The sequence below is a fragment of the Peromyscus leucopus genome, chromosome 11 (genome assembly GCF_004664715.2).
Source record: "Peromyscus leucopus breed LL Stock chromosome 11, UCI_PerLeu_2.1, whole genome shotgun sequence".
In the NCBI taxonomy this organism is placed as follows: Eukaryota; Metazoa; Chordata; class Mammalia; order Rodentia; family Cricetidae; genus Peromyscus; species Peromyscus leucopus.
Genome location: NC_051072.1, coordinates 29,316,798 through 29,553,761, shown reverse-complemented (window position 1 = coordinate 29,553,761; position 236,964 = coordinate 29,316,798). Strand labels below are relative to the sequence as shown.

The 236,964-nt window shown below is 43.9% G+C and overlaps 5 protein-coding genes, 1 long non-coding RNA gene and 1 pseudogene across 21 annotated transcripts; 4 read left to right on the top strand and 3 right to left on the bottom strand.

Moving 5' to 3' along the window:
• The first annotated feature begins 1,167 nt into the window (after positions 1-1,167).
• Positions 1,168-9,941, top strand: Tmem267 (transmembrane protein 267). Of its 2 annotated transcripts, none has more exons than XM_028885387.2 (3): positions 1,168-2,348; positions 6,542-6,925; positions 9,050-9,941. In XM_028885387.2, the coding sequence occupies exons 2-3, from the start codon at positions 6,596-6,598 to the stop codon at positions 9,383-9,385; spliced, it is 666 nt and encodes a 221-aa protein (XP_028741220.1). In that variant the 5' UTR covers positions 1,168-2,348; positions 6,542-6,595; the 3' UTR covers positions 9,386-9,941. The 2 variants fall into 2 exon arrangements, with proteins under 2 accessions (XP_028741220.1, XP_028741219.1); XM_028885386.2 differs by having other exon boundaries at positions 1,168-2,658.
• A 20,428-nt stretch (positions 9,942-30,369) lies between these two features.
• Positions 30,370-60,982, top strand: Ccl28 (C-C motif chemokine ligand 28). The gene is made up of 3 exons (XM_028885389.2): positions 30,370-30,498; positions 53,840-53,966; positions 59,746-60,982. Exons 1-3 carry the CDS (start codon positions 30,435-30,437, stop codon positions 59,933-59,935), a joined length of 381 nt encoding a protein of 126 aa, XP_028741222.2. The 5' UTR covers positions 30,370-30,434; the 3' UTR covers positions 59,936-60,982.
• On the bottom strand, positions 55,764-88,437 carry LOC119088714. The gene is made up of 3 exons (XR_005092410.1): positions 88,085-88,437; positions 57,647-57,848; positions 55,764-56,451 (listed from the first exon to the last, which is right to left on the bottom strand). It is a non-coding gene; the product is annotated as an uncharacterized LOC119088714 (long non-coding RNA).
• A 197-nt stretch (positions 88,438-88,634) lies between these two features.
• On the top strand, positions 88,635-109,094 carry Hmgcs1 (3-hydroxy-3-methylglutaryl-CoA synthase 1). 3 transcript variants are annotated; one of them, XM_028885390.2, is made up of 11 exons: positions 88,637-88,757; positions 94,248-94,306; positions 100,571-101,028; positions 101,503-101,628; positions 102,330-102,494; positions 103,723-103,888; positions 104,693-104,863; positions 105,442-105,548; positions 106,096-106,221; positions 106,394-106,557; positions 107,408-109,094. In XM_028885390.2, the coding sequence occupies exons 3-11, from the start codon at positions 100,581-100,583 to the stop codon at positions 107,495-107,497; spliced, it is 1,563 nt and encodes a 520-aa protein (XP_028741223.1). In that variant the 5' UTR covers positions 88,637-88,757; positions 94,248-94,306; positions 100,571-100,580; the 3' UTR covers positions 107,498-109,094. The 3 variants fall into 3 exon arrangements, with proteins under 3 accessions (XP_028741224.1, XP_028741223.1, XP_037065320.1); XM_037209425.1 differs by lacking the exon at positions 88,637-88,757 and adding an exon at positions 89,087-89,346; XM_028885391.2 differs by lacking the exon at positions 94,248-94,306 and having other exon boundaries at positions 88,635-88,757.
• A 4,726-nt stretch (positions 109,095-113,820) lies between these two features.
• Positions 113,821-170,038, bottom strand: Nim1k (NIM1 serine/threonine protein kinase). Its single transcript, XM_028885392.2, has 4 exons — positions 169,695-170,038; positions 134,538-135,487; positions 116,338-116,606; positions 113,821-114,709 (listed from the first exon to the last, which is right to left on the bottom strand). Exons 2-4 carry the CDS (start codon positions 134,830-134,832, stop codon positions 113,960-113,962), a joined length of 1,314 nt encoding a protein of 437 aa, XP_028741225.1. The 5' UTR covers positions 134,833-135,487; positions 169,695-170,038; the 3' UTR covers positions 113,821-113,959.
• LOC114704252 lies at positions 121,497-124,205 on the top strand (annotated as a pseudogene).
• A 9,631-nt stretch (positions 170,039-179,669) lies between the features above and the next one.
• Znf131 (zinc finger protein 131) lies at positions 179,670-214,979 on the bottom strand. Of its 13 annotated transcripts, XM_037209422.1 has the most exons (10): positions 214,321-214,403; positions 213,666-213,804; positions 211,932-212,033; positions 201,778-201,922; positions 193,108-193,195; positions 192,275-192,324; positions 190,733-191,090; positions 190,408-190,630; positions 183,381-183,511; positions 180,266-181,505 (listed from the first exon to the last, which is right to left on the bottom strand). In XM_037209422.1, the coding sequence occupies exons 2-10, from the start codon at positions 213,787-213,789 to the stop codon at positions 180,822-180,824; spliced, it is 1,905 nt and encodes a 634-aa protein (XP_037065317.1). In that variant the 5' UTR covers positions 213,790-213,804; positions 214,321-214,403; the 3' UTR covers positions 180,266-180,821. The 13 variants fall into 13 exon arrangements, with proteins under 13 accessions (XP_028741231.1, XP_028741232.1, XP_028741227.1 ...); XM_037209419.1 differs by lacking the exon at positions 214,321-214,403 and adding an exon at positions 214,809-214,979 and having other exon boundaries at positions 190,408-191,090; XM_037209421.1 differs by having other exon boundaries at positions 190,408-191,090; positions 214,362-214,404.
• Between the last annotated feature and the right edge of the window lie 21,985 nt (positions 214,980-236,964).

Sequence of the window (236,964 nt, the reverse complement as noted above, 5' to 3'; positions counted from 1 at the left end):
AGAGAAACACAGATGTTATTCCAAGGAGAGTGACAGCTAAGATTTGATAGGGAAACCTCTCAGCAGCCACAGGCTGCCATGCAAGAGCACGCGAGGGCTGAGGGCAAGCCTGCTGAGGAAGAACAGGAGCACGTTTGCAGAGTGGGCAATGGCCAGCAAAAGGCGGATGGATGCTGGGGAGGCTGTGGGGCTCAGAAGCGGGCTCTGATTGGCTGGGTGTGTAGTGAAATGGAGTAAGAAGGTAAGGCTCAATTAGGGAGAGCCTGCTGCCACACCCGAAAGAGTTCTCAGTTAAGCTGGTGGCCCCATCTCCCCCCCCCCCCCCCCCCCCCCCCCACCCCCCACTGTGAGAGCGGTGCTGAGGAAGCAGGCTGTCTGGAGGACCCACCCCACTGTTGTTACGTAAATGTATGGATATGTATATACACATGCATCCCTAAATAAACACAGCCTGCTCAGTCTGAACTTGCATGTGTGCTTCCAGGGCTGACATGGGTTTGGATAAACAGTTGGTGTGCTCATCCCCAGGGAAGACTTAGTTCTCCTGCTCTCAGCGTCCCTTAATTGCCTGTAATTCTTTATGTAGGGTTGAGACCCCTCAGGCTTTCCAGGAATTTGAAAGAGAGCAAGAAGGTATATAAGAGAGGGGCTTGGAAGGAGGAAAGGGAATGATGCATTATCTCAAAAAAAAAAAAAAAAAAAAAGTAACTTTGAAAAAAAAAACATATCCAGGGGGTTTTGAGCCTACTCTACCATTGGCTCGGCTTAAAACCAGGGATCACCCCCATCTCTATCAGAACTATTAAAAAAAAACAAACAAACTGCATTTTAAAAAAAGAAAACTGATCTAAGCAGTTCTGCTGCGACCTATTGATACAGTCTAGGGGTCTGGATCAGGTTTGTTCTCTCTGTTAAAAGACAGGGAAAATCTGAAGCTCAACCGGGAACAGCAGAGCAATCTCCATCACAGAATCGGCAGTTGAAGAACCGCATTTATGGAGGGTGAGGAAATGCGTGCAGCAGACCCTCTGAGGGGAAAAAAAAAAACCCTCTGCAAAGCAGAGAGGGCACACACAGAGCTGAAAATCCAGTCTCTTGAGGGCTGGGGCTGCTGGAGCCCCTGAGGAGTTCCCTTGCCTACTTAGGGTTGTTCAGTTTGGAGACAGATAGGATGCTAGATTGGTCCTAACTGGTGTTTTCCTCATCTGGCTTTGAACTTGAGCCAGTCCATCAGCAGAGGACCTGGCTGGTGGGAGACAGAGGCTGCCAGGAGATTAAGGAAGAAGCTGACCAACTTGGAAATTTGCCAGCCATGGCCCCTTTCCTTATCTGTCTGCCGCGCCCCCCCCTCCCAGGGAGTCTAACTCCTAATCTATGAGGCTCTTGACATTTAAGGCAGGAAACAAGAACAAAGGGATGGAGTGGCTTAGGAGTGATAACGTCAATTAGTTGAGTGGACAAACACCCTTTTATAGCCACACTCTGGGCTCCTTCACTTTTCTGGTCTCAGTAAAAGTTTCTGTCTGCAGTTCTCCCAACTACCTCACTAAAGTTAGTTGGTCTCTCCCAAATCAAATATATCACCCTGTTTATTTCCTTAACAGTATTTATCAGTGTCTATCCAGTGTAGTTCCTTGTGGTCCAGTAAATGAGCTCCGTGGTTAATCTGAAGCTATTCTGTAGCCTAGTACAACAAAAGTATTCAGTATGTGTTGTATGAATGAATGGCTGCCTTCAGCCAGTAGGCTTCCAGAAAGCCTAGACTGTATGGCACATAGACCAACCATACTGCCATAAGGGCCATATCCCTAATCCTAAAGCAGTACAAATATATTAGTTCAGGTTGACGAATTTTCAGGGTATGTGTGTGAGGTGACCCAGGAGTTCACTTGATATTGAAGATTCCAACTGACATGAATATTGCTAGCCTCGTCTTCCATCCTGACTTGTTTTGAGGAAGTGAGAAGAGGTAAAGAACGTCCCTCTTGGTATCTTTGGTCTGTTTCACGCCAGATGTTTCCTTGTGCTAAGAGAGCACCTGCCTCAGCAAGGCAGTAAGTATATATAGTCACAGTTTCAGAAGGGAGATTTGAATCCAGTTAGTATTGCTCTTTTGTTTGCAACAGGTTGGTAGTCATGATTGTTCTTGCCAGGACCCTGCTGTCCTAAGACCAGCCTCAGCCGCCACCAGTGTCTAGCAAAGACTTGAGACATCCCCAAGGGGGCGACGGAGCACTGCGGTGTGTCAGGCCTGAGATCATTGCCTCGCCAGCCCTGGGGCATCCCCTGAAGGAAGTTAGAAACTTCTGTCCCTTTGAGACCCAGACCCACTGCGCATCCTGCACCAGGTGAGGTGACTTCTCCGTCCTGGCTTGCCCGCCGTCACTTGGGTGCACCGAGGTGGGTGAGTCGACGCCCGCTAAGCCAAGACACCGACGGGACGTTTCCCACTTCTCTCCCGGGCTTTGGAGGCTGGTAGACCTCACGGCACCAACCAGATCCACCTGCGAGCGCCAGGAGCCGCTCCGAGAGGAGCCTGCATCCCGGCGTCCGCAGGGACTCGGAGGACCGGGCCGCTCGGGCCGGCGCCTGCGTCTCTATGGTGCGGCCGAGGGGCGGAGCGCCGCCGGCTCGCCCGCCGACTGCGAAGCGAGCAGGGTATGGCTGAGCTGCGGCGGGCCGGGCGGGGAGGGACGGGTGCAGCGCGCCGCGTTCAAAGGGAGGCTGGAGGGACGAAGCCCGGGCGGTCGGGGGTCGGGGCTGCGGGCTGGGAGGGCAGGCTCACTGTCGAGCCAGAGCTGCACACCTACCTCCTCCTCCTCCTCCCGCTCTCCGGGTCCCGGGATGCTGCTCGCTCTTCCCAGCCGGGAGCCGGCGGGGCGGGCGTCTGGGCAGAAGAGGTCACTGTCTCCCTAACTTGAGTAGCAGAGTCCTGAGCGCCCCGGAGTTAGCTAATCCTCCAAGTGCTAAGACTTCCTGCCCGCCCCGTTTAACATCCAAAAACTTACTAGATCACACGGACCTCAGAAAAGCAGGACTTGAGGAATTTGCTAGGGTTGGAAACTTGTTGAGAGGCATAACTGCATTTTATTTGTAGTCGTTTACAAGAGCTAAATACTTTACGTGCGGAGAGAGATCGGGATGGCCTCAGAGTCAGGGTGAACTGAACAAGATTTGTGTTTTTTTCCTTTATTAATCGCCAGCATTAGATTTGGCATCTGCTTTCGGTGTTTTAGCACTTAAGAATTCAAGTGTACTGACTTTTACAGCAACTATAGTTTGGTGAGGAGAACTTATTTGTAAAGCCTAATAAAGGCAGTTTGGGGCAGGCAGGGCATGTTTTTGTTTCGTTGTTTGTTGTGATGACTTTGTTTTGGTTGTTTTTGTTTTTTTTGTTTTTTTTTTTTTTTTTTTTTTTGAGACATGGTCTCACTGTGTCCTCCGTGTTGGTCTTGGAATCCCTGAACTGAAGTAGTCTTTCTGCTTCAGCCTCCTGAGTGCTGGGACTATAGACCTCTTGGTTTTGTGCTGCTTCTCCCCAAGGTTAGGGGGATGGAGGAACTGAAGAAGAAAATGACCTTGACATTGGAAATGTCTTACTTGTTTGTGTAGAAATGTGTGATTGGTAGAAAAAAAAAATCCTCATATTGTATAATTTAAAAGACCGGCTAATGTGAGAAATTACGGGAAGGGAGATGACCATATCGCTTGCTGGGAAGTCCCCATCGTTGGTGACATTTGCTATAAGGAGGATGTAATGAAACAAATTTAGACCATTAATTAAAAAAAAAAAGTGGCTTCTTGAAGCAGCAGAAAAATTAGATGATTGGCTCTTATGGTAGAGAAGTCATCCCAAATAACACCTCTATGAATGTTTAGCTTCTCAGCAGAGGACTGGTATTTAGCTTGGTAGGAGAGTGCTGCCAACATTTCTGAGGTCCTGGATTCAATCCCTTTTGGAATACACACCAATTAACATTAATAAAATGTTGTGTGGTATCAGAAATATAACTTTTAGTATAACAAAAATATTTTCCCCTTTTGTCAGGCAGTGGTGGCACACACCTTTAATCCCAGCACTCGGGAGGCACAGCCAGGCAAATCTCTGTGAGTTTCAAGGCCACCCTGGTCTACAGATCAAGCTCCAGGACAGGCACCAAAACTACACAGAGAAACCCTGTCTCAGGGAAAAAAAAAAAAAAAGCCCCTTTTTACGTGGATAATAGGGGTGGAACTTGGGTCTCCAGGCTTGTACAACAAATATATTTATCACTGGGCCATGCTACCAGTCTGTAGATTTTTTTTTTTCAAGACGGAGTCTTACTATGTAACCCTGTAGACCAGCTGGCCTCTAACTCATAGAGATTCACCTGCGTTGGCCTCCCGAGTGCTGGGATTAAAGACATGTGCCACCAACACACAGCTGAAATGTTTTTCCTTTTTGTCCCAATATGTCTTTGTCTCTTTAAGACAGAGCTCCTAAAATTCAGGATTGTTGCTGAGGTGCCGTAACTTAGCTGTGTTTTGAACTGTACAGCGGTGATCGTTTTCTCTCAGAATCTGTGTTACTCCACATTAACACTCTTAAAAGTGGAGGAGATGCCATTTCTCATTCTTTTGCAAATAACTTTATTATTGAGGCAGGATCTCTCTATGTAGCCATGGCTAGCCTGGACCTTTCCATGTAGATCAGGCTGGCCTTGAACTCACAAAGATCCACTGGCCTCTACCTCCCAAGTGCTGGTATTACAGGCTTGCACTACCACACTCATTAAATACCAATAAAGCACACTACACTAGCTTTATCTTACATCTTTGTTGGAATATAATTGACATGAAATTAAATCCAAATACTTAAAGTACACAATTGAACATATTTTGACATATCGATGAAACTATCACAAGGAGCTGAATATGGGAATCGTCCCAGAGCTTTCTTTGATTTTCAGCCCTCCCTACGTCCTCCATCCAATCAGCCACTGATCTGCTTTTTCTCAATATCAGTTAGGTTGTGTTTTCTGGAATTTTCCTAGACTCATTTCTAAGTGGAAATGTCAAACATACAGAAGAATTGAAATCAGTGTGAGGAACTATAGAGTCTACTTGTCCATACATCTGGCTGCTGCTCTTGCAGGGGACCCAGGTTCAATTCCCAGCACCTATATGGCAGCTCACACATCTGTGACTCCAGTCCCAAGGGAACCCACACCTTCGGACCTCGCAAATACTACATGCGGGTGGTACACATTCACAATGTAGGCAAATGCCCACACAAATAGAATAAAAAGTTTAAAAACCAGTTGTGACATAGCATTGAAACGTTTGACAGATTATTTCAGTAGCCTGTCCCAATTAGAGCTCAGCACAGAATTATGCCTGCCTTTTCATATAAGCTAAAGTTTCAGGGTTTGTTGTTATGATTCCAGGCAATAGAGAAAAGGAGTGGTTGTTGGGGAGATGTCAAAGAAGCTCTTAAAAGTGTGAACTGTAGAAACAGGGCGTCTTTGCAAACCTTGGACACTGGAGCCAAGGATTTGATATCTTCGTTATTAGCTTTTTGTCTTTGTGTCTGGGATATTTTTTAAGACAAAGTCTCTGTGTAGACCAAGCTGGCCCAGAACTCACAGGGATCCCCCTGTCCCTGCCTACAGAATGCTGTTTTGTGTCTTGGAGCCTGTGACTTCCAAGAGGACCATTCCACATCAGGTTTGCTTAGGAAAAGGAAGCTGGTGGGCTTAGTTTGGGTGACCCTTATCACTACATTAGAGGCAGGGAACTCTAATTGGACGTCTCTGGAGTTTAAGTACCATGGGGACAAGCAGTTTTCCTGAAGGAAAGAGACATGTGTTTAAAAGAAAAAAAATAGATTTAGGCCAGCACTCGGGAGAGAGAGGGATCTCTTGAGTCGAGGCAGTGGTACCAAGTATTCAGAAAAGGCAAATACACAGAGAAACCCTGTCTCGAAAAAAAAAAAAAAAAAAGATTTAGGTATTTACTTTACTTGTATATGTATGTGCCAAGTGTATGCATATGCACCATGTGCACACGGCTATCCGTAGAGGCCGGAAGAAAGTATCAGATGCCCTAGAGCAAGAGTTACAGGCAGTTGTGAGTACCCCATTGTGGGTGTTCCAGGTCCTCTGAAAGAGCAGCAAGAGCTGTTACACTCGGCCATCTCTCCAGCCCGGAAAGAAAACTTTTTTTTTTTTTTTTTTTTTTCAAAAATATAGAAGCAGTTGTTGTGTTTACAGCTACAATGAATGCCCACTGTCATTATCATACACATTCTGACAGAGCTATTTAAATGCCTAGCAGGAATAAATAAAATTCAATGGGCTTTCTGGAATTCTCCTTGGTGCCACATAAACTGGTTTTCCTGTAAAACTGACTTACTGTTTTGACCATACAGCATATTGCACACTATGTAAGGGATGTTAATTTCTCCACTTCGTTTTTATAATGATGGCTGATGTCGTTCGTGTAAATAGTATGTGGCAGTCTATGACCTTCACTGATCTTTTTCTTTTGGTTTCTATTGTAGGGTACTAAGGATGAAGACAAGAATAGCCAGTTGGCCCCTGATGGCTTTTACTATATGCTGACCCAGTTTATGATGGCCTCCAAAGTTGAAAAGACTCATGCTTTACAACAGTGTTTTAGCACAGAGTCTCTCGTTTCCAGCCTCGGTCTGGGGATCTTTTGCCTAGTAGCTGATAGACTTCTCCGGTTTTCCGTAATTCAACAAAATGATTGGCTTCGTGCCCTCTCAGATAACATAGTACATGGAGTGATTGGCATGTGGTCATGGGCAGTGGTCATTGGAATCAAGAAGAAGGCTGACTTTGGAGAAATTCTTTTAGCTGGATTTTTAGCCTCTGTTATTGATATTGACCATTTTTTTCTCGCTCGATCCCTATCTTTAAAGGTAAGACATCGCCGTAGTTATCTGGCTTTAATGTCTTTAGTCTCTCCAAGCCGGTCTTCTTAGCCATCATAGGCTAGAGAGAATGTCTTACTTTGAAACAGGAACGCTAATTCATTCAACTTTTTTGAGTAATTAGTTCCCTAAGGATGCACACAGACACGTAGCTAATCAAATTTGCTGTCACAAAGTCCCACATAGACATAAAGTAAGAACTCTTAACTGTGCTGAGAAGTTCTTGCTGGCTCACAGAGAATGCATTAGCAAACTGGTGCAAACGAGCAGGATTCACTCCTGGTGTGATCTTTCTTCAGGACCACACTACATTTCTCTTCATACTCTCTATATCTCATTGTGCATCTCCTGGGTGTGCCGTCACTGTTATCACTCCTGGGAAACACCCAAAGATTTGCCTGCCGAGTACCGAGATTAAAGGCAAGTGCCACCACCGCCCAGCTTGCCTGCTTTTTATATGCATATAAGTTACAAACATTTCAGAAAAGAAGTATGGATTCAAAGCAAGGACTTTGCCTTGTGGGCCACTGGCCTGGGAAGTGACCTGGCCCACCTAGTAGGTGCTCAGGAGATCTTTGCCCAGTGGAGGGGAAAGCATCCTTTCTTCCTGCTTGTCACAGACAAAGTGCCTCAGGGTTGCCTGACTCGGAAGCTCAGCCGGAAGGAGGAATGGTCGCTGGCTCAAGACAAACTTTAGCTTTTTTATTTCCTGTAAGCGAAGGTAACACAGGGCAAAATCCTATTCCCTCAGCTTCAGCATAGAGAAGGACAAAAATAATAACTTGAAGTAATCTTTTAATGCCAGTAGTAAATCCGGAAGTATTCATGGCTGTTATGAAACAGTTATGATACAGATGTCCTCCCTTTTCCCTGTGTTAATGAAGGAGTATCTTATTTGTTGTGCACGTACTCTTAGATGTCTCACAAAGCTCCTAATAAAGCACAAGTCATAGAATAGAAAGGGATGGAGCGAGGATGAGTTCCAGGGTGAGGTTGGACAGGAGGAAGAGCTACTAATGTCTCTACACTGTAGCTGACAATATCTGTGTCAGAGTAGCTGGTGAAGAGGAATTGTATTCTCAACACACACACATGATAGCTGATGAAGCCGTAGACACTCCACTTACTCTAATTCAACCATCACATTTTATATACACGTAGGGAATGTCACACTGAACTTCTTAAATTATATTTGCATATTATTTGTCAATTACAAACTTTAAAATAGGGCTGGAGGGATGGCTCAGTGGTCAAGAGCACTGCTTGCTCTTCCCAAGGACCTGGTTTCCAGCCCCGCTGTGGCAGCTCACAACTGCCTGTAACTCCAGCTCCAGGGCATCCAATGTCCTTTTTTTGGCCTCCAAGTCAACTGCATGCTTATACACATACCTACACACAGATACACATAAGTGAAATTAAAAAAGAAAAATCTCAGGAAGAAAACAACTTTCAAATATGGCTGATGAGATGGCTCGGCAAGGAAGTGTAAATACACATAAAAATATAGAAGTGTTTTTAGTTTTGAATGTTACTTAAACCCAGTTGTACAAATCCCATGCTTAGGATATAAATTATGTTTGTGACTTTTTAAGCAAATACTGGGAAACTTATAAAATTAATACAATATTCCTTTTTTTAAAAAAAATTTACTTATTTAGTTATTTATTATGTATACAGTGTTCTGTCTGCATGTATGCCTGCACACCTGAAGAGATCATCAGATCTTATTATAGATGGTTATAAGCTGCTATGTGGTTGCTGGGAATTGAACTCAGGACCTTTGGAATAGCAGCCAGTGATTTTAACCTCTGAGTCATCTCTCCAGCCCCAATACCATATTCCTAAGACCTCCATTTTATTGTTGGTGCAAAGGATATGGTGGCCATGCTTTTATTATCTCACATTTTAAGTTAAAAAGGTACTTTTACTATAGAGTACCATAGAGAGTGAAAAGAGAAACACTGACCTGCAAACCGTGTGTCCAGTGCATCTGCAGTGTTCTGTTTTTCTTGCATTTCCAGTTGACACTGGACATGTTAAAATATTCAGATGCAGCTGTGAGATTTTTTTTGCAAGGAAGGAAATGATGCTAGCTGCTGCCTCTCCCCTCAGGCTGCCTTGACTCTCCCGAGAAGACCTTTCCTCCACTGCTCCACGGTGATCCCTGTCGCAGTTGTGAGTGTGAAGCTCGCCATGCACCTCTTCAGGCTCAGAGACTCCTGGTGCTTCCTCCCGTGGATGCTATTTATTTCCTGGACTTCGCATCATATCCGAGATGGAATTCGTCACGGCCTGTGGATATGCCCATTTGGAAAAACTTCTCCTTTGCCCTTCTGGCTTTATGTAATAACCACGTTATCCTTACCTCATATGTGCTCATTCCTTATGTATCTAACAGGGACCAGACAAATGATGTCTTCAAAACATGGGATGCGTATTGATGTCTGAGATGACCGCGGCTGTAAGGAAAGGAATAGCTCAGAGGACGGTCATGAAAGACAGCCAACGTTCAAGTGAAATTTTGTTTTTGTGTTTGAGACAGGGTTTATCCGTGCAGCCCTGGCTGTCCTGGAACTCACTCTGTAGATCAGGCTGGCCTCAGACTCAGAAGAGTGCTGGGATTAAAGGCACGCACCACCACTGCCCGGCCTCAAGTGAGATCTTTAAAACACAGTTAGGTACTTTATTTAGTTTTTATCATTCTCAGGCCCTCTCGCTGGGGAGGCGTGCTCAGTCATTTCATTTCCCTCTTACACGTCCATCTAGTGCAGGATCGGGTTTGCCTGTATTTCATGCTACGTTATATTGCTGCTGCTTTATCGGACTTTCCTGGCTTTGTCAAGTTAATCTCTATTGTCTGGAAGTCTGTCCATTTCCTGATTAAAACGCTCAAAATCTGGGATGGCTAATTTATAGAAATGAAGCCTGATCCTAATTAGTCTTATCGGTAAAAACCAGGAGTCAGATATCGGGGTAATAACCTGCAAGATCAGAGAAGCAGAGGAGCAGCCACAGTGACTTCTTACCTCTACGAATCCTCAGACCAAATGGGTAGCCAAGACCCTGTCTCCACTCACCCCACATTCCTGTCTCCGCCGCCTACTGCTGGGATCAAAGGCACACACCTCCACTGCCACACTCTGTTTCTCCTTTAGACTGGATCGATCTTGTGTAGCCCAGAGTGGCCCTGAACTCCTGATCTTCCTGCTTCTTCCTCCCAAGTGCCGGGATTAAAGGTGTGTGCTGCCACCACTGCCTGACCTCTATGGTTGACCAGTGGCTGGCTCTGCCCTCTGATCTCCAGGCAAGCTCTTTTTGTCAAAACACAAACAAAATATCATACAACATAGAAAGCTCATATTATATTTGGATTCACATTTTCCTGAGACACAGAAACAGTGAAGTGGACAGAATAAATAGGATCATGATAAAAATGTATGTACTGAAGTGATAATTTTAAATGTTCTGTGGACGGTGATTATTGGCAGAAATCTATCTAAAATAATAGAATTAAAATCTAAATTACGATTTCAGAAATCAATTTAGGAAGTATTATTATCCCATGTTACCTATAATCACATTCACTGAAGTTTATGGGGGGTGGGGGGTAGTGTGGTTAGCCCAGGAATCTCGTGTTAGCATTTTCACTAATTTGAAAAACACAACTGAATGTTTAAAAATATTTATTAACAAAGAGCATTGACAAAATGATATCTGGATCATCACTGAACTTCTATAAAAACAGTTCTGGGCAATGTTGTCATTTGATGTGCAGATTTCTGACAGCCACTGACATCGCAATTGCTGTGGGATTGTCACAAACTAGTCTAAAAGATTGTATGAAATGATTTTTTTTAATCTTCTCCATACTGAGAACTGAAAGATTTTTCAAAATAAAGTAGTTTTTGGAAATCTTGCTTTTTCTTTTGGTGTTTCAGACTCGACTGTTAAGATGATTAACTTTTACTAGAGAAGGAAGTGCGTTACTGTAAATTTTACATCTGTAGTTTGATATTACCTTGGTCAATATCCTGCCCTGGGGGCTTCTCCCTTTCTTTGTGGCGTATATTCTTGTGGGCTGCAAGAATATATTACAGAGATTCAGCTGTGTATTAAAGCTGAACTTTGGCCAAGGGTCTGTCAAAAGGCAAAGCCATTTATTATGAATATTTGGTGTTACCCAGCCTTTAATATTTCAGCTGTCTTCTGCTATGAAATCCTAGCATGCCCAGACCAATTGGTAAACAGTTCAGCTCCCCTGACCTGCTGAACCTACTAAGTTACTAACTGCCCTGCTGAGCTTAGGAGACAAGCTGGCAGGAGACTCATAGCTTTGCTTCCTGTGCTAATGGAGCTCAGGTCATCCCCTCGCCTTGAGGAGGCCTAGTGATTCTCCAGAGCACTTTGACTTTTAACAAAAGGGGTTTTTACATATCAAGGTGAGAGAGAAAACAACAGTCCTGAGGAGACAGGGAACCACGTGCGCAGGGAAAGAAAGGGCAGGTATTTTCTGTAGGGAAGAACAGAACAGCTTGGCTAGAGAGAAGAGAAGATGAGGGTAAGCAGATCTGGAGTAGAGTTTTTGAGTGCCAGGAGTAGAGAGCAGCAGAGATGGAGAAAGAGGATACAGGGGATGAAGATGAGGCTGGAAGCATAGGAGTTAGTGTTAGCAGGACCGTGAGCTAGGGAACTGGACGGAACTGTAGTTATGGAGACAGGATTTCATCCCAGAGAAATAAAGTAGATGGATATAGACCTTGGTATATCTAGAGTTGTTCCTGCCTTGAATGCCTGGTGGAGCTATAGTTGAAATGATAGAATTTTGTCTTAGAGGAATAAAGTTAACAGACATAAGAATATAATATACGTAGATTTTTTTCCTCAGATCCCACACTGGACTTAGCTGAGCCCCTGGACCCTGGGCACTCCATAATATATGATTCCTGTTTTCTTCAGATTTTTTTTTTTAAACTGATGACTTGTAATGGTAGCAATTGTGTGCCTTATTCTCTGAGGAAAAGTGGATGACTCGGACCATGATGTCATATCCAAACCAGGCTCCGAGCTTTACAAAGAGTTCTGTACATTGTTAGGAAGATTCATGATCTTTGGGGATTTAAATTTCTTATTGCTAAGTTAAATTCTTTACAATCTGTTACTTTATATGGCCTACCCCTTACAACCTATTACCTTTCAAAAGCAACTGTCAATTTGGTCGGTATGATAGTAAATATTACATAAAGATTAAATTTATTTATTTATTTTTGGTTTTTTGAGTCAGGATTTCTCTGTGTAGCTTTGCACCTTTCCTGAAACTCACTCTGTAGCCCAGGCTGGCCTCGAACTCACAGAGATCCACCTGCCTCTGAGTGCTGGAATTAAAGGCGTGTGCCACCACTGCCCGGCTTAAAACCCTCTGGCTTAAATCCATGAAAATGAAGTCTATATCTTATGTAAATTTTTCTAAGTTGTGAAACCCTTTGTATCTTTTTCTCTCTTCATATTAAGCATAAGCACATAGTGAGCTCCAGGACAGCCAGGACGACACAGAGAGACCTTGCTTAAGGATGTCACCTTGCCACTTTGGCGATCATCTAACTTTTTACTGTTAGAATGAAAATTCACTTAGACCATCATTCCTTCCTTAAGTAATAACTAAAGGTTTGGGATGGTTTTCCAGTTCCTACCTCCACCCTCGAGCAATGTCCCTTCTTTACATGAATGTTGTGGCTATGACCTCTAGAACACTAACAACCAGCAGCCACCTCTCCCTCCGTACTACCACTCTGTTCTTGGTCCTACTGACCAAAGAAGTTTGTCAACACACCATTTCCCATTGGCCTGTGTCTCTTCTCCATCCTCTTCACATCTTCCGTTAGCTAGTTTGTCTCTCCTCACTGGTCCATCGTCCCAGGCTGCTCTTGATCTATATTAGTTGTTCAGCTTATTCCTGCTGGCTTCAGGAAAACACCACCACTGCACTAGAAACTCATCCCCTAGTCTTGCCAACTCCTTCCTTAATCAGATAATTTTCAGGGAGGACCTGGTGAAAACTCTACCCGATAGCATGACTAGCAGTGAGCAAGCGGCACAGGACACAGATGCCCAACTGTTCAAGGTTTGTATTCTCCAAACCCAAAGCCCAGGGTGTTTTCATCCAGGCCCATGTACATTTGTGAGGGGATATACTAGACACACACACATGTACACACACAAAGACACACACACACACACACACACACACACACACACAGATCTCGGAGACATAATCTCTCTATGTAGCCCAACCCAGACTGGACTGGAATAGCAGTTATTTCTACCTCAGCCTCTGAGTGCTGGAATAATAAGCTTGCAAAGCCATGCCTGGCTTGGACATACTTTTTATACTGGGAGTTTCAGTTGATAGACTTTGTCTCCTAAAGCTACAAAACGATGACTAAGGTCATTCACTCCTCTGCCCTCGCTCCAAATCAGACAAGCCGGTGATAATTGATCAGAATTTTATACAAGTTTAAAGAATAATCTTAGTACTTTATGCCTTTTATATCCTATTATAAATGAAGTAGCACTTTATTCCATATTATTCATATGTATAAAATCTGAATTACAAAGTCTGATTTATATAACAGAGCTGTAAGGTTCACTGGTACCTTGTATAATTTTATGGCAACTAGGCAAACACTGGGATGATAAAGTGATACTCAAACTTCTGGGTATGAAGTTCTGTAAAAGCCTTTAGATACGACTATGCTGTGTTTTAAGTGTGATGGCTTTTTAAGTGTGAATAATTATATATGTCGTGGTACAGAGTAAATCCTCCTTTAAAGGTAATTTTATCAGCCTACCAATATTTAATATAATTGTGTCCATAATCAGGTGATAAAATGTGAATACTATAAGCAGTCTGTTCACAAATTAGAAATCAGCCATCTTCCAACTTGGTGGTTGGTGCCAGAGTCTCTCATTGATGGCTGGTTTAAGGGCCTTGCTGTGGGTTCAGCTGGAGAGAAGTGGGCGAGTTTCTTCCCTGAAGGTACAGCAGGGTCTCACTGGAAATGCATAGAACCAAAAGCCATTCTGTGTGCTCCGTTGGCAAGCCCTGCCCATGACTTTGTGTAATTTGTGCCTTCTCTAATGTCAATGTGCATGAATGTAGGGCAGAGAGAATTTATTAACTAGTACTTCCCTAGCTAATAGTGTGTTTCATAATGGTGTCTTTCATAATGAAGCACATCTGAACTCAATTCTGATATTGGAGTCTACAAACGTGGGGAGAGGTGGATATGAATGTAGTTTTAAGATAAACTTAGAAACACTATGTGGCTGGGATATTTTTTATACCAGGAAGGGTTCTTAGTTACACCAGGAAGGGTTTATTTCAAGTATTGTATTATGTTACAGAAATAATCATTTAAGGGGAAATCCCAAGACATTCAATATAGTTAATTTAAAATGCAAAATTAAAAGGTAGTTTTTAAAATCCTTCCTAGTAGTTTTAAAAGATTAGCGATTCTCACTCTCGGTGGCAGGTGTAGACACCGCCGCATCATTGCCAGAGGAAACCTGCTACTATAATTAAGAGTACAAGCCACTTTCCCCAGAAGTTCCAATTCTAGGAAGAATGGCAGTTAGTGACTGAGGAGGCAAAAAACAAAGAGGAACCTGCCTAACAGTCTTTGACTAGATGATCACGGACCTAAACTAGTATGCAAACCCTGAAATAAAATGGCTACAGATTTAAATAGGTGAACCAGATCCATAGAATCTACGCAAAAATGCCTGCCTTGAGGATGTAAAGATTAAAACAATCAGTAGGACAGTATGCTATCATTTGTGTAAAGCTTACATGGTGTGGCGTGTGTGTGTGTGTGTGTGTGTGTGTGTGTGTGTGTGTGTGTGTGTGTATGTAAAAACAATAGTTGATGGTGATCATCTCGAGTTAGTAGGTCAGGTGGGCCATGAGGAATGTCGACTTATATCATGCTGTATAATAAACAAGTATGCTCCATATTCAGTAAGGGCCTTTCCATTTCCTTCCATAAGTACAATTGCAGAGTAAGGATGTTTGGGGTGACACCGTCACCGGACTCCTCAAACTCAGACACTGGTGCTATTTGTCCTAGTGAAAAGACAGCTTTGGTGAGCTGTTGTTCAGCCATTGGGATCAATGCCTCAGCCATGCACATCCATCTATCTCTATTATTTAATATACTATTTTATCAGACTCGAGCAATATGCCAATCAGGTAGCAATATACCACATCAGGAAGTTCATGGCAATTTCACTGATCTGAGAAATTCCTTTAATATCATTTATTTTCATATACAAAGTGATAAAACTTGAAGACTGGGCATGGTGGCATGTGCCCTTAATCCCAGCACGTGGTAGACAGAGGCTGATGGATCTCTGTGAGCTCAAGGCCAGGCTCATCAACATAGTTCCAGGTCAAATTTCAAGATACAACTTGAAATAGTTATAGGTTGTTGTAGCTAGAGTTTTCCTGCCTTGCCCACAGTCAGGACAAATCTTTGTCACCCGCCAGTCCCACAGCCACTCAGACCCAACCAAGTAAACACAGAGACTTATATTGCATACAAACTGTATGGCCGTGGCAGGCTTCTTGCTAACTGTTCTTATAGCTTAAATTAATCCATTTCCATAAATCTATACCTTGCCATGTGGTTGGTGGCTTACCGGCATCTTCACATGCTGCTGGTCATGGTGGCAGCTGGCAGTGTCTCTCTGCCTCAGCCTTCCACTTCCCAGAATTCTCCTCTCTCCTTGTCCCACCTACTTCCTGCCTGGCCACTGGCCAGTCAGTGTTTTATTTATTGACCTATCAGAGCAATTTGACATACAGACCATCCCACAGCAGGTTGTCACCCTATTCTGTTGGGGGGTGTGGCTGTTTCTTCACACAGAAGGAAAGACTACACGTGTATTTATTCGAGTGCCCAGCACAGAGTTCAGGGAGCAGACCCCCAACTTAGCAGATCTAATTTCAAACGACACTTGCTTGTAAAATCACAATGCTAGTGAATGAACTCTGACGGTATCCTTGGAAAGAGAGATTTCTTTTAATAATCAGCTTCCACAGTTAAATAGCACTTCAAATAATTCCAAGGCACTGTCATCAGTATCCCCTGGCATGTATTTCTTTGGTTCTTTGTTTGCTTGCTTGCTTGCTTTTGCTTTTTGATACAGGGTTTTCTCCGTGTAACAGTCCTGGCTGTCCAGAGCTTGCTCTGTAGACCAGGCTGGCCTCAAACTCACAGAGATCTGCCTGTCTCTGCCTCCTGAGTGCTAGGGTTAGAGGTGTGCGCCACCACCGCCCAGCTCCCTGTTATTTCTTTACTCCTCAGAAATAATGATAATGATGGAAAGGTCTATGAACCATGTTATGCTTCACTTTGTAAGACACTGTTTGAATCTGCCTCGAAGCACTGTTAGCAATACTGGCAGCCCAGTCTGTAACCCCAGTGTTGCCTGAACAGGAGGAGAAGGTCAGATGGAGCTCAGTATCACCATAGTGGGGGGTTGGAGGTGTCCTCCTCGGATCTCTGTAGAAGCTTTCAAAGAACGCCCACCTCTGAGGTCCCAGACCTTTACTCATGTTCATTTGACCTGATCTGAGCCTTCTTGTGTTCCCAAGTCAGAAATAGTGACATCATACACAGAGAGCAAAGGAAGTTCACTTGATTGACGCTCAATGAAGCCTAAAGAGCAGGATAGTTGTTATATAACAAACTCGTGTGTGTGTGTGTGTGTGTGTGTGTGTGTGTGTGTGTGTGTGTGTGTGTGTGTGTGTGTGTGTGTGTGTGTTGCAACATCCTTGATGACATTTGGAAAGTACTTGCTTGTGAGATACTATAAAAAGCCCCTTGTGTGTGCAGAGTCCTGTGTGAACACTCTGCCTGGATTTCACAGCTAACTGCCTGTTTTTTTGGCTTTCTGTTTTGTTTTCACAGTAGTCTAGGCCTTGAGCCCGGTTCCCCTACAAGCGGGGACTCTGGTGTTTCCCTGTCTTCTGACCTGGACAGGCACGGGTGACTCTTGTGCAATCCAGCCTCCACAGAAAGTGGCTTAGGCTGCAGGCCAGCTCTTCTGGAAAGAGCCCTGCCTTCCTAGGCTGGGGCACTCAGAGCATATCACTGGGCAAGCTCCCTGCTTCCTTCTCAACATGCCAGTTCCAGTGAGCTCGAGGAGAATTAACCCTGAGATCTTAGAAAGGTTTGACAACAGGGTGAGAAGAAAGTATGTTGAGTTGTTCTTCTAGGGGGTATGGCTGTGAGTGTGCGTGTTACTTTTCTTTGGTCTCTATAGTAACTACACACATAGCTGAGTATGGCGACTGCCTGAAATCCCATTACTCGAGAGACTGAGGCAGGAAGATTGCCACAAGCATGAGGCCGGCCTGAGCTACAACTGTAGACTTGAATGGTGGTTCTTAAAAAGACGAAAGTATTAGTTTATAGTTCTGTGTATTAGAAATCCATCACCATTCTCACTGGAAAATCAGCAGGAATATTCTTCCTTCTGGAGGCCCTAGGAGAGGTGTGAGTGTGTGTGTGTGTGTGTGTGTGTGTGTGTGTGTGTGTGTGTGTGTGTTTCAAGGATTACAAACACTCACCACTATGCTTGGCTCAGAAGTATTTTTAAGCCCTTATTATTCCCTAATTACCTGTCTACATGTAGAGCCGATTTTTCTTTTGAGTCATTCGCTTCTTTCATGTGGACATACAAGATGTCCGTCCGTACATACCTGCCCCCTTTTGTCTATTGTCTGAGGTTTTTCCCTTCATGGTACAGGAGTGGACAGTGCCATGGGCTTCCCTTGCTCATCATAGTCGAGACCAACACTCCATAGCAAGAGAGAGGTCAACAAGACAAACATGTCAATTGTCAGGCAGTTTCAGATGCAGAAGGACGTCCAACTGAAGACTCCGACACTGAGTAAAGGATTCATTCCTATGCCGAGCTTCAAAACAGCACAGTCACAAAGAACTACAATCTAATGCTAACTGTTCAGTGGAGAATCTGGCAAGGACAAGGCACAGATTCTTCTTGACGTCTGTGCGACTGAGAATGTGGGGCAGGACCCTTCTGACAGAGGCAAATGGAAAGTTGGGGAAGGGCAGGAGTTTCAAGTATGGTGGCTGGCTTTGGGGAAGGGTCTAGTCTCTGAGGCCTGCCTCAGAGCAGAGCAACTCTGGATTCCATGGCTTGTGTTACTGGAGAATGAGACGGACATCAGGGCAGCAGGAGCAGCTGTCGAGGTGGCTTGGAGGCCTTCCTTTACTTGGGGTAATGAAGCCCCAACAACGGGATTTGGTGTTTTTGAATAGTCAATGTTTAAAATTTGTTTTTCAATGTGTGTGAGTGTTTGCCTGCCTGTGTGTGCACCCATGTGCCTGGTGCCTCGGGAGGCAAGAAAGGGGAATTGAACCCCTTGTGCCTAGAATTACAGATGGTTGAGCATTGTCAGGTGGATTCTGGAACCCAAAACCCAGCTCCTCTGCAAGAGCAGCAGGTGCCCTTAACCACTGAGCCAACTCTCCAGCCCTCTGAATGGGTAAAACGTTTTATTTCCTTAATGGCTTCTGAATCTTGTTTCATGTGAAAAGAGTTTCCCTTTTTAAAAACGACTTAAAAAAGAAAAAAACACTTTTTTAAATATGTAATACATTAGAATTTAATACTTCAACTTTGTCCTTTTACATCCACACAGGCAACCAGCTGTTTCAAAGTCAGTCAATGAAGGATCCATCCAGTCTCTCCTGATGTCAAAACTAACTTGACTCCTGCGTACCCCAGGCTAACCGTGTTAAGTTCATACAAGGACTGCACATTCCAGATTGTGCACCAATCATTTACTGATTTTAGTTACAGCCGGCGAGATATTTTAACAACTGGTCACTTCTAATTTGCTTTTATTTCTGCTAGCCGTTAGTACCATTGTGCTATCTGCCTCCCAGCTTGTCGACGGACTTCATTCCAGTCCCCTGACTCCTGTACCTTATTTTATCGTAATAAAAGAGAGCCATGGTACCGTCGGGATGACTTCAGAGTAGTCAGGGACCTGGAAGGCGTGAATCTGAAAATAGCAACAGCGTAAGGCATTCCCGCCAGTCAGGGACCGACAGAGTTAACCAGGAATTTCTGCAGGAGGGAAATTCCCTTCTTACTGCTCAGGGCTCAAACTTTGTCCCTGTGATTAGTCCTGCCTGCTTCCCTGTTTGCTTTGGCATTTCATATGCCCATCCCTATCACACATTTCATAGACCATGAAACGCCTTAGCTGGAAAAGGCCCGGTATTGTTCCTAGAGAATACGGTTTTCTGAATCAGCACACAGTACCCCATCCTTGCCCCCTGCCCCTGGTTCGACCTCTAGACCCTTAGTCCTCCTCTAATTCATACGTTTTGTTTTTACTATAATACAGAAAATAATCCCTGCGGAGAAATGGATTTTATTATTATTATAGCAGTATAATTATAGTGAATGAATTCTATTATTATAATTACAGCATTATTACTAGTAAAATGGCAAGTGCTCAGAAGGTGCTAAGGGTATTGATTGAAAACGATTCAGACCCACTGGTGTGGTTTTCCCCACGCCCTGCAGACCTGCTCGTTTTAGTTGTCCAGTTTATTATCCATTCAACAATCATTAAGCATCCATTATTTGTTGCGCACCGGCTAGGCATTTGGTATAGTGTGGAGCATGTTCACACATCCTGCCCTTCCTGAGTTCAGCCTATGGGAGAAGAAAGGCTGAGCAGAGGTGTTTGCAGAACCGTGAGATAAGGTGGCAATTTATATTAAAAGTGGTTTGTATTAAAAGGGCATACACTTTCAGAATTTTGTTGTCTTTTTTAAAAATGTTTGTGTGTGTGTCCATGTTGTGTGTGTGTTCGTGTGTGTGTGTGTGTGTGTGTGTGTGTGTGTGTGTGTGTGTCTACAGATGTGAATGGAGTCAGAGAACTACCTCGGGTGTTAGTCTTACCCTTCCGAGTTGCTGAGACAGGGCTGTTGTTCACTCCTGGCTCCTCCTCCATTTTGCTGTGGAAGGGCTGAGATTCCAGACACGTGCTGCCAACTTCTGCCTGCACATGGGTTCTGAGATCCAAACTCAAGTCCTCACACGTGTGTGGAAAGCACCTTACCCCACTGACCTTTTTGGTTCTTTTAATGGGTTTTGGGTCTGGGATAATTTTCATTGTTTAGGGGGTTTGGTTACAAGTTGTTGTCAAGGGTTAGGAAAAAGGCTAAGCAAAGGAGATTAGATTTAAGGTTCTTGTTTAAAAAAAGAAAGAAAAAAAAAGAAAAGAAAAGAAAAGAAAAAGACAATTACTAGTTTTAAATACTTTACATTATTACCAACTATTAGGATATAAAGAAATGAAAGTTAGTAGTTAGACATTACAATAGAAATTGCAGTCATATTAGATATGTTTTAAAAATTGAGCAGATATATTTTAGACAGGTCATCTTCAAACCCTTCAGAGATCTACCGAATATGGCATTTAAAATGTTTTAATAACTTAGAAATTTTTCTTTTTTGAGACATGTCGGCTCCTGGCAGTACCAATCTACTTCAGAGAAAATATGGACATTGAAGAAACTGCATATGGAGTTAATTTTCATTGTGGCAAAAGTTAGCCACTGGACAACAAAGTATCCTCAAATCAACAGGACAAAATGGACAGACAGAACACAAAACAAAGGACTACCGATTCCTGCCAAAACAAGTGTGGTTATGGCTTTATCAGAAGGCATCTTCTGAGGCCAGGACAATATGGCACCATTCCTGAAGTGGCCTTCACAATCTGGAAAAGGTACAGTACCCTTTTCTTAGAAGGCAGCTGAACAGGCAGTGGGCCGATGGCTTCTGTTGTGCAATGGAACAGCAACTGAAAGCTCACGCCTCTCAATAGTAGACTGGCATTTAATAGAGGGATGTGGAGAAGAAGGGGATGCTGAGATGAAGCCATATATACACAGCCAAGAAGAATGGACAGCTGAATTCAAAAACCATCAACAATTTCCAGAATTTAAAATCCTGAATCATGACAGGACACTAGTGGAATTCAGGTGTTTCTGGTACATGGACTGCTCTCACCCAATGTGAGGTTGAACAACTTGACCTTGTGTACAACCTACTTCACAAATGAGTCTGTCAGATACGCTAAGCCTATAGGCTGAAGATGATGCCCCAACACTGCAGAGAAACCTCAGGTGACTGTCCAGGCAGCTGACTGTTTCTGTCAACTCACAAAATTTTTGGAAGTTGCTTTTGTGCACTTCCTGTTTTTATTTTTGTTAGCTAATATTATTTCCTTCTTGGGTCTCTGAGGGAGTTGAAGATTAGTTAGTTATAGTTGAAGATTAATTAGGATAGAAAGTACATTAGATACATTTTGGACTTACCAAAATAGGATAGATAAGGGAATTATTTTCTCTGATTTGTCAAATACAAATGGACGAGACATCGTTTAGGTATTTGTTACTTGTATATATTGTATATAGTTATTGTTCTTTTGTATATAGTTTTTCTTTTGTTGATTATAACCTTTTGCCTTTTTTCTTTTTATTAAAATAGAAAAGGGGAAATATGGTGATATTTTATTTGTACTGAAATGTGATTTTAATTTTATGTTAATAAATAAAGTTGCCCTGGGGTCAGAGCTATTAGAGCCATAGCAAGAGTGTGGTGGTTAGAAGAGCTAGGTAGATTTCTGTGTGTTCAGGGATACAGCCAGTATTGGAGACATACGCCTTTAAGACCTGGAGGGCGGTACTTACAGGCAGTGATGAGGCAGTCATGTGGTTGGGTTTACAACCAATGAGAAGACAGAACAGAAAGACTATTTAAAGACAGACAAACAGGAAGAAGCTCTCTCGGGGAAGTTAGGAGCACTGCAGGAGGTAAGATTTTATCTCTGAGCTCTGACCTCTCGGCTTTCTCTTTTACATTGGCTCTGTGTTTCTTATTTTAATAAGACGATTGGTTACATCTACAATTACTAGTAAAATGGCAAGTGCTCAGAAGGTGCCAAGGGTATTGATTGAAAACGATTCAGACCCACTGGTGTGGTTTTCCCCATGTCCTGCAGACCTGCTCATTTTAGTTGTCCAGTTTATTATCCATTCAACAAACATTAAGCATCCATTATTTGTTGCGCACCGGCTGGGCATTTGGTATAGTGTGGAGCATGTTCACACATCCTGCCCTTCCTGAGTTCAGCCTATGGGAGAAGAAAGGCTGAGCAGAGGTGTTTGCAGAACCGTGAGATAAGGTGGCAATTTATATTAAAAGTGGTTTGTATTAAAAGGGCATACACTTTCAGAATTTTGATGTCTTTTTAAAAAATGTGTGTGTGTCCATGTTGCGTGTGTTCGTGTGTGTGTGTGTGTGTGTGTGTGTGTGTGTGTGTGTGTGTGTCTACAGACGTGAATGGAGTCAGAGAACTACCTCGGGTGTTAGTCTTACCCTTCCGAGTTGCTGAGACAGGGCTGTTGTTCACTCCTGGCTCCTCCTCCATTTTGCTGTGGAAGGGCTGAGATTCCAGACACGCGCTGCCAACTTCTGCCTGCACATGGGTTCTGAGATCCAAACTCAAGTCCTCACTCAAGTGTGTGCAAAGCACCTTACCCCACTGACCCGTCTCCTAGCCCTAGAGAATTCCCATTTCTAAGAATTCATGTAGGAAAACAGTGAGGTGAGTGGAAACATTACCAGACTGACGACCGCCGCATTGCTATAATCGTAATATGCATTACTGGAGACACTTAGTAACGGAGCATTGCCTAGCATGCTCAAGGCCCTGAGCTTGATTCCCAGCAGCGAAAATACTTTTAGTAATAATACACACCAGAAAAAGAACACAACCAAGCTATCTGACTATACAGTTAAAATACCAAAGGAACACAGAAGCGCACATTTTGGTCAGTTGTGGTGCACACCTGTAACGCTTTGGAGATGAGTTGGGATGATCAGGAGTTTTGTTTTGTTTTGTTTTTTTGAGACAGGGCTTCTCTGTGTAGTTTTGGTGCCTGTCCTGCATCTCACTCTGTAGACCAGGCTGCCCTATGAACTCACAGAGATCCGCCTGGCTCTGCCTCCTGAGTGCTGGGACTAAAGGCTTGTGCCACCGCCGCCCAGCTGGGCTGGTCAGGAATTTAAGGTACTTAGCCAGTTCAAGACCAGCCTGGGTTACATGGGAGATGGCTCTGTGATTAAGAATATGCACTACTTTTTCCGGAAGCCTGGTGTTCCATTCCCAGGCACCTGCACACACCTGCATACATGCCACACACATTAAATTAAGTCTTTAAAGAACAAAAACAAAATCCTCGAAATACAAAACAACAAACAACCTGTGACTTAAAGTTATAAAACCACTGAAAGCTAATAACGTTTCAGAAAAGGCCATGCAGAGTTATTCCTGACCTGTTACCAGAAAGAAAAAAAAAAAAAAAAAAAACACAAACCAAGAGGCACTCTCTTTTTATAAAATTAAATATGTTTACAAACACACACACACAAATAGAATGATTTACAAGCAAGCACTAAAGAGAAGTTACAACTGACTGTTTATTAAAAATGCAATGGTATGCTGGACGTTGGGCGCACGGCTTTAGTCCCAGCACTCGGGAGGCCGAGCCAGGCGGATCTCTGTGAGTTGAGGCAGCTGGCTACCAGTGAGCTCCAGGAAGGCGCAAAGCTAACAGAGAAACCTGTCTCGAAAGCCAAAAAAAAAAAAAAAAGCAATGGTATTACATAAGTGGTTATATAATGATTTGGTATAAGTTGAGTGTCTGGTTACTGAACTTTTATATATCTTCCCAAAATATAAATGTTGATGTAAATACACATTCATTTGTTGTGAAGAATGTGTATTTTCAAATGAGAACAAGTTCTGAAAATATGACATGGAACTACCAAAACAGAGCTGCCGGTGAGGGAGGCAAAGCTAGCAAGGGCCTCCCTGTCCAAGGGCCTCTCCAAGGTCCCTGCTCCACTCTCCAAGGGCCGTCCCCTGCTCCCAAGGGTCCTCCCCTGCTCTCAAGGGATCTCCCCTGCTCCCAAGGGCCGTCCCCTGCTCCCAAGGGTCCTCCCCTGCTCCCAAGGGTCCTCTCCTGCTCCCAAGGATCCTCCCCTGCTCCCAAGGGTCCTCCCCTGCTCTCAAGGGTCCTCTCCTGCTCCCAAGGGTCCTCCCCTGCTCCCAAGGGTCCTCCCCTGCTCCCAAGGGTCCTCCCCTGCTCCCAAGGGCCATCCCCTGCTCCCAAGGGCCAACCTGGAAAGCCAGGAAAGCAGTCTTGCACAGCGGAGGGTGAGGAAGTGGGGAGACGCAGGCAGGCATCAGAGATGTGCCTAGAAGAATAAATGCTGCCGGGTGGTGGTAGCGCATGCCTTTAATCCCAGCATTCGGGAGGCAGAGGCAGGCAGATCTCTGGGAGTTCGAGGCCAGCCTGGTCTCCAAAGTGAGTTCCTGGAAAAAAGAATATATGGCTTTTCTAGATGGGATAGGAGAGACCGGGAAAATGGTCCAGATAACAGCAGCAAGAACAGAGTCATAACAAAACAGCAAGAGCGGGCCGCTGTGCGCTACTCCTCACAGAGGTTCCTATTTTGGGAAAAGTCTGGGTGGGAAAGAAGGATGTCTGGGTTTTGCTTGCCAAGTTGTACATCCCAGTTACATCTGCCCAAATGGACAGGTACTCTTCAGTCTCCCCCTTGTTATCAGCAGAGGAGTTTTTTGTTTTTGCAAATACCTTTCTGGTCCACTGTGTGTGTGTGTGTGTGTGTGTGTGTGTGTGTGTGTGTGTGTGTGTTGTGTGTGTGCACTTCTGTAAGTAGATGGAGGTCACAGGACAACCTCAAATGTCCATCTTCCCTTTTCACCTCCTTTGAAATCAGGATGTCTCTTTTGTCGTTTGCTACGGTCTAGAGCAGTCTAGCTGCCCCTCACTCAGGCTTCTGGGGATTCTCCTGTCCCCATCTTCTTCCATCTCACCATAGGAACACTGGGACACAGACAAACCGCAGTGCCCAGCTTTACATAGGTCCCAGGGATCTGAACGCAAATCTTCATGCTTTACCCACTGAGCCAACTCCCCAACCCTGGATGTCCACTCTTTGCAACCCCTGACCAAACAAATCCTTTTGACTTGGAAACAAGCAATTCTAACAGTGTCTACCGAGGATGGAAAAGGCCTGTTTTGTGCTCTGAGAATCCTATCAAAGCGTGTGATCTGATTTTCATAATAATCGCTATCGTTACAGGGTTCTGGGAAAATGGGCAGTGTGCCGAAGAAAAAGAATCGGACAAAATCTCCAGCGTGAGTCTGAATTTGCAGCCAGAAGCTTTGCAACTGCGCTTTTCAAAATCGATTCCAAAGAACAACACAAAGATTTGAATCAGTGAATCGTGGCAAACCTACAGTCTCAGTGTTCAACATTAAGAGCAGTTGTCTGGAAAACACACTAGCTCTGTTTTATGAAATGCTAACACTAGTCAGGCGTTAAGAATCATACCTGAGAGCTAACCGGTTCCCAGGCCAGGAGAAGTGCCTCTGGAAAGCATGCCCGAAGCTTATTTTGGCATCACCACACTTAACAAATGTGGCTTGCTGAGCTGCCTCCCTCTCTGCTGGCAGTGACTGCACCCCATTGCTCCCCATTTGTCAGGCACTTTGGATCACATGAAGACACCGGTGGCCGGCACACTGTCTCACATAGAGCGGATCATCCCTCAATATTTATTCCATAAAGAAATGACTAAATCTTCACAGAAAGAATGGAAGGATAGGTGCCAACAAATTGAGGATGCTTATTTGTAGATATTTAAGTTTTTGCTGTATACTTTTATACATGTTCCAAATTTTCTGCAGTGGGTACAACAAAATGCAACATGAAGATAATAACATACATACATACACACATACATATATATATATACACACATGTACACACATACACACACTCACACACACACATTGATTTTTTGAGACGGGGTTTCTCTGTGTAACAGTCCAGGCTATCCTGGAACTCGCTTTGTAAACCAGGCTGACCTCGAACTCACAGAGATCCACTACCTCTACCTCCTAAGTGCTGGGGTTAAAGGCATGCACCACCATGCCCAGAAACATACTTATATTTTATTAAGTAACTCAGTAGGCTACCATAAGTATTTGGAGCCTAGTTTTTAATATGAGACCCTGCTCTGTTTAAACAAGTCCATTAACATGAATTGGAACTCACAGGCTAAATGGTGATGATCCTTAATACAAAAGGAAGGGTGGGAGCATCTTGTTGGACAAGGACATTTGAATGTTGATAGGAGCCCTGAAATCACACATCTGTATACACATTTTCAAGACAAAGTGTTAAGGGAGTTTCACTGTCTTTTCTATTTTGTGAAGTGTGCTGTTTAGATTTAGAAACCTTTATAAGGCCATTTTCCCCAGAGCACAGATGGCAGTAGGCATTGTTTTTTGATTGAATGAAGTTTATACTTTACCCTCTCTCCTTATGTGTATGCGTGTATTTATTTAACTAAAGTGTACGTTGTTGGATACAGTGTGAGATCCCAATCCTCATGTGCAAAAGGTCAGATGCTAAGTAGCTGGCACCATCTCAGTGTTGACCGTTTCCTTGTGTTGGGAATATTCAAATCTTCTCCACTAGCTTTTTGGAAACAGACAGTTCACTTCTGTCGGTCCTGGTTACTCTTTGTGCTAAAGAACATTAAACGTTATTCCTCCTCTTCAGCTGCCCCCTTATGCCTGGTAACGGTCTCCTCCATCCTGATCCCAATCCTCCTCAGACTCTGGAGACCACCACCCTGCTGTGGATTTCCACACCCAACTTCCATATACAGGAACTCCTGGCATTTGCCTTTTGGTCCCTGACTTTCTTCGTAAAGCATTGTCCCACTCCTGGTCCATCCATGTCACCTCGCTTCTCTTTGAACTATTTGTTTCTTTCCTAGTAAAGAAATGAATCTGTACAAGTTTACAGCTGGGGCTTTCTAACCTAAAGGATGTTTCACAGCGGAAAGCACGAAGCCGCACATAATTTTATGTCCTCAATGTCCTCAAATGCTCTCTCTCTCTCATTCTCTGTCCTCCATCTTCATCCTAGGCCCTAAGGGCCATAATTCCTGATCTTCTCATCGGTAGCTCCATTTAAACAAGGAAAGCTCTTCTAAAGCCACTTGCTACGGTCTGAATCTGAGCATCCTTTCAAGGACTGTGATCAATGCCTTGGTCTCCAGGGGGATGCGGATGGGAGGTGATGGAGCCTTTGAGTAGTACTCTAAGGAGGGTACACCCTCACAAAGGATTGTGGGATGCCAGCCTCTTCCTATCTGGTTTCCTGCCGGATGTTGTAAGCCTCTTAGACCCACAGGGACACAGGCATCTCCATCGTGTTCTGATTCAGCTGAGCTCTAAGCTGCTGACACTCTGTTCTTGAACCTCCCAAGCTCTGAGCTAAATGAATAAGCCTTTTATCTTTATTATAAGTCAACCACGTTGGGTAACCACTGTTGTAACGAGCCCAGCTAATATACACCACCATTTTAGGGTCTTTCTGAGTTAATACTGGCCCATGTTCAGGGGCATCCAACCTTTTGCCATTTTGCAACTTGATGTTGTCATCTACAAATACACCGGGCCACATTCCTAGCTATCCTGGGCCACATGTGGCCTCCTGGACACAGACTGGACACTTACTGTATGCATACTCTCCTCACATACCATGTCATATCATCTCCTCACACAGAGTCTATAACCAGAGCTTACACCGCATTTTCTCTTGACAAAGCCTCATGATTCAGTTTTTCCCTCACCTTAACCAAAACCAGTCTATGCCAGGATTTCTCTCACCTGTGTCCTGATTCAGACAGCTGTGGCACCAGACCCTTCAGGGATCTATAGATTCCTGCTAGTGGACATCTGGTTTACTTCGTAACACAATGGTGATGTGAACCCTGTCCCAGGGCTGTGATTCTCATCATAGTCATTCCACTGGTGGATTTTCTTTTAAGTGTATAGGTGTTTTGCCATAGATGTCAGACCTCCTGGAATTGGAATTACAGACTGTTGTGAGCTGCCATGTGGGTGCTGGGAATTGAACCTGGGTCCTCTGGAAGAGTAGTCAGTGGTCTTAACCACTAAGCCATCTCTCCAGCCCCCCACTAGTGGATTTTAATCTTCTCAGTTCTGCATGCTGTGAAACCTGTCTTCTGGTGACCCTGCCCAACCATCATTTCATGCTAGGGCCCCAAGGAAGGACTGTGAGGGAGAGAGAATGTTAATAACTCAGGAAGCATCCTTGAGGTTTGCAGTCCTCAGAACCGGCCTCATGCCTGCTTCTGGTAGGGACACAGTGGCCTTTTCCAGCAGAAGCTCTGTGCACAATGGCAGAAACAAACGAGAGGCACAGGGCTCCATACCCAGCATCCATAACCTCCAGCTCATCAAAATCAGTTTCTTATCAGTGATCTATAGCATCTGTATAACTTTTATCCCAGTCAATTAACAGCCACTTACATTACCCAGCAGTCCCCGTCATCTGAGCAGAGTCTTTTCTAACACAGGAAGGGCACTCCCATTTAGGTGCCAGGCAGGCTGGTGAATGTTAGTTAGCACATATACTAGTCTGCAGATCCTCACACAATAGGTTCTGAACAGCTCCCTGACTCCTGCCTTCAGAGCCCAGGCTTTGGTCCAGAGAGACTGCAGTGGTCATGGCAGGTACACATAGCATCACAGAATTGCGACAGTCAACACAGCTTCTCCGCTCATCAAACAAAACATGTAAGCAAGGCGCTTGCCAAACCTCTAAAGGCTGGAATAGACACTTCGCCGGCTTCTCATTCAGGTGGTCACAGTTTTCGTTAGCCTGCTGCTCTCTGAAGCCCTTGCTGTTTATTTTATTATAAATCCAGCTCTTGGAGGCAAAACCATAGCTTGGCAACTGGGGACCATTTGGATTCAGAGCTCTGCACCCTCTATAGCAGCAAGGCTCACTGTGGATGCCTAATCTGCATGTGTACCTGGCACTACTCCGGGCAGGAATTATGTATCAATCCATTTCACTGCTATGGCAGAGTATCTGAGGCTGCATAGTTTGAAGGAGCAGAAATTTATTCTGTCATAGTTACAGAGTAAGGGTGTTGGCAAGCTAAGTCTCTGGCTCCAAGAGAGGCCCCATTTCTGCATCCTTCACATGGCAGAGAAGAGCATTGCCCACTTCCGAAGACCCTCTTTGTTGGGGCATTTTCCCACTTACGAGCATATCTAACCTCGTGGCCTAAGCACACACCATCAGTCTTCATCTCCTGTGCTGTGTTTGGAGATTGAGTGTCGACATGAATTTGGGAGGAGGTCGTAGGGGGACACCATTGAGGTAGAGGTCAGGTGTGGTGGCACACCTGTAATCCCAGCACTTGAGAGGGAGGCAGAGGCAGGGGGATCACAAATTCCAGGGTCTGGCCTACAGAAGACTCTGTCTCAGAACAGAAAACTAACCGAAGGGATGAATGAAAATCTTTTGAATGATACATTTTAAGTAAGCCATGGCATCTAATGAGACCTTTTAATTATCTGTCACTCTTTGGAATTTGGTATATCAGGAGTAGCCACACTGCAGGTGCTGAAGAGCCACCCAGCATGGTTCCTGCGTGGCTCTAGAGGGAGAAAGGCATGACGTTGGGAGGTATCATTATTTATAGAGAAGTCAGCTACAGTGTCTGAGGTTGCTCAGAGGGAGAGGCAGTTTTAGGATCCGGCCATCTTCAGTACCCCATGGATTCACTCAGGAAGCTGATTGGCAACAAGGCCAATCATCCTGTCCTGGGCTTTTCCAGAGTCAGGACCCTCAGTCTGCCTGGCCTCTCTCCCAAATAAACCCAAATCTGACTGCACACCAAGCCCAGGTGAATTTTCTCCCATCTTTCTATGCAGATCATTTTTTATGACTTATCACCCTGTCCCTAGAAACTCTGTTTCAAAACCCTAAAAAAATAAAAAAATAACAATTTCTTTTAGGCAACGATTCTCAACAGAAGTGTCCATCAGCATCATCCATGAAGCTTCTACGAAATTCAAATGATGCTCCTACCCTACAACTCTGGTGTGTAGCTGGAGGCTGACAGATGTATTTATGTAGACTGCTGTATGTTTAATGGCTTCCAAATGATTCTGATGAATACTGCCAACTGGTAAGAACCTTCTCATCAGCTGCCATATGGCCCCAGATGTTCTCCAGACACCCCACCACCACCACCACCACGTGAACACACATCAGGCTGGGAATTAACCTCCAGGCTGGAACCTGGTGTTAAGAAGGAAACGTGAGAGCCTCCCAGGGCGGGGCTACCTGGCCTACTTATGTTGTTTCTCGGCACCCAAGGACACCTTTAGACTCACTTCCTGATCCCACAGCCTCACCTGAGTCACCGCCAGACTCAGTGGGTCCGGCAGGAATGCAGCAGGCAGGACTTACCCTCGTGGCTGTGGCTGTCTGTGTGGCTTTTCGAACCTCAGAAGGTGAGTGGGGGGGGGCATGCACCAGTGCCCTGGGGCCCCAGGGGAAGGTGGGGATGCCTCCCAAATCGGTGCTGAAAGGAGTCTCTGTCTTCGGGTGAGACTTTTCCATTGCTCTCTGATCATCTGGAGAACAGCACAGGCTCGAGGTCAGGGATTCGGGGAGGAACTTATTTCCCCGGGAATATTAATCGGCTATCAGAGATGAGCCCTTCCTGCAGGAGCGACTTTCTGATGACAGAATACTAGCTTTTCCCAGCTAGAAGCTGGGGTAGAGCCACTGTTCTCCATCTAAATGCCTCAAACAGCTAGACTCTGAACAGGTGTGTGTGTGTGTGTGTGTGTGTGTGTGTGTGTGTGTGTGTGTGTGTACATGTACTCTGCATGCACATGTGTGTGCATCTGTGTCTCTGTGTGTTTGTGTATGCATTTACACCGCCCCCCCCGAGAAAAACCAGCATTGGCAGGTAAGCTCTGGTTTCCTGAGCAGTCAGCCCGTGGGTACCAAACTTCAATCTAAACTCTTAGAAAGGACACCAAGATCAAGGAGATGTAGCCATACAAAGTGCACTGAAGAGAGCCTAACCTCTGCATTTGTAGTGAACATGTAGAGATCACAAATGCATCTGGACTGAAAGCGACCTAGTCCAGTAGCATTCACAACTGCATTTAAGAAGCCCTCCTCTGCCGCTAAACTACACAGTCTCACGTGGCAGCCCTGGCTGGCCAAGAACATACTATGTCTCTCACACTAGCCTCAGATTCACGTCAATCCCTCTGCTTCAGCCTCCCAAATGCTTGGGTTATGGGCATGAGCCACCACACCCTGCTGGCAATCAATTAACGAATGGAACATGTAAGTGAATGAACTATGACACTAATATTGCCCATGGAAAGTTTAAGTAGAGTATCTTCCTGAAGATAGATGATAAATAGAGCATTAATTCCCCAAAGAATGAAAAAGAAAGAAACCCTCAACACATAGAAAGTTATGGGTGATAGGTTTCTTCCAGTTATCTTTTCTTAAGCTGCATCCTAAACAGAGCCTGAGTCCAGAGCAGAGGGTGGGCTATAAACTTTGTCTGGTCTGCTTTTTAAATGCACACGCCAACACTGCGAAACAAATTTCACAATCGCACCTTTGTGTACACACACACACACACACACACACACACACACACACACACAGGCAAACTGGATTTACAGCTTCTCTCAGAAGTGAGGCTGGGGGTGTGGCTCAGAGAGCTCTCCTCTCAGAGCGAGCATGCGGCCCTGGGTTCAAGCCCCTGCGTGGAAAAATCCTTAGACCTGGCGAGAGTGGGTTTTGCCCTGGCTGCTGCTGGTGGCTGTGGATGAGCTCCTGTCCCTCTCCTGGGGTGGTCTGCGTCCTGTGAACCGTGCCCTTCCTGTCAGCATTTGCTTGAGGACTTCAATGTTGCCCAGCAAGGTACTTGGCTTAAGTGAACCAGAAGAGGAAAAACTTGGCCCTCCTCCATTTCTATTAACAAGATAGAGAAGGAAGCTTTTCATTTATTTCACAATCGCTCTTCAGAGAAGTTAACCATTGTGTCTTCAGCACTTTCAGGGACTCTCAATTTACTGACTCAGATTTGACACCCAGTGTCTACAACAACTCTACTGTGGTGGCACTGTGTTCCCCAAAATAGTGTGCACCCTAATAAACTTATCTGGGGTCAGAGAACAGGACAGCCACTCGATACGAAGGCCAGAAAATGGTGGCACATGTACCTTTAATCCTAGCATTCCGAAGGCAGAGATCCATCTGGATCTCTGTGAGTTCAAAGCCACACTGGAAACAGCCAGGCATGGTGACTCACGCCTTTAATCCCAGGAAGTGATGGCAGGAAGCAGAAATGTATTTAAGGCGTGAGGACCAGGAACTAGGACTGGTTAAGCTTTTAGACTTTTGAGCAGCAGTTCAGCTGAGATTCATTCCAGATGAGGACTCAGAGGCTTCCAGTCTGAGGAAATGAAAGGACCAAGAAGATGCCATAACAGGCTGCTCAGTCTTGTCTCAGAGATCAGGCCTCAATTTCAGTTTCCTGAGACTGAGCAAGCAGTCTTTGGGAGGGCTTTTGTGAACAAAAGACATAGTCCTTGCAGTAGCTCCCTTTCTGCACGTACTCTGACGCTCAAAGTTCAGCCAGATGTTTACTGTCTGGGGCCCCTCACCAACTTAGAGTTATGTGCATGACGTGCTAGGCCAGTCAGCCCCCATGGCGGCTCAAGGACAAAGCCTGGGACTTGTGCTGGACAGCCCCCAAAGTGATAATTGTAACCACCAACCAGTAAATTCAAAGGTTACATACCCTCACCCAATTAAAAGAGAACAGAGATAAAAATAAACCAATCCGAGTTGCACCCGTGCAAACCCCCCTAACCCCCCTGAAGGGCTTGTGGTTTTTGTCTTTAAATAGCCAGCCACACAAAGAAAGAGGTACTCCTCCCTGCCTCACTGTGTTGGGTGTAGGAATGAGTCCCTGTCTAGACTTGTATCTGCAGAATAAACTTTGCTGTTGCATTCTGGACATCCAAGGTCTTCGGTGGTCTCTTTGGGGGGGGTCACAATCTGGGCATAACAGAAACAGGATCAGCTGGGGAACTTGTGGCTTGTTCTGCTTCTCTGATCTTCCAGCATTCACCCCAATACCTGGCTTCAGGTTTGTTTTTATTAATAAGACCTTCTAAGAGTCGTACTACACTCTACCAAATACGATTTTCAAGCAGTGCTTCCGGATCTGTTTTACAAACACACCCCCCCCTCCAGCAGCCCTCTTACAGGGGAAGGGAAGAGTAGAATGGAAGAGAATGAGGGAGGCTCTGCCTTGCAGCACCAAACCTCTCAGAGGCTAAATCCAGGTAGAGAGAAGGGTGAGAGGCAAACAGCTAAGGTGGCGGAAAAGCACATCTGGCGATGATAATCAGAGAGCGGAGATTCTCAGCGCGTGGTTCAGCCTTGGGCCCTTACTGGAGGCTGTTTGGAACAGGCAAACCACATTGTCCGACAAGTCCCAACTTCTGCCATTTAAAATAAGTGATGCTGTGTGTGTGGTGGAGTGGAGAGGTGGGTCTGTAGTTAAGAGCACTGGCCGCTCTTGCAGAGAACTGGGTTCCATTCCCAGTACCTGCATGGCAGCTCACAACTGTCTGTAACTCCAGGTCCAGGGTCTGATGCCCTCTTCTGGCCTCTTCGGGCACTGCAGGCACATGGGGCACAAACAACCAGATAGTGATTGTGAACGCCTTTAATCCCAGCTCTAAGGGTCAGAGGCAGGCGGATCTCTGTGAATTCGAGGCCAGCCTGGTCTACAGAGCCAGTTCCAGGACAGCCAGAGCTACACAAAGAAACCCAGTCTTGAGAAAAGATACTGAGTTAAAATTCACGGAGGTGGGCTGGGAACAGCTGTGGAATTAAGAAGGGCCCATGCCAATTCAGTAAATTTCCATTTGGGGGAGGGTGCCCTGTGGTAGTACTAAACGATTTTGGATCCGAAATGGGGGTGGAAAGCCAAATATGGAGGGGAGTGAGGAAGACATGCCGTGGAGAGAAGGGGACAGGTGGCCATGGCAATCGCAGCAGACTGGAAGAAGGGACAAGGAAGTGGCCTGTGCCAATCTGAGACTGGGAAACACATTTTGTTCTTTCAGGGACAATACTGTTCCATTATCTTAATGGTATCTTAAACTATTATCTCGATGTGATGCTTCAATAGCTGGCATTTCCAAAGTGTTCCAAATTAACCAGGAAGCAGGTGATGCTATCCATGACCAAAACCTTGAACTCCAACCAGAGGCAGAGCACACCCTGTTGATGTGGCTGCTGGTTCCAAAAACTCATTACCGAGTCCATGAGCATTGTCTGCCATCCAGTGGCCCTGAGCCAGATTATTTAACTCCAGGGTTAGCCTCACTTAACTGTATATATATATATATGTGTGTGTGTGTGTGTGTGTGTGTGTGTGTGTGTGTGTGTATTACATTTTAATCTGTGTTTAGCAGGGGCCACCATGGAACCATGTGGGGGTCAGAAGAAAGCTCGCAGGACTCAGTTCTCTCCCACCATATGAGCCCTGGGGCTCACACTCAGATCAACCGTGGCAGCAAGTGCCTTTACTCACTGAGCCGTCCCGCTGGTCCCACTGGCCTCAGGCTGTTCTAACCAGTACCTTGACTAAGGTTTCATTTGTATTCAAACGATGCAGGTTGTAAGATTTTGCTTCAACCACGGGTCCTAAGTTACCTGTGAGCGGCCTACTTTCTTACAGCCATCAGGATGGCTCCTGAATCACGTAGCTACTCACTATACACTTGATGCTAAAATAAATAATAATAATAATAATAACCTTACTAAATCATTTGTAGGAGGGATTGCCATTGTAGTTTGTGTCTGGAAAGTCGCTCTTCCAGGTGGGACTCTCTGTTTCACCAGCAGTGGCTCCTGACAGGTCTGACATACCGGGCCAGTTCCTCATCGGGTATGACCTGTAGTTAAAACATGTTGATGATGTCCCTCAATCCTAGATTATCAATTGAGTGTTATATTTTGGTTCCTAAGAGCAGCTGCATCTGTAATGTGGCTACAGCTGTTCCTTTTAAACATCCATTTTTTTTTTGTTGTTTTTTGTTTTTTTGTTTTGTGTTTTTTTGAGACAGTATTTCTCTGTGTAACCCTGGCTGTCCTGGAACTCACTCCCAGGCTGGTCTCGAACTCACAGAGATGCTCCTGCCTCTGCCTCCTGTGCACTGGGATTAAAGGCGCGTGCCACCATACCTGGCTCTTAAACATCTTTTTTCTATGTTAAGGAAACAGTATAATATAATAGCAGTCTGTTCCAATATGAGGAATGTCTGGGTTCCTTTGAAGGGAAGCACCCTCTTCATTCTGGACTTTTATCTTACTGTCACTTCGTGTATAAACAAAACCAAATATAACTGCGCAATTATAAATCACTTCTACTATTACAATGCCGAAATGTTCAAAACTTAAAAACACACCGACAAAGCTGAGATGGCTTCCGTATGTTGACATTAATTTAATAAAGTTTGGCTGGAAGTAAAGTCACTATTGTGAACAGTGCTATACCCTTGGCGGAGGTGGCACCAGTGTGGGTCTGATGCGCGTCCTGCCGTACCCGAGCGACAAGTGCTCACGCCTCACCCTTTTCTGTTTGAACCTCAGTGCTGTGACTTGGCCTTCCCTTAGTGTGAATGCATTGAGAAGTTCAACTGGTTCTTTTCTGATCGTCCTGGGACAATGCAGGTAATCCTGCACTCGCTAACCTCACTGACACTACCATGAAAAATCCAAATGTCCTCAAAGTGCTCTGCTGAGACGGCCTTCTGGGAGATCAAGGCATGTTGGCTAGAAGGCCATTGGCCTGATATATTGGCTCTCTGGAGAGTTCATGGATCCGGGAAATCATCTGTCGGGCTTTCCCAGAGGTCTATGAAACCCACTCTGAGAAACGATGACATCCAGGGATGTACGGGTTTGGGGTTACAAGATTAAGAGCTCTAACTCCATGGACTAGGGAAATTGCTTAGTCTCTCATAGCTCATTTCTTTTTCTTTTTCTTTCTTTTTTTTTTTTTTTTTTTTTTTTTTTTTTTTTTTTTGTTTTTTGTTTTGTTTTTCAAGACAGGGTTTCTCTGTGTAGCTTTGCGCCTTTCCTGGAACTCACTTGGTAGCCCAGGCAAGCCTTGAACTCACAGAGATCCGCCTGGCTCTGTTTCCCGAGTGCTGGGATTAAAGGCGTGCGCCACCAACGCCCGGCGCTCATTTCTTTTTCTATAAAACACTATTTCTCTTCGTTATCCCCATGGTCAAATGAAATCACGTACAAGGTGTTTGGCAGAGTAGGCGCTCAGGACTTGCTGGGTCCTCTCCTTCTCCTCCCCCAGGTTTTTCTTTTGCTTTTCTATTTTTAGAGTTTTAAAAATTATTCATTGGTGTGCTTGTATAGGGTGGGATGGGGGCAAACCTGCGCATGCGTGTGGTGGGGGGGGGAGAGGCAGGTCAGAGGACAAGCCTGCGGAGTAGATTCTTTTCCCTCCCATGTCTGTGTGGGGTCTGGGATTTAACTCGGGTTGTCAGTGTCTGTGCGGCGAGGGCTTCACTCACTGAACTATCCCACTGACCCCTCTTGCTGATTTTTAAAAATCAGCTGGAAAAAAGTGGACTTGAGATGCAACTCAGTGGACAGCATTTGGCACACAGGAGGCCCTGGGTTCTAACACCCAAAATAAATACAATAGCCAGTGACAAATGGACATTAGCGGACATGTAGAGACGTTCCGTGGACCAGCCCCTGCTCCTCACTAGCCTCCTGGTGTGTTTCCATTTACTGATTACTATTTGTCCACTGTCCTCTGGCTTCCTTCCTTCCTTTCTTCCTTCCTTCCTTCCTTTTTTTGTTTTTTTCAAATTTGTTTAACTTTATGTGCACTGTGAGGGTGTCAAGTCCCCTGGGACTAGAGTTACAGACAGTTGTGAGCTGCCATGTGGGTGCTGGGAATTGAACCTGGGTCCTCTGGAAGAGCAGTCAGTGCTCTTATCTGCTGAGCCATCTCTCCAGCACCTTGTCCAAGTTCTAAGCAGTTAGATGTACAAATGCATACGATCTTCACAACAGCTCTGGGAGGCAGGTGCTGTTGCCATTTCCATAGTATAGATAAAATAAAACAGAACGGAGTCAGTGAGTAACCCGCCCAGAGTCAGCTAGAAATCGACAGGCAGGATTTAAGCCTGATAGTCCCTTTCCACACGTTTAAGTACTGGGCTTATCCGGATGTCTCTAAGGCACAAATGACCCAAGCCCCTTCTACTCTCTGGAGTTTATTCTCTAAGTACTGCATCTTGACACTGGGTAAAGGAAACCTCCCACCCTCTCTATTCTTCTAAACATTCCATGGTTCCAAAAGAACATGGGAGTACTTCATTTGGGTGTGGCAACCTTCTGCATTACAGATTGGTTAATCTTTCTGCCTACTCGTGGGCAGTAATAGGCATCCAATGTGATATGGCTCCTCTACTATGAGGTCCGTTGGATGGACACAAATGTTTCTAACTATCCTAGTTTGATTCTGTTGGTGTGATAAAAAAAAAAAACACTCTGGCCAAAAGCATCTACCGAGGAAAGATTTTATTTCCTCTTATACTTCCAGGTCCCAGTCTACCATTAAAGGAAGTCAGGCAGGAACTCAAGGTAGGAATCTGGAAGCAGAAACCCTGGAGGAGCTCTGTTTACTGGATCACTCACTAGCTTGTGTTCAGCTAGTTTTCTTATGTAGCACAGGCCCACAAGCCTAGGGATGGTGTCACCCACAGTGGGCTGGGCCCTCTCCCATCATCATCATTCAAGACAATCTTTCACAGACATAGCCCCAGCTCAATCTGATCTAGGCAATCCCTCAATTAAGATTTCCTCATCCCAAATGATTGTAGGTCATGTCATGGTGATACTAAATACTAACCAGTACGACAATCACAGTCTAAACACTGTTTATTGCTCTTTTAAAACTGCTTCTTAGCCTTGGAACACTGAAGAAACTTGGCAGATCTTCCATATTCTTCATTGATCTTGTGAGTCTTTTTTCAGACAATAGCATGCATATTTTTAATTTTTTTTACTATTTTTATTATTTTTTAAATTTTACTGTTTATTTTTTTCATGATATGCTTTTCAAGCTACATTTTACTTTCTTTCCCCAATTCCCTGCTTTTTAGAGTCTCAAGCATACAGCCTAGCCTTGACTCACTAGGTAGCCAAGGATGACTTTGAATTCCGGATTCTCCTCTTGCTTCCACCTCCCAAGTGCTAGGATTACAAGTGTCCACCACTTTTATTTATTTATTTATTGAGCTAGAGTTTCATTGTGTACCCCAGGCTAGCCTTGAACTCACAATCTGTTTCAGCCTCCAGTGCTGAGATTACAGTTGTGTGGCACACACCCAGCTCACACTGCATTTTCCTTTTACAAAAAAAAAAAAAAAAAAAAACACTTTTATTTATAAGAAAGTTGAGATTATATTCAAATTTAAGCAGTTTCATTATATAGTTATTTGGTGATGTATTTCAGCATTTTAAGAGATGAAACCCCTCAAATCAGGATGATTCTATTTTATTTTGCTTTATTTCTTGAGAAGGTCTCTTGTAGCGCAAGGTAGCTTTAAACTCACTACTCAATTGAAGCTGGCTTTTTTTTTCTTTATTTTCTTTACTGAAAAAAAATTTTTTCATTCAATGTATTTTGATCATGGTTTTCCCAGCCTCCAATTCCTCCAAAATCCTCCCCACATCCTTACACAATTTTATGATTTTTCCTCTCAATCTTTAAAAAAACGACCAAAAAGGAACACAACGCATAGATAGATAGATAGATAGATAGATAGATAGATAGATAGATAGATAAAAGGAAGGCAAAACATACAAGCAAAGCAAAAGACCAAATAAAACAAAAAATGCCCAAAGCAAAATGAGACAAAAACATCTACAAAAATACCACTGAGTTTCATTTTGTGTTGGCCAACTACTCCTGGGCTGGGGCCTACCCTGAAGTGTGGTTAATAAACCAGTGAGACTTCATTGGAGAAAACTAATTTTTCCTTTGCCAGCGGGTATCAGCTGCAGATAGCCTCTTGGTTAGGGGTTGAAGCCTATGTCCACCTCACCCTCTCAGCCCTGGGACCTTATCTGGCTTTGAGCTGTGCAGGCAGACCTGCTTCCTGCTGCTGCCTGCAGTCTCTGGGAGTTCAAAAGTGCATCCACCGCTATTGTCTGGAAGATACTGTTTCCTTGGAGCAATCCATCCTCTTTGGCCCTCACAATCTTTCTACCTCCTCTTCCACATAGATCCCTGAGCCTTGATGGGTTTGATGAAGACGGTCCATTTAGGGCTGAGGGCTCTAAAGTCTCACTCTCTGCACACTGTCCAGCTGTGGGTCTCAGTGCTAGTTTCTACCTACTGCAAGAAAAAGGAAGCTGGCTTTTAACTCCAGATCCCCGTCTTTCCTCTCTGTTACTGCAGCTCCACTGACAACAAAGGAAGTGTATAAAACTTACCAATCCACCAGAAGGAAATATAAAAAGCAGAGAAGAGGGTGACTTAAAAATGTAAGACAAGGGGCTGGAGAGATGGCTCAGCGATTAAGAGCACTGGCTGTTCTTCCAGAGGACCTGGGTTCAATTCCCAGCACCCACATGGCAGCTCACAACTGTCTGTAACTCCAGATCTGGCATCCTCACACAGACATACATGCAGGCAAAACACCAGTGCACATAAAATAAAAATAAATTAATTAAGGAAATTTTTTTTTAAATGTAAGACAAGTGGGTGTAATGATGTACACCTTTAATCTCAGCAGTCAGGAGGCAGAGGCCAGTCCGGACTACATAGCGAGTCCTTGTCTCTGAAAAACTAAAAATAAAATTTAAGACAAAGGGCTGGGGTGTGGTCCCCAAGTACAATGTGCTTAGCATGGGTAGGTGGGTACTGCCACTCAATCCCCAGCACCCCTCACTTAAACGGAAGGAAGGTAAGATGAATGAAAAAATGAATTTAACAAATACTGAGCAAAAGAAGGTTAGTGCAGCAATGTTAATATTAAAAAAGATAAGACTTCAGCAAAAAGCTTTAATGGAGATAGGAATACAAAAATCTGAAATACTTTTTCATCAAAAGCCATGCACAGGGCACAGACCAGATGAGGCAAGTGATGAGTGCTGGAAGGCCAAGGTTAAAGTCTGTTTTTACTTCAGTGTGTATTTGATTAGGCACAGTCGTTTTTGTTTTTGTTTTTAAATCCGTTTTTTAAATGTACTTAAATAGGACTGTAGATAGTGTTTCCCTGGCAATCTGCAAACACTATACTCCTATACTGGTTTGTCTCAGAAGGGACGAGACTCCCCACCCCACACACACACACACCAACAGATCCACGATGGGGGAAGGCAGGGTGGGGGCTGGCCTGGGCCATCCGGGGAAGGTGTGGGGTGCGCACCGCCTCCACCCTCCAGACCCCGGGGTAGCTCGGGGGCCGCCCGGCGGGGGCTCCCTCTCTAGGGCGCACGAGCTGGGGCCAGGGGAGACCTCGAGAGAGCAGGGTGTCCCCGCAGTAGCACACTGAGCGACGCCGTTCCAAGTGGCTGAGTCCCGGCTCTGAGACCGGCTACCGCCCGAGCCACGCTCTCCGGCGACACCGCCCCCAGCGACACCGCCCCCAGCGACACCGCCCCCAGCGACACCGCCCCCAGCGACACCGCCCCCGGGGGGCCAGACGGGAGAGGCACGACTGAGCTGACACCAGCACGACAGCCAGCCGTCAAGCGCCGCCGCGTCGTACTTTCCGGTCTCCTGCGACTTTTTTCCCTCCCCAGGTGAATGAGACCTGTGGTTTTGTTCGCCTTGGGAATGTTTTAAATGTGAACACCGACGTCTAAACTTTAACGCTTGTCCTACCGGCGATAAGTGGTATTCTTTTTTACTCCTCTATTAGTATTTTGTGATTTGCACTTTAATCCATGAGTTTAAGGCAGCTTTTAATTTTTAAGCAAAATTAAGTTCACAAATGTTTATTATTTTGCATAGGGATCGCTCTTCAAACATAGTATGCAATCATAAAGCAACTTTTAAAATATTATATGGAAGGAAACCCCCAAACAGTGGGGTCTGCCTGTGGGTCCCTGGATTAGGCACAAATCACACCCAAATACCTGCTTTTACCGAGAGATTCTTTATTAAATGAGGAGGAAATGTTAAAAGTGGCTGCTTCCTGACTTGGGTAGAAAGCAGCAGCAGATGACCTTGCAGGTGTCGTTTTTTCAGGAGAGAATAAAAGGAAGGCGGTGTCAGAATGGGCTAGGATGCCGTGGTATATTTTGATTGGGCGTGTTAATTAGGTGAGCCAAAGGGGGCTTTTGATTGCTGGGCTTCAATACTGTGATAGCTGGATCTTGGTAGGCAGCCTCAGGAGGAGGAAGTGGCCAAATAAGGAAATAGATCTTGGTGGCTAGCTTTAGGAATGTCATCTAACGGTTTTCAGCATGGCAAGGGGAATGGGAGAGAAGGGCAAGGTTGCCAGAGCCACATGCTCGAGTGAACTAGTGTCCCATCTATCTATCTGTCTGTCTATCTATCTATCTATCTATCTATCTATCTATCTACTATCTATCTATCTATATCTCCTTTCATATATATTATTATAAGTACAAACACAGTAAGATGTCAATAATAAATTTTAAATAGTGGATAAGAAGCACAATTTCTTAGCAAATTGTTTTGGAAACAGTACTAGCGAATGAATCTAGGGCTTGCACACATAGCCAGACAAGTGATCTACCACTGAGCTACCTCAGCCCCAGCCCTTCCGTGAATAATTTAAAAATATAAGTATAATAATTATTTTATAATAATTATTATCCAATAATTATAAAATAAATCAAAGTTAAACATCTTTCCTTCAGACCCAAGCCCCCAACACCTGGAGATTTTATAAAATACTGAAGGAACAAATAGTCCTTATACAAAGTTTTTCAAAGAATTCAGAATGAAAAATCAGAGAAAGCTGTCCAGTGCATCACTGACATGATTATAACCTTAATACTCAAGTCTCCCAAAAATAATATCAGGCAATAAAGGTATAAACCAACTTATGAACACAGATGCCATTTTAAACAAACAAACAAACAAGCAAGCAAGCAAAAACAAAGAAAGGAGTAAATAAAATGAATAAATCATGACCAAGTATAATTATCCTGGTTGCATAAGGGAGAAAGAGAGGTTAATTCTCATTAACCTGAAGATTGGGTATTCGTCTAGGCACGGTTCTAGGCAGTTAGCAGAATAGCGGGTTAAAAAGGAAGTGTGTGTGTGTGTGTGTGTGTGTGTGTGTGTGTGTGTGTGTGTGACAGATAAGAGGGTAAAGGTTGGCTTTGGCCAATGGTTTCAGAAATTTCCTGACTATGGTTCCACTCTGTGTTGGGTTTGCCCGTTTGGGCAGTGGTCTAATGGAGTAACCAATGACAACAGTGCATGGTGGAAGAGGCTGTTCACGTCGTGGCCACTGTGAAGCAGAGACAGAAACAGAAGGTGACAGGCCCTTCTCCCTTTCAAAAACACTCCTCCCATGACCAAACTTCCTCCTGCTAGACCCAGTCTTCTAATCCGCCTTCTAACAGCACCACAGGCTAGAGTCCACGCATTCAAAGAGGCTGATGGGGGACATTAACATCCAAAGTATGTTACTTCCTGTATAGGAATTAAGAAGAGATGAAAAATTAGCTATTTATTTAATAAATCCAAGAGAATCTACCCCAGATTGTTAACAACTAAGAAAAGTTCAGGGGCCTCCTGAAAAATGACAGCCACCCACCCAAACTGTGTGTGTGTGTGTGTGTGTGTGTGTGTGTGTCTGTGTGTGTTTGTCTGTGTGTGTTGCTGCACAGTTCAGACTTGTCTTGAGCTTAATATCATTCTGTCTCTGGTTCCCTGTAGCTCAATATATTGCCTTCTTATATGTAAGGATAACTAATTTTCTATGGGTATATTTTCAAAGTCTGTTCAGGTAGAGATCATGGCACATGCCTATAATCCTAGAACTCAGGAGATTGATGCAAGAGAATTGAAAGTTAGAGATCAGCCTGGGCTACATAGGAAGACCCTATCTCTAAGGCGGGAGCATTCAGAACAGAATAAAACCTATTAGATACCTATAAATAAATCCAAGACAAGATGTGCCTAAAATTTATATGAAGAATAAAAGACCAAGGACAACAAAGCAGTGAAGGATGAACTCCATGGGTAGATTTACTGTATCTGGATCAAGATTTATTATAAAACATCTTAGTTGAGAATGTAGATTTGACATATGTCTTAGGGTTATTACTTCTATTGAAACATCATGATCAAAAGCAGCTTGGGGAGGAAAGGGTTTATTTCACTCACAGTTCCATATAACAGTTCATCATCAAAAGCAGTGAGGGCAGGAACTCAAGCAGGGCAGGAACCTGGAGGCAGGAGCTGCTGCAGAGGCCATGGAAGGGTGCTGCTTACTGGCTCGCTCCTCATGGCTTGCTCAGCCATCTCTCTTATTGAAGCCAGGACTGTAAGACCAGGGATGGAAACACCCACAATGGGCTGGGCTCTCCCCCATCAATCACAAATTAAGAAAATGCCTTACAGCCGGAACTTATAAAAGCATTTTTTCTCAATTAAGGTTCCCTCCTTTCAGATAACACTAGCTTGTGTCAAGTTGACATAAGACTGGCTAGCACAATGCACAGACAGGTAAACAGAGCACAGAATCAAAGAAAAAGTCGAAAAACAGACCCATGTATCCACAGAAACTTCAAGAATTGAGGGTTGTATGTCTTGTATCAGGAAGACATGGCAGTTCTGTTGGGGAAGCAGAAAAATTCTGCCAACAAAAGGCCCATCTTGTCAACTGGAAAGGTGGCGCATTATGTTATTGTCGTGAACAGATTACCAGGGTGTAGGGTAGTATGAATCGGACAGTGAATTTAGCGCAGAATGGTTCATAGCAGAGCAGGAGAAAGACTACATCCTCATCTCAGACGATTAAGAGTTGCACCTCGTGGTAGTCCCTACACATTTTGTGGGAGCTAGTTCTGAGAATATTTCATCATATTTTGAGTGGCAGTGGCAGTTCACGCCCATAACTTCAACACTCAAGAGGCCAAGGAAGTAGGGTCACAAAATTGAGGCCAATCTGGGCTACAGAATAAGGCCCTGCCTCAGTAAAAGAAAAGAAGACACATATTAGTATATCTGTTATTATATTGTTCTAAATGAAAATACACAAATTCACTCACTATGTCTGCAAGAAAATTCTCTTAGGAAAGGTAAAAATGGTTTCTTTGCACTTTGTAAATGGAGAGAAAAATTAATTCGCCCTGACAGTTCTAAGACAATAGATAGCCATATTTTAAAAAAGATTTCTGACTCATAATATACATACAATAAATGCTGGCTGTAAAAAGAAAAGCTATTTTTTAAACTATGACAGGATTTTAAAATAATACACAAATGGCAAGCAATAAAGCAAAACTTAAAAAGCTGTTTGGGGAAATATTTTTAATTGCTGACAAAAGATCAGTATCTGTCCTGGTTTGCTTTTCTGATACTGTGATAAATCACCCTGGTCAAAGGCAATTTTGGAAGAGGAACCAGTTTACATGGCTCACAGTTCCACGTTTCAGTCCATCACTGAGAGAAATCAAAGCAGGAACTCAAGGAAGAGCTGAAGCAAAACCCACAGAGGATGGATGCTCACTGCCTCCCTGAATTCTGCTCTTATATAACCCAGGACGGCCTGACTATGGGCGGCACAGTGCTCAGTGGCCTGGACCCTCCGACATCAGCTAACAGTCAAGGCAGTCCCCCACAGACATGCCAACAGGCCACTCTGATCAAGGTCATTGAAGTTCAAGTTAGCAATAACTAACCAGGAGAGTATCCAAAATAGTTCAAATTTTGTAAAATGAATTCTTTTTTTTTAATGAAAAAACTTGTCAAATTAGTGCTTGGCAATTCAAAGCACAAATTTGAATGCTTGGAACTCATCAATGAGGAAATACAAATTAAGTTATGCTGAGATATTTTTTAATTGCCATCATTTTCGTTTTGGTGCCAGGGACTGAACCCAGGGTCTCGTTCCTTCTAAGAATGTGCTTTACCATTGAGTTACACTCCAGTGCTAGCAAAGGTAACATTTCAAGGTAACATTATGAAATGTTGCAAGTGTTAAAAATGTAGCTCTCAATAGTCCATACATAAATGTAAGTAAACAGAATCACTGCAGAGCTATTTGCAGGGTCAAGTCTAGGCGAAGATGCTCACATCCTACATCCCAGCAGTTCCCCCGCATGTGTCTGTTCTGTGGCCCTCCAAGTGTATTTTGGGAACAGCAGTATTAGCTTCACCAGGAAAGCTGTTGGGGCCGCGCATGCTCAGGTGTCACCCCAACTTACTAGTCTGAAATGTGAGGTTGGGGGGCACTGACAGTTGCCTCTGGCTTAAAAATAACTCCAAATGATTCTGATGCAGCTACAATTTGAGAAATGGTGACCTGGGGGAAGTTCTCATGCCGCTTCAGGGAGACATGCAGAAGAGGAACTCAGGTACAGCCTGCAGGGCTTTCTAAACGGCTCGATGATCTGGATGCAAAGCCGAGACCACCTTTCCGGGTCCTTTGACTTAGGGAACATTATGTAACTTTTCTGCACATTAGTTGCGCATTTGCTAAATGGGGATGAACACAGACAGTTCCTTCTGCTTACAGTTGCCGCGAGGATTAATTAAACCAATGTTTCGTGCACAGTGAACAGTCAGTGCTCTCTTGTTCTCAGGCGGGCGTAAACTGCAGCCTTGCTTGCAGTAATGAAGTCATGGAAGCAGACTGCTTCAAAATAAGACTGGAAGTGGACATGGAAATGGGCTATAATTGATACAATTTGGCTGGTGGCCATGGGTGTGTGTGTCCATCCTTCTTCCCTTCTTTACATGTGATAGCATCAAGGTAGGGAAGTCTAAAAGAGGATTTAAGTTTCCCCCATCCACATCATGAGCTACTCTGCCTTTGGGGTAGCCTGCTGCGATTCTTTCCCAGCATTCACCCCAGACTTCTCTGTCCACACACTTCGTAGCTACTAGCACTAAGCTTCTGGTGACATTTGCTTCGGAAGTAGTCCACGTTTGATTTCTACCCCATCCAAGACAGTCTGCTCGGTTGGTAAATGAGTCACTTATGTCCCCGATTAACTGCCGCTTCCAGGACTGACTTCAGTATCTGCTTCTCTTGTCAGCAGGAAGAGGCACACATCAATCTCACAAATCGCTTTGAAAAGGACATTCTGATGTGGCTCTGTTATGCCATGTTCTTTCCAAAGCAGACTGACCCCTGGGAGACCCGCTGTGGGGAAGCTGGGTAAGGTCAGGCAGAGCCTGACTGTAGCTCACAGCCTCCAGCTAGTTTACATCTCAGTAGGATTTACTCTATGGGTGTGTGCTGCTGCACAAGCCCACCCTGCTGAAAATCTCTAGAATTTACATTTTTTCGTCTATGTCCCTTCAGTGGAACGCTAACTCCATCAGACAGATCTGCGTTTGTGTGATCTATGGCTGGAAAGAAAGCTTATGTCCTGTTATATTCCTGGACTCATGTGATGGTGGCATTAGGCAGTCTTTAGGGAAAGATTGAACCTCCTAATCTATTATCAGCTCCCTCCACAAATAACAGTGTCATCTAAGTAAAAACAATGCAGCCACAGAATAATTGACATGTAATTCTACCCTTTATTAGCATTTCATCACATTTTCATACGTGTGTATGTTGTACTTTCATTGAGTCAACCCCTCTATTACCATGTTTTGCTTTCACTTCCTCTCTTGCCCTTCCACATTCCTAGTGGACCCTTTTTACCTTGGTAAAAACCATTTTTTTTTTATCACATTTATATCTTTGTATGGCGGGATGGGCGTGTACACATGTGCCATTGGACAGGCATGTAGAGGTCAGAGAACAACTTTCAGGAGTTTGCTCTCTCCTTCCACCTTATGGTTCCCAGGGATCAGGCTCAGGGCATCAGGCTGGTCAGTCCCTTTGCCCACTGAGCGTCTCGGCAGGCCCCTTTGACGCCCATGTCATTTTCCTCCTGATCCACCCATCCACTGATGTGCGCTGTATTAGTTACCTGTTGTTGATGCGATAAAACACCATGACCAAGGGCAACTTACAGAAGAGTTTATTATTAACAGTTCCCGAGAGGGAGTTCATAATGGTAAGGAAACCATAGCAGCAGGGGGTCAGGGGGTCAGAGCAAGAAGCTGAGAGATCACACAGGGAGGAGAGAGAGAGAGAGAGAGAGAGAGAGAGAGAGAGAGAGAGAGAGAGAGAGAGAGAGCGCTAGCTCTCAAAGCCAGCCCTCAGGGATAACGCCTCCACTAGCAAGGCTCCACCTCTCCAAGGTTCTACAACCTTTTCCAAACAGTGCCACCCTCTGGGTACCAAGTAAATGAGTCTTTTTCTTGACCATGACCCTGCATTGCATAGTTCCACAATAAATACAGGTGTGTGACTATTTCTGTGGTATAATAACTTCAGTTCCTTTGGGCATGTCCCAAGGAATGGTATAGCTGGATCACACAGAGGTTCCATTTTTAATTTTTGAGAAATCTCCATGCACATATATTTACAGTGGCAGTGCTAATTTGCAATCTCAACATCATTGTATCAAGTCCCTTTCTTTGTATCTTTACCAGCATTCACTGGGTTTTTTTGTTTGTTTGTTTGTTTGTTTGGTTGGTTGGTTGGTTGTTTTTTGTTTTTGCTTTGGTTTGTTTTTTGGTTTTGGTTTTGGTTTTGATGACTATCACTTTGACTGCCATGAAAAGTAATCTCATTGTACGTTTAATTTCTATTTCCTCAGTAACTAAAGAAGCTGAAAATTGTTTGCACATATTTATGAATTGGTTTTAATTTTTTCACTTGAAAATTGTCTATTGAGTTCATTTGCCCATTTGTTAATAGGGTTACTTATTCTTTTGAAGGGCTTGGTTTCTTTCAGTTCTGTGTACATTCTGAATATTCAATGAATAGCTGGCAAAGAGTGGTTCCAGCTCTGAGATCTGTCTCTTCACTGTCTTTCTTTGGCTGTGCAGAAGCTTTTTAATTTGATGCAATCCCATCCATCAGTCCTTGCTGTTGTTCCTTGAGCTATGGGAGCAATATTCAGAAAGTCATTGCCTATACCTGTGTCTTGACGTTTTCCCTTCATGGTTTCCACTAACAGTTTCATAATTCTCTTCTTCAACCTACTTGATACCTCTAAATCTCTCTTATGTAAAATTCTGGAGTTGCCACTGAAGTCAAAGTAGTGGAGCGGGGTTTTTTTTGTTTTGTTTTTGTTTTTTAAGGGAAATGCTGACAGGACTTTGCACAGCAGAACCTCTAGGGGGCGATGTCATCCAACAGAATCTTAGCACTGCCCTCACCCAATCTACCCTGTTCGCGCATTTTTCACCATCCAACTCCCCGTGCACCTCTTCAAAGTTTTTTCTGGTATTTTGTATTTTGGACCATGTCAAGGCATCACTGGTCCTAACTACCAACATACACTAAATGCTTAGCTACTTAGGGCCCTTTAATTAGCTCATCTCACAGATGAGTCAAATAGTCTCCAGCTGAACTAATCCCACATTTTTATATGAGAAGTGCATCTCAGTTTTATGAAACACCTATGGGTTCTGGACGACTTTCTGATTTAAAGCTATTCCCTGAGTTGATATCAGCGCTTGGGTTACCTCACAGGTTTTCTTGTGACTCCCTTTTCCCACCATGCTTCTAAAAGGTACATTCCATAATTTAGAGTTGTTCGGAACACAATTGACATCAGTGTTCTGAAGTTAGCAGCCCCTCATGGTTCCACTCCAAGAGTTTTGTATAGCAATATAATCAGGTTTTTTCCCCCTGCTTGTGTGACAAATACTTGGGAAACACAACCTAAAAGGAGAAATTAGTCATTTTGTTTAACAGTTTCTGAAGTTTCTGTCTGTAGTTATTGACTCTGTTGATTCTGGGCCTGTGACAAGGTAGAACATGGCTGTAGTGGGACCATATAGCCAAGGCCACTCAACTCAGGGCAGACAGGAAGGAGAGAGGATGGGATGCCCTTAATAACTCACTTCCTCTAGTTAGGTCTCATCTCCCAAAATTCCATCATCTCCCAGGATAGTGCCATCATCCAGGGACCCAGTATTCAGTACATGAATCTGTGGGGGACACACCATAGTCAAAACCACAGCACATTTTATATATATAGTGAGACAGATAAATGTATGGATGAATCCATGGACAAACTCAATACTGTAATTTGTTTGGGATATTAAGAGTCTGACTTGGAAAGTAAGCAGTTAAAGGAACAAATGATTTTAGGAAATCAATGTATTAATAAACATAACTACAACTAGTGTTTACGCAGCAAAATTCACCATTTTAAAATGTAACTCAATGATTTTTTTTTTCATTTTTTTGAGACAGGGTTTCTCTGTGTAACAGCTCTGACTATTCTGGAACTCGTTTGTAGGTCAGGCTGGCCTCAAACTCACAGAGATCCACCTGCCTCTGCCTCCCCAGTGTTGGGATTAAAGGCGTGCGCCACCACCGCTCAGCATAACTCAATGATTTTTAATAGTCACATTCATAAAGGCTTCGTCACTCTAATTATATCATGTTTTTAATCACACCAAGGAAATTCCTGTTCCTGCTAGCAATCATTCCCATTCACTCCTCCCAGCCTCTGGCAACCATGGATCCACTTTTTATTTCTATAGATTTGCCTGTTCTGGGCATTCCATATAAATGGAGTCCTACAGTGTGTGGACTTTTTTTTTTTTTTTTTTTTTTTTTTTTTTTTTGGTTTTTCAAGACAGGGTTTCTCTGTGTAGCTTTGCGCCTTTCCTGGAACTCACTTGGTAGCCCAGGCTGGCCTCGAACTCACAGAGATCCGCCTGCTTCTGCCTCCCGAGAGCTGGGATTAAAGGCGTGCGCCACCACCGCCCGGCGTGTGTGGACTTTTGTGGATGAATTCATTCACCTGTGATCCCACAGCATTTTGAACATATCTCACTGAGCACTTACTTTGTTTGGTTTTGCTGGGGATGGAGCCCAGCGTCTCCTATATACTAGGCAAGCACTCTAGCAATGAGCTACACCCCCTGCCCAATACTTAGTTTGGTGGGCTGGAGTAATTCGTTCTTCTTACAGCCTCCCGTTGGAATGTTAGGCATCATAAGGTCAAATATTTTGCCTTGTTCATTTAGAAATTTCAAATTGAGAGTCTGTCACGTGGTGGCCACTCAAAAGATATTTTCTGGACAAATGACGTTTTTCTACTTCTAGGTCATCTAGCGGACTCTGTGCACACCCATATGCACGACAAAATGAAAACCTTTTACTAGATTACTGGCGAAAAGGAAGATCCTTGTTGCATGATGGTTTACTCAGGGAAATGTTTGTTTTTCCTCCTTGAAAAGCAGAGCTGAGCAGAAGTACAAATGCTTTATGTCACTTGTATAGTCACATTTCAAACACAGTTATTAACCAGAATGCATAGCTTAGAAGTCATTGAGGATTTTTGTGAATGGGCTCACATAGATACATAATTGACACATATTTGGGGAGTCTATGTATATCCTGTTTTCCTAGGATACAATACATTGGATTGAAGTTCATTTATTCTTTCCCCCAAAGTTTTTATTTGCATATATCATACACAGTGATGACTTTCATTATGACATCTTCATATTTCGAGTATATTCACCCCCATCACCTTCCACTTCTCCTTCCTCCAGCAGCCATGAACTGCCTATGGGCTCTCTGGGAGGGGTAGGGCCTATGGACCCTTCCCCTCTAAGGACAGGATGCTAATGGGCTTTCTTGGACAGGTCTTGTGCTTCTAAGTTATGGGCATTCATATCTGAGCATATCCATATCTAGTGCATCCTTTATTTAGATCGGATGTGCTACTGTTTATTTAGCTATTTGTGGGCATTCTGGGTAAGTTCTTGGAGGTTTTTCTTTTTTGCTGTAGCTGCTCATTGAAACAAACTTTCCTCTCAGCGATGTTTGGTGATATTCCACAAGTTAAGGTACGTGCTGTGTTTTTATTTTCTTTATCTCAAGATATTTCCTAGTTTCCATTATGATTCCTTCCTTAGCTCAAAAGATGTCCAAGTGTGTGTTGTGAAATTCCCTTGTCCTTACCACTTTTCCTTTGTCGTTGTGGTCATACCTAAAAGATATTCAGAATGATTTTAATCTCCCTCAATTTAAGATTTACTCTGTTACCTAGCATGGAATCTATTTTGGAGACTCCTCTGTGCAAGCAGAAGAATATGTGCTCTGCTGTGGTTGAGTAGAATGTTGTGTGTGGACCTGTTGGGTCCATGCGATCTGCTGTTGTTCAAGTCTCCTGCTTCCTTGTTGACTTCATATGTGGATGATCTGTCCACTTTCGAAAGTGGGGTCCTGAAATCTTCTGACACTCTTTTTATTATTATTATTATTTATTTTACAATACTATTCAGTTCTACATAATAGCCACAGACAGATTCCCTTGTTCTCTCCCTTCCTGCCCCCCTCCCCTTCCCCCAGCACACCTCCCATTCCCACCTCCTCCAGATCAAGGTTCTGACACTCTTGTATTGCTATTTGTTTCTCTCTTCTGTCATTATTTGATTTATATGTTTAAGTACTCTGATATTAAATGCGTATGTGATATATATACATACATATTCCTAATATATTAACCTTTTGCAAGTATGCATTGCTTCTTCATTGAAATGTTTTTTAGAGGTTTATTTTAGATGAACCTAAATTTTTGTCTTAGTGAATGACTGTGCACCTGTCCTTATAACTTGTATGACTCTCTTTGAAGGACAGAACTCCAGAAGTAGGGCCAGCAAGATGGCTCAGTTGCTTGGGAGTCTGGGAACCCGAGCTTGATCCCCAGAATCCATATGGGGGAAGGAGAGGACCATCTCTTAGAAGCATAATTACCTGGGCCAGTGGGATTGTATCCCAAGCATTTAGTTCCAAATTGGTTTTACTACAGCCTCTTGAGTATAGGGACATATGATTTCACTTATTTTCACATCTCCCATTGATGAAAATTATGTTGGAAACAGTCTAACTGCTGAAAACAAAAGCATTTTATTTAATGATTGGACAAGCGAGTAAACAAATTAACAGTACAGTTTGATTCCTACAAAGTGGTTACACATTTTAAACTCTATAGTCAGTTGCTTTTCTTCCCCCAAAGTTGCGGACAGACCTGGCACTTTCGTGGGTTAGGCAGCTGCTTCTCCTGAGTAGAGGTCTACATGTTCCAACCAATTGTTAATTCATTCAGAAGCTCACAGCTCTTTATGAGGCTACCACCTGCAAGCCACTGCTCAGGACGATTTCTAACCTCGTTTTGTGTTCACTATTCAGTTGGTAAAATGGAAAGCAGAGAGAATCCCCGTGTGTGCCGTGTAGGATTTTGCAGGTATTGTAACGTGAGGAATGTGGTTTCGTTTCTGGGCTGTCTTCAATACCTTACGTCTTGACAGCATAAGCTCATTTCAATGTCACCTCCTGCTTGTCACCTCCCACCACTTAATCCATCCCCACTATCACTACACAATGGATGTTTTCAATCTTTGTCAAACTGCTGTGGGATGGTCTGTATGTCAAATTGCTCTGATTGGTCAATAAATAAAACACTGATTGGCCAGTGGCCAGGCAGGAAGTAGGTGGGACAAGGAGAGAGGAGAATTCTGGGAAGCGGAAGGCTGAGGCAGAGAGACACTGCCAGCCGCCGCCATGACCAGCAGCATGTGAAGACGCCGGTAAGCCACCAGCCACGTGGCAAGGTATAGATTTATAAAAATGGGTTAATTTAAGGTAAAAGAACAGTTAGCAAGAAGCCTGCCATGGCCATACAGTTTATAAATAATATAAGCATCTGAGTGATTATTTTATACATGGATTGTGGGACTGCGGGGCATGGTGGAACCTGGAGAGAAGACCTCCAGCAACATCAAACAGTGATCCCCTTTTCACAAAAGCTAAGCCTTCTCAGACTGTCATTGAGGATTTAGTGATGTTGGTTCAGCTTTTCTGAATCTGCTAACACTGGCCCTCCTAGCTACTCAGTTCAGAAAAGGCACCCTAACCATGCCATGTGTTTTTGTCTCAGAATTTTTTTTTCATTTTGTTTTTGTTTCGTTCTGCTTTCTAAACAGAACCTCACTACGTAGCACAGGTTGGCCCAAACTAGTATAGTCTTCTTGCTCTGGTTCCCGAGTGCTAGGATCACAGGTGTGTGCCACCATGCTTCCTGTTGGTGGTGATGGTGCTGGAGACTGAGCCTGTGACCTCACGCACGCTCTGCAAGCCAAGCTGTTCTAATAGAAAACTTCAAACCTTCACCTGAGGCCCATGAGGCCTCTCTTTTTCGAAATGAACTGCACAAGACAACACTAACTATCTCTCCATCCTCCACGTGCTACCCTCGTAGCATCGCTGGCTGCCGCTTTTCACAGTTTTCATCCGTTACGTCACTTTGCCTAGATTTGCATTCTCTCTTTCGTGGTACAGCTTAAGTTCTAGAAGGCAGAGACACGTCCTGCCTTTGTCCGTACTCGGGAAGCCCCCAGGAAGTACTTGCTTGAGTAGATTTACCATCGGTGTCTCTGGCATCTTTAAGATGAGGTCAAGTCGGTATTCTGCAGACTGTAATGTGGTTTTCTTCCCTTTCTTGTAGCCATACTTCCCATAGCTTCCAGCTGTTGCACTGAAGTTTCCCATCATATTTCCAGGAGGCTTCTGGAAAGAGTGAATTCATGCAGCATCCAGAGAGCTGACGGGGACTGTGATTTGGCTGCAGTCATGTGAGTGCCCTGCAGCAAGGACTTGTAAAACTGAAGGCTGGTTATTCCCTTGGCTAACAAACACTAGCTCGAAGTGCTTTACCTGACACACAACCAACACACCATTCAAACAAAAGAGTAACTCTCCTGTCCCTTGAGTGCCAGGCCACCTGGAATAAACACACAATCTCTTTGTACAGGAGTGACCCAAGTCCTGCGCACACCCTTCAGCCTTTCCATAATGCTGTGCTGCGGTTAAATGTCCTCAGTCAGCAGAAAACATTAGTGACTTTACCAAACAAAACAAAGGAGATTCTGAATGAAAAAACAAACAAACAAACAAACAAAATAGCAGTCAGTGACGACAATATCATATGCCACGGCTTTAAACTGTGACTTTCCCCAGGCAGGAGATGGTTGCTGACATTCTCTCTGAATTCAACAGCAATTTATGATCTGAAAAGCAGACTGGCCATCTGCACTGCTCACAGTACTGCATGCAATCCACTTGCAAATGCTTTCATCTGCTTTTGATCCTGGAGTGTTGATTCCTGGTGGACCTCCAGACCTTCCACTGCACCTCAGGGTCAGTCCTGAAGGCCAACAGCAACAACTGGAGAGGAAGGCATAGTTTATTTCCCTGTCATGCAGAAGAAGCCAGTGGACGGGATTACGTCATTCACCTGATGTAGGGTTGCTAGCAAATGGCAGAAATGGGATTCTCACACAGCTCTCTTGCTTGAGAAGAGAGCACTACTTCTCTTCCAACGGCATTCAAAAGGAAGAGAGGGGCTCACCATAACTTGCTCTTCCAAGGTCAGGTACGGAGGCATATGCCTGTAATCCTAGCATTCAGGAGGGTGAGGCAGATGGATCATTAGTTCAAGGTTAGCCTGGGTCACAGAGTGATAGCTTATCTCAACAAAGAAAGAAAATTTCCTCTTAAATTCTAGTATCACAAGTGAGTTATCTCCCTGGCATGATGATTTAACACTACGCATGCATCTGGGTGATGCTAACGAGCCATTTGGTGTTCTTTCCTTGGACTATCAAAATAACACCATTGCCTATGCCCAAGCTCCTGAGAACCCTTGTTCTATTAACAAATGTGACACGTGTCTATTAGTCAGTGATTGTGTACCAAGAACTGTTCCATGAAGTGAGTGAGGATACGAGAGAGATCCAGTGTTCTCTGCCCTTGTGGAGTCTTCAGGAAACTTTTTACCCAGCTGGGTCCTATGGGGCATCCTATGATTTTCTTTAATCTGGTAGTGTGAATTACTTCTAGGATCTCTGTCTCTGTCTCTGTCACACACACACACACACACACACACACACACACACACACACTTTTCCAAGAGAAAGCTATCTTATTACTAGGAGAATGAGAAGATGAATGTTGAGGATTTCTCAGCATCTTTTCAGAGACACCCACTCACTATGGAAGCTGAGAAACCCTGATCCAAGACAAAGACTTCTAAAAATGGCAGAGAAAGGGTTCATAAACAACCCATTGACAAACAATCTTCAGATTGGGGGCTGTGAATTCCTTGACATTTTTACATGTAAACCCATAAACATATTCCTGGGGGGAAGTTCTGGTCCATTGGGTTTTATAACATTCTCAAAAGAGTCAGAGACTAATTCATTGAAAACTACACTTGAGGTCAGGTGCTGAGGAGCAAACAATTATTTGCCCAAGATTGGATAATCTTGGGCGACTCCAGAGGAAAACAGAGGGTAGAGAACTTTCAGCCTCAGTTTGCACTCCCCTGGCTCCATCAGCTTGGATGGTTTAATCATTGGGAACCGGTGCAATCTGCGGTCGTCCAGGGCACATACTGTAACGTGCCTCCTTCTAAGAGGCACTTCAGGTTCTTACCATTTGGAAAATCTCTGACCTGGGGTTTGAGTATAACCTGTCTCCCACAGGCTTATTACTTAAATGACTGCTCAGCGGCTGGTGACACTATGCTGGGAGGGTCGATAAACTCTAGAAGGTGGGGCCTGCTGGGGATCCAGCCTTGTGGGGTGGGAGGAAGTGGGTCACTAGGGTCTGACTTTGTCCCCCGTCCCTTCCTTCCCATCACTGGTGGATGTCCTGCGTCCTGTCCATCACAATGGGAAGAACCCCTCCCAGCACATATTCCCACAGACATGGTGTTCTCATCAAGTGCTTGGAGCCCATCAGTCATGGGCTGAACCCCCTGAAACCATGACTCTCCCTAAATCTATCCTTAAATAGCCCTCTAAGACTAATAAAGTATACTCGATTGAAATTCTACCAGTATTTTATCGAATTTTAATAAATGTCATTGGTAATTGTTGGAGAGTTGAAAAGTCGTAGATAGTCGATAGCAACTTGGGTCAGCTGGGTGTTTGCATCGCACCTACACTGCTGAACCAAACTGACCAAGCCTGGTTTAGATGCTCTGCTCTGGGAAACACCAACTGGTCTTCCCAAGTCCTTCCACATCACCGACATAGGCCTATCTGTCATTCCAACCTAGAATTAAAAAAAAAAAAAGAAAATGTTTCTGTGGGTATTTGAGAGACAGATTACAAGAGAACACCATCTGCAAGAGGATTTCGGTGTAGGTGGGGTTGACGGATGTCAGAGATCTTCAAGGCATAGGAAGAAAACCAGTGGAAACCCTCTGTGTTTGCTTCTTTTGCCTTCTCTGACCAAAATGCCCGACAGAAACAATGTGATTGAGGAAAGATTTATTTGGCTGATGGCTTGCAAGTGCTGGAGTCCACGGTGATAGTCAAGACATGGTGGAGTTCATGGTGGGAGGCTGCATGTGGCAGAGACTTGTCACGTCATGGTGGGCCCGAAAGCACAGTGAGGCCAGAATCAGGAGCTGGGCTATGACTCTCAGAGGCCAGTTCCTAGTGAACGGCTTCTACAAGCAAGGTCCCAGCTCCAAAGGTCCCACAGCTTTCTGAAACAGGAGAACAGTCAGGGAGCAGGCATTTGAAGCATTAGCCTGTGAGGAACATTTCAGATTCAAACCATGACATCCTCACTTTGAGGAGGAAAAATGTGATTGAAGAATTAACCTTTAGGTTTTAGAAGTACTAGATTGTTTTTTTCTTATTTTTTTTTTTTTATGTATGAGTGCTCTGTCTACATATACACATGCCCTCCATCAGATCCCATTATAGATGGTTATGAGCCACCGTGTTGTTGTTGAGAATTGAACTCAGGACCTCTGGAAGATCAGACAGTGCTCTTAACCACTGAGCCATCTCACCAGCCCTCAAAGTACTAATTTGTAATTAAAGGGAAATTATGAAACCAATCTTTGTTTTTAAACATTTAATTTATAAAAGTATCAATTTATAAATTGAACTCTGTGCTGATAAGCAAGTTGAAAAATACAGGGCAGTTGTGATTTGGTTTCAAAATTAGACTTTTGTATCTTTAAGTGATGTTATAGATCCTCTCTGTTATGTTTTCTAATACTCAACCTAAGAAGTCTTATTTTCAAATGATTTTACTACAGAAGCATGCCTGTTTTTGTCTAAAATGTAGTCGGTTAACCTTGATGGTATATAAAGGCTGTAAGATTTGAGACCAGTGTTTAAGATGCAGAAAGCATCGCTTGTATTACAAATGTAACTCCCAAGCATCGTATACTATAAACTACGATTGATTAATTAATTACAGAATAGAAATTAAATATCAGTGAACTCACGAGACTCTTCCCCTCCATTTTCTGCCTGGAAACAAGTCCTGTGTTTCTGATCTATAAATGATCAGTGTGCTTTCTCCAGGCTGAGGTAACAGCCGGCTTGTTGACACTCTTCCAGCGGAACTTAAGGAGCTTCCAGAAACAAACTGAAAAGCTGTTCTCCTTGGTGGAGGCGGAGGCTTCTTGCACTTCACAGAGACTGTCTCTTGGAGAGAAAAATCAGCTTGTTATTGTTGTCCACCCCCACCCTACCCCACCCTCCATCCCCCATGAAGTCATTCAGGAGGTTAGAATTTCTCAGTAGTAGTTTTGAAGGGCTGCTCTGAGGAAGGGGGTCAGACATGAACTTTAGTGAACAATCCCAGGTATAGTCTTCATGGGAGGACCACAGCTCACACTCATTGAAGTACTTTTTTTTTTTTTTTTTTTTGAGGCAGGTTCTCTCTATGTAGTCCTGGCTATCCAGGAACTCTGTAGATCAGACTGGCCTTGAACTCACAGAGTGCTGGGATTGAAGGTGTGCTCCACCATGCCATTGTCCTTTAGACTATTTGTTCTTACTCTCCTGGGTGAGGAATCAGGAGGTCTCCCTGGTTTCTGATCTAGAAATTCAGAATGGGGTGAGCCAATGCCTGTTAGGGATATGAAACTGGGGTGTCTGAGGGAGTGTGGAGTTCGCTACCCCCTTTCTCAATGTTGCCTCATCTTTTAATCCCGAGTGAAAGAGCAGTAGCATACAGCTGAGGTTCGCACGTTCTACGCCTGAAGATTCTAAACATCATCAGAGGATTGCACTCAACCGTGGGCCCTTACTGGGCCGGCCACGAAACAGGCTTGCTTCCATGTGGAGGTTGTTGCCTATTCCTTTAGCTCCCACACAGTTATGCCTCCTATGGTTTCTCCGCAGGAGTGTGTCTCTCTCCTTTGGGCAGGTAGGAAGGCGCTGCAACTAGGTTTTTTAGTTTTTCTAGCTCAGTGGTGCTGGAGGTTTTCTCCCCCAAGAACAAAGCTGCCGAGATGCGTGTTGATTCTGAAGCCACCTCAATGTAAGGCCCTTAGAGAATATACTGCCTTCTAATAGGATGTCCTCTCCTTTCAAATCGATTTTCCTCCACAGTCTGGCTTTACTAAAGCCCACCCCCACCTGCCCACATTCTCCTCCTCTGTGTTGATGCCACACATGATCTGATAATAGTTTCTCCTAAGAGAAATGGCAGCCTATTTCCCCCGCCCCTTCCTTCATCTCCCCGTAAATATCAAGCTTGCGGGGTTTCAGTTTATCAGGACTGTATTATACATGGAGATACAGCAGGATTTGCCGCGTTTCATCAGATCTACCTGGCACCTAAGGGAGAATTAAAAGTCACACGATTTTTATAACAGGAGACTCGTCTAGTTACCCCAAATTGTGAGGGCTATCCCATAGAAAAATGAAAACAAATTCTGAATTGTGATTTAGAACTACATTATATTAAATTTTATCAGACAGCCAAATATTTTAGTAGGTTTTTCTATTGGCCAAGTTTGACTTCATGTCTGTACGGAGTAACTGAGCTCCTACTGTAATGGGGCTTTTCAAAATTCTCTCTCGATTATCTCTCTATCAAGATGTAATGTTACTTCAGTAGGAGCAATAAAACAGGTACAACAGACGTGGGAAATTAAGTACCAACAGAGGCATGACCTGCATGGTGACTTGGAGGGAAGAAGCGGGGGGTCTCCAGCTGAGGGGGTCCACACAAGGATGTGCTAGAGATGGCAGTAAGGATGAACTGGTTTTATTGGATGAAGTTTCAAGAGGGAAGAGAATTATTTTCCCTGAGTTTGTTACAATGTTTTTTCTCTCTCTCCTCTCTCCTCTCTCCTCTCTCCTCCCTCTCTCTCTCTCTCTCTCTCTCTCTCTCTCTCTCGTTTTTTTGAAACAGGGTTTCTCTATGTAGCTTTGGTGCCTGTCCTGGATCTCGCTCTGTAGACCAGGCTGGCCTCGAACTCAAGAGATCCTCCTGCCTCTGCCTCCCAAGTGCTGGGATTAAAGATCTGCGCCGCCACCGCCTGGCTTATATTTGCAATTTTCCTGAAGATTTTTTTCCCTTTCTTGGCAGCCTCCATGTTAAACGCAGAAGGATCTGTGTCAGCCCGCACAACCGTACTCTGAAGCGTTGGATGAGAGCCTCAGAGGCGAAGAAGGAAGGCAAAGGAAATCCCTGCCATAAGAAGCGGCACAGCAGGAGGGCCCGAAAGAGTCACACCCGGAGAAAGCACAGAACCCAGGGCCACAAAGCTCCTCGTTAGAACAGATGCGTGACCCTACAGAGAGAACTCGAAAGTGAACCGGCCCGTAGTTGGTCCTAAATTTCTCACCCGAATCTTCTTCACGGACACCCAATGTTGTTTTGCTTTGTTTGAATAACTGCCGCTAAGGATGTAAGTTGAGTGGTGAAGCCCTTGTGCAGCATGTAAGTTCAATCCCTGACACCAAAAAGCAAAAAACAAACAAAAGTGTGCACAAGTAACCAATACTATACTTAACTGAATATGTAACATTCATCTTTATATATAAAACTTAGAGGGATAATATAGATAGAAGTGCTCTAACTTTTTAAGTTCTCCAGTCCTACAGGGAGCTGAAGGATGGTACAAGGATTATGTACTTACCTGCCACCTACACTAGTCACTGTTAGTATTCTCTCTCTCTTCCGTTTGTGTGTGTGTGCACAGTACATACATCTAAGAGCTTTTCCACTACACCATTTGAAAAGTGGCAAACGTGACTTTTGTCTAGTCCATTTCCTGTTACTGAAACAACATTTCTGATTCTGTAACTTCTAAAAAAATACAAGTTTATTTGGCCCAGGTTCCTGAGGTGGGAAAGTCCAATAACTTGGCACTGACATCTGGTTGGCATCTGGGAGGAACTTTTCAATGTACCTTAATGTGACAGAGGACCGCATGGGGCAAGGTAGCCCAGTGTACTAACTCGGATCCTTTCCTTTTCTTAGAACGCCACTAGCCACATCAGGGAGCCTGCACCCATGCAGCCTCGTTTAACCTCAGCCACACCCAAAGGCCCATCTCCAAATGCCAACAACATGTAGATTTAAGGATCGAGTTCCAACACATAAATACCTGCAGAACACACTCAAACCAGAGCAACGCTTCAGCCCTCATTGCCCTCTAGAATTATCACTTGGTATCACCTAAGAATAAACACATTTTCCTAAATAATTACACTAGCAGTTTTATACCCGGAAAGTTAGCAGTTTCCTATAGTCTATACTCAATTTTTTTTATTTCCAGATCACTTCATATAATTATTTTTTCTGTCCAGGTTCACATATCGCCATTCATTTTTATGTTGCTTTGGTATTTTCAATATAAAAAGAGTCTCTCAGGCATTTTCTTTCCCCATTTCTATTCTTCCATAGCATGGACTTTTAAAGAGCAAAGGTTAGAATGTGTTTCACCTTCCAGGTTTGTGTGATTGATCTTCGTGATCATCTCAAGTTTCCTCTATGGATTTGTATGCTTCTTGACTCCCTTGTGACTCTGCAGCATCATTTTCTAAGTAGGAAGGTGTAAGCCAAGTGGCGCTTAGAGGTTTGAATAGCTACGATTTTGTTGTAAATGCTAAAGCTGAAAAAGGAAACTGCCTCACTGCCCAGAAACTTCCCTCTTCTGTCATAGTTCTCAGAGTGGTAGCAGCCAGCATTATAAATACAGAGACCCGTCCTGGATTGGCAGGTAATTTTGTATTGTTCTTAACAAAGATTCTGCTCGATGTGTGTGCATGTGTATTGAGAAAACCACTGATGTAGCTCTGACTGGCCCAGAACTAGTCAAGTAGACCAGGCTGGGCTTGAACTTAGAGATCTGCCTGGCTCTGCCTCCCAAGTGCTGGGATCAAAGGTGTGCGCCACCACCGCCCAGCTGCCTTTTTTTTTAAAAAAAAAAAAAAAAAAAAAAAAACTCCTAATCCACCTCCTCCATGTGTTGTGAGCTGATTCACAATGGAGAAATTTAGACACATGGTAAACGCTCATTTGCCATGACAATCATTAGAACAGGGTCAGTTTGTCAGATGTCCGTGGTGTCTTGGGCAGTCCCGGGCAGCAGTATTACTAGGATTACTTGGAGGAACAAACGGGACACAAAGAAGTGCTGAACCTGATGCCAGTTAAAATATCACCAGGTAAACCTTTGCCCAGTGCCCCTCGTAGAAACTGATGTAGCCTGTGGTTTCTTTAGGCTCCCCAACAATCCTGCAGCTTTGTTTTGGTGGTTCTGCTTTATAGATGAGCAAAGTGGAGGTTCAGAGAGGTCAGATGGCTCACCCTACATTTTATAGTAAGAGGCAGAGACAAGCTGTGTCCAGATTCCTGGACCCTTACCAGTTCTCCTTGCAGCCCCAATGGTGGACTGAGATACATGGGCATGGAGGTGGGAGAGGAAATCTGTCACTCGTTCCCAAAGGGTGAGGGACACATCGGGTTTATAGCATGAAACCCTCTGCCACCAGCACTGTGGGTGATGATTGTTGACAAAAGCCACCTTCACAGACCAAAATGGGCCTCGACTCGATCTGATGCACTTTCACATGGTCCCAGAGCAGAGGGAACTACAAACTATTACAGTCTTTGGTTTGCAAGATCTTTTTCATCAGGTCTGTCTTTTGAATCTATCATCAGATTTTATCCAGAAGCATAGCATTCTTCAGTTCCGCTCTGGCGTGCCTTTGAAAGGCAATCCTGGGGGAAAAATGCCTCTGTGTTTCTCTTAAATCTTGTATCACCATCGTCATTCAGCATCATCAAGGTACAGGTCCAAAGGCCAAAGAAAGCAGCACTGAATTTAAAGTTGTAATAACATACAATGATACAAAGTCAGAACAAGGCACACGTTCTCAATTAGTCATAATGGGCAGGTTGAAAAGTTAAAATGAAAACCAAAACATTGATCTTGGAGCCTTTCAACTAATCATTTGAATCATATATTTTCATTTTATTTCTACTTGTAACCCACATCATCCAGGATTTGATACAATTTGCTGTCACTACAAATGACAGTATGTGAGATATATTATAAAAACTGGTTGCTGTGGTTTGGGTAAGTGTCCTCAAAGGCCTGTGTACGGAAGGCTTGTTCTTCAGCCTGGGGTGCTCCTGGGAAGCAGTGGAAAATCTGAAATGTGGAATCTAATGGACAAACTTAGGTCCCTGGGGGTGTGTTCTTGTCTTTGTTTCATATCACCAGGAACTAAGTAGCTTCTTTGATCACGTATTTCTACCATAATATTCTGTCTGCCACAGGCCCAGGGGCAATGGAGACCCAACTGATCCATTTCTAAAACTGTGAGCCAAAAGAAACCTTTCTGCTTTTAAGGTTGGTTTGTTACAGAAACAGGGTTAACACAAGGATTTCATTGTAATGTAAATAGTCAAGATTTGGTATCTGAAAGACAAAAATCTCTTAGACTACCATGTGTGCTTAGTAAAATACTATCATTCTTATACTATGTACAATATTGTGTTGTAAGTACTGTTACTATACCATGAGTTACTATGAGCAAGCCACCCAGGTTAACCTGTAGGCCTTCTTTTTTTAATGTATTCTTCTTATACTTTATTAAAAATTATGCATTTTATTATAATTTTTCCCATTTTTTTTTAAACAGAGGAGCAGCTCAATTTATTGTACTCTGTTCTTCTTATTCTGAGACTTAGTTCTTTGACTAATGTCTTTGAGGCTTTTTTGAAGTTTTAGTTCTTCTAGGGAGTTAGTTCCACAATTTCAAATGAAATACTTTGTCAATTGTTGGTGGATTTGAAGCACCATCTCTTGCCTCCTGCTGTCCCTGTCCCCCTTCCTCTCTCTCTTCTCATCTTAGTTTGTGGCAGTTTTATTGCTCTTATTGTAGCCCTTGACCGCCAAACCACCTCCGCCCGCTCGTTAGTGCATTGACCCTTCCTCCTCTTCTTCCTGCTCTCCTTTCCTATTCTGCCAGCTGTACTTGCACATTTATTCATATGTAGATTAGATCTACAGTTTTATAGCACAATAATAATTGTCTTCATGTGTTAAGACGGAGTTTCCCAACCCTGACAGTTCTGACAACTTGAGCTGGGTCATTCTTTGTTCAGGGAGTTCTCTTACAGATGCCTTCTGTTCTTGTTCTGATGAGTCACTCACTTGCAGAGAACTCCGTTTGTATGTGAGACGCTGTTCAGAGTTCTACGAGGGCAGCTAACTGAGTCCATGTCCACTGTAGGGAGGTCGCGTCCTTCCCTTTGAGCAGCACCTCTGGCCCCTGCAAACTAGGCGTCATTCAGATGTCTCCAGATGTTACCAGATGCCTCTTGGACAGAGGGAGCAAAATCATCCTTTCCCCAGTTGTAAACTTACTAGCCTTAACTCTAAAGTGGACTTTAAAATAGAAAGCCAGCTGAACTGAAGAATGTCTAAGATGACCCCAAGATTTAATACCCTGGTAGACGCACATTGACGAATGGAACAGATCAAGCATAATCCAGGTGTGGCAATGAAGATACTTTGTAGCAATAATTAAGGTCACAGATGAGTTGACATTAAGATGGGGAGATTATCTAGGCAGGAATGACTAAACCACTGGAGACCTTTAAATATAGGTCTTAAGGTCAGAATCAGGGAAAACAGAGAGATTCAAATCACAAGGTATTCAAAGATCTTGTGCTCATCACATTGCTTTTGAACAGGGTAAGAACAAATTCCCAGACAGCTCTGGAGACTCAGGATTCCCAGAGGATTTCTGTCTAACCCTTTGTTAGAACTCACACAGTAGTCATTATTGTGTACATTCTTTCTGCACCACCATCAGCCGGGCATGGTTGGTGTTCCAGGTGAAGCTGGCAACAGTTGGATTCTGAGGGTCCAAAACAGTGGTGTCCTCTAGAACGTACAATGAGTGTACAGTCAGTGTTGGCTGGAAACAGTCAACCTGTCCAGTGGCGTACTGGCATACTGCTGGTCCTGGTTAGAAGTCTTCTACATGGAAGGTTCTGGTCAGGGGTTCTCTCCCGGTGTAAGGTGTCTTCAGTCAAGGCATCTCTGTTGCAGCGTATTGGATACTGCTGCCAAAAGGCAGAGAAAACTTGCTCCTGGGAACCTGGTTGGAAGTTGTTCCTGGGAAGGTTGACCCAGGAAATGCTTCGCCATGGCCGTGGTGCAGTGTTTGAAATTCAAAGCACCGGAAGGATGGGGTATGAGCTCACAGCTCACTCACCACCACGAGAAAGGGGACAGCCAGCCCAGCATGTCTTTATGTCATCTGTTCTTTCTGTGTGCCAGTTTTTGTGTCCAGACTTCCCCTTTTCTATAGAGACACCAGACACCCACCATTCTGGATCAGGACACAGCGCAGCGATCTCATCTTACACCTGCAATGACCCCATTTCCAAATAAAGTCACACCTTAAGGAGTTGGGGATTTGAACTTCACCATGAGAATTTGGTGGGTGCAGAGACACAATGCAATCCATCATAGGGAGGCTGAGGAATGTGAGGATGGGAGAGGAATTTAACTGAAGTTCCTGATCGGGTGGTCCGATGTAGCACTACCCTTCATATGCTACTGGCTAGTAGTGAACTGCATCTTTCCACTTCAGAGATAAGGGCCGTGCACGGCTAGGCTTGTAGCTACTGCTCTTTCATTGTCGGAAGGGCAAATGAATGCTCAGGAAACTTACCATCTTCAGGCACATTGCAGTCTTTTCTCAATCACATGAACAGAAAAGTAACTACTTCTTCCAAAACTGTAGGAATTGTTCTTTTGTTTCGAACACCGTGAAACAAACTAGAAACATTAGAAGTGTTCTATTTGTCCTCAGAATGACCCCAAAAGTCATTTACCCTTAGGCAAAAACCAAGGATAGAGGGATTAAACAGGTCACTCAGAGGCAAACCTGTTAAGTGGTAGAGCCTGAGATCCAGCCGAGGATTTTGTCAGCACTACACCCTGACCCATTTCTCTGTGTATCATGTACACTGTCGAGTGGTTTCCAGAAGGTTTGTGGTCTTTCTGGTTAGAGGCTTGAGAAAGTATCTCTTCAGAGTAACTCCATTCCTGCCAGGATGGTTACGGCATTAAAAGTGAGACTTCTAAGACAAGCCCAGACTACAGAAGCTGCAGATTGTCGGGAGGTAAGAGCATCAGCTGCTCTTCCAGAGAATACAGATCGGATTCCCAGTACCTACATGGTGGCTCACATCCGTCTGTACCTCCAGTTCCCGGGGAGCTGACATCCTCTTCCGGCCTCTGCAGACACCAAGCACACACAGGGTGCACAGACTTACATGCAGGCAAAATAACCATACATATAAAATAAAGACAACACGAAGGGACTGGATAAACGCTTTTACAGAGGGAGTAGGTCAGTTACCCGGGGACTAGTCTAACAACAGTGACTCTGCCCTGACTCTTCTCCCTCACATGCACTTCCTTTAACATATGGCACCCTCTGCCACACAGCAGGCAAGGATGCCCCGGCCAGCTGTCCCCTTGAACTTTTGAGCCTCTATGACAGTAAGAAGTAAATCACTCTGCTCCATCAATTACCCAGTAAATTGTTAGTGTTGTCAACTTGACACAATCGCATTATAAATTTTACTTATCGATTTAATTATTTGTGTCGGGGGTAGGGGATGTGGCACACAGGTTTGCTTTTTGTTTGTACCATAGCATGTGGAGGCAGGAGGATGACTCTGAAGGGTCAGTTCTCTCCTGCCACCTTGTGGGATCCAGTTAGTAAACTCGGGTTATTAGACCTACATATAAGCACCTCTACCCACAGAACAATCTCACTGCTGCAGCTCTGATACAGTCTAAAAGCACCTGAGAAAAGAGTCTCGATGAAGGATATCTAGATTGGATTATCCTGTGGGCATGTATGTTGGGGATTATCTTTTTTTTTTTTTTTTTTTTTTTTTTTTTTAGACAGGGCCTTAACATTTGCCTTGGCTAGCGGCTTGTGACACGCTTTACACTAGAGAGCAGGGATCTCTTGAGTTCAGCAGCTGGGCTACAAGTGAGCTCAGAAACCAAAGCTACACAGAAAATGTCCGAAAAAAAAAAAAAAAAATTTGCCTTGGCTAACCTTGAATTCTCTAGGTAGATCCTCCTGCCTCTGCTTCCCAAGGCCTGGGATTAAAGATGTGCACCACCACACCAGGCTAAGGGGGATATCTTGGTTAAGTTAACTGAGGTGGTAAGATATGCCCATTGCAGGTGGTACCATTCCCTAGGCAGGGGATCCTGAACTATGTCAGAGTAGAGAAAGTGAGCTGAGTAAGCATGACTGCATTTTTTCAGTCTCTGCTCCCAACTGTGGACATGACTAGCTTCTCCAAGTCCCTGCTGCTTGACCTTCCCACAATAATGAACTACAACCTGAAATTGTGAGCCAAATAAAATATCTATCTTGTTGTTGTTGTTGTTGTTGCTTTTGTTGGGGTATTTTATCACAGCAAAAAGAAAGAAAACTAAAACAGCCAGTCACTCAGTCTCAGATATTATACTAGGGCAACTCAAAAGTGACTCAGACAATAACCTACACGATACACATACATACACACACATCACACATATACAGACATACACACACATCATACACACACATACATTCACAATACACACACACATACACACACATCATACACATACACATACATCATACACACATACATACATACACACACATACTACACATCATATACAGACATACACACAGAGAGACATACACAACACACACATCATACACACACATACATTCACATACACACACACACACACACACACACACACACACACACACACACTTTTGCTTTTATGGAACACTTTGTTAATTTCCCCTCTCTAAGAGTATTACTTTAAGGGCTGGAGAGATGGCTCAGAGGTTAAGAGCACTGACTGCTCTCTCAGAGGTCCTGAGTCCAATTCCCAGCAACCACATGGTGGCTCACAACCATCTATAATGAGATCTGGTGCCCTCTTCTGGTGTGCAGGCATACATACAAACAGAACACTGTATACAGAATAAATAAATAAATCTTAAAAAAAAGAGTATTACTTTACTGTTACTCTAGTTACAAAAAAATTGCAATGTTTATTAGAAAATAGTCTATAAGTAAGATGTTTCTGAAATTAGTTTTTAGTATGTTTTACTCTTGAGCTGAGACAGCGGAAGGATTACTTATTGTACACAAGGTACACTCGGTCACAAGTGAGGACTTGTGGCAGTGAACAAGTGAGAACTAGTCCAGAACGCCACAGGCCCAGGTCAGAGTGCCAGCAGGAACTGTTTGGGTTGTAAGCAAGGCAGTCCCACGGAGGTGTTCCCAGGGATCTGGTGGTAAAGTTCAGAGCCCTTGAGACTTAGGGCCAGCAGAAGCACACAGTCCAACAGCTTGCACCAGCACCCCGGCCTCCGGCACCCCGGCCTCCGGCACCCCGGCCTCCAGCATCTCTTATTTCTGCTTCTTGGGCCTCTATCGCTACACAGGCTAATGCACATGGCCCCGTCTGTCTTCTCATGCATTTCAGGCTGTGTGGTTGCTTCTTGCCCCATTCATTCTCATGTACAAGAGTTTCAAGGAAGATGGTGGCAACGCTGAGAACTGAGATTATTTTTTTAATCTCTTCTCTTCCAGAGACAATGACATAAAGTTCTTCTATCTGTGACCTGTCCTCCTCCTCCCCTCCCTTTCCTTCCTCTCTCCTTCCCTGTTGAGAAACAGAAGTACCTTACCTTGGCCTGAGCTCTTAAGCTATTCAGGCAGGGACACAGACTTTGACATACTCTCGTTCTTGTGAATTAAGGAAAATTTGCTTACAAAGGACGGACTGGAAAAAATAAAGAAATACAACTATATTTATACCCTACACAGTGAGAGCAAGTCTTCCTATTACATAAGGTATTATTTCAGGTATCCAAATCACATGGGTCACAGGTAACAAGTTTGAGGTTCTGGTTATCTGTAAGGACACGCTGGAGCAAGCCTTACATTAAATGAGTCACTTCAAACTTACATAAACAATCTTTGATGATAGAAATTGCTTCTCACTCCAAAATGGGCTCAAGTCAGCTTTCCGATATAAAGGGAGAAACAGCATTTCTCTTAACCAAGTCTCAAAATGAGGACATTGCTTCCATATTTCTGGCTGAGAAATCAGAGGTAGTAAAGATATAGTATATACATACAGTGCCTGTTAACTGAAGCCAAAATACTTATAATGACTTATGTAGAAATAAAATAAAATATTGGTGTGCTTGGGTTTAATGGAGTCAGCAATTATTTAAAACACACACAAATGAAAATATGTAGACTTGTTTTACATAAGTTAAAAATATGAACTATGGGGTAAATACTTTCCAGAATGTGCTTAAATAAAATAAGAAATGTAGTTAAATAATCTCCACCTTCCCCAAACTGGGGTTACACTTGCCTGGCTTTTACATGGGTTCTAGGGATCTGAACTCTGGCCCGTATGCTTGCCCATAAGCACTTTAAATCCTGGGCCATTTCCCCAGCACCGTGCATTAAATTAAAGATAATGCTGACATCTGACTTTTCATTTACGCTGCACAGTTAAGATGGAAAAAATACTGGGTTGTTGGGGTCAAACAGGTCCTTGACTGGAATTCCTGTAGTGACCTTTGGTTTGTTTATCTGCAAATAGTGGGGGAGGGGAGGACTGAACTAAAGAGTTGTCGTGGGGATTTCATACCTATTAAAAACAACAACCAGTGCTCCATGTAAGAAGTAACAAGTGACTTGACTTCCCAGCCCTTGAGTACCTGTTAATATTACAGCGTGGCCTCAGGGTCAGTTTGGAAAAATTGAGGACTGCACATTTTGTACTCCAAAATGAACGGCTATGAGAAGAGTCCTGAGGATGCCTGTGCCCATAAGAACAGCGATTTCTTGTAGCAAGACCCCAGAAACAGGCTTTGTCCCTGAGCACAACCGCAATAACACCCTAAGACCCAAGAGGTCACACTGAATAAAGATAACTTCTGACCACTAGGTTGGTGAGGTTAAGAAATACCTCAGTCATGCCGGGCGGTGGTGGCGCACGCCTTTAATCCCAGCACTCGGGAGGCAGAGGCAGGCGGATCTCTGTGAGTTCGAGGCCAGCCTGGGCTACCAAGTGAGTTCCAGGAAAGGCGCAAAGCTACACAGAGAAACCCTGTCTCGAAAAACCAAAAAAAAAAAAAAAAAAAAGAAGAAATACCTCAGTCGCCGGGCAGTGGTGGTGCGCCTTTAATCCCAGCACTCAGGAGGCAGGGGCAGGCAGATCTCTATGAGTTCAAGGCCAGCCTGGGCTACAGACTGAGTTCCAGGACAGGCTCCAAAACTACACAGAGAAACTCTGTTTTAAAAAAAACAAACAAACAAACAAACAAACAAAAGACAAAAGAAAAAAAGAAAAAGAAAGAAAGGAAGGAAGAAAGAAAGAAAGAAAGAAAGAAAGAAAGAAAGAAAGAAAGAAAGAAAGAAAGAAAGAAAGAAAGAAAGAAAAAGAAAGGAAAGAAAGACCTCAATCATGTGTCAGGATAATGCATTCTTCTCTTGCAGGCATGTATATTCTGTTCTACAGCGTGACATTAACTTTGTTTCACTGTTGGATTCAACTGTGATGAAGTTTGAGGAAATATTAAAACTTCCCTTCTCCTCTGTCCTCTCCACCCCCAGAAATAGCTTTCCACGGGAGTGAGCAAGGAGGAGACCATGAGAACAAAAGAGAAAGCACACTACAGCTATCGGAGCCAGGAAGAATTTGAGAACGGAATAAAGCCACTGCTTTGTTTTCCTCCCCTCTGTCCTGATGCCATCAAGCTACCTCCTGAATGCCGGGACCGAAGATGAATGAGAGTAACACTTAACTGCTTTCCTGGCTAGTACCCACATCCAAAGGGATGTCAGAGAAGTGTCCTCTGGGCTGACACTAGAGGGCATTCTGATTACCAGTAGTTCTCAGAGTTATTGACAGTAATTCTCTGTGCTTCCTGTGCATGAGGCTTTTAGGTCCTCCCATAAACAGTGTGCATCTCCCTGTCCCCTTGACGTTTAGACTTGACCATACGACTTACTTGCGGTGTTCACAGATGCACTACAAACAGGTCTACTGAGTGTGTTCAATGTGGCTTACTTAACCCCTTGCACTCTGTCACTGCTGACAGAAGGCTCTGCTCCAGAGGAACTGAGACCTTCCTTCGGGCAGCAGAGAGCTGAGCAGACCAGACCACAGCTTCAACAGTGCGGCTCCGCCCCAAACACACCACGACATTCACTTCAGAGGAAAACCGTTACTACCTGGGGAAAGGTACTGTGTTGATTGCTAAAAGCAACAGAGGCATGAGAAAAAAAAAAAAAACAAAACAAAAAAACAAAAAAACAAAAAAAAACAAACAAACAAACAAAAAAAAAAACAGCGTCTACTCCAGAGGTGTGTGGAAGACAGCACCAAGGTGGAATAACTATAATATGTGCAAGAGTGATACTCGCCCCAGTGAGGCAGAGGTGAGACATCCACTCAAGGGTATGAAAAGGGAATTCCTGGACAGGGTGTCATTTGCCGTTGGCTTTAAAGCAGGCATTGGGGCTGGAGAGCTGGTTCAGCAGTCATGAACATGTGCTGCTCTAAGAGAGGACCGAAGTTCAGTTCCCAGCACCCACATGGTGGCTCACAACAACCTGGAACTCCAGTCCCAGGGGATCTGATGTCCTCTTCTGGACTCTGTGGGCACCAGGCATGCCAGTGGTACATAGACATGCAGGCAGGCAGAAAACTCATATACATAAAATAAGTAAATATATAAAAACTTTACAAATTTTTTTTTAAAAAAGCGGGTGGTTTGGGTAGATAGAAATGGAGTATGGACACAATGTTTCTGACAAAAGAACACAAGACAAATAGAATGTAGGACTGTAGATTGCATGTGAAGAAGAATGCATCATTGGTTTTGACAAGTAATTTCTACCGAAAAAAGTAGTATACAATAATATAATAATATATAATATGATATAATAGCTATCATAATAGTACAGTAGATTTTGTGATTGTGGCTTTGGCATTTAGTTCTGTACATCCTGAAGAATTCCTGCTTCGTGTTACACACTGAGAGTGACATGTAAGACTTTGCCTGGCTTGCTTGTTTCCAGTGCAAGAAATAAGAAGGGCGGAGCCTTCCCTTACCCTAGACATGGAAGTAGAGAATAAGGTGGGTTGGAGGAAGACATGGAAAGAGGTGAGAACAGACTGGGAAATTCAGAATTGTCTACGGGAACGTGGAGGTAGAGTGGAACAATGCCATGGCCAAGAGAATTCATGGCCAAGAGAATCATGAAATATGTGAGGTGAGAAGAATGGGGCGGACCTCAGGTGAGGCCATAGTCATAGAACCTGTTGCCAGTCCAAGAACCAGAGAGGCCAAAAGGTGTCCCAGATACTCAATTATAGAGCAAGTAGAGGGTGAGGTGAGAGCTTCAGGAGTCTCTACAAGAGGCTCACCGGTTTCTCCTACCAAGAATCAAGGTGGCATACATGGAAATCAAATGAGTGAGGTAAATATAAGTTTCCAAGGTGAACCCTAGAGTTAAGATGCTTCCCATTTTCAAAGGGAGGGACTGTTTTCATCAATTCTAACAACACCCAAACCCTAAGAAGGGCGTAGTGGTCAATTTTATGTGTCACCTAGACTACATTACAGCTCCTGGTTACCCTGGTTATTCAGTCAAACACTAATGTAGGTGCTGCTGAGGTTTTTTATTTTATTTTTCTAAGACATAACTAAGGAGTTAGGCAACATTAAAGAAGATTATTAGATAAGATAACACATAAACCAATTCCAGTTCCTTGAAGTAAATCCCTTAATCTGTGCCTCTTGTTGGTTCTGCTTTTCTGGCTGAACCCTGAACTACTTGAGACAGGAGTGCTTCGGAGATAATTGGGTGAGGGGGATTTCTTTAGCAAGAGGCACACCGATTTCCTCCCCTCAGATGAGGCAGGGAGGGCTTCAAGAGGTCCAGTGGTGGTTGACATGCATTCCATGAAGACAGAGTTCTGAAGTCAGAGCTGGCCAGTGAGCACCTACAGCTGAAGGTAGATGCTGACCAGCAAGGACAGGCCCTCTTTGTGTCTGAAACTTCATTTTCATGAAAGACCTCGATGGGAACTTTGGGTAGCGTCTGCTCTTGTATCTATCTCCTTGTTCCTCTCTTTCAGGGAGCCACCACCCGATCCAAGCTGCATCTCCCATCTGGATTGAGCTCCAATAACAGCTTTGCTGGTTAGTCTCATTTATGCCATCTTTGGACCTGGGGACCTGGCCCCAGTAACATAATGGCATCTGTTCCTTTGTGAGAAGCAATTATAATGCTACTACATGTATTTTCTAAAAATGCACAAGTCTGTAAAGACAGAAAGCCTGAAACAGTAAAGCAAGGATGAAAACGTTTAAGGTGGTAAAAAACTAACAGATCATACCAGCATCATTTGATACACGACAAGCTAACTAAAAACTTCTCAGTGTTCCCGCGGGGAATATCAGAGAATGTAAAAAAAATTACCTCCAGATTTTCAGGAACCTTTAGGTAAAAACAGACATCCACTACTATCAGATTTAGAATTTTCAAAAGCAGTTGCTGGGCCAGAAAATACATTAAGCTGATATCCTCATCTAATACATTCGATTTGTTGCCTACAGTCTGGAAACCTTTTAAAGCCCCTTCCCGCTTTTGTGAGCTGTCCTTGAAAAATACACTCAAAACTCAGGATAAGACGGAATAGTTCGGCTAAGGAAGAGGATAACATTACATAAAGATGATTGTGTGCTTTGAATGTGATCTATGCCCCATGGGCTCATGTGTTTGAACAACTGGTCCCTCACTGGGGGTGCTGTTTCAGAAGACTGCAGAACCGTTAGGACATGGAGTCTGTGGGAAGAAGTGGGTCACTAAGTTTGAGCTTTCATAGCTTCAACTCACTTCCTGTCTGCTCTCCGCTTCCCGACTGCAGCTGCAATGTGACAAGCCACCTCACGTACCTGCTGCCACACTCTCCCTGTCGTCCTAGGGTGCAGCCTCTTGAACTGAAGCTGGATAATGGTTTCCTCCCCCAAGCTGATCCTTGTTAGGTGGTTTGCTCACGGCAACAAGAAAAGTGAGCCAGTGGTAAAGAACACATCTGATTCTTGTGGTGGTTGAGCTGAGTTCTGAACGCATCAGTCATCCGAAGCCCTGAGAGTTGTAGAAGAACAGCAAGAGCAAACCCCCGAGACAGGCATAAACCAGGACAAACCTGAGGGAAAGTGACTGAGCCTAAAGAACTAGAGTTAGCCAGACTTTGGGTTTAGTTAAACGCTGGAGTCAACCAGACTGCAAGAAGGCTGAGATATTAAAAATAACAGGCTCTACATTGGATCTCCAATACCAAAAAGCAACAATAAGTCACGAGAATGGGGAAAATGGAAAGCTGATGTGTAAAACTTGGCTCCTGCTAGATGTTTCCTCTGTTTCTAGTCTGGCAGTGGAAGCGAGTTCAGTGGAATGCCCGTCCTTCACTGGGACTCTAACTCAGCTAATCACTTGTCACCAACAATGGCAGCTACCGTCATTGAACACCCACTAATTTCTAGGCATTGCAATGGGCATCTTAGGCGCATGGTAGTACTCACATCCTCCAAATGGATTCCATTCTCTATTTACCACCGAAGAACTGAACCTCGAAAAATTCAAGTCATTTGCCCATATGAGTGACAGAGCTGAGATTCAAACACAGATCCTCCGTGCTTTTTCCACTATTCTGTCCCACCCTGTAAAGAACAAGGTTGGGTTCAGGGAAGGGGTGTGGTGGTAGATTCTGAAAGAGATGGATGAGTACCCGGTCCTGTGAAGCCTTGCTGAATAGACCTCGTTTTTCTGAGAAAGTGGCCATGGGTGAGGATTTGGTACTCTGCCTGAGGGCTTAGTGGCCAGCTTTTACTCAGAAGTAAATGCTCATCAGTCAAGTTTATGATCCGCATTATGATGCAATCAGAATGTTGGCTTCAAGTATGCTTGCCTAGGAAAGTACAGGCTAACAACATGAACTAAGAAAATGGGTCGTCGCAGGCGTCTGTCAATTTTTCCTTCTTAATATTTTCTGTATTTGTGTTTTATACATGATGATGAAATGATGGTTAGAATACAGAATATTAATGAACAAGGGAAGCACCAACAAGTGCTTATTGAAGATACCTGTGATACAAGCAAGTATGTTCTGTCAGGATTTAGATGTGCTACCCTAGTGGGGGAAAAAGATGGATATCCTACTTCCATGGCTCCAGCCTGACAAACCGAATGCTACTTTAAAATAGTAACTAATTTTATACTCCAGCATAACCCCAATCTAAAATGACAGTACCGAGTAGTAGCAAATGTCAAGATAAAGAATAGTTATGTTTTAATATGCTCAATTGGTTACCAATATTTAGTTTACAAAGTTGAAGACTTAAGAAAAAAGGGGGAAAAATGCAAGTTTGGTTGGCATTTTTCAATACTAGCCTGAGGCTCAGCATCTGAACTGAGAACATATTACAAATCACTGCATCTATATGCTAAATGGTTCTAGCTTTAGAAAGTAGTGAAATGTATGATATAGTAAGTGTGAGGACCTTAATATTTTTTGGTTTAAATTTTTTTTTTTGGCTTGGTTCATGTAGTTGGAATGAAACGAAAAAAATTGCTTTATTAACTTCTTGACAATTATTTCAATACAGAACTTGGCACCATCTTCCTGGTGATCATAAAGGCCCTACTGAATAAAGGCTTAGGCATGACTTATTTACTCATGAAACACTGGGTCATTTGCAGGAAAGCCAGAAATAGTTTGTAATTGTCCCTATTTCCTACATTTAGAGAATTTCCTGAGTCTGTTAGCATTTTTAAATCTCTCTCTCCTCTCTCTCTCTCTCTTCTCTCTCTCTCTCTCTCTCTCTCTCTCCTTCTCTCTCTCTCTCTCTCCTTCTCTCTCTCTCTCTCTCTCTCTCTCTCTCTCTCTCTGTGTATGTGCGTGTGCATATGCCTGTCTGTGTGTGAGAATCCAGGCACATGGCATGCATGTGGAGGTCACAGGACAACCTCACACCTTTACCTCCCACCTTCTTTGAGGCAGGGTCTCTCGTTACTCACTCACCACTGCATGTGCCAGGCTGTCAGACCTGCACCTTCCGGGGAGTCTCCTCTTTTGCCTCCCACCTCACAGTAGACAGCGCTGAGGTGATAGCAGCAGCTCCTGCTTCCTGCTCTTGCAGATTCCGAGGATCTGAATTCGGGTCGTCCCACTCATTTTACCCACAGTGGCTTTTGATGTCCTCTTTCCACGAGCAGAAGATCAGAAAGCAATTAATCTCTCTCTCAGATCACTCTATAGGCTGAGCAAAAGTATGTGACATGTGATGTGGCTTCAGTCCTTCAGTTGGAACACCTGAGCTTCCGTTGTAGGAAGCAAGGCCGGCTGGGAGCATCTTCTCTCAGTGACTGAAAGATCTAGATTGTATTCAGAACTGGTGATGCAAACCACACTCCCAGTGTCGTGGAGAGGCCACAGGGCCCTCTGCTGGCTGAGGATTAGGGTTACAGACATGCTTCCTTTCTACCACCCTCCCATTCTCTCCGGCCATTTCCAAATTGTCTGAGACACTCAGCATTTATTAAATTTACTTCAATAAATTCCCTTTCTGTTTAAACAGGCCAGAGTTAGAGTTGGCTACAGTGGCAACTCTCTCTGATTACATTGAGTGTGGTTTCTGTATTTAGTTCCAATGTTAAAACAGAAACAACCCCTGACATGGTTTCATCACACACATTGATACTGAGAGATTATGAACACGGGCTTTTAAATGACATGTGTTAGAATCCCACTATGAGCCAGGCATGGTGACACAATGTCTGTAATCTCAGCACTTGGGAGGCTGTGGCAGGAAAACTGTGAGTCTGAGGCCAATTATACATAGGATGTTATCCTACGGATCCTATGTACACATATGTACACAGACAATACACAGGATAGCCTGTCTTAGGGATGGGGAGATGACTCAGCTGGTAAGAATGCTTGCTACCCAAGCATGGGGACCTGAGTTCACATCCCCATCCCCTGGCATCATGGCCACTTCCTCCTGTGTCCCCAGCACTGAGGGAGTGGGAGACAGGCGGATCACTGGAGCTTGCAGCCTAGCTCCAGTTTCACTGAGAGACCCTGTCTCGAGAGAATAAGGTAAAGAGTGATAGCATGTTTATCTGCTCATATAACACATACACACACACACACACACAACAAATAAATAAATAATAAATAAAAACGCAAACTTCAAAAGGGTAGCCTATCTGTAAAACAAAACAAAATAGGAGCAGAGGGTAAAGGTATTTGCCAACAAGCCTGACGATCTAAGCTCGGTCCCCAGGTTCCACACACTAGAAGCTTTCTACTGACCTCCTTCACACACACATAGACACACACCCGCCCTAAATAAATAAATGTAATTTTGAATATTAAAACCAAAACAATTATGCATATATTTTGTTTTATTTGGTCCTTGTGAAATCCACAGAGGTAACATGAAAATGATGTGAACTTGGTCGAAGGGGAGCCATACAGAAGACATTGTTGTGGGATACCTGGCCATCCGACTCCATCCCTGTTAAATACCCAGAGGCTTCTCTCCCTGGGAAGAAGGACTGACTCATCTAATTCAAGGGATGAAAGAAGAACTCAGATAGGTAGGTGTGGCCGACAGCTGCCAACATCAATATCAGTGCTCCCCCCACACGCCCCCACACCCCGCCGGCCCTTCTGAAAGAAGCCTGATCTGGTCTACCTGCATCTGAGGGGTGAGTCTGTCATTCTGATGCTTGGCATCAGGAAGGGCACTGTTACTGTCCCCTTAGACTATGGCTTCTATCTCAACTATTGGCAGCAATAGAGGCAATAATTTAATCCCACTACAAGTTGTTTCGGAACTTGGCAGGATCTATTTAAGTCTTCGACTCTAATAGATTCATGAAAATTGTTTCATATATATTTTCAGAGAAATATTCTACAAGTTTAATATTTTTGTTTATTTAGTATTATTTCCTTCTTCTCTCTGTCTAGGCCAATAAAAACAGAAAAATCCATAGTAATTTAAACAGAAAAGTTCAGTATAAAGAATGAACTAAATAGAGGATTAACTAACTGAGGGGCCAGGTCAAGAAGTAAACAGAACTTTAAAGGATGTAGGAACAGCAAATATAAGGAGCAGCCGCTATCCCCGAGTGAGGCAGGCGACAGAAGAAAAGTCCTCTACCACAGCCTAGGCCAGGCTCAGACTGCAAGTGTGCACTCAGCTGGGCCCACTGGAAGACACAGAAGTCACTGTGGTGTCCTGCTCTCTGGAATGTGCTGGCAGCACATTGGCTAGGTTGCCAGGGAAAGTGGTTGGGACTCACTAGCCGCACAAGGATCTGAAGCTGCTGGAGGTTGGGAGCCAGTGTCAGGGAAGGCCGCACTGGCCTCAGGTGTCACCGTCTGCCTGCCTTCTGTCCCCCCCCCCCAGCACCAAGCCCTTGTAGAAGCCTTTTTCTCTTGCAATGTCTTCCTAACCCGCCATTACTGCCCTAACATTTAAAACTGTGATGCCTCTGAAAGAAAAATGCTTGTTAAGGCTCCAGAATTCTTTTCTGAGAGCTATCAATGTCACAGAGTAAATTTGGAGTCACGCTGCAACAAATCCATACTGCTAATATTCTCTTGATAGTACTGTGGCTGCCCGGAAACATTACAAATTGTGAATGAAATAATTCACATGTTTTGTTATATTTCCTTTTCTGATTCCTTCCCACCCACCAGAAACTAACTCCTATGGGAACAGGGATTTTGTCTTATTTTTAAGTACTGAGTGTGTATGGATGGTGGTTTTGAGCAAAGATGGACCCTCTCCTTAAGAAAAAAAAAAAATGTCACCACTGAGGGACACATTCTGGGAATGGGAGATAGTACACTAGTGTGGTTACATCTTAAGTGCCCTCCCAAGGACTTTGAGTTAAAGGTTTGGTTCCCAGCGAGGTGATGTGACTTTTGGGAGATTGGTGCCAGTGGAAGGCATTCAGGTGCATAGGGAAATATCCTCAAGGAATACAGTGGTACCCAAGACCCCTCTTCTTTCTCTCCTTCCTTTTCCAGCCAAAAGATGGTCAGTTTTGCTCCAGCACACTCTCCTGCTGTGATGTGTTGCATCACCACAGACCTAAAAACACCAGGGCTTGCCTATCATGTATGGGAACCTCACGATGGCTGCCAGGCCTAAGATCCTGAGTTCATTCCCTGGGACACACATGGTGCAAGGAGAGAGCTGACTCCGGAGGTTGTCCTCTCACTTCCCCACACACGCCATAGCATGTGTACCCACACACAAATAGATGAATGTTAAAAAAAAAAAAAATCAACCAGTGTCCAGCCAAAAGAGTACTGACCAGTGTGCCAGTAAATAGACTCGCCAAATCAAGTTAAACAGCAGCCAATTGGGCTTCCAGGGGGGCCAAAATAAAAGCCCATTCCTAGCAGACTCCTTTGATTGCTCAACCTCCATAGAGTCTCGAAGCATAGACTTCCACACACAGGAAGCAGGCTCCTAGAGTGAAACAGCAAGAGGAGTTACATTACTGGGGAACCCTCCACATTACAGTGTTGGTCACCCCTCAGCCATTATACCCTCTTCTTTGTGGCCAAAATCATGAGTGTTTTTAAGAAAAGCTGAAACGAATCATGACCCTTAAGGTGATATATTCCAGAAAGGGCACATGAGGCACTCTTGCCCAATGTGATGTCTGCAAAGTCAATGAGTTCCTTTGTTCTCCCAAAGAGACTTAGAAAAGGGTAACTGACCCTTCTTCTAGCCTTTGGGTGTGAGTGTTGACTCTTCGGTATATCGCAATCAGGAGTCATGTGAAAACACGGCTACACGCCACAGGTGGTGAAGCCAAACCACAGCGCCGGCTCCTCCACCTTCACATGACACCCATGGGAACCACTGGGGTCCTCCTTCATCCTTGTTTAATGTTGGAGTATTCTACTAGAGAGATCTCGGCTCTTCTTCCCAGGCATTAGAAGAATGTTTCACAGGATACATCTCTTTTCTTTTTTAACGAGTTTGGCTCTCAGAAAGCTGTAGACCTACAGTAGGAACAAATTTGTTTCTATGTGCTTTTCTGAGGCCTTCATGGATATATGTCAACAATACCTTCCTAAAACTGGCTTTTAAAAAAACAACATAATTTTTTATTAGTTCTTTGAGAATGTATACAGTGAGTTTTGATCATATTTGCCTTCTCTCCCCTAACTCTTCCCAGATCTACCTACTTCCTTTCTCCCTCAACTTTGTGTCCTTCCCCCTGCTCCTACGTAGGCCAGTTTGGGTTGCACAAATATTCTTGGATGTATGACCTTCCACTGGACCATGGTTGATTTATCGGGGGCTACACTCTTAGAGAAAACCCTTCATTCTCTGCAGCTAACAACTGCCAGCAGCTCCTCAGCCAGGGGTGAGATTGTGGTGCCCAACGTGCCCCTCTGTGCTGGGATTTGGTCTGGCTCGGGCTTGCGAAGATCTTCTTCATGCTGTCACAGCTGCTGTGAATTCATGTGTGCAAACATGTGGCTTTCAATGCCCTGCTGCTCCGGAGGCAACAGTGGGACTGTCTTATAGACCCTGCAGCTCAGCAGTCAGTCAGCGGGGAAGAGAAATGCCAGCCTCCCCTTAACACCCCAAACTCTGATTTGACCTGGTGAATAGAGAGGGAGATATCACTAGCTCCTTCCATAGAGCAGGAGAAATTACCCTTGCCTGGGCATACAGCGCTTCTTCCAGGGCCAGTGACTAAGTCAATGGTTGGTTGATTATAAAAAGGATTCCTTTACTAGTTCAAAAGTCTTCTGAAGGTGTTTTGGGAGGACACAGTGTACCAGAACTGGCTGCCAAAAGGGGACAGTGTAGAGAGACTGTAAGAAAACACAGACAAGGCCAATTATTTGTACTCTGAGGACAGCATCATCACAGGACACCAGTGTCCCCAGGCAAGGGGAATGTTTTAATCTCACTTTCAGATTTCTGGGAAGAGACACCATAATCAAGGCAACTTATTTTTTTTTTAAAAAGCACTTAATTGAGCTTGTTTACAGTTTCAGAGGGTGAGTTCATATCCATCATGGCTGGGAGCAAGGCACCAGGCATTTAGGCACAGTGCTAGAGCAGTAGCTGAGAGCTCATATCTGGTCCATAGGCAGAAGGCAGAGAGGGGAGAGAGGGAGAGGGAGAGAGAGGAGAGAGAGACAAGAAGGAGAGGGATAGAGAGATAGATATCTAGATAGATAGATAGATAGATAGATAGATAGATAGATAGATAGATAGATAGATAGATAGATTTGGCCTGCAATGGCCTTTTGAAATCACAAAGTCAACTCCCATTTGTAAGTCTCTTCCAACAAGGCCACACCTCCTAATCCTTCCTAAACAGTCTGCTAACTGGGGATGAAGCTTTCAAAAACGAGCCTATAGGAGCCATTCTCATTCAGATCATCATAGTCTATATGCTAAGATAGACCACGGTGGGTCATAGCTCCCTGTAATGTACCTTGGGATTTCTCAGAAACAATTGAAATATCAAATCTCAATTAAGAAATAGTCTGGGGCTTAGTAGTCAGTCAGCATTAAAGACGGTTGAGTATATGAATGGCTTTGTTTACCCTATAGGATTTGGAAAGAGTGTCAAAGGTCACGTGGTGGGTAAAATGGCTTTTATGAATGAGGTGGCTCTAGTTATGTCAGATGGATCTCTACAGAAAATACCTTGCTCCTCATTTGTTCTTTTAAGGTATTTAATGTCTTCTTTCTCAGCCTTTAGCCTCAACATTCATGCTTGTGTTCTGGACTGATGTGGGATGAACTCACGTGAAGCCACACTGTATGAGTAAAGCTGCTGGCTGCCGGCTGCTGTCCTAATAGACTCCTTCCGCAGATCACAAGTGAGGGGTGATACTGTGCTTTGAACACTTACTTAGTCCCAAGCTGAGTGCTGTTTCCGATGGTGTGGTGGTGGCTTTAGTAGGCAGAGCCTCACTGGAGGAAATGGGTCACTGCAGACGGGCTTTGAGCTTTTATAGGTTGGCCTCATGGTCTATCTCTGCTTCCTGACTACAGACAACAGTGTGACAGGCCACCTCGCCCTCCCCACCCTCATGGGCTTGTCACTTATTTAGATGTCACCACAAACAAAACCTTCCTTCTTTAAGTTGCTTTGGGAGGTACTTTGTCACGGCCACGAGGAAAAATATGACACAGGAAGCGAGAGCAGCGGATGTTTTTAGAACAGAAAACCCACAGTGAGGTGCCGCTGAAGGACTTGACAACCTGATCATCGTGAAGACTGGGTTGACACACAGTGGAGCAGAGCCAGGAGGAGTCACTTTGCAGAAGGCGAAAGTTACCCAGGCTTTAAGATTAGGCTTTGGCATGACATGATGATGATGATGAGAGATTTAGAGAGTTAGGTTAGCTATACAGATGGCTGGTCACAAATTGATTTTTTTTAAAAAACGAAGTCATAGCTATAAATGCTGACCATGGTGAGTTAAATATGGTCCACAGAAGAAAACTAGCAGTGAACTTCAAGTGTTCTGAATTCATTGTAAAGCTAGCCTTAGAGTGGCATTGGTAAAGTTGGTAGCTTTAGGGCCCTGATATAGCTCTACTTCATTGGGAAGATGAGTGTATTGAAAAACAAATGAATTTTGTTATCTCAACCCACCAGCTTAAATGAGCTCTAACTTCCTTTTCAATCTGATGTCCAACCATTATTTGGATAATTACTCAGCTTTGTAGATGAACCTAGAAAGTGAGTTGCGTAGATTTTGCTGGTTGTCCCTTTTTGACTCTAAACAGTGAGGTGGCATTCTGAATTTCATAAATCATTATCTTGACTAATATAGTGTATCCCTCAAAGATGGACATGTCTTTGACCAATGGTAAAGGAAGTCCTCAAGCCCAATCTACCTTTCTTCTTCTTTTTTTTTTTTTCCGAGACAGGGTTTCTCTGCATAGCTTTGCGCCTTTTCTGGAGCTCACTTGGTAGCCCAGGCTGGCCTCGAACTCACAGAGATCCGCCTGGCTCTGCCTCCCGAGTGCTGGGATTAAAGGCGTGGGCCACCCAATCTACCTTTCTACGTGATAAGATTCACCAGGATATGAAAAGCTCCTCTGAGGCCTCTCACTAGAAATTACCCACTGTTCCTTGTTCGGCACCTACTGTTCCCACCTAGACTCCCCTATCTTTGAGCACAATTGTGATTTTTTTGTTAAAAAAAAAAATAGTGGAAGGCACATGGGTTTGGGTATCATTGGGGGCAATGGGAGAACCAATTTATGGAAGGCACTTGTTATAAGCTCTGGGAAATCGTAGGCACTCAGCAAACACTTATTAATGCTGACAGAGTAGATTGCTGCCGGGACCACAGTGTGGGGAGGGCACAGTGCCGAACTCCCTCCTCCTCGAGGACATAGGGAAACATTGCATCCTGTCCCATCGACACTGCTTTTGCACAACAAATCCAACACAACAGCGCACTCCTCGTTATCCGCTTTACTGGTTTCAATTTCAGTTCCCACACCGTGCAGCTTATGGGTCCCTTTCTCTGAAATGATCACCCTCTCCTCCTCTTTGTCCTGTCCTCTACCCTTATCAACCATGTGCAAAACTTGTGAGCTTGTCAGAATGCAGTTCACACACGGGCCTAAGTTTGCTGTCCTCCAGACACGCCACACCTGTGCCTTTCTCAGGACCTCAGCCTCTGCTGAGCCGTCTCCTACCATGACTCTATCCCGACAGCTTTATAGACTGGCAGTTTCTCACCCCTCAAGACTCTGTTTAAGTGTCACAGTTTCAGAGAGACCGGTCCTAGCCACCTCCTGCGTGTCCTCACTTTACAGTCACATTTGTTTTATTGCTGTCTATTATTTTCTTCAGAGTACCACTGGAAGACAACTCGGCTCATTTCCTGTTTCTTACGCTATGTTCTGTCTTCATTCCGTTCTAACCTGGATAGAGTCAGAAACTCCATCTTTCCTGTTTACCACAGGAAACTCCTCAACTTGGCACACTAAGGTCTCCTCGGTAAAGATTTATAAATGTGATAAGGAATGAGTACCACCTGTTCCGGAAAGTCTTAACTACCCAGCTGGATTAAGTACTCTTCCTTGGAACTTCTATTATCCCGTGGGCATGCTTCTTTGTGCAGCATTTGAGCTATACGGTCATTGATAATTTGCACTATTTTAAAAGTATCTTTCAGCTGGGCGGTGGTGGCGCACACCTTTAATCCCAGCACTCGGGAGGCAGAGCCAGGCGGATTTCTGTGAGTTCGAGGCCAGCCTGGGCTACCAAGTGAGCTCCAGGAAAGGTGCAAAGCTACACAGAGAAACCCTGTCTTGAAAAACCAAAAAAAAAAAAAAAAAAAAAAAGAATTCTCCAAGGGCCTAGGGAAGAGAGATTATCTCCTCAGGCACCTTGAGCCTACTTTGGAGCTTAGCAATAGGCCAGAGCTATTGGGCCACTGAAAAGGACTAGAGCGCCCTCAGGTTGGATGACGTGAAAGGACTGACTCCAGAAGCTCCTTAGGAAACTCTGAGCTGAAATTCTACTTGGTGAGATTGAGGGGGGTTGATGTACAGGACACTGAGAACATGTGTGCCTGATCCCCGTGACATGCCTGATCCCCCGTGGTGGGGATGCTGGTAGGATTACTGGGTAGGGCAGCAAGCGATAGCTGTGGTGAGTCTTAGTATTCCACACATTAGGACGAAGAGCCAACACACAAACCCGTAAGTGAGACTGAGCCCCTCTGCAGATAAACAAACTTCAGCCAGGAAGCTCCATAAAACCTAGAAGCCACCTTACCAAGGAGAGGCTCAAGGAGAAAGAGACCTAACGTGGAGTTAAACATTTAACTGACTACATTTTTTTTTCCCCCTAAGACAGGGTTTCTCTGTGTAGCTTTGTGCCTTTCCTGGAACTCACAGAGATCCGCCTGGCTCATGCCTCCCGAGTGCTGGGATTAAAGGTGTACACCACCACCGCCCGGCTCCTGACTGCATTCTTAACCAAGGCTGTGTAAACCAGAGGAGACAAATAAGTGGTGAGCCTGAAGTTTCTTCCCGCTTTACTCTCTCTGCACTTTATCTGAGGCAGACAGTATAAAGCTCAGGCTTCTTACAAACAAGAGTTTACCTTTTGCCTTTGTGTTTATGAAAGCCAGCCCTTGCTCTGTTTTCTCTTTTCCCCCAACTTCCACCCTAGACTACGTACTTTTTTCCTGTTGTTTAGAACACCTGGGAGCCACAAATGGAAGCTGCCACTATAATTTTACAGTTTCTGGTAACCACGTTAAAAAGTTAAAAAGAAACAAAATTCATCAATAATATATTTATTTAACCCAAGGTGACCAAAATGTCATCATTACAATATATAACCAATTTTAAATGATCTATTTAAATATATTTAAATGATTTATTTAACCGTCACCCCTCACCGTGTGTGTGTGTGTGTGTGTGTGTGTGTGTGTGTGTGTGTGTGTGTGTACCAGATGTACCAGGTTTTCAAGATCTGGTTAGCATCTGGAATGGCTTTTACAGCACATCTCATGTAGTTAATGCTTGCCTTATTAACAGCATAGGTCTCTTGCAGTTCCTGCCACAGAACAAGAAAAAAGTAAATGTTTGCTCAATGGGTGACTTTTTAATACTGAACGCTATCATTCTATCTTCCGGCTCCTTAGCAAGCTTCATTTTCCTTCCAAGGTAGGGCACTGCAACAGATTGTACTTCCTTTGATGAATGGCATCTAAAGTGTTTGACTAACAATGTTTACCACCGAGTTTTAAAACATTTTAATAGAGCATACATGTTAACAAGTCTTAACCAGGATATTGACCAGACTGTGCTTTCTCAAAAATTGTGGCTCAGAAAACTTGAAGTCTTTTACATAATAAATATATGTATACCTTGCCATCACTTGTGGATATCACTTCATATATTTTTAGTCCAGTATAAGCTTACGATAATATTTCATAAAATCTTAGAGTGTGATTTTTTTTTTTAATTCAATGAAGATGCTACCCACCTAACCACTAAACTATTTTGTTGTCCATTGCTCAATTTTGTAATAATTACCATGTTTTTGTGTTGGTTTTGGTTTTTTTGAGACAGAGTTTCTCTGTGTAGCCCCGGCTGTCCTAGAACTCACTCTGTAGACCAGGCTGGCCTCGAACTCACAGAGATCCACCTGCCTCTGCCTCCCAAGAGCTGAGATAAAAGGTGTGCAGCACCACTGCCCTGTTAATCACTTAGTTAAATTGAAAACTAGTTCAATCAAAAAGGCAGTGTGTCCCTGGGAGGAATTTCACTTTGTGTGAGACGTTCGTCCTCATGAGTATCTGGCCAATCATTTCCGACTGTACACTCGGGGACTTGGAATTATTTGCAATCCCTTCTCAAGGACAAAGCTCTTCTATCTTGTGTTGATCCTTCCTGCCTTTCAAAACATTCCAATATGCCGGGAATTTAGCTCCCCACCCCCACCCAAAATGTTGTTTATCACAACCAAACAATGACTTTCTGTTTATCATCTAGTAACTTCACGCAGGTGTATCCCGGGATAAAATGGATAACAAGAGCAATATGATGGAGTCATAGCAGTTGTGGAATGGCCCTTGCTCTCCACGTAACTTATGCCACCGCTCCACAGTGGGTCCACATCCAACATATTTCGATACTTCACTGTTGAGTGTGTGTTACTATGTCATGGGAAATGGAGTTTCTTGAAAGAGCTACAGTTGAAGATCTTGTAGACTGGCTACTTAGAACGTTGTTGTTTATGGGGACTTGAAATGTTGCCAAAATGATCTTAAGCTAAATTTAGCCCCTTTTATAGCCACTCATCACCCACCTCTGTATCTCTGACCTGATGACTATCAGGTAAGGCAGCAGTGGTGCACCCCTTTAATCCCAGCACTCAGGAGGCAGAGCCAGGCAGATCTCTGTTGAGTTCGAGACCAGCCTGGTCTCTATAGAGCAAGATCCAGAACAGGCACCAAAACAACACAGTGAAACCCTGTCTCGAAAAACAAAAACAAACAACAACAAAAAAAACCTTCTGCATGGGGCAGGGCTGTGGTGGTGCAAGCCTTTAATTCCAGCACTTGGAAGGCAGAGACAAGTGGATCTGTCAGTTCAAGGCCAACCTGGTCTACAAAGTGAGTTCCAGGACAGCCAGGGCTACACAAAGAGACCCTGTCTAGAGAAAACAAAACAAACAAAAAAACCTTCAGCATGTATTAGCAAAGCAGGTAACTACTTTCCACCAACCCAAATGCAGAATGTCATCACACAGCACTTGAAGCCTTATAGCAGACTTTTTCCTGTTCTGCTGTAACCTGCCGTTCCCACCATGTATTTGGTGACTGCATTCACTGTTTTTGCTCAAAAGCTGTAACAGTTCATGTGGCTTCTTCTGTGATGGAACATGTCACTCAGGAAAACACAAACCCATGTTCCCAGCCACGGTTACTCATATTTAGCTCAAAACAAAACAAAAACAACCCACCTCTTATTCCCTTTGGAGCAAGAGCTGTTTTGCTTAGAGAGTGTGCATCTGGAGTGTACAATAAACTTCACATAGCATAGTAGTGGTATAAAACATGGCCCTTATCAACAGTTCTTGGGTGAGAAATGGAATTGAGATAGGAAGAATTACTAATACAATTACGAGCCTTCCTTATTCCTTATTCTTCACCAAAGCTAAGTATTACAGCTTCTCTATTTGAGTCGGAGACTAGAATCTACTCTTACGTTGTTTAAAAAAATATTTTATGGTGTATATTCATTGTACACAGTATTGGATTTCAGGTCGACAAGTTATTTCCAGTACGTCCTGTCTATTCCAAGGCAGTAATTGTCATCCTTCAGATTCTCTCAATGAGCATTCTTAGTATTTGAACTTCTCCTGTTCTCTGGGAGACTGAGTCAGTCCTTATCCTGCGATTCACCAAGCTGAGAATTATGATACCCCTTCCATCATTGGAAAAAAAAATGTTTCATTTGGTAGCTACCAGAGTTAGGTCAGAAGATACGGTGAGCGGTGGGCCAGGTGCCTGCCCTCTCCCTCTCCCCCTCAAAAAAAGTCACTCAACTAGATCTACTTCCCTTCTTGGCGAGACCCGCATCATCCTCACTGACGCCTGCTCCCTAAAATCTCGTAGTTAAGGTTTACGGAGGAAGAGCTGTCTCAACAGCAATGTCCTTTAAGAGTCAAGGTAGTTGTTTTAAACTGGATATTCAGAAATACTTACAAATTCAGAAAATCTGGGTGAAGGAGTGTGCAATAACTTGTGATGGAGGCGCACTTTGCTGCTCAGGAAGCTAGAAAACGTCAAGATTGAATTCAAATCAAGTATTTCAAACATTTTCCAGGTGAAGCCTTGGCTGTGGTTGCTAGGCAACCCGACAGCCTCCCAAGCAGGGACCAACTCGCCTCCCACACTTGACCATCTCTCCCCAGCGGTGGGACGCGGCGCCGCCATTGGCCCCTGTCTCCGCTCACTGACCGCCCATTGGCCAGAGAACCTCTCACTCCGCTCCCGTTGGCTCTCGCCGTCTCTCGCCGTCCCGCCATTGGCAGGCGCGTTCTCGGGCCACCCTACGTCACCCTCTCACCCCACTTCCCCGGTCCTCCGACTTTGTCCCCGCCCCTTCCCCCGCCCTCCCAGCCGCGAGGGAAAACCCCGGCGAGTCGCCGCCTCTCCTTTCCTTCCCATTGGCAGAAAGCGGGCCGAGGGGCGGGCGCTGCCGAGCGGCTCCGAGGGCCGGGATTGGCTGCCGCCGCCGCCGTCCCGCCCCCCTGCCGCCTCCCGGCGTTGCGGGAGTCGGGTGGGTCGGTGGCTATAAAGCTGCTGAGGGCGGGAGGCACCGTGCACTGTCCTCGGTGGGTTCTCCTGTCTGCGTCCAGGGTCCGGTCGCGTTGGGGTGAGTGTCCCGCGCGGGGCGGCACGGCCGGCGGCCGAGGTGCCGCCGCGGGCGGCGTATGCGGGGAGGAGGCGGTGTCCTTGACTAGGCCGGAAGGCACTGCGCTCCGGTCAGGGTGACGGCGTGGACCCGGTCCCGGAGGACGGGACGCCGGAGTGGGTTTGTGCGGGATCTCGGCGGGCTGGGGAGCCGGGGCCGCTGCGGGGCGGAGAAGGGGAGCCCGGACACCCCTCTGGGCAGGCGGGGCGCCGAGAAGGCAAAGGGCGTTGGAGGGCCCGGTGTTCTGATGACATAGTGAGAAGTCGGAGACGCCTCTGAGGTTGCTGTGACCACCCAAGTGGGGGTGTCAGCCGGGGATGAGAAGGGAGCCGGGCTTGTCAGAGCGTTCCTCCGGTTCATGGTGGACCCCCAAAGGGATGGGGAAGCTCAGGCTCAGATGGAAGCTAGTAGGTCGGCAGGGGGTGTGTCCGGCCTCCACATACAGCATTGATGAGAGGTAGTGGGGAGTGTTACTTTTCCCCAGTTCAGGGGCAAGAAATCACAACTGTGATTTAGACCTGGCCAAGGACTGATGCTCTGGACACCTTTGGTATGTGGCTGGCTTAAAATCATTAGTGATCTCGAGCTCCTATTCCCTCCCCTCCTCTCTCCTTCCTCCCCTTCTTCCTCTCCCCACCTGCTAATACCTCCAGGACCTACTGTTAACCACCAGCCTTAACTTGTGATGTCCCTACGCCCACAGAACCCTCACACATATAGACTGGGCTAAGTCAAGGAAATTTCAAAGCCAAGTGTATGGGAATCTTTGAAAACGTGACCTTCTTTGATCTCTGATAGAGAAAGAATTGCTTTGCAACACTCTGGAGGAAGGAATTGGGGAGTAGGTGGCGGAGGTTGCCCTACTTGCCAAGCTTGCCTCTGTGGCCTTGGCCTTGGGCCATCTCTGGCTGCCTTTAACTCCCCACCTATGCTGAAACCCCTCCCTCCTGCGGGTGATCTGGCTTACCCCGGAGTGAGATGGTTCTGCGTTCTGATGGCTGCTAACATTTGCTGTGTTCTAGGGATGATTCATGAGAAGCAGTGGCATGCTAATCAACATACTAGACTACTCATAGTTACAGGTTTTTCCTTACAAGCTGTGGTTTCAACCCCCCCCCCCGACAGGGTTTCTCCGTGTAGTTTTGGTGCCTGTCCTGGATCTCGCTCTGTAGACCAGGCTGGCCTCGAACTCACAAGAGATCCTCCTGGCTCTGCCTCCCACTCGGGATTAAAGGCGTGGGCCACCAACGCCCGGCTGTGGTTTCAATTTTTATTGTATTTTAGATTCCACCAGATTGGAGACAGACTGAAAGTCCTCCAAGGGTGTCCACAAGTGATTCTTTGCAGCTTGAGACTTCCAAACCGTTTAAGTTCTTTGATCAGACTTTTAAGTTTCAGCCATTTTTTTTTTGCATGGAGATGAAGAGCAAGAATAGCCTGTCTCATGACAAGAAGGAGAGAGACTGCTTTTTCTTTGTGTCTCACCTTTGTGGGTATTCCTCTCCTAAATTAGCAGATTTTCCTTTTAGTGCAGGTCTGGTGTCTTCAGAAATTCCAGTTCTCAGAAGGCTTGTCTGACACTGGGGAGGAGGGAGTATAAAGACTTACAGTTGAAGTCATTGAAGTGCATGTCATCTGGGCCTTCTGATTGATTATCATCTGATGGACTTATTTTTGAGGATTTTTTTTTTCAGACTGAGATTTCAGATACATTGTTTTCAGAAGCAATGCAAAACCCAAGACATTGATGGAACATGGGTTTTCTGGGTCTTCTAGAATGATTTACTACCTGGCTGGGCCTTCCCTTATCCACCCAAACTGGCAGTGTGGTTGAAGGAAATGATGAATCCTGTATCAGAATCTACATGGTTTTACATTTATGTAAGCGAAAGAGGTCAAACGTGATGATAGTTTCATTTAGAAAGAGAACATAACCTCAGCCCTTGATTTGGGTCTTAGAAAGCCATATAGTAGACAGCTGTGTCACTTTTAGATGAAAAAAGTTGAGAAACATGTTGCCTAATTAGTGGTTCATGCTAGCACTAGTCTTAATCTGTTTAGCCTAATGCTTGGCACTTGCTAATGTTCCCTTAATGTCTGTCAACTGAGCAAAAAAGAGAAAGTAACCTTTCAAAGCGCACTCTTTTTGCAGGGTTTGTGGGTATGTGTTGGTTGGTGTGATGATGATCAGAAGACTGGCAAATGTTCTTTTCTGGTTCTGTTTGGGCTCCTTACTTTATTCAGATTCAGATCTGGGAATGATTCAACCCACCCTTTGCTTTAAACAGTACTGGTAGAGAGCCAACTTCTTTAAACTCCTAGACATTTTTTGGCTCTATAAGCTTAGCGTATCTAAGAAGTGATAGCAAAAACTTACTGGTAATGGGTACTCAGGTACTTGAATCTTAAAAAAAAAAAAAAAAAAAAAAAAAAAAGGAGCTATTGTTAATAGCTCCAAAGTCAGCCAGTCTTTAAGTGCTCTTTACCCTAAAGTCTCTACCAACTGTCAAAAGAATCAAATAAGCTGGGCATGGTGCATACCTTTAATTTAATTTCAGTACTTGGTGAGGCAGATCCAAGAGAACTTGGATCTCTCCAAGTTCGAGGCCAGCCTAGTCGACATAGTGAGTTCCCGGACAGCTAGGCTACGTAGAGAGACCCTGTTTGAAACCAAACGAACAAAAAGAATCAAAGTATACTGTCCAGTGTGGATACAAAGACTCCTCATAGCTAATATTCCAGTAGAGTAGGCTATGCAGACTTGAGTGTGAACGATGCATCTGTATAGGAATACAGGTCCTTGATTAGACAGTTGTGTAACTTATTTAGGAAAGTTTTCTAGAAAAGATAGCTTAGAAGAGAGCCTTGAAGGATGAATAGAGCCTCCCAACCTCCACCCCATATGATATTTCAGCAAGTGGGGCACTTGCCACCAAGTCTTAATGACCTGAGTCACTCCCCAGGACATGGAGGTAGAAGGAAAGAAGCCATGATGGCAAGTTATCCTCTGACTCTCAAGTTGTCTGCGGACTCTCACACACGTCGTGGCACATTAACACACACACACACACAGAGTAAATAAATGTGAATAGAATCTCTAATTGGCAGACCAGTTCTGGGAGAGTCAGGGCTGTGTGTGTTTTACTCAGAGATCTAGGTACAAGTGTACAGATGAGGCTAAATACTTTTCTAACAATTTTTGCTTGTATGTTCCTAAAGAAAGATGAACGTTCTGAATAGCCTGGTTTTCTCTCCAGTAATAATGCCAGAGATCAGCAAATAGCTGCTTCCAGTTAGTCAGGTACCAGTGTGTACTAGATTAGTTTATCTGAGTGCTTGTGTAAATCAAGGCTGTGGAGGGAGCTAAAAGGAGAAACCTTGCTGAGTAAATGCAGCAAGTCTTATGAGTCCTGGCCAAATTCAGAATGCCTGTATTGTGGCTTGTGAGTCTCCAAGCCTTTGTTGTGGTATGTGTGGCTGCTTGCAGTTAGTTCTTTAACTCTCTCTTGATCCATGTTAACTCCTCGTATCATTTGCTCTGAAGGGATGTAATAGTCTGATAACTTTTTTTAGACTTTGGCACTACAGGCTGTGTGTCCTTTATCAGAAATGCTTGGGTCTGGAAGTAAGTGCTTCGTGTTTTGAAGCGTGTGTGTGTGTGTAAGGAAGGAAGGGAGAGATTCATTTTGTAGTTAAGACTGAAGTCTAAAGGTGAAAATAACATTTCACGTACACCTTACACACGAAATCTGAAGATACAGTAGTATCTTTGTAGTGTTGCGTACATTTTGACTGACACGACACGTGAGTTCAGGTGAGTTTTCTATATACAATATGGTGTCGGCATTCAAAAAAATTTGGACTTTGGTGCACTTGGGTTCCAAGTTTTTTAGATTAAAAGATGCGGAACTGCACCCTCCCAGCAACTGTAGAATAGACTGGAAAGCTAAGCCACTCTGATAGGTTTTTCTCCCAGGTGCCATCTCCCGCTCCCTTCTCTCTTTTGGAGATCATGTGGACTTTATGTCATCTGTAATAAGCACACAGCCCTCTATGTCTTCTTTGCGTTAAGGTGCTCAGGTTCTCTTTGTGTGTCTTTCTCCACCCTCCACTGTAGCTAGAGTTTCCTGCCTTGCCACAGTCAGGACAAATCTCTGTCACCCGCCAGTCCCACAGCTGCTCAGACCCAACCAAGTAAACACAGAGACTTATATTGCTTACAAACTGTATGGCCGTGGCAGGCTTCTTGCTAACTGTTCTTATATCTTAAATTAATCCATTTCCATAAATCTATACTTGCACATGGCTGTGCTTACTGGTGTTTCATGCTGCTGGTCATGGCGGCGGCTGCAGTGTCTTCTGCTCAGCTTCTGCTTCCACAATTCTCCTTCTCTTGTCCACTACTTCCTGCTGGCACTGGCCATTCAGTGTTTTATTTATTGACCATTCAGAGCAATTTGACATACAGACCATTCCACAGCACTCCACCTACTTTTTCTCCCCAGTTTAACCAAAATAGAAAGAGGACCGAGGGTGTGGCCCGTATTTGACTAGCACCAGTTTGATCCCAGCACTGCAAAAAATAAACAAGTAGAAAAGGTGTGTGGTAGCATTTCCGGGAAATACCTCTGATACAAATTACAGTCCTGGCTCCCAGAAGCTACTAAGTTGCTGTATCTCAACATGGGGAAGGAGTGGCGTTTCTACCCTACTGAGAAATGGGCTTGACGTGGACTGCTTAATTTACAGAAAACACAGTGTAATTTGAGACTATCAAGAATAAAAGATCAGCTATTTTCTGAAAGTGTATGTATAATGTTGTAATCAAACCTCTCCCTCCCCCCCCCCACCCCCCGCAATGTAGTAATGTCTTTTTTTAAAAATTCAAGGCTTATTTATTCTGGGGCTACAGATGTATCCTCCCATGGGGGAGTATTAGTGCCTGATCTTACCAAGCAGTTCCCACATTTCATCTCATCTCAACAGCCCTTCAGAGTGAGCTGGGAAGAGAGGCGGGCGTGGAACTTTATTTTACAAGTGAGGAAATTGGGATTCAAAGAGGCACAAATTATTGCTAAAACTCTTTTAGTGCAAAGTAAACTGGAAACTATAGGTCTCTTTATTCTAGAAGCTTACTAGCCCAGGAGCGTTTACTTGCGCTTCTTCATCCCAATTCTCGGTAACCCATGTTTAATGGGAAGACGTGACTCCCAGCATCATAGTTCACAGTCTGAATGGTGATGTGATGTTGGTTCCTCAGCAGAGCTGAACCTGTTGCCGTGATCAAGGGCAAGTTGTTCATAAACCTTCAGTGCCGTGTTTCTCTAAGCAGTGTTGCATTGTTTTTGCATAATATAATTAGATAAGGAAATCCGTGTTTTAACTCTTTGAAGTCATTGATTTGTGTAGTGCTTTATGACTTTAAAAGAAGTTCTCATTTGAAACTTCTAGTGCCTGAAGAAGGAAACAGTGACCGACCTGGAGACTGCAGTTCTCTGTCCTTCACACAGGTATGGCGCCAGTCATGTCTTAAGGAAGGTGTTTTCTCTAATGGGAGGGGTGTAATTTTGATCCTAGAGCTAATGACAGTTTGTGTGTGCCATATAATCTTTTCTTTCCCTCCCCACTCCTTTCTCTCTTATGTCACCTGGCTGGAACTTGCTATGTAGACCAGGCTGAAAACTCGAAGATCCGCCTGCTTCTCCCTCCCAAGTGCTGGGATTTAAGGCATGTGCCACCATGCCTCAAGCCATATATTCCTAACACTATTTTTAGAATTATATGTTATCTTTAAAAATTAGTTAATGTTATAAATTCTTCTGGAGACTTTCTAATTTTGTATTTAAAAGTTAGTGTCTACTTGTAACATGAAAAAATATAGGTAATAAAAAAATATAGCCATATAACTTAATTTAAAATAATCACAGATAGGCATGGCTGCCAACGTTGCTTCTATCTATCTATCTATCTATCTATCTATCTATCTATCATCTATTTATTTACCATTTGTTAGTTTGGGGCAGGATCTTATTTAGTAACTGACTCAGTTCTTCTTCCTTGGCCCCGCAAATGCTGAGATCTCAGTAGTTTGTTTGACTTTTTTTTTTTTTTTTTGTTTTTTCGAGACAGGGTTTCTCTGTGTAGCTTTGCGCCTTTCCTGGAGCTCACTTGGTAGCCCAGGCTGGCCTCGAACTCACAGAGATCCGCCTGGCTCTGCCTCCGAGTGCTGGGATTAAAGGCGTGCGCCATCACCACCGCCCGGCTAGTTTGTTTGACTTTACACCCTGCACCTATAATGCTTTTTAAATGACAGTTTCAAAAGATACCTCTCTGGGCTCTGGGTGAGTCCTTAAGGTTGTATGAGAATAGACAGCAGTTTCAGTGTTTAGACCAGCTACCCGATTATTTGCGGGTATTGTAGTGCCACACATTTGTATGAGAGAAAGATGCTGACCCTAATCAATACAGGGAAAGCTTGAGAATCTGCAGTAGCTAAACACTGTCAGGTGTATTTGCTGTAGGGCAGGGCAGGGAGTGGCCCTGGGGAGCTCAGCCAGGAGACTCATGATAGCCCAGGCACCAACGCTAATGCCTGTCCCTGAGAGCTTGAGGACTGGGTCAGGACTGCCTGGTCCGCGCCAGCATCCTGTGCTTTCCGCCTCTTCTTCCTCCTCCTCTCCCTCCTTCTTCTCTCCTTCACTATTTACAGAGGTTGGGAGTGAGCATCTTACGCCCTAGCAAAAGTTCTAGAAAGGGTTAACAAGATTTCTTGCCTGGCTTTGTTAGGAAGTGTAGCTTCTTTTGTCCTCCAGAGGGGTGTGGTCTCTTTAGAGAGCAGAAGACCATTTTCTGAAGGTGCTGGCTGTTGGAAGACTTTCAGTTTATTAGAGCTTGTGGTAGGCATGCACCTTTGACCTCCTTTCTAAATAATGTTAAGATTGAAAGGAAACATCTTTGTATCTTATTATAAATAATTGTTCTATTTAGTTTTTTTATTGCAAATTGAATACTGTGAAAGATAATTTACCTTATTACCCAAAATTTAAGCGATATGAGAGAATGTTTTTAACTGTTAGATTTTCAAAGTTCTATTTAGAAAAGCATGTTTTAGGAATAGTGAATTAACCAAAATATCTCATTCTCAGACAGGATAAGGAGCCAAAACACCATAATTCAAGTGTTTGTGACCTTTAGCTAGGTTTCGTTTGACTGGTTAGCCCTTCCCACCACCAGTTTATGTCTGGTCCATTACAGCATTTTCGAGGAGACCCAACAGTAGCATTCAGGCTGGAAGTTATAGCAGCTTTCTGTTCTTCTAAGTGCCATCAAGCAATGTCTTCATTTTCTTCTCATTAGCTGGGTGTTGTTTGGTTGCTTGGTTAGTCCCCTCCCCTCTCCTCACATCCCACCCCACCCCACCCCACCACCACCCCACCACCACAAGTTAGATCTGTTTTATTTCAAATTGGATATCGGTTTGCCAAGAACACATTGGAAATATCATAGCTAGTAGAAAGTCTCCAAGAATGAATAATATTGACCAAATTAGACAGCATTCACATGCACACACACACACAATATATATATATATACACATACATACATACATACATACATCATACATATAAAATCTGAGTCATGAACTTGATGCTTTGTGGGCTGTTTAAGCTAACCTACACTTTTGTGAAGGGTGATTTGGTATTTAGGAGCAACATATTCTCAAATCTTCTCTAAAAATGCTAGTGGGAAAGTGCATTGCAATGTTCAGAGAGTGTGTATTTGTTCATCTTACTACCAAAAGCACTGTAAGCCAGTGGGCAAAGGCAAGGGGAAGTCCAGCTGTCTTTACCAATGCTGCAAGCAGTTTGAAGAGCTGGAAGAACCTGAGGGGAAGAAGGCTGGTGAAGGGGTCCCTCCGACTGCCTCAGCTGTGGGACCCTCAGAAGGGAGTCTGGAGACTGGTCACCTACATGCTGCCGTAGTGTATGGTCCGGCTCCCTTCTCCGCTTATGTTTTTTTTTTTTTTTCCGAGGTTCTGGAGAGTGAATTCTGGGCCCTGCATGTTGGTCTTTTTGTCTTAACGCTAATTTTTGAACTTTTTGCTGTGGGTTATGCCAAGGACTTACTTTAGACTCTGTGCCTAGTAATGGGCAGGCAGTCCTTTATGTCTTCCTCTCAACCTCCGTGTGGTCACGTGGGTACCAACTTTAGGCAATCGTAGAACTGATAGAGAGCTGCTATAGTAGTGCCACGTGAAGACAGTAAGAGAGTAAGACAGTAAGAGAGTAAGACAGTAAGCGTGCAGAGAAGGAGCTGAAGATTTAAGAGCTAGGGAGGTAGGGGTTTCTTTATCCTGCTGTGCGGGGGTGGGGAGGTGGGGGTGCACACCTTTAATCCCAGCGCTCAGGAGGCAGAGGTAGACAGATCCCTATTAGTTCGAGGCTAGCCTGGTCTACAGAACAAGTTCCAGAACAGCCGGGGCTACACAGAGAAATCCTGTCTAAAAATTTTTTTAAAAAGGACTTCTTTCTTCTTTACCCTTTCTTACTGGGCTATCACTGGAATGAACCCCTTGTATTGTGATGTATGCTGCGGTGTCTAACTGTTGCTGATGATACTGTTTTTAATGTAATTAACACTGAACCAGCGTCAGTAATTTAGGGCTTAAGGGATATAATTGGCAAATTATTACATTTAGTTGTTGTTTTCCCATTGAATAGTATATATACTTTACTTGGTAAAATGGGGTATACAAAAGTCTAAGACATGAAGAAATTCAAATGCATTGGACTTAGTTGAGGTCACCCAGGTCTATTAATCTGCTTGGATACCATCACAAATTAGCACCATATCAAAATAGTACCATAATCTGGAGGGTTAAACAACTGAACTTTTTTTTTTTTGCAAAGTTTTGGAGCACAGCTCAAGGTACATGGTCACTTCTTTAAGGCTCTTCTGTGGATTGGAAATGGCTGCCTTCTTGTCATGGCAGATATAGAACGCATGAACGAGACTTGAACCAGCTCTCTGATGTCTTGTAAGGGTGCTAATTAATCTGAGCTGGAGAGGTGACTCAGCTGATAAAGGCTAGGCTCACAATCAGAAATACTAGGGTACTAATTCCTTCTTCATCCTCATGACCTCACCTCCCAAGGACCATCTCTTCAAATGCCATGCAAGTAAAAACAAACAAACAAACAAACAAATAAACAAACCAAATTGATTGTCAGTGTGCTCATAGTTAGAGCTTGACATTTTATTTATTTCTTTGGAAACAGGACCTCACTCTGTTACCCAAGCTGTTCTTTAACTCCTGGGTTCAGGTGATCCTCCTGCCTCAGCCTGCTAAGTGCTAGGTTCATATTGCTGTACAGTGTCTGACATTTCTGAGTTTTTTATATCAAGAGTTGTAATTTCCTGAGGAACCTCCTGTGTGCCACAAAGAATATTTATGATACAGCATCCTTTGAAGAACTATAAAAGAGTAAGAAGGCTTCAGTGTTATCCTTTTGGTTTTTATCATAACCCCTGAAATTATTATATCATAATTTTGGAATTCAGTTCCCCCAGACTGCGTGGTTGCCAGAGGTAAAGACTGTTCCAGCAAATTGTTTCTGAGAATGTTAAAAAAAAAAAAAAAAAATTAGCCGGGCGGTGGTGGCGCACGCCTTTAATCCTAGCACTCAGGAGGCAGAGGCAGGCGGATCTCTGTGAGTTCGAGGCCAGCCTGGACTACCAAGTGAGTCCCAGGAAAGGCACAAAGCTACACAGAGAAACCCTGTCTCGAAAAACCAAAAAAAAAAAAAAAAAAAAAAAAAAAATTGCTGGGCATGGTGTCACATGCCTTTGATCCCAGCACTTGGGAGGCAGAGGCAGCTGCAGATTGTTTTTTGAAGCCGACTTGGTTTGTATAGTGAGTTCCAGGCCAGCTAAGGCTGCACTTAGTGAGCCCCATTTCAACCTTACCCCCTAAAAAAAAGAAAGGAGAGAGAAAGAGTCTTGTGTCTAGAAGATTTGACTAGCATCCCTTAAAATCTTTAATCTGGAGCAAGGCATGGTTGCTATGCTTGCTGATAATCCTAGCACTTGAGAGATTGAAATGAAAAGATCACCTTGAATTTCAGACCAGTTTAGGCTATAGAGTAATATCCTATCAAAAAGGGAAAATTTTTAACTTGTTAGGAGCTCATTTATTACATTCTGGTTTGGTTTGGCTTGGTTTGGTTTTGGGAAACAACGTTTCTTCCTATAGCAGGCCTGGCTGTCCTGGAACTTGCTTTGTAGACCAGGCTGCCCTTGAACTCAGAGATCCACCTGCCTCTGCCTCCTAAGTACTGTTATTAAAGGTGTGCACCACCCACCATGCCTGGCTTTTATGTTTTAATATATCTACAACTTAATGACTTTTGTGCTATAAAGGTGTTTTGTGTTCTAAGGACCAAGCTTTTCTGCTTTAGATACGCCCCCGTGGTCTCCATAATTAATGCACCCTAGCAATTGTTAATATTAAAGCAGAGTTTTCAGAGTGGCAGAGGACAGGTGATATGGATTTGACTTTTCATTTTTAGTGTCAGCTTAGCAGTAGGTTGTCAAGTTCTGTAGAAGGTAGTTAGCTGGCAAACTACATGTTTAGATGGGTGGAGAACTAAAGCTCCATCTCTTGAGCAGCATTACCCAGTTATTACATACCCAACATGGGAACTGGCTTGTTGGAGTGTAGTCTCATATAGTTTGAAGAATGAATGGCTTTTGCCTTTTGTCCCTACAGCCCAGCCAGTAGGTTTATAACCACTTCCTTGTTATCAAGGCCCTCCACGCCCACCCTGTTGGAAGCATCCAGACTGATTTTTCATTTCTTGATGAATAAACCTTTTAAAGGCATTGAGGCTCCTAGGTTAAATGACCTGTCCCAGGGTAGACAACAGTGGTCTGAAGGGCTAGTTTTTTGTTGTTGTTGTTTTGGTAGGTAAATCTAGACAGTGGCTTAGTTGTTGATACTTCATGAGAGTGGTCAGAAATAAATATTCTCTTTGGCCATTCATATACTTTAAAAAAGATTTTGTTTGTTTGTTGTTGTGTGTGTCTCTTTGTGTTTATGTGCACCACTGGAGTGCAGGTCCCAGTGGAGGTCAGGAGGCCACAGGGCAGAGGTCCAGTGGAACTGGGGCTGCTGGAGGTTGTGAGCCACAAGATGTGGGTGCCAGGAGTGAAACCCAGGGCCTCTTCAAGAGCAGCAAGCACTCTTAACTGCTAAGCCATCTCTCCAGCCCCCGTCTCAGCCCTATTTTAAATCATCATTTTATTTCATAGCTATTTATTATAATAGAAAAATCTTACAGAAGGGTTGCTCACCGGTAATTGTGTGCGTGCGTGTGTGTGTGTGTGTGTGTGTGTGTGTGTGTGTGTGTGTGTGTGTGTATGTGTGTGTGTATGGTGCTAGGGGTTGAACCCAGAATCTTGACAGGTTAGGCAAGTGCTCTGCCACCAAGCTGTATCCCAGCCTCTAATCCATGTTTTAAGTCTTAAGATACCCAGTTTTGAGGAAGGCGGAAGCCTCTCTAAAAGGTTATAATTCAAGCTAACTAGTAGTATTCCGTTCATGAAGCTGCTGCTTACGTATTTCTAACTGACTGCCTCCAATACAATGTACTAGACTTAGAGAAACTGCAGTAATCCAGGTGAATTTTGAGTTCTCACCACCTGTTTTGCAGCCTTGAACTTGAAAAGCTGGTAACCTAACATCTAAAATCATATTTCTTTTTTTCTTTGTACAGCTCTTTCACCATGCCTGGGTCACTTCCGTTGAATGCAGAAGCTTGCTGGCCAAAAGATGTGGGAATTGTTGCCCTTGAGATCTACTTTCCTTCTCAATATGTTGATCAAGCTGAGTTGGAAAAATACGATGGTGTAGATGCTGGAAAGTATACCATCGGCCTGGGCCAGGCCAGGATGGGCTTCTGCACGGACCGAGAAGACATCAACTCTCTTTGCCTGACTGTGGTTCAGAATCTCATGGAGAGAAATAGTCTGTCCTATGATTGCATTGGGCGGCTAGAAGTTGGAACAGAGACAATCATCGACAAGTCAAAATCAGTGAAGTCTAATTTGATGCAACTGTTTGAGGAGTCTGGGAATACAGATATAGAAGGCATAGATACAACCAATGCGTGCTATGGAGGTACAGCCGCAGTCTTCAATGCTGTGAACTGGATTGAATCCAGCTCCTGGGATGGTATGTTTCACGTCTGCATTCTGAAACAAAACATAAGCAAACAGACAAGTAGCAAGCGTGTGTGTGCACGCGTGCGCGCGCGCGCGCGCACACACACACACACACACACACACACACACATAGCTCTTCTTGAGGATGTATAGACCTGCTACCTCTTCTGCTTGGTGCTCCAGATGGAACCCAGGGTCTCTAGCAATGAACAATATCCCCAGCCCACCAATAGTCAGTGCTGTGTGTTAACGAGTACTAGCTGTAATAGTCCAAACAATTCAGAAAGATGACTGACTTTAAGCTTATGTGAATTGTTTATTTTAGGAGCAATAATAGGAAAAATGATCTGTTCAAAATTTAGACAGAATGCTTTTTTTTTTTTTTTTAACCAATATGGGAAAAGCATATTCTGGGGAAGATATAAGACTTTTGAATTCACATGCATGATTTTGTAATTTTGATCACTTTGCTTTTATTTTTCAGGACGGTATGCTCTGGTAGTTGCAGGTGATATTGCTATATATGCCACAGGAAATGCCAGACCTACAGGTGGAGTTGGAGCTGTGGCTCTGCTGATTGGGCCAAATGCTCCTTTAATTTTCGACCGAGGTGAGTATTTGAGAAGACATTTCTCTTATTTCTTGTGGTGCTGGGCTTGAACCTTGGGTCTTGTGCGTGGTAGGCAAGCATTCTACATCTGAGCTTTATCCAAAGCCCTTTGTTTTTAAATTTCAAGATGTTCTTCAGGCTGGCCTGGAGCGCTCTCTCTGTAGCCTAGGTAGACCTGCAGCTTTGATCTCTCTTTTTGGCTTCTGAATACCTGGGATTACACAGGTATATAGACCTGCATACACAGGTCTGTGCTAGCAGGCCTAGCTCATTGATTTATATTTACTTGTCGTACGGACACAATGTTCTGAGAAATTTGAACATAGTAGTAGATGCTGCCGCTTGCTGACTGTTTATTGGCTGCCGAGTGTTTATGTGCATCCCTTTATCTTTGTGAGTTTTGTCCAGAAAGTAGAGTTGAGGAAATAACTTAGAGCAGTAATGTGCCCACGATCATTGCCAAGTTCATAGCAGCAGCATTTCCTAGTCGATTCACTTAGGAAACTTGCAGCAGCCGTGGGACTGCCTATGGTACTCTAGGTTTTATTTAATTATTTATGGCTTCACCTTGCACTTCTGTATTGAAATGCTGTGGGTTGATTGGTTGAGGAGAGCCCTTACACAGGGCAGTGTGCTGCTTACTAAAATACAGACATCATGAAGCCGGCATGTATCAACATCTTCTGTTTGGGTTCCAATAGGGCTCCGTGGGACACACATGCAGCACGCCTATGACTTTTACAAGCCTGACATGCTCTCTGAATACCCTGTAGTGGACGGGAAACTCTCCATACAGTGCTACCTCAGTGCATTGGACCGCTGCTACTCTGTCTACCGCAAAAAGATCCGCGCCCAGTGGCAGAAAGGTGGGCGTTCCTCCAACCCCTGTTCTCAGACTAGATTCTGGCATCCCCAGAGCAGTGCAAGAATGTGCTGGGTAACTGTAGTGAGAAACCTTGGTTAACAACCTTCATTAATATCTTTTACCGCTTCTTCGTGTACTAAATATAGGAATGTGTAATTTAGGTAAAGACGTAAGTATTTCTGCTGAGCTAGTCCAAAAATTTAAGTTGAATTATCAATTATATTACAAAAGAAATTTGAACTTTGTCAATTTTTTAAGAAAAGTATTTAAATAAGTTTTAGTTTTCAACTCTTTTTCAGAGGCAACTGTTTAAAAAGTTACTTTTCCTTATATTACAACTTGACTTGTTAGAGATGAGAGGGTTAAAAATAATATTCGCCGGGCCGTGGTGGCACACGCCTTTAATCCCAGCACTCGGGAGGCAGAGCCAGGCGGATCTCTGTGAGTTCCAGGAAAGGCGCAAAGCTACACAGAGAAACCCTGTCTCGAAAAACCATAAAATAATAATAATAATAATAATATTCAAAACAAATATTGAGGAATGTAGTAGCCATGAAAAGAAACATTATAGTGGTATATAAAATACACTGTTTAAGAGTTAAATATGGAACAGTGCATGCTGTTTGTACTGTACTTAAGAGTACATTTTCAATGTCATTATTCAACAGGAGTGTTTCATGAGGTTGAGTCTGGTTTTCTAGCCTGGACTGACCTCAACTCGTGATCCTCCTATTTCAGGTTTCTCAGGATGATATTTTAACTTTTTGATGAGAACCCACTGTGTGTGTGTGTGTGTGTGTGTGTGTGTGTTGTGTCTGTGTGTCTGTGTGTCTGTGCGCGCGCGCGCGCTGAACAGAAGTGCTGCAAGTTCATGTAGCTGGCCATTTTTGTCTATTACTTAAAACAGAAAGACATGCTGATCCAACTGATCTGCTCTTAGGTTATGACTCTTACATTTGAAAATCAGGGATACAGTCGTACATAGCTGAATGTCTTGTTTAAATACACATTCTAGACCATTGAGAGATTTCCTAAGACAGGATTTGGAGTTGCTATTTAAGGGTTGGGACAAGTAGCTCTTTACCATCCCCTCCTCTTGCTTGTGGTGTAGAACATAAACTTGTTTCAGTTCTTAAATGAGTACGTAAATAAAGATGGAAACACCCTACCCTGTCCTAAAGTCAAGCTGGCTTCTGTGGATCCCATCCTTTCCTTGTCTTCTATTTCAGAAGGAAACGATAAAGATTTTACCCTGAATGATTTTGGCTTCATGATCTTTCACTCACCGTATTGTAAACTGGTGCAGAAATCTCTAGCTCGGATGTTCCTGAATGACTTTCTTAATGATCAGAACAGAGATAAGAACAGTATTTACAGTGGCCTGGAAGCCTTTGGGTAAGAAAGCTGTTGTGCTCATTTTAAGTGTTTCTTTGTATAGACCTGAAAACTATAGTCAAAAAGATGTTAGAAGTATTCTATTCTAGCTGGGGGGTGGTGGCACACCCTTAATGCCAGCCATACAGCCAGGGTGTACAGAGAAATCCTGTCTTAACAACACAAAGCAGTATTCTATTCTAACATAGTCACCTTATCAGTGAACACCACCTCTAGAGCAGTGATAGCTGGCTTCCCCACACAAATACATTAGTTTTCTCTTAAGAGCTCCAGTCTCACAGACATGCCGGTGCTTACCATAGCTCCATTAACTCTTCCTCTGTAGTCCGCATACCCGGGGTCATCCTGCAGTCCGCCAGTGTTGATCTTCTCCTCACGTCTCAGACTGCTGGTGTGCTGTGCGTGGGAAATTCATTCTTGTTCACCACCCTTTCTCCATTTGAACTCCCACTTGACTTTTCAAGGCTTAATTCCTATGATATCATGACTTTTTAAACTACATTGATAGACATGGCTGTATTGAAAGACTTCTGTGTTTAGTGGCTCTAAATCTTTAGTGTGTCTGTTAGTCTTTCAGCCTGCCGGTATCAAGTTGTCTTTACTTGATGATAGCAACATTAGGCAAAGACTGTACAAGTGGCTAACATCATTTATACAGTTACGATGTTGCTCCCTGAGTTTTAATTAGTGACAAAACAAAATCCTATATTCGAAGATTTGAATATTAACTAGGACAACTACTAATAAAATAAAAGCATGGTGTTTAAATGCTATATAATTGTCTGTTCTAATATACTCTTTCAGGGACGTTAAATTAGAAGATACTTACTTTGACAGAGATGTGGAGAAGGCGTTTATGAAGGCTAGTTCTGAGCTATTTAACCAGAAAACAAAGGCATCTTTGCTTGTCTCAAATCAGAATGGAAATATGTACACATCTTCCGTATACGGTTCCCTTGCTTCTCTTCTGGCACAGTAAGTTTTTATGAGTTGTTGTTCCCTGACTGCGCTTTTCTGAATGCTACTTTATCTTCGGTCTGCTCTGCTGCCGTCTACTGATGTGAAGGACGTATGGGTTAAGGCTGCTGCTCTTCCCTGGGTATCTGTTAATCGTGTATTCTCCTGGCCTTGTTTCCATAGTTTTATTATTCTTCACCCGCAATTGAACCACAAGTCCTTAACGATGAGGATTTATGTGTGGTTCTTTAGTTTTACTAAGCCCAATTTCCTAGAAGATGTAAGCTTCTGTTCTGAGTGTGCGCTCTGATACTAAAACCTCAAGTCCGATTCCTTAGAGCAGTGTTAAATAAAACTCTTAGGTCTTCAGGAACATTAAACTCAGCAGGGGATGGCGGCACACACCTGTAACCCCAACACGCAGGAGGCTGAGGCAGGAAGATTGTCAGTGCCGGTCCAGCCTGTGTGGGCAGACCAAGTATCAAAGAGAACAAGAAAGCTCCAGTTAGCTCTTGTGTTTGGCTCTGGACTGCGCGTGTGGCTCCTGACAAGGTGGAGAGTGCATCTGTTAAGCTTGCCCTTTTTCCCTTCCGCAGGTACTCCCCTCAGCAGTTGGCAGGGAAGAGGATCGGAGTGTTCTCCTATGGGTCTGGCTTGGCTGCCACCCTGTACTCCCTTAAAGTCACACAAGATGCCACGCCAGGTCAGTGCTGGGTCTCAGCAAGAGCACATTGCCAGCCTGCTGTGGTGAGGTTGCCTCAGCAGCCTTCTCCAATGAGCACCTTAGCCAATCTGGTCAATCATCCCATTCTCAATTTCATACCTTCTTTCCACATAGATTATATTCTCCACCCTACCAGTCTGCCTTCAGAGCGGATAGACCAAATGGTTTCCCTGTGGTTTTGACTGTACTGAAGCAAATATTTGTACTTTCCTTGAGAAAGAAGGCACAAAAATATTGAGGGAAAACTTAGCATCATTGAAAATTATACTGAGGATTATTGGCTATAGAAAAGTTATTTATAGTTTCAAGCCCTGTGTTATTTAACTTGTGGACTAGCTGATACTAAATAATGTCTGGTCGGAGGTAGAAGGAAGCTGTATCAAGAAGATACCATCTGTATTTTAGCTGGACAATAGCCAGTAGTTTTTAAAAGAGACAAGTTATTTGCATTTGGCCACATTTTATTAAGTTTCTTTGAGACATGCTATTCTCTGTCATCTGATGTTAAACTTACTTGCTCTTCTAGGGTCTGCTCTTGACAAAATCACAGCAAGTTTATGTGATCTTAAATCAAGGCTCGACTCAAGAACTTGTGTGGCACCGGATGTCTTTGCTGAGAACATGAAGCTCAGAGAGGACACACATCACTTAGGTAAACTACTGTGTTGGAGACCTGCAATCATGTTAAACAGACAGTCTGTACGGCTTGGAGCAGTCCTAATGGGATGTCAGGAAAAATTGTAGAGAAACAGGAAAATTCTGTTGAGTTTGTTTCCAGATGGGTCCTATCGTGAGTAATGTTTGGTATCCTGCTTTTCTTTCAGCCAACTATATTCCCCAGTGTTCAATAGATTCGCTCTTTGAAGGAACGTGGTACCTAGTGAGAGTGGATGAGAAGCACAGACGGACTTACGCTCGGCGCCCCTCCTCTAACGGCCACAGTTTGGATGAAGGCGTGGGACTTGTGCATTCGAGCACAGCAACGGAGGTTGGTAAACCTCACTGGCTTGGTCCTCCTCATTGGCAGGATAGGCGACATTCTCATTCTGGGTTTCAGCACCCTAACAGATACAGCAACTTAAAGAAATGTCAGTAAAGCAGAGTGATTCTGAGCAAGGGCTCCAGGCTCAGAGGCCAGCTGTGCCATTTCCAGCTGTGGAGGCACATGATGAGTACTAGATTTATTAAGGACTAGGACTGATGGGAATTTTGGTGTGGAGAGAAGGCTCATTTGTGTCTTAAGGGCTGGTGAGCAATATGGAGGAGGAAGATGCTGAGCCCCTCATTTCTCTGAGACTTTCAGAAGTAACGGTGGGAGCTGTGATTTGAATTCCGGTTATGTGCTAGACACTTTACTTATATTTCCTTTTATAATCCTCACAAACCTTATACTAACCTCTTGGAGATTTACGAACGGTCCTAACTCTAAAGTGAGGCCCCAAGAAGTCTAAACACTCAGGATTATAGAAGTCAGTGGTAAAGCCAGGTTCAAACCAAGAACTTGAACTTTGGAATTATTAATTTCCCCCATTTGTTGCAGCTCTGGTGAGTGTATAATCTTGCTATTAAACCAAGTAGGTGGCACATCAAGTTAGTAGTATCTGAGTTCTAACAATTGAAGTTTTGGGGCCCTCTTCCTTCACTGTATGAATAATTACATGAACATCTCACTGTAAGGTCTAGACAGGGTATTCAGCTTTCTCCTTGGGAAGCTTTATAGACTGTGTCAGCCTCTCTGAATTTGTCCTTTACTAGGTTCTCTGTAGGTACTTTAATTCATCCTATGAGTCTTAGTGAAAAAACTGAAAAAGCCAACAACTGTTTTCTTTTCGTTTTAGCATATCCCAAGCCCTGCTAAGAAAGTGCCAAGACTCCCTGCAACAGCGACAGACCCGGAATCCGCCGTCATTACTAACGGGGAGCACTAAGAGCTCTGTGGGTGTAAGGCCTCACAGTGGCTTTGGGCTGGGCTGGGGAATGGGAACAGTTGGAGAACTGGATGTCTGGGGACAATTTTAAAGATTACATGTTGCTTAAAATGTCGTGTAACTGACACAGAGCCTAGAAAACTGTTGTGTTCTTGGAGAAGTCTTTGCTGAACTTGCTAACACGCTTCCTGTTGTGGTCTGGCCAGTGGTGAATGTACTGCAGTGATGTTAAAGGCTCTGTAAACTTTATACCTCTCTGGACGTTTATATGCATGCAGTTGAGTTTTCAAACACGGCATGAACTGAGTGCTTCTGTCGACGAGCGGAGGTACTAGTGTCCAATTTGAAAAATTGGGTGTGTTTTTTTTTTTGTTTTTTGTTTTTTTTTTTAATGTGTAAGAATTTTATACTTTAACAAATAAAAGTACCTGTAGCTTTTGAAAAACTTTTCTAGGTTGGGGATTGTGGAATTTAAATGTTACGCACAAACCCTGCTTGAAAAATGGCAAGGCAAATACTATCTTTTTCGAAGACTTGTAAATCCTGAAGGGAGACAAGTCCTAGGATCTGGAGGAAGCATAAATGAGAAAGGTTAGCCGTGATCACGTGAGCAGAAGGATGCTGGCTCTGAGCAGGTTCACCTGGGCGCTCTGGACATAGCTGGGGAACTGGTTCCAGCCGGTTCATAGTGACTGGTGTGAGGGAGCTTGCTGCAGTCCTAAGCCCCTCCTGGCAAGGACCAGAGGTAAAGTAGGAGGGTTGGGGCGGGGCATTATTAGGTCACAGTGTTCCAGGTCCAGTTGATAGGCTGACAGCTAAGTTCACCGGACACATTTTTTTCTGTGTGGTTTGTGTATTTCTGTGTTTTGTTTGTCTTTTTAATCTGTCCAATGAAAATAAGAAAATATAACCCACATTTTCACATAGTGAAAATTTCACATAGTCTGACCAGCCAAAAGGAATATTCTCTTCAAGATCTAGAAGTGGAACTCACAACATTTTTTTCCTTAACTTTCACTTTTAAGACAACAAAAAACTACCACAAGAGATGAATAAGAAAATTCATTAGAAAGTTCTCTGGGTGATTTTGGTGCTGAACAATGACATGAGCCTCATAGACTGTAAAATAGAGATAGTTGGAACTAATGTACAGAACTAAATTTTTTTTAACTTTATTTGCTGTTCAATTCTGTGAAGTTTCAGTTATCTAAGCACATAAATGTGTGATGTTTCAGATTGCAAAGTGATATGTAATGTAGCATTTGTAAAATATTCTTGTCAATATTAACCAGTAGGATTTTGATTTGTACAGTTTTAATTGGTTAAAATGATTTCATTTTAACATCCACTGCTATAGATGAATAATGTAAGTTCAGATTTAAAGAATGGTGGGGAAATGGTGCATGTAATTCTTTTGCAAGTATTGAGAGTTCTGAATGTTTGGAAAAGAGTAATTTAATGTTTGGGTGCCAAGAAGTGGGTTTTCTCAGAGTCCATTGCCGGCAATGGGCAAGCCTGGCAATTTTGGCACGGAGCATTAACCACACACCTTACTCATAGCGAGATGGATAACTTTGAAATAAAGTTTTAGACAATATTTCAGATATTTGTGTGTTCTTTCCTTCTTTGAACCAACAGTTTGGGCATGGAGTCAGCAAAAAGCTGTTTTTAAATGTGAGCCTTAAGTTCGTCGTCACTCATTTGCTTATTCTTCAAATAATTCCAAACCTGGTATAAGCAATGCACTCTGCGCATGCCAGAAACACAATGTATCCCATGTGTATTCTTATTGCCCTTTCTAAGACTCTCCAAATTAGGAAACACACTGATTATTTTATAGTACGGAACAGCCCATGTTACCAGTTTGGATCTAGATTCAGTATATATTAATAATCTGTTTTATTTTCTGGCCCAGTGTCCTAGCACTCTGCGTCAGTCCAGTGTTCTCAGGTCACTTTTCTTGCATAGTCTAGGGTCCTAAGAACTATACCTTTCCGTGTCCTGTGGGGAGTTTGCTTTCTTGTTTTGGGGGGGTTGTTTCTGGATTTTTAATTTTACAAACGCTCATGTTTGGGTTTCACACTAGATATAAAAAGTTACTTGTGATCCTCCTGTGACCTAACTGGAAGTCCATCTTTTGTCTGCTACTGCTACTGAGTCTTCTGAAAACAGAGACAGAAATTGGCGTAGCAAAGACAGTAGCAGGATCTTTCATTTTAAAGTTGTTGTTTTTTTTTCCTTTGAGACAGTGTCTCATGTAAGCTAGCTTTGAACTCCTGATTCGCCTGGCCCACCTCCTAAGTGCTGGGATTACAGGCATGTACCACTGTGCCAGCAGAAATCATTTGATCTTAATGTCAAAGTCAATTTGTTTCAGACTTTTGAAGGGCTTAAGTTTAAGGTTTAAGTCTTAAGTTTAAGGTTCCTCTGTTTTTCTGTTTTGTTTTGTCCTTAATTGATTGCAGGAAGCATTAGTTGACCTGAGATTCTTTGTGCATAATTATTTCTGTTAAGACATCAATTTGACGAAGAGGATTACAAATAAAATCATCAGGCTTTTTCCTAAAGCTGGGTGCTAGTTCTTTTATCAGGAACAAACACTCTTCACCAACATTGAGGCTTGTGGATTCCTTGTCCCCACATACTTTTCCGTGAGAAGTAAGAGGCTGGCTAGAATCTCCCAGGCAAAGGAATTGTTGAAACACTGAGGACATGAATGTGGTGGTGGCAAGCAGGGTTATGGAAACATATGACATGTAGGATCAACCCTCACTACTAAGACTTGTCATCTCTAGGTGGAGGAGGAGGACAAAGCATTGGATCCTGTGGTTACCTGAACAAGATGGGGGCCCAAGATAAACACTGAGTTTTGACCAGCTTTTACTACCTACTTAGGAAGCCTGGGAAACAACAAAATGATAGCCCCAAGTCAGTCACCCATCAATTAAAGGCATACTGAAAGTCGGACGTCTTTAAAAGCATGCATAAGGGGAACTACAACATCTGAGGGTTGGAGAATGCTAAGTTGTCAACGTTCTCCTTTATGAAAGTTAGGGTTTGAGAGGAAGGCAGAGGGACGGACGGATCTTCAAGTAAGGGGGGGGGGCGCAGTAGGTGAGGGTGGAGAGGTTGCAAAACTGGTTTCCTCTGGTGGGCAAGGACAGCTCCTTGTCCAGAGACACTGCCAGGACTTCTGAGACAGATGCCTGTGTAATGACACTTGGCTTCCAGATCCTGTCCTGATGTTTCCATTGTTTGCCAAAGCAAGAGCCAAGTGAAGTCAACGCAGCCAAAGTGGGGAAATACGACCCTTGTCTATGTGGGAGTGGTAGGACACTGGCGGGACTGCGGAAGCTGGCTAATAAATACTGCCAATTTGGGCAGATATGCAAGTGGATCTTAAGCGTGTCACAAAAGGTGGAGGGGGGACTATAAGATTGGCTATAGGAGAGTTTATCATGAGAATATTTACCTAGGACTTTCGGAGGGGGCATCTAAGCTGGTCTCAGTATTCTGCAACGTGGCTATGAGGTTCGGACTCTGACTGTGGCAAACGATAAATGACGTGGCCGTGGTGGAACCACCCCAGCACAGTATTGAAATTCTGAGAAACTCCAGGAGATATGAATGTTTGGATTCATTAATGCAAGACTGAACAAACATCCCAAGGATGATGCCTTCACGAAGGCCATCCAAAATGCACTGGGTGGCAAGCAAGCAGAGCCACCAGGTTGTGATCTGGACATTAGCCAGATCCATAGTCATCAACTCGAATGCGCATAGCAGCAATTCATCCTCATTGGAAATGATACCTACTCAGTCTATGGATATGCATTTCCTGCCCGCAGTGAGTCATCCAAACACTCATGCTAGATCCTAGAGCAGTGGTTCTCAACCTTCCTAATGCTGGGACCCTTTAATACAGTTCCTCATGCTGTGGGGGATCCCCAACCATAACATTATTTTTGTTACGACTTCATAATTGTAATTTTGCTACTGTTATGAATCATAATGTAAATATCTGTGTTTTCTGATGGTGCTAGGCAAGCAACCCACAAGTTGAGAACTGCTGTCCTGGAGTATGCTTGGGTCACTGTCATATCTGATAACACTGTGTCAAGGACCACAGAATCCCCTTGCACTGCCATAGCCCTCAATGCTGCAAACAGAACCTGAGTGGCCTAAGGCCCAGATCTATTAGTAACCTGCAGGGTTGGTGTACTGCTTTAATAATGGCTTGTATGTCCCTTGCTGTTCACATTCACAGCTGTGGGAACCAGAGGCTGGAAGGAAGAGACTCATTTCACAATCAGTGACTTGAAGGTTTTGTATTCCTTCCAACAACCTCGTCTGAAGGAGATGAGCAGTTTGGGTTCCCAGGGAGCAAGGAGGATGTTTTCACTAGGAACCCCAATAAGGTCATTTAGGCTACCCATGCCAGTGGGCAAGCAGGATAAAAGTGGAATTATTATATTGATGAGGATAATTGACTCTAATGTATTATAAGGATCTAAAGAAGGCATTGGGAGCCCAAAAGATGCAGGTGTGTGTTACTCTTAGAGCCATTGATGGTATTGTGAGCAGGCAATGACAGCTATTATGGTCTACCAAGGATAAGGCAAGTGAGGACTCGAATCCTTTCATGGCATAAACCAGTTGAAATGCTGGTCAAAGGTGAGAGAAAGTCAGGGTAGCTGATGGAAGGAGTTAAGGGTCCAGTTAGAGCCTCCAGACCGGATGCAGTAATGACTGTAGCTCAGGGAGCCTCAAAGCTTGGCCCCTAACTAACAGCATCAGCATCACCTGGAACGTCGTTCAGATCTCTCAACGCCGAGTCAAGGACTAACTACGGGCCATGCTAGTCATAGATTCTAATTCACAAGCGCCCTTACTGGGGCTCCTAGTGACAACATCCTCCTTGCCCTTGGCAACCTAAACCATTCATCTACTTCAGCCTAGGTTGTTGGAAAGAACACCAAACTTTCAAGTCACTGATTGTTTAAAGCTCTTTGCCCACCCCAGGATTCACTGACTCTAAAGGCCTGGTCTGGGAAAACAAAATAAGTAATCCTGCTGGCTGGAGTTGGAGAGCCATCGTTACAGCTCTAATAACCTGCTGTGTGGAGTCCTCCAGCTACCACCCACTCCAAGGACTATATTTAACAGAGGGATTCGTGGGAAGCAGGGCATCCAGATAGGCTGTGTTAGCGTCTGGGCACCACCTCAGGCCCTCCCTACCATGCCGCTTCCTCCAGCCACTGATGCAGTAACCATTTCCAGGCAAGATGAAAAGGTTCATACCGATCGTGTTTGGCAGTCCACTGCCTCACGCCAATGCCGTGACCTTTTCCTTCCTGCTCTAATGCTTCTGTGGTGCAAAGGCCTGAGACGTACAAAGAAACCCGCTTGGTACTCACACAGCATTATCTGGAAACGTGGAGGGCGGGTGACGCCACTGACCACCCTTGCCCAATGGTGGATGAGGGCTGATCCATCTTTCCCCTTCCATACCTTGGGCAGACTCTTGAGATATGATGCACACAATGCTGCTCAAGGTCCTTGGGACTGAACGGCAGTCACCTCTACCACTGGCCAACTTTGGTGACATCTTTGTGTTAGCTATTACTGCACCTCTGTCCCTCACGACTCTGCTGTCGGGTCACCTTCCAAATAAACTACATGAAAAAGCCTTTGTCAGCCGGGCAGTGGTGGTGCACGCCTTTAATCCCAGCACTCGGGAGGCAGAGCCAGGTGGATCTTTCTGTGAGTTCAAGGCCAGCCTGGGCTACCAAGTGAGTCCCAGGAAAGGCGCAAAGCTACACAGAGAAACCCTGTCTTGAAAAACCAAAAAAAAAAAAAAAAAAAAAAAAAGAAAAAAAGAAAGAAAAAAGAAAAAGCCTTTGTCATCGGTTCTGCTCAGAGGGATCTAATTTACATTCCTGGCGATTGGGCACAATATTTGCCCTTTTCAAGTCACTGCGGCTACTCCTTCAGCTCTCATGCTGTCTGTCATTCACTCAAAGTGGCCCTCCTTAAAGGTCTATCCCAAAGTGGCGTGCTTCTAAAATGAGACAGTCCTGTGAGGAGTCTGCATAGCATCTCCCACTCTTTGTCATTTTTCTCTTAAAAACAAAAATAGTTGCTAGCAAGTGTATATGTTGTATATTAGAATTTCCGACACGCAAGAGAAAGGGATTGGCTTGGCTGTTTCCTCCGTACCTGAAAGAGTGCTACTTACATGTGTTTCTCCGTTAAATAAATGAATGCTGAAGTCTGACAAGAAAACAAAACTCCCAAGCCAGAATCCAGGCGAAGAGACTTTAGTTGGGGACGGGGTGGTATGCATATCTCAAATTTAAATTTTATTTAAAAATTACAAAAATGTTTCCATCCAAGTTGTCTATGAGAAAAGTTAAAAGCAGAAACTTTGTTCGTGGTTAGTTACCAGCTGCCTGATATAATTTATAAAATCGAACAGAATTTAGATGTGTGTCTTATGCCTCGGTAGATACGGGACCCTTTCTTTAGGTCCCTTTCTTTAGGTTCTGGCAGTATCATTATTGGCACACTTTCCAAAGCCTTTTTCCTTTGCACTCGATGTAAAATGATTCTGTAGACCCCGGTGATGGAGCTTCGAGCATCTCTCCCTTGGTTATTCCGGATATGCTCCTCTGTAATCCCCAAATGTTCTAAAGTGCTCTTCACCTCATTTTCTTCTTCTTTGAGGGTGCTGGTTTCTGACAAATGTTTAGGATCCAGCTGGAAAGGCTCCAAAGGGGTGGGGTATGGCACTCCTCGCATCCACTCATTGTTCATGATGTAGCTGATCCCATACCTCTCTGTGGGGATGGGCTGAAGGACCCCTCGGATGAGCCTGTGGCAGGGCTCGGAGACATGCTGGGGTATGCTGTAGGTACCCTCAAGGATGCTCTTCTTTAGTTTGGCCACGGTTTCTGCTCGAAATGGCATTGTACCAGTCACCATGAAGTACAAAAGGACCCCCAAGGCCCAGATATCCACATAAACACCAACATAGTGTTCATCTCGGAAAAGTTCGGGTGCAGCGTAGGGCGGAGACCCGCAGAAGGTGTTCAGCATTTCGCCTTTTTTACTTACGGTGCTGAATCCAAAATCCCCCACCTTCACGCACGTGCTACTGGTATAAAATACATTTTCTGCTTTCAGATCTCTGTGAATAATTTGGTTTTCATGCTGTGGAGAAAACATGGGGGAGAGTCAATTTTAAGGCAAATGATAAAACAGAAAATAGAGCTGTCTCTGCAACAGAGAAGTGGGTGATGCTGGCGGTATAGCCACAGAAATTCAATACAAACAACTTAAATCACATTAGCAAACTCTACCACAGCCTTTAACCCAGTGCAATGCCTTCACCCCCATGAGTAGACCAAAGGTTTGCGTCTTCCATGGGGTGAGGATTGGAATTTGTGCCACACAGACTCTGGAATTCATGCCAGACAAGGACCCAGGTCTTGTGCAACTGCACAATTCTGAAACACAATCACATAACAAGCCTTACTTTTTGAGGTCTTACCTGGTTCTTCTGAGTTTTCCCTTGACCGAGACCAAGAGCAGGGAGTCTTGGGGACCTGCTCCAACCTCCTGGCCATACTCCTTTGGGTGGGCTCATGTAATTTAGCAAAAAGGAGGAGGTTGGATTTGGCAGGTTTCTTGCAACTGATTTCTTACTATGTGTTGTGAGTACATGCTCCTTCCTGCCCTGACCCTGCCCTCTAAATTTAGCCAATAGTCTTGGGAACTTTGACCTAGTTCATTTTAAAGGCTTGGGTAAAGGTTTAATGCCATTTGTCCCAGTGAGCCCTTGGGGTAACAACATAGGCTTTGTAAGATAGAGCTGGACAAATTAACAATCTCTTCTATCAGCGTGCAAAATGAACAGCACTCCTTCATAAACTAAGAAGCGGACACTTACCTCACAAGGCTGCTGTGAGAACTATGGACGACACTGTGTGGCAGTGCTCAGCGTGGTCCTTGCACACAAATAATTTCAGTGAAATCTATGACAACAGCTCAGCCTTTCTCTTTTCAGAGGCCAGACTGCAGGGAGAAATGGTAGGACCCGGGGCTTCTGTGGACCCACATCTGTACTCTGCTGCAGTGTCTGCTGCTCTCCTACTTGATATCTGGTAGTTAAGTGCACGTCAAGTTCCTTCTGTGTGCCCAGCATATGGCTGGCCCCAGCGAGCCCACAAAAGGACCGGTTCTTGGATGAGTTAAGCAGTGTGTGTGTTACAAAAACCCAGCTTTATAAAGAAATTGTTGGAGAGCTGAAGGATGACTTAACTGAGCGTTTCTACCTGAGACACAGAGGCAGTGAGAACTGGGCAGGGGGTAGAACAGGGTGGTGGTCAGTGAAGATGAGAAAGTTTGGTGTTCGCTGGGCCTGAGACTGAGGCAAATTTCAGAAAGGGAGAGGGGCACTGGGCTGGTCACCAAGTGTGGATAGGACTGAAATGTGAGGTATGAGATGAAGTGTAAAGGCAGTCAGCACAGGAAAGGAGGGCCAAGGAGAGGTAGAACATAGGTTTGGAGCAATCAGTGGGCAATAAATGAAGGACTTCCATCTGGCTTCTCTGATCGGCTCCCATCAACTCCTGGAGAAGCCACCGGTCTGCCGTGTGTGTACCAAGATCCTGGATGTTGCTTTGGAGGCAAGGACACTGGTCCCAGCCAAACTTCTGATGCTTACAAAAGGGACCAACTCTCTGCTATTGCAAAGCCAACCTTCTCTGCGATGTGTACGTGATAACAAACCAAAGTCCCATGTTCCCCAGGCCGGCGGAGCAGAAGCCCGTACTTACCATGTGCTTCACGGCGGACACGATCTGGGAGAAGATGAGCTTGCTTTCTGGTTCGGGAAGCTTCCCCTCGGTGCTAATTTTCCCAAAGAGCTCCCCACCTCCTGCATACTCCATCACCAGGTGGAGTTTGGACAGGGTCTCCACGACTTCGTAAAGGCGGATGATGTTGGGATGGTGCAGCTTTTCCATGCTGGAAATCTCTCTGGATAGCAGCCTTTGGGTTTTCTGGTCTAACTTGGTCTTGTCCAGAATCTTAATGGCTACCTTTTCTGGAAAGAAAAAAGGAAAAGAGTTAAAAGACTTTTTTGTTGTTAATTTGTTTTGTTTTAATGAGAAAATTGGTATTTAAAGCTGGAAGGGCTCTGGGTGGTCTCCTTTATCCTATCAGGCATAGAGGTTCAGGGCTTCCCAAATCAACAGAAATGAAAAAAAAAAAAAAAAGTCTCAATTCCAGTATCAGCATCTACACACAGGTTTGGATGCCAACTCCTGCCTCCCGAAGGAGTCTTCCCTTGTCATCTTCACCTGCTTTTCCAAGTAAAGTTAAAAGTCCTGGACTTAGCCCAGAGAGCACGTCTTGATGAGAGAGAACCGGCTTCCGCTTCAGTGCCAGTCTGTGTCTCCTGCCCAGCTTCCCCTCCAGCGTCTCCCTTCAGTCTGGTGTTTTTGAAACAACAAACACTCCTACGTGGGACCACTTATGAATGGTCCAGATCATTCTTTCGCTCTGTTCCTGCTTACTCAGTTCATCCCTGGTGACCCTGCAAAGCTACCCTTATAATTAACCTATCCCTGCAAGTCTCGCATGGCATCCACTTAAGATGACCATGACACTCTCAGGCTCTGGGTGTTCAAAGCACCCATGTACTGCAGTCTCAGCTCACCAGCCTATAATACTGTCTTCCCTATTATCCTCACTCTCCCTGCATGTTTTATTTTGCTTTATCTGTGCCTGACATATAAAGTCCAAGACACAGACATACCCTGTCTATGTTGGTGAAGGCATGAAGAAACTGGCCCATCCCTGTGTGTCTGGAGGGAGGGCTAGTTGGTGCAATAGTTCTGGAGAGCGGTTTAGTATAGTGTGTTGAAATCTTAGAGATGATTACATCTTTTAATCCGACCATTTCACTTTTAGCAGTTAATCTTAAAGAAAATAACCCGATAGGTGTACAAGGGTGTGCGTGTGTTACAGGGAATAGCAAGTGGCCAGCAAGAGATGGTTAAACTGTAGCTCATCTTTGTTTAGGACAATATGCCCCCAAATGATGTCAATCTGCACTTATTGATGTGAAAAGATGTTACATATGTAAAAGACATAAGAAAAATACAAATATTCACACCTATAGAAAAAATATGGTGAGACATTTTATTAAAATGTCTACTTTTTTTTTAAAAGAAAGGGTATCCCAAGATGGCCTTGAACTCACTATATAGTTAAAAATAACCTTGAATTTCCTACCTCTTGCCTCCATCTCCAGGTGCTAAGATTACAAAGCATGTCTACTAACACCTGCCTTTTTGTAGGGCTAGGAATGAAAGCCAGGGCTTTGTGTATACTGAGTGAGCACTTTGCCACCTGAACTACACCCCACCCCTAGAAGACTTACCCAAGGAGTCACAGATAGCTTTTCTATACTATTTTGTATTGATTACTAATACTTGTCATTTTTTTTTTACAGTAAATACAGAGCACATGACGAAAATGGGTACCCTAAAAATAAATGAATCTTGAGTTCACAGCACAGCATCATCTTGTTGTTTAAACTTGGCCAGACTATCCAGACAAGCAAGAAGAGACGGCGACAGACTGACCGACTGTTTGGTCTACTTGCAGCACACCTGCTTCGAAGAACTTTGGTACAGCGTTACTGGCATGAAAAAAAGATGCCACTGGCTCAGAGCAGAAGGGTTATCAGCATGGTAAAGGTCCACTCGGCTTTCCGAAATGGACAGGGGTCGTAATGCTGTCTAATGTGTGGGGTGCTTCTTCTGTGGGAAGCAATATTGAGCGTCGTGGAAAAAGCAAACCATGAGTAATTAAGTCCCAGTTTGGCTATTTCTACAGGCTGTCAGCCCAGCACATGGGCTTCCTCATCCATCCTCTGGACGTTCTTCTTCCTTGGTCACATCTTTTCTGCCTTTCAGTGGCTAGCACTGACTGCTTCTCGCTGTTTCCCTGAACCAACATTTTGTACAGTCTATTGAGTGAGTTGTTATTGCAAGAGCTAAAACTCCACCTTCCGGACTCGCAGTCTCTGCAGAAGGGATTTCTCCTGCTTCCTCCCCTCTCCCTGTCTTAGGCTCCCTTAACAGTACTGATCTCTGCGGCACTTACCTCCATGCACTATGAGTGTTCAGCAGTGGGGATCTTTTTTTTGGGGGGGGGGGGAGGGTTGACAGGGTTTCTCTGTGTAGCTTTGGAGTCTGTCCTGGAACTCACTCTGTAGCCCAGGCTGGCCTCGAACTCACAGAGATGCACCTGCCTCTGCCTCCCGAGTGCTGGGATTAAAGGCGTGCGCCACCACTGCCCAGTGCAGTGGGGATCTTAATCTCCCTTTTTCTAGAACCCTCCGGTTAAATTCAGGGCTTTAGCAAAGGCTTCCCTCCCCAGCCAGGACTACTGGGTGAGACAAGTGCTGCTGGAGTGAGTAACTCTTTCAGTTCTGCTCTCCTGGTGCCTTGACTGCCTTATCTCATGCTAAGTCACATGACAGCCGAGCTTTGCTTTATAACGCAAATGTAGAATCACATAAAACATTATTAAAGTCAGGTGTAGTGATGCACACCCTTAATCTCAGCACTTGGGAGGCAGAGTCAGACAGATATCTTGAGTTCAGGGCTAGCTTGATCTACAAAGCGAGTTCCAGATGGCCAGGACTACTTAGAGAGACCCTGTCTCAAAAAAAAAAAAAAAAATAAACAAACAAACAAATAAATAAAGCCCTAGTATTCCAAATTGTTGTTCGCTGGCTGAAATGTGGGTTCCCTAAAGAACTCAGTCTTCATATCCACTCACGCGTGTGCACAGACGTGGAGATGCATGAACACAATTCACAGGACAACCTTGAGTGTCTTTTCTCCTTAGGCACGGTTCACCTTTTATTTAAGATCAGGCCTCTCATTGTCTTGTACCTCTGCCAAGTAGGCCGAGCTGGCTGGCCAGTGTGTTCCAGGCGTCTTCCTTCTGAGGCTCTCCCTTTCTCTGCCTTCTGCCTCACCACCCTGGGCGGGTGTTTACGAAAGAACACTGAATGATGGCCAGCGTTTTAGGTGGGTTCTGGGAATCCAAACTCAGGTGCTCACACTGGTGAAGCAAGTACTTTACCAACTAAGCCAGTTCCCCAGCCCCATCTGCTCCTTAAACACATGTTCAGGGTGTGTGTGTGAATGTATGTGTGTGTGCATATATATATATATATCTTATGCACTGGGCCATGAGAAGACAGACACTGTTCTTACAATCCAGTGAGAGAGAAGGACTTTGAAAATGGCCCTTAGGATATGTATGGTTAGTATTAGGAAGGAATCCAAATTTGTTTTTAAACGGCATGGTCCCTCTGAGTGAGAACACTAAGTCGTGTCCAGGGGGTGAGGGAGAAGGCCGAGGATGGTGCATGTGCTAGCCTCCATGAGATGTAACATTTGTGCTAGAGAGGCTGAGGGGAGCCCTCTATGATGGAGACGTGGAGTGAGGGAAAGTGGTCCCCAGATTAGCCAGGAGTGCTAGCAGGGTGAGGTAACGCACCATCTTGGAGCCTGTTTCAGGGAAGGCAGCCTTGGGACACCCAGGGCTTTGTGGAGAATGTCATAATCTTGACTCCAGCTGTGGAAACAGCAGTCTGACTGCGGTGTGGGAAGTGCAGAGGAGGAGCTGACGTGTGGGCAGGACAGACCGTGGGGACAAGGAAGGATGATCAGTGGGGCTGCAGGGTCCTGAGGTGTGTCTGAGACGGGACAGCTGCTGTTATTCAGTGCCAGCGGCCATTGCTATTTTGATCACAGATCTCAAGTTGTCGGTTTCTCTGCTTTTTAGTTTTCAAGAGAATCCTAATACCTGCACATTTATGTGAGGGCTTCGAATCATTAAGTGTCCATAACGAATACCCCCCAAATTTCTTCCTTCTGCATCATCTCTTCCCCTGTAAGAGGAGGGGTTATTTTCTTAAAACGAATGGGCTTTCTTCGCACAGGATGACGTGAGTTAGTTCCTAGGCCCATCTGCTAGCTCTTCCTCAGCCTTACTCTACTTCCATGAGAGTTAGTATACTGAGTCAGTTAGCCAAATATTTGTCAAACATTTAACATTTATAATAAATGTGGGGGAGCTCCAGGTTATAATATGTCACAGTATCTGATGCCAAGTGACTTCCTCCCTCTGCTTCGTGTGTGGAGGCAGGGTCTCTTGCTAAGCCCAGAGCTCACAATTTCAGCTAGTCTAACTAGGCCTCCTTGCTCTGCAGATCCCTGTCTTGGCCTCTTGGGCACTGGGATCACAGCCTGGCCCACCTGCTTTGTAGGTGAGTCCTGAACATCGGAACTCTGAGCCACCCCACGGCCCCATGGTCAGCATTCTAAACCACTTATTGGAGAAATTATTTTGGCCACTCCATGTAGTTAAAAGGATATTTATTTAGTGGCGTAACTCACAAATTAAGTAATAGGTAGGTCGCAGGGTCTGGGGAAGGTGTAACGCAGTCCAGCGGTGTTGTTTGGAGCTCTGCTCAGTCCACCTTCACCGTTCAGCGTCCTGGGCACAGAGAGAGCGCACAGAGCGAGCGCTGGCCCGTCCAGCTCTCGGGTCTCCAGGCGCCTCCCCTCGCCCCGCCTCGTAGGCGTGACAGTTGCCAGAGTCTCAATGGGGGTTGGAACTTCCAGATCCAAGCTGGAATGGCTACCCACTACACCACTTTTCAATTGCACCCCTTCTCTCCATCCTCTTTGCCACTCCCTGAATTACAATGGACGTCATGACTCGCCCATCTGGATCATTAGACTGGCTTCATTTGCTCTTATGACTCTGCCTTCCGTTCACCTTGCTCACTGACATCGGATCACGGTAATTCCTTGTTTACAATCTTCGGTGGCTTTCTGATAACTACATGACAAAATTCAACCAAGCAAGAAGAGTCTTTGTGGGCAAGCCAAAGATTGCGTCAATGTCGCCTGCGCTTGCTCCTGCCGCTCGGTGGGTGCTGTCTGCCCCAGCTCTGTTAACTACTTTTAAATTTCCAAGTGTCCCCTCACTGGTTCCCACCTGTGGGTACATACTATCTCTCTTCCTGGAGCTTTTCCCACTGCGTCCTGTGCAGCAAAGCCTAGGACCCACTGCAAACCTTTCTAGTCAATAGACACTTTCCGGATTCTGCTGGCGCTCAGTGAACACACACTTGCTGCAAGCCGCAGGGAAATGTAATGGAATTCAGCTACTATCACAAAAGCTAAGACTCGGAAAAGTCAAGGGCTTGTCTGAAGGTCAAGCCATGGCTTAAGAAGGCTTGGTGATATTTTAGCTTTTGTGTATATATATTAGCTGGTTCCTACAGTGATTTTCTTGTAATGCTATGCATGCTTCCAAGAACTCCTAACAGTGTATTTATCTAAAATACCTATCAAGCATCCAAGGCCAAATGTGCAATTTAGGGTGAGACCCTCCTTTCCTATACAACCTTACTAATAGACCTCTAACTTCTTTTTTTTAAATAATTTTATTTGCATTGGTGTTTTGCTGCATGTATGTCTGTGTGAGGATGTCAGGTCTTGAGTTACAGACAGTTGTGAGCTGCCATGTAGGTGCTGGGACTTGAACCTAGGTCCTCTGGAAGAGCAATCAGTGCTCTTAACCACTGAGCCATCTTTCCAGCCCAACCTCTAACTTCTTACCTAGCCACTTCTAGGAATGTAGACTGAACACAAAGATCCCCTTCTTGATATACTAACTGATCATTAGCTCTCTATTGACCTCCTCCTTTACCACTCCCCTTTTGGGTTGTAAAAGAAAGCCTTGTAGTCACTGCTTGAGGGAAATTCTTACCTGCTTTTATGACCCTGTAGAATTCAAGCCTGGTGACCTTGCTCTGCTAGAGGATTGCTATTGCTTGGGTTTATAACTGGATTCCTGAGAGACTTAGAGAGAATAAGGAGATGGAGAGAAGGAGAAAGAGAGAGAAACAAAAAAGAGCGGAAGAACTAAATGGGTAAGAACTGGAAAGGAGAGGACTAGATGGGAAGAACTAGATTGAAGGGCTAGAAGAGAGTACTAAAGGAACAAGATGGAAGATGAGGAAGAGCCAGACAGGGAAGAACAAGATGAGAGAGAAGGAGATGAGAGAAAAGGAGATGGGAGAGGAGCTGATACGGAAAAGAACTAGATGGATGAGAACCTAGATGGGGCAGAACTCAGATGAAGGAATTAAGATAGAACCTAGAAGGGACCGCAGGTAAATGTAGAGACAAATCAGGCAAGGAAGGAGCTAGGCGTGAGAGCAGAATAGAAGCTGTGTAGAGAGAGAACTGACTCAGAATAATAAAGTGGGTGGGCGGCGGGGCGCTGGAGTGGTACTCGAGCCGTGGTGAGCACCGAGTACGTGGACCCGCAGTCGAATGTGGAGCATGTCCGAGAGCAGCCGCTTTGGCGATAGCTCGCCCTGGGAGGACAAGCAGGGTCTGGTGGGCGTCCCGCGCGCGGAGGGGGACGAGGAGGGCTGCGCGCCCGACACGTGCTTCGTGGCGCCCGGCAGCCTGGGCACCGCGCCCTGGGTGTCGCTGCATCGTCCAGGACAAGGTGCTGGCGGCGGCACGGAAGAACGCCTCGGCGGCGGTGGTGGTGTACAACCAGGACCGAGCCCATGTCGAACGCGGGGACAGGAAAGACAGTCGTCGTTATGATTAACTACCCAAAAGGACGAGAAATTTTTGATCTGGCGCAAAAAGGAATTCCAGTAAAAATGAGCATAGCAATTGGTACCCGTCATCGCAAGAATTCATCAGTGAATCATAGAAAGGAAACTAAGAAAGTTATTGGCCAGCTTCCACTACATATTGTAAAGCATGCAGAGAAGGGAATTGATACTGATGCCGAGAATTGTGCCATGTGTATTGAAGACTTTAAAGTAAAGGATGTTATCAGAATCCTGCCATGCAAGCATATTTTTCATAGAATATGCATTGACCCATGACTTTTGGATCACAGAACGTGTCCAATGTGTGAACGTGATGTCATCAAAGCCCTGGGATATTGGGGGGACCCCGAGGATGCACGGGAGTTACCCATTCCAGAAACTGTCCCGGGAAGTGTTTCTGTTGGGAATCGGAGTGTGACATCCCACAATGAGGACAGGAGTGATGAAAGCAACCTTCCATCATCTTCCTCAAGTGAGTCTGGGCCACACCGCCCCTGCTTTAAAGAAGATGCCGGGGGAGACACAGCATTACTAGGAGCCTGCAGGAATGACCCTCAGCATGAAGGAGCCGTCTGCTAGCACACAGCCTCCCCGACAGCCTCACCGACAGAGCCTTGGCTTGAGCTACAGGACATTTAATTTTTTACTCTAGGGCACGGTTTGTATACTTGAAAACAGTGGATATTATTTTACGTTACCTTTCAGATTCAGATTTGATACAAAGGGCTGCAATATTTTATTCCTAAGAGGACTTTTAGTTAGCCTTCATCTATTTATCTACTAAAGTATGATGTATATCATAAATTTTGTTGCGTCAGACTGTCACAGATGTGGGGGTGGTGATGTTTCTGAGTACTAGACTAGCTTCTGTGGTGCTGTTAAACAAAATTCTGTTTCTAAGTTAAAGTAGAATTGTGTAATATAATTCAGTAATTGATCAAATGGACATTTCTTGAAGCAGACTCTTTTTTTTTATTTTTTTTTTTTTTTGGTTTTTTTTTGAGACAGGATTTCTCTGTGTAGCTTTGCGCCTTTCCTGGAGCTCACTTGGTAGCCCAGGCTGGCCTCGAACTCACAGAGATCCGCCTGGCTCTGCCTCTCGAGTGCTGGGATTAAAGGCGTGCGCCACCACCGCCCGGCTGAAGCAGACTCTTTAGAACTGGAAAACTGAGAAATCTTGCCATGGGCAGTGCAGTGGCACACACCTGTAAACCCATCACTCAGGAGGCTGAGGCAAGAGGATTTTGAGTTCAAGCCAAAAAGAAGAAGGGGAAAGAGAAATCAACTAACTGTCTTGCACTATGTTGTCCATAGAGACTTCAACTAACTGTCTTGCACTATGTTGTCCATAGAGACTTCGAAGCCAAGCATACCCTTTTCTTGTTTGGAATTGTGATAACAACACTAGTTGATTTTATGATTTGCATTTTTATCTTTACTGTCTATTTTCTCTTGACACTTGGAAGGAGAAAAAAATTATCTGTGTTTTTACACACACACACACACACACACACACACACACACACAAATGGCAGGAATGCCATATTGCACATTAAAAGTATTAAAATATTGATTCATTAAGAAAATCAAAAAACTAAATAAAGTGTATGGACTAAGGAGTTTCATGTACATGGATTTGTTTCTTTTCATCAAAGATTAAACTATCAGCTGGTTGTAGATTCTTCCTGGACCCTGGAAGGGGACTATCGGGGGGCTGGACCCCCATGGTCCCCGTTACACACTCATAGCTTTACTCTGTGACACATTTTAACTGTTTTCCGTCAGTCTCCTCTGAACAGCTATGAGTACCTACAAGACGAGAGGCACATCTTATTCATCTCTGTAAAGTCCAGAACAAAGCACGCACTCAGGAGATGTGTACATTATAGTGATTGCTTGTTTCATGGTAACTGGGGAGACTGATCAGTGGGTAAAGCACTGGGTATGTGAGCATGAGGACTTGGGTTGGTATCCCCAGAACAAACTGTAAAAGCTACAGCTCCAGTGCGATGGGGAGCAGAGAGAGGTGGGTCCCCTGGGTCTCTGGTTAGCCAGTCTTGCCAAAACAGTGAGCTCCAAGTCTATTGACAAAAATGAATAATATAAAAATAAACGGTGGTCACATATGATCAGCAATAATTGGATCGGTGACTTATTAAAAAAAAGGAGGAGATGAAGTTAGAAAAGGGTTGGGGGAGGGGCCTGGGAAGAACTGAAGGAGAAATCAGTTTGGGGGAATTTTTTTTTCTTTTTTTTTTCTTTCTCTCTCTCTCTCTCTTTTTTTTTTTTTTTTTTTTTTTGAGACAGGGTTTCTCTGTGCAGCTTTGCGCCTTTCCTGAAGCTCACTCTGTAGACCAGGCTGGCCTCGAACTCACAGAGATCTGCCTGCCTCTGCCTCCCGAGTGCTGGGATTAAAGGCGTGTGCCACCACTGCCGGCCAGTTTGGGGGAATAGTATCTAAATATATTGTATTCCTGTATGACATTGCCAAAGAATAAATTTTAAAAAAATTTTAAAGGTGAAGAGAGATACGTTGTATTCATGTGTGAAATTACCAAAGAGTGAATTTTTAATTTTTTTAAAGGTGAGCTAGAGATAAAGGAAAAGATTCCAATGTCAGCCTCTAGCCGCCACACATGAATGTATGGGTGAGTCTACCCACCCACATGCATGTACACACACATATACATAACACACACAAATAATCAAATGACTAAATAAAGAAAAATAAGGGAGTAGAGCAAGGGATAAACAACCCGAAAGAGAAGAAGTGAAGATTCTTGAAACTTAAGCCGAGGAAAGAACAAGGCAGAGGTCAGAAAGGGCAGCCTCCAAGAAAAGCTCTGGTGCCTGCGGTTTCTTTTGTGTCTGCTGGGGACAACAGATGGGACATAAAACATTCAGAAGCTCGGTGCATCATTGCTTTGGAGAAGTTTCTAGTCAGCCTGAAAAGGGATTCACGATGGCTCTCAGCCTCCCTATCTCCCTGCAGATCCCAAGAGAATCTACACCGTCAGCTGTGAAAATAAGCTCCTGCCTGGAGAGAGGTGCATATCGTCATCTTACTCCTGGAGATCCAGAGCAGCTGGTGACATCGCTTTTATTATTATGTATCCTTAGCTACTGTCCTGGGAACTTCCCAGGCATTGAAATATTCTGTTTTCTGATACCCAGACTGTTCACGTTTCCTAGAAAACTTGGTGACAATTCTGGTCAAGCTGGCTTTGTACAGGGGCTACATTTTTGCAAACCTCTATCAACGTCCCTGCCCTCTGTCACACATGCCGTCCCATAACCAGGGGTGACACTGGACCTTTGCTAACAGGGTTAGGCTATGATGGTTAAGCACAAGAAGAGCACGCAAGCCTCACAAAGCACCATCCACACCGTAGGGAATTGGTGTTCTCTGAAACTCAGGCAGAGGGGTCTGAAGTTGACTTTATAATGTATCAGACACAAAGCCATTTGATTCACAAACACGGAGCATCATTTTTCTTCTCACCTAGCAGCCTGTCCACAAAACGGACATCGCTTTGCTCCTGCCTTGTGTCAGGCATTCTCCCAGCTTAGCTGGTTATTCTGTCCAGGGTGGATACACTTACACTTAGCAGCGTGCGGCCTTCTTTATTCACCTTAGAGACACTTCAGACCTTGTGCTCTGCTAAGAGAGTAGTGGGCATGTGGTCTTACAGACGTCAATGGCCTTCACTCTAAAGTAGCCGTCACAGCTGTCCAGCGAGCCAACATGTATATCGATATCAGGATTTGAACTGGAATAGAATGGGACTAATGGAATGGAGATGGGCAATAAAGTGGGGGTTATAGAGAACTTGAGCTGGCAACCACAATTCCTGGCCAAGGTACACCTTTGGATAATAAACACTGAGTGTCACTCTGTCCAGAGAGGAAGAGAGATATTTATCATGATGATAAACACCATGATAATAAAGATTAAATATTATCATGGGAAGCCATGAAATCCCATAAGGAGTTAAAGAGATGGATTATTGATATGATTGGGACCTTCCTGTGGGTCCCCAGAGTTCTCTACTTCATCTCTTTCCATGTGAGCTCATTTGAGCAGACCTATGCTCCTGGAACTGACTGATAAACGGCTCGGGCCTGAAGAATCCAGACTGCTTTGAAAGAAGACTAACGCTATCATTTGATGAATACTTCCTGTGTGCTCTGTCTAGCACATGCTATGGAGCGTATTCATTCTAGTCAGTTTCTTGTTAACACTACACAGGCTAGGGTCATCTGGAAAGACAGAACTCCATTGAGAAAATGCCCTCATCAAATTGTCCTATGGGCAAGCGTTTTCTCAATGAACGATTGATGTACGAGGGCCCAGCCCACTATGGGCATGCTGGTCTTGGGCTGGTGGTCCTGGGTGTATAAGAAAGCAGATTGAGCAAGCCATGGAGAGCAAGGCAGTGAGTGGCACCAGTTCCTGCCTTCGGATTTCTGCCTCGAACTGCTGCCTTGGCTTCTGTCAGTGATGGACTGTGATTGAGATGTGTAAACCAAAGAAATTCTTCCTCCCCAAGTTGCTTTTGGTCAGAATGTTTTACCACAACAACAGAAAGCAAACTGAAAAGATAGTATATGCTTTTTAGTCTGCTCCATCCAATAATCCTGTGCAGCTGATGCAAGCTAACCGTTGGCTTACTTTACACATGGGAAAACACACAGAACAGAGACACGGCTTTTGTGTACTCACCCAGAGACAAAGACAAAGAATCAATCACAAGTCCACACAAATCTGACTAACTCCAATGCTGTGGGACGGTCTATATGTCAAATTGCTCTGATTGGTCAATAAATAAAACACTGATTGGCCAGTGGCCAGGCAGGAAGTAGGTGGGACAAGGAGAGAGGAGAATTCTGGGAAGCGGAAGGCTGAGGAGAGAGACACTGCCAGCCGCAGCCATGACCAGCAGCATGTGAAGACACCAGTAAGCCACCAGCCACGTGGCAAGGTATAGATTTATGGAAATGGATTAATTTAAGCTATAAGAACAGTTAGCAAGAAGCCTGCCACCGCCATACAGTTTGTATGCAATATAAGTCTCTGTTTACTTGGTTGGGTCTGAGCGGCTGTGGGACTGGCGGGTGACAAGGATTTGTCCTGACTGTGGGCAAGGCAGGAAAACTAAAGCTACAAATGGCGCCCAATGAGTTGGCAAGAGTTTCCACCTAAAACCTGAGAAAAGATTCTAAAATGGAACTAAAAACAGCTTCCTCATTGTCTCTCTCAAATGAGCAGCAGCTGCCAGTTTGAGTTACTGGCGGGTTCCTGGCGTGTGCGCTTGACCTGCAGTATGGCGGGAATGGGCCTCTGCAAGTGGCACATTAAGCTGCATGGTGGATTTAGCCTTTGCTAGTACAAAACAAAAAGAGGTTTCTGGGCTACACGCTGCTTTGATAGAAGCATAGACCCACTATTTCTGAGAGTTGATGGCTCCCAGAGCTAGCGGAAAATGCACCACCGCCATGTTGGGAAGCTAAAGTGGGTGGAGCCAGCAGCCACAGCACAGTTTCAGGCTTAAAAGGCTGCAGTTTAAAGCAATAGGCTCAAGGTAATATAAAACATAAGCCACATAAAGATGGCTACCACACAGAGACTCTGGATTATGTTCTCTTTGATATTCTTAACTGAAGAGAAACATTTGATTGCAAAAGCTGTTGAGTTATGCCAAAATGTATATTTTAAAGGTACCTTGACTTCAAATTTTGGATGTAAGGATATGTTGCTTTGGAAAAGAGGCTCTGCTTTTGTTTCTACAGAAAGCCAGAGGCTATGGATTTGTTCCAGATTAAGATACATCAGGTTTGACCAGGCCAAGATCACCTGAAAGGTCTCAGATGACACCATGGCCCAGATGATCCAACATCCAGAATTGTTTCAAGGCAACTGGCTCAGACGATACAGCCTCACGGACTACTCCATGATCCTAAAATTTTCTTTGTGTCCCCATAAGATACAGCGCCCCCCTCCAGCAGGAAGTAGTAAGAGAAGCTACGCCCAAATTCCCAAATATACCAAGCTGACTTTGGAGATGTGTAAAAGTTAAAACCTTCCTTTTAAAAAAAAAGAAAGGGGAAGTGCTGTGGGACGGTCTATATGTCAAATTGCTCTGATTGGTCAATAAATAAAACACTGATTGGCCAGTGGCCAGGCAGGGAGTAGGTGGGACAAGGAGAGAGGAGAATTCTGGGAAGCGGAAGGCTGAGGAGAGAGACACTGCCAGCTGCAGCCATGACCAGCAGCATGTGAAGACGCCGGTAACCCACCAGCCACGTGGCAAGGTATAGATTTATGGAAATGGATTAATTTAAGCTAAAAGAACAGTTAGCAAGAAGCCTGCCACGGCCATACAGTTTGTATGCAATATAAGTCTCTGTGTTTACTTGGTTGGGTCTGAGCGGCTGTGGGACTGGCGGGTGACAAAGATTTGTCCTGACTGTGGGCAAGGCAGGAAAACTAAAGCTACACTCCAAAGTCCATGTGTTCCCTCAGGATTGCCCTACCCTTTCCCACAAAAGACATGATGGCTCCTGTCTACTGGACATTATCTGAATGGGGAGAAGGACAGGCAGGAAGTCAGCTGGAAGAAGGCTCCATGCCTCCTTTGTAAGATCTGGTTACTACTGTAGTTTGGCTATCAAGTACCCCGCAGAGTCCATGTGTCCTTGGTCCTTGGTCCATTGCTACCGGGAAGTGGCCGAAGCTTAAGAGTTGGGGCCTACAAGAATGATGTTAGACATTGAGGGTGTCCCCTGGAAGGGGATATTGGGACGCTGGTGCCTTCCCATGTCTCCCTTTCTACTTTCAAGCTGCATGAGGTGAACACCTCTTCTGCTACTTCTACTGAGCTCTGTTGCTTCACCACAGAACCAAAGGCAATGGCGTCAAACTTCTTAACACGTGAACAAAACGACGACGCTCCCTCCCCCCCCCAAAAGCGTGTTATCTCAGGTACTTTGTCTTAGTACTGCAAAGCTGACTCACAAAGGTGTCCATTAACAGATGAGTGCATAAAGCAAGTGCCACATATATGGACAATGGAATGTTACCCCCTGTACAAAACCTTGAGTAGAACTGGACGCTGTTATGCTGAGAAAATCGGATTTGCATAAAAAGACGAACACCACACATTCCCATTTCTATTTGAAATTGAAAAGTTGATATCAGAGAAATAGATGGTTTAATAGCAGCTGCCAGAGCCTGGGAACGACTTTCCATTGCCAGTGTGTGGGGGAAAGAGGTGTGGAGGAAGCGGGATGAGTAGGTACAGGGCTGCAATTGGATAAGAAGAAGCGTCCCCAGCATGTTAGGATAAGTATGGTTGACAGCAATTAGGTGTCGTTTGATGTTGAATGTTCCAAAGCATCTGGTCAAGACAATGTTGCACATGCCTAACCCAAAGAAATGGCAAGTACCTGCAGTGATAGACATACAAATCATCCCCATATGATCATACATAATACATATGTGTATTTAAATATTATTCTGTATCCCAAAAATATGTGCACTTACTGTGTGACAATTAAAACATATTTTCAAAGGAAAAGAAAAAGTCCAGAGAGCTGGCTCCGAGCACTGGCTGCTCTTCCAGAGGACCTAGGTTGGTTTCCCAGCACTTACACGGCAGCACACACCAGTCTGTAACTCCAGTTCCGAGGGATCCAACTCCCTCTTCTGGCCTCATGTGGTGCACAGACATACATGCAAGCAAAACACGGATACACATAAATAATAATAATAATAATTTTTGAGACAGGTTTCTCTGTGTAGTCCTGGATGTCCTGGAACTCATTCTGTAAAACAGATTGCTCAAACTCAGAGATCTGCCTGTCTCTGCCTCAAGTGTTGGGACTAAAGGCGTGTGCCACCACCACTCCTAGCTAAAAGTGAATCTTTTAAAAAATTAAAATAAGAAAAGTCATGCCGGACGGTGGTGGCGCACGCCTTTAATCCCAGCACTCGGGAGGCAGAGGCAGGCGGATCTTTGTGAGTTCAAGGCCAGCCTGGTCTACAGAGCAAGATCCAGGAAAGGCGCAAAGCTACACAGAGAAACCCTGTCTCGGAAAAAAAAAAAAAAAGTCATGGTGTTCACAGAGAAAGAGTAAATATATTTAAAACCACTCCAGGGGCTGAGGTGTAGCTCGGTGGTAGAATGCTCAGTTACAATGTATGGATGATGGGTTCGATTCTCAGCACCACATACACACACATGCAAACCACTCTGTCTAGATGTGATTCTGTGTACTTGGAATGTTAACTATGTTGGACCTCCTGGCACAGGCCTGTAACCCCATCTACTCAAGAGGCGAGGGCCAGAGGATAATGAGTTCATGGTATGCCTGGGCTACAGTATGAGTTCAATGCTAGCCTGGGCAACTTAAGGAGACCTTGGTTCAAAATAAAAGAGGAGGATAGCGTGTAGTTCAGGGTAGAGCATCAGTTGGCATATGTGAGGACCCAGGCTCAATCCCCAGCATCAAAAAAAAAAAAAGAAAAGAAAAAAGTGGGTGCAACCCAGCCACCACTTGGGTGTAAGATGTTAGTTAGATACTGCTCCTCTCTGCTGTCCCTCTCAGTGACTGCCACTGACTTCTGTAATCACTGCAATGCAAACCCTGCTCTGATCTCATGCCATGTCCCTACCCAGGGGACGGTTTCTTCTGGACATCAGCTTGTTTGCTTGTTTTCCATCCCACCTGCACTCATTCTTTTAATATTGCCTTATGTATACAAACCACTCTTTGTTTGGTTCACATAGACAAGGAAGCCAAGTTCACTACCCTCTGCCATCTCCCGTCCCCAGCTCTACATCCACATAGTAACCAACTGTGAAAGCTAATTCTGTCAACTTAACTAGCCGTGGGGTGCCTGGGAATGTGGTCAAACATTTATTCTGATGCATCTGTAAGAGTGGACAATTTGTATCAGTAGACTGAATAAAGCAAGTGATAAAGCAAGTGGTTCACCAAAATGTAGGTGGGCTTTGCCCAGTCTGAATTTTAAAATGCCCTCTCTTTAATTGTCTTATCCTGGGACACTGAGTTTTTTCCTAGCTTCCAGATTCAACCATTCAACCAGTAGAACATTGGCTCTTGGCCCATGGGCCCATTGGCTTTCAAACAGCTCTCCCCCTGTCTCTGCTGGGGCTCCAGTTCACCTACTGCAGATCATGGAACTTCTCAGTCTTCATAATCACATGACCTCAACCTTACAATAAATCCTACCCCCTGGTTTTCAGTAGTCTGTTCTGGAGAACCCTGACCAATAGCAGTCCTTTCTTCATCAAGGGGAGGACTGACCCCGTTCAGTTGTTCTCTGGCCTCTTGTGCAACATTTCCAAGCTGGAAGACTTAAACCCACAACTTGGCTCATGTATTTCTCAAATTCTGTATTGTCCTTGTTTGCATATGTCTTCTCTTGCCTTATACCTGAGGGTGTCGACTACTACTTCTCTTTATATCCCCTAGAGCCTAATGCAATACCTCTGTTGTTGAGTAGGTGAATATTACCTCAAGCTAAACAAGACTGAACATTGAAAGACTATGAAAGTCTGACATAATACTATATAATTGAATTTGAAGACAAATAATATCTAGATGATCTATTTGTGACAAAACCCAGAAAATTACTCCTTTAGAGGATATCTACAGTATGTGCAAGATGCTTAGGTGGTGTTTCTATTACCTGGAGAGTTTTAAAATAGCTCTCATGCCAAATCTCCCCCCAGAACAATTTAATAAAAAGCTCTGGAGTGGTTTGTAGGCAGTATTGTTTTTAACCTTCCAAAATAATTCTTATAGGCAGTCAGAGTTGGAAGTCACAATCCACAGGGAATGCAGGTGAACTGATTTCGGTTTCTATGAGGGATGAACTTCTGTTGAAAAGGAGACTTATGACTGGAGAGATGGCTCAGCTGTTAAGAGCACTGGCTGCTCTTGCTGGAGGACCCAGGTTCGGTTCCCAGCATCTACATGGTGGTTCACAACTGTCTAGAACTCCAGTTCCAGAGCACATGTGTACATTCACACAAACACACATACACAGAAAATAGAAATAAACAAACAAACAAACAAATAAGACTTCAATTTGTCTTTGGTGTCAGAAAGGGAAGACAGATGTGACTGAAAAATTTCATCAGTAACTATTTACTGATCACGTACTCATTCCTTCTGACACCCATAGAAGTAAGTAGTGTTTGTTACTGGGCACATTTTGCAAATGGAGACTAGGAAACGGGAAAAGCACTTGTATTTACAGAGATAACTAAGTAAGGTAGCTGAGACAGGGAAATGTGAACCCGAATACCCAGGAGGCTTCAGAGTGGGTGGGAAATTTGGTGCTTCTGTGACCAATGTACTGTGTGTTGTGGGTGTCCACACAGGCATGCACATGTATGATGCTTTTTTCTTAGCTGTGCTGGTGACTGAACTCAGGACCTTGTGTATTAGTCAAGTTCCATACCACTGTGTTAGGTCTCCAGCCCTGGAGCGTTTTCAGTAGAAGTAAAATGGATTAGAGGGGCGTGGGACTGGGGCTGGACTCTTATAGAAGAAAAAGCAGCCGGGCGGTGGTGGTGCACGCCTATAATCCCAGCACTTGGGAGGCAGAGGCAAGCGGATCTCCGTGAATTCGAGACCATCCTGGTCTACAAAACGAGTTCCAGGACAGCCATGGTGTGGTGACACAGAGAAACCCTGTCTTGAGAAAAAAAAAAAAAGGAAAAAAAGAAAGAAGAGAAGAGAAAAGAAGAGAAAAGAAAGAAAAAGCAGGACCTTGGGGCATGGTAACAGGGTAGGCCAAGGAGACAACATCAGGAAGGGTCTCTAAGGAGAGGATATGGGCTTCAGATGGTGGTTTCAGCAAGCTGACTTGCCAATGTTCTCTCTTAGGCCAGTTACCAGCTTTAGCTAAGTTGGGGTAACCCTGAGAAAGGGCCCAATGAGGGTAGAATACCAAAGTCCACAGTCCTCCCTTAAGCCAAAGTGGTGAGCATCGTTCATGCAGAGTAACTGGAACGTGTGAAGAGCCACGTGACACGAACTCAGAAGACTAAGGCAGGAAAGGCCCAAGGACCAAAGAGCAGGAGCAGTTTGTCTGGCTAGAGGGGACCCTGGAGCCTACTATCCGGAGACTCGGAGGTCTCCTATAGCATTCCAGGCGGTTGTTAGTGACACATCAATACAAACATGGACTTAAGTAGCCCTCTAGCCCCACCCTCAATTAGAGCCCAATACCTCACAGGAGATCTTTGGGAAGTCCGGCCCTACCTTTGGTTAGGGAGTGAATCCCCAGCTTGACCTGGGAAAAGTTCCCGCTTCCGATCTCTCCTCGGATTCGATAGAAGCCAATGCGTTTCCCCAGCGTGATCTCCCTCACCACCTTCTCGTCTTGGCACATGTCCTGAGTCAGTTTCTCGAAGGGGGTCAGCTGGCGCGGCTGGTCCTCCTCGCCTTCCTGGCCGCACTCGGTCTGGCCGCCGCTGCTTTCCGCGCTGTCCCTCCGGTCCCACCGGTCACAGTGTGTGTTCACCAGGCCGCCTCCATTCACAAACACTGCAGTCATCGTCCATGCGGGCTCACGTCTCCATCTCAGCCCAGGGCCACTGTCAGGGCGGCTTGGAGGACGACGGGCAGAGGCCACAAGGGAGGCAGATGTGTGCTGAGGTCTCCAGGAGCAGTGTTCCTGAGAGTGCTGAGAACAGAGCAAAAAGAAGTCCTTGGGAGAGAGAGACTCGGTGGCTGGATAGAGCTTGCACAGCCCAGCGGGGCCTCACTCCAGGCCCTTTCTGACCTCGGGTTTCCAAGTGCTCGCTGCACAGCCAGACGCACATCCAGTTACCATAACTCCTCCTGAGGCGGAATCTGATGCCCTGTGTGGTAGGTGGCCGCGATGGGAGACAAAGGCTCCTCTTTATTTCCCTGTGTAATCAGGCAGTCTTGCACTCCAGAGTGTAAAAGCCCCTGGGAGGCCCCCGAGTCCCTGCAGCGGGTACTCATCGCTGACCTTCATTTTGTGTTTCCGCTTGCTGTCAAGTCGCAGGACCCTGGGGACTTAATAATCTGAACTCCAGAAAGGAAAGAGTCTTGCAAAGCAGCCTTTGGTCGCACCGGCAGCCGGGGGATTAAATCTGCACAATGTCACTTTAGCCGGCCTTTATTTAGATGAGCCCTCTTCTAAGCCCTGAGCTGTCCTGAAAATTTGGCGATGACGGCTCACCCTAAGGACAGAGAGTAAAATAGTTAGCCCATTCTAACGCGCTGCCCAGGAGAATACGAGACAATTCATGAGCATTTTTCTAAAAGCACTCTAGGAATGTATGAGTCATGTTACCAGTAGATGCTACATTACATACCGTTTAACAAAAAGGAAAGTCAACATGTATACATGTTTCAATGCACATTTTAGGAAACCATTACAGTCCATGAGTTTCAAGCAAGGCCTATTTGTATTAGCTGTATTAGTTCAGCTCAAAAAACAGATTTTTTTTTTTTAGAATAGGAAACCACAATAATGACAGTTTACCACTTTTCAAACTGCCTTGCATTTTTTTGGAATGTGTTTTATCTCCTCTAACGCCTTCGTACTCCAGCCCAGCATCCCCTTCACTGGTTGCTTGCTGTGGATATCACTCTATATAAATAAAACACTGATGGTCAGTGACCAGGCAGGAAGTATAGGCGGGACAAGGAGAGAGGAGAATTGGGGAAACAGGAAGAAGGGGAGAGAGACACTGCAGCCACCGCCAGGACAAGCAGCATGGAAAGACTCTGGTAAGCCACCAGCCATGTGGCAAGGTATAGATTTATAAAAATGGGTTAATTTAAGATAAAAGAACAGTTAGCAAGAAGCTTGCCACGGCCATACAGTTTATAAGTGATATAAGCGTCTGAGTGATTATTTTATAAGTGGATTGTGGGACTGCGGGGCTTGGGGAACCTGGAGAGAAGCCCTCCAGGAACAGTTGCTTTCATTCTTTCTGTTTCTCCAAAGACAAAGACCACTTCTCTCCATTGCTTATTTTTTTTTCCTTATATTTCCGCTGGGCTGCCAGTCTGCAGGCCCAGCCCTTTATGTGACAGACAGACATGGAGGCCAGCGTGGCCAGAGGTGTGAAGGCTGCCCTGTGGACCGCATTCCAGACTGCGCCCGCACTCTCTAGCCAGTCAGCTGTCCTAGGCTCACGGAGGCCTTTGAGATGGTCACAAAACAGCACTAAGCAGCGTCTTCCCTCGGAGTCCCCTTGGCGTTCTGATTACTTTCTGAAATGTCCCTTCTCCTCGAAGGCAGAAAGCACAGTCCGCCCCTACTTCCCGTCCCACAGCATGGAGTGAGTGCTGGGCTCTGGGTGTTGAGAGTGTTCACTAAATGTGTATGGAGCTTGACTTTTGAACTTGAGCATTTTCTGAACAACAACAAAACATAACCAAACAACTAAACAAACAAACAAACAAAAAACCCAACCTAACAGATTGCCTTGGAAATGCAATTTCTAGTCTGCTTGAAGATATTGTTATTGTTATGAGTAGCACTGCCTATATTGTTGTTACAGGTTAAGTATGGGGTTGCTATAAGAAAGGGTAGAGGGTTCGTGCCCAGTACTCCTCCTATTTTTGGATATGGGGACACGAAGGTGGAAGAAATTTGCAGGGTTATAAAGGGCCACACAGCAATAACTAACACAGCTCTAAGGCAGAGTGATTCAGATGTTAAAAAAACAAAACAAACAAACAAAAAACAGACAAACAAACCATGGAGGCCAAAGTTCCTTTACTGGATTAAGGAAATTTAAGACACTAATTATAATTTTCCTGGACTCGCAGACTCCTTTGAGACACTAACAAAATCTATGACCAGGAAAAAGCACAGCCACACAATTTGCATGTAGCGTTAGAGCGTTCACAGACACTCTGAAACCTACCCCTGGATGTCTGGCTGAGCAAAGGTCAAGTGACACCCGACGCTCACAGATTTGCAATACAGAGCTCATGAGAGACGGGAGTAGCATCAGCCGTAATTCTGAAAGAAACTTTAGCTTAACCTATGCAAAGGAGAGGGGCCAGTCCAGGTGCCGTGAGTCCTTTCCAGTGCAGCGGCCGCTGTGAAGAACTCTTGGGTCTGGAGGTGTTCTCTTGGAGTGCCTCCTCACCGGGCCGCGGTTGTCAATGGCCTATTTTACCACAGCCAAATAAATAAAGTGTGTCTCCGGGCTCTGCACAGTGTCTGGCACTCATCTGATAAGTTTATTAAAGAAGAAACGAACTAAATGCCAAGTTACCCAAGGTTAGGTTTTAGTTTGGTCTAGTAGAGGTAAATACCTTTGTATTTATGAACTAATAACACTAGCCCAGCATTTACTTTTAATTATCCCAGAAAACTTACTTCAGCACATTCTTTCCAGAGCCTGGGCTACGCTGCACCAGCCATTAGGATTCTCGACCCCACCTTCCTGTCTGGATGAAACTCTTAACTGCAAGTCTACCACCTGACTGGGACGTGTTGTAGGACTCCTTACACATACATCTCCTTGTCCTTGCTCCTTCCAAGAGGTCCACTCTTCCCAAGCCCTCAGGACTCCAGGCACCAGCTTTCCTCACCCCCACACAATTGCTGGCCCAGGGCTTGCCCTCTGCTTTCCTGGTTCCCCAACGCTCTCAATGTGGGCTCTGTATCTTGAGCTCCACCGGGGCCCTGGGATTACACAGTGTTTTAACCTCACTAACCCAATTGACCTTTTGGTGCCTCCTAGAACAAGTCCCCCTTCTTGCTCCACTCAGGGAAAGAGGTCAGATATGATTGCTGCCAGTGGTCAAGGTGTTTAGTGATTTATGAGTTATATGTCCTCAAGTTAGATTTCTTGCAACATTGTCTTAAACCAACTCTCTTTTCTCAAAAGCCAGGAAAACGGCTACTCTTCTATTTAAATCAGATGAAGACGCTTTTACAAATTTGCAAGAATTAGGTTTGTATTGAAGATGAATTGAAACTTGTTGATAATGCCAATAATCCAATTAGGGGTAAATGAACCCTTTATATTCCAAAATAAATCACATAAATATATACAAACAAAAGATTCCAACACCGGGGTGGGTGTGAGGGGAGTGTCTCAGTGGTTAGAAGGCTGAAGATTGCAGAGCCAAAATCATGGTGACTATTTGAGCGTGGAAGAGAGCAAGCTCCATGCTTGTATGTACGTTCCAGAAGGCTGGACGCTCTCTGCCTCCTATCCCTGCCCAGCTCAGGAAGACCCCTGGGCACAGGAGAGAGTGTTAGGTAAAACTGGCTTATGGAATCCTCTTTCCTTCATCTTTCTGCACTTGCGGTTTCTGGAAAAGAGGGGACTAACCATCTAAACCTCCAGGCAGGGATCCTCTTTGGCCGGACTAGCTCTGGAGGAAAGCCCCCCCCCCCAAAAAAAAACCCTACATTTGGAGACTGTGCAATACAAAAGCTCTCTGACTTCCCACTGTACAATCCCTGGGTGCCAGTGCTCTCTCCCCCCCCCCCACATACACCAGGGGGAGAGAGAGAGACAGAGACAGAGACAGAGAAACAGAAAGAGATAGAGAGACAGATTTCTAATCCAGTCTTAGTTTCTGCCTAGTAGAGTGAATGGCCACTCCAGAGGCTCCAAAGCGAAAGAAACCACACCCACCCAAACCACCACGACAACCAAAAGGACCTTAAAGGAAATAGAACAAGAAGGAAGCCGAAAATGTCCATAAAACCAAAACAAAGCACTAAAAATTAAAAGACCATTCAGACAAGAGCGAGATCTCTTGAGAATTAAATTATTTCCCTGAAGAATCTTTTTTCTTTTGATCTAGAAGAGATGAATAATAGAAAAGAAAAGAAAAAAAAATCCAGTCAATCAAATCAGAAATCCCAACATACTGATTATCAGGATTCCCAGTCACAGGGCAATGTTCTCAATAATGACAAACATTTAAAAAAAAAAAAAAAAAAGCTGGGCAGTGGTGGCACACGTCTTTAATCCCAGCATCCAGAAGGCAGAGACAGGTGGATCTCTGTGAGTTCAAGGCTAGTCTGGTCTATAGAGAGGTCCAGGACAGTCAGGGCTACAAATAGAAATCCTATCTTGAAAAAAGTAATAATAATAATCATGACAAACATATATCCTGTCGCACTTGAATTGCCGATAAAGCGTGGACTTTACTAAAACAGTTATAAATGAGGAGAAACCCCCCACACACTCACATTCCATTAGTATGAAAATCTGAATAAAAGGATGAGCAGAAATGGTAAATCTGTACCACTTGCGTATGTCCATGAGGGAATGCACGTCCATTTTGCAAAGCTTTATTTTCCCCCTGAAGACTTACATTAGGTCTCTGTCAATAGAAATCCCGCTTAGTTTAAAGGGCTGCTACCAACAGTGCATAGTTTGACTGCTTTTTCATATGATCCCCAGACCTCAAGCTAGATCATGTTGAAAATTAAACAAATAATGGAAGATATGCATGATTTCAGGAGAAATCTCCCATTTCCCAGACGCAGGTAGTTCCCACTGTTGTTTTTACCTTTTGCCCCTTTGATTTTGACCAGTTTGTTTTTAATGGACCCTAATAAGAACTTAGAAACTCAATCAGACAAACATATGGAGTCATGTCATCATAGATCAAAGTATCCGGAGGAGGCAGACTAGCCCTTAATTATTAGGTTACTGCTGCCGCACACCAATGCGTTACGTAAGATGAAAGAAAACAGGGCTTACTTGGTAATTTATTTTCTTGACTTGCAACCCACTGTGAAAATAATAGCAAAGGAAGCTGTGGTGATATCTTGTTGTACTCTAATAAACTTTGCCTGAAGATCAGAGGACAGAGCCAGCCACTAGATTAAACATAGAGGTCAGGCAGTGGTGGCACACACCTTTAACCCTAGCACTCAGGAATCAGAGATCCTCTCTGTGAGTTCAAGGCCACACTGGGCTACATGAGATTGATCCAGTCTAGGAGAGAAACAGAGCCGGGCAGTGGTGGCACACACGCCATCAATCCTAGCACTAGGAAGGTTGAGACAGGAAGTGAAATGGCTGGGCAGAGAAAGGAATATAAGGCATGAGGAGACAGGAACTAGGAACCCTTTCGGCTGAGGACTCAGAGGCATTCAGTCTGAGGATTCATGGAGACGGGATCAGCTGAGGAGCTGGTGAGGTGAGACATGGCTGTGGCTTGTTTCCTCTGATCTTTCAGCATTTACCCCAATATCTGGCTCTGGGTTTTTATTATAAGACCATTTAGGATTCATGCAACAGGACGACATCTTGCCTTTGTTCTCTTTATCTCGGTTTCAAAACGTCTGGGCCAGACTTTCAGATAATCTCTTTGTTGGTTGGCAGGGCCAGGCTCGCTTAGAGGAAAATCTGGGCTTTTTTTTTTTTTTTTTTTTTTTTCTGTATGTGGCAACAAGATTCAGTGATAATAAGGCTGTGGTTTTAATCCTTCTCAGACACATTACACCCTCCCACAGAGATCGTTAGCAAACACAGTGCATTTGAAAGTTTATTGTAGAGTTTAGAAATAATTTGCGCCATCTTTCCGTCTGGCCTTAGCTCTTCTTTCTCAATGTGCATACCCAGATCCCCATGGGGAGTGGAGAAGACATTTTGAAGCAAATGCAAAATCCTTCTGAACGGGTTCTGTGTAACACAGCTGCTTCCCAACTTGTTATCACAGGCTGCTTTCCTCAGTTGCTCATCCCAGGTCTTCCCGAGGCCACCCGCACTCACCATCCACGCCCAGTCCACTCAGCCTAATGGGCCTACATCCGCTCTCTTCCTATGCGGAGTGCTACCACACTAGAGAGTCCCACGACCACTGAGATCACAGACTGAAATGCCTGTGGGGAGGGTGCAGATGTTCTATATGGCCGACCCCTCACAATACCCTTAGCATGCTAAGCCAGACTTCGCTGGGCTGCAGCTGGGTGGCCATGCTGGAATGCAGGTTTACATTTGTCAACACTTGTAATTCCCCCAAAGAAACTGGCAATGGAGGGGTTTTTTGATAATCTAAGTATGTGATTTTATATATTTTAATTTTAATAGGGATTAAATATTTTTTAAACAGAGGTAACTGAAGCTGAACGGTTGGAGCGGAGTTGTGTGGTGTGGTATGTTTATGTGGATACACGTACTCAGGTGTGTGCATGTGGAGGCCATTCAGCAGGTTGTTGTCTGGTGTAGAACACCTAGCACTGAAAACCACAAATAGTCTCTGATGGAAGCATGGTTTAGCGAGTGTTTAAAAATTACATTGTGGGCTGGAGAGATGGTTCCAGAGGCTACAAACACTGGCTGTTCTTCCAGAGGACCTGAATTCAATTCCCAGCACCCATATGGTGGCTCACAACCATCTGTAATGAGATCTGGCTCCCTCTTCTGGCCTTCAGGGACACATGCAAACAGAACACTGTACACATAAATAAATAAATAAATAAATAAATAAATAAATAAATAAATAAATAAATCTTTTTTTAAAAAATTGCATTGTGCCAGGCAGTGGTGGGCACACGCCATTAATCCCAGCATTTGGGAGGCAGAGGCAGGCAGATCTCTGTGAGTTCGAGGCCAGCTTGGGCTACAGAGTGAGTTCCAGGAAAGGTGCAAAGCTACACAGAGAAACCCTGTCTCGCAAAAACCAAAAACCAAAACCAAAACAGAAAAAAACAATAAAAATTACATTGTATAGGAACAGAGGGGATGACTCCACGGGTTAAAGGTTTCTTATTTAAGCATGAGGACATGAGTTTGGACCACCAGTCCCTATGCAAAAGTGGGCTGCAGGTGTGAGGATCTATCCCCCCAGCACTGGGGACTCAGAGGACGATAGGCCCTAGGGGCCTACTGGACAGCTAGTCTAAGCAAAACAGAGCGCTTCAAGTTTGGTGAGAGACCCTGTCTTGGAAAGAAAAAATGAGATGGAGAGTGATGGAGGGAGACCCCTCACATCAACCTGTGACACATCCCCCGTGAATGAATGCCCTGGCGACACTGAGAAGTGAGCTGTCCCCAGCGCCCTTTCACAGGTTAAATCCAGAAAATCTAAGGGCAGAAGTTAACAACGTTGCCTCTGATTTTTCAACTGTTGGCTTCTTGAGGGTGAGAACCGAGTGTTTAGGTCACCTGCCAATCTATCAACGACACGTTTCAAAAAAAATGAGGAAGAGAACAAGCCATGATTCAATAGAAAGATTTCAGGCTCCTGGACGCTAAAGAGAAACTCAAATCTCATTTATAATTCATGTTTGGGAACACAAATCTTGCTATCATCTTTAAAAGACGATACTTGCCTTCAAACAAGTGGAGAATGGTGGAGATGGTGTGCCAGGCACTGAACCACAAGCAGGTAGCTCTGAGCAGAAAAACAAACACGTTCTCCATGTCCCCAGAAATAGCTAATTTAGGAAGCAGTGTGGGAACACTCATACTTATTTGCAACTCTCAAGTTTATTTTTAGGGGATTAAAATGTTTTCACATCAAAGCCCAAACTGCTCTTTCACTGCTTGGTGATGTCACTTAGTTCTAGAGGAATATATTCCGGAAGACATGGAGAAGGACACATGAGTGATGGGATCAGGGAATTTAAGAAAACCTTTTTATTTGAGCCAAGCTAAGGAAAGGCTGTCGTTCACAAGCAGTTCCTGCTGTGGTGAGGGGAGCGTGCTGCTGAGCAAACACTTCTACTAATTAAAAAGTTCCAGTGCATTTGAAACCTTTATTGAATCTCCCCTCTCTGATCCCTGCACACGGCAGCCCACTGTTCAGATCAGTGCTGAAGATCAAGTCCAAGGCCTCATGTGTCCCAGGCAAGTCTTCTGCCTGAGCTATTCTGCCAGCCTTTGTTTTTTAGGGTTCCCGGGATCCGGCATACAGCCATTTTTGAAAGTCGCTATTTCACAACATAAGAACTTCAGGCAGGCATGCCGCTGTCCGACTGAAGACTGCATTTTTCCATTTCTTCTGCAGTTGGGTGTCGCTGTATGTCTGCGTTTTAGTCATGGACTATGAGCAGAAGTAGTAAAGAGAGTTGTTAGGTTCTTGCCTTAAAAGGAGAGAGGCATACCCAATCCTCTTGCTACTTTCCATCTTTTGGCTGGCTGGAATGTGGACACAGTAGTGTAATAGAAATAACCATTGAGACCAGGATGGGAACCAAATACAGAGACTGGCAGAGCCACAGAGAGAGGTTTGGATGCCCAAAACAACATGGACAATGAACTGAAATTCTTGAAACTATGAACCAAAATAATGTTTCCTCCTATTAAGTTTTTTTTACATTTTAAAATTTTTTTTATTATTTATTCTTTTTTAAGATTCATTTATTTATTTTGTATGCAGCATGTATGACTACAGGTCAGAAGAGGGCACCAGATCTCATTACGGATGGTTGTGAGCCACCATGTGGTTGCTGGGAATTGAACTCAGGACCTCTGGAAGAGCAGTCAGTGCTCTTAACCTCTGAGCCATCTCTCCAGCCCTTTACTACATTTTTTTTTTTTGTTGTTAGTTTTTTGAGACAGAGTTCCTTTGCGTAGCCTTGGCTGTCCTAGAACTAGCTCTGTAGACCAGGCTGGCCTCGAACTCACAGAGATCCACCTGCTTCTACCTCTTAAGTGCTGGGACTAAAGGTGTGAGCCACCACTGCCTGTGTTTAGCACAAATATTTTATCACAGCAAGAGAAAGCCAACTGGTGAGGCTTGGTGGTGCACACCTGCAATTCCAGCACCCAAGGGGCTGAGGCAGGGGCATTGTAAGTTTGACAGTTGTAAGACAGTCTGGTCTACATATCAAGCCTCTATCTCAAAAAAAAAAAAAATGTACATATATAAAAACAAACAAACAAACCAGGGAAAAGTTGACTAATCCAGATTCTGTCTTCTTTAAGCAAGCTGATGGTTGTTCAAGGAGATGCCTTGACTTCTTCCATCAAATTCCATACTGTCTGAACATTTTACAACACTGATAACTACTCCTGTAATTAAAATTTTAGATCTGTCTACATCTATCTATCTGTTTATATATAGAGACAGATTTGGAGGCTGGATAGAGACAGACAATAGATAGAGAAAGACTAGTGAGCCAAGGACAGAAAATAAATTACAGAAACTTCAGGTTTTAGTTTTCTGATACTGCAGAATACTTCAAACATCCATACCTTTGTGCAATCTAATTCACAAATCTTAATTATATGTTATCCTGTGGAAGAAAGAACAGTGATTCCAAAAGGTATGGCACCGTAACTTCTGAGTAAAAAGCTAGTTTCAACAAACAATATCATCAATTGATTTATTTAAATGTTGTTATGAAAATTTTATTTATCACAGACTGTGTATGTGTGGGCATGTGTGGAGGGCAGATTGCTTTATAGTATACAAGCTTTAGGGGAAAGGAATGTAAAGCTTTGTATTTTTCCATTTTTTCAGTCTCTTTAATACAAAGTTGTTTCTATTCACTTATAAAATACAGTAGGTCTTAAGCAGAAGGCTGTAAATGTGTTCTTTTCATTAAACACTGTCAATAGATGATCTGAGCTGAGGAACTCTACTTTGAAGGCATTTCTTCCAAATCAAACCACCAAAGAAAGTCATGTGATTGTTGGCTTAAGGTCAGAATTAGGGTAGGCCTTGGCTTCTCAGTGAATGTGTTCTGGACCTGGACACTTTCTCTCTCAGTGTTTTTGCCGGCCAGTGAGAAGACTGAACCCGGGATGTCTTTGGCTCACTCTGCCCCAGACCTTCTGTGATTCTGGATTTAGCAATGTTAGATAAAATCCAAACCACCAGTGAAACAGGTCCGAAGTCCTAATGTCACATTGCCCCCTTCTGGACCTTTGAAGTATCCACATGGATCAAATTGTTAAAAACGCAGAAACCACACTGGGCATGTTGGAATACTATAACCCAGTCCTCTTTTTCTGCCACAAAGAGCTCAGAAGGCCTGGAAGCATTCTGACAGAAGTGTTGGGAGACAATTCAGGAAAAGCTCTCGAGGTGTGAGAAACAGCGATTCTCACTTCATAATAAGAGTGCCGAAACTCAGAAAGCAGAGTGACCTTGCAAAGTTGAGTTGTCAACCTAGAGAAAAGGCAAGCAAGCACACACACACACACACACACACACACACACACACACACACGCACACGCACACACACACTAGCTGGCATGCTGGTTTGGCACAAAACATCAGTTTTTCTACCCCTAGTCACATTTCTTCTGCCTCTTGAATCCTTCACTGCTCCCTCTCCAAATTCCCCATTTTATTGATTCGGGATTCAAAGTCTTATCTAACGTATATCCTGAGGTTTGAGATTCCCTCCTTTTCTGGTTCATAGCAGATTGCCCGTAACTTGTCAACCCTAGGATGAACTGAGAGAGCCTCGACGCACTGACAGCTGGGGAGCACAGGGAGGAGTCCAGTGCCTCCTGCTTAACCGTGACTGTCTAATGGACTCTAATGGCTGTTCACCCTATAAATGACGTCTTACGAATGGAGTGAGTATTGAGCTGGTGAGGTGACTCCATCAGTAAAGGCGCTTGCCCCCAAGTCTGGCGACCTGAGTTCAATCCCTGAGACCATTTGGTAGGAGAGACCCAACTTACACAACGCTCCTCCAACCTCCACACCTGCACCATGGCATGTAAGCACTTGCTCCCACACACAGTCAATAAATTAAAAAAAAATTTTAAATGATGCCGGGCAGTGGTGCACGCCTTTAATCCCAGCACTGAGTTCCAGGCCAGCCTGGGCTACAGAGCGAGCTCCAGGAAAGGCGCAAAGCTACACAGAGAAACCCTGTCTTGAAAAACCAAAAAAAAAAAGTCATTAAAATTTTTTCTTAAAGGAGCAGGTGCTAACACAGAAAGTGATGCTAGAGCCAGGCGGTGGTGGGGCACGTCTTTAATCCCAGCACTCAAGAGGCAGAGCCAGGCGGATCTCTGTGAGTTCGAGGCCAGACTGGTCTAGAGAGCGAGATCCAGGAAAGGCACCAAAACTACACAGAGAAACCCTGTCTCTAAAAACCAAAAAAAGAAAGAAAGAAAGAAAGAAAGAAAGAAAGAAGGAAGGAAGGAAGGAAGGAAAGAAGAAGGAAGGAAGGAAGGAAGGAAGGAAGGAAGGAAGGAAAGAAGGAAGGAAGGAAGGAAAGTGACACTAGGCTCTAGAGAGTTTGCAATTTTATCTCCACCTGTTTGACCAAAATAAGAAAGATCATCAGCTGGCTTTTAGCAAACACGTGGTGTGTGCTGGGAACACTACCTCCCCCTACCTACCCCCACCTGGTACCAATTCTCCTCCCTTACTTTTTCCTTTGTATTTCTTTTTAAGTCACCTCAACAAGTCTTCAGCCACATGTGGAATTACCCATGTCCTCAGTGGCTCCTTCTGCCCCTCTTAAGCCTCCCTGATCCTGTGTGATGGCTCCTGCCTCATTTCCTCCACTCCAGCCCATGCGCGTGTTTCCCTCTGCTACTAGCTGATGGCACTTGAGATCTGTGTACCGGTATGTGGTCTCTCTGCCCGTGTATTTCTCGCTGTCACCTGAGAGGGTCAAGCTCCCTCCCAGGTTGTCCTTGAGAGAAAAGCCACTCACTGAGTGACAGTCCGTCCATCCCCACAGTGCTGCTTCCAGCTCTCGTCTGGAGAACATCGCCCTGACGACTCACATGCTGCTCCACCTTTACCCACATCATACCCACACTAGGTGTTCCACAGGAGAACTTGCCTGGTTGTCAGGGAGCAAGATCTTTATCTAGATTAAAGTAGGAGAATAAAACTCCTGGCTTTTTTTTCCTTCAGACTTGTCCCTCTCACGGCTTTCCCCATTTGGTAAATGGCAGAACGTCCTTCTACTGAAGTCATAGACATTAACTCCTCTATTCTCTCACATTTCTTCTTTAGTCTCTCAGCCAATCCTGCTGGCCTTCGGTCGGAGAATTCCCAGAGCACAACCACTTGCCACCAAGACCAAGCCACCAACAGCTTTTGGTTGATTATCTTTTACTCACTGGTGAGGTGGCTCAGTGGCTAAAGGCACCAGTCACCAGACGTGACAGTTCTCACACACACATACACACAAAGTAAGTTATTGTAAATGTAAAAGTTGTACAGAAACACAGTTGTTTTTGTCCCTGAATGCCCATGACAAATGGGGCCTTCTCAAACCAAGTACCCAGAAAGCTCCTTTTAGAACATACCAGACTAGGTCATGTCTTAAAACCCTTGGAGGGAGGGTGGTGGTGGCTTATGCCTGGATCCCCACACTCCAGAAGCAGAGGCAGGTGGATCTCTAAGTTCGAGGTCAGCCTGGTCTACAGAATGAGTTTGAGGACAGACAGGTCCACACAGAGAAACCCTGTCCTGAGGGGGGAAAAAAATTCAAAAGAACGACAACAAAACCCTTTGATAACTTTCCATTTTGTTCACAGTAAAAGCTTAATGTCCTCCCCGACTCTTCCCAGTGTGGTCCCTTTGCTCTCGGAGGTGGCCGCCCCCGATAGCCCCTCGACTCACCCGCACTCCAGCACCTGCTCTCCTCACTCTTGAACACAGCAAGCATGCTGTCACCGCCGCCAGCACCTGCTGACTCTGTGAGTCTGATTTCACTCACCACAGCCACACGGAGCTCTCTTTTGTACTTCCAACACCTAAAACAGTGTGGTTTCCTTCACTGCTTTATAAAGTCATGACTCACCACGTCAGGCTGTCTCTCCCGTCAGATTGCACACTTCTCAAGGGCAGTGACCCTGTCTGACCTATTTAGACTCCCTCCACAAGAACTACAGTAATGTAGACAGTGTGTCTTAGTTGGGTTCCTGTTGATGTGATGAAAGACCATGACGGACAGCAACTTGGGGAAGAAAGGGTTTATTGGATCGTAGAGCTTAGAGTCCATTATCCAGGGAAGTCAGAGCAGAAACTGAGTGAGGGCGAACTGGAGGCAGGAACTGAAGCAGAGGCCATGGTGGAATGGTCTTTCCTGGCTTACTTCTCCTGCCCTGTTCAGCCTGACTCCTTATACCACCCAGGGGTGACACCTCCTCTTATGGATGGACCCACCCATATCAATCATTAACCCAGAGAATGCCCATAGGCCCATCTGGCGGGGGCATTTTCTAAATGGAGGTTCCCTTTTCTCAAATGACTCTTAGCCCGTGTCAAGTCGACATAAAAGCTAGTCAGCGTGCAGTTTTAAGGATAGACGAGGAGATAAATGTATCAACATAGAATTCGGAAGCTGACACACACATTGATTTTTCTATCAATGTACCAGGACAATTTTATGAAGAAAGATTAGTCTTTTAAAATACCCTTTATGGGCTGATTGGTGGTGGTGCATGCCTGTAATTCCAGCAATCAGGAGGCAGAAGCAGGTGGATCTCTATGAGTTCAAGGCTGGCTTGGTCTATAAAGTGAGTTCCATGACATCCAGGGCTACACAGAGAAACCCTGTCTCAAAAACCAAGCAAGCAAGCAAAGAAATAAACAAACAACAAGGGCAAACCATTAGTGATGGAAGAGTGAGGAAATGCACTTGTCAATGCTGACCAGCAAATAAAGGCCAAGCTAAAGGAGATCAATCTAGGTTTTTTTTTTTTTTTTTTTTTTTGGTTTTGCGAGACAGGGTTTCTCTGTGTAGCTTTGCGCCTTTCCTGGAGCTCACTTGGTAGGATTAAAGGCGTGCGCACAAGGGCCAATCTAGATTTTAAAGGGACAAAGGCAGTTTTTCTCTTTGGTTAGTGCCAGGGCCCAAACTCAATACCCAGCAAACAGGAGTCACATACTCTACCAACTCCATCCCCATCCCAGGGAGGAGTGCCTATCACATTCAAAGGATGAGGTCAGAAAGAGGAAATGTTTACTTCATCAGAAGGGTTAAGTTGATCCTGTGCCCTTGAAACTGCTTCTGGGTGTGGCATATACCCATCCAGTTTGCCTCCCAGAGAACTCCCAGGAGGATCCCATCAATAGTGTCACCTCCTCTTTTATGCTCAGAAGTATCCTTGCCTGGGAGCTATAAGATGGGATCACCTTCCTTACCTTGGTTACTGCCCTCTCTTATTCTGGAGTCAGTGAGGATAAGCAGTGGTGTGGTTGTGGATCCCCTCTTACTTTGCTTTGTTTGGAGAAAGAGTCCCATTACACACACACACACACACACACACACACACACACACACACACACACACACACACACAGCCCTGGCTGGCCTAGAACTCACAGAGCTCCACCTGCCTGGCTTTCCGAATGCTGGGATTAAAGACACACACCATCATACCTCCTGTTTGGAGTAGTCATGATAACCGGTGGTATTATTGTGCATCCCTGTGTCGTTAGTTTTTCTTGCCAGCATCATTCCCTGGAAGGACCCTTGGGCCACGTAAAATAGAGCAGTCATCCATCCAGACAGAAGGACTTCTTTCAGATCTTGTTGGCAATGGGCAATTGCACACCCCGGCGCTCCTTCCTACAGCTAGGTGATCTGGCAGTGGATGTAAAACAGTGAGTCTTCAGGGTCATTACTTTGAATTGCTGCTTTTATTTATTTTTTAATCTCTAGAGACTTCCATAAGTTCATTTATATCTCCTCCAGAGTCAGAAACTGAGGTATAGAATAAACCCAGTTAAATAACCTGTCTGGGATCATTCAGGTTCAAGAAGCTAGGAATTCTTACTAATGATCAACTTATTGTCAGTTTATTTTCAGTTCTCTATAAGCACTATCATTTATTCAGTTGACAAACACTTATTAAATGTCTATCATGGGCCATTGATTCCCTCTTCCAAGGATGAGTAACCTTGAGAACCCAATGTCCTAAACATCTACTGTGTAGCTTAACATAGGCAATCAGTCCACTCACTATTGAGGTGAGAACATCGGGTACCAATGCTAATGTGTGAAATGCAACCTGTGTCTCTAGTGTGGAAATTGGCTAGACCTCAGGTTCTGCATTAAGACAGGTAAACAATACAAATGCATTGTGTTTCAAGGAGGTCAGGTAAGGTAAATAGGCCAGGAGACACGTGTGTGTTTTCTTTGGATAAACGTCTATTTGTATCCTTTGTGTGTTTTTTAAATTGGTTATTTGGAGGCTGGAGAAATGGTTTAGCAGTTAAGCACTTGCTGCTCTTTCAGCGGACCCAAGCTCAGTTCCCAGCACCCATGCTGGGTGGGTCACAACCACAACCACCAGTAACTCCAGCTCCAGCTCTTCTGGCCTGTGAAGACACCTTTACTCATGTACACACACACACACACACACACACACACACACACACACACACACATTAAAATTAAAGCAAATATTTTTTAAACTTAAAAGTAGATCATTCATTTTTAATTATTACACTTCTTATTTATGGATTCTAGATATAAAGTCCTTATGCCCCAGTAAGATTTACTGAAGGAGGCAGCGGCAGGAAGATCACAAATTCCTTATTGGATACATCATTTACAAAACATTTTTACCATTCTGTGGGTTCACTTTCTTGATGCTGACCTTTGAAAAGCACAAATTTTTATTTATTTCTTCAAAAAAAGTATACATTTTGATGATGCTCCATTTACCTGTTTTTATCTTTTATTACGTAATTGACTCTTGGTATCATATTTAAGAAACTATCAGGAAAATCATATTTAGTCCAAGGTCAGAAAAATGTACACTTGTTTTCTTCTAGAGTTTTGTTATTTTAACTCTAATATTTGGTACATCTTGAATTAAGCTCACTTGTGGTGTGAGGTAAGGGCTTAGTGTCATTCTTTTGTATGGTGGCTAGCTCTTTATATTTTAGCTATAGTTCATTAGGGTTTTTTGTTCTTATTTGTTTTTAGTGTTGCTCAAGCATTTACAATGCACACTGTAACTTAATAAAAGTTGCTGTAAATTTCTTGTAACTGTAGTGATACCTGTAAATTTTCCCTGCTTTGTAGCGCCATCTATTTATCTGTTATTATATGTGTTATGTCTATGTGTTCAAATATAACAAATCATTGTTTCAATTATTTATCTATATTTTTGTGTGTTTCGTTCTTGTTAGACAGGGTCTCACGTATCCATGATGGCCTGGAACTTGTCGTGAGGCTGAGACTGACCTTGAAATTCTGACCCTTTCTCCTGTACCTCCTTAGAGGGCACTACAGTGCTCAGTCTGTCGTGCTGGGCACCGAGTTAGGGCCTCAAGTGTGTTAAGAAAACACTCTGCCAACTGAGCTACGTCCCCAGCAATTGTGTGTCTTTTAAAGAAGCTGAACCTAGGTTTATTGGTGCGGTCCTATAATCCCCAGATACTCAGGAGGCTGAGGCAGGAGGAACAGGAGTTCAAGAACTGACTGGGCAACTTAGTAAGGCCTTGTCAAAAGAAAGGAGAGAAAAAAGAAAGGAAAGGAAAAGAAAAGGACAGATGGTAACAGTTAGCAAGTGTAGACTTGGGTACCATGACAAGCCCTGAGCCTGAAGAAACGCTGTCTGCGTTGTTCTTCGTACAGCTCAATTGCGATGTATATAAACGAGTGAGTAGTGATCTCCATTCAGACATGAACAAAGGAACCCAGGAAGTCCCAGTTAGATACAGACCCATGTGAGATGAAGTGAGCTGTGATATAGGGGGTGTGGTGACAGGCAGAGTGAGAAGAGAGAGTCCTTCCAAGTGGAGAGCTCCTATGGGAAAGGGACTTCGTCTTTGTGTATCCTGTGTGCTCAATAAAAGTTCATCCATGAATGACACATCCTGTGGTTGGCTTAGATCTTGGAGGATGAAGCAAGAGATTTTCAGTCTTTGAAATCCCTGTGCTTCCCACACAAATGCGACTTCCGCCTCTTCTTGATGTGCCTAGCTCGATTTCCACTTAGGAAAGCCACAAGCAAACAGAGGGTTAACCCCTCTCCCCCGTTTCCATATAGGACATTCTCTCACCTCACCTCACAGAAAAATATTCCTGACATCTACAGGGGGTGGGAAAAAGCGTTTTGCTCATATTGACCAAAGAATCTTTATACTTTAAAAACACTGTTCAACTAGGAAAATGAAAAAGAATATTCATATTTCTTCATAGGTTTACACCCATGAGTATACCAGGATCAAAAGTATATGGCGCTTTTTAACAATTTTCATCAGAAACAGAAAAACTTCTGAGGATGCAGGACACCCAGAACTCACAAAGGTATAAGCAGGCAATCATGCTGGACTTCACACAAAGAGAAAGTATGTCAAAACTAAGCTGGCCTTACAACTTCAAGAAGGCAGTAGATGACGCAAATCCACTAAAGAACATGAATCATGGCGTCAGGGAGCGTAAATGATCCTGCTACCTACTCCTCCCAAGTGCTACCACGCCTAATTGATGTGGTCAGCGCTGGAGACTGAACTCTGGGCTTCATGCACATTAGACTTTAGGCAGGTGTCTACATTCCTAGCCCAGACATACTTGAGTTGCAAAAAGCAAAATAAACTTGTCTTTGAAAGGATTCTAGAGGGGCTGGAGAGAGAGTTCACTGGTTAAGAGTCCTTGCTACTCTTGCAGAGGACCGGAGTTGAGATCCTAGGACTCATGTCGGGTGGTTCATAACAGCCTGTAACTCCAGCCCCAAAGGATCTGACACCATCTTCTAAGGCACTTCTAGGCTTCTTTGGGCGCGCGCGCGCGTGCGCACACACACACACACACACACACACACACACGAAAGAGAGACAGAGACAGAGACAGAGACAGAGACAGATTTTTTTTTTAAATCAAAAATCGGTGGCGCATGCCTTTAATCCCAGCACTCGAGAAGCAGAGCCAGGCTCATCTGTAGGAGTTCGAGGCCAGCCTGGTCTACAAAGTGAGATCCAGGACAGGCACCAAAACTACACAGAGAAACCCTGTCTCGAACCCTCCCCCCAAAAAAAAATCATTTAAAAGAAAAAAGCCCTGGCCCTTGGAAGTCTGAGGCAGGTTCCAGGGCAGCCAGTGGGGTGTGTTGGGGGAAGGGCTGGGTCTGGCTGGCTATTCCTTTATTTCTCCAACTCCTGGACATAGGCCTTAGTGCCAGTAAGAAAAAGACAGCAGAATTAGAGGAGCTTCGCTCCCCAGAGTGGTCCCTGCCCTGCGTTGACTGAAGTCCTTGATGTTGGAGAGGCAGATGCAGAGCAGCCTATCAGAGAGGCGGCAGGCTTCCCAGCCAGTTCTTAGAACCACATTGTTCCATGGAGCTTGTTTAATTGACCTGTATTTCTGACTGAAAAAAAAATTTCCCCAAGGAGGCAAATGAAAGTAGATAATGAGGATCTCTCATCTCACGGGGCAGTGCGGGAGCAGAGCTCAGAGCTCTGGAGACTGATCATTATTTAAATGCAAAAGCATTTCGAAAAGATCCCGGTAAGTCTCAGGCGAGCTGGCACTGGGTTTCTGGCGCGAGCCAAGGCTCACTGCCTTCAGCCTGCACCCCATGTCGGTCAGCTTGACTTTTCTGGTTTAGAACTGTGAAGCTAAGGCCTGTGCAGCGAAAACTATGCAGAAACAGGCAGTTTCTAAGAGCTTTACGATAGTAGCAGTTACTCATCTGCATGCAGATCTGTGCATTCACAAGGAAAGCCACCGTGCCGTGCCCACGGAGTGCAGGAAACCTTCAGCCTGAGTGACTAAGGACCTGTTGTCAGGATGGAGGGAAAGGAGACCTGGGTGGAAGTGAGATCCAGCTGTTTTCACATCCCTCCCCCCCCATATGGACTGCTTCTGTTATTGTTTTTGTTTGGATTATAATTAGCCCCTGACCTAAGGGCTAAAAAAAATAAATGTTTATCTCTACTGCTATCTGAGAATGTCTCTTGTCTCTGAAGACCATGTTTGTAAAGTAACTTAGATCTAGTGTAATAAACTGTCCCAGTGCCTGGAATGATGGAATCCAACACTCAAAAAAAAAAAAAAAGAAAGTATTGATTCTATAAATAGATGACCAAGAAAAGGATAGCAATCACAACGTAAGTCAAGTGGCATAATTACAAATTGTAACAATTAATAGTAATTAATATTACCCTAAGTAGGGGTGTATTCTAAATACTCAAATATTGATGGTAAAAGAAAGAAAGAAATGAAGCTCATGCCTCTAATCCCAGCACACAGGAGGCAGAGGAAGGTGAACCTCTATGATTTTTGAGTCCAGCCTGGTCTACATAGTGAGTTCCAGGACAGCCAGAGCTACACAGCGACACAAACTGTGTCTTGATAAATAAATAAGTCAATAAATATTAGAAAGAAATAAATGGCATTTGTTGGTTCCTGTGCGGGAGCGATGAAGGTGAGCCGAAACTATAATTAGGAATACATCTGGTAGGCTTTCTAGATTTGCTTTCTCCTGAAGTTAGGGCTTGGAGAACCTGGCACAAATACAATGGACACTAGACTCATGATCATGACGGCACGCTCACACAAATTCTGGGTGTTCCAGAATATTGGGGAGCAAACTCAGAGCTGTGCTTAGCCTCTGCCTGGAGACTGTTCCCAGATGTTAGGATGGAGGGTAGGGAGTGGCTTGATTACATTTATCGGTGGGGTCAAGCTGTGCCTCCATCAGACTGTCGCCTCTCCTTTTGGTCTGACTCATCATCCCAGGATAAGGTGACCATGCTACTTTTGCATAGGGAAGGAGGGAAAAAGACAGGGAAATAAAACGGGGCCCTGCTGACCCTTCCGTTCCGAATCAAGTTCGATTGAAGAGCCTTTGGGTACAGAGGTGCAGACATGACTGGGTGACTGTTGTACCGCAGGATGAGCGTGAGAGTTTTAAATGCTGTGGGGGATTTCTTCTGGGCTCTGAGGTAGGGGCATTTTGAAACACAAAGATGGGGAGTTCACCGAGCTGGGGTCGGAGGTTGCCAGGCGGCCTGCCCGGGAGGAGTTTCTGCCACAGGTCAAGAATAATGAGTGGAAGACACTGGAGAGACCCCCCACACACACATACTGGCCTGGCCTTGTCTTTTCCCCTCACCCAGTCCTGCAGATCCCCAAACTTCATCGTTACCCACCCCACCCCCCATCCTGTTACGAGCCCATCCCCTAGCCGCCCTCCATGGGGCAGGACTGGATTCCACAACAGGCGGACACTGGTGGACACTCGGTAGACCCCGGGGACATCGAACCGACAGGAGAGTCTTAAGATATTCTGACACTTGATGGATATTTTCGATGCTTCTAAATAATTATAATAGAAATCTCACAACTGGTATTTCCTAGGTTTGATTTATGGCTAGTAAGGTGGTTTGTGGTGCGCCTCCAAAGAGGATCGCAAAAACTTGACCCCTTTCTCCTCCTCATTTGTTTCCTGGTCAAAAGTATGTGGTTTTGTCCCACTAAGCTCTTCTCACTGGTGACGTGACGTGCTCCTCACTGCTGAACCCCAAATCCCTGGGGCCAATAGACCCTGAGCGTGAGAACCCCCACAACGGTGAGCCGCAGCAAACCTCCATCTCGTGGCTGGATTGGCTCGCTCTCTGTTACAGTAGCGGGGAGCAGCGTAACGTGTTTAGTCGTGCTTGGATTTTTAATTGCGTGTGAGGCGGGGCAAGGACTGACCGCATCTGTAGGCTTTTTGTCTTTTTTGTGAGGTACCAGGGATTGAGAGGCTCCGCAGCTTCATGCACAGTCAACATACATTCTCCCACTGAACTGTTTCCCCAGAGAAGAACATGCAAGCCTGTCAGGCTTACACCTATCTACCTACCCTGCATCCGGTTGGTTAAAACAGTCTACTAACAGGCCTCCCTCCTTAAATCTCGCTCACTTTAACTTTACTCCCCAGAAAACTACCTAAATGATCATTCTAAAATATAGATTTTTTTAAAAAATTCTTTTTAAAAAATATTTATTCATTTATCATGTATGCGGTGTTCTGACGGTATGCATGCTTGCAGGCCAGAAGAGGGCACCAGATCTCTTATCGATGCTTGTGAGCCACCATGTGGTTGCTGAGAATTAAACTCAGGACCTCTGGAAGAGCAGCCAGTGCTCTTAACCTCTAGGGCCACTGGCTGGTGGTGGCGCAGGCCTTTAATCCTAGCATTTGGGAGGCAGAGGCAGAGAGAGGCCAGCCTGGTCTACAGAGCGAGTTCTAGAATAGGCTCCAAAGCTACACAGGGGAACCCTGTCTTAGGAAAAAAAATCTTTTAATATTTATTTATTCACTGGGTGTGGTGGGGGTGGGGTGGGGATGCACATATGCCACTGTGCGCGTGTGGAGGTCGGAAGGCAACATGTAGGACTCGGAGTGAACTTGGGTCTTCAGGCTTGGCGGCAAGTGTCCTTACCACTGAACCACGCCACCAGCCCCCAAGTGCAGATTTGTATATTATTGCCCCACTTCCTGGGCTCTTGTAAACCTGTGGTATTCCCAAAGTGATCGGTGTGCCCCTTGGTAATCGTCTGTGGGGTGATTTCTGTACCCATTTCTACACTGATCCAGACGATGAGGGGATGTGAGCAGAAATGACATGTCATTGTTTATCTAGACAGTCCTGGCCTAGCAGAGGGGCTTGAAACATGTTCCTGGAAAGGATAGACGATTAAGTGACTTATTACATTTTTAGTTTGATGCTAAGCACCAAATTTCTTGTCAGTTCTAGCTTTGCGAGACTCATTTCCTTGATTTTCTCTCTTAACCATTTAGTGGGTTGACCTTCTAGTGTTGACATTAATGTCAATGTTCTTCCTTTTTTCCTTCCCACTCTTTCTTTCCTGCACCTTTTCTGGTTTCTCCAAGCGGAAGTCATCCCCGGGTCTGCAGTCTCCAAGATGCTCCCTGCTTCCTCTCCTCGGCTCCACCTGGTGTTTGGGTCACTGTGCACGCACTCAGCCGGTCCATTCTCACAAGGGGTTCTGTCCAGCTGGCCCTCAGTCTTCGCTCCTTCAGAGTTCTGAGCACCCAGGGTCCAGGAAAGGTCCCTAGATTCTGACTGAATTGATTTGAGTGGATGGATGTTTTAAAAGGTGGAATGACCCACACACACCCCCAGCCAGAAGGTAGGAAAATAGATATTTCTCTCATAAGAATATTTTTATTATCTGAAAAATTAAACACCATAAACAGCCTTTCATGAGAATTTTTTTTTTGTTTTTTGTTTTTTGTTTTTTGTTTTGTTTTTTCGAGACAGGGTTTCTCTGTATAGCTTTGTGCCTTTCCTGGGTCTCGCTCTGTAGCCCAGGCTGACCTCAAACTCACAGAGATCCACCTGCCTCTGCCTCCGAGTGCTGGGATTAAAGGCGTGCGCCACCGCCGCCCGGCGAGAAAAAAATTTTTTTAAAGTAAAATGAATTTTAAAACAACCAAATATTTTAAAAAGGCTTTTTATGCTTTTCTCTGAATCAAGGGCAGGTTGGCTAGCGGTGCCCCCTGGGCAGCTCGTGTCTGGTGGAAACTTTTTGAAACACTGTGGGTTCACAGGTCCCTCTGCTCTCCTATTACGGGCTTTGGTTCCCTGGGAAGCACACCACATGCGGGGAGACATTCCTAAGGAGGCATTTGAATTGAGAGCATCAGAGTGTTTGCAAACCAGCATTTGTGCCAGCCCCTAAACAATGACAACAAGCTGTGTGTGGAAGGCTGCTGAGGCTGACAGGACCACACTAAATGGGGAAAAGTCTCAATTCTTCCTGGGTTTTATTTTTAGGATGTGCTATGTTAGTCTCTTCCAGCAGATTTAACTTAATTTTTAAAGCACACACACACACACACAAAATAATCTCCACTCTGTTTTTAAGACCTTTTCTGCATGTCTTGGCTTCTCCAAACAACTCTGCAAATATACACACCCATGCACTTGCCTGGGCCCTTCTTTCTGCTCCTTAGCTTCTCCAAGTTTATGCTTCCCGATGGAGCCAAAGGCAACACAAATCAGTAGTAAAATAAATCCCACCTCTCAGGCACTAGCAGCTCGGTATCTGCCTGGGATCCCAAGGAATCCCCAGTCTCTTTCCCCCAAAGACCAAGGATTTACAATTAAATACCTAGTCTGAAAGAATGGTCTGGGGGATGCTTCAATTATGCAAATTATTCCTAAAGATTTCGTGCTAGGGGCCAGTTACAAATCCAGTTTCCCTAACTGGAACACACTTGCTTTTTTTACTTGGCCTTTAAGTCAATCAATCTCTCTCTCTCTCTCTCTCTCTCTCTCTCTCTCTCTCTCTCTCTCTCTCTCTCTCTCTCTCACCACCACTGAGGCCAATTTGCCAATTTGTGTTGACTAAATACTCTTGGGTGTGGAGTGTGGCTGACCTAGTAGAGGCTATCCTCTTAAAGGACTCTAGCTGACTCTCCCAGCAGCTTTCAAATGTCAATTGCTCTCCAGCAAGGGGTGGGACTTTGTACCCACCTCCCCACCTCCCCACCTCCCCACTTCCTTGCTGGGATTTTGTCTGGCTTGAGCTTGCACAAGTCTTGTGCATGCCGTCACAACCACTGTGAGTTCCACAACTGCCCTGCTGTGTCCAGGAAACACTGTTCCATCACCAGCTCTTATCTTTTTACAACCTCTTCCACGAAGTTCCCTGAGCCTCGGGGGGAGGGATGTGGTATAGACATCACTTTCAGAAGTGAGCAGTCCACAGTCTCTTATTCTCTGCATGGAACTCAGGGGGGGGCTCATCTACTGCAAGAAGGAGCTTCTGTGATGAGAGCTGAAGGGTGCACTAATTAAGGGGCATAGCAATAAATTGTTATTGTTAATTGTTTAGTACTATGTTCATTTAGCAGAATAATAATATTGACTTTTCCTCCCGGGACCTATGAGCTATATCTAGCCACAGATTCTTGGCCCTGATAACAGTGCCAGGTATGGGTTCAGTCTCATGGCGTGGGCCTTAAATGCCATCAGATATTCACGCTGGGGTTGCCCTAATGGGTATATCTTGCCAGGACAGTTGTTACTGTAGGCTCCTAATGTTTGCAGTTGGGTAAGACTGCAAACGTTATGAGCAAGATTACTATGCAACTGTTATGGGTAAGATGATTTTCCTCCTCTGGTAGTGTTCATAGCACAATCCAGCACTGTGAAAGAAAGCTCGCCAGTAAGGATGAAGCTTCCAGGTCAGTACTCATTTGTCCTCCATGTTTTATGACTCAAGTGTGTGGTATCTTCAGCAATAAGGTCTTACCTACACGTTCTGGAGAGTAACCAAAAGCAGTGGGGATCATTGTAATGTTTGGGTGTCTTGGGACCCCACTGGGTAACAACTCAAAAAGAGATAACTCGTTCCTACCACTGGAGTTTTCATTCCTGGGCTACTGTGACTCAAGCAGCAATGAACATGGATGAGCAATTATCTCTGTGGTAGGATGTAGAGTCCGAGAATGAAGTAGTTGAATCTTGTGGTCGATCTGTTTCTAGTTCTTTGAGGAACCTCCACACTGATTTCCACAGTGGCTGTACCAGTTTGCACTCCCACAAGCAGTGAATAAATATTCCCATTTCCCCACATCCACACTAGCATTTGTTATTGTTTGTTTTATTGATCTTAGCCCTTCTGATTGGGGGAAAGGTGAAATCTCAAAGTGTTTTTAATTTGCATTTCCCTGATGACTTAGGAAGCTAGCAATTTTTTTAAATGTTAACATTGAAAAGAAAATGTTTCGCAGCCATTTTTAATTCATCTTTTGAGAACTTTGTTTATTTTCATGACTTATTTGTAATTGGATTGTTTACTTTGTGTTTAGTTTTTTTTTTTAGTTCTTTATATATTCTAGATACTAGCCCTCTGTCAGATGTTTAGTTGACAAAGACTTTTTTTCTCATTCTGTAGGTTACCTCTTCACTTGAATGAAGTATCCTTTGCTATACAGAAGCTTTCTAGGATAACGTGGTCCTGTTTGACAATTACTGGTCTTAATGCCTGTGATATTGGTCTCAATATGTAAATTCAAGTGTATTCCCTGCTGCGGGATGGCTTTCTATATGCTGTGAATATGTGTTGCTATGATTGGTTAATAAAGAAGCTGCTCTGGCCTATGGTAGGTCAGGTTATAGACAGGCAGGAAATCCAAGACAGAGATAGGGAGAAGAAAGGAGAGTAGGGGAGAGATGCCAGCCTGCTGCCCAAGGAACAACATGCCAGCAAACCAGTAAAGCCATGGAACACATGGCAAAACATAGATTAATAGAAACGGGTTAATTTAAGATATAAGAGCTAGCTAGCAAGAGGCCTACCATAGGCCATACAGTTTGTAAATAATACTAAGCCTCTGAATGATTATTTTATAAAAGGCTGGGGACCAAGGGGGCCAGGTGAGACCAGAGAAAACTTTTGACTGCAATTCCCTGCTTCTTCCTCTGTTAGATTCAGAATATCAGCTTTTATAGTGAGGTTCTTGATCCATTTGTAGTTGAGTTTTGTGCAGGGTGAGAGACAAGGACCTAGTTTCAATCTTCTACACACAGCTATCCAGTTTGACCAGCATGATTTGTTGAAGGTAATGTCTTTTCTCCAGTGTGTGTTTTTGACATTTGTCAAAAATCAGGTATTGGGGCTGAAGAGATGGCTCAGTGGTTAAGAGCACTGGCTGCTCTTCCAGAGGACCTCAGTTCAATTCCCAGCATCCACATGGCAGCTCATAACTCTGTAACTTCAGTTCTAGGGGACCCAACACCCTCACACAGACATACATGTAGGCAAAATACCAATGCACATAAAATAAAAATAAATATTTTTAAAAATCAAGAATCAATAGGCTCTTAGACTTATATCTAGGTCTTCAGTTCTAGTCCATGAATCAATGTGTCTGTTTCTTACTACTAGAGCTTTATAATATAACTTAAACTCAAAAACAGTGATTTCTCTATCAGTTCTTTTATTGTTCAGAATTGTTTGAGCATCCTGGGTATTCTGTGTTTCCAAAGGAACTGCAAGACCATGTTTTTCATTTCTGCGTTGAAATTTGGCATTGTAGTGAATTTATACACTTTTTGGCGGGGTGGCTGTTTTTACAATAGTAATCCCAGCAACCCATGAGCGTGGAAGGTCCATCCGTCTTCTGGTATCATCTTCTATTTCTTTCTTCAGTATCTCTGAAAGTTTTTTAAACTATACCAGTCTTTTACTTCCTTGGCTAGATTTATTCCAAAAATTTTGAGGCTGTTGTGAACAGGATTGCTTTCCTGATTTCTTTCTCAGTGTGTTTGTGGCTGTATATAAGAAGGCTACTAATTTTTGTGTATTAATTTTGCATGCCGCTACTTGTTGAATGTGTTTATCAAATGTAGGAATTTTTCTAGTAGAGTCTTTGGGATCTTTTAATAAAGGTTGATTCTTTGAGAAGATTAACAAAACTGATGGGTTTTTAGCTAAATTAACCAAAAGAAAGAGAGAGAGCACCCAAATGAATAAAATCTGAAACGAAGAGGGAAACATTACAACAGACACTGAGGAAATTGAGAGAACTGTATTCCATCAAGGAGCTGGATAGATGGCTCAGCTGGTAAGAGCACTGGCTGCTCTTCCAGAGGGCCCGGGTTCGAATCCCAGCACCCACATGGCAGCTCACAGCTGTCTATAACCCCATCTTAGGGGACTAACACCCATAGTCACTGCACATATGTGTGGTGTACACAGACATACATACAGGAAAAAACAAACCGACACGTAAAAATAATAAATACATAGCATTTTAAAACCTAGATTTCACTAAACTGGAAAACTGAAAGAGATGGATGAGTTTCTAGATATACATGGCCTACCAAAATTAAATTAAAATGAAGAAAATAAATTTAAATAGATTCATAACAACCACTGAGATAGAATCAGTAATTTAAAATCCCCATCTAAAAAAAGCCCAGGACAGATGGATATAGCACAGAATTCTACCAGACCATCAAAAAAAAAAAAAAAAAAAAAAAAAAGAAAAAAAAAGAAAAAAAAAAGAAAGAAAGAAAAAAGAAAAGAAAAAACCCTTAGCATCAATACTCCTCAACTATGCCTTAAAACAGAAAAGGAAGGAACATTTCCAAAGTATTTTTATGAGGCCAGCATTACTCTGCTACAGAAAACAGACAAAGCTACAACAACAAAAAGCAAAAAGAAAATTAACATACATAATGTCATGCATGCCAAAATTCCCAATAAGATGCTTGCAAACCAAATTCAAGAGCACATCAAAAAGATTACTCACCATGACCAAGTCAGTTTCATCCCTGAGTTGCAGAGATGGTTCAATGTATGTAAATTATGTAAATTAGTAATTGTACTCCACCAGATACAGAAACCACATCACCATCTTGTTAGATGCAAAAAGAAAGAAAGAAAGAAAAAAGAAAAAAAGAAAAGGCCTCTTCACACAATTCAACATCCATCCCTTCACAATAAAAGTCCGTAGAGACCAGACATGTGGAGACATAGCTCAATGTAATAAAGGCAATTTACAAGAAGCCAACATCATGCTAAATGTAGAGAAACCAAAAGCATTTCTGCTAACATTAGGAACAAGACAAAGATTCCTCTCTCCATATCTGTTCAGTATAGTGCTTGAAGTCTTAGATGGAGCAAGAAGACGGATGAAGGGAATCAAGGGATATAAACAGCGAAGAAAGACGTCAAACTGTCTTTATTGGCAGGTAGACATGATGAGAGGCATTAAAAACTATTCAGAACTCTCAGGAGAAGCGCTTTCGTGTTATTTTCTCCCCTCTACTTACTTGATGTTAATTGCTAAGTTATCTGCATGCCCATTGAACACATTCGCATACAAATTATGTTCAGCCTGTATAAAACTAGCCTTCTTCATATCTTCAGTACATCCAGGCATCTAATGAAAAAGGACATAGTAGGTGCCATGTGAATACCAGTAAAAACTAACAAAAAATAAAGAATAATATATGAGGTTCTAGAAAGGAATATATATTACTAGTTTCTTTGGACAGTTATTTAAATGTAGTTATTCCTTTGGCTGGGGTTAAGTTGGTATTTTATTCATTATAACATGAAGGATATTGAAATCTACTTTTATTAACCAGCTCTTGGCTCTCTGGAGTTTGCTGCTCTGATCTTTAGACCAGATAAGCCATTAGGGTCATTGAACACAGCCAAAGAACTCAGAATCTGCAGTAATGTCTTTTTTAATTTTGCCCAGGCTGACCTTGAACTCCTGGGTTCTTGTATGTTAGCCTCCTGAGTAGCTAGAATCATAGACAACTGTCACTGCCACAGCTAAAATAAATCACTGTTTCTTCCTTGTCAGTCTTCCCTCACAGCTGAGGTTTGGGTTTTGTTTTGGGGGGGATGTGTTTTTTTTTTTTTTTTTTTGTGTGTGTGTGTGTGTGTGTGTGTGTGTGAGAGAGAGAGAGAGAGAGAGAGAGAGAGAGAGAGAGAGAGAGAGACCCTAGCCATGTTCTTCACACTGAGCTTCCTTCCTCAGCACTGAGGAAATGTCTTCCCTCAGCAGAAAGCATATGGCAATTTGCTAAGTTGAACTAAAGGCACTTTATGATCCCCTCACATTTTTTCTCTCTCTGAAGTATTCTTTGTTTTGTTTTGTTTTGTTGTTTGTTTGTTTTTTTCGAGACAGAGTTTCTCTGTGTAACAGCCCTGGCTGTCCTGGAACTTGCTCTGTAGACCAGGCTGGCCTCAAATTCACAGAGGTCCACCTGCCTCTGTCTCCTGAATGCTGGGACTAAAGGCATGTGCTACCACTGCCTGGCTTCTCTGAAGTATTCTTAATTTCTCTACATAAAATTAATCTGAAATTTAAGCTGAATAATGGTTTCTTATAACCCAAGCATGTGCCTGGACTTTTAGACGCTGAAACCAGTATAATTTAATCTGTTCACTTTGTATTTGAGTAGACAGATTTTTTCAAAAAAAAAAAAAAAAAAAAAGAGAGAAAGAAAGCAAAGATTTGAGAATGTTAATGAAAGGAGAAGAAGAGAACTTGAGATTTATTGAGAAAAAAAAAAAAAAAAAAAAAAAAAGAAATCTTGAGGAAGAAGAGAGGAGGAAGAAGAAAGAAGAAAGAGGAAGAGAAAGAAGATGGAGAAGAAGAAAAGAAGGAGAAGAAGCCACCAACAGAATGTGGAGAGATGACTCAGAATTAAGAATACTAGCTGCTCTTGTGAGGACCTGGGTTTGATTCCCAGAACCCACATAGTGACTCTGAATGTCTGTGACTCCATTTTCAGGGGATCGACACCCTCTTCTGACCTCCACATGCTCCAGGCATGAACATAGTACAGAAAACACATTCAGGAAAACACTCATACACATAAACATTTTTTTTCCTCAGGTTTTTGTTTGTTTGTTTGTTTGTTTTTCTGAGACAGTGTTTCTCTGTGTAACGCTGGCTGTCCTGGAACTCACTCTGTAGACCAGACTAGTCTCTGCCTCCCCCTGGAATTAAAGGCTGAGATTAAAGGTGTGGCCACCACTGCTCAGCTTAAAAAAAAAAATTAAGCTACTAAAACAAGTGCTTCATAAAAGGAGGCAGTAAACTAAGAATGGAAAAAACAAACGAGAGAACGAGGAATCGCTCAGAACACAAACATGCACGGCAACTGGTAAGGAACTTGTTGGGACTGGAGAACTGATAGCCTTGTGTTTCGAGAGGAGGTCAGGAGAGGACCACTGCTTTCCAGATGCATTTGAATGTGAGGAACATACTAAGAATAGGTGTTTCCACAGCCATTAGAATATTTGGCAAGAAGTGGCAATGGGTTCCTAAAAATTAAGGCAACAAAAATAAATAAATAATAAATGTTTTCTCCAAAAATCATATAAAACAGAGGGAGGAAAAGGCTGAGAGAAATCCAATCATGGTTTACAACTTGGATGGGCAGTGAACAGTAGTGCACAGCCGTAGCCGTGGAGGTTCAATGTGGATCTAGCTTAATTGTGATATGATATAATGGAGATGTTGGAGGACAGAATTCTCCACTATGGTCCAGGCAAGACCTCTGCTCCCTGCAACTATTCCTACTGTTGTAGAACATGACTTTAGCCCATAACTCTTTCTCCCCTTCCCACTGCATAAAGTCCAGGTAACCCAAACAATGGCTGATAACCTTTGCAAACAATTCCTCTGTTTTCTTTTTTAGAGTATTTTTAAAGATGTATTTATTTATTATGTATACAGTGTTCAGCCAGAAGAGGGCACCAGATCTCGTAACAGATGGTTGTGAGCCACCATGTGATTGCTGGGAATTGAACCTAGGGCTTTCTGGGAATTCTCCAGTCTCTGCCTTTCACATCCTTCCACGGGGTTATAAACACATGCACCACCAGTTCTGGCTTTACGTGGCTTCTGGGGATTGGAACTCAAGTCTCCAGGCTTACAGGTCAAGTGTTTTTGCCCACTGAGCCATGTCCTTGGTCCCAATGTCTGTCATTATCAGATAAAGGTTTTACTAATGAGGATGTAGTTGAGTTTCATCTACAAACTATATCACAAAAAATGGAGGAAGTGAGTTGGAAGGTGTAGAGCAAGAGAATTAAATCCTTACCTATAATAAGAGTAACTCAGTAGACTATGTCTAAAACTATTAAAATCAAAACCCAGCAACATAAGAAGATTTTTGGAGCCGGGTGGTGGTGGCGGCGGCGGGGCGGCGGCGGCGGCGGGGCGGCGGCGGCGGCGGCGGCGCACGCCTTTAATCCCAGTACTAGGGAGGCAGAGCTAGGCGGATCTCTGTGAGTTCGAGGACAGCCTGGACTACCAAGTGAGTCCCAGGAAAAGGCACAAAGCTACACAGAGAAACCCCGTCTCGAAAACCAAAAAAAAAAAAGAATTATTTGGATATAGGAAGGTAAATGATCAAACTGCTAAAAACTACAGTGATTATATTTGGGGAGTATGAGTGTTATTATTACAATCTTTTAATGTGGTTTAAGTGATTAGAATTAAATGAACTTATTATTTGATGACAAATTAAACACTATTTCGAAAGTTAAAAAAAGAATCTGCAATCGCATATTGAAAGTGTGTCTATAAATTCTCTCAACAAAATGATTCTAACTAATAGTAAGTAGAAAATTTCCTGGTGTCTAAAGATTGATTCAGCAGGCATCTAGCCCAACAGACCCAGAGGAAAGAGAGCGGCAGCCTTGAACATCACTGAAACAGGGAGCAAAATGCACTGCCCTTCCCTGGGCACTCTAGATCCCCAGGGATTCTCTGAGTAGGTCACAGGACTTCTTTTTGCTAAATAGGATACCTAGCCCTTGCTTAGAAAGTGTCAGTAGTAGGAGCTGGAGACATGGCTCAGCGGTTAAGAGCAAACATAATACTGCTCCTCCAGAGGACCTGAGTTCAGTTCCTAGTACCCACATCAGGAGGCTCACAACAACTCTAGGGCAACTGACCCTTCGGGCACCTGCACTCACATGCACACACCCTCAACACAAACAGACGTGTAATTAAAAATAAAATAAATTTTTAGTGTCAATGCTCTAGTCCAGAACAAAGAGCAGAATGCTTTTTAGATTCTGGTTATGTAACATGGCTTCCCTTCTGTGTGATCCTCTTTATCCTCAATGTTCTCTTCCACTCACTTTGCCCTGATCTGCTTTCTCCTCACTTAAGACTTTCCTTACAGCTTTTCTCTTTCCTCTGCCCTGAACTTCTCCACCACCCCTCCATCTCCCTCTCACCCGAATTTTCTTGACTGATACCCATCTTAAGCCTGCCAAGTGACTTACATTTTTGTTTCATTTTCCCAGGTGGCTAGCTGAAATCATTTTGTCTTTTGACTGCAGATTGCCCCCCTGGACAACTGGTCAATATTCCGTCTTGCAGTGGCTGAGCTAACCTTGAAGCTATTCAAGGCAATTTAAGAACTAAACTGGACTTCATTCCGGCTGTTGACTATTATCATAAGTGACTTGAACGTTTTCTTCTGAGATTTATAACCAATTCTAGAAAAATCAGACAATTCATGAAGGTTCTTTAACCCTAGAGAAGTACAGGTTGAAGTTGAATTTAAGTATTTGTGTGTGTGTGTGTGTGTGTGTATACACTTGGGGGGGGGTTGAGACAGGGTTTCTCTATGTAGCTTTGCGCCTTTCCTGGAAATCACTCTGTAGCTCTTGCTGGCCTCAAACTCACAGAGATCTGCCTGCCTCTGCCTCCCCAGTGCTGGGATTAAAGGCCTGTGCCACCACTGCCCAGCTTTAAATCTATATTTTTCAGATCCCCCAAATGGCACTCTGTATGTGGCTGGAAACGTGACTTTACTCAGACATAATCTCTGTATTTTCCCTTTTAATACGGTAAGTCTAGAAGCTTTCAAAATTTCCATTCATATACTACCGATGTGTGAGATCGGTGCCTAGAAATCAAAGAAATCGTAGCTGTTGAAGAATTATATTATATTAATATATATTAATATATAATTATATATTATATTAATTATATTATATCTTGAACGGCACTGACATTTGCTGATGAAAGTGTTAAGTGAGGTACCACTGTTTGTCCCAAATTAATCTTTCTGAACTAAAACCCTAAGGCTAAATGAGATCGTAGAGAGTTCTATAACCTATTTGTAATCGTGACTGGGAAATTTAGGTTCATACAAACCTGTCTTTATTTTAAATGCAGCTTAAATAAGGAACAGCACACACTGGAGCCCAAAACCCCAGCCACATTTCTCCCTAACAGAAAAAGGCCTTTCTTGAAAGTTTTTCCAAGCTTACCACTTAATAGTGGTCAGTCCAAAAATAAATGCAGGAGAGCTTTACTAAGCACATTCGACAGCTCACCAAATACCAATCTGTGGAAAGCAGGGCTCCGCTTTTCCCCCAGTAGCCTCTGCCAGGCCCCCCACCTACATTCTCCGGCTACTAATTAGAAAGCTAATTAGAATTCCAAATTTAACTGCTAAATACAGAGGCCGGCCTGAACCCAGGCCAGGACTCCTTGAGCATCAAACAGCTCCTCTGTCTTCTGTTAGTGTGGGAAGAGAACCGGACCCTCGGGAGTGATGGCCATTTGACTTGCTGGAGGGCAGTGTTTACTCTTTATTGTCTGTGAGGGAAAGGTCTGAAGCACAGACTGAAATTTGAAGGAAAAAAAAAAGCCAAAAACAAAAACAAAAAACCTTAAACCGCACAAAAAACATGGCGTGAAGTTTTACTCCAAGTAAAAGAAACGTATCTTTTTATGAATTCGGTTATTGCCGTGGCGACCCGAGGGGACATGTTCCCTTTAGGAACAGTTCCTGGTTCCAGCCAGGCAGCCTCTCTCTAAGTGCAGGGCGCCTTCTCTAGTTACCATGGCAACCAAAATTAGAAGGGCTTTTGCAACACTAACAGAAACCATCTCCTGAAGTGCTTCTGTGAATCACACCGAATGCTGATGATGCAAACTGTGCATACGGATTTTCAAACATTTTTTTAAAAAAAAATTCCTTTTACGATAAACAAATACCCGTTTTTACATTCCCGTTTGAAATCGTAACTTGGAACAAATTTTTGTTCGTCTGGTTTTGTTTGTTTCCCTTTGGATGCCCCAGGCCCCATAGTGCAAACGCGATTTGTTTAATTTCCAAACTTGTCTGAATTACACGATGAGCATTTAGAATGTGATTCATTCGCCCTTATTTTGAGATGGGGTGGGGGAGGGTGGGTTTAACATAGAGCCCTCTTGTCTACACTCCGGAGCGGGGGAAACTGGAAAAGGGAGAGAAAGGGTGAGGAAGAGGGAAGAGAGGAGGAGGAGGAGGAGGAGGAGGAGGAGGAGGAGGAGGAGGAGGAGGAGGAGAGGAAAGGGAGGGAAATCGATCTCTTGGCTTCTCCATCGGACTCTGTTGAGATCCCTTCCCGACTGAACCTCCAAGTCCTCTACCTCCATTGTGACAATCCCGGAGAGATACCCGGGAAGAGCAAGGAAGTTCCTCCTGACTTAGTTGGATCTTCCCAAAGCATCCATTCTCTAGAGGAGGATTCTGGTGCGTGGTGTCCTTGAGGATTCGTGCCTCCTCCTTCCCCGGGCCACACCCGTGAGAAGTTGGGTCCACTGCTAATCCAGGTCACACAGGTGCTCAGTTCAGCCCTAGTCACAAACTTACAGATTTGGGCTGGCGCCTGCGGGCCAGAGAACCGGTGTGTGCACACGGGAGGCGCTCGGCTGCCCTCTGGCTCACGTGTGGGCACGCACGCAGACACGGGTGACCGCACCGTACCCACAGAGCGGTGCACACGAGCGCCCAGACCAGGGCCCTGCACACAGGGGTGGGATCCCGCGCCCTGGTGCCAATGTCCCCATCTCCAGCTTGCTGATTGACCCGGTGGACGTCCCCAGGAGCGCTTAACCTTCTCCCTAACCCCACGCGGATCAGAACTTGTGTCTCCCTTTCTCCCTTGCGGTCCTGGAGAAGTGCCTCTTTCTAACCATGCACATCTGCAGCCTGGGGGTGGCGAGGCTGCGGCGACCCGGGCGCTGGCTCCGAGCCCCGCTTACCTCAGTCGGGAGGCCGCCTGGGGAGCTCGCTGTGCGGCCGGCGGGGCTAGGCGCGCAGAGTGGCAGGCGCTGGAGCAGGCTCGTGGGTGTCCCCGGGCGCAGACGTCTGGGTCTCTCTCTCTCTCTCCTAAGGCTCTGCGAGCCGTGATGAGCAGCAGATCTGACCCACAGGGCCGTGGCAAACCCCGCTGCCTGTCGGCTCCAGGCTCCGCCACCAGAGCCCAGTGCCCCTCGGCGTCCAGAACAGGACCAATCCCGAGCCGGGGGCTGGCTCTGGGGAGCCGGGAAAAGGAGACTGGATGGCCACCGCCGCGCGACGCGGGCCTGGACCTGGCAGGCTGGTTTCTATGGCAGCCAAGAGGGAGGAGCGGAAGGGAGGGGAGTGTGTAGTTGTGTGGCGGGAGGGGGTGGGGTGGGGTGGGGGGGACACCCACTGCAGACTCTCCGGGAGGGGGTTCGGGCCTGCTGCCCAGTGGATCCCTCCTAGAGCAGGGGATGGGAAGCGGAGACGCAGCAGACAGCGAGTCAACGGGAACACCTTGCCGAAACAGCTCCTGCGCGCTCCCGGCCCAGCCTTCCCATCCCTTGCCTCTAAATGACCGCGCCACAACCCTGTAATCCTTCCCAGCAGAGCAGGGGTTTCCAGCAAAGCACCGCGCGCGACAGACAGCTCCTCCGGGTGAGTCTGGCAGGGCTTAAGCTCTGCAGAAAGAGAAGCGCTCCGCTCCTGTCACCCTCTGCCTGGATCCCTTGTACACCGCAGGCCTAGTTCTCATGGTGCGGCTACGTCCGGGCCCCCCTGTCGCCTGTCGTCTCCCGGCTGTGATATGCTAGCTGGTGGTGGGTGCCACATACTATTTCTCTAGTTTATAAACAAGGACGCCAAGCGACCGGATTGAGTGCAGAGCTGGGAATTTGACTCCGGGGCCACAGAACGTAGACGACAACTCCTGGAGTTAAAGTGCTTGCTTTAAAAGAGGAGGAAACCGAGTTCAGAAAAATCAGTCAACTTAGCAGGAGTCTCACTCACGGTTTAATGGCCAAGCCAGACCTGGGAGTCTTAAGTTCAGTTCTGTGAGCAATTTGTCCAAGTGCTCTTGCTGCCCACCCCAAGTATTCCTGAATGCCAGGGCAAAATTACAAGAATCAAAAGAATCTACAGCTAAAATCCTGATGAGGCAGAAATTGGGGGACCGGAAGTTTTTTGTTTTTTTCTCTTTGCCAGACACTGTATTAAATAATTTTACAGTTGAGCACCTCACACCAATCTGAGTTAGGTTCTGGTATGACCATCCTGTTTTAGCAGAAAAAGAAACTGAAGCAAAGACAGACATAGGACCCACGTGACAGACAGACATAGGACTCACTCGACAGACAGACATAGGACTCACTCGACGTCGCGAAGCTGCACGATGCTGGGGCCGGCTGGGACTCCAGATTTAGTCGAGGCCTTTCCTTCCTGCCTCCGCCTCCTGTGTGCTCCCCTTAAAGAGGTCAGTAACAGTATGGCCAAGACAGAAAAACCTTGGACAGCTCCATGCACTGGCCACGCGCAGGGAAGCCAGGACCCCGGAAGGACGGCTTCCACAACTCTCTCCTCTGCTGGTGCAGGATAAGGGTTCTCTGTCTACAAAACTAGGACTCTTAAAGTACTGCATGCCGCCACCAGCCTAATTTCTTTTTAAAACAATAAAATGAAAGATAAGTATCACATTAAAAAAAAAAAAAGATTTGAAGGGCCCCCTTGAGTCTCGAAACATGCCAGTACATGGGATAACATTTTTTATGGGAAAATTATATAGAAAACCTAGACCCTCAAATCCCAGGCCAGACATACAGGCACAGTGGCAAAACCCTCACGCCATGCTCCCACAGAGCAAGGAAAATGTAGAATCTGTCAGAAACTGCTTCTCAGTTGTGCTTGCCAGACCCTTGCATTCTCAATGTTCTTTGAGCTGTCATGCCAAAGTCTCCTCTTTCCAAATCAGACCCGTCTCTTCCCTTGGCATTCTGGGATTCCTTGGCCTCAGAAGAGGGGGACACATTTGATTCCCTTAACTTGAAAAAAAAAATGTTTTCTCCTACAAAGTCTGTTCAGTAGTAGGGTGATTATACTACAATATGCAGAGCTCTGACTTTTTCTTTTCTTTTCTGTTTTTTTAGCTGAGAATCGAACCCAGGGCCTTGCGCTTAAGCGCTCTACCACTGAGCTAAATCCCCAACCCTCTTTTTTTTTTTTTTTTTTTTTTTTTTTAAAGATAGCATCTTGGTGTGTAAGACAGACTGGACTTGAACTCAAGGAAATCCTCCATCCTCGGCCTCCCAAAGATTTGGGATTACAGGCATGTGCCACCACACCCAGCCTTTAGGAAGTTCAGGAAACATTTTGTACATAATGAGTGAGTGAGAAGTTTGAAAGAGAAAAGACAAGTCTTTGATGTGTGTCTGGAAATGCACCTCGATGCTGGGAATTGCCAGTGACCTGAAAGTTCTTCTTAACTAATCCCAGGATTCTTTTTATCTTTTTCTGCAATGGGCATATCCTTTATAAAAGTATTTGCTAGAAAAATAGTTTTCAAAAGATTTTGTGAAACTAAGCCCCTATTGTCAATGTAGGCAGGTCCATGATTCTTGGGAAGCTCAGTGAAATGTAGTTTCTAGGGGCTGGAGAGATGGCTCAGTGGTTAAGAGCGCTGGCTGCCCTTCCAGAGGACCTGGGTTCAATTCCCAGCACCCACGTGGCAGCTCACACCTATCCATAACCCCATCTCTAGGGTTTCTGACATCCCCACACAGAATACACGTAGGCAAAACACCAATGCACATAATATAAAAATAACTTACACATTTTAAAAAAAAGAAATGTGGTTTGTGACCATTTCTTCCCTGTGTCAGCTTGAAGTACAAGAGAACTGGGCTTTGCTTTAAGAAATACTGATGATGGCCGGGCGGCGGGGGCGCACACTTTTAATCCCAGCACTTGGGAGGCAGAGCCAGGCAGATCTCTGTGAGTTGGAGGCCAGCCTGGTCTACAGAGCAGGATTCAGGGCAGGCACCAAAACTACACAGAGAAACCCTGTCTTGAAAAACAAAACAAAACAAAACAAAACAAAACAAAAACAAAAAAAGGGAAAAAAGAAATACTGATGATGGCTAAAAGGTCAGCCTTTGGGGTCATAAAACTGTCTTGTCATCTAGCTCTACTCTACTAATTGGTGACACCTTTGATGTCAAGCTTCAGCTCCTGTCTGTAATCTCAGAACTGGAAGAATTGGTGAGATAACATCCCTAGCAACAGTGAACTACGTTTTATTAATCTGGTCAGGAAGCTTGGGAAGTTGGGGGATGGGGGTCAGTGGCTAAGTGGGCCACTTTCACCAGTGTCTAAGGAGTTGGGATCCAGGTGTGTTCAGAATTCTCTCTACTTGTTTGTGCGCTTGTTATTCAAGGAGAAATAGGGCCACTCTACTCTCATTTCCCAGTTATTAAGGCACCCAGGACACCACAGCCATACTGAATTTGAACCCCGCCATTTTGGGGGGGCACCCCATCTCTAGCTTTCCTTCCTCCTTCCCTATTTGTTGACACTTGACAGATCTTAGAAGAGAATGTGGACTTCTCCTTCAAGACTGTAAACTGTAATTACATAGTGAAATCTGCAGCTCAAAATGGTGCGGCCTGTCTGGGGAAATCTTGTTTCAGATCCAGGTACAACCCAAATCTGAGAAATTGCAAAATTCAACAGTATCTTTGAATGGAAACGACATTGTTTTAGTTTGGGCTGTATAATCAATTGCCTTAGACTGTTCTTATCAATAGCTCTGCAGTTAGATGTCTGGGCTAAGGGTGCCAACATGATCAAGTTCTGGAAATGGCAGTTTAATGGGCTGCAGACTACCGGCTTCTCATTGAATCCTCAGAGGCGGATCAGAGTCTCTTGTTTAACTTTATTCTTGTCTACAAGGTTAGCTCTACACTAATGACCTAATTATCTCCCAGAGGCCCTCCTCCTAATACCAGCAAATGAGGTACTGTGATTTCAATGCATGGACTGGGGTGTTTTTTTTTTCCCTCTCAGAATCTCCCAGTGGACATTAGATGTACCAGATCCTCTCCTTCTGTCGTGTCTTCTGTGGCCTTTTGTCTTTGTGTGACATTCTAGGTAACTGCTTCATATGCATCTTCTCTTTCTCTAATTATCACTTGAGTCATAGCTAGTCAGCCGCCCAGCCTGGCAGCCTTTGGTACTTGGAGAATGGAAACAGAGCTAAGCCCAGGAGGGAAGTGTTCAAGAACCTACTTCTGCATTTTCTCAGAAGGGAGACAACTGAAGCGTAGAACTGAATCACTTTTTCATAAGAATTGGTATTTATGAATGCTGTTTGTTCTTTAACTTTACAAGAAGAGCCTTTTAAGAATAGTGGGCCAGGCATGATGGTGCATTACTTTCATCTCAGCACTCCAGAGGCAGGGGCAGGCTGATCTCTGTGAGTTCAAGACCAGCCTAGTCTACAGAGCAAGTTCCAGGCCAGCCAAAGCGACAAGGAGAGGCCCTATCTTGAAAACAAAACAACAAAATCCTAGCATTGCTGTAGTAATGAGGCATTTATCTGAAGTGTACCATAATTTCGTTTCTTTAAAAATTTAATTAATTTTGCTTATTTGGGGAGTAGCAGTTCTGTGTTCCATGGTGCGCACATGGAAGTTCAAGGGTAGCTTGTAGGAGTCAGTTCTCTTCATCAATAGGCTAGGTGGTTCCTGAAGATTGAACTCAGGTGACCAGGCTGAGCCATCCTGCCAGCCCTGCTTTTCATTTTGTGATAGTCAAGTCCAAGCAAAATTCAACTGAAAGAATTCAAACAATTGCAGTAATGTAATCCTATTTCTACAAAGTTCTCCCCCTTTCTCTTCCCTCCTTCCTCCTTCTCCCAGAGATATCTGGAATGATTTTCACCTAATGTTAACGAATTATTCCCCCCCCCCTTTTTTTTTCAATACAAGGTTTCTCTGTGCAGCCCTGGCTGTCCTGGAACTCTCTCTGTAGACCAGGCTGACCTTAAACTTAGTGATCCACTTGTCTCTGCCTCCCCAGTGCTGGGATTAAAGGCTTGCACCACCACCACCTGACAACAAATTATTTCTGATCGATGGCTTTGGGTCGGTTTTAATTTTTTTTTTTTCTCATTCTAAACCATGTGACTTTTACTTTAGCAAACATAGTTCAACAACCACAAAAAGAAACAATTGAGGGCATCAGTGACTAAGAGGCCACTAACTCTTTGTCAGCTTTAATTTTACTGATATTCTAGGAATTCTCTTTTTTTTTTTTTTTTTTTTTTTGGTTTTTCGAGACAGGGTTTCTCTTGTGTAGCTTTGCGCCTTTCCTGGAACTCACTTGGTAGCCCAGGCTGGTCTCGAACTCACAGAGATCCGCCTGGCTCTGCCTCCCGAGTGCTGGGATTAAAGGCATGCGTCACCACTGCCCAGCCTCTAGGAATTCTTTTATTTTAAAAATGTTTTGTGAGGGGTGGTGTATGTAAATGAAGAGGCCAGAGATCAGTGTTGGGTATTCTCAATCACACTCCACCTTATTGAGACAGCGTTTCCCATTTACTCTGGAGCTCCAGTTCCACTGGAATGGCAAGGCACACCCCTGGGATGCTCCTGCCTCCGTCTCACAACTGGGATGACGGGACATGCTGCCATGCCTGGCTTTTTACATGGATGGTGGGAATCTAAGCTCAGGTATTTGAGCAGTAAGCACACTCTACCTTGATCTCCCCAAGCCTGGGCATTTACTTTGGCTTCCCCGACTTCTAGTTTTAATTCACTCCTTAATGGTTAACACTGAAATTTCTTCCTAAAATTAAAATACAAGTTAAAAAAAAAAACAGAGAAAAAAACCCTGATACTGAGAAAGGGCATGCTAATTACTACAAAATTTGGGTTGTTTCCACCCTCCCAGTTGTAGTAACTATACTTCAAACTTCTCTTTATTTCTGTACTGGGGGATTTGAACTCAGGACCTTTCAGCATACTAGGCAAGCACTCTTATCATGGAGTTGTAACCCCAAGCTCTCAAACTTCAACATGAAGCCAAGTATGCTGATCAGTGTTGCAGGGAAACCAAGCTTCCCTTTTGAGTTCTTAGTCCTGCTAAATAGCTTAAAGAGACAATTTTATTGGAGTCTGTAAATCTCAGCAGCTGCCAGGACAAAGGGAGATGGAAAAGAGAGAAGAGGCTGTGTCCTTTGAGTTTAGGTGTGAGAAATCTGGCATGCTTAGCAATGGAAGCTGGCAAGCAGCTCCACTGTAGAGAGGACTTGAGCAAGAGAGAGAAAGCCCAGAATGCCAAGAGAACATACTTTGGCTTTGGGTCAATATCCAAAAGAAAGATGAAAAGCTACACTTTTCAGGGTTAGAACCCTAAACTGGAGGCTTAGCAGCGCCACCATGAGGTAAGCCGTGTGAGCGGCTGCACCAAGGGTCGGCTGGGAAGGGGAAATGGGCTAACTATTCCTCCCATCTCTAGTGAGATTCCAGGTGAATCAGATTTCCTTGAGGTGGATTTCTGAAAAGTGACTGCCAGGCTCACCTGGAGGTAATAGCAATGCTCTCCTCTTTAGAGCAGATCAGGCCATGTTTCCTAACAGAGCCAGTGGTATTCCCCTTTCTAGGAAACCGAGGAAGGGGCAATCATGTTTCCTTCCTAATGTTGGCAGGGGAATGGGAAGTGGGGTCTCAAGTGCTGACTGTGAGGAAGGGGTCGGCTCTCAAAGGCTTCCAAGGCCACTAATCCCTATCTAGCTACCTGACATTCCCTCAAGGGCTGAGACCTTAACATCCCCTCAAGGACAGGCAGAAACTGGGAAATAGCATAACCCATTCCCACCATGAAAACCCAGAGACCCAGTTCCAAAGCTGCTCCCCAGCAGGGTTCAGTGTCTGGACTAGAGTTTCAGTCACATACTCACGCATGGCTTCCAGGCAGAAGTGCTCATTTAAGAAAGCAGGGTAACAAGAAACCAGAAATCCTCCCTGTATTCCTGGCCACTGGTCAGGACAGAACCAAGAACATTTCTAGCTTCTGGCCAACAACAAGAATTAGGACAGTTAGCTTTTGGGATCCCTGTGCCTAAACCTGCCCAATTCATTTTATATCATTTTGTGATACTTTCTTATAAATGACATTGGATATTATTTAAATTCTGGCTATAAGAGAGCCATCTCTTATGGTTTTAGAGCAACACACTTCTAGGCTTCCCACAAAAGGATTTCATTAATTGCTGGCGAGCAGGTTTAGTCTGGCACCAATTCTCACTTGAGTCCTTTATGACAAGTTTTGTTAAGAGCTACAGCACAGTTGAGCACATTACACATGACATACATTTTACCTAGGTCGCTTATCCAAATCTAACACAATGTTAGCGTTAATGACTTCAAAGGCTAACCTTTCATTTCCCACCCAAATCAGTTAGAAGTCTACTAAAGACAACTCACGTTAAACTGCAGATATAAATTAAAATCTACTGTACAAATGTCTTCTGAACTTAGAATAACCCTTTAGCCTTACCTGCCTGAACTGACTACTGGCAGGGGACCATGCTGGAGTCAGAGGAACCGATCATAACAGCAGCCTATCAGCCTCACGCAGAACCCCTGAGGAAGCAGAGGGGCTACAGATAGATTTGAGTTCAGAGACTAAAGATGGATAACCGTATCAGGCCAAGTTCTGGAAGCTTCAGATGAGGGAGCTCAGAGGTTGGTGAAGCTATCAGTATGCTGGAGGAGGCAAACAGAACACAAAACTCCTTATCTAATTATTCATCTCTTCTGTTCCTGAGCTGCATCCTTTCCCATACTGAAAATGTTTCTTGACTCCCGGGGTGTTTTAGGGCACTATTGAACTTTGGGGTGGGGTTCACGGAAACACCCAATTCGCAGTTGGCTGAGCATGAACGTTTATAGCCAGGTGGCTCTATTTGTGTCTGTGTGAAGGGAGGGCAGTGTGACTATTTTCATTTGAACACATTGTCAACTTCAGACAACTCACATTAGTCTGAAGACGTAAATTAAATGTAAAGCGTTTAATTTGGAGGGTTCTGCTCTGAGCCTGCGTAATCAAAACTGAATCCTGGACACCTACTTAGTTGGTGTCTGAGAACTGTTGTTCAATGAGTAGGGGAGACCTAAGCTCTATAATGCAAAACACGGATCTGCTACCACACTCAAGACCTAAGCTTAAGGCTGACTCAGTGGGAATTGAGTGGAAAAACACTCTAGGAATAAGTACCCAATTTACTACTTGGAGCAATATATATATTTATATTCTGGTTTTTCGAGATAGGGTTTCTTTGTGTAGTTTTGGTGCCTGTCCTGGATCTCGTTCTGTAGCCCAGGCTGGCCTCAAACTCACAGAGATCCGCCTGCCTCTGCCTCCTGAATGCTGGGATTAAAAGCGTGCACCATCACCACCTAGCTACATTTGTTTTTAAGAGCTTGTTACATGCAAAATATTCTGCAAACTACAAAGCATTATTCATCCAACAGTTCAGTCCTAGTGAGCTGTCCTCAATGTTTCCAGTCAGATCCAGCTGCATCCTGAACATGCCAGCCTTTTGGGAAAAGTAATGTGAGTTCTAGCTGCCCCTCTCATGTGCCAAATATGGAAGCTCAAGGGATACTTTTAACACTTTGAAACGCCTTTGCCTCAGATCTCTTATTTTGTGATCAGAACTCTTCAAAGAGGACTGTGCTTACTTTCATACCTTGGCTCACTGCTTACAACACTCAAAATTCACTAGACACTTCTTTGGTAATTTACATGTTTGAGGTCATGATCTGCCAGGGTTAAAACGTATACCTACACCCACAGGTCATCCTAAAACACAGGTTGTTATAACTTCTCAAGATTTTCTAACTTCAAGGAAAATATGAAATTTGTAGTAGGTACTAACTGCCAAACACAGCAAACATACTTAAGTCCTTACTACTTGTTTCGAGCTTAATATAAACAAACAACTTTCATATTCCTATCTTAATCTGTCAACTTGAGTGATATAGAACACCTCTTCAATATGCTTTGTGATGTGTTACCATTTAATGCCATGATTAACAAAATGTTATTTGAACTGATCCCTTAAACTTACACTTAAGCCGGGCGGTAGTGGCTCACACCTTTAATCCCAGCACTCGGGAGCCAGAGGCAGGCAGATTTCTGAGTTCGAGGCCAGCCTGGGCTACAGAGTGAGTTCCAGGAAAGGCTCCAAAGCTACAGAGAAACCCTATCTCAAAAAAACAAAACAAAAAAAACCCAATAATAATAGTAATAATAAAATAAAAACCTTACACTTAAAAGTGGAGAAAATTGTTTAAAATACGCACCACTAAAAAAAAATACCACTTCTTGTTGTGCTACAAGTTAAGAACTACAAATAACTTGTGTCTTTGCCTTTTTAGCTAGGGTTAGGAAGTATGTACTAACAATCTTATATCTTAATTCATCGATGAGCCATGTTACTACAGTCATAAAAATACACAAAGTATCTCCAACCAAATTGGCCATTAAAAAGATCAGAGGGAGCCGGGCGGTGATGGCGCACGCCTTTAATCCCAGCACTCGGGAGGCAGAGCCAGGCGGATCTCTGTGAGTTCGAGGCCAGCCTGGCCTACCAAGTGAGCTCCAGGAAAGGCGCAAAGCTACACAGAGAAACCCTGTCTCGAAAAACAAAAACAAACAAAAAAAAAGATCAGAGGGATGGCTCAGTGGTTAAAAATGCTGGCTGTTCTTCCAGGGGACCCAGGTTTGATTCCCAGTACCCATGTGGCAGCTCACAACCATCTCTAACTCCAGTTCCACGAATCTTCTGGCTTCTGGAAGTACCAGGCATGCACTTGGTGCACATACATACAGCAAAGCACCCGCACACATAAAATAATAACGAAATAATTAAAAAGAAAAAAGAGTCACAAACACATAATTTTAAAGTTTACTTTAAAATGTAAATATCTCCCAGTATTTAACAGGTAAAGAAAATAGCATATTGATTTTGTGGTTGTTATATTTTTATTTTCCAAGTAATACTGATTAAAAATATTTACACACCTACTTTTAAGTCCACAGTTTAGCACTCTTATTTGTATGGCTTTAAAAGTTATAGACAAAATCTTTACATTAAGGATTGGGGAAAAAGATTCCATTCAAAACAAAGCCTGATATATTATATACATACTTTTCCTCTGTACTTTATTTTAAATACATTAATTTTAAAATGATGCTCATCTAACTGTTTTTTTCATCTGGTGGTAAAATATTAGTGCAACTTCTCATCAAAATAAAGTTTACCACAGATGTAAATGAATTTTTCCAATTGAAAATGGCCCTTCAGCTGCCGTTAAATGAAAAATTTTCAATGTAACTTAAAGGAAAAAGAATTGGTAGTTGTCCTTAAGCAGAAACACCAAGTACCAGAGCAGTTTACACTGCTCCTTAGAACACACGTTCAGAGAAGCAGAGGTGTTTTACCGAAGAAGTTTTGTTGGTTTTGGAAAAGGCACAAGGGTGATTTTTTTTTTCTTTTTTTTTTTTAAACATTCTAGGAATTCTGCCACTACCATTTGTTTTTGGAGACAGCATTTGCAACCACTGGACAGACAAAGTTGTTCAAAATAAAGCCAGCCAGACCCCAACGTTAACTGCACAGTAACAATGCACGTCCCTCATGCAGCCTGTGTTGCCTACATTACATACTCGATTTCCTAACATGCATTAGAATACAAAGAGACGTATCCTAATGGTTTTATAAGATGCAAAGAATTTAAGGAAGGACATGACCTGGGGAAGAGAATACGGAGACCCTTACCACAATGAAAATAGATGCATTCGTACCCAACTATATAATAAGAATATAATTCATTTAAGTTACCAGAAATATACTTCTCAAAGCTCTCACTCATTATGAGAAATATTCCCACTCTGTGGCATTAACTGGAAGGAAGGACATCAGTCTGTTTCCATAGAAACAGTTCAGCACAACAGGAAATAGTATAACTTTGGTCCACTTATCTGATAGCTTAAGGTCACATTGCCCATCAGTTTACCCCACTGTAAATTTAAAAATTGTTCTTTCATTCTAAAACTGGCACAGACGTCCTGTCATCCTCTGCTTCTCCAGCTTGGGAACACTCTCCTGGGGTGGTCTCTAGCCCCGCAGCATCTTCGGGATCCTCCATGGCAGCCTCAGCAGCATCTGCATGGCTAGGCTCGCTCTCCTCTTGGCTCATGATTTCGGGGGTCATGTGATCCAAGTCAGCTTCTAGCAGCTCAGTCTGTACTTCCACTGGCATCTGGTTTACCCGCTCCACGTGCAGCTCCTCCACGTGCACTTCCGTGCCCTCTTCAGTCTGAATCCGACCCACTTCCAGGTAACTCACTTGGACCTGCTCTGGAAGCTCGCTCATGTGTGAATCGTGCACTTGGCCGTCCTGGAGCAGATCTGGATGGACCTGTTCCACAGTTACTTGTGCTGAATCCACCTGGACTTGAAGCAGTGGTAATACATGCACCTTCCCAACTTGTTCTATAATAGTCATTGACGTCACTGGTTCAGTCTGTACATGTGTTTCCACTGAAAGAACCTCTTCAGTCACTATACGTTCTGAAATATTGTGAGCGTCACTAAGATGCCTTCTTAATTCATTTCCTTGCATAAACCACAAGTCACACAGAGTACAATGGTTGGGTTTATCTCCAGTGTGTATTACCAAGTGATCTTTGAACTGGTCCCAGCTGTTAAATACACTGTTACAGACCTGAAATCACCAAATAGAGGATGTTAATAACACATATCAAACTGAAGTAAATGTGAATACATTATCCTCCATCAAATATACTAAGGCGTTGAAGTTAGCTAAGTGAAGAACCTGCCAAACACAAACAAGGCACTACATCCGCTCTAATCCTGAGCACCGATAAACATGACCCAAAAGAAAAAAACCCACAAAGAATATACTACATGGGCTGACTGTATAGCTTAGTAGTAAGAGTATTTCCCTAACATACGGGATGCCCTGGGTTTAATCCGCAGTACGGAAAAACAAACAAAAAAACCCCACAAAACACTATCACCCATCCTGGTAAAGTGAGTGTTACAAAAATATTTTGAATATAGTTTCCAGTATACCTAGTGCAAAGCTATTTCACACACTTGGTTTCATTTGCTCTCTCAGCCCATACAACTAACAATTTACTAGATTCTGGAAACATTTTAGCATTGCTCCCATTAAGTATCAAATATAAAGTAATAATATCATCGTTTCTCCCACAGCTTCAAGATTTAGACCCACTACATTATTTGGGACAAAAATATACTAATCATGGAGACACAGCTGTATCTTGTCTGCCTTCTCTGTCCTCCCAGATGCTAATGGTTGTTCCTATGGTTAAGAATAATAACTAACTGTGGACAGGTGAGACTGCGCATGGTAAAGGCGTTTGCCACCAAGTCTGGGCACCTGAGTTTAACGTCTGGAACCCACAGGATGCACAGAGGATAAACTCCTGCAAATTGTCCTCTGACCTTCATGCACTGCAGCATGTGTGCCCACTGCCATAAGTAAATAAATAGAAACACCCAAACCAATTATTCGAAAAAAACAGATGTGGTGGCACACACCTGAGCATGAGAAGATTGTAATTCAAGGTCATCCTTGCTACATAGTGAGTTTGAGGCCAGCCTGGGCTATGACAGACTGTCTTTAAACCTGGACATCCATAAGCACTACTGTAGTTTCAGACTGCTATTTAGGACAATTGTTATTAACACTGATCATCTAGGGTTTAATAAAAACAAACAACAAAAATATTCTAATAACCTGTCAGGCGGTGATGGCACACGCCTTTGATCCCAGCACTGGGAGGCAGTGGCAGGCAGATCTCAGAGAGTTCAAGGCCAGTCTGATCTACAGTTACAGGACAGCCAGTGCTACAAAGAGAAACCCTGTCTCAAAAAAAAAAAAAAAAAAAAAAAAAAAAAAAAAAAAAAAAAAAAAAAGAAAGCATGCCCCCCACCCACCCAAATTCTAATAACCCATACAAAGTAAGTAGCTTTTTCTTTATTTATTCCCAAGTCTTTCTGAGGTTTTATGTGCTGATGACACTCAGAGTTGCACAGTGATTCACCACTGCGCTGTTGTATCAAAAGTGCACTTACTGCACCTAACCCACCAGACACTAGAGTAGCACAAACAGGCATGTCCAACCCTTTGACACCAACATCTACGAAGTTCACATTCAGGAGCTGGGCAAGTTAAAAACCAAACAAAAACCCTTCGTGTTGAATTTTACAGTTTTGTTTTTGTCCAAATTCATAGCTGTTCTGAAGCCACATACTGGACTCAGCCACGAGAGTATCCGTTTTGTTTACTACCGTAAGTGCACGGTTAACGGGAAGCCGAGGCTTGCTGCTGCCCAGTGTCCTAAGAGAACGTTCTACCGGGTATCACTGATTCAGGAAAAGGTCAGATTTCAAAATTCCAAGCAAGAGGGGTTTGAACACATACTGCTCTCTGCACTACTGTCAAGTCAAGAACTTCTACGTCAACCTTGTGAGTCAAGGACTGTTTACTCTGCACCTCTAAGGACTGCCCATTAGTTCCCTGTGTGAGAACAACACACCCCCCACATACCTGGCATTCGTACAGCTTCTTCCTTCCCTTTTTTGCCCCTACTCCAGTTTGGCACGCAGTGAGGTGACATTTCAGAGTGCTGTTTCTAGCAAACCGCTCATGACAATTTGAACATTCAAAAGGTTTTTCACCTATTGTAAGAAATAAAAAGACATTGATAAATTGAGAATATCAGCAAACCCAAGTACAAGAGTTCATCATTTTGGTTATTAATTTTTTTCTTTTTTCTTTTGCAGTGCTGGGGACTGAATCACAGGTTTCATGCATGCCAGAAAAATGACCTACCACTGAGGCACACCTGTGGCTAACTTGAAGGTCCTAGTCATCATGGTCTTCTTTGAAACAGGGTCTCTCTATTACGTATCTCTGGCTGTCCTGGAACTCGCTCTGTAGACCTTGCTGACCTCCAATTCAGAGATCCACCTGCCTCTGCTCCCAAGTGCTGGGATTAAAGGTGTGTAGTGTGTACCCCTATACCCAGCTCATCTTCATCTTCCTGAGTGTGCGTGTGTGTGCGCGCATGCATGCGTGCGTGTGCGTGCGTGTGCGTGTGTGTAGGGTGAAGGGCAAGATTTGCCATGTATACCAGCTGACCTCAAACTCATAGTCATTCTTCTGAGTGTGCCTCCACCTCTCCAGTGCTGAGATTGTAGGCAGGAGCCACCATACATGGGTTTCCTTTCCCCTTTTCTTTTTTTAAATAGTCTCACTGTGCTCCCCATGCTGGAATTAAACTTAAAATCTTCCCCCTCAGCTTCGAGTGCTACAACTATAGGCATGATAGACATGTCTGACTTAATTAACACATCCTTAAGAAGGGGAACACAATTTATAACTTGTGCTTTGGCACACTTGAAATTATTTTTCCCTTAGACAAAAATCATGATCAATCTCTGCTTTATGGAAATATAGAATTATCTTTTCCCTAAAAATCTTTTTCTTTTTTGCACTTACCATGTACCAGATCACACTTTAGGTGATGACAATAAAAAAAAATAAAGACATAAATGTGCAGATCCATAGTCTCAGTACTTAGGAGAGGCTGAGGCACAAGATTCTGAGTTTGAGACAAATTTAGGCAAATTTGGGCAACAGGCACTGAAGCATGTTGGTGACTGCCTTTAATCCTGGCACCAGGAGGCTGAGATGGTAAGTTCTGGGCCAATAAGGGCTATATAGTGAGACTGTCTCTAACCAAACTAAAAACAAACAAAATAAGCGGCTGTTTTGAGCTTTTTCATGAGAATAAATTCAAAGCACTACAGACTTACTAAAAAAGGGTGCTGAGGGATAATGCAACAGGGCAATGCTGCAGCAGGGTAAAGCAGGGTAAAGCTGCAGCAGGGTAAAGCGGGGCAATGCTGCAGCAGGGTAAAGCAAGGTAAAGCTGCAGCAGGGTAAAGCGGGGCAATGCTGCAGCAGGGCAATGCTGCAGCAGGGTAAAGCAGGGCAATGCTGCCTGGAGCGGAAGGAGCCGAGGAAGTCTACTTTCAGAGCACCCAGCACAGCACCGCAGAGCAGAGTAACTAACTACGAGTCTCAGGCTCAGCACGCCACCTGGAATGAAGAACCAAGGGTGCAGGAGTGCACATGAAGTCTGCAGTGGGGCTGCAGGAAAGGACCATGAATTCAGTTTGTTTGCAGAGTAGCACAAAGCCCTGGGTTTAATCCTCAGCACCATAAACTGGGTGTGGTGAAGCACACCTGTAATCTCAGTACTTGGGAGGTGGGGCAGTTATATCTGAAGTACGAGGTCATCCTGGACAATACATTTATTGAATTCAAGGCCACATGAAACCAAGAGAGGCTAGAGATGGCTCAGCAGCTGCTCTTCCAGAGGATCCAAACTTGGTTCCCAGCACACACATAGCAGCTCACAAACATTTACTGACTCCAGTTCCAGATCTGATGCCTTCTAGTCTGTGTGCAGACATATGCAGGCAAAACTTCCACACATATTTAAAAGAGTGAGGTTAAGAAATCGAATTTTAAGCTGGGCGGTGGTGGCGCACGCCTTTAATCCCAGCACTTGGGAGTCAGAGGCAGGCGGATCTTTGTGAGTTCGAGGCCAGAACAGTCTACAGAGCTAGTCCAGGACAGGCTCCAAAGCTACAGAGAAACCGTCTTGAAAAACCAAAAAAAAAAAAAAAAAAAAAAAAAAAAAATGAAATTTTAAAAGGCACTCAAAACAGAGATTCCCAAGAGGTAGTTGTATAGACAATTCTGAAGCCAGATACAGAATGATATATAGATAAAGGGATCATTTTCAGTGGCAACGAATACTTCCAAGATGGATCAAAATTCTCAGTGTGTTATATAACTACACAATCCCTCTACGGAAACCGCAAGTTAAGACAGCAGGTAGATGAGCTAACAGTGGAAACGGAACTCCCAAATGATACCAGGGAAACTTAAGAGTAGCCGGCGTACAGTGTGACCAGGGGCCAGGCTTAGCCAGAATGGAGGGGTTAATGAGAAGCAGCACAGTAAGAACAGTACAGAGTTCTTTCAAGAAAGCCTACAAGTAGGGCTGAGGATGAGGCTTAGTGGCAGAGTGCTTGTTTAGCATGCACAAGGCCCTGGGTTCCATCTCCAGAAACATACATACACATACTCACTCTTTAAAAGGGGGGGGGGGTGAGAGAGGACTGGAAGAGATTTCTAATCAACAAGAAATCACCGCCTGTTGACTTTCTGTGGGAGAAGGCAGGGCAAGGGGAAAGAAGGGTTGGAATAAAGATGGACATGGTTCAAATTGTAAGATTCAGCACTGGTCTTTAAAGAAAAAACAAGGTGTTGGAGGCATGGGTAAAAACGCAAAAGTGAAGAGGAGGGTCTTGAACGGGTCCAGCAGGAATGTGGAGAAGCAATGAGAAAAAGACAAGACACTGCCTCACTTAAGGTCTGAGAGGCATTTTCTCCAGCACTTCTCGCTCACAGGGACAGAACAGCTGCAATGACTCCACTCGGAGGCTGTTTGTAAATACAAGTAGAATCCTTCCATGCAGGAAAAGATAGGACATGGTTCACGCTAGGACGGAAGTCAGAGAAACATAAGCTGGAGGGGAAGGAGAGCTGAAAGGTTGGAAGTGGAGGGACAAGAACTGTGGAGAGGACAGGGATTCAAAGACAGCACGGTGTTTACAGAGAACAGAACCAGGACATCCAAGGCTTCGCTACCCCAGCAAGACCTTCTGGATATGACCAAAAATACTCAAGTTGACTGACACAAGTTACCAAGTCACATGTTCTTCTCCCAATAGAAAATACTAGGTAACACCTAATTATCTAGAATTAATGTTAATACAGGAACTCTTTTTAATTCAAGAAACATTGAGAAATATGCTCAACAGAATGATTATATTTCATTAGTGTATAATTTTTCAATACCAATGCAATCTATAAGCATACAATGTAATGGCCTTTTAGAAAGACAATGTGAAGGGCTCAGGAAGATGGCTCAGTACAGTGTCAGCAGTGCGAGCTGGAAGCCCTGAGTTTGGAGTCCCAGCACTGACCTAAAAACCCAGCTGTGGGAGAGCACAGCTGTAACTCCAGCCCTGGAGGTGATATGGCAGCAGGTGGACACAGGTAGCTCCACGGAGCAGCCAGCGAGTGGGGGAGCTTCAGGGTCAGTGAGAGACTCTGTCTCAAAATTAAGGTAGATAAAGACACCTGAAGTTGATCTCTGGCTTCCACAGCACATTAACACAGAAGTGCACTTACTCACATGTATGTGACATCCAAAAACCCATGCAGACATATGCTAAACACACACACACACACACACACACACACACACAGAGTACACTTGTATGCAGAGAGGGAAAGAGGGAGGGATGGAGGGAGAAAAAAAAAATCAATCTGATGTTTGCCAAGACTTCTTTAGCCTGGCAATTCTGTTCTTAAAAATTAAATTGCATAGGCCAGCAAGACGGCTCAGCACTTGCTGCTAAGACTGCTAAACTTGAGTTCAATCCCTGGAACCCACACAGCAGAAGGAACTGACTCCCAAAGGTTGTTCTTTCATCCCACACTCACGTGGTGGCGAGGGCATACATACAATACATGCAATAAAAAGCCTTTAAAAGTACATCACATGAACATGTGTATAAAGACAAATGTACAAGGATGTTTGCAATGTCACATTTGGTAAACTCTAGCAAAAACCTGTGTTTACTCAGAGCTACAGTGACATGTACTAAAATAGCATGTAGTCACAGTAAAAAAAAAAAACCCAACTAAATCCTTCTAAGTGTTTCATTTGCAATCCCAGAACTTGGGAGGCTGAGGCAAAAGGATCAGCTGGGCTACTTAATGAGAACTTGCTTTAAAAAAAAAGAAAAGAAAAAGGGAGCATGAGTCTAAATGAAAGGTATGAACTGCTGCTTGCTCTTTTTTCCCAGAAGTATGTGCTTACAGTCACTTGATAATGCAAGGGATATGCCTGAAGGTTAGAGGCAAACACTCTCCACCACTGACCTACTGACCCTGCCCTGGCCCAATGGTAGTGCTAGGTGCTTTGTATGTATGACCAAGCAATGCTCTCCAGCTAAGTTATCCCTCTAAGCCAGTAGCTACTTTTTAAGAGATCTATCCTAAGTAGGAATGAATCACTTTCCACTGCATGCCACTTGAGCTGTTTCTATTAAATAATTAGTTTAATAAGCCTGGTGAAATCTAGAAATAGCCAGATGACTTTTTTTTGGGGGGGAGGGGGATTGAGACAAGGTTTCTCTGTGTAGCCCAGGCTGTCCTGAAACTGGGTTCTGTACACCAGGCTGGCCTTGAATTCACGGAGATCCACCTGCCTCTGCCTCCCAAGTGCTGGGATTAAATGCGTGTGCCACCACTGCATGGCTTTTTTAAAAAGACATGTAGACTATTAGTCTTCAGAGTGCTTCCACCCTCCTCTATCTGTCAGGTCTGTGGGAAGTGTACCATTATCCTTAGTGAAAACAAAGGGCCTCAATATAAAGTGAGTCACCGTGTTCATCAGACTGGTAACTGCCATTTTTGTTTTCTGATTGATTCTCCTTGGAAAGTAGGGAACAACTACTTAACAATATGCTGAAGTCACCTCAAGGTTCCTTTCCAAATGTATCTGTCACAAGGATCTGGTATTGTCCTCAGCCCTCGCTGGCTCATGTCAGTCACACCAACACAAAGTTAGAGATCACTGTCTTTCACCAAATCCTGCCGACCCTGGCAGTTTCCCATTCTTTAGATACTCCAAAAGATTTCCTCATCAGAGCCAGCAGGCTTTATTTCACATCCATCTACTTTGCCAATCACTGCTCGAAACCAGAAATCTGACCCTTCTGCTTCCACATTTACGCCTACAAGGCAAAGCTCAGTTTGCTTCTGTACTAAACAGACCCTACGGTGAGCATGTGGCTCTAGAATTTAACTAGTAAAGCTAATTAAGTTACTTGTTATCTCACATCCTTTCTTTCGAGAGACAGGGAACCTAAGTTCTTAGCCCTCTATCCACAGATGGAAAGTCCCTTCTCAGTGCCCACTCACGGCGCCAGGGGCCCAGCAATCTCTGGACCCCCCTTTACTTTGACCCAACTCCAGTCACAACTGGCGTTACTGCTTTCCTCAGGACTGTGTCTTCTTTTACTTGAAAACCCTTTCCACACTACTTTTTCTGTGAGTCATCATCATTGGGGCTGGACCTTGAAGAACAACCCGTTTTCTGAACCCTGATTCCTCAACTTCAATTAGTGTACTACAAGTGACTTTGCGCAGTGAGATACAGCTATTTTAAAAAAAGAAGAAAGAAATCAACACTAGTAGCTGTGCAAATCCTAGTACCAAAGATTCTGAATGGTATGTGTACCTATGTTCTGTTTCTGTATCAACACTCCATGCCTTCCTTACTACATGTAACAAGACTTGGGCACAACTGCTTAGAATATATGGGGTTTAGAGTATCACTGGTAGGAGGTCCCGTGCTTGACTAAGGAAATCTAGCAAGGAATGCTTGCGGAGTTAAAACAAGGACAAGGAATCCAGTGGAGGGGGGGAAATGAATGGAGAAATGACACACAAAGAGAGGCTTCCTGGGACCTCTTCTAGAGTGGCACAGCTCTCAGAACAGAGGACGCCCCACCTCCCCTGGCTGTCTACTAGTCCTGACGTATTTGCCATTTAGGGAGGTGGAGGGTGACAGACACAGGACTATCTTTTTCTGGCTCAAGAATATATTATTACTACTGGAAGTAAAGTGCCTACTGCACAGATGTGTGTGTGTACCCCCGACACCATGTACAAAGTCAGGAATGGCAGTGTGGGTACGAAACCCCAGCATCTGGCTAGGGGTGAGGAGTGAGGGTAGATCCCTGAAGCTTTGCTGACTTGATTAACCTCAGGTGCAGTGAGACTGCTTCCAAAAATAAAGTTGAAAAGCAATATTGAGGAAAGACTCATCCAGCTCTGGCTTCTACACACGCAGGTGCACACCAGCCATGCCCCACATGCCCACAAAACACCTGCAGAATGCAGCACACACTCCCAAGACAACTAAATGTGCCCCCCAAAAGGAAAAATATAAATGTTAAGATTGCTTATAAATGTCTATCTATGTAACATATTAACATGGGAAACAAAAATAGAATAAAGTCATGTTATAGTTAGGATTTAATAATTCATGGTACTTAGCAAATAAACTTTTATGTTTTTCGGGGCAGGGTTTCTCTGTGTAGCTTTGCACCTTTCCTGGATCTCGCTCTGTAAACCAGGTTGTTCTCGAACTCACAAAGATCCACCTGCCTCTGCCTCCTGAGTGCTGGGGGGATTAAAGGTGTGCGCCACCACCGCCCAGCACTTTTTTACATATTTCTTTAAAGAATATAAAAAAGGGCAAGACATACAAGAGTGACAATCATCTTCAAGGTTGGCACTGATTTGCATGGAAAGCATCAAATATTTCAAGAAATGGGCATGTACGTACCCTGCTCATCAGAAAACACAGGGAAAACCAGGATTCAGACGTCAAGTATTTCAAGTATTTGCTAATTACCTGTATGTTTCCGAAGGTGCTCTTTAAAGTGTCCAAAGTGGTCAAACTGTTTGTCACAGTACTGGCATATGTGGATTTTTTTCCCAGTTCTCTGCTTCTTACTCACCCCACCTTCTTCAAGGTGGTAACAGCTGAGGTGCTGTTTCCACGCACTTTCTCGGAGATACCTTTTATTGCATATTTCACACTTGAAACTCTCAGTGGAGTGTGATTTCATGTGTTCCTTAAAATGGTAAAACAATTTAAACGAACGGTTACATTTCTCACAATGGAACAAGTCCTTCACATGTGACAGCTGAAGTTCCACAATTTCAATACCTTCTACCTGTTTGCTTATGGGGTCAGATGCACACTCGTCCTCACTAATCTGTCCTTTGCTGTCACCTTGGCGGTACTTGCTGGTAATGTCCGCCAACAGTGCTAGAGCGGACTCATCCGAGGAACCTGTGCTCTGTATGTACTTTATAGACTGCTTAGCAGAAGCCACCTCCTCCAGAGTCTCCACGCTTTCGTCTTCTACTTCAATTGTGCCTTCCGCAATCTCCACCTCAATTTCCACAGGTTCTGATTCTGCAGATGGCAACGATTCAGTGATAACATTTGAAGTTTCTGCAATCTTTCTTTTTTTTGCCTCATTTTTTCCTGTGGTATTTTCCTCTAATGGAGCTGAGTTTTCTTTGTTCCTGAAATACATAAAGTAAGGGCTTTAAAAAAAAAAAAAAGAAAAACTATGAAAATAAAAATTTAAAAAACTATATAAAATCATAGAAGACTTCTTTGAAAAAAAATTAAATTTATATGGAAGGTAGAAAACAAAATTGGGCAGCCTATACTGGTCAATTTCAAGATTTCCTAAAAGCTGTATTAAGTCAATGATACTGGTCAAAGTATAGATATGCAATGGTTAACAGAACAGAACAAAGTCCAAAAACAGACAAATAACTATGAAATTAACTTCTGGAAAAAAAATTGTTCAGAGTGACTCAATAATGAAAGACACTCTTCTAAAGTGGTGGTGTTGGAATATCTGGTGTATATATTAGAAAATAAGCATCAACTTTTAAACTCATACCATTTATAAACAATAACTCTAAATGGATCACAGGTTAAAATGTAAGAACTAAAGTTACTGAATTTCTAGAAAACAACGTAAAAAGTCTTAGCCACAGGCCCACCAACTCTGCCTCCCCACTGCCAATCTCTATGTTAAAATATACGAAAGCCTGAGATACAGTATTGTGACAACAGGACATCAAATGTCCAGGGTGTGCTCTTTAAAAAGAAATCACTGCAAATCAAACCTGAAACAAGCCAGAAGGCATCAACCTGTTATCCTAATCTAGAATGTTTTTGGGAGCCCCCAAACCCGAAACATGATTTCAGGAGTGACTGAGGTGTTTACATGGGCTGAAAAACACCAATGGCTGGGCAAGAAACATGCAGCTTCCAGGATGCTTGAAACCAGATGAAAATGTGCCTTAGCTTATGGCAGTCTGTCACCGTCCCTGTCTCTACCTTCTCTCTTCCCCTCTATCCTGATTTCAGTTGCTTTAAGGAAAAACAAAATTCAAGGTGGAGCAAAAATCTCTTTACACACGTGGAGACTAAGTTGGAAGGCACTCGGGCAAAGGGAGGCGGTCTCCAGTCAAAGATTTGCTGTTTTAGACTTAAGCCCCTCGTCACAGCTACAAGAAAAGAAGAAATTAGCATGCTGCTGGTCACGTTAGGAAAGTGATACCCAACCTGTGGAAAGCTGAAGTCCTCCAGTCTGAAAGCCTCATTTCGAATTGACTCAACCAGACTTTGTGACTGATATGGTAAGAAGTGTCCAACAAGTATCTTTGGTCAGTCAAGAAGAAATGCTTACTTTGACAAAGCAGTTGGCTTTCTGCTGCAGGTGCTCAGCCTCAACGGCATCTATGAAAGCCAAAATAGACAGAGCGGCGGTACTTGGTAGGCTGTCCCATAGCTCTGGCAGACATTCCTCAGGACTTATCTTGCTATATTTTTACTGACACACAGGCTGTTGCCAGTGACTTAACTATCTGGTGAGCTAACTTAAAAGGAACGGCACACCGAAGACACCTACTTCCAAAGCTGCAATCACAGCTCATTTAGAGTTCCACAACAATGGCTGTCCTCTAATAAGACTAACTGCCATCAGTTGGTGGAAGCAGCCTGTTACACAAGCAAGCCCTCTTTGCCCAGAATGCCATTGTTACACAAGAGCCAACACTCTGAATGTGTTAATACATTCATCGTCACAAACTGGTCTTCGTAAAAGACGCTCTTTCTGATGTAGACTTCATGCCTGACTTCTGCCACCTCCTAAGAGGCTGTCATACTGTGAAGATGTCTCACAACTGCTACACAGATCACTGATCTGGGAGCTGTGTGGTGGCTTCACCCTAATGACCTTTTCGGGTTATTCATTCTTCTGCTGCTCCAGTCTGATCAGCTGCTTCAAGGCCTCAGGACTGTGGTCCATGAACACCATGTCTGGTTTCCTGGACTCGCTACAGGCTGAAAATGCTACATCAATTTTTTTTTTTTTTTTTTGATAACAAAAGCACGACAGTAACTGGATAATGGGAAGGTATTGGTCTCATGCTTCCTATGCCACAGACACTGATACGCAAACTGTTACAACAACCTCCTCAAACACTGATTCAAAAGGATGCCCCACTCTACTGCCCTCACCTCCTCCTTGTCCAAATATCTGAGTAAGGCAGGCTGGTCATCAAGGTCAGCTGTCCCCACAAAGGGGTCACCTCTTCTCAGCTGCTTCCTGAGTAATGAGGACGACAAAAAGGATGGGAAGCTTATGTAAACCTAATTAGAAAATTTAGGATTCTGCCCTGAATATTTTTTGACATCATTTTTTTCCCCAATAGCAACTCTGGAACAAAGTAGGTATCTCTTTCAGGAGGTAGTCAAATATGGGCTTCAAGGATTAAAACCTAATCTAGTTTAGTCATCTGGATTCTCTTATTAGAATGACACCATCATCTTCGTCATAATAAAAACCACTGGACCAAGCAGCTCATTTGTAATGGCACGCGTGAGGCCAAGTGGGACACATAACGGATCTCTAAATTTTTATCTAAATAAAAATGCTCTTGAAACATTTCCTGTGCAAATTCTGGGTAGGAGCAGATTACTAAAGAATAGAAAAGAATAAGTTAGAGCTGCTATACTAGAACATTAATTTTGGGGGTGGAGGGAAAGCAGGAATCCCAGGGCCTGGAGACAGTATTTTACATCCCAGGAGTTATGCGGGAGGTAGGACCATTAAATCTTTTAGAACCTGGGACCGAGACATGGACAACTGCCATTCAGTTGTTATTCAGGTGTCTGTGATAAATAAGAATGACTAAACTGACTGATCGCCTTTCAGACAGCCTTCCAAAAACTACAGCAAGAGTCAAACACTCACCGGGCGGTGGTGGCGCACGCCTTTAATCCCAGCACTCGGGAGGCAGAGCCAGGCGGATCTCTGTGAGTTCGAGGCCAGCCTGGCCTACCAAGTGAGTCCCAGGAAAGGCGCAAAGCTACACAGAGAAACCCTGTCTCGAAAAAATCGAAAAAAAAAAAAAAAAAAAAAGAAAAAAAATAGAGTCAAACACTCTTTCTGAACTGCAGGCAATGTCAACCTGTGTCCCTAATGAAGGTGGCCTTCAATCTGTTAAGTACAAGGTAGGCAGATGATGTTTACTCAAATTCTGTTAATAGTAGTCTTAAATAAGCCTAACATGAGAAAAACTGAATGGATTAGGTAGGTCAATGTCCCTACTGGTAGATTATCAGAGTGACTAATGATAAAGAGTAATTATGAGAAAAATTACCAGAAGCCAAGATAATACAGAAACAAGAATATTATTTTGAAATAACTTTTCATGGATCTCTCTATAAACAAAGACATGGACAACTCTATTTTGGATCTGTTTAAAAGGTTGTTTATATACACAACAGTTTGAAAACAAAGTCTGTCCTGTTTCAGAGTGTAGTGTAGATAAAGATAATGTTTAACCACAGTATCAATGAATTTCAAAACTAATGAAATTAGGTAAGTGTGTACCTACCATATATGTATATAAAATTCTAGAAAATGTTAATGAGCTATGGTAACAGTAGATTGGTATGGTCATTGAGATTGGGAAAGGAGGACTGGACTACAAATTGAAGACACGACAGAGTGTGCCATATTCATTAACTTGAAAGTGATCATGGTTTTGAATATGTTAAAACTGCATACTTTATTTACTTACGGGGCTAGAGAGAAGATGACTCAGTGGTTAAGAGCACTGACTGCTTTCCCAGAGGACCCATGTTCAATTCCCAGCACCTACATGACAGCTTACAACTGTCTGTAACTAATTCCAGGGGATCCAACACCCTCACATAGACATACATGCAGGCAAAAACACTAACACACATAAAAATAAAAAAATTAAAAAACAACAAAAATTTACTTACAGTTTTTATTACACGTATTCATTTCATTTTATGTAATATTTTGCCTACATGTATGTATGTATACCATATGCATGCACAGTGTTTGCAGAGGTCAGAGGGAGAAAAAGATCTCCTGAAATGTTGTTCCTGGAATGAAAGGGATGGTTGTGAACCACCACGTGGGTGCTGGGCACTGAACCCAGATGCTCCGCAAGAGCAGCAAGTGCTCTTAATCACTGAGACATTTCCTCAGCCCCTAAATCTTTCCTTTTTATATTTTATGTGTTGTCTACATTTATGTCTATGTGCCACACATGCCTGCCTTGTGTCCACAGAAGCCAGAAGAGGGCATCAGACTCCCTGGAACTAGAGTTACAAATGAGTGTGAGTCACCATGTAGGTGCTAGGAATCAAACCTGGGTCCTCTGGAAAAACTCAGTGCTCTTGACCTTCAGCCACCTCTCCAGTACCTTCAAACTACATACTTTAAATAAGGTTTAATATTTAAAGGAGGAGCAACACTTCGAAACCAGGGCTAATGAGATGGCCCAACTGGTTAAGGGATGCTTGCTGCCAAGCCTGACGACCTGAGTTTCACCCCCAGGACCCACACAAGCCAAGAAACAGCCAACTACTCCATACCCACATACCCACAACAGAATTAATAAATGTGGTAACTACAAAGTTCTAAAAACATTCAAACCACAAGACTTATACACATTCATGCTCTTTCAGAGGCGTTAGCAAGCTCTGACCTAAGTACAAATTACGAAAGCAAAGCTTTATTAAAATAGCCACTTGGTTCATTTACATACTGCATGCATAACACAGTATAAGAGATCACTGCTCTCTAAAAATGTTTGTCGGAAGCAGGGCAGTGGTGGCGCACGCCTTTAATCCCAGCACTCGGGAGCCAGAGCCACGCGGATCTCTGTGAGTTCGAGGCCAGCCTGGGCTACAGAGCGAGATCCAAGAAAGGCGCAAAGCTACACAGAGAAACCCTGTCTCAGGGAAGAAAAAAAAAGTTTGCCGGGCTGGCAAGATGGCTTAGTGGATAAAGGCACTTGCTGGGCAAGCCTGAGGACCTCAGTTTGATCCCCAGAACCCCCATGTAAAGGTGGAGAGAGAGAATCAGCTCCACAACATTGTCCTCTGACCTGTCAGAGCCTCGGAGGGTTAAGAGAATTTGCCATCAAACCTGACCACCTGAGCCTGATCCTGGGAATGCGTATGGTAAAAGGAGAGAACAGACTCCTGCAAGCTGCCCTCTAACTTGCAAACGTATGTACCCCATCATACACAGACAAAATATAGGGGCCAGAGAGATGGATCGGTGGTTAGAGGTACCTGCTAACAAGCTACATGACTTACATTTGATTCTGGGAACCATGTGGTGGTAAGTATGCCTCCCAATAACGAAGAAATATTTTAAAATGTTCACAAAGTTTTTAAGTAATCCTTAACAATTCTCAGTGTACTGGTAAGGACGCAACAGAACTGCAGTTCCTTGTGTACCAGGAGAGCTGCTGTTTCCAAAGGTGAGAGCACACACACTAAACTTCAAGTGTGGATGAGGTGCCAGGGTGGTGGTGGTGCACGCCTTTAATCCCAGCACTTAGGAGGTAGAGGGAGATAGATCTCTGTGAGATTGAGGCCAGCCTGGGCTACACAAAGAAATCTTGTCTTGAAAAGCAAAAAGACAAAAATATTTACTGAGAAACATTATCATGCCCAGCACCATTGCTCTAACACTGGAAAAATAATCCAAATGTCATGCTATCATTTCCTCTATGAACTCCTATTAGGCAATGAAAATGAATGCAAAAACATCACAACATAGACAAACCTCTGAAATGCAATACTAAATGAAAATGAGCAAACAAAGACTAAATGCTGCAGAAGCCCATTCACATGGCATGAATAAAGTAGTAACTCAAGCAATGACTATCAGACTAGTGGGTGTCTGGAGGTAAGAATCGAGATCGACTATAGTCATTAAGCCTGATGATAGAGATGCTTCTTAATCTTGCTGTGACAATGGCTACATCACTACACATAACTGCTAAAATCCAAACTCTCTGGCCAGGTATGAGAGATACACCTTTAATCCCAGCATTCAAAGGCAAACGATCTCTTATGAGTTTGAAGCTAGTCTAGTCTACACAGTGATCTCTAGGACAGCCAGAGGCACAAAAAAAAAAAAAAGACTGTCTCAAAAACAACACACACAACACACACACACACACAGAGAGAGAGAGAGAGAGAGAGAGAGAGAGAGAGAGAGAGAGAGAGAGAGAGAGAGAGAGAGAGAAAACAAACCAATCCAACTCTGATCAAGATGAGCAAATGGGTACTATATGTAAATTACACATCAAGAGGAAGAATGATAAAATCCATAGCAACTGCACTTCCCTATTGAGTTTTAATAAATAGCAATGATGGTATTCCAACAATGTAAAATACGGCCTTAGTTTCTAGTTCTCAGTATCAAAATTTACACTATATTCCAAAAATAGTTCCTTTCCTGTAAATGTTAAAAGGAGAACTATATATACCTCTGTCTGTAAAACAAAAACAAAAACACCCATCAATTGTTCTAAGAAGTAAATTTAACCAAAATTAAACTTTAATTCTTAAACTGTCTAGCACATTAAACTTACATATTTAATGTTCTGTTTTTGTAGCACTGAGGACTTGCCTGCCAAATCTGTCATCCATGAAGTATGTACTTAGCTACTAATTTATACTTCTCTTCCAGGTGACAAACACTTGTTCCATTAATACAATTTTTACAGACCACTCTAACAGGCTTTAACTGTATAACAACGATTTCATTTAACGATCAACTCATTGTAATTATTTCAATTTTTTCCTCCCCGGAGCTGAGGACCGAACCCAGGTCCTTGCGCTTGCTAGGCAAGCACTCTATCACTGAGCTAAGTTCCCAACCCCCATATCAGATTTTTAAAAAATAATTTAACTTTATTTTATGTGCACTGGTGTGAAGGTGTCAGATCTCTTGGAACCGGAGTTACAGACAGTTGTGAACTGCCATGTGGGTGCTGGGAATTGAACTCGAGTCCTCCCTCTGGAAGAACAGCCAGTATTCCTAACCCCTGAGCCATCTCTCCAGCCCCATTTCAGATATTTTAAGTAACAAATTGAAGTTGTATGGTATCAATTTTACTTAAACTAAGTTATTATACTGTCAAGTCATTCATTTAAGAGCATCTCTATTATAAAAGATATCAAAACCATTTAACTAAAAAGGAACACACTAAGTACTGTTATAAGTGTTTGAGGTCAACCACAAATTACTCTGAACTAGCCTCCTAATGCTCCATTATGCGTATGACCAGGTAAACCCAGATCCCTGAGACACAACAAAAAGAGCTTTGAGATGGCTTTGCACTTAAGAGCTCTTGCTGTTCTTCTAGAAGGACCCAAGTTGGGGTCCTAGCACCCATGGCAGGCATCTCACAACTGCCTGTATCTCTAGCAGTGTGGGTACCTCACACCTTCTTCAGGTCTCTGCTGCCACCTCCGTGACACACACTCACATACACAAAACTAAACAAACCTTTAGGTTACAAGTTACACGGCAGTAACATTACCACTCTGTGTCTTATGGCGTTACTTTAGGATGCTCCTTTTGAGATGATGACGCAGGAACCACAACAGTAACAACACTTAGCTGTTTGCTGAGATTGGGTTTACCTTTGGGGAAAAATGAAGCATGCTTGATGTCTCCATAATTTCGTTCAGATGAGTACAGAATTCACAAAGCTTCTGTTACAGCCACATATCATACCTCCATTACTGCCTCTTAAGTAACTATATGGAGACATAATTTCAATTTTGGGAAACTTTAGCTGTGTTGTCTACTTTAGAAGACAGTATCCCAGCTTACTGTGCTGAGCTGGCCTTATAGAGAAATTGTGAGGCCACAATGGTCTATAAACATTGAATTTAATTTTTCCACTAATTATATATAAGGTCTTATCTTCATGGGTTTGATTACAGAAACTAATAAAGCAGTCTCTAAATAACGGGGGCAAAGTGCTTCTTTCGGGATTTTATTAATTGGACTTACATTCACAGTTGAATGGCAAAGCAAGACATTTCTGAGTCTGTTAGACAAAGGAAGTAGTCTTGCTATTGGGTACCCAGAAAACATCTTGTAGCTTTTCAAACTTACCAAATGCCTGAAAAATGTATAATCCCTACCCCAACGAAGTTGACGTCTAATGCAAAAAATGTGGTAACGATAGAATGATTATGGTTTAAATGGAAAACAAAGAATGAAAGTACAGAAGCACCCAAGTTGACCTGTTTAGAGAGCTGTCAGGTGAGGCTTTAGAGAACAAATTGCTGGTTGGGAACCAAGGCTAAAAAGACCTGTAAAGAGTCTATCAATGAATGAAGTACTCCCAGCAAAGGACAGAGCATATACATAACATGACCACATGACAGACTTACAAATGCTGATTCACAGATCTATCTACAACATAACAATGCTGGAGATCCACTGTGTGCGTATTTATGGGGGTGGAAGATACACCCCATGGCACACCTGGCAGAGGTCAGAACCCTGGCAGTGTCAAGGACTGACCTCAGCTCATGACCTCAGGTGTTGGTGGCAAGCACCTTTATTCTTTGAGTCGCCTCACTGACCCTTAAAACTTACTCTGGAATGCTCAACTACAAGGCATTTATTTAACAATCTGTAATAATCACATCAATGTAAGTACTTAAGAATACCAACTGTGGCTAAGAAGCTGACTTAAAGAACAAAAAGAAACTGGAAACGGCGTTATCTACAGGAGATGCTGAAAGGTCTGAAGTAGTCTAGGAAATTTAGGTCACACTCATGCAGAGTACTACCAAGAATGACTCGGGTCCAGGACCCAAAGAGTCACGTGTATGCTGTGCCTCTTTAATCCCAGCACCCCTACTATGGGGAGATGAGGGACAGAAACAGGAACCCTGTGCACTTACAGGCCAGGGGGACTCAAATACAAAGAGCAACGGAGAAGAGATGTCTGAAGGGGCAAGTATCTGAGTAGCTTCCTTAAACTAGCTGCTGATTTTTTTTTTCTGTGAGTTAACTGGAATAAAGCGATTTTCTTTTAAAAACCTAAGTATAAATTTAAAAAGGAGAAAGTGAGAACCAACCACAAGAGCTGTGCTGACCTCCACAGCTACACCAGGAAACAAGTGCACACTCACTCACAGACCTGTGGTCCACTTTTGGTTGTTTAGTATCCAGATGCCACTCCTGACTAGGAACAGCAAAAGCACCCACACAACACTTCTTTCAGAAGGTTCTCAAAAAATTAAAGCACCAATCCGAAACCGTGCCATCTACGACACGCCTCAGCACACACCTTATTTAATCAATCTCACGCAACTGCCAGAGAGAACTATACTGGTTTAGACCGGCATCCACCCCCAGACACCTATGTGCTATGTACCGGGTGTTAGGCATAAGAATGGATATACACTAAGTTATTTTCAGAAGAATTTAATTGTGAACTGTCAAATTAACCAAAAGAAATGTTACTAGGGTCTGGAGAGGTGGCTCAGAAGTGAAGAGCACTAGATGCTCTTTCAGAGGACCTGGGTTTGATTCCTAGCACTGCCAAGGCAGCTCACAATCATTTATAACTCCATTCCTCTTCTGGCCTCCGGAAGCACCTCATGAACACGGTACACAGACGTACATGCAAGCAAAACACTCATACACATAAAATAATAATAAAGATTAAAATATTTTTTAAAATGTTACTTATAGACAATTAATTATAGTTCAAGTTTTTCCGAATTTATCTTTTGACTAAACCATACTAATGAGTTAATTAAATCATTCTGTTCCTGCAGGAAAACAGCTCATGAAACTGTGTTTGTTGACATGCTAATGGCCTATACTAAAAACAGGTATTTTCTTTAATTAATCATTTTAAAAAACAACACCAGCAGGAGGGAGAAAGCCAAGCAGTACCAGAGAAGTAAGAGTCCACACATTAGAATATTACATGACAGACACCATTATATGCATTTTACAGGCATTTAACCTCAAACAATTCTGTGTAGAAAGTCGCGCTATTACACCATCTGATGGGGCTGAGCAACTTCATTAAGGCCACAGCGATAGAGCTAGGGTAGCTGAGAGCATTGCCAGAGCCCTCAGCTCATCCTTTACATTGCTCTGAAATGAAGGCGCTGAATGACCTGTTCGTTATATCCTGTAGTAGTTTCTGAATGCCTCCTAGAAGAAATTCTGTGTTTTAGTTTCAAGTGGTAACTCTTCAGCAATGGATTTTTTCTCATGCCACAATACCACTGAATACTATTTCTTTCCCCCAGAAGTCAGATGGAGAGTTAAATGACCTAGAGTACATAACAAGTTTATATAAATACACTTAGATTATACTAGTTCTAAGTTGGCCATTGTGGTGGTTTTAATAGAATTGGCCCCCACAGGCTCATAGATTTCCCACCAGGCTGATAATGGACTAAACCTCTGAATGTAAGTCAGCCCCAATTAAATGTTTTCCTTTTATAAGAGTTGCCATGGTCATGGTGTCTCCTCACAGTACTAGAACCTTGACTAAGACAGCTGTTCATTGGTAAGCCATTACTTAACCTCATGTGGCCTACTGATTTTTTTTTTAACATTCTCAGTATTAATATCACTTAAGTCTAGCTAAAGAATGTATGAGGGCTCAGAGACCCCCCTGAAGAGCTGCCTAGACTCCTAGTAAATACCAGACATGCTACTTTAATCTCAGCAGTTTGGACTTGAGAAACAAATCAATATCCACAATTCTTAGTTTCAGAATGTCACTACTTAACGATACAACACACACCACAGTCTTGACTATCATTTAGCACTCCTGAAGAAGTAACAATTACCGGACTTCAAGGGCTTTAATAGCCTCCAGCATTTGTAGAAACTCTGCTGCCTTCCACACGTCATTGGCTTCTTCTTCTCCCTGTATCATTAGTTTTGCTGTGTACGTGAACTCAATTAAGTGACGAAAAGCCATTTTACTAACACCTGGAAAAAAGATGCACATTATCATTAGTTCACATCAAGTCTAGGGATTTGATACTTCTCATCTTTGAAATTTTCCACAATCATCATCATCACAATCAATATCTTAGTCACATTCCGGTACTATGTACCATGGTTAAGATCTCATATTCCCCTTTCCAATTCTGAGATGCCCAGTCCAGGCGCGCGCACGCACACACACACGCGCGCACACACACACACACACACACAAACCTTTTAAGGTTTATTTTACTTTAAATTCTGTGTATGTGTGTCTATGAAAGTCAGAAACAATGGATCCCCTGAAGCTAGAGTAACAAGTGGTTGTAAGCCACATGATGCAGGAGCTGGTAATCGAACTCAGATCCTCTGGAAAAGCAATGTAACTCTTAACTGCTGAGCCTCCTCTCCAATCCCTGTCCCTTAACTATGAATTTGACCATTTCAGATAGTTATATAAGTCAATATTTTATCATTTATCATTCTTTAACTGGCTTAATTTAACATGTTTTCAAGGTTCATACATGTTACACACAGAATTTTTAAAGGCTGACCAATATTCTATTTTGTGCATGTATAAGTTTCCTTTATTCATTAGAACATTCAGTGTTCTGCTGATGAACATTTAGGTCATCTCCACATGTTGGCTACTATGATTGGTACTAAAAAGAATGGAGACATAATTAATGAAATTTAAATATTATTGTGTGTGTGTGCATGATGTATGGACATACGTGCCACAGTGTGCCTGTGGAGAGGTCCAAGGTGGGTTCCAAGAACTGAACTTGAGTTGTCAGGCTTGCATACTAATTGCTGTTCCCTGGGCTATCTTGCTGGCCAAGGGGCACAAATTCCTGAAGATGCTGATGCCAATTCTTTTGCATGGATGTTCAGATGTGGAATTACTGGGTTATGTGTGTTATGGCTTAAAGATGAAATACCCTCCCAAAGGCTCACGTGTTAACAGCTTGGCCCCCAGCTGGTGGCATGTTCCTCAGACTGGATCCTGAGAATGCCTACTCAAAGCTAATGAACTACTAAGAGACGGGGCCTCAGTTAGTCTGCCCTGCAGACTTTGTGTAGCTTTTTTTTTTTTTTTTTTTTGGTTTTTCGAGACAGGGTTTCTCTGTGTAGCTTTGCGCCTTTCCTGGGACTCACTTGGTAGCCCAGGCTGGCCTCGAACTCACAGAGATCCGCCTGGCTCTGCCTCCCGAGTGCTGGGATTAAAGGCATGCGCCACCACCACCCGGCGACTTTGTGTAGCTTTAACTGTCCTGTTTCCACTGGACAATGCTCTTCATGCCGTGCTTCTAGAAAAACATTTTAAACTCATATGGACAGGGGCATTTATATGCCAACAAAAATTTAGCTACCTCACATAGGAAGGGCTCAATAAATGTATGTAGAATGGGTTTTAAAGAAGGGCTGCTTAGAGGAGGGTCTTTCTTGCTTACAAACGGCCATGAGGTGAGTAGCTGTTCTGCTGCAGGCCTCTGCTTCGGCACCTGCTCTGTGTCAAGGTGCTCCGCCTTACCACAACCTCTGGAACTCTGAGCCAAAGTAACTCTCCTCCTTTGGAAAGCTGTTCAGTACATATGGTGTTTCTAGTTTAAACTGTTGGAATGCTTCCCATTTTCCACAGTGGCCACACTCCTCTCCAACTTTTCTCACCACCCCGTCTTCTGCTTCCTTGACACCCTCTTCACAATGTATGGTGATTCTTGCTAAATCTGACTTGTCTGATGAGTGAGGATGCAGATGGAACATTCTTTTTTCATATACTTAATGGTTATTTCTTGGAGAAATTTCTACCTAATTCTTACTATTTTTAAATAACGTAGTTCTAAACTTTAAGTTGTCCGAGTCTCTTTCAGATAGTTACGTGGTTTGCGAGTGTTTTCTCCCACCCCACTAGTCTGCTGTCTCCTTTATTATGTCTGCTTTTCTGCTGTCTATGATCTTAATGTCATACTCATGAAACCCTTTGCCTAAGTCTTACTCTATTAAGAGGGTATATATAATTAGTCAATATGGTGTGCCACCCGCCACACTGATTTTTGCACAGAACTATCCTTGTATCACTTGGTCAAGGTCAATCATCTTTAATTACTATGGTGCTGGATTTAGGTTCCCAGTCTGTGTGTTTATGTGCCCACAGAGTGAGAGTCTACAGTTCAGAACCCAGGACAGTTTTTGAGGCTTTTCTCCTTCCACCTTGTTTTGAAGCAGATACTCCTTTGTTTCTGCTGCTGTGCTGGGAACCCCAGGCTGCTGGCTCGTTCTCTAGCTTCAGCCCGTTCTCCATCACCCCAGGGGAGCACTGAAGTCACAGATGCTTGCTACTGCCCCTGGTAGGTTCCAAGGATCAAATTCAGAGTTCCAGGCTTTCCTTACAAGTCGTTTTCACTTGCTGAGCCACTCCTCTGGGAGTGTCCCACTTATAGCTAGCCTTGAACCTGACAACCCTCCTGCTTCAACATCCAAGTAACGGACCGACAGGTGCCAGCCACAGTGCTCGGCTAGTTTCCTAATAGTCTACTGACAATTTTTACATCTATAGTCATCATAATGGATACTGGTCTACAGTTTTAAGTTATTTGTTTATCTTGCTATGGTATCAGAGTCATGCTGGTCTCAAGTAAATCTGGAAGTGCTTGCTGGGCAGTGGTGGCACATGACTTTCTAGCACTCAGGAAGCAGAGGCAGGTGGATTGCCGAGAAACACTATCTCGAAAAACAAAACAAAATTGGAAGTGTTCAATTGTTTTTAAACATTGATTCTTATTCATGTGTCTATATGTGTATACACACATAGGTGTGTGCAGAGACCTAGGGAGAGCATCAGGTCCCCCTGGAACTGGAGGTACACACAGTTATGAGCCATCTGACATGGGTACTGGGAATAAAACTCAGATTCTGTGAAAGAGCAGTTATGTGCTCGGAACTGCTGAACTATCTCTCTAGCCCTTTATTTAGTTTTTTTGAGTCTCAAGATGGCATGAATTCTTTAAATGCTTGACAGAGTTCACTAGTGAAGCCATCTGATCCTAGGCTTTTCTTTGTTCAGAGGTATTTTGATAACTAATTCAATCTCCACAGGAGGTCCTTTATACTGTTCCCTCATGATTTAGTAACAAAACCTTCAGTATTTCCCACAGGCTCAATTCGGCAACTACTCTGGTCATTTAGTTTATAGAACTCTCTTCACTGTAACCTACTTGAGAGAAATAATTTCTGATCTGTACATTCACCTCAGAGCATCTAACAAAACTTTCCAAAATACAGGCACTTACAAGAAAAAGTAAATGCTAGAGTGACTTTTGAAATAAGTGACTAGTTCAAGTGTGTTGGCACACACCTTCAATTCTAGCACCCAGGAGGCAGGAGGATCTATGGAAGTTAGAGGCCAATCTTGTCTAACAAAGTAAGCTCCAAGCCAGAAAGGACTACAGAGTGACATAATGAGACCCTGTCTCAAAACAAAACAAAAACTGTGTTTCTACAAATCCTATTTTTCTTTTCAAGTTTTGTGCTTAAATTTAATAAGAAAATGACACTATTTCTGTATGCCCTTACTGCTGGGTATTATTGTTTCAGTCTAGCTAAAGCAAGAAACAATTTAAGAAGGTTATTTAAGCTGTGTGTGGTGGCTCTCGCCTTTAATCCTAGCACTCTGGAAGCAGAGATGGGCAGATCAAGGCCAGCCAGGTCTACAGAGTGAGATTCAGGACAGCTAGGGATGTTATACAGAGAAAACTCTGCCTTGAAAAACAAAAAAATTGAGTGTAAGAAGGCTATTTAGCTGGTGGTGGAGTCAGAGGCAGGTGGATCTCTGTGAGTTCGAGGGCAGCATGGTCTACAGAGTGAGTTCCAGGACAGGCACCAAAGCTACAGAGAAACTCTATGGGGGGGGGGGCTATTTAAAAACCTTTTTATGTTTGTTCCAGTTACTTTACACATCTAAATGTGGCCATAAGTATTCTATTCAGTAAAGTATTCTATTCAGTAATCTTTACATAAAGAAGGGTATTGGGGCTGGAAAACTGGCTCAGCAGTTGAGTGTATGGCTCTTGCAGAGGACTGAGTTGCGTTCCTAGAACCCATATCAGCAGCTCACAACTACTTGTTGCTCCAGCTCAAGGGATTCAATATCTTTGGATACACACATACACACACACAGAGCACATAATTTTAAAACAAAAGTAAATCATTTTAGAAATGGGAGGAAATAATTTTACACCTTAGTCCCAGCTCTTCCAGAAACTGCTTTGGGGCAAGACAGAACTTTAGAACTCATTCTGACTCATCTTCAAAATTGTCTCAAAGCAACTTGAATAGAGAAATACTAAAACATAGTGCACACCAAGTTATGTGATACTAAGTAAGCAAACTAAAAGTAAAATGTTTTTAGTTTAGTAAAAAGACACTGTTTTTTATTCAGACAATACAGATAATATTTACCATACACCAGGCACAGTATTATACTTACTGAATCTTCATGTCTATGAACTATTGATTAAATGTTTAAAAACTAGGAGCAAACCTAAATAGAACTCCTACGTCTATGAAAAAGGACTTAGCAATTTTTCCTTGGTGCCTGGAAGTCTGAAAATCCCTGGTTTACAGGGATACATTATCATATTCATAAATCAACATCCTCCATGTTACTTTCAAAAGTAGGATAAGTGAATCACTGATTCCCCCAATTTAAATTTTTTTTTCCAGAGAGGTTTCACTGAACCCTTGTAGGTGCTGACATATTAGGTATTTGCACTATTTCAAGTACAAAAATTGAACACAGTAAGAGTCTAAAACAAACTGGGCCTGGTGGTGAACATATGTAATCCTAGCACTCAAGTGTTAGGCCAGCCTAGTAAGACTCCATGAAACGAGAGAAAGAGAATGAGAGAGAGAGAGACTGCACCAACTCTATTAAAATCATAAATTATTCTCCTGGTGCTGAACAGGGCTGGCCATCTGTTTGTAGAAAACTCCACATGGTATATGCTGTCTAAAGCTGCCAAGAAGGGGTTGGGCGGTGGTGGCACACGCCTTTAATCCCAGCCTTGGGAGGCAGAGGCATGAGGATCTCTGTGAGTTCAAGGCCAGCCTCCTCTAAACAGCGAGTCCCAGGACTGGCTCTAAAGCTACAAAGAGAAACCCTGTCTCAAAGATTAAAAAAAAAAAAAAAGCTGCCAAGAGGGATGGAGGGATGGTTCAGTTGTTAGAGCACCACCTGCTCTTCCAGAGCACCTGACTCAATTTCCAGCACCCGCATGGCAGCTCACAACTGCCGGAAGCTATCAAGCCTGGCAGTAGTGGCACACGCCTTTAATCCCAGTACTCGGGAAGCAGAGGTAGGCAGGTCGGTGTGAGCTTGAGGCAAGCTTGGTCTACAAAGGAGTTCCAGGACTGTTACACAGAGAAACCCTGTCTCGAAAGAAAAGGAAGCTATCAAGAGCCACAATATAACTTCGAACACTGCCCTCTTGAAAACCGGCCTCTAGACATTTTTCTCACATTATCAACACAATTAACAAAAAAAAAAAAAAAAAAAAAAAAAACAAAGTTTGATCAAAGTTAGGAAAAACTGTTGAAGGGAAACGTGAGAGAGAAGGCTGGAATGCTGACTGTTTCTAGAGCTTTGTATTTTCTTACTCTTGCTGAGCCCTTCCTTCTCTGTGGAGCCTGTTCTCTTTGCTTTACCATCAGGTCCGCATAGAGAGGCTGATTAGGACCACGGGCCTGAGTGCAGGTGTCTGAGATGGTCTGCACTTGGCTGTGCTGGGGGAGGAGGTCTTTTGCTCCACTCCTTGGAGTCTCTATAAAAACCCTGGGGCAGAGACAGTCGGCCATTGGAAAAGGTTCCAGGCCCTCTGGAGGCTATCCTTTATTTTTCTGTTTATCTCCGCAATATAAATCCTACTATTTCCTGCTGCTCGCACTCAAGAAAACTCTGGGGAGCTGTGGAGTTGGTGGGTAAATGCCCCACATTTCTCCAGCCCTGTTCCAAATCTGGATTAATCAGAATCATCAGTCCTAAGGGCTCTAAGTATGGTTCTCTGTACTTTTGACTCAAACCTAGGAATGTTATTTATTTAGCTTAATATGAGCACTTCAGAGTTTGTTGATGTAACCAGCCCAGGACTCTCCTAGGAACACACCAATGACTTTATTAATTAGCTAGTATAAATCAAGCTGGCAATACCCGCCCACATAAGTGAAGAGGCGGCAGATAGTAGGTTTGTAAAAATATAATTTGGTATTTTAAGGCTAAAATATTTCTTTTTTTTTTTTTCTTTTTTTGGCTTTTCGAGACAGGGTTTCTCTGTGTAACAATCCTGGCTGTACTGGAACTCACTTTGTAGACCAGGTTGGCCTTGAACTCAGAGATCCGCCTGCCTCTGCCTCCTGAGTGCTGGGGATTAAAGGTGTGTGCCATCACTGTCCAGCAGGGCTAAAACAATTATCAATCCCTTATTCCTCTCATAGTGGAAATATTCAGGAAAAAAAATTTTTTTCCCAAGAGAATGTTATCTGAGGAAAATGTTAAAGAACACTTTAAACCTCAGTCTTCTCATTGGAGCAATATTCTGACATTTCCCTAGTCTAGATTAAAAAAAAAAAAGAAAAGAAACCCTGTCTTGAAAACCAAAAACAAAACAAAATCATACTCAGAACTTTTGGCCTGGTGTGGTGGCACATGCTTTTAATCCTAACAATTATGAGGCCAGCCTGGTCTATATAGTGAGTTCAGAACAGCAGGGGCTATATCAGAGATCCTGTCTTTAAAACAAAAAACAAAACTATGATTTTTAATGTTTAATAGGTCCTTAGCTGTCTTGTCCTTGACATTAGGGATGAAATTTTCTGGACACAAGAGAATTGCCAGAGAAGAAATCAAATGATTTTAGATCTGTAGATTCAGAAGCAGAAAAAGGATAAATTTAGGGACTAGATGTCTCCGGAGATGACATATGCCTAAAGTCCAAGTAACAAAGCTGAGTATGTAACTGGCTTCAGGGGCAACAATTTTTTTCAAAGCCATTGGAGGTGATTGGGGGGGTGGGGTGGGCAGGACATGACAGCTGTATTTCTAGTCAAAGGTACTTCATTGTTCACATTTTACAGATGGGGATTCTGGTTCAGCTGAAACAGAGAAAGCACAAGCACACCCCATCCCATCTTTCCACAAAACTAAAGCCCTGGAGAGAATACACAGGATTCTGCAAAGAGCTGCCTAGACAGTGAAATCAAACAGCACTGAATTTTAAGATTTTTATTTTTCCTCCCAAATATCCTGGCTTAGACTTAAGGAAAGCCCAAATCCCAAAGGAAAAAAAAAGCTCCCAGAGAAATTTCTAGAAAAGCAAGCAAGATGATAAAGGGGGTGTATGTATGGAGGGATGAGGTTAACTTGTTTTTTCTCCTCTCTGCAACATGCAAAATAAGCTGCAATTCTAAGTCAGGTACTCTTGACAGCAGTACAAAGATGTCCATGTGTTTGAGATCTTGCTATAGCTCATGCTGACCTCAAATTTCCAATCTTCTTGCCTGTCTCCCTAGAGATGGGATTACAACTGGGATTAGCACCTTGCCAGGACTATGAAGAATTTGAAACTGAATTCAAATTGGATGCATAGCCTAAAGGGTGTCTGGACCCAGACAGGCTGGCTGCATGCTCAAGTAAATACCACCAAAAGCATTCTCTAAAGGAACAGCACCTACTCTTACGCCAAATGTCCATGACATAATCCAAACTACTTTATCTATTTTATAGTCTGAAAAAAGGAAGCTACATCATTCAAGATCATATAACAAACAGTGAAACCAAGACCAAAACTCATGTGCTCAGGGCTTTCTTTACAGCCAGGTGACCTTGGGAGAAAGTAGAGCAATCTCAGAGTTAAGGGTTAAAATGATAATAAAACTCATATTTTAAAACCCTAAACGTGGCCAAATAACAAAACAAGTACCTTCCATTTTATCTTGTTTGCAACTTAAGTACTTAAGGTTTATCTGTACCACACTATAATAGATATAGATAGGTCAGCGGTACTGAGAGAGAGAAAACTGCACAACAGTTTTTAGAAGGGAAAATCCTTTCTCCAGTGCTGCTTTCTCAGTTAGCACAAGTATGCTAACCTGGGCCAGGGTCTAGGCTGTTAGGTGTGAGGGAGGCTCACTGATGAAAGTACTTGTGCACGCAGGAGGACTGGAGTCCAGCTCCCCAGGACCCCTGCAACAACCTGAGGTTGCTGCGGCGGATCTGCTTTTCATCAGAGCACTGGGAGGATGCAGAGAGGCAGGGTTAGCTAGACTAGCCACCTCTGAGTTCAAGGGTGAGACCCTGCCTCAAGGAATAAGGTGGACAGCCATCAATGAATACCAGATGTTGGCCACAGACCTGGACTGTGTACAGGCACAGGAGTTACACACACACACACACACACACACACACACACACACACACACACACACAAAATTTTTTTGATAACCTTTGCCTAGTATAGTCCACTCCTCTCTGAAATTATAATCATTCCTAACATAGACTAAAGCAATACCACCCATATTAACAGTCTCTGTAATACATTTGCATGCCTCCTTTTAAACTGTTGCTATTACATTTTCAAGCTCTTCAAGGAATGCTGTATTCATAAATTCTTCAGCTCTTGGGTCTAGCACACTACGATGAACAAGTCCACCTACTAAGCTTTGGCAGTACACAAAATACAGTGACAGGTCTCCTTCCTGATTATTCCAACTAATCATTGCAAGCCTACTAACCCGCTTTCAGATGAGGAGACAGACACGAAACTGAGATGAAGTAACCTGGTTAGCTACTTAACAAGCCAAGCTGATGGACTTGGCTTGTAGCAAAAACAGTACTATCTAGGCAGCTAGATTCTCCCTAGCAATTGCTGTATACGACCAGCACGCCCATGCTTGGTCTATCATATGTAATAAGAAAATAACTTACCTGCTGATATATTAACTAAAATATACCAAAACTAAAGAATAGTTGTAACTCTTCTTTACTCCCCTAGGTATCAATTTTTTCACCAAAAGAAAAGTTTCTAAGCAACCCACTCATAAAGAATATGTACAAAGTAAAAAAAGACACAAAACTAGAAACTCCGAAAGAAGTTAAGATTCTGTATTTACATAGGCAAATGTACTTATCTCCGACTGCTCTAGAGTTTGATGGGATATGGGGTTAGCAATGTAGCAAAAATAAAAGCATGAAAATAAATAGTACAAACTCAATCTCTTGCTAGCCAGGCAACCTTGGGCAAGCAAACTTTGGAGCCTGGTTCTCACGTGCAAAATGGAAATACCACCACCTGCTTTTCAAAAGATTATACGATACAGAAATGTCACTTGGCCTGCTAAAATTTGGGAGAAAATGTCAATCATGCCAGGCGGTGGTGGTGCACGCCTTTAATCCCAGCACTCAGGAGGCAGAGCCAGGTGGATCTCCCTGAGTTTGAGGCAGGCCTGGTCTAGAGAGAGAGATCCAGGACAGGCACCAAAACTACAGAGAAGCCCTGTCTTGACAAGAAAAAAAAAAGTCGATCATTTTGTTTCAAAGTAATACCTATCTGAGGATACCTTCTCTCCTAAACATTATACCACCAAATCTCAGCTGCATGTTACTTTATGAGTTCATCTTTTCATCATTTCTTCTAGTAGAGGTCTCTCCTGTAACTTAAAATATCTCTACCATAATCTAATAATATCCCTAAAGCATAAGGTCACTAAAACAGAGATGATAGTTCCTATTTATGCACACTCTGAAAACAATGAACCCTGGTTTCAGCAACGGGTCAGGGGTCAGACTCATTTGGAACCAGCATCTACCACTTATTCCAAATGCTTTACTGAAAGACTTAAGTAATAAAGAACAATTATACCTAGTTGCCTACCAGCAACTATTGGTATTTATTTCCCAGGATGTCTTCCTAATCAACCAATTATTGTTGCTAAGTACTGTGTAGGAAGTGCCACTTACCTTCAATCTCAACCAAAGGTTCCTGAGTAAACTCCTGAAAGAATTTGTAGAAGAACTTACTGCAGGCAGCCAAAACAGCCTTGTGGGCCTTAAAATGGTGTCCTAAGGAAGGGGGGTTGGGTGGAGGGAGAAAAAGAAATCATACACTGGCACCAAAATCAAAGTTACTACTACAAAATGTATAAAGGAGACCTTTCTTCATAACATAAAGACATACTACATATATTATTAGAGAAAAGCCAAATTACTGTCAGATATCTAGGGATTTTTTTTTTTTCGAGACAGGGTTTCTCTGTGTAGCTTTGGAGCCTGTCCTGGAACTACTCTGTAGACCAGGCTGGCCTCGAACTCAGAGATGCGCCTGCCTCTGCCTCCCGAGTGCTGGGATTAAAGGCGTGCGCCACCCTTGTCCAGCGGGAATTTTTAATTTTAATTAGACACGAAGCTAAATTTTTAGCTTCAAAGACTTAAGCCAGTTTATAACGAATGTCTTCTAGCACTGTTCCATTCAATTAAGTAACAAGGTGTATTTAACCCTGCGGAAGCTGTTAAATATGGGCTGGAGAAATGGCTCTTCCAGAAGACCCAGGTTCAATCAATTCCCAGCACCCACGTGGCAGCTCACAACTGTTTGCAATTCCAGTTCCAAGAGAACTGACATACTCCTCTGAGCTCCTTGAACACCAGTCAAGCATGTGGTGTGTGTGTATATATACATACATATGATACACATACATACACACACACATGTGCACACACACACCTGTAGTCGAAACACTCATACACATAAAATAAGTTGCTAAATACGATAACAAGCCAACAGTTCATGCATCATTTAGAAAAAGGTATTATAAAAACAACAAAGTACAGGCCCAGTGGTGGCGGTACAGGCTTTTAATCCCAGCACTCTGGACGCAGGCAGAGGCAGATGGATCTCTGTGAGTTTGAAGCCAATCTGGTCTACAGAGTGAGCCCCAGGACAGCCAGAGCTGTTACACAGAGAAACCCTGTCTTGAAACACCCTCCACACCCCAAAAGTACAAAGCTAGATGTGTCTGGTATGGGAAATGTTTCAATATGCCTAACCTATTTGTAGGCACAACACACCTACAAACTCATGTAATAAGGAACAGCTTGTCTTGAAAGCCCGGTTTTCACTAAATAGAAAAGAATCTCAACCTGGATTTGCCTTTACAAGGAAGGCTGGTAAAGACCCCAATTTATTTTGGAGTCGCCCAAATGTGGGGTAGGTATGAGTGTAGCCAAGGTCTCTCTTCCATTCTCCTTCCCACACCATTTTGGAAAACTAGAATAAAAATTTCCCAAATAATTCCTGTGCTGGACAGGATCCTCAAAGCTGCTTGCTAAGAGGAAACTTATTAACAAAACGTTAGGACAGCCTCTCTGTCTTCTTATCAACATTTTCAGGTATTTTCTCTCCTCGAGGCCCTAATCTTACGCTTGAGAGTGCAATGAGAAAACTTGAACAGGTTGCAAGAAGTTAAAATGCGATGCACATCAGACTAGATTAAAATTAAGACTGGCCAACCAGCTCTCTGCAGCATGGTCTACGTGAGCAACACTGACAAGCGCCCTCCCGGTTCCGATGCAAACCCTCCACAGACTTTTGGAAGAGAGCCCGGGAGAGGGTGGGTAAAAAAAAAAAAAAAAAGGCGGGCAGTGAGAGGGAACTAAAGCTCCAATTTTTCTCCTCTGCCCACGACCCCTACCCACCGTCGACAATCAGCGTGATGTCTGTAAACCGGTCCTGCTCCCGCTGTTCATTCAATCGGTCCAAGATCATTTTATGATGTTCAGGAAACTCCTGAAGGCATTCCATCGTTTCTTCAGCCTCCATGGCCGTCGGGGTGCTCTACAAAAGAGGAGCATGATAATGTACACCCATGAGCTCGGGCTGACACACACACCAAAAAAACCCTACAGCAGAAAACAAAACAAAACAAAAACAAAACAAAAAAACCAGGAACGGGGCGGGTGGGGGGGGGAGAGGAAAAGAGGGGGAGGGGGAGGCCGAGAGCAAGGCTGGGGAAGAAGAAAGGCGAGCCGAGCGGCCGCCGCGCGTCGCGGGCCGGAGCCGCGGCCGCGGGACTCCCGAGCCTGACCTAATTGGAGTCTGGAGACGCGAGCTGGAGCGGGGTGGGCACGGTGCCGGAGGCTCCGGGCGCCCGGGAGCGCCAAGTCCGGCCCGGGGAGGGCACCGAACAGCCTCGGCGACCTCCCAACGGCCCGCCGAGACTTCCGCCCGGCCCGGGCTCCCGCAGCCCCAGCCCCGGTCCGGCCCGCGGCCCACAACGACTCCCCGGGTCGCCTCTCCCTCCGGCGCCCTCCCTCCTCTTTTCCCCCCCGCCCCGACCCGGCCGGCACTCACTCAGGGAAGGAGGAGCGGCCCGGGGCCTGCGCGTCACTTACGTCGACGTGCTGCGTCACCGCGCCCGACGCGGACGTACCGGGAGCTCCAATCCCCCACACACACACCCCACCCCCGCAACGCCCGGCCACGCCCCTGCCGCCCTGTCGGGAGGGAGGAAGGAAAGGGAGGCCCCCGGGGAGGATTCGGTGCAGCCGCGTGCCCGGGGCTCCGTGGGTTGCTTCGTGGGCTGCTGCGAGCGGCTTCTCCCGGGAGGACCGGGCAAGATCAGGAGGGGAAAGCCTGGGGAGCCCCTCGAGCGCCGCGCTCCCGCAAGCCCGTCCGCGCCCACCCCACCCCCCGCAAGGCTCGGGCGCTGCACTTCCGACCGCGAACTCGGAGAAAACTGGCTCCGGGGCCCGGGGACGCTTAAGTTCTGCTGCCGGGCCCGGCCCCGCCCCGCCCCGCCCCCTTCCCGGAGCCGAGGTGGGCCCTTACCCTTTCCTTACCTAGCTGGCGCCGCGTCCGCGTGCCTCTCCTTCCACGCGCTCCCCTCCCGTGGCGCAGCTGGTCCGGTGCCCAGATCGCCCCTCGCCTTCCATCTTTCACTCCCGCAGCCCTGGGGCGCTCGCACCGCAGGGATCCTGCGGACGGACGGACGCACTCGCGCCCTGGGCTCGGCGGCCGCGGGCGCGAGCACGCTCAGGGGGGCGCCCGGGATCCCGTAGGGGGGGAGCACGCGCCTGCAGACTCAGGGACCGACCGGGGTGATCCACTCCCGAGAGATCCCGGTCGTGGTTCTTCCTCCAGCACAGCTCTCTCGCACCCGGCCCCCTCGACCCTAAAGAGGCTGGAGACTGCCAGTCGGCCGCACGTGGCAGGCTCCTTCATTCATTCATCCAAAGAAAGGCGCGGTGGAGGCTAATGCTATATAATTGGTGAGGTGTGTGGCGATCGTTAACTCTCTCAAGAGTTGGGAGGATAAGGATTAATGGAAAGTCAGATGGCTGTGTGCGAGAGTGGATGTAGTCACGTCAACAGCTATCTTGATGCCGTGGTAGTCGTAGTTTAAGATAAACTGGAAGAAGAAAAAAAACCGCAGGGGTGGATGAGGCACACGTGCCTCCAACATGCTGACTCTGAACAGCAGTGGACTGATCGCTCAGTATTACACACAAGGTGATATGCAGAGTCCAGAAAAGCCAACAAAGCATACATGAAGGTCCAGCCGGAAGAGAGAGTGGAGATGAGAGGAATAATTGAGGGGACAATTAAGTGGACATGATGATACGAAAGAAGAGTTTTGCTATATGAGCCCCTTTGGGAGAAAGAACTAGCCTTAGAGATTCGCAAGCTGTCAGCACACAGTGAGCATGAAAGACGGAAGTAAATGGGATAATTTATGAATCAGCAAGAGTGACAGATTGGCGCTTTGTAGGTTGAACTGGTCCACAGCTGTGTTTTTAATACTAGGATTGTTATTGTTCTCACTTTAATTTTTTTTTTAGATTTATGTTTATGGTTGTTTTGCCTTTATGTACATATGTGCACCACGTGTGTGCCTCTTGCCTAGAGGTCAGAAGGCATGAGATCTAGAACTGGAGTTACAAATGCTTATGAACTACCACGGGTGCTAGGAATGGAAATGTAAGAGCAACAAATGCTCTTAACCTCTGAGCCATGTCTCCAGCCCCTTATTCACACTATTTCTCAGAACAAGAAATTACATATAAAAATTGGCTTTGAGGAAACTCCAGTATATGTCTGCTTCCGTGTGTATTTGAGTTGGTTAAATGGAAAACACTTCTTTATTTTTAGGATTTGAGCTCTCCAATTCACACAACACTTTTTTAATATCTTTTTTTTTTTTTTTTTTTTTTTTTGGTTTTTCGAGACAGGGTTTCTCTGTGTCGCTTTGTGCCTTTCCTGGATCTCGCTCTGTAGCCCAGGCTGGCCTAGAACTCACAGAGATCTGCCTTGCTCTGCCTCCCAAGTGCTGGGATTAAAGGCGTGCGCCACCACCGCCCAGTCTCAACACAACACTTTTTTAATATCTTAGACTCAACTCATAACATTCATTTTTGTTTTTTTTTTGTTTTTTTGAGAAAGGATCTCACCATGTAGCCCTGACTGGCTTGGAATTTAATATGTAGACCGTGATGGCCTCAAACTCACAGATATACTTGCCTCTGCCTCCCTAGTGCTGGAATCAAAGACATGCACCATCATGTCTGGTCAGAGCATTCATTTTTGGATGCTTGCCTAGTCCAAAGTTTGAAGCTCCTGTGCTTAAAGCATCCAAGCGGAAGCAACAGTGTTTATCCATGGAGAAGTACCTGTTTATACACTTGAGTAGAAAAAAACCCCGAAAGGATTGGGAAGTGCAGCTTAGAGAAAGGTGGAAAACCATGTAAGAATGGTATCAAAAGTGGGGTGGCAGTGGAGGCAGCGATGAAGACGGCAGCACACGCCTTTAATCCCAGCACTTGGAAGGCAGAGCCAGGCGGATCTCTGTGAGTTCGAGGCCAGCCTGGGCTACCAAGTGAGTTCCAGGAAAGGCACAAAGCTACACAGAGAAACCCTGTCTCAAAACCCCCCAAAAAAAAGAACTTCTGTAAACCCAGGGGTGGGGAGTGGGGAGGGGTGCTTTTTGAGATGGCTCAATCCCACATAAATGCCAAGTAGCTGTATTGTCCCTTCTATGATTCCAGACTTAAAAGGCAGAGATGGGATTCTCAGAGTGAGCTGGCTAAGCAAGACTAACCTGGGTTTGATTAAGAGACCTTGTCTCAATGAATAAGGTGTAAGGGAGATGGCGTATGATTCCTGACATGAACAGGTATGCCCCCACACATGCAAATAAAAATACAACGGGGACAGGGGAGACAGGTCAGCTGTGCCAAGTGGCCAGCCTAGACGAGGGGAATGGTTTGAGAGATGTACTCGATATGGCTTGGGCATCTTTGTAAAAGACCTTAGTAATAGCAGATTCAGTGGAGTTATTAGTGGAGAGAGGGTCTACGATATCTGTATCCAAGTGGATGAAGTAATAATTAGTAATATTTTAGTAATTGTAAGGAGCTAGGTGTAGTAAGTCGCACATCCCAGCACTTAGGAGGCAGAAGCAGGCAGATCTCTGAGTTCAGGGTCAGCCTGGTCTGCAAAGCAAGTTCCCGGAGAGCCAGAGAGGGCTACATAGAGAAACGCTGTCTTGAAAAACCAAAAATAGGGGCTGGTGAGATGGCTCAGCGGTTAGGAGCACTGGCTGCTCTTTCAGAGGGCCCAGGTTCAATTCCCAGCACCTACATTCACAACTGTCTATAACTCCTGTTCCAGGGGATTCAAACACTCTCACACAGACATACATGCAGGGAAAATACCAATGTACATAAAATACAAATTAACAAAAAATAAATAAATAAATAAATCTTTTTTTTCTTTCTTTTTTTCTTTTTCGAGACAGGGTTTCTCTTTGTAGCTTTGCGCCTTTCCTGGAACTCAGTTGGTAGCCCAGGCTGGCCTCGAACTCACAGAGATCTGCCTGGCTCTGCCTCCCGAGTGCTGGGATTAAAGGCGTGCACCACCACCACCCAGCAATTAAATAAATCTTAAAAACATTACTTTATGGATTCTGTGAAACAGCATCATGGCTGTGACTTCACTGGGTTTTTGTCACCTCTCACTGGCTTTAGTCAGGGTGTCAACTAGGGCTGTCCTTACCTATTAACGTTCACTGCCACTGTGTTTCTACGTGATAGAAACATAAGACTTAAGGGAGGTGAGGTTTATTTTGGCTTACAAGTTTGGGGGAATGGGACAGCTAGGACTTTCCAAAGCTGCAGGAACATGAGGCTTCTGGTCACATCATAACAGCAGACAGGGAACAGAGGGCTTGTTCTGGAAGCTGTTCAGGCTACCATCCTCCAAGGCCAGCTCCCTGTGACCTGCCTACAAAAGCATGCCACACCCCAAAGTGTGCAGTTTCCCCCAACAGTATCACCCAAGGAGCAGGCGTTCAAATTATAAGCTCACCTGAGACAGGTCCAAGGTCACACAAGAGCTGCTTTACAGAATTCACTTCTCCCTATACTCTTAGACAAAGTTTTTTACAAGGCTTCCCTCCATCTCAGGCTCTTTGCAAGACATGACGGCTAGATCCCAGCAGAGGAAAAAAAAAAAAAAAAAGTGAGACAGCACAAAAGAAAAAGATATGTCAGATTCTTTTTTTTTTTTCCCCCTCTGAGACAGGGTTTCTCTGTGTAGCTTTGGAGCCTGTTCTGGAACTCACTTTGTAGACCAAGTTGGCCTTGAACTCACAGAGATCCCCCTGGCTCTGCCTCCTGAGTGCTGGGATTAAAGGTGTGCACTACCACGGACTGGCTCAAAATCTATTTTTTTTTAAGATTTATTTATTATGTATACAGTATTCTGCCTGCATGTGTCCCTGCAGGCCAGAAGAGGACACCAGATCTCATTGCAAGTGGTTGTGAGCCACCATGTACTTTCTGGGAATTGAACTCAGGTCCTCTGGAAGAGCAGTCGGTGCTCTTAACCACTGAGCCATCTCTCTAGCCCTCAAAATCTATTCTTAAAAGCTGTTTTAGAAGTCCCCTTGCTACATAATAATCAAAACACTAAACACACAGAACAAAGAAAAAATATTAAGAGCCTCAAAGGAAAAAGACCAAGTAACATATAAAGGCAAACCCATCAGAATAACACCAGACTTCTCAGTAGAGACTATGAAAGCTAGAAGATCATGGACAAATCTCATGCAGACACTAAGAGACCACGGGTGCCAACCCAGACTATTATACCCAGCAAAACTCTCAATCACCATAGGCAGAGTAAACAAAATATTCCAGGATAAAACCAGATTTAATCAATACCTGTCCACAAACCCAGCCCTACAGAAAGCACTAGAAGGAAAAATCCAACCCAAAGAAGCTAAACACATCCATGAAAAATCAAGCAATAGATAATCCCACACCAACATACACCACAGAAGGACAACACAACACAACCACAAAAAATAACAGGAATTAACAATCACTGGTCATTAATATCCATCAATATCAATGGTCTCAACTCACCTATAAAAAGACACAGGCTAACAGAATGGATAAGAAAACAGGACCCATCCATCTGCTGCATACAAGAAACACACCTTAACTTCAAAGACAGACACTACCTCCGAGTAAAGGGCTGGGAAAAGGCTTTCCAAGCAAATGGACCTAAGAAACAAGCTGATGTAGCTATCCTAATATCTAATAAAATAGACTTCAAACTAAAATCAATCAAAAGAGACCAGGATGGACATTACATATTTATCACGGGAAAAATCCACCAAGATGAAGTCTCGATTCTAAACATTTATGCTCCAAATACAAAAGCACCCACATTCATAAAAGAAACACTACTAAAGTTTAAAATGCACATCAAACCCCACACATTAGTAGTGGGAGATTTTAACACACCACTCTCACCAAAAGATAGATCTACCAGACTGAAACTTAACAAAGAAATAAAGGACCTAACAGATGTTATGACTCAAATGGACCTAATAGATATCTACAGAATATTCCATCCTAACACAAAAGAATATACCTTCTTCTCAGCACCCCATGGAACCTTCTCAAAAATTGACCACATGCTTGGACACAAAACAAATCTTAACAGATATAAAAAAATTGGAATAACCTCCTGTATCTTATCAGACCACCATGCCTTAAAGTTAGACCTTAACAACAACAAAAATTATAGAAAACCCATAAACTCATGGAAACTGAATAATGCCCACCTGAAACATCAATGGGTCAAGGAAGAAATAAAGAAAGAAATTAAAGAGTTCCTAGAATTCAATGAAAATGAAAGTACAACATACCCAAACTTATGGGACACTATGAAAGCAGTGCTAAGAGGAAAATTCATAGCTCTAAATGCACAAATAAAGAAGAGGGAACAATCCCATACCAATGAATTAACAGCACAACTGAAAGCTCTAGAACAAAAAGAAACAAACTCACCCAGGAGAAATAGACGCCAGGAAATAATCAAATTGAGGGCTGAAATCAACGAAATAGAAAACAAGAGAACAATACAAAAAATCAATGAAACAAAGATTTGGTTCTTTGAAAAAATCAACAAGATAGACAAACCCCTAGCCAAATTAACCAAAAGGCAAAGAGAGAGCACCCAAATTCACAAAATCAGAAATGAAAAGGGAGACATAACAACAGACAACGAGGAAACCCAGAGAATCATCAGATCATACTTCAAAAACCTGTACTCCACAAAAATGGAAAACCAGGAAGAAATGGACAATTTTCTGGATAAATACCACATACCAAAATTAAATCAAGACCAGATAAACCAGTTAAATAGACCAATAACCCCTAAAGAAATAGAAACAGTCATCAAAAGTCTCCCAACCAAAAAAAGCCCAGGACCAGATGGTTTCAGTGCAGAATTCTACCAGACTTTCAAAGAAGAACTAATACCAATCCTCTTCAAAGTGTTCCACACAATAGAAACAGAAGGAACACTACCAAACTCTTTTTATGAGGCTACAATTACCCTGATACCCAAACCACACAAAGATGCAACAAAGAAAGAGAACTACAGACCAATCTCCCTCATGAACATTGATGCAAAAATACTCAACAAAATATTGGCAAACCGAATCCAAGAATACATCAAAACAATCATCCATCACGACCAAGTAGGATTCATCCCAGGGATGCAAGGATGGTTCAACATACGAAAATCAGTCAATGTAATACACCATATAAACATACTGAAAGAAAAAAAACCACATGATCATCTCCTTAGATACTGAAAAAGCCTTTGACAAAATCCAACACCCCTTCATGATAAAGGTCTTAGAAAGATCAGGAATACAAGGAACATTTCTAAACATAATAAAAGCAATTTATAGCAAGCCAACAGCAAACATCAAATTAAATGGAGAGAAACTCAAAGTGATACCACTAAATTCAGGAACAAGACAAGGCTGTCCACTCTCCCCATATTTCTTCAATATAGTACTAGAAGTTCTAGCTAGAGCAATAAGACAACAAAAGGAGATAAAAGGGATACAAATTGGCAAGGAAGAAGTCAAACTTTCACTATTTGCAGATGATATGTTAGTATACATAAGTGACCCCCAAAACTCTACCAGGGAACTCCTACAGCTATAAACTCCTTCAGTAAAATGGCAGGATACAAGATCAACTCAAAAAAATCAGTAGCCCTCCTATACACAAATGATAAAAGGGCTGAGAAAGAAGTCAGAGAAACATCACCCTTTACAATAGCCACAAATAATATAAAATACCTTGGGATAACACTAACTAAACAAGTGAAGGACCTTTTTGATAAGAACTTTAAATCTCTAAAGAAAGAAATTGAAGAAGATATCAGAAAATGGAAGGATCTCCCATGCTCATGGATAGGTAGGATTAACATAGTAAAAATGGCAATCTTACCAAAAGCAATCTACAGATTCAATGCAATCCCCATCAAAATCCCAACACAATTATTCACAGACTTGGAAAGAAAAATACTCAACTTTATATGGAAAAACAAAAGACCCAGGATAGCTAAAAGAATCCTATACGATAAAGCAACACTTGGAGGCATCACCATCCCTGACCTCAAACTCTACTATAGAGCTATGTAATAAAAACAGCTTGGTACTGGTATAAAAACCGACATACGGACCAATGGAATCGAATTGAAGACCCTGACATTAATCCATGCACATATGAACACCTGGTTTTTGACAAAGGAGCCAAAACTATACAATGGAACAAAGAAAGTATCTTCAACAAATGGTGCTGGCATAACTGGATGTCAATATGTAAAAGATTACAAATAGATCCATATCTGTCACCATGCACAAAACTCATGTCCAAGTGAATCAAAGACCTAAACATAAATCCAGTTACACTAAACTTAATAGAAAAGAAAATAGGAAGCACTCTTGAACGCATTGGCACCGGAGACCATTTCCTAAATAAAACACCGACAGCACAGGCCCTGAGCACAACAATTAGTAAACGGGACCTCTCGAAACTGAGAAGCTTTTGCAGGGCAAAAGACACAGTCAATAAGACAAAAAGACAGCCAACAGAATGGGAAAAGATCTTCACCAACCCCACATCTGACAGAGGATTGATCTCCACAATATATAAAGAACTCAAGAAACTAGACATCAAAGTACTGAACAGTCCAATTAAAAAATGGGCTAAAGAGCTAAACAGAGAATCCACAAAACAAGAACTACAAATGGCTGAAAGACATTTAAAGAAATGCTCAACATCCTTAATCATCAGAGAAATGCAAATCAAAACGACTCTGAGATACCACCTTACACCTGTTAGAATGGCTACGATCAAAAACACCAATGACAACCAATGTTGGAGAGGATGTGGAGCAAAGGGAACACTCCTCCACTGTTGGTGGGAATGTAAACTTGTACAACCACTGTGGAAATTAGTATGGCGGTTTCTCAGAAAATTAGGAATCGAACTACCTCAAGACCCAGCCATCCCACTCTTGGGCATATACCCAAGGAATGCTGATTCATACCATAAAGATACATGCTCAGCTATGTTCATAGCAGCACTATTTGTAATAGCCAGAACCTGGAAACAACCTAGATGCCCATCAACGGAAGAATGGATGAAAAAAATGTGGTACATATACACAATGGAGTACTACTCAGCAGAGAAAAACAATGAAAGCATGAAATTTGCAGGCAAATGGATGGAACTAGAAAAAATCATCCTGAGTGAGGTAACCCAAACCCAGAAAGACAGTCATGGTATGTACTCACTCACAGGTGGATTCTAGATATAAAATATAAAATAAAGAACAATCAGACCACAGCCCATAGAACCATAGAGGCTATATATATAGCCTGGAGGTCCCTAGGATGACTGTGGCTTATAATAAATTTCAGTTTTACTCAATTATTGAAAAAAAATAGCCAAATGAATGGAAATACATGAACTATGAACCAAAGGTTGAGGGGCCCCCAGCTGGATCAGGCCCTCTGAATAGGTGAGACAGTTGATTGGCTTGATCAGTTTGGGAGCAACTAGGCAGTGGGACCAAGTCCTGTGCTCATTGCATGAGTTGGCTGTTTGAAACCTGGAGCTTATGCAGGGACACTTGGCTCAGTCTGGGAGGAAGGGACTGGACCTGCCTGGACTGAGTCTACCAGGTTGATCGCAGTCCTCGGGGGAGGACTTGTCCTGGAGGAGGTGGGAATGGAGGGTAGGCTGGGGTAAGGGGAGGGGGTGGGAGGGGGGAGAATAGGGGAACCCGTGGCTGATATGTAGAACTGAATGGTATTGTAAAATTATATATATATATATATATATATATATATATATATATATATATATAAAATCACATTTCAGTACAATTAGAATACCCCCACAGGAGGGGGGGCGGGGGTTGGGAGGACATGAGCAAGGAGAGGAGGTGAGCTACTTGTTATTCAGCCTCTCTGAGGAGCAGAATTCCACCTCAAAAAAAAAAAAAAAATGGCCCACATTTAATGTTGAATGGCCACAGGAGGGGACTATTGATTCCAGTATTATTCATACTGTGGGATAATGCTTTTGTACATTGGTTTAATAAAATGCTGATTGGCCAGTAGCCAGGCAGGAAGTATAGGTGGGATAAGCAGACAAGGAGAAGGCTGGGTGAGGAGATGCCAGCCTGCTATCAAGGGAGCAGCATGTATTAGCATATAAGTAAAGCCCCAGAACACATGGCGACATATAGATTAACAGAAATGGGCTAAGTTTAAGTGTAAGGGCTAGTCAGTGGTAGGCCTGAGCTAATGGCCAAGCAGCATTTTATTAAACCAGTGTACAAAAGCATTATCTCACAGCAGATTTCTGTATGTTTGAAGCCAGCCTGGTCTATATAGTGGGTTCCAGATCATCCAGGGATCCCAAGAAGCTGCCTTAAACTTTTACTTGTTTTTTTCTGGAAACTTATTATTAAAAAAAAAAAAAAAAAGTCTATGATATTCGCCTCAAACATGTCTTCCAAACAATGCCTTTAGATGAGATGGATGAGACCCTTACCTGATTTGTTAAAAATCTAGAATTCTAGATAAGTAATATTCTAGTGCGGTGTTTTTTCTTTTTTAAAGATTTATTGTACTTGCCTCCTTAGCGCAGTAGGAAGTGTGTCAGTCTCATGAAGATTTAGTGTGTGTGTGTGTGTGTGTGTGTGTGTGTCTGTCTGTCTGTCTGTCCGTCCGTCCATCCACGAAAGCCAGAAGAGGGCAGCTGGAGTTATATATAAGTAGTTAGGAGCCTCCTGACCTGGGAACTGAAGTTGAATCATCTGGAAGAGGAGCAAGCACTCTTAACCACTGAGCCGTCTCTCCAGCCCCTCTTGAATTGCTTTTAAAAAGCAAAATTAATGTAAAAACTCCCGCTTGCGGAAAGCTATAGATGCTTCCCCACAGTGAGAAGGACAGCTGAAAACCCCAAATGTTATATAAAAGACAAACAAAGACTGGCAGGTGGGAGGAAAAAGAAAAAAGTCCCGGGACCCTTGGAACCTGGGAGCAGGTTTCCTGCTTGTTTGCTTCACATATCCAGACTTTGAACCAATGAAGCCAGAAATGCCAGTGGGCATAGCCGAAAAAAAGCAAAACAAAGAAAACTAATAAAAGTCTGCCCTCTCCGACCAAGAGAACAGGAAAGGAGGATTGGAAACTTTTAGAAAAACACCATACTGCTCAAGCCAAGCATCACAGAAAAATAAAATAAGCAAAGCCTTGGCTCCATCCCTGCCCGAGTGCAAAGCGAAGTTTCTCTGTTCTCCGGGCTGTGACGAGGTCAAAACTCCTAGCTGTCTTCTGGAGTGGTGTCATCAACAGCCAAGTAGAACCCTCTTCTCTGGGAGTGACAGAAGCCCAGTGGAGAGTCAGGACCGAACAAGAATGAGAACGTCTTTCCTGTGGGTTCAAGGCAGACCACCTGAACACCCAGAGCACCTACTGTTGTCCAGTATTTATGAAAGCCCCCTCGCTGGGTATCCAAGGAGACTTAAGAGGGGAACCTGGGCTTCTACATCCATCTAACAGTAATGAGGTGGGTGGGGTTCTGCCCTTTCTGCAAAAGCCATGTCCTAAAAAGCATGTTAAGTGAAGTTTTATAACAAGAAGCAGAAGTATGGGATGGAAAATGGCTCAACAATTAAGAGCACTCATTTTTGCAGAGGACCTGGGATCAATTCCCAGCCCTCACATGGCAGCTCACAACCATCTATAACTAGTTCCAGGAAATCCAGTGCTGCCTTAGGACTTCTGTGGGCACCAGACATGCATGTGATGAACATACATACAAGAAGGTAAAATACTTACATAAAAAAGTAAAATAAGTCTTTTTAAAAATCTAAAAACAAGCCGGGCGGTGGTGGTGCACGCCTTTAATCCCAGCACTTGGGAGGCAGAGCCAGGCTAATCTCTGTGAGTTCGAGGCCAGCCGGGTCTACAAAGTGAGATCCAGGACAGGCTCCAAAGCTACACAGAGAAACCCTGTCTTGAAAAACCAAAAATAAATAAATAAATAAACAAACAAACAAGCCAGGCAATGGTGGTAAGTGCATTTAATCCAAGCTCTGGGGAGGGAGAGGCAGGTGGATCTCTGTGTACACAGAAAAACCCTGTCTCAAAAAAGCAAACAAAATTAAAACAAGTTCTCAAAACTAATTGTGAAAGAAACTAAAATGATAGAGATGTTAGATTTTTTTGTCAGCCATGATAAAATGACTCGAAGAAACAACTATGAACACTCTTGAAATAAAAGGAAAAATTTTGTCAAAGAAAAAATGAAGGGGGCTGGAGAGATGGCTCAGAGGTTAAGAGCACCAACTGCTCTTCCAGAGGTCCTGAGTTCAATTCCCAGCACCCGCATGGTGGCTCACAACCATCTGTAATGAGATCTGGCACCCTCTTCTGTATACATAATAAATAAATAAATAAATAAATAAATAAATAAATAAATAAATAAATAAATATTTAAACATTTAAAAAATGAAATAAAATAATGTAACTCTGGTGCCGTGCCCCTCCCTTGAATCCCATGCCTTTGATCCCAGCACTCAGAAGGCAGAGGCAGGCGGATCTCTGTGAGTTCAAGGCCAGCCTGGTCTACAGAGTGAGTTCTAGGATAGCCAGGGCTACACAGAGAAATGTAGGGGGTGGGGGAATTACGTTTTCTCCCTTGGGGGAAAAATGTAATTCCCAACTAGGAATTTTAGAACTGAATTTGAATAACAAATTTTAAAAATAGGGCTAGCAAGAGGGTTCTGCACTCAATACACAAGCTTGACAAATTGAATCTGATCCCAGAAATTCATACACACACATACACATAATACATTTTTTAAATTAAAAAATAGTAAATGGATTCAGGATTTAATAAATATTTACACTTAATTTCTGCTTTTCCACAAATCAAAATACAATTTTTATAGCTAAAATTAAGCACTTCTAAAACAAATTTATGAAGTCACAGTGCCCCGTGAAGACCATGTCACCTTTACAGTGCTACCATGTACCTCCTCTCTGAGGTCACCCACTGGGCATCGTGTCTTGAGTCACGTATATCTCCTATTGTCTTCCAGATTCTTGGTTTGATCGTGTTCATCTTTGTTTTAGGGCCCCTGAATAGTGACTGGGTCATACCAGACATTCAGCAAATGTTTGTTCACATTTGTTTTTACTAAACTCCTTTTAGAATGATTCATTGGACTTCTGAAAGTCAAAAATACCCCCAACATTGGTTTGCTATTCTGTTGCTAGGACTCCTGGAGCTCAGAATATCCTGCACATGATTTTGAGAATTTGTAGTTCTGTTATTAAATGTCTAGTACATGTTTTTCTTTTCAGAATTATGTAAGACGATTCAAACTTCTAATATGGGGAAAAAAATCTAAACTGAATACAAGAGATGTGTGCACGTAGGGGCATCAGAGCAAGTAAACACAGGTAAGCTACCTCAACTCCTGATGCAATGAACTGTTGTGCAAGGAATAAAACAGGGAGCTAGCTCTACAAAGGGTTCTCCAGTCATCTTGGGTATATGTTAGATCAGATGAAAGTTCTAGGAAGATCTAGAGCCATTTTAGCCATGCCAAGCTTCCCTAGGACAGAAAGTTAAAGGCCAAGTCTTTGAGATGGAGACAGTTCCCTAGAACTCTCAGCCTCTGTCCTCTCCTTATTCTCTGTACCTCAGCAACATAATCCCTCCCCCCTTGTTCTCTGATGTATGAAATAGACCCGTGTTCTCCAGCTTTCCATTATAATGAGCACCTACAGTAACTTACCAAGTGAAAAAAAGTGTTATTTCGGCTCACAGTTTTGGAGGTTCCAGCTTGTGGTTGATGGGCTCCATTGCTTTGAGGTGTGGTGTGTGATGAGCTAATACATCCTGAGGGCAGGTCAGAACAAAATCACTTTTGTGAGCGAAGCCAGACCTCACAGTCTCCCTCAAAGGCACATTCCCAAAGACTAGAGCCTCTTACTGGGTCCCATCTCTTAAAGCTTACCCTACCAATAAACCCCATGGGCCTTTGCCAGATGGGCTTTGGGGGACATTTAAAATGAAAACTTTATCAAGCTCTGTCATTCCAGTTCAGACACTGAGAGCTGGACCTGTTGCTATCTTGGGTATCTTAGCCACCTCAATACCATATCTTGTGAATGTATCAGATTCACTCCTTTTACCCAAATCATACTGTGGCTTTGCTTCTTCCTTGGGATTATTGGTGAGTTGGTCCACTGTAGGCAAGAGTTTTTCATCAGGACCACCAGCCAGCTCCCAAATAACCAAAGACTTAATATTAATTATAAATGTTCAACCAATAGCTTAGGCTTGTTACTAGCTAGCTCTCAGAACTTAAGTTAACCCATATTTAAAATCTCTACCACTGAAAAAGGTGCCAACCTTTTTTCAGCACAACACAGTCTATTCATCTTGCTTCTCTCCAAGTCTCCTGGAGATTTCACCCCTTTCTATGCCTGTAGGTGGAGTTTTCCTGCCCTGACTGCTTGCTCCCAAATAATCAACACAGAGACTTAAGATTACTTATAAATGCTTGGCCAATAGCTCAGGCTTGTTACTATCTAACTCTTACATTTCAATTAACCCGTATTTCTTATCTATGCTCTGCGGCATGGCTCGGCTTATTTTCTGCATATCCTACGTCTTTGGTGGCTGGCTGGCATCTCCTCTGTCATCCCCCTTCTTCCCATCATTCTTCTAGTTTGAATGTCCCATGTGTAATTCCTGCCTGGCTACCAGCCAGTCAGCTTTTTATTAAACCAAACCAAGTGACAGATCTTCACAGTGTACAAAAGAACTATTCCACACTGTACCCTTGCTCTCTTTTTTGTCCACAAGTCCCGTTAACTTTTTCCTGCCTAGTTATTGGCCGGTCAACTCTTTATTAACCAATGAGTAATACATATTCACAGTATACAAAAGGATTATTCCACAGCAGTCCACAATGTGGAGGAAGCAGAGGCAGGGGACAGGGTTCTGATGGCTGTGAGTATGATGGAGACAGCCCCCCGGGAGACAGACTTCAATGAATCTGCCTAACTTTATTCCAGAGTATAGTAAATATATAGGATTGGGGATCCCAGGGACAAACCCTAATTGGCATTAAGTGGCACGCTCCTATGATAAGACTTCCTATGTGGCAGCAAAGCTCCTAGTACATCTTAGTTACCATATGTGCATCAGGGGAAAGGTTTCTGCCAAAGGTCACCCTAGAGGTAAATTAGGCATCCAGGCTTGCAGACAGTTTTCAGATAAGGTCAGTCCTCCTGGCCCAGAGACATTCTCTAGATAGGGCCAGGTAGAGAGCAGGAAGTCTTGCTGGGGAGGGGGTTCCTCATGATGAGCTTTGGAGAATGCTGCCCAGGCCATGATACCCGGCAACCTCTGACCAGCAAGGTTTCCCAACGCATCCATTTGTTTTTTGATGCCAACATTTGCCCATTTGTAGAATTCTTTTTCTTTTCTCTCCCAGTTTTCTCTCTCATACATCCAGCCAGCATATACTCATTCATCACATAATGGCATTTTAGTCCATGAAAGCTCACTCATAAGCAGTGGTCCAATAAGACTATGATGCAGCTGGAACATTCCCATGACCCAGTTTTGTCGTAGCTTTTAGAACTCTGTATAATTCATGTGTTTGTGGTGATGCTGTGTAAACAAAACTGCACCTCCAGTTGCATCAAGATAGCGTGCATATTATTGTGTGATTCTTGACAATAAAAACTGTTGCTGTTATGACTATATTGTGCTATATATGTTGTTTTTCATGTGCTCCTACTTACATATGCAAACACATTAAAATCTTATTGTAAAACAGTATGTGATAGCTTCATACATCTCATGCTTATGTTGTTCCCAGATTACACAGTCTTCTCTTGTGCTTCAACTAACGTCGTGTTCAATGGGTTTTAAGCCATAGATATCTGACACCATGCACAGACACATCATATAACTTGGCATATGAGTGGTATATCACCTAGATTTCTGTAAGTATATTCCATGTTAACTCCAAAACCATCGACTGACAGTCTTCTTATAAGTCTGCTGAGCAATTTTTTTTGAGACTTGTGAAGACTATTTATTCATCATCCTGCCCTGCTACCAAGCTCCAGATGGCGCATGTCAGAGCTTACCAGGAGGTTATAGTGAGGCCCCCACCCCCCAGCCTCACACAGGATTCTGGGAGTCACATTTCTTTATCAATTTCATATACACACATAATGTATGGTTATTACATTCCACCTTATTTTTTTAAATGAACATAATATTTGCAATTGTAACCATTTTTAAGTTCACAGTTCAGTGGCATGAATTACATTCAAGATATTAATTATACTCATGATATTCATTAATTACATTCATGATACTAACGACATTTGTGGTATTCATTGATTACATTCGCAGTATTCATTCAATAACTATATTTATGATATTCGTTAATTACATCAATTGTATTGATTTATTACATTCATGATATTATGTCCTGATACTACTGTCCGTTTGTGGGGCTTTTCCATCACACAAAACAAACTCTGTACTTAGGAAAACATTGCCTGCTGAGCAATTTTTATGAAGAGGGTTTGACAGTTCCAAAAACTGCCAGTCATAAATTGTGTAAGCGTGTATGAAACAAGGGTACAGTGAAATCTCAGATTGGTATACTACATAGATGTGTGGGTACAGGTGTGGCAAGGAAATAACAGGAAAATACAAGGGAGCCCTGGTGGTACAAGTCTGTGATCTCAATTACAAGAGAGGCAGGCGTGGGAGGATCCAGACTTCAAAGCCTGTCTGAACCTCAGATCAAGGCCTGCCTGAGCGACCTATCACACCCCTGCCTCAGAATAAAAAACTGAGGAAGCAGAGTTAGAGGTTAGCGGCCGGAGAATCAGCATGCAGGAGGCTTGCGTTCAGTCCTCAGTACCACAAGAAAGAAATTAAGCAAACAGAACACCTTTTTTCTCTCTCTCTCTTTCCTTGTTTCTCTTTCTTGGAGACTAGAGTCCTGCTCTGTAGTCAGACTGACTGGCCTTGAACTCCGGCAACTTTGTGCCTTTGCCTCCCCGGTGCTGAGATTGCCACGCCTGGCTAACACTGGACATCTTAGAGGGGGCCACATGACAGTGCTTCATTTTCCCTCATTAACCAGATGTTGTCCATGACCCATGTGCTAGGACGAAAAGGCAAGCCCTGTAAAGGCAGGGTTTTGTTTTGCTTACCCAGGAATCATGATTGTCTAGAACATAATTGTACCTGCTCAGTAAATATTTGCTGATGGAATGAACCTATACAATGTAAAAAATAGTATGAAAGTTAAAAATAAATATTAAAGTTACATTTCTTCCTCTTTCTGGATATTTTATTTTAACATCCTTTTTTACTAAAAAGTTTTAAGTGCTTTTTTAGTTTTTTGTTTGTTTGTTTTTTTAAAGATTTATTTATTTATTATGTATACAGGAGAGGGTGCCAGATCTCATTACAGATGGTTGTGAGCCACCTTGTGGGTGCTGGGAATTGAACTCAGGGCCTCTGGAAGAGCAGTCAGTGCTCTTAACCTCTGAGTCATCTCTCCAGCCCCCTTTTTAGCTTATTTAATTATTATTTTATTTACTCTTTTGGTTTTTCGAGACAGGGTTTCTCTGTGTAGCTTTGCGCTTTTCCTGGATCTCGCTCTGTAGACCAGGCTGGCCTCGAACTCTGCCTCCCAAGTGCTGGGATTAAAGGCGTGCGCCACCACCGCCCGGCTATTTTATTTACTCTTACTAAATAAAAGTAAAAAAAAAAAATGCTTTTATTTCGTGTGCGTTGTTATTTTGCCAGCATTGTATGTCTGAGGATGTCAAGTGTCCCGCAACTGACAGACAGTTGTGAGTTGCCATCGTGAGAGCTGGGAATAGAATCGAGGTCCTCTGGAAGAGGAGCCAGTGCTCTTCACAGCTGAGCCATCTCTCCAGCCCCTTAACATACTCTAGTCTTCCTTTAGACTGCCTATGAGTTTCAGTGATCACGGCAGACATTGGGTGTTTCCCTACCAGACCTTGAAAAGCTCTGTGTTCTGGCCATTCCTTTCACTTTACCCAGCAGACATTACTGGGTCTGTGTGTCCCAAGTGAATTTTCTCCTCCTGACTCCTCTTGTGAGAAGCAGCACTTTTCTCTACTGAATTCAGAACCACGGCTGATCAGTTAGTTTTCACGGGACCCTCGGAACCACACAATTTGCTCTGACTCCAGGCTCAATGCTGCCCTCTAGTGGTCTATTGGCTAGGGCGGCGCAGCGCCGTTTTTCTCCCAACAGCAGGCGACAGACAGCGACCGTCCAGCCAAGGGGTTCTCAAACACTGAAGTTGACAGGGCTGCTGAAGCCATCCAAGCCCACTGTCCTGCCCTCAAGGCTCCGAGATCACGGAAATGGGAAGGAGGAGTTGTTAGGACCCAGCATCAGGAGGATGGGGTGAGACTGTGGTCCCTCACCGGAGGCTTCTCATTAATATCTTTTGTTTAGCGGTCTCAGCCATGAACCTGCCAATGAAGGAAGAAAATTTTTCTTGCCTTAAGGCACCTTTAAGATGGTCCCGAAGAGCTGGGTGGTGGTGGCGCACGCCTTTAATCCCAGCACTCGGGAGGCAGAGGCAGGTAAATCTCTGAGTTTGAGGCCAGTCTGGTCTGCAAAGTGAGTTTCCAGAACACACCCAGGGATATACAGAGGAACCACGTCTCAAAAAGAAGAGGAGGAGGAGGGGAAGGAGGGGGAGGAGGGGGGGGGAGGAGAAGGAGGAAAGACAGCCTCTAAGGATTCCTACCTCCTGGAATTTGATTGTATCTTATAACCTTCCTGAGTTTGGGCTGGATCTAGTCCTTAGCTTCCAAATAAGAAAAAAAGAACAAAAAACAATGTCTTCATCCTCTGCCCTCCAGCTCTGCATAGCATGGGGCCACTCTGTCCAAAGACTGCAACTGAGGAGTTCAATACTCTTGGTAGCTGTTCTTCCCTTGGGCAGAAGCCATGTTTGTGTATGTGTCTGGCTGTGTGGTGAAGTGGAGGTTGGAAAAGGAAATTAATTTGGACTTTGGGGAAACGTTCACACCCTGAGGTGTTTGCTTTCTGAGGGTTTGATTGTTAATTTTACTCCTCACGTTAATTGGATTAAGAAATGCCAGCAGGGCGTGATGGTGAACATCTTTAATCCCAGGCAGGTGGATTTTTGAGTTCAAGGACCGCCAGGACTACACATGGAACCCTTGTCTCAGAGAGAGAGAGAGAGAGAGAGAGAGAGAGAGAGAGAGAGAGAGAGAGAGAGAGAGAGAAGAAGAAGAAGAGGAGGAGGAGGAGGAGGAGGAGGAGGAGGAGGAGGAGGGGAGGAGGAGGAGGAGGAGGAGGAATGCCTGGGGATTAGTGCCGCTAACATAACATCAGGGATGATATTTCCAGTGACAATTAGATCATGAGCGCTCTGGTCCACAGATTCATAGTATGATGGCATTATTGAGAGACATTGAAAGATGCTGGGGTGGGGTGGGGGTGGGGTGATGTGGTCAAGTAGGTCACTTGGGGGCATGTCCTTGGGAACTATACCTGCCCAGTAGGTATAGTTTCTATATTTGCCCTTTCTGTATTTCCTTTCCTTTGCTTCCTGGTTTTCATTTATTTTTTTTTCCTGGTTTTTATTAAAATGGTGTTTTGCAAGAACTTGTAAGTTGGGATGTAAGGAAGTCTCTTTACTTTCACAAGACTCTTCATCTACTTTTTTCTCTCAAGAACCAGTTTCTAGGAAAACAGTGTCCTGGGGATTGGCGACACTGATGTGGTGTACGCCAGTGAACGTTATCTTTCTCTTTGTTATAAGATGACTCTTCTCTGCTCTCCTTTGTATACTGGAGCCAGAGCTTTGCAGACCCCATTCTTATTTTTACCAACTTCTTATATTGGGCTCCCCTTGGCAGACGCTAGGGGGAACTTTGTAAACTGCAATAGAAAGCATGGATGTCTTCCTTCCTGCTTCCTGTTGGCACCTCCTGAAGGAACATTTTTACCTCGGGAAGGTACATTCGTTAGTCAGTCAGTCAGTTATTCATCGTGAGATACCAGAAGCAGGCTATACATGCAGCCTGTTCATCCAGCTCACAGTTTTTTAGAGGCCTAAAAGCTCAACGGTGTTTTTGCAGACTGGCCAGGACACCCCACCTCACCCCTGCCTGCTGCATTACATCTTGGCTGTAGTTCCTGTGCATCTGTCTCTAGGGCATCTTTCACTATCATTAAAAGTCACCAGGATTCACTCATGGCTGTCTGCTCTAATGACCTCGTCTAACCTAATCATTTCCCAAAGGCCCCACCTCTGAGCACCACGCTGGGATTGATTTTCTACCTGCTTAATATCATTAACCTAAAACTTTTGTTTGTTTGTTTGTTTGTTTGTTTTGTTTTTGAGACAGGGTTTCTCTGTGTAGCTTTGTGCCTTTCCTGGAACTCACTTTGGAGACCAGGCTGGCCTCAAACTCACATTGATCCGCCTGCCTCTGCCTCCTGAGTGCTGGGATTAAAGGCGTGCACCACTACCGCCTGGCTAAAACTTTTTTTTTTTTTTTTAATGAATCCAATATTGGGAGAGAGACAACTGTATTCAAAGCATACCATGTCCAGATGTGTCTCCTAGGTGATTCTAAACCAAGTTGACAATGAAAATTGACCATCATAAATGACACAGAAGATTGGTCACATACAGAGCATGGTAGAGGGCTGTCTCAGCTCGTGTCCTCATAGCAGCAGCCGTATCCAGTTTACGGTTCTTTTCCTCACGTGTATAGAAACAGCTTCGGATCCTCAGCCTAGAATCATGAGCACCAGTCAGTGGGCATCCTCTACTCAAGGATGTGAGTGTCAACCCAATTTTGTACCACTTCCCTAGTCTAAATCAGCTCAGCAACACCTGTAAGCATTCACTGAATAAGTGCAGCCTCTTGTGATATATATATATGGAGAGAGAGAGAGAGAGAGAGAGAGAGAGAGAGAGAGAGAGAGAGAAGCTAATTATCTAGTATAGAGTGGTTAACTAATGAAGAAAGGAGGACAAATGTAAATATACATGCATCCAACACCAGAGCACCTACATACATAAAATTGCTAGATTATCTAGAACAGTGGTTCTCAACCTATGGGTCATGACCTTCTGGGAGTCAAGTGACCCTTCCATAAGGGTCACCTAAGACCATCAGAAAGCAAAGACATTTACATTACTATTTGTAACAGTAGTAAAATGACAGTTATGAAGTAGCAATGAAAATACTTTCATGGTTGGGGATCACCACGTGAGGAACTGTATTAAAGGGTTGGAGTATTAGGAAGGTTGAGAACCTAGGGGAAGAGAGGAGTGTCCAATAGGGACCTCAGTGCCGGGCGGTGGTGGCACACGCCTTTAATCCCAGCACTCCGGAGGCAGAGCCAGGCGGATCTCTGTGAGTTCGAGGCCAGCCTGATATCCAAAGTGAGTTCCAGGAAAGGCGCAAAGCTACACAGAGAAACCCTGTCTCGGAAAAAAAAAAAAAAAAAAAAAAAAAAAGAAACACTGTCTTGGGTTATAGGTTAGACCAAAGAATTATAGGTTAGACCAAAGAACCTAGCAGACATCCACACACATTCCATCCCACAGCTGTAGAATGCACATTGTTCTCAAGTGTTCGTGAAACTCCCTGTGATAGATTCTATCACGAGCCACAAATTTAAGAGGATTGAACCCATATCAAGTGATTTTTTTCAAGTTACATTGAAAAAAAGTTATAAAATGAGCAATCAGTTACATTAGGGATCTTAGAAAAATATACAAATTAGTGGAAATTAAAAAAAATTATTCTAAAAAAAGATTCCAAACAACCAATAAGTCACAAAAGAAATAAAAAAGGAAACGAAAATACCTTGAGATATAAAGCATTCTTTTTTTTTAAGATTTATTTATTATGTATACAATGTTCTGTCTGCATGTATGGGCACCAGACCTCATTAAGGATGGTTGTGAGCCACCATGTGGTTGCTGGGAATTGAACTCAGGACCTCTGGAAGAACAGTCAGTGCTCTTAACCTCTGAGCCATCTTTCCAGCCCAAAGATTTGTTTGTTTTTATATGATTGCTCTATCTGCATGTACACTTTTATGCCAGAAGAAGGCATCAGATCCCACTAGAGATGGTTGTGAGCCACCATGTGGTTGCTGGGAATTGAACTCAGGACCTCTGGAAGAACAGTCAGTGCTCTTAACCGCTGAGCCATCTCTCCAGCCCATAAAGCATTCTTGTTTATTTTGAGATATGATCTTATAGCTCAGACTGGCCTCAAACTTTCCTGACTTTCTCTCCCAAGAGCTGGGATGGAGACACTATACCTTGTTCAATATATTTTATGAATTACCATCATCCTGCTATTCAATACACCTCAGAAATTATTCTGCCTGTGTATGCAAAAGTGTGGACCTTCTGAGCAAAAAAACCCCATTTCTAATCCACCCAGGACTCTGGGAACTACAGTTTTCCCTTTCACTTTTGTGAGTCTGTGAGTTCAACTTCTGTACAGTCCATGTGTAACTGAGATCCTCTCTTCCTCTCTCATATTCCATATCAATTTCTCAAGACACTGTGAGTTTTCCTATCAATTGGTTCCAGTAGGAAAAAGTAAATGAAGAGTTTTGCAGAAGTAAAGCAGTTGGGGTTGGTGGTGCACCTTTAATCCCCACACTTGGGAGATAGAGGCTAGCATGGTCTACAGAGTGAGTTCCATACAGGATAGCCAAGGGTACCCAGAAGAACCCTGCCCCCTTCCCCCCCCACACACACACACACAAAGGAAATTTTGAAGAAGTAAAGGGATGTCTTCATTGTCCAACCTCAGTTTCCCCAGTTCTGGGACAGGCAAGTGCCAACATGCCAGGCATGGTATTTGTTTTTCTGTGCCTACTACTTTTTTTTTTTTTGAGACAGGGTTTCTCTGTGTAGTTTTTTGCCTTTCCTGGAACTCACTTTGTAGACCAGGCTGGCCTCGAACTCACAGAGATCCGCCTGCCTCTGCCTCCG

Excerpts from the sequence above, each read along its gene's own strand:
- Znf131 (XM_037209419.1), bottom strand. The coding sequence starts at position 213,789 with ATGGAGGCTGAAGAAACGATGGAATGCCTTCAGGAGTTTCCTGAACAT. Across the intron at positions 183,512-190,407 it reads GCACCTTCGGAAACATACAG|GTGAAAAACCTTTTGAATGT; the intron begins GTAATTAGCAAA and ends TTCTTACAATAG. Across the intron at positions 181,506-183,380 it reads AGAAGCTGTACGAATGCCAG|GTCTGTAACAGTGTATTTAA; the intron begins GTATGTGGGGGG and ends TGGTGATTTCAG.
- Tmem267 (XM_028885387.2), top strand. The coding sequence starts at position 6,596 with ATGCTGACCCAGTTTATGATGGCCTCCAAAGTTGAAAAGACTCATGCT. Across the intron at positions 6,926-9,049 it reads CTCGATCCCTATCTTTAAAG|GCTGCCTTGACTCTCCCGAG; the intron begins GTAAGACATCGC and ends CTCTCCCCTCAG.
- Nim1k (XM_028885392.2), bottom strand. The coding sequence starts at position 134,832 with ATGACTGCAGTGTTTGTGAATGGAGGCGGCCTGGTGAACACACACTGT. Across the intron at positions 116,607-134,537 it reads GATTCACTCCCTAACCAAAG|AAAAGGTAGCCATTAAGATT; the intron begins GTAGGGCCGGAC and ends TTTTCTTTCCAG. Across the intron at positions 114,710-116,337 it reads TGTCCGCCGTGAAGCACATG|CATGAAAACCAAATTATTCA; the intron begins GTAAGTACGGGC and ends TTTTCTCCACAG.
- Ccl28 (XM_028885389.2), top strand. The coding sequence starts at position 30,435 with ATGCAGCAGGCAGGACTTACCCTCGTGGCTGTGGCTGTCTGTGTGGCT. Across the intron at positions 30,499-53,839 it reads GGCTTTTCGAACCTCAGAAG|CCATACTTCCCATAGCTTCC; the intron begins GTGAGTGGGGGG and ends CCTTTCTTGTAG. Across the intron at positions 53,967-59,745 it reads TGTGATTTGGCTGCAGTCAT|CCTCCATGTTAAACGCAGAA; the intron begins GTGAGTGCCCTG and ends CTTTCTTGGCAG.
- Hmgcs1 (XM_037209425.1), top strand. Across the intron at positions 105,549-106,095 it reads CACACAAGATGCCACGCCAG|GGTCTGCTCTTGACAAAATC; the intron begins GTCAGTGCTGGG and ends TTGCTCTTCTAG. Across the intron at positions 106,222-106,393 it reads AGAGGACACACATCACTTAG|CCAACTATATTCCCCAGTGT; the intron begins GTAAACTACTGT and ends CTTTTCTTTCAG.